General features: G+C 40.1%; 1 protein-coding gene across 1 annotated transcript; it reads right to left on the reverse strand.

The window, feature by feature from the left end:
- Positions 1–40,436: 40,436 nt before the first annotated feature.
- On the reverse strand, positions 40,437–224,745 carry LOC124594926 (putative leucine-rich repeat-containing protein DDB_G0290503). The gene is made up of 10 exons (XM_047133423.1): positions 224,635–224,745; positions 219,323–219,436; positions 218,932–219,038; positions 211,118–211,262; positions 119,802–119,894; positions 98,781–99,332; positions 59,555–65,626; positions 56,575–56,669; positions 45,927–46,117; positions 40,437–40,537 (listed from the first exon to the last, which is right to left on the reverse strand). The coding sequence occupies exons 1-10, from the start codon at positions 224,743–224,745 to the stop codon at positions 40,437–40,439; spliced, it is 7,581 nt and encodes a 2,526-aa protein (XP_046989379.1).
- Between the last annotated feature and the right edge of the window lie 63,613 nt (positions 224,746–288,358).

The following is a 288,358-nucleotide window of genomic DNA, read 5'->3' on the forward strand; positions in this document are numbered from 1 at the left end:
TGATCTGAGATTAAGGATTGAGGTATCCCACACCTGATTAACCAATTATTAACTAAATGTCATGCCACCGTACGTGCTTTCTGATCTGGTAATGCGACCATGACTAAATACCTAGAAAAGTGGTCAATCACTGTTAACACACACTTATTCCCTGCTGCACTCCTATTAAATGGGCCTAATACATCAATTCTGATTTCTTGGAAAGGTCTGTCTGCTCTGGTAATCTTTGAAGCTGAATCTTTTGATGGCCCCAATCCGCGCGCTGTGCGCATGGCACACAATTCCTGACATACTCGTCCATGTCTTGACGTCGTGTCCTCTACCAAAACTTCTCAGCTATCCACATATCCATACCTCTTCTCCCAACATGTCCTGAAAGGAAATGATCAGGCGCTTGTTGCAAAACTTCAGATCTTAAAGCTGCTGGTACGACGACGCGCGGGCCGCATTTTGTCGACCTGCAAAGTAACCCGTCCTGCACTAGGAACTGCGGTTGCTTTCTGAACAATTGGCAATCACTATCCATGGCTTGTGCCCTTTTCCACTGATCTTCAGTCACCCCTGTTACTTGTAATACTGCCACTTACCTGTTCAATACGTCAGCATTGGTATATTTCGCACCTGGCTTGTGTATTACCTCATAATCGAACTCACTGAGTTTCAGCGCCCATCTCACTAGCCTACTCGCTGGGTCTTTCAGACCTAATAACCATTTCAGAACTGAATGGACCGTCGCAACCTTAAACCTTCTACCGTACAGATAACATTGAAAGTATGAAATCCCATGTATTACCGCTAACAATTCCTTCTCCGTCTTGGAGTAATTTTGTTCTGCCTTGTTAAGTTGTTGGAACGCAATCGGATGTTCTTTGCCATCAATTTCTTGCCCAAGTACAGCCCCAAGAGCGTGATTATATGTGTCACATTGTAGTATAAACTCCTTTGAAAAGTCTGGAAACTTCAAAACTGGATCTGATGTCAGTATCCGTTTCAACTCTTGAAATGCTTTCACACACTTTGAAGTCCACTGGAAGGCAACACCTTTTCTTAGCAACTTAGTGAGTGGCCTTGCTATTTCTGCAAACCCCTGTATGAATTTTCAATAATAGCTCGCAAGACCAATATATGACTGCAGTCGTTTAACTGTTTGCGGAACCGGAAAATCTCGTACTGCAGAAGTGAGAAGAGGATCTGTCCATACCCCATCCTAACTGATAACATGCCTGAGATAATTTACTTGTGCTTGCGCAAAATGGCATTTGTCCAAACTTAATGTTAGCCATGCTGCCTCTAATCTTTTAGACATCTCCTCTAACCGTTCCACATGCTGCTCTATATCTCTTGAAAAAACTGTAATGTCATCCAGATACACCATGCATTTTTTCAGTTTCAACCTGCGAAGGACTCCATCCAACAACTTCTGAAATGTTGCTGGAGCATTTGTTAGTCCAAACAGCATTCTTTTATACTTGAAGTGACCACAATGCATCGTAAATGATGTGTTTGGCCTGTCCTCTGGACATACTTCAATCTGGTGATAACCACTTCGCAAATACATAGTGGAGAAAAATTTGCACTGCCCTAGGTTGTCTAACATTTCTGTGATATTCAGTATTGGATATACGTCCGCCACTGTCCATTCATTCAAATGTCTGTAATCACAACAAAAGCAAAATTTTTTCGACCCGTCCGGTGTCTTCTTCGGAACTAGGTCCACGCTACTAGACCAAGAACTATTATTGTGCTGGATTATCCCATCTTTCAGTTGTTGCTCTATTAATTGCTCTGCTACTAGTTGTAATTGTTTCAGTAGTCTGTATGGCTTACGATACACCGGAGCGTGATTCCCTGTCGGAATACAATGCTGTGTTATCGGTGTAGCAGGTAGTGTACCCTGTGCTTCAAACAGTGCTTTATACTTTAGTAATAATGCTTCCATACCTGAATGATCATTTCCTCTCAAATGATTTACCTTGTCACGAAGTGCAAACGTGCTGACGGTTTGCTTTACATCATAGTCTAGTCTTGAACTATCAATGTCCTCTTCATCCATTAACTCTACTGTGGCTATTACTAATCCCTTCAGCAGATTGACATCATTCCACCCAAAGTTATCTAAACTCACTGGAACCATAAACTGCCCATTTATGTCCGTTACCCGTGATACACTCCTACGAATAAAGCAATGGTTTTCGTCTAAAACTTCATTACTTGGTAGTGGCTCTACCAAGAATAACCCCTGCTGTGGCACATTGACATCCACCTGTACCCAGATCAACTTCCCTGTACCTGTTCGTACTTTGCCACACGAAATCACCTTTAATGAACTTGTATGAAGTTTAGTTGGTATCACCTTAGCTATTGGTGCACCATGTGACTCTGAAACATTTGCAATGGCTGTACCTATTGAGAACAAGTTCCCGTCGAGTTCCAGCGTATGTTGCGAAAGGTCAATTTTGGCATGATGTTTAATCAGAAAGTCCAACCCAAGTATCGCTGAAAATCCCTGTCCCACAGTTGATAACACCTCCATTTTCTCCTGGAACCACATGTTCCCTATCTTAAACTTGAGCTGTGCTGTCCCTAGTGCATCTAATTTTTTGTCACCTACTGCATGCAATCTGTAACTCGGAGCTTCCAATCCTTTCTTGCCCACGAGGTCCACACTGACAACTGTTACATGCGCTCCAGTATCCACTAAAACTTTTCGCCACTTATCTTTTATCCAAACCAGCAAACTACAATCCACCTCTTTGTACACTCTCTGAGTACCTCTTTTTACTGGGAATGCCTCCCAATTGCAGGAAAACTCCCTTTTTCGTTTAACAGTTTTTTACCTGCTGTATCATTAACCCGTTTCTTAGCTTTACACTGCCGTGCCTTATGCCCTATTTTCAGACAATTGAAACACTGTGGTTCCTGACATTGTCCCTTAAAATGACGTTCCTTCCCACAATGGTAACACTCTTTGGCACACGAAAAATTATCTTGTCATTGTGACTTCTAGTGGTGCTATCCGCTTCCTGCAAATGTGTAGCTATGTGCAATGCTGCTGCTAAGTCACTTGGATTTTTGATCCGTATCCAGCGTGAAAAATCCGGAGAGACCCCTCACAAAAATGCGTCTAAAGCTCTATTCTCTGCTTCTTTCAATAGAACTTAATTTGCACTTGCATCTTCCGTTAACTCATTCATGTGCGCATTCATTCTCCTAATTCTCTCTGAAAATTCTTCTACCATTTCACCCATTTTTTGCAACATCCTCCCCAATTTTTCTCTAAAAAATCTGGCACTGTTTTGTTTCCTAAACCTTTGCAATAATCCCTCGGCCAACTCTGTGAACATAGTAGCATCCTTTAACCCTTCATGGTATGCCACATAAGTCTTTGCGTCACCTACTAACCCTAACCTCACCATTTGCAAACACATTTCATCCAACCAGCCACAAAGTCTAGCCATACTACGTACATCACCAATGAAAACATTCACATCCTCTGATGTTTTACCTGAGAAGGAAGGTATCAAATTAGCTGCTGAACAATCTGCTACACCGGAAAAGACAGTACCCTTGCATTCTACACTATCGCTTCCCAAGCTCGATTGAGTATTTTGCAACAGTTGTTGCTCCATCATCTGCATGTGCTGCTTTTGCAACTTATTTTATTCAATCAGTTTCTTAACTTCCTCTGTCAATGCAACTACGGCATCACTTGTCCCGGTTGCACGTGTCTCTGGCATTATCCGTGTGGTATACCTCACCTCACAAAAATAAAATTGTATTATCCAGAAGCAAGTTAATTCCTAGCACATCTAATGGCAAGCCATCTAGACTTACCACATTGCCCCGTTACATGACTATAGAGGCCACACGCATCACAAGTGCTTGGTACAAATTTATCGGAAGGAGCGACATGACCTGTTAATTCACACACTACACATTTAGATGGTACTAAGGTAACATGACTATCATTCACACAAAACTGCAATAAGTCTACAGGGCTGTTATGCATTTCAAGTGACACTCTCACGTCCCTTAACGTTATCCTCGACATGTCTAGCTACACAGTAAACTAACATAGAGAGAAGGCAGTTGCTGGACTCACCCTATTCAATGTTTCTCGGTTGTTCCGCATGGTGCTAGTCAAAGTAGTGGGCTCGGTGAGCCTGACACCACTTGTTACAACTTCTGCGCCACTTGTTAGTAGCAGACACAGTGGCTGCACAAAAGACTGAGATGGCGTGGAGTTTTACAATTATTTATTGAATTTTCTTTACAATTTATCCCTCGGTGTGGCTGTCCAGCTCTGCGGACCCCTTTGCCTGGCTACTGCTGTGTAGATTCTCCAACAATGCACACAAAGCGCACCACTGATGGCACTCAGGAGCCTCAGGCCACCTGTGCTTCGCTGAAGCCAGGATGCCCTGTGGTTGAGATGAACTTGTCACCGCTCGGCGCCCCAGTACGGGCACGCCCACGGAGCCGCGTTGCCGTGAGGTCAGCTGCGGACACCTGCTGCACCTGCGGCTGGGAAGCCATCAGTCAAAATGTCTGTGAGGTTCCATCAGGGATGGACCACACACCGTGGGGCCGGGTTGCTGTGAAATCCGGGCATCAGTCCCTGGCAGAGCCTGTGACCAAGACCACGCTGCGGCTGGTCCTGCTGGAAGTTCTCGCTGTAGTTAGTCAGTCATGGTGCCGACCGAACTCGGGCCAACCTCCAGAGCTGAAGTTGGCATCTGGCGGTGAATGAATGACTCCTGCGAGGTGGAACAGACTTCCGGAATCGTCACCTATGAAGATTGAACATTCGGACATGGACCACGTCTGTCCTCAGATCCGAACTGCTTCCTAATGGCTTCTGTCGGTTGCTGCCTGTGCTCCACTATTTATATCCAGCAGGAGGACGTTTTTTACCCTCAGTGGTAGCTTTTTATTATTACAGCATTTTTATTATTACAGCGTTTTTATTGTTACAGCGTTATTATTGCAGCATAACTTAGTGTGCTGGCCTCACTTCCGCTTACTCAGCACTCTCCAGGCTTAGCTCGGCACTCAGTCTGTGTGCATCCTTGCGTCAGCCTGGTGGTAGACTGCTGCTGTCAGCAAGGTTATCTATGCCTGCCTACTTGACAATGCCTCGATCGCCAGTGTGCCTCTGTTTTGCCATTCTCCACTGTGTGAAGCAATGCTTACTACATGTGGCCGCGACACAAGTTATAAGTGTGAGGTGAGTTATTGAGCAATTTCTTCCTCTTGAGTTTCCAAAATTTCTTGCTTACTCAACAAATGTGACATATTTGTTGCAGTGTTACAGCAGACTATGGAACCTAACAAGAACATGCACATAATTCCTCAGTGTGATCATATTGGCTCAGACAGTCATGACAGAAGCTGTTATATTTGCTAATGTTCCTTCAAAATAATTCTAGAAATTAACAACAGCAGGTAGTAATGTTCAAGGTCATGAGACATCTGTACAATTTTCTCATATGAAATGAGTCCAGTTTTTGAGTGATAGCTAGTGTACACATTGAGAAAATTGCACCCTGACCTGTACTTGGGTGCAATCTTTTTAATACAAAACTGGAGCCTGAGTTGTGCTAGGACTTGGTATTCTAATTGTTAACATTAAAGAATTTTTTGAAGGCATACACTGCTTTTTCTTAATCCACTCCCAACTCACTTTAAAATTTAGAGAATACCTGTTCTTAACTATTGGTCTAACTAGGTGTCCACACATATGCAACTTCATTTGTGAATACCATTCCAGTATAGATGTATTCATCATTTTCAGGGTAGCAAGGATGGATGCATGGTTGTCAGAGGGAAAACCTCTTACAACCATGCCTCCATCCTTGCTACCCTCCCTGTTTTCCTTTCCCTGTTGCTTCATAACCTGGGTTGTGAGTAACTGAATCCACTTTCCCTTCTTTCCTTTCTTTCCCCTCTCTCCTCCCTGATGAAGGAACAAAGTTCCGAAATTTCGGAACGTAAATTTTCTGTTCTGTTTTGTGTATCTATCGGCTGTACTGAGCTGAGGTAAGTACTGGCCAGCCCCTCTATCTCTTTGTTAGTATTTGTTTCACATATTTGTATGAGATTTTCCATTAATCATATTATCAATTGGCACTGCTTCTGGCCAGCAGGTAAAACAATCACTCAGGGTGAAACCATAGCAATGACCATTTGATTGATGAAGCAGTCCCACAACATCCAAGTGTATCTGGGGAAAATTTACAGTTTATAATGAATCATGCTCCCCTAAGATTAATTTTTTTATAGATAACCATTACCATGGTTAGAATTATCTCAACTGTTTCATTAAAAGAATTCATATGATTTTGTATAAGATGTATTATATTTCAGGCTAAAGTGTATGACAAAGAAATTAATGTGTTGCAATCGATAAGTACTAACAGTTAAAATTATTCTTGTTTTAAGAATAATTGAAATTGCAAAATTTCCTGCATACTTAAAATTCATATTATTAATTGCATGATCAAATGCTAATTATTTAATTTGTATCTGGATTTATGTATGAAATAATGATACAATTTGGTAAAGATTCTTCCCCTGTCAAGAAAATTTGTAAACTCTTTTGCCTTGTAAACTCACTGGGAAGGGTGTGTACCATAGAATGTAAGCGGTAGTGGGCCCACCTCAGGTGGAAGTAGATGGTGTTTTAAGTTTGTCACCAACAATATAGCTATTGGTTTTTTGACAGTGAAAATTATATAGTCGGTATGATTTAGAAGAATGGAATAAAATAAAAATATATTCATAACAACAGGCAACTCTTCATCAATTATTTCATATTCAAGAACCTGCAACATCAAATCAAAATTTTCAGCAGCAAGAATGTACTCCTAGAAACAATAAGATTTTGAGCCAGCAACAACAACAACAATGAGATGAACAAGATAAGTAAAAAAAGTTCTTCTTTTGTAATCTTACTCCTCTCAAAGTTCTCAAAATTTGTGCAAAAATGAGAACTTTAATGGTGATTTGTGGGAGGGTAGGGTTACAAGCTGTACCTGGAAAGTCACTGACTGAGGAATGTGCATGGCAAGGCACTTTACAACTTTAGCACTGCAAACATATCCTTGTTCATTATTGCCAGCACTTTCCCATGCCTGGCCACACAAAACATTGTGAGATGAGTAAAAAAGTGGGACATACTCAAGTCACAAGCTATGGATACTGTCAAAAGCTTGTCTTCTGAATGCTGGTGGAAGAAACAGGAGAGGTCGTACACAAGAGACATCACAGTAGAAATAGACATCTTTTCCCATAGTATTAATGAACAGCAATTATAATTCTGATGCATGGTCACTGACTATCATTCTGAGATCCTCTTCTTCTTGTTGCACTTGGGTCAGTGGAGTTAAGTCATAGGACTTGTCACACTGCTCACACATTAAAGATAGTTTGCCACAATGTCACCAATTCCCAAAATGTGCTCAGTGTCAGTAGAAAACTGATATATGAACTCTAGATGGTTGAATTGGCTAGGAGAGGAGGTAGTACTTTTCCATTTGAAAGTAAAAGTCAACAGTTTATAGATCATGAATATTCTGAACACTCAAGCTTTGACTTGAGAGCAGGAGTATTTCACTGCTTCATATACTGCCAGGAGATGGCAGCCATAACCACTCCACTTCCCTCCTCTGAAGTGGTGACAGTTTGAAAGTGTACCAATGGTTGCCATGAACTGTCTGATCACTGATGTAGCCCTATATGGCTTGCATCTACCACCTATGAAAGACATGTATCAAGTTTAGGATAAGCTAGAAGAGTAGCATTGGCCATACTCTGTTTCATGCGGCCATGCTCTGTTTTATGAGACCATACTCTGTTTCATGGCATCAAATGTGGAACGCATAGTCTCAGTCCATTGCACCGAGGAATTGCCTTCTGTCTAGTCAGGAGTGCAGTCAGTGATACCTGCAATACTGCTTCATCAGTCAGGTGGCAATAATAAAAATTTAGGATACCAAGGAATTGACACAGTCCCTAGATTGTGGTTGGCCTAGGTAACTGCAAAATCATGTCAAACTTCTCTGTGAAAGGTAGGGAGCCCGCAGCAGAGATTCTGTGTCCCAAGAAAGTCACTTTAGATTGTCTGTAAACAAGCTTGTCAACATTTAATATGACACCATAATGCTCCAAACGCATGAACACCTATTGTAGATGTTGTCAGAGTTGTACCCCAATGTCTAAGAACACAAGCATGTCATCCAGATATGCAAACCAGAACGGGAGGCCATGGAGAACAAAATCAATGAATCATTGCCAAATCTTCACTGTGTTTTGTAATCAGAGTGTCACATACATTATCTCAAACAGGATAAGCAGTGTGATAATTGTGTTTTTCAGAATGTCCTCATTAGCCACGGGTATCTGTGTATAGCTTTCAGCACACTCTGAGACTCCATGTATCATAGCACCATGCAATGAATTGTTATAGTCTCTTCATAATGGCACAATATATTACTCTACCACTGTTCTTGTGTGCAGTGCATGATAATCTCTGCAGGGGTGCCAGGCCCCACCTTTTCTCAGCACTAGATGTGAGGCAGAGGACCACAGACGGTTCAATGGTCTAATAATGCCCTCTCACAGCATGGTGTCGAATTCTGACTTTTTGATTACAAGATGGTCCACTGCTAAACATCTAAGCTGGCATGACATTGGTGGTCCATCTGTTGTCTTGATGGGATGCACTGTATTGTGCAGAATATGTTTAGGTGCACCAGGTGGCATGGTCAAATTCAGAAGCAGCTTCAACAGTGAAGCATATTCACCCTCTGGTGAGCTTTACATTGTGGATAATTGCACTGTGATGAAAACTGGTATTAGTTAAATCATTAATGCTGTGCACCAATTGGGCATTTTCCATGACTTACAACAGATTCTAGTGTACTAGGAGATCTGCACCAATGATCAGTTCCATGATGTCTGAAAGAGTGAAATTCCATGTGAACAGATGACATAGGCCAAAGTTCAGCTCCATTCACTGTGTTCCATAGGTTGTAGTAGTCAAAGTACTGGCAGCTGGTGGCCAACAGTGATGCAATGAAGACCTTGGCAGGACACTGAGTTCTGAACCAGTGTCTATGAGAAATTTCAGGGCAGAACCTTTGTCACTGATGAACAGGCACTTGGATGGTGACAGTCAGTATGACGCACCTACAACCGGCCACTACCATCATTTGGATGGAAGCACAGTGGCATACATTTTTGGGCATTCTCGCTGAATCTGTGGTGTTACCAACACAGAGGCAGCTCAAAAACCAGCTCTGTGAAAAATCTGTGGTAATGCCTTCTATTCTGTTGTTTTCGGAGCCACATTGTGACAACAATGCACTGACCTGCGCACGTAACATATCTACATTTCTTGTGACCAAGTTGTAAGGGGCACACACAACTGTAGCTGAGGCTGTGGTACTGCTGCTTTGTGCCATGGCTGCACTAATCTGGACAGGTGTGATAGAACCCTTTATGGTGTCCACCAACATGTTGTATAGAACAGTGACAATGTTCACTTTAATGTACAGATGCCTCAGATATTAGGACAGCTTATTCTTATTGATGTCTTTTTGCATAAGAATTTGGCAAATTCAATTCTCCTGCAAAGCAGTGACTGTCTGTATTAGTTCTGCCTTGAGTTTCTCATCGTAATCTGTTACCAGTGGTGCAGTGATGATGTCTTGCACCTCAGGTGCAAAATGATGGTCCACTTAGTTCACTATGAGTGTGGCCTTTGTGGCATCAACCATAATTCTAACACTACAAAAACTTGCTTCCACTTTTTTGAGCAATATGACAGGGCTACTGGGCCAAAATGGTGGCAAACAGACCACCAGTCTCTATAAGGCATGTTCTTTAGATGTTTCCTGAGATCAATAGAAAAAAGCAGTGTACTTAAGTTCCTTCATCTGAAGGATCATGTTGGGGTCACCACTTGTCTAGATCAGAGTAAAATCCTTAATAATATTGATTAATCTGACACTAAAGGATTACACTTGACAGGAAACTCTTTATTGAGTGAAACCAGGAATAATTGAATTGTAAAGCAGATTGACAGTAGAGAACATAAAATGTCAAAAAATATGGAGTAAAAAAAACCACAGCAATAAATATTGCATGTGGAGAATGCACAAGAACATGCAAAAAATAAGAAATCAGCACCACTGGGAGCAGGATGCTGAACTCTTTGAGTACTATGACTCACTCAGTACACACAAATCACAGGACGTCTGGCAGCCAGCATAGAACCACCTTGACACCCACAGTTCAGCTATTACACCATGTAATACTGCATGTACACACATTATTCAAACACTTCACTTTTTCACGGTAACATGTAACAGCTGTCATTTTGCATGCTACATACTGCTGCAAGATCAAAACTCTCGTTCAGCAGCAATCCTCTACAAGTTTTATCACTAACATTTACTCTCTGACAATCATCATAAGTAGAGGATTCTTTTTGACACTTTTGCAAATTTTAGAAAAGTATATGTTTTCCTGCACCTTCTGTAGGCATTTTGTTGAACCACAGTGCCAAAAATGTTGATTTAGGTATTTTCTTAAGGTGTTAATCTATTGTTCAGGCCAGCATAACTTCCAATCATAAAATGCTGGTTTAGGTGTTCTCAATAAAATCCCTTTATGAACTTTAAAGTGTTTGTCAACTTTTCCTTCCCCCATTTACTTAACTAAATAAAAGCTTTTCGCTCATTTGCATCATGTCATGATAATTTTGATTTCTCCTTATATCATTACAAATTTTTAGAATCTCTCCCTCATCTTTTACCACTTTGAATAAGTAATTCTAAGTTCTTTTCCCCATTCCCATAAGTGTTTTCAGAATTTGCTGCAACAGATAACTTACATAGTGCACCAGCTATGACATTATGACCACTACATAACATCATATTAAATAATAACTTCTTATATGCACAAGTGACAAAATACAACTTTAATTGTCTTTCTCGAAAAATATAAAAGCAAATAATAGTGCATTTTAACTCCACACAACAAAGACAAAGAATAAACAGTACTCAAATAATTAAAAACTTTGCAACCTGCTATGTCTCTGCACATAGCTGTTTATTTATTTTGAGTATCTTCCCACTCCCACAAAGTCCCTCCCACTAGAGCGAAGCTCCAGGTATGTATGGAAACTTGTATCAGACCTTTCAACCTGTCCTTGTATAAATCATCAGTTTTGTGTCTTTTTGTGTCTTCTTCTTCTGCTACCATATCTTCTACTAGATTCATTTTATTTGTTGTTCTGGAAGATTCCTGCTCCTGTTGTGGCACCATATTCCACTGAAAGTTTTGTACATCCCACCTTACAGCTTTGACAGGCAGGGCACGTCGGTGTCCATCTTCGACAATCATTCCTAACTCCATGCAAGCAAAGTGTTCTGTCAGCAACGTGATACTTGCTCATGTACCTGGATGAGCCAAATTATGTATACTTTTGAATATCTCTTGCAGTAAATATTCAGGCACAAATGATCTAAGTCTTTCTTGTGAGGAATTGCACCATATTTTAGTGGCCTCCCCTTATGGATGTATTTCCTGCAGTCTCAACCTTGTGAAGTGCTCTGGCAAAAGATCTGAATTTGTGCATCTTCTCACTGCTCTCTTGCCAATCTCATATAATCCACAGAATTGATTACCATCATGATGCTTAAGGAATAATCTACTGTGACATTCTGCACTCCTTTTGCATGACGTAAGTCAGTGCTGAAGTGGCTTATGTATTCTGACTGTCTGAACTGCATAGGTGACAGAGCATCTACATGGTTGCTGAACTCAGAGGTGGGTGATTTGTGGTATGTGAACACTGTAAATGGTCTACCATCCAAGTTAGGACTAAAATGCCTTTATTACCTCACTTACCACTTAGTCATATGCCCTCCAGTTCCTTCATGCTTCATCGAGTTTCTGTGAAAAAGTCCCAAACACACCTACTAACATCCTGCAGACCATTGATGTAAAGCTGCTCCAATGGCTATCTGACTTTCATCAACTATTATAGCTAGTTTCGCATTTCTCTCAGGATGGACCATTAGAATCACATGCTTCGGACTTGTCTCAGTCCATTCAAAGGCTTGCTGCAGGCAAGGTGTCCAATGTATCATCTGATGTTTACTGGTATTAGGGCCTGTCAGTACCTCTGTGAGCAATGCTTGCAAAGCAGCTGCTCCCAGCAGATATCAACAGTAAAACTTACAACACCTAAGAGCTTACATAATTGTTGCTAATCCAACAGCTGAGATATCTGTAGTATAAGTTCCACTTTCTCTTCCAACTGGCAGATGCCATCTGAGGAAACTGTCCACTCCAGATACATTGTGTTTTTTCCAAGTTGCACTTATTTTCACTATTATCCCATACCTACATAGCCTACCAAAAACTGCTTCAAGGTGTGCCTCATGGAGATTTTGTGTCACTGACAACACCAGTATATCCTTGAGATAACCAAAGGTGATATGTAGCCATTGTAACACCTCATCAATTGTCATGTTTGAGCCATGATTTTTAGGCCAAGTGGCATACATAAAAATTCAAAGAGTCCAAAAGGTGTAAAGACAACTGTCTTCAATATGTCAAGGTCTGCAGCCAATATCTGGTGGTATGCCTTTTCACAATCTATGATGCTGAAATATATTCCTCCCATTAGTAAAGTCATAAAATAACAAATACTGGGTCCTGGATATCGATTGGGTATCGTGCAAGTATTCAATTCCCTGTATTGCCACAAGGCCTCCAACTTCAGTCTTTCTTCATAAATATATGCAAATGTGAAGACCATGTGCTATCTGACTTGGTCTAAAAGAGACTGGAGAGCCTGGCACTTTGCTTATGTGGGGAAACATATTATGTGCCACTGTGACTAATATTTGTGCTGCCAGGTTCACATGCTGGTCTACCTCTTGTCACTCATACTCAACTATCTCCTCTTTCTCTGAATTTTCCCAGAAGCCCAGTTACCATTTATTCTCCCTTCTTGTGTTGGGCCAAATTAATTTCAATGGTGGTACTATATGCATATAGATAATCCACCCTTAAGATTGGTTCTGTTACATCCACTATTACACTTTCCAATGACAAGTATTACAAAAACCTATATCTACATCCTTGCTGCAGCTGCCAGACATTGTTATCAGCTGTTTATTTGCTGCTGTGAGGTTAACCAGTGAACTGTTCCCAAATGACATATCTCTCTTTACTGCCAACATGCTTACGTCAGACCTGATGTCTACTGCATATTAACATGAATTCTTCACATCTCGTACAGCGTGTTGTCATGGTAAAGGCAGAAAGGAAGTGTCTGTATTTACAGTCTTGTTATTGGCATGGTGTGCATGACTGCATGCCAGAATACACTTGGCAGGTCATTCACCAAATCATTTATGATACCAACAAAAATTTGTTCCAGTTCCGTCTGTCCACTGTTTCCTCAGTGTGCTGCCAGACCCTCTGAACCAGTGATTTCCCAAACCTTAATTTGATTCTGTAGGCCATCTAGTTGTCCCCTTAGTTTCTGAAATTGTGTGCTTCTATCCACTTGTTGATCCTTGTGAATTACAACCACCTGATACTTTCCTGACTTTGAAGCCACTCCTGCAATGGTCAGTGCACTTACTGTCTCCATTATTGCATACATTCTGTCAGGCAGCTGGAGAATAGTGGTCATGTTCCACCAGTCCTTTGTAACCATCACCGCTCTTATTGCCATGGGAATATGTGATATCCAAATGTACCACAACATAGCATCTGAAAATTCTGCCTCTGTCACTATCCCATGCAACTACCTACAAAATTCTGAGGGAATCTGTCTCCTCATTACTTGCTGCACAACAGGTGGTGTCTCCATTGATGTAATGGTTTACTAAGCCTGCTTATCAAAATCTTCTTTAGACTCTTATATTGCTGTGTTGTTGGTGGACCCTTAAGTTTTCTTCTAGTAATGCTACTGGTCTGACATAGAGACTGTTGACTGCTACTGTGTACTTTTCTTGATTGTTTGTTACTTTACTACAAGTGACCACCAACTCTAACATAAAAAAAAAACAGAATTCCACTTTATCAGGCAGGAACTGAGGCATGCACACCAACATATGCCCTCAAGATGAATCATCGTTTCTCATAGTTTTGTCAACTGTGGAGTCTTTTGCATGGAATTCATCAATTTGTTCCAGTGAAAAGTTTGATGCTACACTACTTAATTCTGTAAGTCTTGTATCTGACTGCACAAAGTACTCTGTAGCTGTACTAAATGTGTCGTACGACTGCCCATCATCTGTCATATGTGTTGTCTAATTTGCATTGCCTCACTTGTTCGTTTGTTGCTGTGTGAGTTTTTCTGAACCTGGGGCACCACATTATGGCTACTAAGTAACATGATATTGAACAAAAACTTCTTATACATACGTGCAAGAACATGTAACTGTATTTGTCTTTCGCATAAGATGTAAAAGTGAATAACCAGCAATGGAACATTCTAACTCCACAGAACAAAGGTAAAAATGAACAGTACTCAAATAATTAATATCTTTGATGTCGACTGCTGCACTGTGCATAACTGTTTATTTATTTTGTCTGTCTCTGTGCTCCCACAACATTGTCTTTTCCTTGAATGTAATTAATTTCATAATCAAACCGCTGCATAAATAAAACTCATCTATTTATTCTTTTATGATATTGTCTGCATTCTTGAATGTTAGTCAGAATTTTGTGTTCCAAATAAAGAATTACTTTGTGTCCCAGAAGATAACTTTTGAATTTAACAAAATGCTTAGTTAATGGCTGACAGTTCCTTTTTCAGGCCTTAAATAAAATTTATCATGTTTCTGTAACATATGACTTGCAAATGTGGTTGAATGGTGCTCAATCTTTATCCCTATTTCCTTTGCTTCAAATAAATGTGCTCCCAAACTTGTATTGTTATTCTCTGTCATTATACAAATTGCTTGAGACATTTCTGGTTGTTAGAAAAGTTTGCTTCAGCAAAGTTACTGTTTTATTTTGTTAAATACACTCCAAATATTATATTATTCAAGAAGAATATAATAATTCCAATCCTAAAGAAAGCAGGTGTTGACAGATGTGAAAATTACTGAACTATCAGTTTAATAAGTCACAGCTGCAAAATACTAATGCGAATTCTGTACAGACGAATAGAAAGACTGGTAGAAGCAGACCTCGGGGAAGATCAGTTTGGATTCCGTAGAAATATTGGAACACGTGAGGCAATACAGACCTTACGACTTATCTTAGAAGAAAGATTAAGGAAAGGCAAACCTACATTTCTAGGATTTGTAGACTTAGAGAAAGCTTTTGACAATGTTGACTGGAATACTCTCTCCCAAATTCTGAAGGTGGCAGGGGTAAAATACAGGGTGTGAAAGGCTATTTACAATTTGTACAGAAACCAGATGGCAGTTATAAGAGTCGAGGGACATGAAAGGGAAGCAGTGGTTGGGAAGGGAGTGAGACAGGATTGTAGCCTCTCCCCAATGTTATTCAATCTGTATATTGAGCAAGCAGTAAAGGAAACAAAAGAAAAATTTGGAGTAGATATTAAAATCCATGGAGAAGAAATAAAAACTTTGAGGTTCGCCGATGACATTGTAATTCTGTCAGAGACAGCAAAGGACTTGGAAGAGCAGTTGAACAGAATGGACATTGTCTTGAAAGGAGGATATAAGATGAACATCAACAAAAGCAAAATGAGGATAATGGAATGTAGTCGAATTAAGTCGGGTGATGCTGAGGGAATTAGATTAGGATATGAGACACTTAAAGTAGTAAAGGAGTTTTGCTATTTGGGGAGCAAAATAACTGATGATGATCAAAGTAGAGAGGATATAAAATGTAGACTGGCAATGGCAAGGAAAGCGTTTCTGAAGAAGAGAAATTTGTTAACATCGACTATAGATTTAAGTGTCAGGAAGTCGTTTCTGAAAGTATTTGTATGGAGTGTAGTCATGTATGGAAGTGAAACATGGACAATAAATAATTTGGACAGGAAGAGAATAGAAGCTTTTGAAATGTGGTGCTACAGAAGAATGCTGAAGATTAGATGGGTAGATCACATAACTAATGAAGAGGTATTGAATAGAATTGGGGAGGAGTTTGTGGCACAACTCGATGAGAAGAAGGGACCGGTTGATAGGACATGTTCTGAGGCATCAAGGAATCACAAATTTAGCGTTGGATGTCAGCGTGGAGGGTAAAAATCGTAGAGGGAGACCAAGAGATCAATACACTAAGCAGATTCAGAAGGATGTAGGTTGCAGTAGGTACTGGGAGATGAAGAAACTTGCACAGGATAAGGTGGCATGGAGAGCTGCATCAAACCAGTCTCAGCACTGAAGACCACAACAACAACAACAACACTCCAACACTCATGAGCCAAATCCCAAACTGAATTTTTCTTTAACAAGTTATATAAACAACTGGCATCTTAAGCTTGACTAAAAGTGAATTTTCTATAAAATCCTGTGAGGCCAAAAATTTATTTTAACTGTTTCTTGGTTTTTGGAGCAGGAAAATTTGTGGTGGCATCAATTTTGTCATTATCAGGCAAGATCCCCTTTTGAGAAAGAGTATGTCCTGAAACTTCAGTTCATTTACTAAAAAATTACAGTTTTCTATATTCAAAGTAATTATAACCCTCTCTTTCTTTTAAACCATTTCCCCTCAGTGGATCCAAATCATCTTCCCACGTTTAACCAGAAATAACAAAGGTACTGATATATTTGCTTAACTCAAAAGAAACTTCAGCAGCCAATGTAAGGTCCAATGCTCTGTTAAATTCAGCTATTTACATATTCAACCCAAAAGGGATCACACAATGTGGATAACTTTTACAACCATATAAAAATGCAGAATAATTCTGGAATCTGGTTCAAGAGGAATTGGATGAAAGCTTGAAATTAACTCTAGTCTACTCACAAAACATTACATAATCTGATTTAAGCAAAAGCTTGCTCATATTTTCAGTGCAATTATTTTCTCTTTGTAAAAATTTGTTAAGCTGTGTTGAATCAAGCATCAGCTTAACACCTCCATATCTTTTTGAAACAACATCTAATGGATTATTGTATTCATTTCTATTTCTTACTATTAGGCCACTGCTTTATGACACAAGTTCTAATGAATTGTTGTATTCACTTCTACTTCTTACTATTAGGCCACTGCTTTATGACACAACATCTAATGGATTGTTGTATTCACTTCTACTTCCTGCTATTAGCCCACTTGTCTTCATTTTCTGTTTTTCTCTGTCCAATTTATTTTTCCTTGAGAAAGGTATACCATAAGATTTCAAAAAGAATCACCGATGAGCTTACAGATGAAGTGCAGTGATTCGAGAATTTCTGTGTAGATTGTAGAACCACTTGGCCTTCTACTGTCTTGAACACATGATGTTTTACATATGAGTGCAACAGAGTGGAATCCTACCTACGGTGCATCACATGTTTGTGTGTGCAGGTTGTAAATGCGTTGCAAGCAAAACGTAGACGTGGCGGCCCAACTGCACCAACGAGTACTTGTCAGTCAAACACGGAAGTTTAGTGAAGGTTGGCAGAAGAACCATGGAGTGTTTATGCTACTCTGTTCTAATTGTGTTTTGACCATTGTTTTAGTAACATGAACAGTTCAGAAAGAACCAGTCAAAAACTTTTGTCTTAGCCTTGTTAAGGGGAAGACGTGTTTTTCTGATTCATGTCGAGAATGGGCATGGTGTGTAAGCCACCTTTCTCTTATATGTAAATTAACTTTGCTTATAATGTTTGGTGCCATGAGGGACTTATGAAACAGTACTTATCTATGTGAAGAGTGTGATTTTGTAAAATGTCTGAAGTTCAAATATACCTCGTTAGTTGAAGTAAATGAAATTTTGTATGTCTACTTATTTTATAAGTAGCAAAAGTCTTGAGAAATTCCTGTAACTATCATGTGTTGCCATAGCAATCGAGCACAATAAGGAGAAAATCTGTTAGACCAAGAAGAAATATGCATAGAACAAATAAAACTAAGAAGATTCAGTGCGTGGAGTGGGTAGCTCTCACACACATCGCAGGGACGCAGATGCAGAAACCAACATCTGATGCTGCCAGCACTAGTTGCTGTTCATCAGTGTTGACCTGCTTCCACATCTGCTCACTCATGCAGTGAGAACTCTATGCCACGTGAGCATGAAACAAAATTTAATTGCTGTAATAAGAAGTGTGACAGAATACTGTGGAGTCAACCTTTACTGTGTATTTAGTATAATTACAATTAGCATTAAATTCTTACAAGGTCTAAGGCCTATAGGAGTATGGATAATGTACAGCAAGTTGAAGAAACTTCAGAAATACCCATGGCTAGGAAAATTAGCAAAGAAGGACCTGACTGTCGGAGTTGGTAAATCTGATCAAAACTTTAAATTCTAAATTAGATGCCCAGAATGAAGCTTCAACTGCTCAAAATGCTACTTTAAATAAAGAGCTATGTAAAGGATTAGACTCAGTAAATTCTCAATTGAATATACAGGCAACAAATATAGGTTTGTTAAGTGCCAAAATTGACTCACAGAGCAAAGAATTAATAATATATGTGAAGGCATGGAGGCTTTAATGACTGAATTTGACACCTTAAATAGAAAAATAGAGTATTTGAAATTAGACTTAAAGGATGGGTTAACTAATTCCTTGAAACAGAACGATCAATTTCAGGATTTGACAAACAGGCTAGAATTGACTATTGAAGACAAATGTAATAGTGTAGAATCTAAGATTAATAAAAAGCTAGGATCTTTTGAAGATGTGTACAATGTTAAATTTAATGTTGTAAGGCAAGGGTCAAGTACTTTGAAAGAGAGTGTCGATAAGCAACATGATTTAATGCCAACCATCCAGTCACAAATTACAGGTGTTCATGCATGAGTAGATAATATGTAAAGGAACTTCAAAGAGAAATTTATGAACTCTGGTATCATAAATATAATTAGTTTGGAGGAACAGATGGAAGAACTTATGGATCAAAAAGTTTCCAAGAAAGTGGCATCCGGAAATGTATCTCCTATTCAATCTTCTGAACTTAGTGATACCAAGAAAGTCATAGATGACCCAAGGAAAGAATTCAAGCTTATTGAGGATAAATTAGACAGAAGAGTGACTTCATCTAATGTGGTATTAACTTGTGAGGTGATGAGCGATCTACAATGGGGAGGGGGGGGGGGGGCTAATTCAGGACTATCAAGGCAATTTCCTAAATTTAAGCCAGACGGGGATGTACATCTGACACATTTTTTGAAACGAATCATGCTTTGTCAAAGAATTGGGAAGATTCTAAAAAGATCAAATTTGCTGTGTGGTACCTTCTAGGGGAGGCCTCAGAATGGGGAACTGTAAATATTGAGAATTTTTCTTCTTGTGGAGACTACTGGGTTAACATATTTATAGACTCAGGGAGTGAGGTATCACCCATCTCCAATGCATTCTTTAATTCACTACAGACTAAACATCACTTACCGCTATTGCCCGTAACCTAGGTTTACATAGTTGGGATAACAGGAACAAAGTGTAAAATTGTAAAATAAGAAACTCAGGTGACCTGTCGTATTGGAGATGTATTATTTCTTCAAACACTATTAATAGTAATCAAAATATCCACGGGTATGCTGCCGGTCTATAGTGTCCAACGGGCACAATATTTCGGCGATCAAACATGTCGCCATCATCAGGTGAACTGACGGACTGAGCTCCTGTGAACGTGCCGGCACGGAGATCCGTACGCTATGGCTGCTCAGAGGGAACTGGGTTCGGTCGCGGCGGCGGCCGATTTAAATACCCTCCGCCCGCGGCGCGCTCCCTCCGCCGTCCGCGCCCAGCGCCACGGTCGCGCGGTGGAACAGATTGCGACGGCGTCTGAGATGACGTCGATGTGATGGCTCTGTCCGCCGTGGTCATCACAACTATACGTCTGTTCGATTTACTCTTGATTAACCCGATCGCTGGTTCCCAAGCCTTGCTAAGATTATAGCCACAGTCACGGTTTATGAGGTCATCATTGGTGCGAATTTCGATGGCCTCTCTAACAATGCTGTCCCAGTATCTCGACGTCTGTACCAGAATCCTCGTGCGGTCATACTCCATGGCGTAATTTTCCGACAAACAATGTTCAGCGACCGCCGACTTGCTCGGATACATCAGTCGAGTGTGCCTCTGGTGTTCACGGCATTGATCCTCGACGGTACGCATCGTCTGACCAATATACGACTTGCCACATCGACACGGAATCTGGTACACGCCGGCCTTCCTCAAACCGAGGTCATTTTTGGCGCTCCCCACCAGTGCACGAGTTTTATTTGGAGGACAAAACACAGTTCCGACCCGGTGTTTCTTCAGAATGCGGGCGATTTTCCCCGAGAGTGCGCCTGTGTATGGAATAAATGCAGTGCCTACTTCCTCCCTCGTGACTTCATCCATCTCAACAGGTTGTGCTGCAGTGGTTGGGCGGAGAGCACGTTGAATCTGCCACTCTGAGTACCCATTTTTTCGAAATACAGTTCTCAGATGTTCCAATTCCTGGGGTAGACTCTCTGCATCAGAGATAGTGCGCGCCCTATGTACTAGAGTTTTAAGTACCCCATTCCTCTGTGAAGGGTGGTGGCAGCTGTCTGCATGCAAATACAGATCAGTGTGCGTAGCCTTCCGATACACCCCATGACCTAGGGTGCCGTCAGCCCTTCTCTTGACCAAGACGTCAAGGAAAGGTAATTTACCCTCCGTTTCAGTCTCCATAGTGAATTTGATGTTGGGGTGTATGGAGTTTAGATGTGTAAGGAAGTCAAGGAGTTTATCCATACCATGTGGCCAGATGACGAACGTGTCGTCCACGTAACGGAAAAAGCAAGTAGGTTTCCATACGGATGACGACAGGGCTTCCTCCTCGAAGTTCTCCATGTACAAATTCGCTACCACCGGTGAGAGAGGGCTACCCATGGCGACTCCCTCCGTTTGTTCGTAGTATTCTCCATTAAAAAGAAAATACGTGGAAGTCAAGACATGCCTAAAAAGTTCAGTGGTCTTCTCGTCAAACTTCTGACTAATCAATTCTAGTGACTCTCGCAGGGGTACCCTCGTAAACAAGGAAACGACGTCAAAACTCACCATGATATCTGACTCATCCAACCTGAAGCTATCAAGGCGTTTAACAAAATCCATGGAATTACGGATGTGATGAGGGCATTTACCCACATAAGGACTTAATATTCCCGTCAGGTATTTGGCCAACAAATATGTAGGTGCCCTGATGTTGCTGACAATGGGACGTAATGGTACCCCCTCTTTGTGAACCTTCGGGAGTCCATATAGTCTAGGCGGTACCGGACCTGGGGGTAACAATTTCTTAGCGTCACCCTCCGGTAAATCTGCGTCCTTGAGAAGTGCCCTCGTCTTGTTCTCCACCTTCTTTGTAGGGTCAACGCTGATCTTCCGGTAGGAATCGTCATTTAGCAGGCTCTGCATCTTATCAGTGTAGTCCTTATAGGAGACAACAACTGTAGCATTGCCTTTGTCAGCCGGTAAGACAACAATTTCAGAGCGCTCCCTCAGATCACGAATGGCCGCCCTCTCTTTACTGCTGATATTTGACTTCCTCGGCTTGGATTTCGTCAACGCACGACAAGTTTCACGACATATTTCCTCGGCTGATTCTGGCGGAAGTCGAGCTGCAACCTGTTCAACAGCACTAACAATTTCTGCGACCGGAGTGAACTTGGGGGTGGGAGCGAAGTTGAGACCTTTCTGCAAAACTGAGACCGCATCATCACTCAACACCATGCCACTCAAATTGATGACAGTCTTGCACGGAACCTGCAGGGATGGTTTGTCAAGGAGACGTGAGAACTTAGCTGTTTGACGTCCTGTAGCGTTCTTATGGGCGGAATCAGCCGACACCCAGGTGACACCATCAATCCAATCCCAGGAACAAGAAGTGAACTTACTAGCCAGTTTCAAATGTAGTTTGAGTAATTCCTGTGAGATAAACTCAAGGCTCCAGCGGGTGAATTGCACTCTCTCACGTACCAATGCGAGGCTGGCTCGTTTCTTGATTCTCTTAGCTGCTGCAGAATCGATGTGATGCATAACCTTAGCAAAATTTGGAACAACATTCTCGGAATGACATCTCTTTAGAAAGGCAAGAGTACTTAGCAAACGACATCTACGGTGGCGCAACTTTTCAAATTTCTTCATGCTGCGATACATCTCCTCCCCGTAAAGGTGAATGATGTGATTCTTGAGTTTCTCCCGGCGTATTTGATAATCATAATATCCACGGGTATGCTGCCAGTCTATAGTGTCCAACGGGCACAATATTTCGGCGATCAAACATGTCGCCATCATCAGGTGAACTGACGGACTGAGCTCCTGTGAACGTGCCGGCACGGAGATCCGTACGCTATGGCTGCTCAGAGGGAACTGGGTTCGGTCGCGACGGCGGCCGATTTAAATACCCTCCGCCCGCGGCGCGCTCCCTCCGCCGTCCGCGCCCAGCGCCACGGTCGCGCGGTGGAACTCGACTGATGTATCCGAGCAAGTCGGCGGTCGCTGAACATTGTTTGTCGGAAAATCACGCCATGGAGTATGACCGCACGAGGATTCTGGTACAGACGTCGAGATACTGGGACAGCGTTGTTAGAGAGGCCATCAAAATTCGCACCAATGACGACCTCATAAACCGTGACTGTGGCTATAATCTTAGCAAGGCTTGGGAACCAGCGAACGGGTTAATCAAGAGTAAATCGAACAGACGTATAGTTGTGACGACCACGGCGGACAGAGCCATCACACCAACGTCATCTCAGACGCCGTCGCAATCTGTTCCACCGCGCGACCGTGGCGCTGGGCGCGGACGGCGGAGGGAGCGCGCCGCGGGCGGAGGGTATTTAAATCGGCCGCCGCCGCGACCGAACCCAGTTACCTCTGAGCAGCTATAGCGTACGGATCTCCGTGCCAGCACGTTCACAGGAGCTCAGTCCGTCAGTTCACCTGATGATGGCGACATGTTTGATCGCCGAAATATTGTGCCCGTTGGACACTATAGACCGGCAGCATACCCGTGGATATTTTGATTATCAAATACGCCGGGAGAAACTCAAGAATCACTATTAATAGTAGAAAATATTAATAAGATATATTGTTTGGTTTAGATTGGTTATTAGAGTTTAAAGCCATCTTGAACTTTAATGAAAATCTTCTTTGTTTTAGTAGAGGGGATTGTAGACATTAAATGCCATTTGTGTCAGATAACTACATTGGACAACAAATAACTGAGGGTCGGTGTTTGCAATTAACAGCTACAGCACAATTTTCACCAAAGATCGATAATGTAGATCATGTATTTCATCAAACTGATGTACATGACAAATTTAATGAATCCCAAATATTACACAAACAACAAAGACAAGCTTTATATAAAACTCTAATGGAATATGAAGTAGTATTTTCCGATTGTCCAGGCAATATCAGCAACTACATCTGTAATTTCAAAATCAAAGATGGCACCCCACTCTTTTGCAAACCATATCCAATACCAGCGAGTTTGAAAGAAGCTGTTATGGAGGAAATCAACAAGATGATTGATAATAATATTGTAGAATGTAGTTCCAGCATAATGAATAATCCTCTAGTCATGGTAAAGAAAGCTTTATGGGGGGAAGGGGGGGGGGGCGGGTATGATTAGTGTTAGGTGCTTGTACATTGAATAGACATATAAAGACAGAAAGACTGATTAATATTGACGAATTGTTATCCAAATTTGAAAATGGAAGGTTTTTTTAGCACAGTGGACCTGACTGTGGGATACTGGCAAATAAAGTTACATCCAGAATCTAAAAAGTATATAGCCATTTCTGTTTGATGGTAAATTGAATCATTTCAATGTATTGCCATTCAGACTTAATATCTCTGTGTCTGTATTTATATGTGCATTAGAAGAGGCACTAGGGAGAGAGTTATTAAAGGATTTGATAATATATGTAGACAATATGCTGATAATATCGGCTACTTGGGAAGAACATTGTTTAACTTTTTGCAAGACTTTAAAAAGATTTTAAAAGAAAGGTATTACAGTGAAACTGTCTAAATCATACTTTTAGCGCCATGAACTTAAGTTCTTAGGTCATATTGTAGGGCCACATGGAATTAGACCAGACCCTGAACACATCAAAGCTTTCAAAGAATGTCCACACCCAAAAACTGTAAGACAGTTAAAAGGATTTATAGGTATGGCCAGATACTACCGATGGTACGTATGAGGGCAAGAGTTAAATGACCCGAGAATTTTACATTTATTAAAAAAGGGAGTACCATGGACTTGGGATCAAGGTACAATGGATGCATCTGAAAACTCAAAAGAGTGCTTTTGGAATCACCCATATTATATCATCCGGTTATGGGCGAACTGTTTAAGTTGTCAACAGATGCATCTTATTATGGTATTGCTGCCAAACTTTTCCAAGGAGGGTGTGACCTAAGTAATGTAGAACACTGAACCATAGCTTTTGATAGCCATAGTCTAGTTAAGCATGAATTGAACTACATGGCTGCCGATAAGGAACTATTGGCAATTGTATGGAGTATCCAAAAATTTCAAACACTAGTATGGGGATCCGAAATCCATATTTATACAGATCATCAAGCTTTATTTTTTCTAATGAGTAGTCCATTATATCACAGTAGGTTAATGAGATGGATGCTTTTCCTCCAGGAACATGATATAAGGATACAGTACATAAATGGTTCTGAGAATGTTTTACCCAATTCTTTGTCTAGGCTACCCATAGCAATGGAAGAATTGAAACACACAGAAGGACTCAGCATTATTTTTGCCATTAATTTGATGTCAACAGAATATCCGAATATCAGAGTAAAGGAAATGGCACAAAGAATAACAGGAAATATCCATAATGATCCCTATTTCACAGAAGTATTTCCTATGTGTATCAAAATCTCCTTACCTCCTAATCAATTAGAAAAATGGAAAATTATAGGTCATTACTTGTTTTGGAGAGACAGCGTAACATCACAGCGTTAGTGTCTATGTATTTCGAAGGTAATGGAAGATGCACTTGTGGGATATGTTCATACAGGATATGGACACTTTGGAATAAAAAAGTGTATAGTCCATATAAATAACTTTTATTATTTCAAGAAGCTATGGCATAAAATAGCATCTTTGGTAAGAACTTGTGAAATTTTCCAGAAAGTGAAAGAGAATGATACTCATGTGAAGTACAAAATATATCCTATTATTCCTAAGTCATTGCACGATCTCACAGCAGCAGATATTTTTGGACTAATTCCACAGGGAAAGGGAGGAGTATCACACATTTTGGTAATAATAGAGTGCTGGTCAATATATGTTAACTATATCCTATTAAAAAAGCAAATACGCACACAGTTATACACTGTTTATAGCAATACTTCCTAGAGGTAGGTAAACCGAAACAGTTTCTCACAGACAATGAACCACAGTTCATAAGTAACGAATTTAGAGAATTCCTAGCATGGGAAGGTATTTGTCAGGTATTAATATCTGATTATAACCCATCATCATTCCTGTGTGAATGAGTAATGATGGAAACTGGGAAACTGTGTCGTACTTACTGTCATGAGAGACGTACTTTGTGGGCAACAAAAATTAAGGATTTCAAACTTATCCTAAATGAATTATCACATACATCGACTGGATTAACACCTTCAGAAGTTATAGGTAAACCATTTATAGGAGAATCTGTAATCAAATGTTTTAATTGACCTGAACAACCAAGTATCACATACAGAGTGAATGATGAAATAGTTTCTGAGAATTTAGTTGAAAAAGCACAACAAAGAGTAAGTAAACATAATAAAAAGACTGTGGAACCTTAATATCAAGTCGATGACCTAGTTCTCATAAAACAACATCTTCAAAGCTCAACACTAAAGAAAGAGACTCAATAAATTTTTCCAAAAATATGAAGGACCCTACTGAGTACAAACGATAATTCATCCTAAGATGTTGCTTTTAGTGGATCCTACAACTGGATCAGAAAAGGGAAAGTACAATGTAAAGGACATAAAGTTTTATATCACCCAGGGACATTAACATTCTAAGATAATGGGCGAAGTGCCAACTGTCGGATCCTGAGTTGTTTTCAGTGTCTTCTTCCAAAATAGTTTTCCCACAATGATTTCCTTTAAAATCTTAAACTGTTCTGTCATCTGTCCCCAAGGGACATTAACATTCTGAGTTAATGGGTGAAGTGACAATCGCCAGATCCCAAGTTGTTTTTGGTGTTTCTTCCAAAGCAGTTTTCCTGCACTGAATTCCTTAAAATCATCCCACACTCTGAGATACTATAAAAAATTTAAAAAGAAATCGTACCAGCTAGGATTTGTGATTATGTCATCCACAGTTGTTCCTGGTGGAGGATTTCCTTGTTTCAGGAACAACCTTGTGTTTATTCTTTCTGTCATGATGATTAGCAGTAGCTTGAAAACTGCTGAACCATATACTTCCAGCAGACTCTGTTTCAACAACGCCACCTCATTTTCAAAAACGTAAGGCAATTATCCATCTCCCATTTCACCATGATACAGGAATATTCTCTGAGGGAGAGAACCCTGGTTTATTTTCTGGTATTTTTGCAAAGCTTTTATGATATTGATTGTTATTTCATTTGACAGCTCTTCATCCGAAGCATGTGGTACAACTGCACTGAAGTATTTAGACATTTGTTTGTCCAAGGAAACCACTAGAGCTCCATATGAATTTGATCTGTTTGTCATGTCATGACAAACATCGAATTAAGTTCTCATCTTACCATTGAGAGGTATCTCTACAGTCCAGGATATACCGCTAAGTTTACAATTTAACTGAATTGCAACTTTGGTTACAATAGACATCACACTTTTCAATACTAATTTTTGGCCAGTATGACCTGTGTAGATATGGCTCGGTCAATGCAACATTTTTTTTATTGCACCGCATAACACTGGCAGCTCACTAAAGTGTTTGCACAAATGATCCTGCATCCTTCATACATCTGGGACTTATGACAGCCGAGTTCTTTAAAGTGCAACACACAACATTGAATTTAACTGTAATTGTCTCATCCAATCTGCATCATGACCTGCATCATACTTGATATTAACTGCCTATATTATTTTTTCTTGAAGTAAAATTCTACAATATATATCAACTAAACTCCTTCCTAGTTTCATGTTCTATTCAGTTAGAGTGCTAACAACCTCTGGCTCCCTATATAATCTCTCATTGAACTAAAGAAGCTTCTGTGCTCTGCAAGAGCATGCATGAGGCGGAAATTCACATGTCATCACTGATCCGCATCATTTGTCACAACTCCGGGACAAGATATATTAAGTCTGCCTGGCCAGCTCTTCTCTCCCGCAGTTTTGATCTTGACACTCTAATTTTTTTCTTTCTTTCTACGTAATTCTGTAGTTCTCAATTCGTTCGAGCAATCAATCATTCATGATAGGAAATACAGTCATAGCTCAGTCACTCAAAATGATTCTGAAATTTTACTTGTTAGAATGAAATCAGGCGATGATTCTTCTTCTATGCATGCTCGTGCTTTGCGGCAGTCTGCTAATCTGTACAAATAAAATGCCTCGTAATTTTGGGAGCGTTGTATAATCAGTCGGGAAGCCTCATATCAAGCAGATATTGGCTTTGATGATGTTTAACCTTCCGAAGAAGTAATGGAGCTCTTGGATTATTAAATGCAGGTTCGTATCCAGTCTTTCGGAAGTTCCCCTCTGATTAACAACTACGCAATATATTGATAAATATCATTAATTCTCATATTTCCAATACACACCTTTTATTTGAAGGAGCAATCTATATATATTTCCTCTTAATTGTACAGTTCGTATCAGTTATCTTCTGTGATAAATCTCAATAATCAGATTACAGTTCTTCCAAACCAAGCTCAGGCTTATCGGCATGAAGACAATCTCGGAAGCTCTCTTTCTTTTTTTTTTTTTTTTTTTTTTTTTAACAACCACCAGAGAGAGTACTACAAAGAATACTTATGCGCTCATGGCATAGCTATTGTATGAACTACTTTTCACATGGATTCTGCGAGTATGAAGATAGAAAATTAGTAAACGTCATTCAAGGGTAGAATTGTATCTGAATAATTCATCGAATATAAAGAGATATTACAACACCAACAGAGGCTGGCAGTCTCCATGTACTTTTAGGTCATATTTTCGCTTGAAATAGTTTCTGTATGTAATCTCTTCACCAGTTTTCTTTGCAAACCTGTGTGTACAGGTCTTGATGAAATCAACGTCATCAATTGTGTATGTACTATTGATATAAGGTATCATTATGATGACCCCAACAAGGGTTTTCTTGAAAGCTGCCCAGTAATCCCTTTCTCTGTCACATATTTCTGTGTAGCTATGGAGAACCGTGTACTGGCACATAACTTCGAAATTAATTTCTGAATTCATGAGAATATTATTCTCATGCTGAATGGAATGTAACTGGACCAAAGTTCCAACTTATACTCCTTGACACAAATATTTTTTAGTGAACTGAAGGGAATATTATGTTAGTAGAAAATATAATATTGTGTGACTAATTAAACAACTGTGATACTATAGTGTATAATTTTCTACTCTGTACACAATAATTTATACCTTTTATGAGATGTGATGTAGACGGGAGGGTTTGTGTCAGTTTTGAAAGGGGTGGGTATTGTAGATAAAACCATGGTTTATGAGAACAGAAACATCATGGCTAACATAAAGCATACATCACACCTTTCAAACAATCTTCACAAACAAGTGTGTCTGATTCTTCACCATTTGCCATTTCCATAACGTTGCTAAAATTTTCTTCAGGGACCTCAAGGTAAAGGTAGGAATGTCCATTCTCTAGGAGACGATTTAACACGAAACCTCCTCTGGCGTCTCACTCAAGTACCTGAGAGGGAGGGATCCTGGGGAAGGGGGTGGGAAGGGTTTCCTGTCTTCTTTTATCTTAGCAAACACATCTACTTTTTACTTTTTTACATCTCATTTGATGAGCTATCTATTTTTTCCCTCTTTCCATCGCTGAAGTTCTTCCTGGTTTCCATGGTTTCTAATAACTTGCATCTTATCTTTAGATAAGAAGGCCAAAGAATCAGACCACAAGAACACACATCCACACACACAGACACACAAGAAAACCGTTATACATGAACATTGAAATTACAGACTAGAAATCTGACAATGGAAAATCCAGGATGGAATACCAGAGAAGGGAAGGATGGAATACCAGAGATGCTGAGTCACAATAGGCACAACAAAAAGATTCACACAATTAAAGCTTTTGGCCATTAAGGCCTTTGTCAGCAGTAGACACACATACACACACACACACACACACACACACGTAAATGCAACTTGCACACACATGCAGTCTCAGAGAGCTGAAACCACACTGCAAACAGCAGCACCAGTGCATGATGGGAGTGGCAACTGGGTGGGGGTAAGGAGGAGGCTGGGGCGGGGACAGGGAGGGATAGTATGGTGGGAATGGTGGACAGTGAAGTGTTGCAGTTTAGACGGAGAGCAGGAGAGAAGGTGTGGAGGGGGGAGGGGGTAAGTAGAGAAAAAGAGAGAGATAAAATGGAATTGGAAGACTGGGTGTGGCAGTGAAATGACGGCTGTGTAGTGCTGGAATGAGAACAGGGAGGGAGCTGGATGGGTGAGGAGAGTGACTAATGAAGGTTGAGGCCAGAAGGGTTACTGGAATGTAGGATGTATTGCAGGGAAAGTTCCCACCTGCACAATTCAGAAAGCTGGTGTTGGTGGGAAGGATCCATATGGCACAGGCTGTGAAGCAGTCATTGAGATGAGGGGTATGTTTGGCAGCGTGTTCGGCAACAGGGTGGTCCACTTGTTTTTTGGCCACAGTTTGTCAGTGGCCATTCATGCAGACAGACAGCTTGTTGGTTGTCATGCCTACATAGAGTGCAGCACAAAGGTTGCAGCTTAGCTTGTAAATCACATGACTGGTTTCACAGGTAGCCCTGCCTTTGATGGGATAAGTGATGTTAGTGACCAGACTGGAGTAGGTGGTGGTAAGAGGATGTATGGGACAGGTCTTGCATCTAGGTCTATTACAAGGATATGAACCATGAGGTAAGGATTGGGAGCATTTGGTGGACAGTGGAATACCACAGTAGGAGGGGTGGGAAGGATAGTGGGCAGGACATTTCTCAATTCAGGACGTGATGAGAGGTAATAAAAACCCTGGCAGAGAATGTAATTCAGTTGCTCCAGTCCCAGATGGTACTAAGTTATGAGGGGAATGTTCCTCTGTGGCCTGACTGTGGGACTTTGGGAGGTGGTGAGAGACTGGAAAGATAAGGGAAGGGAGATTTGTTTATGTACAAGGATGGGAGGATAATTACCATCAGTGAAGGCTTCAGTGGGACCCTTGGTATATTTTTAGAGGGACTGCTCGTCACTGTAGATGCGACGACCACAGTTGGCTAGGCTGTACGGAAGGGACTTCTTTGTAAGGAAAGGGTGGCAGCTGTTGAAGTGGAGGTATTGCTGGTGGTTAGTAGATTTGGTATGGATGGAGGTACTGATATAGCCATCTCTGAGTTGAAGGTCAACATCTAGGAAGGTGGCTTGTTGGGTTGAGTAGGACCAGGTGAAGCAAATGGGGGAGAAGTTGTTGAGGATCTGGAGGAATGTGAATAAGGTGTCCTCACCTTCAATCCAGATAGCAAAGATGTCATCAATGAATCTGAACCAGGTGAGGAGTTTAGGATTCTGGGTTTTTAGGAAGGATTCCACTAGATGGCCCATCAATAGGTTAGCATAAAATGGTGCCATGCGGGTACCTATAGCCATACCGCGGACCGTGAAACCAGTCATGTGAGTTAGAAGCTAAGCTGCAACCACTGTGCTGCATTCTATGTAGGCATGACAACAAACAAGTTGTCTGTCCACATGAACAGCCACCGACAAACTGTGGCCAAAAACCAAGTGGACCACCCTGTTGCTGAACACACTGCCAAACATGATATCCCTAATCTCAATGACTGCTTCACAGTCTGTGCCATATGGACCCTTCCCATCAACACCAGCTTTTCTGAATTGTGCAGGTGGGAACTTTCCCTGCAATACATCATACGTTCCCATAACCCTCCTGGCCTCAACTTTGCTAGTCACTGTCCTCACCCATCCAGCCCCTCCCTGTTCCCATTCCAGCACTACACAGCCGTCATTTCACTGCCACACCCAGTCTTTTAATTTATTTTTATTTCTCTCCTTTCTGCTACTTACCCCACCCCCCTCCACACCTTCTATCCTGCCCTCCATCTAAACTGCAACTCTTCACTGTCCACCACTCCCACCGTGCTATCCCTCCCCCTCCCTGCCCCAGCCTCCTCCTTACCCCCACCCAGTTCCCACTCCCATCATGCACTGGTGCTGCTATTCTCCGTGTGGTTTCAGCTCTCTGAGACTGCAAACGTGTGTGAAAGTTGCGTTTACATATGTGTGTGTGTGTGTGTGTGTGTGTGTGTGTGTGTGTGTGTGTGTGTGTGTGCGTATTGCTGACAAAGACCTTAATGGCCAAAAACTATAATTGTGTGAATCTTTTTGTTGTGCCTATCACGACTCAGTAAATCACAAACATACACACAAAATTCTAGCTTTCGCAACCAACGGTTGCCTCAACAGGAAAGAGGGAAGGAGAGGGAAAGACAAAAGGAAGTGGGTTTTAAGGGAGAGGGTAAGGAGTCATTCCAATCACGGGAGCGGAAAGACTTACCTTAGGGGGGAAAAAAGGACGGGTATACACTCGCACACACACACATATCCATCCACACATATACAGACATGAGCAGACATATTCAGAGGCAAAGAGTTTAGGCAGAGATGTCAGTCGAGGCGGAAGTGCAGAGGCAAAGATGTTTTTGAATGACAGGTGAGGTATGAGTGGCGGCAACTTGAAATTAGCGGAGATTGAGGCCTGGTGGATAACGGGAAGAGAGAATATATTGAAGAGCAAGTTCCCATCTCCGGAGTTCGGATAGGTTGGTGTTAGTGGGAAATATCCAGATAACCCGGACGGTGTAGCACTGTGCCAAGATGTGCTGGCCGTGCACCAAGGCATGTTTAGCCACAGGGTGATCCTCATTACCAACAAACACTGTCTGCCTGTGTCCATTCATGCAAATGGACAGTTTGTTGCTGGTCATTCCCACATAGAATGTGTCACAGTGTAGGCAGGTCAGTTGGTAAATCACGTGGGTGCTTTCACACGTGGCTCTGCCTTTGATTGTGTACACCTTCTGGGTTACAGGACTGGAGTAGGTGGTGGTGGGAGGGTGCATGGGACAGGTTTTACACCGGGGGCGGTTACAAGGGTAGGAGCCAGAGGGTAGGGAAGGTGGTTTGGGGATTTCATAGGGATGAACTAAGAGGTTACGAAGGTTAGGTGGACGGCAGAAAGACACTCTTGGTGGAGTGGGTAGGATTTCATGAAGGATGGATCTCATTTCAGAGCAGGATTTGAGGAGTCGTATCCCTGCTGGAGAGCCACATTCAGAGTCTGATCCAGTCCCGGAAAGTATCCTGTCACAAGTGGGGCACTTCTGTGGTTCTTCTGTGGGAGGTTCTGGGTTTGAGAGGATGAGGAAGTGGCTCTGGTTATTTGCTTCTGTACCAGGTCGGGAGGGTAGTTGCGGGATGCGAAAGCTGTTGTCAGGTTGTTGGTGTAATGGTTCAGGGATTCCGGACTGGAGCAGATTTGTTTGCCACGAAGACCTAGGCTGTAGGGAAGGGACCATTTGATGTGGAATGGGTGGCAGCTGTCATAATGGAGGTACTGTTCCTTGTTGGTGGGTCTGATGTGGACGGACGTGTGAAGCTGGCCATTGGACAGGTGGAGGTCAACGTCAAGGAAAGTGGCATTGGATTTGGAGTAGGACCAGGTGAATCTGCTGGAACCAAAGTAGTTGAGGTTGGAGAGGAAATTCTGGAGTTCTTCTTCACTGTGAGTCCAGATCATGAAGATGTCATCAATAAATCTGTACCAAACTTTGGGTTGGCAGGCCTGGGTAACCAAGAAGGCTTCCTCTAAGCGACCCATGAATAGGTTGGTGTACGAGGGGGCCATCCTGGTACCCATGGCTGTTCCCTTTAATTGTTGGTATGTCTGGCCTTCAAAAGTGAAGAAGTTGTGGGTCAGGATGAAGCTGGCTAAGGTAATGAGGAAAGAGGTTTTAGGTAGGGTGGCAGGTGATTGGCATGAAAGGAAGTGCTCCATCGCAGCGAGGCCCTGTACATGTGGGATATTTGTGTATAAGGAAGTGGCATCAATGGTTACGAGGATGGTTTCCGGGGGTAACAGATTGGGTAAGGATTCCAGGCGTTCGAGAAAGTGGTTGGTGTGTTTGATGAAGGATGGGAGACTGCTTGTAATGGGTTGAAGGTGTGGGTAAGGATTCCAGGTGTTCGAGAAAGTGGTTGGTGTGTTTGATGAAGGATGGGAGACTGCTTGTAATGGGTTGAAGGTGTTGATCTACGTAGGCAGAGACACGTTCTGTGGGGGCTTGGTAACCAGCTACAATGGGCGGCCGGGATGATTGGGTTTATGAATTTTAGGAAGAAGGTAGAAGGTAGGGGTGTGCGGTGTCGGTGGGGTCAGGAGGTTGATGGAGTCAGGTGAAAGGTTTTGTAGGGGGCCTAAGGTTCTGAGGATTCCTTGAAGCTCCGCCTGGACATCAGGAATGGGATTACCTTGGCAAACTTTGTATGTGGTGTTGTCTGAAAGCTGACGCAGTCCCTCAGCCACATACTCCCGACAATCAAGTACCACGGTCGTGGAACCCTTGTCCGCCGGAAGGATGATGATGGATCGGTCAGCCTTCAGATCACGGATAGCCTGGGCTTCAGAAGTGGTGATTTTGGGAGTAGGATTAATGTTTTTTAAGAAGGATTGAGAGGCAAGGCTGGAAGTCAGAAATTCCTGGAAGGTTTAGAGAGGGTGATTTTGAGTAAGAGGAGGTGGGTCCGGCTGTGACGGAGGACGGAACTGTTCCAGGCAGGGTTCAATTTGGATAGTGTCTTGGGGAGTTGGATCATTAGGAGTAGGATTAGGATCATTTTTCTTCGTGGCAAAGTGATATTTCCAGCAGAGAGTACGAGTGTAGGACAGTAAATCTTTGACGAGGGCTGTTTGGTTGAATCTGGGAGTGGGGCTGAAGGTGAGGCCTTTGGAAAGGACATAGGTTTCGGATTGGGAGAGAGGTTTGGAGGAAAGGTTAACTACTGAATTAGGGTGTTGTGGTTCCAGATTGTGTTGATTGGAATTTTGAGGTTTTGGAGGGAGTGGAGCTGGAAGTGGGAGGTTGAGTAGATGGGAGAGACTGGGTTTGCGTGCAATGAGAGGAGGTTGAGGTTTGCTGGAAAGGTTGTGAAGGGTGAGTGAGTCGCCTTTCCGGAGGTGGGAAACCAGGAGATTGGATAGTTTTTTGAGGTGAAGGGTGGCATGCTGTTCTAATTTGCAGTTGGCCTGTAGGAGGATGCTCTGAACAGTCAGTGTGGATGTGGGAGAGGACAGATTGAGGACTTTTATTAAGGATAGGAGTTGACGGGTGTGTTCATTGCCTGAGTTGATGTGTAGGTGAAGGATTAGGTGGGTGAGGGCAATGGATTGTTCAGTTTGGAACTGGTATAGGGACTGATGGAAAGAAGGGTTGCAGCCAGAGATGGGAACTTTAAGTGTGAGGCCTTTGGGGGTAATGCCAAATGTCAGACAAGCCTGAGACAATAAAATACGTGAGCGTAATCTGGCTAGGGTGAAGGCATGTTTGCGGAGGGAATGTGCGACGGCAGTTCAATAAGTAACGCAACACATTTTTTTTCTGAAACAGGGGTTGTTTTATTCAGCATTGAAATACACCAGGTTATTTCCCAATCTTTTAGCTACACACCACTATTTTTCAATGTAATCTCCATTCAATGCTATGGCCTTACGCCACCTTGAAATGAGGGCCTGTATGCCTGCACGGTACCATTCCACTGGTCGATGTCGGAGCCAACGTCGTACTGCATCAATAACTTCTTCATCATCCGCGTAGTGCCTCCCACGGATTGCGTCCTTCATTGGGCCAAACATATGGAAATCCGACGGTGCGAGATCGGGGCTGTAGGGTGCATGAGGAAGAACAGTCCACTGAAGTTTTGTGAGCTCCTCTCGGGTGCGAAGTCTTGTGTGAGGTCTTGCGTTGTCATGAAGAAGGAGAAGTTCGTTCAGATTTTTGTGCCTACGAACACGCTGAAGTCGTTTCTTCAATTTCTGAAGAGTAGCACAATACACTTCAGAGTTGATCGTTTGACCATGGGGAAGGACATCGAACAGAATAACCCCTTCAGCGTCCCAGAAGACTGTAACCATGACTTTACCGGCTGAGGGTATGGCTTTAAACTTTTTCTTGGTAGGGGAGTGGGTGTGGCGCCACTCCATTGATTGCCGTCTTGTTTCAGGTTCGAAGTGATGAACCCATGTTTTATCGCCTGTAACAATCTTTGACAAGAAATTGTCGCCCTCAGCCACATGACGAGCAAGCAATTCCGCACAGATGGTTCTCCTTTGCTCTTTATGGTGTTCATTTAGACAATGAGGGACCCAGCGGGAACAAACCTTTGAATATCCCAACTGGTGAACAATTGTGACAGCACTACCAACAGAGATGTCAAGTTGAGCACTGAGTTGTTTGATGGTGATCCGTCGATCATCTCGAACGAGTGTGTTCGCACGCTCCGCCATTGCAGGAGTCACAGCTGTGCACGGCCGGCCCGCACGCGGGAGATCAGACAGTCTTGCTTGACCTTGCGGCGATGATGACACACGCTTTGGCCAACGACTCACCATGCTTTTGTCCACTGCCAGATCACTGTAGACATTCTGCAAGCGCCTATGAATATCTGAGATGCCCTGGTTTTCCGCCAAAAGAAACTCGATCACTGCCCGTTGTTTGAAACGCACATCCGTTACAGACACCATTTTAACAGCTCCTTACAGCGCTGCCACCTGTCGGAAGTCAATGAAACTATACGAGTCGAAGCGGGAATGTTTGAAAATATTCCACAAGAAATTTCCGGTTTTTTCAACCAAAATTGGCCGAGAAAAAAAATGTGTTGCATTACTTATTGAACTGCCCTCGTAAATAAAACTTAATGGAGTCATTGTGGAGGTGTTGTGAGGGTGACATGGTATTAGAAGGTGGAAAGTGTAACATGAGGTTGAAATGAAAATGAAAATAAAAATATATGGGGAGAGATAAAGGTGAACTAGAACGTAACTGGAGATCTGTTGTGAAAAAAGGCGAAAAAGTGTTGGTTAAAGCTGGGCTATGTTGATCCTGTGGTGAACTTGGGTTGGTAGACAACGATGTGCGCAAAGGTTAGGTGGTTGTGTTGCCGCCAAAACACGTTAAAGGATGGAGAAATTCGGGAAAATTTTGAAAAAACTGCGTGTAAATGTATTAAAAGGAGTGGTTTTGTGCTGGCAGATTATGAAAATGAGGCTAACAATTGTCTGGCGAAGAAATAATGACGTTAAAACCTGTGGGAAGCGGCTAAAAATTATCAGTGGTGTGGGAAAAACGGAAATGGAAATAAAGCGAAAGTTATCAGAACTAGCCGAAATGGTTGTTTAATAGGTGAAAGGAACTGTTTGTGAACTAGAAACGGTGGATTTTATAGCAGCGGTAGTGTTGAAAGCGGAAAACAATTTTTTTTGGTTAAGGTTTGGAAGTGGGTGACGTATTATTGAGTATATATAGGTGGGATAAAATTGTATAGTAGATTGCGGTAAAAAGGAGAAGGTGAATACAAAGTGAAACTACTGGCAAAAACAAAGAGAGAAAATAAGACGACAGAAAAGATTTCGTAATGCAACAGCGACAATAACAAACGTAATTGTTGGGTTCAAATTAATGATATGAATATAATAGAGGGAAACATTCCACGTGGGAAAAATATATCTAAAAACAAAGGTGATGTGACTTACCAAACGAAAGCGCTGGCACGTCGATAGACACAAACAAACACAAACATACACACAAAATTCTAGCTTTCGCAACCAACGGTTGCTTCATCAGGAAAGAGGGAAGGAGAGGGAAAGACGAAAGGATGTGGGTTTTAAGGGAGAGGGTAAGGAGTCATTCCAATCCCGGGAGTGGAAAGACTTACCTTAGGGGGAAAAAAGGACGGGTATACACTCGCGCACACACACACATATCCATCCACACATATACAGACACAAGCAGACATATTTAAAGGCAGTAGTGAGCAGGGGTAGATAAGGAAGAGGCATGAGCAAAGAAAGAGAACATAAGCTAGAGTGGAATTAATCATGATAATCATTTAAGAAAAGTCTGTCTAATTAATATTCTGAGGAACTGATGGATTGTAGGATAGTGGGACTTAAATATGTATGAAGACATATTATCTATGGGGAGTATAGAATTTTGGAAGTACAAGAGGGCTCTAGGGAGTAAAAAATGTATAAAAAGTGAATGCAAAGTGTAGAGTAGATGTATAGCTTTACCAGGGAATACGTAATTATAGTACACATAGGAACATATACTGGGGTAATGAACCGTGAGGCCTACTCAGACAGGATAAAGGGGGTGTACCCAGCCTTTACTAAATAAAGGACAGGTGTACCTATGTGGAGATAGGTTGACCTGTGGCCTAAAAAGTAGAAATGTTTTATAAAGGGGCGTACCTACCAGAATGGAAAGAGGAAGTGCTCTCATAAGGTCAACCCACAGGCAAGGTATAGGTACTGATCCTAGGAGAAGGGGACAGTATCGTGACAAAAGTCACAAAATTTTATACGAATTATTTTGGAAAGTATGAATTCTATGTACAACTAACATTACTGTGTTTCATATAAACAAATGAGTGTCGAAAGAACACTTTCATTTCCCCCTGAGTTCCTCCAAACTACAAGCTATAAGCTACAAACTAGTACAAAGAATGAGAACAGAAAATAGAATAATCAAGTCTCATGAATACCTGAAGTTCATGATTGGAAATAAAGAAAGAGTCTCACAATTCCTAACTACCGGTCAAGCTTACTAAATCGCAAATGAATGCTCAGGTCTTGACATCAAAGTAAAGTGAAAATAAAATAAAGAAATGCTCAGCTAAAGATTGTTCTAGAGAAAAGAAAGGGTTGTTATTGAAGTGGAACATGTATATATAAACCTATGTAAGACATGTATACTGCTAAAATTTAAAATGTTATCATGTGTGATAATATGTACATAACGATTATGTACAAGATATCATGTGTTTGATCTGAAGGGGGGGGGGGGATATGTAGTTATTTGAGAATTTCTGTGTAAATCGTAGAACCACTCAGCCTTCTACCATCTCAAACACACAATATTTTAGATTTGAGTGCAACAGAGTGGAATCCTATCTACTGCACATCACATGTTTGTGTGTGATGGTTGGAAATGAGTCATGAGCAGAATGTACACATGACAGTCCAACTGCACCAACAAGAACTTGTCAGTCGAACCATGGAAGTTTAGTGAAGGTGGACAGAAGAACCATGGATTGTTTATGCTACTCTGTTCTAATTGTGTTTTGACCATTGTTACAGTAATATGAACAGCTGAAAAAGAACCACTGAAAAACTTTTGTCTTAGCCTTGTTAAAGGAAAGATGTGTTTTTCTGATTCATGTTGAGAATGGGCATGGTGTGTAAGCCACCTTTCTCTTATATGTAAAATAACTTTCTTTCTAATGTTTGGAGACATGAGAGACTTACAAAACAGTACTTATTTATGTGATGAGTGGGATTTTGTAAAATGTCTCAAGTTCAAATATTCCATGTTAGTTGAAGCAAATGAAACTTTGTATGTCTACTTATTTTATAAGTAGCAAAAGTCTTGAGAAATTCCTGTAACTAGCAACATACTTCATAGGAGAAGAGAAAGAGAGTTTGCAGCAGCCAGCTAACCATTGAGGAAGGTCCACCAAACCTCTCAGGTAAGTCATCTCATTCAAGGAGTGGAAGTTGGTATACCTACTTCAACACTTAAATCAACATCTGAACCATTAGAGAAGTTTAAACTGATAATTTTTAACTCTGTTAGGTTTCTCACAAAATAAGTCTTAAGAATACAATTTTCCCTAAGTTAGTTTTTCTGGTTAACATTTAAATTTGCCATTTCATAATAAATCAGAATGGTGTAAGTCATCATAAGGAAAGCTTTTCAATGGTAAGCTAAACTATAGCATTATTCACAAAGAACCTTTTGGGTAATTACTTTACCTGAGTTTCATTTGCTGGTACATCACAGCATATTAGGTTGCTGGCCAGTGCTCCTGTGTGGAATTGTGGAATATCTGTGACTGGGACAGGAAGTTCACTCTAGAGCATGTTACATGGTGTACGGTACACAGAGTATTGCATCAAATTCTAGTAAAAGCATTGTATCTATATATTTTGTGTGGTGTATTACTGGTATATTCCCCTCTACTATATGAGGGAATCTACCTACAATGGTAGCCCTGACTACAATGTACTCTGCAATAACTGCTAAATTTCATGCCAAGTCAGCTTCTTGCATGTTAACAATGCACCCATTGGACATGAAACTTGTTTCATCAGCTCTGCAACACGGCTCTAATGCTCCATTTTTGTGAGAATGTGTCATTGCTCAGTGTTCTCATTGTCTTCAACAGCAGACAATCTGGAAAACTGGCCAGGATGCTAGTGCAAATCTTGCTTCACACATCACAGTGAACACAGCACAGCAATAGCCATCTATGGAGCCATTATTAATGAACTTGCAGTCTGAATATACCCTGGCAAGTTTCAGTGATACTTTATGTTCAATGTTTGTGTGGATGGATATCATGGCAACTCCATCTTCAGCATCTACTGCAACATGATATCTTTGAATGAAAAACTGTTGTTCAACATTGAAGCCATATTTGGTGCTACAACCTCATTGTGGCTGTCATCAGCAGCTCTGGTTGTACCTTACTTTTCACCAACCACACTACATTTGTCGTCAGATTATACAACACATTGACAGTCTACACCTCAGCCTAAGATTCCAGCTTTCCATCTGAATCAAGTGACATTGTGGTTTGCAATGGCAGAGAGCATCTTTTCTGCATCAGGCATAGAGGATGGAAATTAAAAGTTGTTCATGCTGATCTGTCATCTTGCTGAATATGCTGAGCCAGTTACTAACATAGTCACCCCTTGTACCTACAACAAAGTACGATGCGCTGAAGGAAGATTTGCTACAACTTTTCACTCACACACAGAGTAATAACTGTGCAGAGTGCTCACTGATAAACAACTTGAAGGGTGGTGTCCCTCTCAATTGTGGCATCAACTACACACCCTGGTGGACCACACTTTGATGCTGGAGGTGACACTCTGGATGCTGTGGATCATGAAACTCCCAACTCAATTACAGCTAGCAATGACTATATGTGAGACAGAACCATTGTACAAGAATTTCTCCTTAGTGGACAGATTGCTTACAGTGATGCACCACAGGCAGCACATTATTGTAAGTGAATCCACTCCCACCATCCTGTCAACTGTCATGCTCCCCAAACAGATGTAATGCTGTCTGACTGCACATGAAGATGACATCCTGAATCCCCTCCTGAACACCAGATAGCAGAATGCACATGGTACCACTCTGCTACCAGATAATGCCACATCAGTTGAAACAGCCACCCCATGGCCACACCGCTATACTACCACTTGCAGTGTGACACCACCACTTGTAACTGTAATCATCCCTAATTTATCCCAAACAAAAAAATGCAGTAGGTGTGCTGGCTCACACAACAACATCAAGTCATCTCTTTCCCACAACAATGGCATCCACTGAAGGACATCTGTATATTCATGGCCAATCTTCAAACATGTACCTACCTATTTACAAAGATTCAGAACTATGCATATTGCCCCATCAGATACTCGAAGTGTTGGATTGCAGCTTCATGTAGCTTATGAGGCAGGAACCTGTGTGTATGGATCTGCACATCATGTCACACAACTCATGGATGCGTTATGCAGCCATTGAACATTCTACATTGCTGATGTTGTTGAGCCTTTGCTGGGGATCAATTTTTTCCACAGATTTTGTCTCTTCCCCAATCTTGACCAGGCTGCCTTATTCCATGAGAAACACATCAGTCTGTCCCAGGGCTTTTTCCCTGGCTTTGCCATTGTCCATGAACCAATGCTCATGCTGCCCATGGCCTACATCACTGCCAACACTGACCATTCTTCAATTATTGATAAGTGCATTGTGATGTTGGAAGTAGTTTCCACAGTCCCGTAAAGTCTCCTCACGCCCTGCAATGACTCATGACTCTTATGCTGCACCAGTGACAACTTGTGTCACCAGGTGCAAGAAAAGTCTCTCACACGTGCACATGAGTGTGAGCAACTCCACACCTTTCAGACACTGTGGCTACCTTGGACAGCCATCCCCCTGTCGTCTGGCCACTCCTCCCCTCTGTGGCCACAGACCTGCCACGATGAAACCTACATCACTTTCTACTATGTCCCTCTTGGTTCAGCAAATACACTCAAGTCTCTCAGATGACACACAGATAGGCTCTATCAGTGTGCTATCAGGAATGGTACAGTACACTGGCTTGATATGGGCCATGACATTTTTCAAATGCCCTACTACTTGCAGCTAAGGTGATGGTGAACAAATGTTGCACTCAAGTATTATTCTTCATGTGGAAAGTGCTTCCCATCTCCCATAAAGTTGTTCATTAAGAAAGACCATTCAATATGGCTCTATGGTGATGACAGGACTCTCAACTCCCACACAGTTCAGGACAGCTACCTCATGATGCCCAACATCCAAGACTTAATGAGTTTGGCTTTCAGGGGCTACTGTTATTGGAGTGATCATTTGCTGCAACAACTATTATGAAATCCCCATGCACCCAGACAGTGGCACCAAGTCTGCTGTTATTATGCCCTTTGGCCTATTCAGTTTACTTGTTGTCATCTACAGACTCAAGAATGCAGCTGAAATGTGGCAAAAATTTATTGACAAGTTGCTTCTCAGGCTCAGTTGCTATTATATCTACCTAGATGATAATATGTACCTAGCTGATAACTTAATTTTCTCTGCTGACTCTCAAAGCCATGAACTACAGTTTGAAGTCATTCTTGCTGTTCTCCATATCATGAAGGCGACCACTAGTGAAGAAAAACTGGAATTTCACAAGGTGACGATGACATTTCTCTGACATCTCTCAATGCTAACAGTATCAAACCAACACCAGATCATGATGAACTCAATCTCCAGCTGCCACCACCTCAAACTCATCGAGACCTTTGCTATTCCTTGGGTTATTTTCAGTGTCTACCACTGACACTTACCACACACTGCAGAGTTTCAAATACCTCTGATTAAAACTCTTGGGGGTGCGCACACACACACACACACACACACACACACACACACACACACACAAGTGAAATTGAAACTTGTCTGGACTACAGAGATGCAAACAGTGGACTGCTCCAAGAAGTGTCTTCCAATGGCTGTTTCCCTGGCACACCCTGTATTGGACACACAGCTTACCATCAGCATGGACATGAGTGATTCTGTCATGGGCTGTCCTCCAGCAAGAGGTGACAACTGAGACACAGCCCCTGTTCTCCTTCTCCAAGAAACTCACAGGCTTTCAATCAAAATGGTCTGCAGTTACCTGTGAGTTACTAGCAGTGTATGAGGGTGGGTGACCCTTCTGAGATGACACTGACCATAAGCAACTGGCAGACACCATATGTTACATATCAAATAATTGTCAATCCACAACAAAGTCACCATCTTAGTCTCACTGCCCAGTTCCCTTTGACATCCATCATCTGCATAGATTAGACAACATTGTCACTGATTACCTCACATATGTGCACACAATCTCCTTCACTCTGAATTACAGCAGACTGGCTGAGATATAATAGTGGATACCAACAACTTTTGCCTTATTCAATGACAATTCTTCTAATCTCAAAATAGGACACCGATTAGTTCCTGGTTCAGATTCCACCATCTTTTTCAAAGTATCCACCACAGGCTATAACTGCACCTCCCCACATTGATGCTACAGCCAATCTTCAATTGTCTCCTCAGCCTCACTCATCTGGGAGTTCTACCAACTACCTGACTAGGCACCAAGCACTTCATATGCCCAGGTGTCAGGTGTGACTGCTGTGCAATGACAGAGGCATGCCTCAAGTGTAAATGCAGTAAGGTGGGTTGCCACGCACAAATCCTCCTTTGCAGCTTCGACATATAGCGCATGCATTTACATTGTCTACACTTGGATCTCTTTTGACCCTATAACACAACCTGCTATTAGTTTGCATGTTATGCACAAAAATAAGTACAATATTTCCATTTAATAATACAAGAGCAAGTTTCTGCTAATGTTACACCTATGAAAGGAATTTAAAATGAAAATGATCATGTGTTAATGAAAGAGGTATCAGACTACTTTTCTTTATGGTAGCTTCTTCACAGTAGTTCCTTCACAGTAATTATGTAAAAAGTTGCAGCCTAATTAGCCAAAGTGGTACTAAGTATTTATATTATCCACCAAGAAAATTAACTCCTGTACAGAGCTTCTCTTGGTAATAAACCAGTTTTGCAAATAGGAAATGAAACAGCAGCACAAAACTAGCAACTATTACAAAAGTTGGTTGTCATGAGCAGTACAGATAAAAGCTTAAACTGTTCTGCTAATAAAAGGTCTCTTACTAACATATACAATCTGTATTCAAAGTAAGAAAGCTTAAATTCATTATACATTGTCACTACATAAATTGGACATAGGAGGTTTTACCACAAAGGTATTGGGGGGAGGGGGGGGGGGGGGGAGAATAAAGAAAAACCAGATAAATTATCATTAAATTTTTGTACTGATTGATATGATAACTACATTTTTTCAAAGGAAGAACATACTTCCTTGCATTAAGTAGGGAATAAGTGAAACATGGGTATCCTGAATCTGTTATAACTGAACAAGTTGTTGCCAGTTAAACTTTCAAGACCTTAAAAGCTGTTAAGGCTGTCGCTACACTTCATAAATACTTTATCTGTAATAATGATGATAAAACTGGCTCAAAATTTAGTTTGGGGCCCATGAAGTGTAACGCCTGTTTACTGGGTTACACACAAACACATGAATAAAACAACACACTTTTATGAACCTGTGACGCAGGTAATCATCAGTAGCCCTTTAAACTGCAATGGTCTTTAATCAGTTTTTATGATCACTGTTTCATTCAGTTACTTTTAGTGCTGAATTAATATTTTTTTGATAATGAAAGTGAAATAAATCAGTTTGTTCGTTTCTTAGTTTTCATTCTTTTGCAAAACATTAATCATTCAGCTATGAAAATTTATGTGGACTGTTTCAGTAAAAAACTAATTGAACACTCCAGAAATTTACTACTCGACAAATGTTATTGAGCTCTTTTGTTATAATAAATACTCTGGAAGTTCAATAAAATGAGACACTCAAATATATTGCATCACTAAGGAAAGGCCCCTGCTTAGATAAAATGAGCAAAGGTCAGGTCAGTGTTCTATAATTATTATTATTTTCATGCTTATTATTTGCACCTGAAGCAAATAACTGGTCTGTGCACTGAAAAGAATCTTCTTGGCATCAGAGTATTACAATTCAGAGCCATCCAATAAATGCCACCATCTGAGACATTATTCCCCAATCCTGCAGATTTACTCGACTTCTTCAACATACAAGATGTGAACAGATCAGTGCTGGCCACTTACTCTCTTTGTCGCTGACTCTCTTTGTTACATATGCACCATGTTTCAGTGATGTTTCCTATTAAGGATACATGGGTGAAACATCTTTAACACTTCATACAGTGTTGGGCACATATACGTATAAGGTTTGCAAAAACAACATATGCTTTACATTAATAGTAATACATGAAGTATAATTTCATCACATTCACATCACAATGCCACCAGTTACATTTAACACAAACGTATCATCATAGAAACATGTCTTTGAGTTACTTAAACTTTATGTAACAATGTGTACACATAAATGAAAATTACATATACATAAATACAAGAGAGCACATAATTTTTGAACAGTTCTTTACATAAATATTATTTACAAGCTGCTTTGCATGCTGTCCCAAAGCCATACGTCCATGAAAAATTCTGAGACCATGCCTATGACATATGGTGTAATGATACCATATGGCCGACACCATAAGGCTATCCTTACAATCACCCTGTACTGGGCCATTCCAGGTGTTGAAACAGGGTAGTCACACCTTAGATGTTGACTTAAGCAGCACATCTAAGATTCTCACCATCAACAGGATGAAACTATCTCATATCATCGCCACCTTAGATGACCCAACTGCTCTTCAAGACAGAGCATTGAGAACTCAACCCTATGAGGCTCATGACCCTCTGAGCCAGCGACTGTTACCGTTAGCATCCATGACTTTTGACTGGATGAAGTAGTGGTCAAACTGACTGACACAGAACCTTTGGTTGAAGCTAGTCATGTGGGTACAGACTCACAGTCTATGACGATTGCCACCTCACTTACCTCAACCTTCTGCCTACCAACAACTGTGGACTTTGCTGCTGTGTTCCCTGGGCTTTTTAAGAAATTGAGCTCACTATCACCATGCCAGCCAACTGTTCTCACTTCTCACTGCCCCCTGGCCAGACCAGCACTACTACAGCTACCACCGTCAATGGCAGATGCAAAATTGCCTCCAACCCCAAGTACCTGATCCTATGGCCAGACCCATAAAGTTCATGCCGTACCATCTGTACTCTGTATTCAGGAGACAGTCATTGTCAAGTACCAGCAGTGCTTGCTGCTCAATGAGATAAACTCTCAGCACACCCTCCAGTGCTCTGCACTCTAGTGAGGGACTGTGGGGATACCATGACAAATGGTGTCCCTGAGCAGCATTCCTGTACAGAAGGGAGAACTAAGAGCTGATATAGATCAGAGATTGAAAGTGGCAAAGGGAAAATCACTGACTAAGATCATTAATAACACTGAAAAGGAAAAGGAACATTCAACCCCAACACATCAGGAGTCAACGGACAGGATAGATAATCCAAACATCTATCTGCAGTTCAACCCTAACATGCCAAGTGAAATAAATTGCAACTCTAACATGTAGCAGGAGTTGCTGACTTCTGTCTCTGTTGCATAGAGGTATTCAAAATATGATTCAATACATCAAAACAATGCCACACCGGCAACAGACAGTGCAGCATGGCTTTCTGCTTTGCTCATAGATGAAGGCTTACAATGACACAGGCAGTTTTCGATTTTTTCTTCCAAAGGTAAGCAAACAAACCCATGTTCATAAGAGCCTTCTGGAATGTTTTCCCAAGAAACTGGACTGAAGCACAAAAGAAACTCTTTGCAGTAGATTATGCACAAGGTGGTGTCTTGCCATGGGCCACTGACATGGCAGAGAAATGTCACACCTACGAACTGTTTGGTACAGCATTCTTAGGCATACTCTGGTCCATCACAGTAGAAGAGAGTTTGAGTCATGAAGTGTTTAATCTGGTTCCATTCAGCTGTAAACACAGAGTCCTCAGAAAATACTTCAAGAAGTGTCTAAATAAAATCTGTTACTGGACATAGAAGTTCTAAACATTTTGAAAACTGACTACCGGCTAACATCCTTGAGAAACTAATCAACACTCCTGAGCACAATACAGAGAATTTCCTCTCAGTTCTCAATTCCACAGATCTTGTTTATGAAGAGAAACCTGTACAACCACAAAATGATAGTGTGCAGGCTGACCCCACATGAACTAATGCACAGCAAGGCAGGAATGCAGTAATGACCGACAGATTTGGCAGCCATATCCCCTTGCAACAATACCAGCAGGTAAACATTTGTAGCACAAAGGGGTAAAAATTCAAGTTAATATATACAATAACCAAGGACAGGATTACAAACAGACAGGATTTAATGGCCAGAGAGGATATAGCCAGCAAGCGTGCAATGTACTGCAGACTGGGGACAACTGGCAGGCGCAAAACACAACCGGGTGACAAAATATTCCATGGCCAACTGAGTATAATCAGTACAAACAAAATTACATTTCATATAATGGCCAGGGACAATGAAATTTTGAATCAAGGGCTGTGCACTATGTTAACTGGTTAGACAAGATGCACAATGTACACATAGTTGAGGCTATCCCTGAAGAGGTGGTCAGTGTTCAGGGTAATTTGGAAAACTTGAACCGTTATTGATAGTCCCTCATTTGATGACCAGTAATAGGGGATGAGCGTGGAACCAGTTAAAAAGCTGTTTTCTTAGATATAACAACTATAGTGATATCAAAGATGACCTTCATCAGGAAGATGTTACCAACTATGTACATGACAATGAAGACACAGTACAGACAGTAATAAGTGCACAAATACTTGGTTTAAGGTACCTGTAGTACTGAATACTGAAGCTAACTTGAATATAATTTCATAGGGTCTGTTAGACCAATTATGAAAATGAGGACACATACTGATGCTTCCAGTCCAAAACTGTAAACTCCTAACAGCTGTAGGAAGTAAGTCTAAAGATGTACAACAGCAGGCATGGATTCCTATTCAAATTGATTACTTATCTTTACAATACATTTATCTTGTGGTTGAAAGGCTGATAGTAAACTCCCTTATCAGCACGGGAACCTTTATCAGGTACCAAATACAAACTGCCGTCAGAAAGGGGAAATCTCATTTCGCTGTGAAAGACGAACAATATTCAGTAGACCTACTCAAATCAAAAGCCAGAGGAAGCAAACCAAAACACATTGCTGATATTTGAATACAATTCTTCTATCCCTCTGTCATGTTTGCAAACACACAGGAAATTGAGCAATCACATGAAGAGGAAATAGGCCCTGAGATCGTGTGTGTGAAAGCAAGTGAGTCAGTGTGTCTTACAGAAGAACAAAAGGAAGAGGTGCAGGAGCTTTTAATATACTATGCTTGTGGCATTGGTGAGGTCAACACCAGTATTGATCTGAGTATCATCTTTGAACTAAGCTAAACATTATCTTTGTGTAGTTCCGCCATCCAGTTCTTTGTAAGCCATACTTGTGTAAAGAGGTGAATAAATGAACTCCTGATAATAAGGTGTTGTTTGGTGTAATTGACCCGAACTACACCTCACTGGTGACCCCAAGTTGTAACGTCTTCCATTTTCACCGTTTTACTGTGTCTGCGGCTTCCGCGTCAGTTATTTTCATGTGTATTACATCAACACAACATTCGAACAATGGCTTCAGCCCAATGCCTAATGCTGGATTTTGTGATCAACATACATCATATTGCGAGCAATGTACACCCTCCAGGACTGTACACAATGACTCTCACTTGACGATTACACCGATTTCGCTGGACGTTTTCGTGCCTGCAAGAATAAGTGAGGTTAGGAGTGTGCATGACTCCGGCTATAAGATGCCTTTGTTCCCACAGCATGTGCCCTCCCTCATTGATGGTGCAGTTACCCCTTACGGATATCTGTGCAGTGTGGGATCAATGCCGATTTCTGCAAATGCTTCGTTGGATAACCTACCACCACCAGGACAATGGTTTGCCACTCCGCAATCCGTACAGTACCACTCGGATTCCTTCCATGTGGCAGGAACTGCTTTGTTCACAGGTCAACTGCCTCAGCATCCAACCATTGCCACGCCTGCCTCGGTTCAGCATCAGCACATGCCTACCTCAGCCTGCAACAGGAACAATAGCTTGTTATCTGTGCCTGACCTCCATTTCTGTCCTACTGCTACGCCTCAGTGTTTTGTGCCATGACATTCACCTTATCCGCACACCATTTTGAGTGAAGTGAATATGAACAGTGAACATTCACACATTCCACCTGACGTTTGACATCATTTTCCTCACTGTGCTCCTGGACAGCCCGCACCTCCGCAACCTCCCTGCAACACAGGTGGTTCTGACTCTGATCGTATGTCGAGTTTTCCATGGACTGGCACGCATTTTCAAACTTTGAACTTTTTCCCACCTGTAGCCCCTGCAGCGGCTTCAGTCGAGCTTCTGCTACCGTTCTCAGCACATCTCGGTCTTCCACAACTTGTCAATCCGAACACACCCGCAACATGTCGAACTTCTGCAACCGCAATTGACACATTAATGCGTCGGCCTTCTGCATCTCATCGGATCACGCTCAACCACATCGCATCACCTTCACGCTGCCACCTGACCAGCCGTTAACACCACATACCCTGGAGACACACTCTCCTGGAATACTGCGACAACAGCAGCTTGCTTCAGGCAGTGCCCCGATGAATTCAATTAAACATGTTCTTCCGAACGTTCTACAATGCTTACCAATGATGCCGCCGTTCAATCCCGACAGGCCAACAACCTGGTTCAAAATTGTGGACGAAGTATTCGACTATTTCAAACTCGACGAATCAATCAGATTTCTGTGCCTTATCACCCACCTGCATGACCAGGAGTACTTGATTGCTAACCTGGTCGACGCCCTGGACTCAGCTACCCGGTACACTCTAGCCAAAAAGACAGTTCTACGTCGGCTTGCGCACTCAACTGAGACAGCAATACGGCAAGTGCTTCACATCAAGCAACTAGGCAATGACAAACCTTCACAACTCTGGAGACAGCTACGGGCCCTGGTCAGCGATGATCTACTCTCTGACTCAGCTCTCCTCGCCATCTGGTCAGATGAACTACCTCCTCACATTCACATTGCTCTGATTCAGAGGTCCCCCGAACCTGTCGAGCAACGAATGACAATTGCTGACAAACTACATGATGCATCACTGATCTATTTCTCCAGCCACTGCCTACCTGGCAAGTCTCAGGTTCAGACTCCTCGTCCCGTGGCCCGACGTGGCCAGGGCCACACTGTACCGACTGTTCTGCTCTCTCCGGGACACAGTAAACAAACAGCTGGGACGTCAACAGCTCTGCCCTCGGTCACTCCCCCTCCTGCAACCAAACCAGCTGTGTCCACCGAACATCAACCACCGCCTCTGGCAACGAACTTTCCACAGGAAATGCAATTGCACTACCCATACTGTTACTTCCACACACGGTTTGGTGAGACGGCACAGAACTGCAGACCACCCTGCTGCTTCCCAAACGCCAATCGCAGGTAGGTCCAGGTGCCACCTCCTGCGCACAACATGACAGGCACCTCCCAGTGCTCCATTCTGTCCGGGAACAATTGGATAATTATGGATGACTTTATATTAAAGACAGTTTGTCGGGATACTTTTTCCTAGTGGATACATGCGCCGATGTTTCGCTGCTGCCTATGTCCTTAGTGTCGTTGAACATCCGCCTTCATCATACGTCACTGCAAGCTGTGAATTCAACTAAACTACAATGCTTGGGTTCAACATCCCACGTTGTCTCACTCTCCGCAAACTGCAAACTCGAGTGGACTTTTTTAGTGTGCAATGTTGAGGAACCTATACTAGGGGGTTGGGGTTGTTTGGAGAAGGAGACCAGACAGCGAGGTCATCGGTCTCATTGGATTAGAGAAGGATGGGGAAGGAAGTCGGCTGTGCCCTTTCAAAGGAACCATCCCGGCATTTGCCTGGAGCGATTTAGGGAAATCACGGAAAACCTAAATCAGGAAGGCCATATGTGGGATTGACCATCATCCTCCTGAATGTGAGTCCGAACCTATACTAGGCATTGACTTCTTTCGACACCACAAACTTTCACCGGACCTAGTGCAAAATGCTGTGTTTCATCACCTGTCCAAAACTCACTTCCCCTATGCTCCGTCGAGCAAACCCCCCCCCTCCCCCCCGTGACACATCGGTATGGGCTCATCTCATCCGTACATGCTCGTCTCTGTCAACGACATTACAAAAAAAAATGCACAAGTGCCTTGTTGATCTTAAAAACGTCGCTCACCTATGCAATGAAAACTTTGAGCTCTCCCTCCAGCTCCACGAAATTCAGCTCCAGCTCTCGGACGCAGCAAAGGAATTACAGACCCACTGCAGCAAGGACAAAGCAAGGTCAGTAAGTGCGCCAAATCTGCTTGTAGATCCAGCAATGAAGCCTCCATGTGCTTACCTCCCACTACCCCTCACAACTGTGCTATCTACCATAACATGTACTGACAGTTCCACAGGACCATACCCCCCTAACATGGCAGCATTTGACACTCAGCCGGACACGAGTGTGCATGCGCAACCAGCGTCACGTGTTCCTGAACTGACAGCTCCTACTCCTCCCCTCGCAGACAGCACCTCAAACTATGCAACTTCAGCTCCTGCGTGGTGCCATTCGACCACCACTGACAACACAAACAGTGCACTCACACCTAGATCTTCGCCCGCAACCATGCTGCCACAGGCTGTGCCCTTGGACAATGGACTCACTAACACTTCACGAGCTCTACCAAGCTCACCCGACCATGGTGCCACTGCTTCGGGCTGGCAGCCATCTTGTGACATTGACTCCTGGGACACTTCGCTGCCTCGGCTCCCGTCGGATCCACCGAGTGGCTCTGAACACCACAACCTCGCCTCGCCTGCCCTGCCCGCCACACATTGTAAACAAACCACCTCCCGTGCCGCTGGCAACATTTCCGTCGTCACCAACAGCACAGTTCACAAGCTTCGCCTCATGCCAGGCCCTCCGATCTCCAGTAAACCATGTCGACTTTGTCCCGAGCGCATCTCCAACCTTAAAAAGCAGATTTATGAACTTCTAAGCTCCGGCGTCATCGAACCCTTTGCCAGTAGCTGGTTTACGCCCATTCATATGACACCCAAGAAAGATGGGTCCTGGAACATGTGTGGAGACTACCGTCGACTAAACGCACGAACAATTATGGACACCTACCCCATACCCAATATTGCCGACTTTGTCCCGAGCGCATCTCCGACCTTAAAAAGCAGATTTCTGAACTTCTAAGCTCCGGCATCATCGAACCCTCTGCCAGTAGCTGGTTTACGCCCATTCATATGACACCCAAGAAAGATGGTGCAACCACATCCTCTGTCATTGATTGCAAACTGGATTACCACCAGATCCCCATGGCTCCTGAAGACATCGAGAAGACAGCAATCACCACCCCAATCAGGTTATTTCAGTTTCGATTCATGCCCTTTGGTCCTAAAAATGCAACCCAGACCTGGCAACACTATATCAACGAGGTGCTATTCGAACCAAAATTCTGCTTTGCATATCTTGATGACATTCTTGTGTTCAGCTCCTCTGTCGAGGACAACATTCGTCATGTGCAAACTGCTATGAACACTCTCGCGGCAGCAGGCATCCAGACCAACCAGGACAAATTGCAGCTACATCAACCTGCTGTCACTTTTCTTGGTTTTCGGGTCTCTGCCGATGGCATTTCTGTGGATGGTTAATTATTACCGTCGTCATCTACCTTGGGCTGCGGAGATTCAGGCTCGACTGAATGATGCCTTGGCGGACACCAAGACTTCTGGATCTCGGCCCATTCCATGGACCCCTGCTATGACTGCCTCTTTCACTGCCCTCAAAAATCTTCTTGCTGAGGCACATCTTCATCCCAATGTGCAGCTTTTCATCACCACAGGCACGAGTAATACTGCAATCAGAGCTGTCGTTAGCCAGACAGTCAACGGCCAAACTTCGCCTCTGCAGTCCTTCTCACGCAAGCTCACCAATGCACAATGGAAATATTCCGCGTTTGACAGGGAGTTGCTCATGGTCTACAAAGTGATCAAGCATTTTAAGACTGACATTGAGGGACACCCTTTCTATGTTTTAAAAGACCACAAACCCCTGCCTGCGGCCATTCCAAACCTGTCAGCTGACCCGCCTCCTCGCCGCTTCAGATGCATGGACTTCATATCTCAGTTCACCACCAATGTCAGACACATAAAGGGTGCTGATAATATAGTTGCTGATTTCCTTTCACGTGTCGACGCCGTTCATTCACTGCTAGACCTCTCTGAACTGCCTAACCTCCAACTCGCCGACGAGGATACACAAAACCCGATTTCAGACTCTACCTCTTCACTATACTTCATCCGCATCACCATCCCTGGCATTTCTGGTGAGATCTGGTGCAACGACAGTACGGGCACATTATGCCCCTTCATCCCAACCATGCTCCATCAAGCTGTCTTCAACACACTGCATAATTTAGCACACCCCGGTGTTCGTGCATCCGCCTGCCTCGTAGCACAGCACTTTGTGTGGAGAAATGTCAACAAGGACTGCCCGCAATGGGCACACTCCTGCGTCATGTGCCAACGCTGGAAAGTACACAAGCACACCTTAAGGGGCTCCAGAAAGGTTCAAAATCATGAAAAGTTCAATTTTTACTTTTTTGCATTTTATGAATCTGCAGACTATTACCTTTTAATAGATATATAATTTATTCAATTCCGAAGACTACAACTATTTTTAAATTTTTTTTGAAATGTGTTCTACATGGGTGTGACCCACTGTGGCGCTGTTAAACTGCTGTCAAATGTTGTTATTATTAACGTCCGTGTTCATCAGGTACATTTTAGTGATTTGAGATAAAGTATGTGTTGTGGCTAACCTGTGATGGTTCAATATATATCGCTGGTGTGATTGTCGATTGTTTCATGTTTATTTACTCTGTCGTTATCTCGAAAATATTCGTAATTAATTCTGTTACTTGAGTCACTGTTTTGTTGAAGTATAATAATGAGTAAAAGTAAAGTTATTAGAAATCCTCTGAAGGCTTTTAAGAAAAGGAGAAATGTTGGAAAGCCAAAGGTATGTCCTATTACTGTAAACAATAAAGACGATAACCAAGTGAGTGAACCTAACCTCTCAAGTACACCTGCCCATAGCAGTCAAAGTGGGAAAGAAAATACTTCACAGAAGAAGCTTGGTTCAATGAGTGAAAACTATGAATGTTTTATGGGCGAATCGGATGTGAATGAAATATTTGATATGTCAGTTCTCAAAGGAATTTTTTCAAACTGTGTAAGATGTATTCATTGTAGTGAAGTTGGTCTGGAATTCTCCATAATAAAGCACGTAGGACTTGCTAGTGAAATACAACTGAAATGTGATAAGTGTTCATACATGACCATCTTTTGGAACAGTGTTGCAGTAACTGCAATTGAAGAAAATGGTAGCAAAATCTACGAACACGACATTAAATTTGTTTATTCCTTGCGTTCAGTTGGTAAGGGTGCTACTGCAGGTGCAATTTTCTGTGACATCATGAATCTTCCAAATCCCCCAACCAAGTTTACGACCTATAATAAATTAATAAGGTCTAAAGTAGAAGATGTCTGTATAGAATCTATGAAGAACGCTGTGGAAGAGGCAGTAATGGAAAATAATGGTAACAGAGATTTGACTGCAGTGTTCGATGGTACCTGGCATAAACGGGGACACACACCTCTTCATGGTGTAGTATCTGCCACCAGTATGTATACAGGGAAAGTTTTAGATGTAGCAGTAATATCAAAGTATTGTAGATGTCCACAAAAATATAAAGGTACATATGAAAATAATTGCAAAGCTAACTATAGTGGCAGTAGTGGAGGAATGGAAGTGGCTGGTGTTGCCAGTATATTCCAGCGTTCTGAGGCATTTGATAAAGTGCGATATGTTAATTACCTTGGTGACGGTGATTCTAAAAGTTTCAAACATGTTCAAGGACTGAAGCCCTATGGTGATGATGTTGTAGTGCAGAAATTTGAGTGTATTGGACACGTACAGAAGCGAATGGGAACAAGACTTCGGCGACTGAAAGCTTCGTACAAAAAACAAAAACTCAGTTATGGTAAAGGGTTGGATGGGAAGGGAAGGTTAACTGACAGTGTAATTGACAAAATACAGAACTATTATAGAATGGCTATTAGGCAAAATACACAAAGTGTCGACGAAATGAAGAAAGCTGTTTGGGCTCTTTTTTTTCATACTTCTTCAACCGATGAAAATCCCCAACATAGCTTGTGTCCCAAAGAAGAAGACAGTTGGTGTAAATATAACAAAGGATTGCTAACTGGTGAAGTGTACACTCATAAGCATAGTCTGCCTCATGCAATAATGGAGGTGATAAAACCTATTTTCACGGAAAAACTCAAAACCCCAATGAAAGTGTAAATAGTGTTATATGGTCGAGAATCCCCAAGACTGTATTTGTTGGAATAGAAACACTTCACTTTGGTGTGTATGATGCTGTTGCGACTTTCAATGATGGCAACATTGTAAGTTGCAAGGTATTTAGAAATATGGGAATGAAGATAGGTTCTAACACGGTACGAGCGATGCTTACTTTAGCCGAGGAACGCCTTCGGGCTGCAGACAGGGCTGTAAAGAGTCTAGAAATACAAGCAAGAGTAAACAGGAGGAGGAACAAGAGGAAGCTGGAGGAGGAGTTTGCAGAGGATGAAGATAATCCATCCTATGGACCTGGAATGCACTAAAAAGTTAATCCAATCTTTGTCGCTCGATTCCCAAAACTTTTATTTTCTCATACTAATTACATGTTTTCTAAGGATCTTCCAAACATATTTGTTTCAAACTTTCAGTAAATGTTACACAGTACCTTCTGCATAATTTAACACAGCCTTTTTCCAAAAAACTATATATTTTTGAATATATAAATAAAAAATTGCAAAAAAATGTTGTGAATTTTCATTACAATTGAAAAAAAATCATCTTTAATAACTGAACTAAAATCTCTGTGTTAAGTTGTAGCCCATATTCCAATAAATAATCTGTAGAAAGTTCAACTTCCTACCTCAAATACTTTGTGAGGAAAGACGTAATTTATAAGCGTTATTTTAACATTGTAACATTGCAAGTATAGGGCGTTCCAGAGCCCCTTAAGGCCCCCCCCCCCCCCCCCCCCCCACCTCGGCGCCTTTTCCATCCCATCTGGGCGTTTCCAGCATATTCATATTGACATTGTTGGCCCTCTCCCCCCCTCTAAAGGCTTTTGATATGTTCTCTCGTCTATTGACCAAACAACTCGCTGGGTCAAGGCTGTCCCCCTCCACCACACTATCATGGCAGAAACTGTTGCTCGAGCTTTCATCGAGTCATGGGTATCACGTTTCGGATGTCCAGCTATCATCACAACTGACAAGGGCATACAATTTGAGTCGGCCCTGTTCAACGAGATTTGTAACATTTGTGGCATCTGGCGCATCCATACAACAGCATATCACCCGCAAAGTTAGGCTAGTTGAGCGCTGGCACCACACTTTCAAGGTGGCTCTTTGATGCCATGACTCTCTATGGATGGAGGCCCTTCCTCTTGTGCTACTCGGTATTCATGCGATCTATAAGGAAGACCTCAAAGGCACAATAGCCGAGTTCATATATGGCCAGAACATTGTTCTCCCTGGCAAACTTGTGAGCCCTTCTGCTTGTCTCCCTCAGTATGACTTACCTTCCTTCGTGGACCATGTCATATGCCACTTCATCAACTTCCACATCCCTCCGCCCACCAGCCATTTCTGCCCTAAGGTTCACGTCCCAAAATCTCTGAACAATGAAAAGTACATCATGCTCCTAGATGACACTGTCCATGCTCCCCTACAACCTCCATATACTGAGCCGTACCAAGTTCTCTGGCGCTCAGCCAACACCTATGACATTCAGCTAAAAGATTCAGCTGTTACAGTCTCTCTCAACAGACTTAAGCCTGCTCATGTTGAGCCTGCTTCTACCCCCCTTCAGGCCACGACCACGTCTCTCACTGTCATGGCCCACGACGCTCCGACCACTCCCTCCACGTCGGACTTACACACTCGGTCGAGTGACTTCCAGCTCCAATCGTCGAGCTCTTCTCCGACCTCGTCCTCTACTCCAGCCTCACACACTCCGTTTAGTGATCACTGATCACATGCTCCCCACGTTGGCGGCGAGGGCGTGATTATAGGTAAGCTCAACGTGGGGAGCATGTGATCAGTGATCACTCAACGGAGTGCGTGAGGCCGGAGTAGAGGACGAGGTCGGAGAAGAGCTCGACGATTGGAGCTGGAAGTCACTCGACCGAGTGTGTAAGTCTGACGTGGAGGGAGCGGTCGGAGCGTCGTGGGCCACGACAGTGAGAGACGTGGTTGTGGCCTGAAGGGGGGTAGAAGCAGGCTCAACATGAGCAGGCTTAAGTCTGTTGAGAGAGACTGTGACAGGTGAATGGCTGGCTCTGAGCACTATGCGACTTAACTTCTGAGGTCATCAGTCGCCTGACAGCTGAATCTCTTAGCTGAATGTCATAGGTGTTGGCTGAGCGCCGGAGAACTCGGTACGGCCCGGTATATGGAGCTTGTAGGGGAGCATGGACAGTGTCATCTAGGAGCATGATGTACTTACAATTGTTCAGAGATTTTGGGACGTGAACCTTAGGGCAGGAATGTCTGACGGGCGGAGGGATGTGGAAGTTGATGAAGTGGGATCTGACATGGTCCACGAAGGAAGGTAAGTCAGACTGAGGGAGACAAGCAGAAGGGCTTACAAGTTTGCCAGGGAGAACAATGTTCTGGCCATATATGAACTTGGCTATTGTGCCTTTGAGGTCTTCCTTATAGATCGCATGAATGCCGAGTAGCACAAGAGGAAGGGCCTCCATCCATAGAGAGTCATGGCATCAAAGAGCTGCCTTGAAAGTGTGGTGCCAGCGCTCAACTAACCTAACTTTGTGGGTGATATGCTGTGGTATGGATGCGCCAGATGCCACAAATGTTACAAATCTCGTTGAACAGGGCCGACTCAAATTGTATGCCCTTGTCAGTTGTGATGATAGCTGGACATCTGAAACGCGATACCCATGACTTGATGAAAGCTCGAGCAACAGTTTCTGCCGTGATATTGGGGAGGGAGACAGCCTCGACCCAGCGAGTTGTTTGGTTGATAGACGAGAGAACATATCGAAAGCCGTTAGAGAGGGGGAGAGGGCCAACGATGTCCTTTTGAATGACTTGGCTTAGAAAATTCAGTTTTTGTATGGCATCAACGGACTATAGACTTTAGTGTGTGACATAAATTTACACTTGATACAGCCACCTGTTCTTAAGCAAAATGGTTTTTAACAGTCAGACAGACAGACAGTCAGCTGGATAACAAAGTGATTCTATAAGGTTTCTGTTTTCACTAACTGAGTTATGGAACCCTAAAAAAAAGATTGAAATTTTGTGGGGACATGTTAATTTTGTAATTTCTTGTGTGTTTAGCTAACTGTTCATTAGTTTTCATGCAGTTTTACAGTTTTTGGTACATCTCTCAATATCACTGAGTGTGGACACTTTCTTATTGTTTCCAGAATAGCTTTTTTATATTCGTTTCTACGTTTAATTTAGAAGGTAGGTATTCAAGCTATTATAAATATGATACTACAGCTTCAACTGGTGAATAAAATTGGCCAGTTGTTTAGTATACCACAGATTTTGTCTGTCTGGAAACTATTTTTGAGGCCTTGTCAGTTACTTAACAATTAATTACTGAAAATAGTGTCAAAAACAGATTAGAAAAACCATTAAAATATTACTTTCACTCACAAATCATTATTTTAACTGTAATGTGTCCCATCACAAACTGGACAATTTACTATCAGTTACTCATACGGTGATCACAAATTTTAGGGCAGAACTACTTATATGACTCTTACTAAAATGGAACCGACTTATGCAAAGACACAGAATTTACTCAAGTCATATCATTCTTTTGCAGTTTTCAATTCGACAGAAATACTGACTTCAATGTGGTGTAAATAGCACTGTCCTAGTAAGCTTTTCAGTTTAGTGAGCTTATGGTTATGTATAACTATATCACAATCTGCCTTCCACATCCCCACCTATCACAATAAAAATGTCCAAATACTAAAAAGTGCAGAGATGATATCCTTTGGTAATCCATTCAGAGGTACTACTGATAACCCAAAACTACCTAGCTTCAGATATCTGTTCTTAACAGAAAATATCTAGATCAAATCTAGAGACTGAGCACTTGATTGATCACTTCATATAAACTGTCAGTCCACTTCTTATGTGATTCTTTCTTCATTACTTATTTCCTGTACTATAGTGTGATAAGAGATGTTTTTTTAAATATAAATATATATAAATAATCAACTGAATGAACCTAACAATAGTCATAAGTATATGGCAATTAAAGTATATAACAAATTGTCTAAAAATGGGTCAATAATGCCTGACAAATTACTTAAAGACAATGTTCATAACTTCTTGTTAACTAATCCATTCTATTCATTAGAAGAATTTTTAGAAATGCCCAATATCAACTTAAATATGTAAAAATTTATTTTGTAAAATTAATAGGTTAAGTGAACTGACGAAGTCTATTGCATGTAATAATGCTGAATGACTAATAAAGAATCTGAATCTGAATGAAAAGAGGATGGCAAAACTTACATCTTCCATTTCTTCTTTCTCTTCATATGCCTCTTTTGCTTCTTTTGCTTCTTTTGTCAGCTGCCTAATTGTATCTAGGAGATGTTCCCTCTCACGTGTCCAGGCAGCGACCTCTCCTGGATGTTCTTTCTTGCCCATTTTTGAAAGTAGAGTAGTAATGCGCCGCTTTTGATCATCTACAACTGTTTCCAGTTGTTTCTCTTCAGTTTTCCACAGTGCAACTGTAGATGGGATTTGCTCTTCTGTCAGAGTCTCTACTTCTAATGAAAGCTTTTCATTGTCTCTATGCAGACGTCTGTTTTCATCTCTGAGAGCTTGTAGTTCAGCCTCCAGTTTCTGAAATTCTTGGGTATGGTCCTCTACTATCGATGGCAGATCAGATATTTTTCTAGATTGAAGTCTCTGGATTTCATCTTTGAGATTAGTGACATTCACTGTAAGTTCTTCAATTGTACTTGTTGCATCAAGAAGTTGTTTGTTCAATAACTTGTTATCTTCCATAAGCTGACTCATCTCTTTCTCTCTGCTTTTTTCATCAAATGATGCAATTTGCTCTGCTTGGAGTAATGGTGTCTGTTTTCCATCTTTGAACTTCCTGACTTCCTCTTCAAGTTCCCTTCTAATGGTATTTGCATCTTTAAGTTCATTCTGTAGTGACTCATTCTGATTTCTTAGTTCATTAATAATTTTTTCACTATCTATGTCTGTTTTAATTATTTCCACAGGTTTTTCCACGTACTTCACAACTTCTTTTGCACTGCTGCTTGTAATATCAGTTAAGGACTCAAGCCTCCTCTTCAAAAATTCATTCTCTTCCCTTAACTGATCGATAATTTGTGTGTCATCAGTTTCAGCAGACAATACTTGTTCTTGACTACTCTGTGCCAATTTTCGTGCATCTTCAAGCTGTTTTCTCAATGTTTCATTGTCTATTCTTAGTTGAACAACATCTGCTTCATGTGTTACACTTGTGGGCTGCAGGCCTATGCTCGCTCTTGCATTTTCAAGCCTTTGTCTCAATGCTTCATTATCTTTCATTAATTGTTCATATGCTTTATCACTAATAGTGCCTACAGTAGATCGTCTAGCGTGAGCCGTTTTTAGATCTTCAACCTGTTTTCTCAACATTTCATTTTCTTGATTCATCTGATTAATAATTTTTGTGCTATCTGGATCTCTTTGACGCTTCACTCTTGCCTCTTCGATTTCTTTTAGTAGTCGCTCATTTTCAGTTCTGAGCTCAGTAATAGTTTTCTCATATTCACTTTCATCATCACTTGTCGTATGTAAGGCCTTTCTTGCATCCTCAAGATCTTTCCTCAATGACTCATTCTCTGTTTTGAGCTGTCTGATGACCATTCCACTTTCAGGCTCTACAGAGGATGATTCTGGAGCTGCCAATACCTGTGGAACAGTCTCCATGATTTTGTCAGCATGAATTTGTTTTACTGATGTTGATATTTCATCTTTAATTTGCATTGATTTAAGAGCATCATTTCCATCTGTAAGCTTCCTAATTATATCCTCAAGCTGTAGTACCTTGGCATTTGAACTACTTAACTCATTTTTCAATGATTCATTTTCATTTCTCAGTTCATTAAGGGTACTTTCAAGACTTTTAATCATGTTATTTGCATCACTAAGCTGCTTTTGCAATGACTCAATTTGACTTCTCAGTTCATCAAGAGTGCTTTCATTTTCTGCTTCTGCAGTAGATGTTCCACCAGTCAGTTGTTCCACTTTAGAAATACCTTGTATTTCAACATTTTGTTGCTGCGGTGCTTTAATTACTTCCACAGGTTTCTCTACATATTTGATGATTTCTTTAGGAACACTTTCCTTAATTTGTGTTATATCTAATTGTTTTTTGAGTAATTCATTCTCTTCTTGTAGATGACTCATTCTTTCAATTGCATCACTAAGCTGCATTTCCAATGACTCAATCTGATTTCTCTGTTCATTAAAGATCCGTCCAGTGTCTACGTCTGGTGCTACTTCAGCAACATGTGGTATTTCCAGACTTTGTTGCTGTGGTGCTTTAATTACTTCCACAGGTTTCTCTACATATTTGATTGTTTCTACTGGAACACTTTCCATTATTCTGGTTGTTTTTTGTTGTTTTTTGAGTAATTCATTCTCTTCTTGTAGCTGAACCATTGTTTCAGTTGCATCACTAAGCTGCTTTTGCAATGATTCAGTGCGAGTTCTCAATTCCTTTAAAATCCTTTCATTGTCCACTTCTGCAATAGCAGGTTGATTTTTGAGTAATTCATTTTCTTCTTGTAACTGACTTATTGTTTTAGTTGCATCACTAAGCTCATTTTTCAGCACTTCAATTACATTTGTCAGTTCATTAATGATCTTTTCATCATCACCTTCTGCAATGGATGTTCCAACACTCTTTTGAGCTACTTCAGCAATATGTGCTATATCAACAGTTTGTTGCTGTGGTGCTTTAATTACTTCAACAGGTTTCTCTACGTATTTGATTATTTCTACTGGAACACTTTCCATTATTCTGGTTGTTTTTCGTCGTTTTTTGAGTAATTCATTCTCTTCTCGTAGCTGAACCATTGTTTCAGTTGCATCACTAAGCTGCTTTTGCAATGATTCAGTGCGAGTTCTCAATTCCTTCAAAATCCTTTCATTGTCCACTTCTGCAATAGCAGGCTGATTTTTGAGTAATTCATTTTCTTCTTGTAGCTGACTCATTGTTTTAGTTGCATCACTAAGCTCATTTTTCAACAATTCAATTACATTTGTCAGTTCATTAATGATTCGATCATCATCACCTTCTGCAATGGATGTTCCAACACTCTTTTGAGCTACTTCCATTATTCGGGTTGTTTTTCGTCGTTTTTTGAGTAATTCATTCTCTTCTCGTAGATGAACCATTGTTTCAGTTGCATCACTAAGCTGCTTTTGCAATGAGTCAGTGCGAGTTCTCAATTCATTCAAAATCCTTTCATTGTCCACTTCTGCAATAGCAGGCTGATTTTTGAGTAATTCATTTTCTTCTTGTAGTTGACTCATTGTTTTAGTTGCATCACTAAGCTCATTCTTCAACAATTCAATTACATTTGTCAGTTCATTAATGATTCTTTCATCATCACCTTCTGCAATGGTTGTTCCAACACTCTTTTGAGCTACTTCCATTATTTGGGTTGTTTTTCGTTGTTTTTTGAGTAATTCATTCTCTTCTCGTAGATGAACCATTGTTTCAGTTGCATCACTAAGCTGCTTTTGCAATGAGTCAGTGCGAGTTCTCACTTCATTCAAAATCCTTTCATTGTCCACTTCTGCAATAGCAGGCTGATTTTTGAGTAATTCATTTTCTTCTTGTAGCTGACTCATTGTTTTAGTTGCATCACTAAGTTCATTTTTCAACAATTCAATTACATTTGTCAGTTCATTAATGATCCTTTCATCATCACCTTCTGCAATGGATGTTCCAACACTTTTTTGAGCTACTTCCATTATTCTGGTTGTTTTTCGTCGTTTTTTGAGTAATTCATTCTCTTCTCGTAGCTGAACCATTGTTTCAGTTGCATCACTAAGCTGCTTTTGCAATGATTCAGTGTGATTTCTCAATTCATTCAAAATCCTTTCATTGTCTACTTCTGCAGTAGCAGGCTGATTTTTGAGTAATTCATTTTCTTCTTGTAGCTGACTCATTGTTTTATTTGCATCATTAAGCTGCTTTTTCAACAATTCAATTACATTTGTCAGTTCATTAATCATCCTTTCCTCTTCATCTTCTGCAATGGATGTTCCAACACTCTTTTGAGCTACTTCGACAATATGTGCTATATCAATAGATGGTTGCTGTGATGCTTTAATTACTTCAACAGGTTTCTCTACATATTTGATTATTTCTACTGGAACACTTTCCATTATTCGGGTTGTTTTTCGTCGTTTTTTGAGTAATTCATTCTCTTCTCGTAGCTGAACCATTGTTTCAGTTGCATCACTAAGCTGCTTTTGCAATGATTCAGTGTGATTTCTCAATTCATTAAAAATCCTTTCATTGTCTACTTCTGCAGTAGCAGGCTGATTTTTGAGTAATTCATTTTCTTCTTGTAGCTGACTCATTGTTTTATTTGCATCATTAAGCTGCTTTTTCAACAATTCAATTACATTTGTCAGTTCATTAATCATCCTTTCCTCTTCATCTTCTGCAATGGATGTTCCAACACTCTTTTGAGCTACTTCGACAATATGTGCTATATCAATAGATGGTTGCTGTGATGCTTTAATTACTTCAACAGGTTTCTCTACATATTTGATTATTTCTACTGGAACACTTTCCATTATTCGGGTTGTTTTTCGTCGTTTTTTGAGTAATTCATTCTCTTCTCGTAGCTGAACCATTGTTTCAGTTGCATCACTAAGCTGCTTTTGCAATGATTCAGTGTGATTTCTCAATTCATTAAAAATCCTTTCATTGTCTACTTCTGCAGTAGCAGGCTGATTTTTGAGTAATTCATTTTCTTCTTGTAGCTGACTCATTGTTTTATTTGCATCATTAAGTTGCTTTTTCAACAATTCAATTACATTTGTCAGTTCATTAATCATCTTTTCCTCTTCATCTTCTGCAATGGACGTTCCAAAACTCTTTTGAGCTACTTCAGCAATATGTGGTATATCAACACTTTGTTGCTGTGGTATTTCAATTATGTCCACAGGTTTCTCTGCAAATCTGATTGATTTCTTGGCGATACTTTCCCTAATTTGCGTTGTAGATTTAAGTTGTTTTTCGAGTAACTCTTTTTCTTCTTGCAGCTGATGCATTATTTCAGGGGTATATGTAGTCCTTCTTTCAAGGTGTTTCTTTAGTAATTCATTTTCAGCTGCCAGATGACTTAAAAGTTTCTTTGTACCTGATTCATCATCTGAAGAGTCAATACTTTGAACTACATCTATCTTTCTGGATGCACTAATTACCTCTATAGGGATTTCCAAATGAGTGGGCGGTCCTTTTGCAGATGTTTTCTGTCTCAGATTGTATATATCTGACATCAAAGGCATTAAATGAGCTTCTAGTTCATCTAATTTCTTCAATATTTTATCATTAGCAGCACAACATGTGCATAATGTGCATTTCTTATCCTCTTCAGACGTTTGTTCCCTAAGTGCTGCAATTTCTGACTCTCTTTGCTTTAGAAGTTTCTCTAATCTTAAATTTTCTTCCTTGATGGTTTCAACAGTGCAGTTTGTTATATTTACTATTAATTTCTCATGGAGGCATCTGACTTCTTTAGTCAGTTCCTTAATACTATCTGTGTCAGCAGATAGCTTGCTTTGTTCTGGATAAACTGTCACAAATTTTGTCAATCTAGACGTCAAGTCATCCACTTCAACTTTTAGCTGTCCATTTTCATGCCTTCCAGAAGAGAGAATGGATGAACTCCTCTGATTCTGCATCAGAATATGATCATTTTCAATATTTATTTCTATTAGTTTATGCTGCATTGTGTCAATGCCTCTTCTGAGATTATCCACAATGTCTTGAAGTCTCCTATTTTCTTCTTTAGCTGCAATCAGTTCATTGCACAAATTTTGCATTTCCTCTGAAGTACTACCATGTTCACAAATTGTGGTTGATACTTCAATAATGTTATCTGGCAATACAGTCCTCAATGTTTCAATATCAGATTTGAAGCTAGCAATAAGCCTCCATAACTTTTCACTTTCCATCTTCTGTGCTTTATACTGATTTTCTAACAAATGAACTTCTCCCATTCTTTTAAGCCTATCATCACTAACTGCTGCCTGTGCTGCTTCTTTCACAACATTTTCAGTATTTATTTGCAGCCTGTGAAGAAAGTCTCTCATGCTCTGGAATCTTAGCCTTTCAGCTTGCAATTGATTTTGCAGTAAAAGTGCCTCTTCCTTCACAGATTCCAGAGACTTACCTTCTAGTTCAAGAACTCTTAATTCACTTAATTGTGACAATGTGTTTCTCTGGTCTATAATTTCAGCATTTTGCTTAGAGATTAAGCTCAATAGCTGCTCATTTTCCATTTTACAAGCTTTTAGCTGATGGTGCAAGAGATCCAAGTCTTCAGCTCCCTAAAAAAGAAATAGTTATCAATGTAACATTAAAAAGAGAACCATTATAAGAAATTCTTATCATTATGGTGCTGTAGTAATTACAGGGGCAATGGTAAGGAAAATAAGACATCAGGTCAGCATAAAGATACTCAGAGAAGAAACACAGTCAAAAGGAAATATAAAAATATGTAAAGATGTTTTGTCTTCCAATATTTTCATATTGTATTTGAGACAAGAAACTGGAGAATAATATTTATATTGACTTTAGATCATACTGACCATACACACACTGACGACTGCTGCCTGAAAACTTATCTTGCATAGGTAAGCAACAAAAAATTTGGTATACTTGGATGTGTGTATGAATTTGTTTATTAACCAAACACTCAATTAGACATATAAGTCACAAAAGAAACTGATATGCAACTGAGTGTGTTGACAGCATAATCCTTATGGATGGGACTCTAATATTCTTGGGGATATCCCTACATGTAATATTGGTATTGTATTGTTAATAGTATTGTTTTAAGATCATTTAATCATTCGTGCACAAAGATACTAACTGGTATTGGACAAGTCAACTGTTAATGAGATGCTGAGCGATGATACAGCATGAACTGATGTGACGTTTATAAACGGTGTGTGTATTAGACACATACATACATTTACCTGTATACGAACTGTAAGCAAATACATATGGGCTACACTGGTATGCCCTATTAGCTATTCCAATTCAAACTAATTAAATCTCACAAAATGGTGTGTACATCAATACTGTAACCACACCTACTCACCTCTTAAGATGTAACAGTTACTCTAGTTAGAAAAGTGAAAGGATATTTACAGTTATTACAACATTTTGATGACCATAGTTCACAACTTCAACTATTGTACCAAAGTCAAAAACTTGAAAATTAACTAGTGTTCACAACTTGTACTACACTAGGCAGAAAATGCCTTATACGATGTTCCAGTTCTGCATATTAACAAATATTATTTATGCTGTAAAAACTTTTGAGGAGGTACAAGGAAACAGATATTTTAAATTATACAGTCCATTATACAGGTCTATATGTTCAGTTAATAAATTATATATTTTCTTCCATGCATGGAGTGGGCCATTCTGCCAGAGGGTTGTACTCTCATAGTGAGCATATTACCGGTAGTCCATTTTTTCTTGTGATACATGAATATCGGTCTTGATTCATGATTGCCAGTTCCTTGGCAGTGTCTAAGATTTTATGTTTGAATATCGTGTGAAACTTCTACTAGAAAATTTCAGTAGATGTGCTGGCAAAGAGAAAAAATTCAGATAAACAGCAGGAGTTCAAATGGATGACAAGCAAACAAATAAAAATGACAAGAGACTGCTAGACTGTTGCAAAAATACTGATCTTGAAATCATGACTACAAAATTAATTAGATCTGCAGACAAATTTAAAACATGTAAATCTCTGAACCCCCCTTTAAGTGAGTTTTAGATAGACTATGTTGCTATACCCAATAAGAAAGCCAAAGAAGTATTCAACATACAAACAAGAAAGGGAGTTTTTGAGTCAGACCACCATCTCCTGAAAATAAAAATTAGACTTCAACCTAGCAGAAGAAAAAACAAAAGAACAAAATCAAATGATCCACAGTACCTGAAAATCAACAAGCAAGAAATTCTTTAGGAAATTAGGCAATAAAATATCACAAATTGCAAAGAAGTGGCTAATGTTCTGAAAAACATTATGAGATTTGGCCAAACCCCAGGAAAGGGAAAACACTGGTGGTGGAACATTGCCTATGATTGGCAATAAAAGAGAGAACATAAACACACAAAACTTTTAGTAGCAACAAAACACTAGAAAAGTGGTATGAATTTTTAACCCTCTGCTGGCCACACTGTTGTAAAATGTGCTACAGTAGCAGTTTTTATACCTTATCAATACCTTAATTTTGAACTACTGTAGTAATGTATTCCAGTGTTTAAGCTTACTCGATAATGTTAAAATGGCTCCCATTCCTTTGTTTAGCTTTCTCAGTTTGTTTTCTCAACTGCAAACAATGAGGCGTTGGATGTTGTAGAAAGTACAATGCAAACCTGCTGTTGTCATAGTTACAAGCTCTCTTCCAGCCGTCAACATGCAGAGGTAAGTGTAACAACAAGTAAAATACATTTATTCATTGTTATTTATTTTGGTTATACAGGCAAGTGAATTTATTTATTCCTTTTGATACTTTGTTTCAGTTCAAAGGGCTTACCATAGGAGGAAATTTGCAAACTACAGTCTATGCAGACTTCTCATATTTTGGGGACAAGTGATGCAGATTTGAGTGATACAAACAGTAAATGTGAGGACCATGACAGCAAATCTGAACTGCAAGGTGAGAATGGTGATTCCAGCACATTTTGCATATGCATTATTTGGCATAAATACAATGAATGCACCCGGGCTCTTCAGTAGTTGTCTACTCACCTGAAGATGGTCAGACATCTCTGGGCCTAAATATCATGGCAGAATGTCAATGTGATGTGGCGGTACACCAAAAAATTATTAGAAGAAGAAATGTGGCAGGAAGATCTCAGAAGTTACAAGTGGACGGTGATGATCTACAAGATATGACATGTGTTGGAGGTCGTTATTGAAAAAGAGAAAGTTGCCTCCTACAGGTGAGAGTATTAAAATCATAAATGAAAACTGTCAAAGCATTAGCAACAAAGTGCCAGAGTTTGAAGTGGTCATGAAAAGCAATGAAGCTTGCATGACACTAGGTACAGAAAGCTGGCTGCAACCTGAAATTGATAGCAGTGAGATTTTGGGGAAAATTTAATTGTATATTGAGGGGACAGGCAAATGGGAAATAGAGGTGGTGTATTTGCCACAGTAGACAGAAACTCAGATCCACCGAGACAGAAACTGAAGCTGCATGTATGATTGTTTGAGCAAGACTCAATATTATCAGAGGGCATAATGGAAATGTATTGGATCTAATGGCAACAAATAGACCTGACCTCTTTCAGGATTTACACATCAATACTGGTTTCAGAGACAATGACATGGTTGTGGAACAACGATTGCCAGAGTACAAAGTACAACTAAACTATATAAACTAGATAAACTAAACTAGATAAACTAGATAAAATATCAATAGAGTCATATCTCAGTGAGGAACTTGAAACTTTCAGCATGGGGCAGGAGCATATACAGAAACAAAGGCTCACATTTAAAAGAATAGTTTACCATGGACTGGATGGACATATACCCAGTACAACAGTTCATAATTGGAGGGAACCTGCATGGTATATGATCACTGTAAATAAACTTCTAAAAAAAACAGAGATTACTGCATAATAAGTGTAAAAGAAAGCATAGGACTATAGATAGAGGGTTGCTGAATGAAGTACATTTGGCTGTCAAGAGAACAATGCATGATGCCTTCAGTGACTACCATAGCAGAATACTATCAATAATATTTCAAAAAACCTAAAGAAATTCTGGTCATATGTAAAGGCTGCCGGCAGTGCAGTGTAGCCATGTATGGAAGTGAAACATGGACGAAAATAGTTTGGACAAGAAGAGAATAGAAGCTTTTGAAATGTGGTGCTACAGAAGAATGCTGAAGATTAGATGGGTAGATCACATAACTAATGAGGAAGTATTGAACAGAATTGGGGAGAAGAGGAGTTTGTGGCACAACTTGACAAGAAGAAGGGACCGGTTGGTAGGACATGTTCTGAGGCATCAAAGGATCACAAATTTAGCATTGGAGGGCAGCATGGAGGGTAAAAATGGTAGAGGGAGACCAAGAGATGAATACACTAAGCAGATTCAGAAGGATGTAGGTTGCAGTAAGTACTGGGAGATGAAGAAGCTTGCACAGGATAGAGTAGCATGGAGAGCTGCATCAAACCAGTCTCAGGACTGAAGACCATAACAACAACAATGTGGTCAGAGTCCACACCTGGCCCTGAAAATGTCTTACAGTTTAAAATCTAGTTCCAAAATCTCTGTCTTACCATTATGTAATCAATATGAAACTTTCTGGTATCTTCAGATCTCTTCCACATATACAACTTTATTTCATGATCTTAAATCAATATTGCTACTAAAATAGGAAGACAGCCCTATTTTCAGCCATTCAGAGCATACCTCATGATTAACTGCAAGCATCCAATAAGATTCATTCTGTTTCCGGGCAGCTAGTTACAGGTGTAGACAGGGCACAACAAACTTTCAGCAGCAAATTGAAAAGTAAGAATGTAGGGAAATCAGTAAAGAGAAAGAAAGTGTTGTTGTTAGGTAGTTCCCATGGAAGAGGTGTTGGCCAACTCTTGCAGGATGAACTAGGATCAGAATACCAGGTCACCAATTTTTTTAAACCTAGTGCTGGTCTGGAGCAGGTGACAGAGGATTTAGGATCACTTTGCAAAGATTTCACTAAGGAAGACACCGTGGTTATAGTGGGTGGGGCAGGTAACAGTATTGACAGAGATCCTGGGTACAGCATAGAGTGTGACCTGGCGAAGATTGCATCAGCATCGAGGCATACCAGTGTTGAGTTTGTATCTGTTCTTGGGCGCCATGACCGACCTCATTTGAACTCTTCTGTCAAGAGAGTTAATTTGGAGCTGGAACGGCTGCTCATGTCGGGTGCGGGGTCACACATTGGTGTGGTTCATGTTGATTCTGTCAGTAGGTGGGATTATACTAGGCATGGCCTTCACCTCAACAGGAAGGGGAAGGGTAAATTGGCTGGGGAAATAGCAGGAAAGTTAAAGGGGGGAGGCACTGTCATGAGTGGTAAAATACCAGTGGTTATAGGATTCAGAAAAGACCCTTTTTTAGGGTAGGGAGGACAGAAAGAAAACAAATTTTAAGAGAGGTTAGAACTGAGACAAACCTTCAGTTTGAGAAAGAAATCAAAAAACATAATTCCAGCTTATTACATCAACATAAACAGCCATTGGTTAAGAATTTTCAACTGTCAGCAGATATTTTAACTCCATCCAATTTTAAGTCAGTCAATGTGAAATGTCAGCTATCTTTATTGCATCAAAATATTCGAGGACTGAGAAATAAAATTAATGAATTAACTATCTGCATAGATGAATTAGAGTCTTCAAACCCAGCTGACATAATCTGCCTCTCTGAACATCATGTGACCACTGGTATAGAAGTGTTACAGGGTTTAGGTTAGCATCTCACTATTGTAGATCAGAAATGGAGAAAGGAGGAGTTGCCTCATTCATCAGGAACTGTCATAAATTTAAGAACATAGACATTCATAAATTTTGCCTAGAACAGCATATGGAAGCATGTGCAACAGAATTAGATTTTCACAAAAAATCTTTCATAATATTAAGTGTATATCGAGCACCTGCAGGTAACTTTAATCTGTTTGTAAACCACCTTGAAGCTGTACTGGCCCATTTAACAACCAAAAACAAAGAAATAGTGGTTGCTGGTGATTTCAATGTAGATTTCCTTAAAGACTCTCCCAATAAGAACCTATTTGAGTTAGTAACACTATCATTCAACTTAATTCCCACAGTAAAGTTCCCCACTAGGATAACCACTTGCTCACAAACAGCCATTGATAATATCTTTATAGAAAAGTCAAATGAACAAAATTATATTACAAAACCAATAGTCAATGGCCTCTCAGACCATGACATGCAGTTCCTTCTGTTAAATGTTAATACTGAACAGGATATAAAATCTGTTAAATCTGAGCTCAAGAGGGTAATCAGTAAGCCAAAAATTGATTATTTTAGGACACTCCTCAGAGACATTCACTGGACTGATGTTTACAGTGCTCATGGCATGAATGAAAAATATAACATTTTTGCTAATAAAGTGCTTACCTTATTTGAACACTGCTTTCCCCCAAAACTTACCAAGGTTAGAGCAAAGTCTACAAAGAAGCCATGGATTACTCGAGGAATAGGGGTATATTGTAAAACAAAAAGAAAACTGTATCTGTCAATCCAAAACATTTCCAATGTTGATGCTATAGCACATTATAAGAAATACTGCAAAATATTAAAGACTGTAATACGGATGTCAAAGCAAATATATTACAAGGAAAAGATAGTCATATCAGATAACAAAATAAAGACAATATGGGATATAGTGAAGGAGGAGACCGGTAGAACCAGACATGAAGAGGAACAAATAGCATTAAGAGTAAATGATGCATTGGTGACAGATGTGTATAGTGTTGCAGAACTTTTTAACAAACATTTTATAACTGTTACTGAAAAGATGGGGTTGTCAGGTTTGGTAGATGCTGCTATGGATTACCTTAGACCAGACATTTCAAGTAACTTCCATAATATGAATTTGACCCTCACTACCCCAACAGAAATAATGTCCATCATAAAATCTTTAAAATCAAAAACATCTAGTGGGTATGATGAAATATCAACAAAGTTAATTAAAGAATGTGATTCTGAGCTAAGTAACATATTAAGCTATCTGTGTAACCAGTCGTTTATCAGTGGAATATTTCCCGAATGGCTGAAATATGCTGAAGTTAAGCCACTGTTTAAGAAGGGAGATAAAGAAATAGCATCAAATTTCCGTCCAATTTCACTGTTGCCAGCATTCTCAAAAATTTTCGAAAAAGTAATGTACAGTCGTCTTTATAACCATCTTATCTCAAATAACATACTGTCAAAGTCACAGTTTGGATTTCTAAAAGGTTCTGATATTGAGAAGGCTATCTACACTTACAGTGAAAATGTACTTAATTCATTAGACAAAAAATTGCAGGCAACTGGTATATTTTGTGATCTGTCAAAGGCATTTGACTGTGTAAATCACAATATCCTTTTAAGTAAACTAGAATATTATAGTGTAACAGGAAATGCTGCAAAATGGTTCAAATCTTATATCTCTGGCAGGAAACAAAGGGTGTTATTAGGAAAGAGACATGTATCAAGCTATCAGGCATCATCCAACTGGGAACTAATTACATGTGGGGTCCCACAAGGTTCCATTTTGGGGCCCTTACTTTTTCTTGTATATATCAATGACCTTTCATCAGTAACATTACCAGATGCCAAGTTTGTTTTGTTTGCTGATGATACAAACATTGCAATAAATAGCAAATCAAGTGTAGTCTTAGAAAGATCAGCCAATAAAATATTTGTAGACATTAATCACTGGTTCCTAGCCAATTCTTTGTCACTAAACTTTGAAAAAACACACTACATGCAGTTCAGAACTTGTAAGGGGTGTCCCAAGAGTATATGTCTAACATATGATGACAAGAAGATAGAAGAAGTGGACGGTGTTAAATTCTTGGGATTACAGCTTGATAATAAATTCAACTGGGAGGAGCACACCACAGAACTGCTGAAGCGTCTTAACAAATCTCTGTTTGCAATGCGAATTTTGTCAGACATAGGGGATATAAAAATGAAAAAGCTGGCATACTATGCTTACTTTCATTCCATAATGTCATATGGGATTATTTTCTGGGGTAATTCATCAAGCCAAGCTAAAGTTTTCCGGGCACAAAAACGTGCAGTAAGAATTATATGTGGTGTGAACTCAAGAACATCCTGCAGAAGCCTGTTTAGGGAACTAGGGATACTAACTACAGCTTCCCAATATATTTATTCCTTAATGAAATTTGTCATTAAAAATATATCACTTTTTCAAACCAACAGCTCAATTCATGGAATCAATACTAGAAATAAGAATAATCTTCACAAGGATTTAAAGTCACTTAGTCTTGTACAAAAAGGTGTGCATTATTCAGGAACACACATTTTCAATAACTTGCCAGCAGCCATAAAAAGCTTAACAACCAATGAAATTCAGTTTAAGAGAAGCCTAAAGGATTTATTGGTGGCCAACTCCTTCTACTCCATTGATGAATTTCTGAGGAAAACCAACTGATTTGTATATAAGTACAACATAACTTCTGCACAATTTCAGTGCAGTAATGTGTTCACTGAAAATTTGTGTGTGTGTGTGTGTGTGTGTGTGTGTGTGTGTGTGTGTAAGTATAATCTAACTTCTGCACCATTTCAGTGCAGTAATGTGTTCATTGTAAATAAGTATTACAGTAGTTGTATTACATGTTTCTTACCTTATAAATAAATAAAAAACTTTTTTATTTTAAATTCAGTGCAATAGTATTTGTAAAATGACTCTTAGTGTTCATTAAAAAATGACGATCATTCCACTTGGGACCTGTGGAATGGTACATTAGCTTATTTGTTTTAGTTTAAATATTTGTCATGTATTGTTGTTTTTCTGACATGTTCCACATCCTGGAGGATCTCCTCACTACGGATCAATTGGAATGAAAGTAAATCTAATCTAATCTAATCTAGATGTAAGTTATAAACTGTCCTGCAAGGATCTCTCTCCCACATGCTACACTGTTGCGGTGCTTTGCTACAATGCAGTTTTATTCACAGAGTGATCAAATTATTCATTCAGATGTTAATGTTACTTTTTTGGAGCAGTATAGCTGTGAATGCATATCTGTAAATGTTTTAGAATGATTTCCGAATGAATATTTCAGGTGGCAGCAATGAATGTGAAGTTCCTCACAAGCAACTTTAATTAAATTGCACACCCTTAGTTGTATGACTGGATTTATGATTTACTGTCAGAAAGGTCACAGTGTGTAGTAATCAATGGAAAATCATTGAATAAAATAGAAGTGATATCTGGCGTTTGCAAGGAAGTGTTATAGGCACTCCTCTGTTACTGATCTAATAAATGATTTAGGAGACAGTCTGAGTAGCCCTCTTGACTGTTTGCAGATGATGCTGTGATTTACCATCTTATAAAGTCATCAGATGATTGAAACAAATTACAAAAGACATGGACAAGCTGTCTGTATGGAAAGAAAAGTGCCAATTGATTATAAATAATAAAAGGTCTGAAGAAATACACATGAGTACGGTACTAACAGGAATCCCCAAAATTTCGAGCTGCAGGATAAAACACACAAATCTAAAGGCTATAAATTCAAGTAAATACTTAGAGATTACAATTATGAATAACTTAAACTGCAATGATAACATGGCTAACATTGCATGGATAGCAAAGCAAAGAGTGTGATTTATTGGTAGAACACTTAGAAAATGCAACAGGTCTACTAAAGAGACCACTTGCACCTTGCTTTTCTGCCTTATTCTGGAGTACTGCTGTCCTGTGTGGGATCCACAGCAGACAAGGTTCATAGAAAAAGTTCAAAGAAGGGCAGTTCATTTTGTATTATTACAAAACAGAGGAGAGACTGCCATGGATATGATATGCGAATTGGGGTGGCAATCATCAAAACAAAGGTGTTTTTCATTGCAACAGGATCTTCTCATGAAATTTCAGTTATCAACTTTCTCCTCAGAGTGTGAAAATACCTACCTACAAAGGGAGGAATGATCATCATAATGAAATAAGAGAAATTATAGCTCACATGGAAAGATTAAAGTGTTTGTGTTTCGCACATGCTGTTTGAGAGTGGAATGGTAGAGAAATAGATTGAAGGTGGTTTGATGAATGCTCTGCCAGGTAATTAATTGTGATTTGCAGGGTAATCATGTAGATGTAGATGTAGATGCTTCACAAGCAGTCGAGGAGGCTTATGTCCTGGATTTATAACTTTTTCAAATGTGCGTCTGAAAGCAATACTTCTATTTTTGACATTTTGAAGACTCAAAAACAAGCTGCAGAAGCATGTGTTGGCAAGAGAATAGTAGAAAAAGTGTCAGTTTTCTATAAAACTCAAGAAAATCCATTTTTGTGTCATCTAGATAGCACTGAAATCACAAGAAACCTGTAACAGAAACAGATGGTTTTGACAAAGACATTTTAAAGTGCTCCTTGTTTGAAATGTGTATAGGAAGAGAATATCAAACATCACAAAAACTTGCTACAATTATGCCTGAGCAGATTGGCTTCAAAGGTAGTGCTTCATCAATGCAAAGAATTTACAAACACATTGGTTTCAAACCTATTAAGAAGAGAGTGTTTTAATTGAAAGAAAGTGACACAGAGGCAGCACAAACCATGTCCCTTATAAAGATGCATGGTACAAGTTTTACAGTGCATTCCCTTGATGAAATATGGGTGAATCAAAATAATTTCATTATTACCTGCTGGAAAATGAGTGACGGTACTGGCAGTTTTAAGTTCACAAAGGAAAGGGTTCTCAGATACTTATTCAGCATATTGACTCTTCTTCTTATTTGATTCCTGAGAGTAAACTCAGGTGTAAGAATAACAGCAGTGACTGCCATTTGGAAATGAACATTTTCACTTTCAAGAAGTTGTTCACTGAACAATTCTTGTCATACCTTGCTTTGAAGTCAGTTATCATTCAGCTGTTACTCAGAAATGAACAAGTATGAGCATTAGGAAAGGGGATACAGCATTGTGGCTGAAAAATAGAAATATTCTGGACAGTATAAGCTAGACTAGTGCTCAACTCCTGTAGATCATTAATATATAAAAGTCAGGTGACAGAATGTACGAATTTGACTCTCTTGAATGTGAATGTGGTCACACAGTTTTGTGATTACCCACATATCACTGTCAGTATAAACCAACAAGATAAATTTGAGCACAAGTTACAAGCTATATGGGGAAACAACATGACATTCGACATACCAGACACTGAAACACTTGTGCATGAAGCAATAAACAGCATCCCCCTTCAGTATGGACAGACTGTGGGTGGCACACTGAAAAGTTTCGGAAAAACGACTTTGACAGGGAGGTGAAGATGGTTAAAAGCCTTCAACCTATCATCCTAAATTTACTTACAGGTGGTTTAGACATGGACACAGATAGCAGATGGTATTATGATGCAGACTTTGAAACAAAGTAAAGTCATGATCTTTCTTGGTTTTAAAGATTCATGGTTTAAAAATGTTTTTGTCAACATATCAACTGTGTACATAGTACATGAGAACTTCCTTACTTTTATTGATTAGGAATATGTAGCCTATAAAGTATTCAGACTATAATGTTCAACACATTGCCCAATGAGAAGTTAAGCTTTTCCCATAGTGTTGTATGCTCTAATTAATTGCGAGAATGTGGCCAGATAAATACACCAAAAATCCAATATTTTGGCACATAAACTTCTGTCATTCTCAAGGCATGAATTGTAAAGTGCCTTAAATTGAAAGGGAGGGTTACCAATCAAGATTTGGTGGTTTTTGATGTTATTTATCAGCAATCTGTTGAGCTATTCACAGAAGATGGTTAATTCTCAGCTTGTTCAATGGATCATAAATGTGTTCTCCCAAAGTAAGATCAAACAAATTAGTTTAAACTCATAATGCCTGTTGACACCAAAAAGCATGACAACATACTGTCAATTTTTATGATAGTTCTTTTGCACTAGTCATTGCTGCCACAAATTCTTTTTATGCATAGTGATTTACACTGAACTGCAGTGGCATGCACCAACATATATGCATTATATACATTTTAAAAAATTATATTATATATAAAAACAAAGATGAGGTGACTTACCGAACGAAAGCGCTGGCAGGTCGATAGACACACAAACAAACACAAACATACACACAAAATTCAAGCTTTCGCAACACACTGTTGCCTCGTCAGGAAAGAGGGAAGGAGAGGGGAAGACGAAAGGAAGTGGGTTTTAAGGGAGAGGGTAAGGAGTCATTCCAATCCCGGGAGCGGAAAGACTTACCTTTGGGGGAAAAAAGGACAGGTATACACTCGCACACACGCACATATGTGAGCAGCAGTGCATTTAGGAGAGGCAACTGGGTGGTGAGAGTAAGGAGGACGCTGGGTTAGGGAGTGGCAGCAGGGCAGGAGAAAGGACTTTAAAAAGTCCTGCATGACGGAATTTTCGAGGGTGAGACCTTCGGAAAGGACTGATACTTCTGTGGGCTAAGGCTACGGCTTTTGGAGGAAAGGCTCAAGACTGTGTTTGAGCTCATTGTATCTTCACTCCAATCACAGTTGGTTTTTGGCCTTCACTATTGGCCTACTCCCTCAGATTTCATATTACTTCTCTTTACTTCATCTGTTTCATCCTTTTTGTGATTTTTCCCACATGTTTGGGTGTATTTTTGCCAATTTTTTTCGACATATTCCTATCTTATTTACTTATTTTTACATATTTTTATCCATCGCCAAGGAACCTTGCTCTTCCCATCTGCATCAATACAGCAAAGTTTCCTTATCCCTAGCCAAAACTCAGTGCTTAAACACAAGCATTGTTTGGCACATGACGTCCCACCAAATGGCCTTAATATCAAATTTCCCATCTCCAGCTGCCACCCTACCTTCCACAATGACTTCCCTCTGTTCAGATTCCACCAGTTCTTAGCACTCACCAATATAGTCCTGCAAAATCATCTCAATCAGGCCCAAACCTTGCAATATCTCCTCTCCATCCACAAAATTCTTCTGCTATGCAATCCAAAATTCCCATATCACACACTGATTCTCTTGCCCTCCTGGAACTAGAATAACATGCACAATACCCCCTCAAAAAACCCTCCACCCTATTCACTTCCTACTTCTGCCTTGGACTATCACTGTCAACCACCTCTACAACAACCTCCAAACCTCCCCCATATCCCCTCATAGCTGACAAACCCAGTCTAACAGACCTACTATATCTACCCCACCCACAAAACCTCCTCCCATCACCATACAGAATCCAGAAACTAAACAGACCTGAAACACAGTCATGAACCTTTCCTTCAGAAGCTTTTGCGCCACAGAATTATCAGTCCTTTCCAAAGGTTCACCTTTTGCCCCACTCCAAAATTCAAAAAGATCTTCTCTCCTTCTCCTGGTCCCTAAATTGGAAACACTTTCTCACCAGTAATCTTACGAATCAGACTCAACAAAAGACCAACATTGAACACAGCCTGAATCCTTCCAACAATGATCCTACCCCACTGCTCTCAATCACACCATGTTAACTTCCCAGAATTTCTTAACCTCGATCCTTGCCTCACTGTCATTCCGCAAATCATTCAACATGCAAACCGACCTTACATCCACAGGAAAATCCACAATTCACCACCTAAAAATAGATTCTGACCTTACAACCCTATATGCTGACAAAGGTTCCACCACTGTTGTTTTGAACACAAGCATTATTTGGCAGAAGGACTACACCAGCTGTCAGATTCATCCACCTACAGACCCTGCCACAGTGACCCCATTTCAGAAATCCAGTAGGATCTCGAGCCCCTCCTCAAATCCTCATGCACATCCCAGAACCTCTCTCCAGAGTCCATCTCTCCCCTCACCCATATCACTCCCTGCATCCCTACCATCTACATGCTTCCCAAAGTCCATAAATCCAACCACCCAGGACACCCCCATTGTAGCCAGTTACTGTGCCCCCACTGGGAGAACCTCTGCTCTCCTAGACCAACACCTGCAGCTTATTACCTACCCCCAATACAAAAGATATCTACCATTTCCTCCACTGACTCTCCACAGTTCCTGTTCCTTTATCACATGGTGCCCTATTGATGTCACCTCCTTTTACACTATCATCCACAATGGCCTTACCACTGTTGCACACTACTTTTCCTAATGTCTGATAGATTCCAAACCTACAACCTCCTTCCTAGTTGCCACGACCAACTGCATCCTCAACTGCAATTACTTCTCCTTTAAAGGCATTACCCACAAACAAATCCAGTGTACAGCTATGGGCACTCAAATGGCACCATCCCATGCCAACATATTCATGGGCCATCTAAAGAGATCCTTCCTAAAGACCAAGACTCCCAAGCCCCTCACCTGGCTCAGATTCATTGATGTCATCTTCGTGATCTGGATCAAAAGTGAGGACACACTATCCACATTCGTGCAGAAGCTCAACACTTTCTTCCCCATTTGTTTCAAACGCCATCTTCCTCAATGTTGGCCTCCACCTCAAAGGTTTCACCATAACCTCTGACCATATCAAACGTACCAACCACCAGCAATACCTCCACTTCAACAGCTGCCTCCTGTTTCACACCAAGAAGTCCCTTCCCTATAGCCTAGCCATAAGTGGCCATTGCCTCTGCGGTGATGAGTAATCCCTCTCAAAATATAGCAAGGTTCTCACTGAGGCCTTCACAGACTGTAATTACACTCTCAAACTAGTACAAAAACAGATCTTCAGTGCCTTATCTCTTCAGTCACCCACCGCCTCCCAAAGTCCCACCATCCAGCCACAGACAGCACTCCCCTTGTGACTCAGTACCACCCAGGACTGGAGCAACTGAATCACATTGCTTGCCAGGGTTTTGGCTACCTCTCATCATGCCCTGAAATGAGGGATGTCCTATCCACTATCCTTCCAATCCCTCCTGCTAGTGTTATTCTGCTGCCCACTGAATTTACACAATATCCTTGTCTATTCCTATGCAATCTATGCTCCCAACCCCTTGTCTCATGGCTCCTATCCCTATAATAGACTAAGATGCAAGATTTGTCCCATACATCCTCCCACCACAATTTACTACAGTATGGCCACAAGCATCAGTTATACTATCAAAGGCATGACTACCTCTGAAACAAATCGTATGATCTACAAGTAAAATTTGCAACCACTGTGCTGCATTCTATGATAGCATGACAATCAGCAAGCTGTCTGCATGAATGGAAACTGACAAACTGTAGCCTAAACACTGCTGGACCATCCCATTGCTGAGTGTGCCACTTAACATGACATTATTCATTTCAATGACAGCTTCACAGTCTGTGCCATCCAGATCCTTCCCACCAACATCAGCTATTCTGAACTGCATAGGTGGGAATCTCCCTGCAATATATCTTATATTCCTGTAGCCCTGCTGGACTCAACCATCATTAGTCTTTGTCCTCACTGCTGTTCTCAATTTTTACTTCTCTCATTTTCTGCTACCCACTCCCCCCCTCCATCTCTCCACCTCACACTGCACTTTACTGTCCTCCATCCCCCAGACCTTCCCCTCACTATTCCAGCCTCCTCCTTACCTGCACCACCCAGTTGCCTCTCCTATCATGTGCTGCTGCTTGCAGTCTGACCTCAGCAGCCAGAGACTGTGGTCATGCGTGAGTGTGTGTGCGTGGTTTCCGATGAAGGTCTTGTTGGCCTAATGTTCACTTTCTCACAGTCTTTTTGTTGTGTCTACCTGCAACTCCGCATCTGACTGATGACCTCACTGTTTGGTCCCCTCCCCCAGATCAATCACCCAACCAACTCAGCATCTTGACTGTAAGGTGAGTAACAATTACACTTTTCATAATGTTTTTATGTTCCATTTTAGATTTTCCATTGTTATAATTAAATTAACTGCCAATAACAAAATGTAGTATAAGGGAGAGATGTGTTCTTGAATTCCATAAAATAGAACAATTTTAAAAATGCAGTGAATTGATCAAGCCTGTGTGGTGGGGAAGTTACTGATGTAAAATGTACACAGCTTTTCTGAACTGCATAGGGAAGATGGCGGCACGAATAGATGTACTAATAAACTGATCTGCGGAAAATTACGAGTTTTTAAATCCTGTGTGTGTAAAATGTAGTAAGAAGGTGAAATATGGTGTTAAATTATGTTCACGGTCACAGAAATGGATCCATTGTCAATGTTTAAATGCCTTAGAAGAAAAAAAAACATGACCTGTGACTGTGGAAATGTGCAATGTAACTACCGTTATATCGTGTGTTTACAAATGGAATGCGAAGAAGAATGCACGACTTCTTCATTAAAATACGATCTTATGTTAGCTAAACTATATGTAGAGAAGCTTGAATCAGTGATAGATAGTGTACAGAAGCTGGAAGAAGTGATAGAGCATTCAAAGTGTAGTGAAACAGTTGTAAACTAACAAAACGGTAACTTTATTAGGTCTAAAAAGTTTTGTCTTGTTAATCGTAATGAAAACAGTTTTCGTCTCCCAGAAGCAAATAAGTTTGAATTTTTCACATGTGATGAATATGAAATATGTGAAAAGAGCCAAAGAAAGGAAGTACTTTCATCAAATGCAGCGACCACAAATCATTTCAGTAGGCCTACAAAGTCCTGTAATAACAAGAAAGGAAATACCAGAAAATACATGGAACATACTAATCATGCAAACAAGATAATTACCGATACAGGTAAGAAGAACAAAGAAGATATTTTCATACTTTCAGGCAGTCATGGAAAGGGACTAGCCGACATTTTGTGTAACATGCAAACTATGTTCAAGGTTAGTGGAATAACGAAACCGGGTGCCCCTTTATGCAAAGTTTTAAAAAACTGTGAACATTCTTTGAAGCCGGAAAGCAACTGTTTAATAATAGGAGGTGCTAATGATGTCTATAGGAACAAGGGCAAACTCGCCACAAGAGCTCTAAGAAGTACATTAAAGAAAATTACAGATGTTAACTTCTTCATTGCCAGTATGCCTATCCCACAAAGACGTGATGTTATAAGACAATCCTGTGTCAACAAATAAATCACAGTTAGTAATGGGAAATTTGAGAAAATCTGCCGAAGTCTCCCAAATGCCACATATGTGGACGTACCATCTACAGAGAGAAGTCATTTCACCAGGTATGGGTTTTCAGAAATAAACTTGGAAAATCATTCATTAGTCGAGAAATCCTTAATGCAGTGAAGGCAGATAAGGACAAGTATAGCATGACCATACCACTTCCACCATCAAACACAGCAACTGAAAATTTCCAACAAGAAAATGAAACTCAATCACTGACAACCGGTCCTGCACTAGAATCTCCACTCTCCTCAAAAGCAGCTGAGATAAATGATTCAACTAGGACAGAAGTTTCAAAAGCAGCTTCAGCAGACGCAGCTACATACTACGCAACTGCATCATTAACAAGAAAAAAAAAAAATGCCTGATGTGCCAGCAGCCAACGACCTTTCATCAGTATTGGCCCCTCCTCAGTCTTCAACAGTGAAAGACTTTTCACCAGCTTCACCATCATCAGCAGTAACAGAAGCAAACAGAAGAAGCACAAGAATCAGGAAACTTACAACTCTACAGGATTTTAGGTACCCGGCCTCAGTTAAAAGACTAACATAAGGCAGATACCTTCAGATACGACAACTTCGAAATTTTGTGTATCACTGAACACTGGCGAAAAGGAAGGAAATTGAACACATTGCATTAGCCTCATATGACCTGTCATATTACTATAGCAGAATCTCAATTAATGGTGGAGGTTCATGTATCTATGTAAAAAAAGGTATGTCATTTAAAGTTAGATCTGATCTTTTAGATCTAGGTGAGGACAAACATTTTGAACTTTCCACTGTTGAAATAATAAGGCCTGGCATAGCAAAAAAATTAGTCCTATTTTGAGTGTACCGCTCTCCCAGTGGAGACATTGATATGTTCTTCTCAAAACTGAGTCAAAGCTTAGATAAGGTTTATGGACCAAAAGCAAATGTAATTGTGTGTGGTGACTTAAACATCAATATGATGAAGCCTGATAATGCTAGCAACATATATGTGAATATCCTAAGCTGTTATGGAATATCCTCCCTTGTTAATTGTCCAACTAGAATAACAAAAGAATCTTCCTCATCTATAGATCATGTAGCTACAATTATTGATAGTAAAAAAATGTCATATTGTTGTCCAAAACCTGGGCCTATCAAACCACCTCTGCCAGATCTTAAAAACTAACATTCATGTAGAAACTCCTCCTAAACTGTGTACATACAAAAGAATGTTTTCCATATCAGCCCTGTATGAGTTTAAATCCCAGCTAGAATATGAAGATTGGGGGGAGGTCTATGCAGAAACTAATGCAAATCAGAAATTTATCAAGTTCATGTCAATTTTTAAACTCAGATTTGAAGAGACGTTTCCCAAAACTCTTTATCAAATTAAAACTACAAAGAGAAATCAATGGGTGACTACAGATATCATAAAATCCTCAGAAACTCTTAGATATCTCAACTCCATAAAAAATAATCACTCTAGCCCAGAAGTTATGCAATTCTACAAAAAGTACAGGAAAATATACAGAAAAGTGCTGCTAGCTGCAAATAAACTTTCAAACAACAAAACATTACTTCAAGCTGAAAACAAGAGCAAAGCAGCCTAGAACATTGTCAAACAGGAAACATCTAACTCTGCTAAAAAGGACCTCAATTCACATATTAAAAGATGTACCAGTAGGTAACCCTAAAAAATTAGCTGATTTTGTAAACTCATATTTCAGTAGTATTGCAAAACAATTACAGCAGAAATTTCCAATTACATATGATTTACCTACTCAGAACCAGCCAACAAACTCAATGGTGCTCCTGCCAACTACAGAAAGGGAAGTGGCACTAGTAGTACACTAACTAAAAAATAAAACTTCAGTAGGACTCAATGAAATCCCAGTCTGCGTAATTAAAGAATGTATAGACTCCATAAAGGGCCCATTAACAGACATAATTAATGAATTTTTCCAATCTGGATACTTTCCAGAGTATCTAAAACAAGCAAAAGTTATACCTATCCTTAAGAATGGAGATGTGGAAAATGTAGAGAACTACAGGCCGATTTCTATACTGTCTATCATTTCTAAAATAATAGAAATACTAGTCAAAAAGAGACTGCTAAATTACCTGAATAAATATAACCTTCTTTCCAATGACCAATTTGGTTTTATGCCCAGAAAAGGCACACAATTTGCTATAGCACAGTTCGCTAAAGTAATTTTAGAAGCACTGGACAAAGGTGAAAATGTAAGTGGTATATTTTTAGACTTGTCAAAGGCCTTTAATACAGTTGACCACAAAATCTTACTTCATAAATTAGGACAAATAGGAATAAGAAGTGTGACAAAGAAGTGGTTCAAATCATACTTGGAAAACAGAGTTCAACGAGTTGAGATATCACACGTTTCAAACAGTTCCCTTGTAAAACACCTGTCTGACCCAGAACATGTGAATATAGGCATCCCACAGGGAAGTGTATTGGGCTCAATATTGTTTCTTATACACATTAACGACTTCCCACAAAGTATCAGACATGGAGAAAAAATACTTTTTGCTGATGACAGCAACATAGTAATAACAGGTGAAAATCCAACACAACTGTCATAAAGAGCAAACGAGGCTCTCAGTGATGTCCACAATTGGTCATTAAAAAATAAAGTAACCCTAAATGTAAAGAAAACTAACTATATTAACTTCCAATTGAACAAAAAACACAATGCCACTAGAATAAAAATTAATAATATTGAATTAGAATGTGTAACAAGTACGAAATTCTTAGGGATGAATGTAGACAGCCAATTGAAATGGACAAACCATGTCAACATTTTGGCAAAGAAATTATCCACAGCATGCTATGCTCTTAGAATCCTTCCACAGGTATGCAATAATACCTGTCTTAAAATAACATATTACGAATAGCTATAGGATCATGTTTTGGGGAACAAGTGCCAGTAACATACAAACTGTGTTCAAAGTACAAAAAGAGCCATAAGGGTAATAACAAACAGCAACAACAGTGCCCACGGCCTAGAATTATTTAGAAAGCTAGGCATTCTAACTGTTTCTTGTGAGTGTATCTTTCGGAACATAATTTTCATTAAGAAAAATCTCAACATGTATAACACCAACAGCCTAATACATGACCATGAAACAAGAGCTTGTCACCACCTCCATCTAGATAGAAAGAACAAGGCAAAGATGCAAAAAAGTATATTTTATAATGGGATAAAACTGTATAACAAATTACCACGGGAAATTAAAGAAATAAATGAGCCCCTCATGTTCAGACGAAAGCTTAAAACCTTATTAGTAAGTAAAAGTTCTTATACTCTAAAAGAATATTTAACATAGATGTAGATTATTAGCAACATATGACATTATCACCAAAGTATGATGTAATTATAAATGTGTGTATGACTAGTTACAAAAAATACAAAAAATATGAGACATCTGTTTCATTGTAAATGTAAATGTGTACTCATGTATTATAAACTGATGACATCCATACAATATTTATTGTTCCATGGATGAATAAATAAATAAATAAATAAATAAAAAAGCATTAGGCAATGTTATACTAAAATATTGTAATAATTGCTCTCCTCTCCTATAGAATATTCCATTGTTCATATTCTTTGATGAGTCAGAAATTTTTCATAAGGTATTTCTTTGTTTAAAGCAGGCTACAACTGTTGAATCAAAATGTTTATAGCACCAGTAAGTAAAATAATGCAAAAGCTTATAATGTGTTATAACTAACTCAAGAAAATTAACATAATTTTCAAGAGGTCAGGTGAAAACTGTTGTTAACACAGGAGGAATATATTTGTTCAGCTGAAATTACATATCTGATGTTTATTGATCTGCAGCAACCAATGTAATGCACGTATCAGACTTATTTCTGAAACTCCTGTATTTCATTTCAAAATTCGTCTTTTCAGCCCATCACAAAATATGTCCTATACTTCTCATCTGTCAGTTATATAAGACTGCAAACAGTTTAAGAATGTAACACTTGTTGATATTAAGGATATTACTTATAATCATCCATCTATGAATAATTTTAATTGCCCAGCAGTTTGCCATTAAGACATGGTCAGAACCTAAATGGGCTGGGCAAGACTTTGTTGACCCCATAAAAATTTAATGCAGTGCACAGCAAATTACCTAGCTCTAGCAAGTCATGTGACAATTCATAATCATCAGAACCAGATCAAGGAAAGCAAAGAGCTTCAGAACACAGTAAATAAGAAGCACTAAACATAAAAAAAACTAGGCATAGTACAAACACTGTACCTCCCCACAGCAAAAATGAACTAATTTTGGTACACATAAATGTACAATCCTTAAGAAGGAAGTTGCTGAACTCCAGTTACTTATGGGGCCGGCTGCAGTGGCCGATCAGTTCTAGGTGCTTCAGTCTGGAACTGTGTGACTGCTACACTCACAGGTTTGAATCCTGCCTCTGGCATGGATGTGTGTGATGTCCTTAGGTTAGTTAGGTTTAAGTAGTTTTAAGTTCTAGGGGACTGATGGCCTCAGATGTTAAGTCCGATAGTGATCAGAGCCATTTGAAACATTTTTTGTTACTCATGGCAAGTAGTTACTGTAGCTCAACATTGCCTATGGTGGAGTGTCCATCTCTTTCAATAACAATAAGAATTTGGAACATTCAGAGAGAGATCTCAGCAGCCTATGTGTAGCAGGTGTTTTTGAAGTATCTGCTGTGGCACAACATGCTCAGAAATGCATTACTGCATCTGTATACTAAACACCAACTTCTAACAAAGAAGAATTTGTAAAAGAACTCTCTGCTTTAATTTGGAAGACTGCTAAATATAAACATTATAAAATTTCTATCACAGGATATATTAACCTAGACAGAAGAGTAAAGAGAAAAAATGTGATTTGTTTACTACATATATTACAATCAATGAAATTTTACTACTTAAATGATAAACCAACTAGGATGGATGCATGCCCTGACAACATGATTAGCAATGTTAGTAGAAATCATCAGATTTGGAATGTCTGGCCATGATGGCATATTGTTCAAACTGGAAACCAGCCTACTGATAATTCCCAGACACAAATTACTACAGAGTTGTCAACAAAAAAGAATATCAAAAGAATGATAAATGAATTGAGACAAATAAGGTGGTCCATTGTGTTAACCACAAAGGAAGATATTAATGAATTCTTTTCCACATTCATTTCCATCATAAGACATGCACTAGACAATAACTTCACCCTTGTTACTAAAACATGCAACAGTATCAATAATAACCACAACATACATACATGTAGTACACACCACAACTCAGTAAAATCGGGATAGTTTTACTCAAGCTGAAGGGCAGAAATACTGACAGTTATGACAACGAGACCAACTGTATAACCTTAAAAAAAATCTACAGGTCTGATATTAGCACAGTAAAAATCAAAGTAAATAAAAGGTATGTCTTAAATTCTAAAAATTAAGTAGCTTGCAGTGTAGTGAAAAGTGAAATAAACATGGGATTGGAAGAAATCAGTATTCCATTTAACTGTACCACTCTCAATGAATATTTTGTAAACTCTGCAAACACTCCTGTATCACAAAGTGATAACACATCTAATGCCAAGGTTCTTTCTTTTGCAGTCAAAGGTAAACTACATGAAGAATTCACTAGGAGAAGAATTACTGCTATGGATATTACCAATGCTGTAAAGAAGTTGCACAGCCCCAGAACAGAGGACTACAAAGGGTTCAGTGACTATGTTCCAAAATCTATCATCTAGGAAAACAGAAAGCCTCTGCGTATCTCGTAAACAAAATTCTTGATTACAGCACTTTTCTTGAGTGTGTTAAAATTACAGGTACACCTCCAAAACACAAACAGGGTAGCACAGCCATACCAGACAACTATAGACTAGTATCAGTGGTCCCTATAATGTCTAAAATCATAGAGAGCTGCATACATACACAGATACAAGTATTCTGAGAATAATGAATCACTCAGTGAAAACCAGTTTAGATTCAGATCAAGCCAATCAGCCATAAAAGCTATTCGAAGTCCTCTTACTGCAATTCTCAATGGTTATGAAAGGAAACTGATCACCTCTGCTATCTTTACAGACTTAAGTCAAGCTTCTGATTCTGTGCCACATGAGACTATTGCAAAAAACCATGAATACTACAGTTTTATGGACAAAGCACTACATTTATTACTATTACTTTATTACTAGATCTGTGTCGTTTAACAGCCATGACTGCATCAAGATTAATTACACATACACATTTTAAAAAATATTCACAAAATTAAGACATTTATACTTAATAGAAACAATATTTGTTTGTCCATTCACTTTGGTCACTATTAAAGAATTCACCCCAATGGAGTGCAATAGGCATTCTTTCAGGTCCTGTGCTACTCTCCTTCTGAATGTTCCTTGCAGCAGGGGTTGCACTTGTTGAGGCAGCAAGTTGAACATCTTTAGGGCAACCACTGGAACGCTGTCTTGCATTCCCGTCAGTCAACACCTGGGTATTTCGATGCTCCTCTCTTGTTAAGGGTATTGTGATTGCGTATATCTTGCCACATGCTGAAAACTCCTTGGTTTTCTTTCATGCTGATGAGGCATAAAAACACATACTGGCTGAAGACTGTCATAATTCCTAACTGCTTGAATATAGGCCTACAGTGCACCTGTCTTTTACTAGATGTGATTATTCTGAGAGCTTATTTCTGTAGAATTAGCACATCCTTACAACCTGCAGAATGTCCCCATAACAGTAGACCATAATTGATGTGGCTATGGAATAGGGCATAATATACTGTTATGAGATATTGGTCACTCAATACACCTTTTAACCTCCTCAGAAGGTATATTACATGAGAGAGCTTGGAGCACACATACACTGTGTGTTCGTTCATTGTTAGTTTCCTGTCTATCATGAAGCCCAACAGTTTGACAGGCTCCATATTATCATGGCAGCCAATGTTGTTAAGGGTGCATATCAGATGTTGTTTTTTCTTCATTCATTTTAATTTTATTTTTGATGAACCATTCTTTAATGTTTTGGAAGAGAACATCTGTTTCTTGGAGTGATTCTGCAGCATTTCTTTGGCAAAAAGGGTGGTGTCATCAGCAAACTGTAACATATTGTTGTTATAACCCATATCATTGACATAAATAAGGAACAGGAGAGGCCCTATGATGAACCCTTAGGGTACTCCATGTTCCAGCTTTTGTTCTTGTGATGCTGCTCCATGAATTGATACCACTTGTCTCCAGTTTTCCAGATAAGACTGAAAAGTTGCCAGAACAACACCTCCAACACTGTAACACTTCAATTTATTGTGCAGTATCTTGTGGGAAATGCAGTCAAATGTCTTGCTAAGATCACAGAGTGTCAGTGCAACACTTTCCCTGTCTTCGAATCCTTGCCTTATTTTTCTGGTTAAGTCCAGTGCTGCCGTAAACACTGACTTTCCTTTGCGAAAACCATGCTGTGTGTCCTGGAAGAGCTTATTTACTTCAAAATAATTCTGTAACTGAAGTTTCATAACAGACTCCATAACTTTAGCTAGAATAGGAACAATAGAAATTGGTCTGTAGCTGGACACTTCACATGGGTCACCTTTTTTATAGATTGGTACTGTCCATGTTAGTTTAAGAAATTTTGGGAAGACACCAGAGGATAAGCATTTGTTAATTGTTATAGATAATGGTTGAGCAAGATAGATATTGTTGCTCTCTGAGTTCTTGTATGACTTAACTATTTTTACAATATCCTTAGGGTGGACTTCCTTCCAGTTTTCAAAAGTGCTATTGGTTATGCTTCTCATGTGACTTGTGGGGACTAAGCCCAAGTCAGGTATTTCATTAGTAGTATCTTTCACTATCCTAACAAAGTACTGATTGAGGGCGTCAGGGCTACCGGAATTTAAGGCTGAGGTGGGCTTTTTTCTGCACTCGTTTGCCAGATTCCAAGCTGCTTTGCATGGATTGTGAGCCTCTTTAATGAACCTGTCATTGTATCTTTTTTTTGCCTCCTCCACTTGCTTTCTGGGAATTCGTTTGGCACTTACATAGTTACACTGAAGCAGGTCGCTAGATGGGGGAGCTCTAGCTGCTTTCATACCGTCCCTGAAAATTAGCACAATGCATTTTAATTTGTTTAGCTCTAGGGGTATACCACATCTTCCCTGTAGCAGGTTTGTCCCTTCCTTTAGCTTTGCCTGTAGGATACTTCTTGTGGATTTCTGGAAATAAATCATCAAATTTAGCTTTTAATGATTGAAACAGACATTCAAATGAGGCACTGGCCCCCATTCCTGCAATTTTTTGCTGCCAGTTTACACTTGACAAGGCTCTTTTAAGATCATTTAGTCATTCTGCTTTTATGATCCTTTTACTAAATGTGTAACTGGTGTGCTGTGAGCTTGGTTGCAGTTGACTCGAGCATTTCATACTTATTTCCATTACTAATGCACTATGGTCAGCAATCATTGGTTCAACAACACTGATATTACAGTCCCAGATATTGAGGTTAGTGATAACTGTGTCTAGGGAGGCATCACCTCTTGTTGGCAGTCGGTTTGAAACAAACAGCCCATAGCGATTTATCAAAGTCATGAAGATTCTCTCTTTAGTGCTTCCATCACCTATATGTATGTTGAAATCTCCACACAGTGCAATTTTAGATTTAAGACATGAACCATGGACCTTGCCGTTGGTGGGGAGGCTTGCGTGCCTCAGCGATACAGATAGCTGTACCGTAGGTACAACCACAACGGAGGGGTATCTGTTGAGAGGCCAGACAAACGTGTGGTTCCTGAAGAGGGGCAGCAGCCTTTTCAGTAGTTGCAGGGGCAACGGCTGAAAGCAAGGGGAAACTACGGCCGTAATTTTTCCCGAGGGCATGCAGCTTTTACTGTATGATTAAATGATGATGGCGTCCTCTTGGGTAAAATATTCCGGAGGTAAAATAGTCCCCCATTCGGATCTCCGGGCGGGGACTATTCAAGAGGATGTCGTTATCAGGAGAAAGAAAACTGGCATTCTACGGATCGGAGCGTGGAATGTCAGATCCCTTAATCGGGCAGGTAGGTTAGAAAATTTAAAAAGGGAAATGGATAGGTTAAAGTTAGATATAGTGGGAATTAGTGAAGTTCAGTGGCAGGAGGAACAAGACTTCTGGTCAGGTGACTACAGGGTTATAAACACAAAGTCAAATTTGGGGTAATGCAGGAGTAGGTTTAATAATGAATAGGAAAATAGGAATGCAAGTAAGCTACTACAAACAGCATAGTGAACGCATTATTGTGGCCAAGATAGACACAAAGCCCATGCCTACTACAGTAGTACAAGAAATGTATGAAGAAATGTATGATGAAATAAAAGAAATTATTCAGATAGTGAAGGGAGACGAAAATTTAATAGTCATGGGTGACTGGAATTCGAGTGTAGGAAAAGGGAGAGAAGGAAACGTAGTAGGTGAATATGGATTGGGGCTAAGAAATGAAAGAGGAAGCCACCTGGTAGAATTTTGCACAGAGCACAACTTAATCTTAGCTAACACTTGGTTTAAGAATCATGATAGAAGGTTGTATACATGGAAGAACCCTGGAGATACTAAACGGTATCAGATAGATTATATAATGGTAAGACAGAGATTTAGGAACCAGGTTTTAAATTGTAAGACATTTCCAGGGGCAGATGTGGACTCTGACCACAATCTATTGGTTATGAACTGTCGATTAAAACTGAAGAAACTGCCAAAAGGTGGGAAGTTAAAGAGATGGGATCTGGACAAACTGATTAAACAAGAGGTTGTACAGAGTTTCAGGGGCATCATAAGGGAACAATTGACAGGAATGGGGGAAAGAAATACAGTAGAAGAAGAATGGGTAGCTCTGAGGAATGAAGTAGTGAAGGCAGCAGAGGATCAAGTAGGTAAAAAGACGAGGGCTAGTAGAAATCCTTGGGTAACAGAAGAAATATTGAATTTAATTGATGAAAGGAGAAAATATAAAAATGCAGTAAATGAAGCAGGCAAAAAGGAGTACAAACGTCTCAAAAATGAGATCGACAGGAAGTGCAAAATGGCTAAGCAGCGATGGCTAGAGGACAAATGTAAAGATGTAGAGGCTTATCTCACTAGGGGTAAGATAGATACTGCCTACAGGAAAATTAAAGAGACCTTTGGAGATAAGAGAACCACTTGTATGAACATCAAGAGCTCAGATGGAAACCCAGTTCTAAGCAAAGAAGGGAAAGCAGAAAGGTGGAAGGAGTATATAGAGGGTCTATACAAGAGCGATGCACTTGAGGACAATATTATGGAAATGGAAGAGGATGTAGATGAAGATGAAATGGGAGATACGATACTGCGTGAAGAGTTTGACAGAGCACTGAAAGACCTGAGTCGAAACAAGGCCCCCGGAGTAGACAACATTCCATTGGAACTACTGACGGCCTTGGGAGAGCCAGTCCTGGCAAAACTCTACCATCTGGTGAGCAAGATGTTTGAAACAGGCGAAATACCTTCAGACTTCAAGAAGAATATAATAATTCCAATCCCAAAGAAAGCAGGTGTTGACAGATGTGAAAATTACCGAACAATCAGTTTAATAAGTCACAGCTGCAAAATACTAACTCGTATTCTTTACAGACGAATGGCAAAACTAGTAGAAGCTGACCTTGGGGAAGATCAGTTTGGATTCCGTAGAAATACAGGAACACGTGAGGCAATACTGACCTTACGACTTATCTTAGAAGAAAGATTAAGGAAAGGCAAACCTACGTTTCTAGCATTTGTAGACTTAGAGAAAGCTTTTGACAATGTTGACTGGAATACTCTCTTTCAAATTCTAAAGGTGGCAGGGGTAAAATACAGGGAGCGAAAGGCTATTTACAATTTGTACAGAAACCAGATGGCAGTTATAAGAGTCGAGGGACAAGAAAGGGAAGCAGTGGTTGGGAAGGGAGTAAGACAGGGTTGTAGCCTCTCCCCGATGTTATTCAATCTGTATATTGAGCAAGCAGTAAAGGAAACAAAAGAAAAATTCGGAGTAGGTATTAAAATCCATGGAGAAGAAATAAAAATGTTGAGGTTCGCCGATGACATTGTAATTCTGTCAGAGACAGCAAAGGACTTGGAAGAGCAGTTGAACGGAATGGATGGTGTCTTGAAGGGAGGATATAAGATGAACATCAACAAAAGCAAAATGAGGATAATGGAATGTAGTCGAATTAAGTCAGGTGATGTTGAGGGTAGTAGATTAGGAAATGAGACACTTAAAGTAGTAAAGGAGTTTTGCTATTTGGGGAGCAAAATAACTGATGATGGTCGAAGTAGAGAGGATATCAAATGTAGACTGGCAATGGCAAGGAAAGCGTTTCTGAAGAAGAAAAATTTGTTAACATCGAGTATAGATTTAAGTGTCAGGAAGTCATTTCTGAAAGTATTTGTATGGAGTGTAGCCATGTATGGAAGTGAAACATGGACGGTAAATAGTTTGGACAAGAAGAGAATAGAAGCTTTCGAAATGTGGTGTTACAGAAGAATGCTGAAGGTTAGATGGGTAGATCACATAACTAATGAGGAAGTATTGAATAGGATTGGGGAGAAGAGAAGTTTGTGGCACAACTTGACCAGAAGAAGGGATCGGTTGGTAGGACATGTTCTGAGACATCAAGGGATCACCAATTTAGTATTGGAGGGCAGCGTGGAGGGTAAAAATCGTAGGGGGAGACCAAGAGATGAATACACTAAGCAGATTCAGAAGGATGTAGGTTGCAGTAGGTACTGGAAGATGAAGAAGCTTGCACAGGATAGAGTAGCATGGAGAGCTGCATCAAACCAGTCTCAGGACTGAAGACCAGAACAACAACAACAGGTAGGCCAAACAGGTTTCCATTTGTGCAATAAAGTTTTCAAAATTACCATCTGGTGAATGGTAAACAGAGACAATAATAAGGTCAATATCTGTTAACACTAGTGAAATTTAGTTAAATCCTACCTAAGGAACAGGCGATAATTAGTGCATGTCAACAAGGAGAGGTCAAAACAATTGAAAACCAAGAGAGGAATCCCACAAGGCTCTCTTCTTGGGCAATTCCTTTTTATTGCCTGTGTTAATGATTTCTCAAACTATACAGCATGCAAAAATGTTCTGTAAGCTGATAATATGATTACAATCTCATCTGGTGAGAATATTCACATAGTTATAGATAAAAATAAAGAATCATTTGAAAATGTAGTAAATGGCTTAAAGCTAACCAGCTGTTTATAAATAAAACAAAGACACATGACATGTATTTTAATCTAAAGAACATACAAGAAGAGAATCGAAGTGTCAAACTGTTGGGCTTCACAATACACAAAGGACTCTCATGGGACGAGTATATAAAATATCTGACTGGTAGATTTACACATCTGACTTTCCTATGATGTAAACTAATGTATTCTGTCACAAAAATTACTGATTAGCTGCAAACTGTGTTTTCAGATGGCAGAAAAAAAATAGTTGTATTCCAGGATTGGGTTGTAGAGAATTCTGTTAGAAACATGTCAGTCACTTTAATATCAAGAAATTCCCAAGTCTTTATATGTGTATCTGCTTAACTTACATTTAAGAAAATATACAGAAATTTACTCTGTTAATGAATGTATCTATGCACAGTTCCAGAAACAACTGCATGATAGACATATTATATCCAAGACTGTCACTTATACATATTAGCCACGAGCACTCAAGTCTGAAGATGTACAATAAATGGCCACAATCAGTAAAAATCATCAGTATAACTAAATTTCAGGTAGAACCTGAGATATGGTTTAAAATGTCATATTATTCAATGGAAAAATACCTTCAAAGGTAACCTGAGTGACATGTACAATGAAGGAGAAAACTCTAATTGCTAGGACCAATCAAACAATGGAAAATCTAGGATGGGATGTAACAATATTAGAGAAGGAAAGTTGCCACTCACCATATGGTGGAGATGCTGAGTCATGATAGGCACAACAAAGAGTTTCACAAAATTATAGTTTTTGGCCATTAAGGTCTTTGTCAGCAATAGACACACATACACACAACCACACACTCACGCAAATGCAACTTGCACACTTGTCTGCAGTCTCAGATAACTGAAACCACACTGTGAGCAGCAACACCAGTGCATGATGGGAGTGGTGACCGGGTGGGGGTAAGGAGGATGCTGGATCAGGGAGAGGAAGGGATAGTATGGTGGGGATGGCGGACAGTGAAATGCTGCAGTTTAGACAGAGGACAGAAGAGATGGTAGGTTGGGGAGGGGGATAAGTAGCAGAAAGGAGAGAAATAAAAGAAATTAAAACTGGGTGTGGCAGTGAAATGATGGCTGTGTAGTGCTGGAATGGGAACAGAGAGGGGGCTGGATGGGTGAGGATGCAGACTAATGAAGGTTGAGGCCATGAGGGTTACAGGAACATCTACATCTACATCTACATTGATACTCTGCAAGCCACCCAACGGTGTGTGGCGGAGGGCACTTTACGTGCCACTGTCATTACCTCCCTTTCCTGTTCCAGTCGCGTATGGTTCGCGGGAAGAACGACTGTCTGAAAGCCTCCGTGCGCGCTCTAATCTCTCTAATTTTACATTCGTGATCTCCTCGGGAGGTATAAGTAGGGGGAAGCAATATATTCGATACCTCATCCAGAAACGCACCCTCTTGAAACCTGGCGAGCAAGCTACACCGCGATGCAGAGCACCTCTCTTGCAGAGTCTGCCACTTGAGTTTATTAAACATCTCCGTAACGCTATCACAGTTACCAAATAACCCTGTGACGAAACGCACCGCTCTTCTTTGGATCTTCTCTATCTCCTCCGTCAGACCGATCTGGTACGGATCCCACACTGATGAGCAATACTCAAGTATAGGTCGAACGAGTGTTTTGTAAGCCACCTCCTTTGTTGATGGACTACATTTTCTAAGCACTCTCCCAATGAATCTCAACCTCGTACCCGCCTTACCAACAATTAATTTTATATGATCATTCCACTTCAAATCGTTCCGCACGCATACTCCCAGATATTTTACAGAAGTAACTGCTACCAGTGTTTGTTCCGCTATCATATAATCATACATAGGATGTATTGCAGGGAAAGATCCCACCTGCGCAGTTCAGAAAAGCTGGTGTTGGTGGTAAGGATCCATATGGTACAGGCTGTGAAGCAGTCATTGAAATGAGGGATATCATGTTTGGCAGCATGTCCAGCAACAGGATACAGCTATGGGCACCCACATGGCACCATCCTATGCCAACATATTCATGGGCCATCTAGAGGAATCCTTCCTAAAAACCCAGAACCCTAAAACCCTCATCTGGTTCAGATTCATTGATGACATCTTTGCTGTCTGGATTGAAGGTGAGGACACTTTATTCACATTCCTCCAGATCCCCCCCCCCCCCCCCCCCCCCAATTTGTTTCACCTGGTCCTACTCGATCCAACAACCCACCTTCCTAGATGTTGACTTACATCACAGAGATGGCTACATCAGCACCTCCATCCATATTGAACCTTCTAACCACCAGCAATACCTCCACATCAACAGCTGCCACCCATTCCATACCAAAAAGTCACTTCTGTACAGCCTAGCCATCCATGGTTGTCACATGTGCCGTGATGAGCAGTCCCTCTCAAAACATACTGAGGGTCTCACTGAAGCCTTCACTGACTGTAATTATCCTCCCAACCTAGTACAAAAACAAATCTCCTGTGCCTTATCTTTCCAGTCTCCAACCACTTTCCAAAGTTCCACAGTATGGCCACAGAGGAGCATTCCCCTCATAACTCAGTACTGTCTGGGACTGGAGCAACTGAATTACACCCTCCACCCCCACCCCCCCCCCTAGAGTTTAGATTACCTCCTGTCATGCCCTGAAATGAGAAATTTCCTGCCCACTATCCTTCCCATCCCTCCTACAGTGGTATTCTGCCATCCACTGAACCTCTGAACCTTCACAATGTACTCATCCATCCTTACACAACCTGTGCTCCTAATCCCTTACCTCATGGCTCATACACCTGTAATAGACCTAGATGCAAGACCTGACGCAGACACCCTCCTACCACCACCTACTCCAGTCCAGTCACTAACATCACCTATCCCATCAAAGGCAGGGCTACCTGTGAAACCAGTCATGTGATTTACAAGCTAAGCAGCAACCACTGTGCTGCATTCTATGTAGACATGACAACCAACAAGCTGTCTGTCCGTATGAATGGCCACCGACATACTGTGGACAAAAAGCAAGTGGACTATCCTGTTGCTGAGCACACTGCCAAACATCATATCGTTCATCTCAATGGCTGCTTCACAGCCAGTGCCATATGGATCCTTCCCACCAAAACCAGCTTTTCTGAACTGCGTAGGTGGGAACTTTCCCTGCAATACATCCTCCATTCCCGTAACCCTCCTGGCCTCAACCTTCATTAGTCATCGTCCTCACCCATCCAGCCCCCTCCCTGTTCCCGTTCCAGCACTACACAGCCATAGTTTCACCTTCATTGCCACAACCAGTCTTTTAATTTCTTTTTATTTCTCTCCTTTCCACTACTCAGCTCCCCCCCCCCCCCCCCTCCCCACCTTCTCTCCTGCCCTCCGTCTAAACTGCAGCACTTCATTGTCCGCCAACCCCCCCCCCCCCATACTATCCCTCCCCCTCCCTGCCACAGCCTCCTCCTTACCCCCACCCAGTCACCACTCCCATCATGCACTGGTACTGCTGCTCACAGTGTGGTTTCAGTTATCTGAGAATGCAGCTGTGTGTGTAAGTTGCATTTGTATGAGTGTGTGTGGATGTGAGTATGTGTGTCTACTGCTGACAAAGGCCTTAATGGCCAAAAGCTATAATTGTGTGCAATTTTTCGTTGAGTCTGTCATGACTAATTGCTAGTAAATAAGAATAGTGTAGCTCTGTAACTATAACATACTTTTCAAGTTGTGTAAAATGTACCTATACCATATACATAACATGAAACTGGAAGAATGTGTGTACTTTAGTAATTAACATGCAGATGTATAATGGAGGGGATGATGTATTTATTTATCTATGATTGTGTAGATATGTAGTGACATATACAACAACATAAAATATCTAATGAGAATTGACAGGTTGTAAATGTGTTAAACACTTACGTATTTAATTAAAAAGTACATCTACAACTCCAACTGATGAAGCCAATTTCATGGTAAACATGTTGGAAGCCCAATAAATAAACATCTATGTTTTACAAGCTACAGATCAAGATGTATAAGAGAAGTGAACAAACATACACTTTTGCAAATTCATTCCCAGAAATTCTTCCTGATTGTAAAGCTGAAACAGAATTTCATTTTGCATAAAATATAGACAACAGAAATGAGATTTTGTTAGTAAAGACAAGTTCGTATTCCCAAAACTGTATGTAAGGCAGAGAAGTATCTGATCAGATGAACTGATAATTTAAATGGATGTTAATATTTAAGCTGTTATCAGCAAGCAAAGAGCATTATTTTTATGAATTATTGCTGGAAATGATTTAAAATTGATCAGTAGACAAATGAAGCCATAATAAATTTTAACAAAGTGAAAATGTGTAATAAGTGACACTTAAGAGAATGAATTATTAGCCCAAATTACGACATATTTACACTGTACACAGCAAAATAAATCTGATTATAAAGGCTACTCATTTATTCCTCACCTTTTGTTTTAGTGAGTCTTGATCAGATGAATAATCCTGTACATCCTTCATTCTCTTTTCTTCCTTTTTAGGTAACAGTTCTTCTTTTCCTGATCTGTCCTGTTCGACTTCAATGCCTGTTAATGTTAACCTGAATCCTCCTTGAAGAGTTTCAAGCTCTTGTTTAAGTTGCTCATTTTCTGCCATTAGGATTTTGTTCTTTTGTGCTAAAATTTCCATATTTTTTGCTGAATCTTCCAGTTCCATCATTACAACTGATAATGCACTGCGTGCCTGTACTAGCATATCTCTCATATCTGAACTTGTAAGACTTGATAGGGATATTGCTGATACAGACTTATGAGATTCTTCCTTCTGTGTAATTTCTACAATTGACATGGTACTTTTAAGTTTACTTAATTCTGACTGTAACTTTTCTGATTCTTCTTTTTGTTTTGCCAGTGCTTCTGTAAGAGAAAGAATTTGTTGTTGTAAAGCTATAAGTTCAGCATTCACACCCATTTCGTCTGCCTGCATTGAATCTGCTGTCCTCTGGGCTTGTTCAGCAATTTCCTGTGCAAAAAAGAACAAAACTACAGTGAGTAACATTCAAAGAATTACCATAATTGATTTAAAATTGTATAACAGCACTAATAATTATAGCACTATCAATTCCAACACACAAAAAAATTCTGAATCAGGAAGGCAGGTACAACATGGTCAGGCATATATATGTGTATTGATGCACAAGATCTTAACTCAGAACTGTTCACAACTGAGTAATGTTATTTAGAAGTGAACCAAAATGGTAAAAAGAAGTGTTGCAAAATTCTCAAGTTAATCAGCATAACCAGAACTTTAATTAATATACAGACAAATCCAGTGTAAAACAGCAATAATAAGATAATATTCATGTTTATTTATCCTTCATTGGGTCCACAAGGAACCCAGTTTGGAGAATCTTTCAAATCAGACACTCAGTTCAGTTAGTCAAGGACACAGCCTGTGAGCTAGCTAATGTAAATTTATGGTTCTGAGTTGATGTGACTAAAATAAATACACTGTCTCTATATAAGGGGCAGCTGAAGTAAATTGGCAATGAACATAATTTTGATATTATACCTCTTCTCATCAGTGATTAAATATGCAATATTATGTGGAAATTTATCTCACCAGGGGTCTATTGTGAATGCAAAAGGCAACCACTTTGGTTGATACAGACTGTTGAAGCCTAGTACCTAGATAGAAAACATTAAACCTACCCAAAACCTTGGCTTGCACAAGTAATGAAAAAATACTCTGAGCATAACTTCAAGTATTGAAATGTACAATTTGCACCTCAAATTTTGTGATAATGAATGAAAATATTTTGTTCAGCTAGATGGTAAACCTATAGTAATCTTGCTCAGTTTTCATCTACACATACCATCATAAAAATTCAGCAATCTCATCTTTGCAATTCCAACACTAAAAACAGCTTATTTACCCAGTGGAATTCAAGAAAATCATCTGGGTGAAAAACAGGCAGGAAGTGCACAGCAGGGATAAAAGTAAAGGATTACAAAAAACTTACGAGAAGAACCATCTAAATGATCAGAAAGAATACATGGAAGAATTAATTTCCTATCTAAATATTATGAATTCAATTAGAAGAAGATCATTGTTTATGTAGCTTTAATGGTAACATCATCAAAGACATAGGAAACTAGAAAGGCAAAGTCACTACTATGAAAAATTGGAAGTAAATCAAATATTTGCTCAAATGGCAACCCACATGAAAGTGAAAGCTAAGGAATTTCCTGTATATCTAGCCATCAAAGTAAACAAAGAAGATTATTGATTGGTGACTCCATAGTGTCCTGTGCACTACGATCAGATAATGGGTATACTTGGAAGGAGAGACAGCATTGGTCGTATATTTTTGTTTATTATCGCAAAATCTATTTTCGATCACTTAGTGACCATCTTCAGTGCTGTAATTATAACTTAAATTAGTAAGCACTGGTGTCAATAAGCTTACGGTGATCACATAGACTGACTCTATGTGATCGCCGTAAGCTTATTGACACCAGTGCTTACTAATTTAAGTTATACACTCCTGGAAATTGAAATAAGAACACCGTGAATTCATTGTCCCAGGAAGGGGAAACTTTATTGACACATTCCTGGGGTCAGGTACATCACATGATCACACTGACAGAACCACAGGCACATAGACACAGGCAACAGAGCATGCACAATGTCGGCACTAGTACAGTGTATATCCACCTTTCGCAGCAATGCAGGCTGCTATTCTCCCATGGAGACGATCGTAGAGATGCTGGATTTAGTCCTGTGGAACGGCTTGCCATGCCATTTCCACCTGGCGCCTCAGTTGGACCAGCGTTCGTGCTGGACGTGCAGACCGCGTGAGATGACGCTTCATCCAGTCCCAAACATGCTCAATGGGGGACAGATCCGGAGATCTTGCTGGCCAGGGTAGTTGACTTACACCTTCTAGAGCACGTTGGGTGGCACGGGATACATGCGGACGTGCATTGTCCTGTTGGAACAGCAAGTTCCCTTGCCGGTCTAGGAATGGTAGAACGATGGGTTCGATGACAGTTTGGATGTACCGTGCACTATTCAGTGTCCCCTCGACAATCACCAGTGGTGTACGGCCAGTGTAGGAGATCGCTCCCCACACCATGATGCCGGGTGTTGGCCCTGTGTGCCTCGGTCGTATGCAGTCCTGATTGTGGCGCTCACCTGCACGGCGCCAGACACGCATACGACCATCATTGGCACCAAGGCAGAAGCGACTCTCATCGCTGAAGACAACACGTCTCCATTCGTCCCTCCATTCACGCCTGTCGCGACACCACTGGAGGCGGGCTGCACGATGTTGGGGCGTGAGCTGAAGACGGCCTAACGGTGTGCGGGACCGTAGCCCAGCTTCATGGAGATGGTTGGGAATGGTCCTCGCCGATACCCCAGGAGCAACAGTGTCCGTAATTTGCTGGGAAGTGGCGGTGCGGTCCCCTACGGCACTGCGTAGGATCCTACGGTCTCGGCGTGCATCCGTGCGCTGCTGCGGTCCGGTCCCAGGTCGACGGGCACGTGCACCTTCCGCCGACCACTGGCGACAACATCGATGTACTGTGGAGACCTCACGCCCCACGTGTTGAGCAATTCGGCGGTACGTCCACCCGGCCTCCCGCATGCCCACTATACGCCCTCGCTCAAAGTCCGTCAACTGCACATATGGTTCACGTCCACGCTGTTGCGGCATGCTACCAGTGTTAAAGACTGCGATGGAGCTCCGTATGCCACGGCAAACTGGCTGACACTGACGGCGGCGGTGCACAAACGCTGCGCAGCTAGCGCCATTCGACGGCCAACACCGCGGTTCCTGGTGTGTCCGCTGTGCCGTGCGTGTGATCATTGCTTGTACAGCCCTCTCGCAGTGTCCGGAGCAAGTATGGTGGGTCTGACACACCGGTGTCAATGTGTTCTTTTTTCCATTTCCAGGAGTGTAATTACAGCACTGAAGATGGTCACTAAGTGACCAAAAATCGATTTTGCGATAATAAACAAAAATATACGACCAATGCTGTCTCTCCTTCCAAGTATAAACAAAGAAGAGTTGATAAGCTATTTCATATTTGAGACAGCCTCAGCAACAGCAATCCCTAAATCTGGAAAACAGTCAGATGTCAAGCAACATGCTAATCATATTAATTATCATATATTCCAAACTCCTGGAATGTGTAACAGCAGAACTCAGGGAGTGGTAAACAATGCAAGTGAAGTATGCAAAGTAGACTCCAAGAGGAAGTATAACAGATAGTGGCACTGATATCTTACATCAGAAGAAGCTAAAGACATTGATATCTTTCATTACCGTATCTGCTGCAGGTGGTTGGGTTCACTAAGTTCCTGTTAAGCTTCAAACATATTATGAAAAATAGTTTCCACTCTTAGCGAGAATGTGTGAAACAACTACACTCTCAGTTTCAAAATTGGGTACAACACAAGCAAATCATTCGTAAGACAGAACAGAAAATTATAATTTAAAGGTTTTGTATTAGGTTCAATATTTTTTACATAATATTTTAGTGAGTTGAATGAAAACAGGGCAACAGAATTATTGATTACCCTATCTGCAGCAAGTCATAAACTAAATCTGCCTTCTGGGTGGTGCTAGTTGGTAAGCGCCTCTTAGGGATCAGTTTTAGGTTGCTGAGTTGGAGTTGTTGAGTCAGGGGCTAATCAATGGTGCAATTCCTTTCTACTCGTAAGTTCCATGCACCCTTGAGCAACTACTATGTGTTATGGAAGTGGAATATTTTATATCACAGTTAATGGAGATTTTTGCTTATTGCTTTTCAGAATCAATAAAGTAAAAATCTCTGAAACAAAACCCAGTTTCAAGGTGTCACATGCGCCAATGGACTGAATGACTTTTGAGGTGAAACAATCAAATGGACTGAATGACTTTTGAGGAGAACCAATCATAAGTGAGAAACCTCTTGGACACTTACCACATCCCAGCCATATAATGCTGATCTACACAAGTAAAGGCTTTTTCTGAGTGAACATTCAATTCCTGAGTTACACATAGACTCAGAAGAAACCTTAAAATTCATCTTCTACAATTCTTAGCAAAATAAGTGTGTGGCATCGACAAGTACAAATGACCCATCTCTGCCATTGCAAGTTCTTTGACTCAGTAACCCAATGGCCCACGCCTTCTTACTTTTTCAGTTCAATGTATGATTTGTTGTATGATGTCTGTATGAAATATACTGAGTGTTACAGAAGTAAGTGTTTTTCCTTGGGCTACAACCTAACTGAAATCCCGCAGTGGTGACCCCGAGTAAGAATTCAAACTCCGTTTCCTCATAGTGCAAGTGTTCTCATGTCTACCGCACTGGCTTTGTTTACACCTTCATTTGTTCCTCTTGGCCATGTATGCTGCTGCCCAGCACATGGATATCAAAGCTCCTGCACCTACAGCAGGACACTTCATTGCTTCACAGCCACCCGAATTCTACAACCCGTTTCCTGCAGTTTTGTCGCCTCAATACTTCCGCCAATCGACAGTGCAACATGTGACTGCAGACTCAGGCTTTGCCCCTCCAGCATCTGTGCATTGACACATGCATTTCAAAAATGATAATGAGCAGAGCAAAGTTCCTGCATTTCACCACGCTGATGTGAATTCTGGGTTTCATGCACAAATGTATCAGACACCGGCCGGCCGGGCGACCGTTACAACAGTGCCATGTGCAACCTTGCCTTTTTTAGGACAGGCCATGTGTAGTGATTGTGCTCCTGTGATACCTGAGTGCTTTACCACTTCATCGGTTTACTAATTGGACAACGCCCAGTGTATATCATGAACATTTCCAGGCCAGTTTCCACCCCCAGTGACCATTTGGCCCCTCAGTGCACTTTACGGGCCCCCACCTGATGTGAACTATGTACCACACAGTGATACTAACTGTGGTTTCCACCCCTCTGAACATGCCTCAGCTCATCATGTCAACAGCCCGGTGGGAACATGTTACTGTAATGCTCTGTGCACGTCTGCTCTTCCACCCAACCCTCCACCACAAGTAAACTTGCAGGGAGTTTTGGCTGCAGCCGTTCACCAGCTTGTTTTTCACTGGCCATGCCTTTTGTGTCAGACTTCTGCGCTATGAATGTCACATCCAACAGTTCAACAGCATCATTTCTTAGTGCTTAGGTGCCATTCTCACCTGTTCTGACAGACTACTCACTCACACACTACACAGCGCCATCTGCATCGACCATGCCAGTCCAGCATTCATGTCATACGAGTGATATGAGGGACTCAGATACAGAATTAGTTGTGCCTTCATTGCCACCACCAGGCTGCTTACCAACCCTGCCCCTGCTATATAAGGACAACCCAGCAACATGGTTCGCACTGGTGGAGAACTTGTTTGAACTGTACTGCATCACCGCTGACAATTCAAAATTCCTGTGCCTCATGACTCAACTGCACGCACACACAGACCTGATCTGCGACCTACTTCTGATGCCACCATTTACTTTGAAGTATGATTTCACAAAATAGACTATGATCGAGTGCCTCTTGCATTCTCCATAAGAGGTTATTCTGTGAGTACTGTACAAGGAACATCTTGGCAACAACACTCCATACCAGTTTTGGTGCTAGCTACACCTTCTGGTCAGCGAGCAGATGATGCCAGATGAAACCCTGTGTTCAGTGTGGTTACCAAAACTGCCTACAGATCTCCAGCTTCATCTCCTCCTCCCACACCCTGGAATCCATCGCCCTGTGCTGACACCCCAGTGTATGAACCTGAACACGTAGAGTATGATCAGCCAGCTCCTCTCCCAAAGTACACTCAATGTTGGTACCACACCATACTTGGCAATGACACAAAAAAAGTACTGTCCCTGTGCAAGCATCTGAAAAGCCAGTTGTCTGATAAGCTCCAACCCATGCTACATTCTGTTCATGCCTCCATCCTGTTAAATGGCCGCCTTTACGTCAAAGACTATTCTTCTAGTCACAACTTCCTCATGGACACCAGCACTCAAGTCTCAGTCATACCTAATTTGATGGTCACATGCCCCTCTCATGCACATGCTTGCTCCTGCAAGCTGTGAACTCATCTACACTCCAGACCTACAGCTCCACCCCATCGAGCTATCGAGCTTCAACTCCACCTCCCTAATGGCCGCCCCCCCACCCCACCCCCCCCCCCACCCCCACCCCCACGCTCCCCTGGATCTTCCATGTGGCGGACATCACAGAACTAATCTTGGGAATCAACTTCTTATGACACCACCACCTGTTTCCAAATGTCATTCAAGGTTCTCAGTTTCACCACACCTCTAACATTCACACCACATGTGACCGTGCTCTGTCACCTGCTCTAAGTGGAAATGCTGTTAGCTGTTTAGTGCATCAGTGCACAGCTCTCATGAGCAGGGCTTGTGCAATTGTGAATCACATCCTGGCAGAAAGTGTCAAGATATGCACCCTCTGCGATGAGAATGCTGTTTTGAAATATTGCATTGCACGTGCCGAGGATGACCTTGCTACGAACACCGCTTGCATCAATTCACACCGCTCGGCAGTGCCGACACCCAAGCCTTCATCCGCCACACCTGACAGCTCTGCTGACAACAGCACACAGGTTAGCAGCACCACACCTATTTCGTGTGACTCCAGTCTTAACCACAGTGTTACACCACCACCTCTGGCCCACATCAATTGTGTTCTGGTCAACATCTCTCTCACATGTTTTGCAATCTGACCCTCGTGCACCTCATGATAGTGGCTATAATTTCATTAGGGATTGGAGATTACACTGGACTTGCAGTACGGGATCACTTTGGCAAAGCTTGTAGCTAGAGCGATCAGAAGCTTTGTGGATGCCTTGTGTCAGGTAGTCACAGTGATTCATCTGACAGTGGTGGATCCCTTGTCTGCAGGAAGCATGATTGAATCAGGGTCTATCTTGAGGTTGCAGATGACCATTATTTCTTGTATGGAGAGGTTTATGTTCTTGGGAGGGGACAGAGGTAAATACGGTGAGGCCAAGTTGGAGGTTAGGAATTCTTGGAAAACAGCCGTAGGGTGATTAGGTGCAAGAGAGGGAGGGCCAGGGTGGATGGTGAAATGAACTGGGAGAGGGAAGGTTCAATGCTGGAATTAGGTTGGCTTCCATTGAAGGAACTGTTAGCAAACTGGTGTTTCTGCTGTTGGAATCACAAGAAGAAGACTAGGTCTTTGATGAGGCCAGTATGGTTGAACTGGTTGAGTTGAAGATGAGGTCCTTAGTTAGGAAAGCAGCCTCCACAGGACTGAAGTTTTTGGTGGACAAGTTGCCAACAGTGTTTTGAGATTGTTAGGTCCTGGATTTCATGCAATGTCAAGAGGGAGGTCTCAAGGATGTGGCGGATGGAAAAGGTCAGCAAAGCGGGATCTGGATGCTATTTGGGGTTGACATGGGGTACACTGGTGGTAGGACAGATGTTGTTGGATAGTGGTGCTCTGAGATGAGAACAGGAAGTCAATTTTATTGGGTAATTTTTGGAAGTAATGATTGGAGTGCTCTTATAGGTGTTGGAGGGCAAGTGTTTCAATTTGGGACTTACAGTGCAGGTATTTTGGATTGCACAGTAACAATATCTTGCAGACAAGAGCAGAGGTGGTACTATGGAGATTTGTTTCTGTAGTACAAAGTTTGTGAGGAATATGGACTGGCAGAATCTGAAAAGTTGAAAGTGGTGTAATAGATAGGTGGGATTTAGAGAAGGGAATTTTTGTGATTGGGCCATAGAGTGGAGAGGAGTATCCCATGGATTAGGTAGCATTTTAGGAATATAATGAAGAACTGGGTTTTAGCTAAGGTTAGGGATATTTTCCTGATCTAACATGGAGATAAAGAGCATGAGTCGATAGAGGAGGGGGTTGAAGAAAGCAGAAATAATGTGGAAAATGCACAAATAAGAGCATTATGTACTGCTTTCGCTGCTGCAGACTGATGGAGCTGCTGGATTCTTTGCTGTGTTTGAATGTCAAATTCAGATGTTATAAGGATATACTTGCATGCATAACAACTTAGTGTCTCTCCTCAAACATTAATCAACTTTCAAATAAATTGAACACAGATTCTAGTTGTGAATAATATTACTTTTTACTGAATATTGTGTCGTTAATATTGCATCAATTAGGGCAGATGATTATGAATATGGATGTACTGTATATTTTCAACATTCTTTGAGCACCTGTTATTATGAGACTGTGTTCTAACCAAATGGAGTTTCTTTCCAGCAAGAGAACTTGATTTTATACATCTATTCTTTGTCATACTGTTATTATTACATTTCACAAGAAGGATGGTGGATAGTATAAATCGCATGAGTGTTAGCTTCACAAATATAAATATTAATAGTGAGAGAAGTGTGTACTATGTGAAAAATACAGTGTTTATTGTGACCTTAGTGCATTGTATGATATGTTATTATTTGAGCATCAGGGAAAAGGAAGGTACAATTGGTTTTTTCCAACTACAGATGATTACTTCAATATTGTTCACTGTAAACAATTTCCCTTGACACACTTATACACTCAATACTATAACACACGAGGCAATAATGACCCTACAACTTCTCTTAGAAGATATGTTAAGGAAAGGCAAACCTATGTTTATAGCATTTGCAGACTTAGAGAAAGCTTTTGACAGTGTTGACTGGAACACTCTCTTTCTAAAAGTGACAGGGGTAAAATACAGGGAACAAAAGGCTGCTTACAATTTGAACAGAAACCAGATGGCAGTTACAAAGGGAAGCAGCTGTTGAGAAGGGAGTGAGACAGAGTTGTAGCCTATCCTGATTTTATTCAGTCTGTATACTGAGCAAGCAGTGAACAACAGAAAGAAAAATTTGGAGTAGGAATTAATACCCAAGGAAAAGATACAAAAACTTTGAGTTTTGGTGATGACATTGTAATTCTCTCAGAAATGGCAATGAAGAGCAGTTGAATGGAATAGACAGTGACTTGAAAGGAGGATATAAGACAAAAATCAACAAAACCAAAACAAGGATAATGCAATGTAGTCAAATTAAACCAGCTGATACTGAGGGAATTATATTAGAAAATGAGACGCTTAATGTAGTAAATGAGTTTTGCTATACGGATGATGGACAAAATAGGGAGGATATAAAATGTAGACTGGCAATGGCTAAAAAAAGGGGAGAAATTCGTTAACATTGAGTGTAGACTTAAGTGTCAGAAAGTCATTCCTGAAAGTATTTGTATGGAGTGTAGCCACATGTGGAAGTGAAATATGGATGATAAACAGTTTACACATGAAGAGCGTAGAAGCTTTTGAAATACGCCACAGAAGAATGCTGAAGATAAGAGGGGTTGATTATTTAACTACTGAGGATATACTGAATAGAAATGGGGAAAAGAGAAATTTGCGGTACAACATGACTAAAAGAAGGCATCGGTTGGTAGGACACATTCTAAGGCATCAAAGGATCACCAGTTCAGTACTGTAGGGATGTGTTAGGGGAAAAAATCGTAGAGGAAGACCAAGCAATGAATACAGTATGCAGATTCAGAGGGATGTTGGCTGCAGTAGAAGCTTGCTCAGGACAGAGTAGCCCAGAGAGCTGCATCAAAATAGTAAATCAAATATAAATTTAGAAAGGGCAGCTAATCAAATTTTTACTGACATTAATAAGGGGTTCATAGCCAGTTCACTGTCATTAAATTTTGAAAAGACCCACTATATGCAGTTCAGAATTTCCAAGAGATTTCCTTCTGGTGTGTGTATAAAATATGATGACGTGGAAATAGGAGAAATTGAGAGTGCAAAATTCTTTGGATTACAACTTGATAATAAATTCAGTTGGGAACAACATACTAACGAACTGCTTAAGTGCCTAAACAAGTCTGTGTTTACAATGTGAATGATGTCAGACATAGGAGATATAAATATAAAAAACCTGGCATATTTTGCTTATTTTCACTCCATTAAGTCATATGGTATCATATTCTGGGGTAACTCCACAAACAGAGAAATAATTTTTAGGGTACAGAAGCGTATAATAAGAGTAATGAGTAGTGTAAATCCAAGAACATCATGTTGAAACCTATTCAAAGAATTGGGCATATTAACGACAGCTTCTCAGAATATTTATTCCATAATGAAGTTTTTGTAAATAATACATCTCTTTTTCCAACTAACTGCTTAGAACACAGTATCAATACTAGGAATAAGAACAATATACATAAAGATTTAAAATCGCTTACTCTTGCCCAGAAAGGAGTCCAGTATTCAGCAACGCATATTTTCAGTAAGTTACCAGCAACCATTATGAGTTTAGTTTCATACAAGGCACAATTTAAGCATAATTTAAAAGACATTTTGGTGGACAACTCATTCTATTCCATCCATGAGTTTCTCAACATGTGCAGTAGACCATTTTAATGAAAATTTATTATACTTTAATTTTTGAGAATACTTGGTTGTAACAGCCAAGTAACTACCTACTGTGTGAATGATGGATGTATGGAAAGCAGATGTAAATCTTAAATCTGTAAATAGTCGAAGTTTAATTTTAAATCTTGTACTTAATCTAACTGTTCTTAACTGAGGATCACTAAAATGAATAATTTACTTTAATTTTTGACAATACTTGGATGTAATAGCCAAGAAACTAGCAAATGTCTGAATGATGGATTTAATGAAATCAGATGTAAGTATTAAACCTGTAAATATTAGAAGTTTAAATTTAATTCATGTATATAATTTTACTGTTTATTGACTGAGGATCATAAAAATTAATGAAACTCAAGTTTTTCTAATTACATTTTTATAATGTGTTTATCTGACATTTTCCACAACCAGGAGGATTCCCTCTTTTATGGGTCTATGGAATGAATAACACACCACTTCAGCAGATCTGTTGTCTAAATAAAGACAGTAACAATTAACATGGAACAGAGACAGTTTTCTTATTATATTTTTCTGTCAGTACAACATGTTTAAAATCCTCCATTTTCAATATGGCACCATATCCTAATCATAATTTTGGAAGATCAATGTAAACAACAAAAAGTGATGAGGAAAACTGACATTGCTGCAAAAACATACTATTTACAGTGACAATAAATTTATTATATATTATATCAAAGGTGATAGAAAAATGCAAGTTGAAATCAGAAGGATTCTTTAGTGACCTTGGGAGCTCAGCTGGTACACTTAACAATGCACACTCCTGAGGAAACTTTTGCTGTTGGGGGAAAAAAAATGTCTTATGTGTGTTAAATGCAAGGAAGGAAACATACTATAGCAAATGCATGAGTGCTGACTCCAAGCAGAAAATTTGGGTATGTGTGAAACGTGAGCACAACTCAAGCCAAAAATTAACAACTATGATCGCATTAGAGAGGTCATTACCATGTAAATAGAAGATATTATCAACTTAAAGTGTAAGCATCACTTAATCAAGAAGAAGATATTTAAGTGAAACAGCATGTAACATGCAACAAACAAAGTATGCAAAGTAAGAATGTACACAGATGATCACTTCAAAATACTGCTTTGAAATCTCATATTTGTAAGAAATGTTGTAAAACTGTGGAATCAGGAATAAGGTGTGAATAGCACAACAGAAGATATCATTTTCATTGTGGTCAAGTGAATCTGTCCATGATAATTGACAAGTACTTTGCTATCAGATGGTAAGTGACTCATAAGAACAGTGCGCAAGATGTGCAAACATGTAAAACCAGTGAGTGTAGTGAAGTAAATCTTGTGCAAGAAAACCCCTTTGAAGTACCTGCAAGGATAGACTGTGATAGAACACCATGCAATCATGATCACCTTCAGAAACTTTACATTTTAGCAGATAACCATGGACAGGGAATCATCTCACTCCTTAACAAAGTGTTAGTTGTAGAATCCACAAGCTTCATTAGGCCTGGCGTCTGTCTTTCAGATATAATTAAGAACGTTCACTCTGAAGAAATTATCAAGTTAACTTCAAAGAACTTTCTAGCACTGTTTGTTGGTTCTAATGCTGTATACAAGAATGAAAATTCAACAGCTTGCTGTGAATTAGAGAAGCATCTTTCTCATATGTCTCACACAAACATTCTCTCTATAAACATACTACACTGCCATGACTTGCTGCCTTGCTCTTTCGTACACAATAAGATTACTGCTGTCAACAACCATTTTTCAAATATACACAAGCAATTGATCATGCAAAACTGTGTTCACAACAACCTTAAAACTGACTTTTGACAATGCTGCAATGATCTCTAAATCACCATCCCATATCATATGACATCATGCAACCTAGCATTAAGAAATAACAACACTCAGATACCTTCAAATTTCAGATTCAGTGTAAGACAAGGCCTCTTTTATCTTAGTGACCTGGTATTTCAGAAACAAATTGATGGTTAATACTTATGGTTCATTCTAAGTAGCATAAATTAACATAGTACTTGTTCAAATGACTGTGTAGTCTTTGAAAAACAGTTTGTTCGCATATCACTCTTTAAATAGACATTCATCACCCAAAAAAGTCAGTCCTGGCTGAATGAGTAAACAAGTAACACAACTGTCAAGTCTGCTCCCTGTAATCACTCATGTAATAGCTATGTGCAACCTACCCATAAAAATATCTATTGTTATCTGCAACAGCTCAGTAATGTATGTGCCAAGGAACTTCTAAATGACATAGAAGTGAGTTTGTGAATATTTCCATTAAGTTGTGTTGTAGGACTGTCAGATCATTACTGTCACTGGAATAATTTACTGTAATATATAGTGACCTTCATTAATGGACTAAGAGAAATCCTTTTGAGGAAATTTCTTTGATGTATTACTGCCAGAACCTTATGTGTACTGTGACATATGGAGTGAATATGAATTGTGTTCCGTGCCACTTGTGATCATTTAGTTCTGCTGATCTGTTTAATCTTGGATAGTGCTTGTAAAAACTGTACTTCAATAAGATCATAATTTATGTGATAAATCCTGCCACTGGGCTCTTGCTGTGTGAGACAGATGATTCAGTTTATGAACTGTTTCTCTTATAAAGTTAAGCAACAGGCAATTGTTCCTACAGCAGGGTATCAAGGATAATAAATGCATGAAAAAGAACCAAAATTATGGCACTGTATACATTATTAAATAGAAACCATATAATATTCATCACAAATTTCAGTTCCAAAGCTACAGGCTGCTATGCTACGAAAAAACATAGAAGAACGGACAACAACATTCAGGTTGGTCATCTTAGAATGGAATATTGTAAAACCAGTTGCAAATAGGCAGGAAATTGTTAAGGACATTGCATAGGATTACATAAAAGGAAATAATCATCGTTTTCATTAACTGTTGGTGTAATTGATGTGTGTAAGAGTGAGCTAGTGAATGCTGACTACAATCTAATGAAAGTTCTCAGCAATACAGAGAACTGGAAATCTCCAGTAAAAAGAAAGATCTATGTATACAATATGAACCAAAATCTATATTATTAAAAACACAAATGTATAATAAAAAGGTATTAAAAATGTAACAAAAGGTGTAAAGATGAATACATCTTCTATAATAAAAAATAAATGATAAACACAAGATCAGGTTGTATGGAACATTGCCCAGTCTAGAATACAAACAAAACTAATACCAAAATGCACTGGTCTAGAAACAGAAAACAGAGAAGTGTTTGATACCAACTCAGTTGTTTGCATTTCTAACAAGTAGTTCAGCATAATAGAAACTGATCTTATCCTAAATAGTTTTGGAATTTGCCAAGCACGACATGCAACGAGATGCTCCTGTCATTGTTCCACCTCCGACTGCTGATTATCCTTCGCCGTTACTACCAGCTACCATTAATAACCTGACAATAACGCTACACGGATCTATGTCCCAGATGTCACAACTGTCATCATCACGCCGCCTCAAGTGGAAATTCTATGTTACTGATGTGATACAAGCAACTTATTTACGCCGCTGCCACCTTTACTTGGTAGTCAAGGACACTTCGTTTCTGTACCATGGCATAACCAGCTGCATTCCACTGCCACTTGTTTTGCCGCCCTCTTCACTACCTCTGCAATGTATGACCAACACATCTGCCATTTCTGCTTCGACGAGTGAGCATCTCTTCGCTCTGACACACGACCATGCAGCAGTTTCACGCGAGCAGCTTGCAGCCTCACAACTTGACCACAGTGCCAACAGCGACAGCACACACACAGTTCCAGTTCCATCGAACTGTGTCACCTCTCTGCCACAGACCAGTAGTTCATCTGCCGATTCGACTTCTTCACATTCACATTACACCTCATCGCCTTCCTGCTCCGACCATGGTTTCGGCGACCATGTCTGCCTTCCACCACCTCTCGCCATCACCATGCCTCATGCACAGGGCTCACGGCCATGCCCCCAACCTTTGACCACAGCTATTTCACATATCAAAACACCAACACTGTCAACTCCGCTCAGAACATCCTGCCATCTACCGCTGTAACACACTCACCATCCACGGACTCTGGGGTGACGCATCCTTCTACACCGAAGTCATCCACTGCCAAGGTCAGTCATGTGCAGCTTGCTGTTTTCTCCCCTGCTGCGACATCAAGTGCCTCTATAACTCCATCAGTACCGCAAGTGTTGCTCATCTGGCATCTCTTACACAACCTGTTAAGCCACAGTATGCTTGCTCCTTTATATCATACGGCCAGTAACAAACTGTTACCGGACACATTGCACTTACCGTGGCACTTGCCAGCAAATACTTCGGCAATACATCACATCACATCTTCTACGCAATCCACGCCTTTGATTGGATCAAAACCCCACTGTGCCGCACGGCCTCAGCGTGACGATGTTCTCCCCACAGACACACCGCCGCCTTCTGCTTCCACCGTGCCATCAGCAACATGGCACGGTCAACCTGTGGACACCTTCCACACCCTCCTTCCCTCCGCTGGTCATGCCTACCAAGACATCGAGGAATGGTCCAATCGTGCCTCGCACTAGCGCATGCCACGACACGATTGGTCATGCGCACCTGTGCCATCAGCCAGCCAGGTGCACACACGCCTCTCATCATCCTTACGATGCTCCGCACTACCGGAGGGGGTCTCTGTGGCGGTTATCGACTGCAAGAGTCAACCACCTTATCTTTGAGAATGAACTTCTTTGAAAACTGTTGATCTCAGTGTGTTACGAACTCTGTATTGGATCGGATGTGTTTGTACCGACATGATCAAAATAAAGTTAATTCATTATAAATGAGCGAATACTTAATCTTGGGTTCGATATTACCGTACGTAACATCTCGACCCCCATAGATTCATTGTTCTGTTAGGTGATTAATGTAACTGCTAAAAGTGTGGAAGCAAAATAAAATCAGAAAACTGAAACTAAAAAAAATATTTTAGCCTTCCATAATTATGTATTTTAATTCACTTGATAGCTCTCAACCACAGAAATCCATTTTGTTTTCATTTGACGTGGGAGCTGTAAACAAAGAGGAAACAGCAGAATCACTAAACATAAAAACAGGTCACATGGAGACTACCCCCCTCCCACTACAACTCAGGCTGCTCTGTGCATGTGTGAATCTGGCAGCTTGGGCATGTCAGAGAAATTTTTCCGAATGTAATCTGGCTGCTTGCTGCTACTCCCAATACAGATAACAGCCACATTTCAAGTAGTCATAAATGGGAGATGGTAGTGATTAACGGTGCATGCGCCCACTGGCAACTGCTCAAACAAACCTAATGTTGTGAAGTCATGCTTGTCAGAAGCAATTTCTTGCTATGAAGTGTTGTATAGTCTTTAGCTGTAAGGTAACAACTCTCCAAATAGTAGAGGCACTTAGTAACTGACAGGCATATAGGCAATACTGAAATCTTTCTTAGCTTTAGGATAATCAATTTCCTGAGTAGAGTACACATACATAATATCGTATGTATGTTAGTCTTCATGTATACTGCACACACACACACACACACACACACACACACACACACATGCACACACACACAGACACACACACGCAAGCACACACATGTACGTGTTCTCATACACATACAAAAACAAGTATTATTAATTTGTGCCAGCTGAATATAATGTACGGGTGTTATATATAATTTAATGATTGGTTTCTTAAACAAAGTACACTGTGTGAGTATTTACTATCTGATAAACACACATTCCTAAATGTATATTGTGATATGACTAAAATTGCACATATGTGTTATAAAGTATATTAATTTTGTCATACAGGTGTAATTACTAACATTAACAATGTAGGAAGAAACGGATTGCTACTTACCATAAAGAGCACATATTAAGCTGCAGAGAGACACAATTAAAAGACACTTAATTGTACCTGTCTGCAACTTAACATGTCTTCTTTATAGTAAGCAGCAATCTGTCTTTAGCTACATTGTTGATATTACTACCTGGAGTTTCCATTGTTTAATTACTAACATTCTTTTGCTCATAGCACAGTCATGTGTGATAAATTGTTCTAATGAGTTTAACCATGTTTTTTCTCCAGGTCTAACAAAAATGGAAATCCATCAATGGAATACATTTTTAATGGAACTGACTGATGTGAGGTGCATAGTGTGTTAACACAAGCTTTTGAGCTCAAGCTCTTTCTCTAATGTAGGTACACATATACTCATTCACACTGTAATAAATCTGATTATCGTGAGATAAATTCACTAACCAATCTTTGATTATATGACATGACCGATTCCAAATTGATGACTCAATACCCAGAAATCCACTAGTACATAGGAATACAAAAATGTTTAAACATAAACCTCTTGTTATTGTTGTTGTTGTTGTTGTGGTCTTCAGTCCTCAGACTGGTTTGATGCAGCTCTCCATGCTACTCTATCATGTACAAGCTTCTTCATCTCCCAGTACGTACTGCAACCTACATCTTTTTTTAATCTGCTTAGTGCATTCATCTCTTGGTCCCCCTGTACAATTTTTACCCTCCACGCTGTCCTGCAATACTAAATTGGTGATCCCTTGATGCCTCAGAATATGTCCTACCATCTGATCCCGTCTTCTAGTCAAGTTGTGCCACAAACTCTTCTTCTCCACAATTCTGTTCAGTACCACCTCATTAGTTATGTGATCTACCCATCTAATCTTCAGCATTCTTCTGTAGCACCACATTTTGAAAGCTTCTATTCTCTTCTTGTCCAAACTATTTATCGTCCATGTTTCACTCCCATACATGACTACACTCCATACAAATACTTTCAGAAATGACTTCCTTACACTTGAATCTATACTCGATGTTAACAAATTTCTCTTCTTCAGAAATGCTTTCCTTGCCATTGCTAGTCTACATTTTATATCTCCTCTATTTCGACCATCATCAGTTATTTTGCTCAAATAGCAGAACTCATTTACTACTTTAAGTGTCTCATTTCCTACTCTAATTCCCACAGCATCACCCGACTTAATTCGACTACATTCCATTATCTTCATTTCGCTTTTGTTGATGTTCATCTTATATCCTCCTTTCAAGACACTGTTCATTCCATTCAACTGCTCTTCCAAGTCCTTTGCTGTCTCTGACAGAATTGCAATGCCATTGATGAAGCTCAAAGTTTTTATTTATTCTCCATGGATTTTAATACCTACTCCAATTTTTCCTTTGTTTCCTTTACTGCTTGCTCAATATACAGATTGAATAACATTGGGGAGAGGCTACAGTTTTGTCTGGACTGGCTCTCCCAAGGCTGTCAGTAGTTCTAATGGAATGTTGTCTACTCATGGGGCCTTGTTTTGACTTAAGTCTTTCATTGCTCTGACAAACTCTTTCCGCAGTATCATATCTCCCATTTCATCTTCATCTACATCATCTTCCTTCCATAATATTGTCCTCAAGTACATTGCCCTTGTACAGATCCTCTATATACTCCTTCCTCTTTTCTGCTTTCCCTTCTTTGCTTAGAATTGGGCTTCCCATCTGAGCTCTTGATATTCATACAAGTGGTTCTCTTTTCTCCAAAGGTCTCTTTAATTTTCCTGTAGGCAGTATCTATCTTACTCCTAGTGAGATAAGCCTCTACATCCTTACATTTGTCGTCTAGCCATGCCTGTTTAGTCATTTTGCACTTCCTGTCGATCTAGTTTTTGAGACGTTTGTATTCCTTTTTGCCTGCTTCATTTACTGCATTTTTATATTTTCTCCTCTCATCAATTAAAATCAATATTTCTTCTATTACCCAAGGATTTCTATTAGCCCTCGTCTTTTTACCTACTTGATCCACTGCGGCCTTCACTATTTCATCCCTCAAAACTACCCATTCTTCTTCTACTGTATTTCTTTCCCCCATTCCTGTCAATTGTTTCCTTTTGCTCTCCCTGAAACTCTGTATAACCTCTGGTTTCCTCAGTTTATCCAGGTCCCATCTCCTTAAATTCCCACCTTTTTGCAGTTTCTTCAGTTTTAATATACAGGTCATAACCAATAGATTGTGGTCAGAGTCCACATCTGCCCCTGGAAATGTCTTACAATTTAAAACTTGCTTCCTAAATCTCTGTCTTACCATTATATAATCTAAGTGATACCTTCTAGTATCTCCAGGCTTCTTCCATGTATACAACCCTCTTTCAAGATTCTTGAACCAAGTGTTAGCTATGAATAAGTTATGCTCTGTGCAAAATTCTACCAGGCAGCTTCCTCTTTCATATCTTACCCCCAGTCCATATTCACTTACTATGTTTCCTTCTCTTCCTTTCCTCACTATCAAATTCCAGTCACACAAGACTATTAAATTTATGGTTTACATATACTTATATAAACAATTAATGTAATTACAGTGATGATTATGTGCATCTTAAAAAGCTAAACAATTATTTGTATTTTATTTATGGAATATATGTTCCACAGATAATTTTTCACAAATAGATTAATAAATGATACTATTTTCTTTGCTGCACGATGTTAGAGATAAATATTTGTCTTTGAGTGATTGGTTGTATGAGTTTGAAATGCAAGGATGGAGTACAAGTTATGTCTGTTATATTGATTTGTAGTGTGAAGTGAAATGACTGAAAATATATGAGTTAATGACCAGGAAGTCCACCAGTGTTTGCATGATTTAGTAGAAGGAACCCAGACATGCTCAGGACTATCATAAAAAGCTACACAAAAAAAGGGTACTGAGCTCTCAACTTACAACAAAGAAGAGGAAAGAAAGATGAGTATTATTGATAAAACTGGTTATTCAAATTCTACCATTGCTATCTCTCACTACACTGTGTCACTATCACAGTGTGGCAAGTACTGTGAAAATGTGACCAGCTGCCCAAATTAGTAATTTACTTTAAAGTTAATAAAGCACCTTTAGCAACAAGAGGATGGTGACAGTCAGAACACCCACAATCACCCAAACATCTTACTGCAGCTCTGGGTGTATGTGTTCACATGTCTGTGTGCTTAAGTGTGTGAATGTGCAAGTGTTGGAGAAAGAGCAAGACCTTGAAAGCAAGTGCAAGTACTGTATTCTATTGGGAGTTCTATGTGCCACACTTCAGTCAGCTTTGAGAGAGTAGTTTCATTGCCTTTATTTTACATACAAAGTCCATATTGTAAATAGCAATCACGAAAGATAAATTGTAATAATATTAGTAATGAACTTCAACTCTCTTTTGTCCTATACCTCCAAAAAAATGTCCAGGGCCAAAATAATGAAAAATAAATTTCTCAAGTTATACAAGACCATGTGAATATTAATTGATGCACTCAACACTATAAAATGATTTATCTTCAATATTATGATTCCCTCCATTAGAATGAACTTTTTTTACAGTATTCAGAAATTTCATAATGGCAAACACTTGCAGTTATAAGCTTCAATTGTAATTCAGGCTACTATTCTTACATGTTGAAGTTTTTTCAATGAATTATAAGCTAAGTGACTTCAAGCACAAAATAAAATTACAGATACAATAAAGATATCAGTTTCTAACCAATTAACAGATGATGTTATGTGGGAATACTACTTCTATGAGATGTCACTGCCATAGTAGAGGTTCAAAGTAAGTGTTTCAAACTCTGTAAGTTAGTGACCTTTCAGTGATGATAGTGAATCCTCTGAAACTGAAGTCACAGAATTGAAGAGGTTCAAAGTAAGTGTTTCAAATTCTGTAAGCTAGTAACCTCCTAATGAAGATAGTGTATCTTCTGAAACTGAAGTCGCAGAATTGTAGCCAGGCCAGATAGTGTCATTAATTTAAGACGTCTGATACAACTTTTTTTAAAAATTTAAGTATTTATTACTTTTCAGTGGCTAAACCATTAAATTGTTTTTTCTAGTTATTAAGTTACACAATATTAACATATTCTAACATTAACATATCCCCAGTTTATTGTACATTTTCCTAATTGTGTTGAAAAACTGCCACAATCTGCCCAATTATGACTTAAAACTTATTAAAATTTGGTAGTAAATAGTAACAAATGGTTTGTTACCTTATACCTATCACGTTCAGTCGACAGCATTTCAAGTGCCTCTTGCAGACTTCTTAGTTCTTTCTCTTTGGCCTCAAGAGTTTGGTTAGCATCCTGTTTGGAGAGAGAAGGTTATCCAGATCAATATTTTAATGTCCAGAACAGTCAAGATAGTGCCAGTTTAAATGAGTACAGAATGATATAATTTTAAAATATTATTTTTTGAATGAAGATTCTGCCACTATGAACAGATTTAATAAAAAGAAACATACAACAGATAAGCCAGCTAAAAATAAATCTGAAATAAATTTATCCACGAACAGTAGATATTACATTTATTCAGTTTATTTCATATATTCAAATGACATCCATAAACTAAATGTTATGAGAGGATAATAGGAAACAAAGTGTAGTCAAAAATTCACAAACATTATAGTGACTAAGTTATGGTTTACTGCCTAAGCTAACCATCAATCGATTATATTGAAATATACAATAAATATAATACTGTTACAAATTTGCTGAAACTGGTAGCTCTATTGAGAAATACATGATACAATCTGTTATAATTGTTAGGGCCAACTTTATGATGAGTCTGCAATGTAATTTTAAGACACTGTTGCACAGGCACTATTTATGTCATCTTGCATGTGTGAACTGAATGTATAAAGCACTTCTTGGAAGTGATCCGCTCCTCCCAAAAAAATTAGCGTACGACAAACAGTTGGACTGTGTGAACTATACTATTCTGATACAATTCAATTCTCAAAAGCTTGGTTTATGAATTGAATGGTTTTATTGAGTGTGTGTACAGTAACACATTATTACTACTGGAAATAGTAAAAACTTTTTGATTACAGTGTTGTGTAAACACTTCAATGAGATGTGACTTTAGCAACTTCAGTGTTTCAATCACTGCTTATTTAGTTGATCAACTTTTCAAGTGGCCTTATGAGGTTGAGTGGATCCCATTTGTGATCTTTTCACCCCATAAAAAAATCAAGATGATCACTAGGAATTGGACGAATGAGCTGTTAATCTGTTTCTAGTGATGCTAACCTTTGGAGTGAGGAGACAGTCACAATGTGAAATAATACTCAACACACAATTAACATACAATGAGAAAAGTAATTGGATTGTAGGAACAGTCATATTACAGAAACAAAGCATACACAGATATCTAACAGCAGAAATTCGCTTTTTAAGCACAACCAATACAAAAGCACATGTGAATCATCAACAAATGTCAACCTACAACATAATCAAAGAAGGTAGCTTTTTAAAGACAGATTCCACACAGTGCACTGTCAATTACTGATTGTGTCACTCCCACACTGACCAACCCCTAAGGCGTGCAGCACAAGGGGTGCCAGAATACTTAAATTTGACCTCACGGCATGCACATGTGAAGACAGCCAGGCAAGGTGGGCTGGTGAATAACTCTGATGATCCCTGCAGTCCTCTTGTGTGAAATTCAGGAATGGCACATCTGACTGGAGTCACTGGGGTGGCAGTTCCTATTGCAGGAGCTCGTAATGGCATTCAGGGTAATGTTTGACGATGTCACAAGCTACCACGTCGGTCTGATCTGCTCAATGGAAACCATGGTTGGTTTCCTTGGAGAAGAGTGTCCTTCATGTGTGTGTCACATTAAAAAAGGGGTACAGGTTGGCGTATGGAGGCTGTAAAGGATAATGTACAAGTACTGCATGGAGCATGATGTGGGAAGAGCTTTTGTGAGACTTGTGTACATATACTGGGTGAATATTCTTCTGTGACGCTGGAATAGTTTGAAATTTTCCAAAATGCTTCCAGAGTTTATGCACTGGGTTGGATAAATGCATGTTATTAGCTAGTGGAATGGGTGCTGGAAATTATGCCAGAATCTGTGTTGTTCTCTATATACCATCTCTGCTGACGAGCAAGCAACATCAGTCTTCAGTGTTGTTTGTAGATCTAGCAGTGCCAGTGGCAATGTATGCATTCAAGAATCTTCTTCACACATCAGTGTGGCATTAGGAAGTGGGAGGTGCCCAACTAAATCAATGTGGACAAGCCTGAATAGCATTGAAAATGTCAGGAATTGGCCTACCATAGTGTGCAAATGGCATCTCTGGGGTCAATAGTCTATATACAAGGAAAGTTACCACAGGTGCACCAGGTATGCACTTATCTTCATTCAGTGCAACTCCATGGGTATATAGCCTGCTTTGTACTTTATTCCAATGTTTCTCATAGACCTGAGATTTTTGTGAAAATTCAGACATGTCATCAAGATAAGCAAAGCAGTAAGGTGATCTCCTCAGTAGACTGTCTGAAAATGATGCAAAGTGTGAGCAGCATTTTCAATACCCAAATGGTATAATCCAAATTCAAATAGCCCAAACAGGACAGTCACTGCACTCTTAAGTATGTCAGACATGGAAATATGTTCTGATTGTAAGCTGTATGACAGTATAACATGCTGAAAACTTTTGCCAAAGCAGTGAATTCTGAAATCCTGGATGTGTGGTAGGGGGTATCTGTCTAGGACAGGTCTGGTGTTCAGTGCCCAATAGTCACCACAAAGATGATATGACTCACAAAGATGATATGGCTCATTTTTCTTACACACAAGATGCAGTAGGGAGGACAGTGCATTGTCAGATAGGTGGGTGACTCCTTCTTGTGATATGTTGTTGAAGACAGCCTTAGTCTTGCATAGACAATCAGGTGCTATTCAATGAATATTTGAGAAAACTGGCAGACCCAGTGTTGTCTGGATGGGGTGTACTGATTAGTATTTGACCACGCCCCTATTTGCTGCAGGTTGCAGTGACTCAGAGGCTGTAGAAAAGGGTGAAGAAGCAACTACTTGTTATTGTGCCGTGAGCTATTCTGTTGCTTTCAGAGTAACCTGAAGGTAGGACCCCACTTCCAAGCAGCATCCTCCAGAACTTTGTTCTCTCTGTGTAATTTGTTTGATTCACGCCTATCTGCTTCAGTCTTCTCCTCCAAGTTAAAGATAGCCATTTGCAGGGTGCTGTGATAATGCTGCAACCATCTCCTGTTGTCCTCCAGATTAGGTTTGCCGAGGCTGTCCACACTGCAGTAGACACAAGATTTCTGTTGTCCCTTGACTATGGGAATAATGAGGCCATTGAGGCTATGGACAAGATGTATGTTGTACAAGTCTACAATCAATGTATTTTCTTTAAGGAAATCAGTGACTAGAATGGGTTGGCCAATGTCGGTGGGCACAAAGGTCCATCCACACTTGGTAGAGAGTCAACTGTCAAAGACCACTGTTGTTAGTCCATATTTTTTTATTACAGGGTTGTTGATGGCTTTCAAGGAAGCTACATTGGTGTGTGTGGCATATGGAAGGGAACCAACAATCAGTGTGCCAACGTCAGGTCCAGTGTGGACTAAAACCATCAGCCCTGTAGAGTGATAATAAATGAAAAGCCTTTGTGATGCTGCATGTCTGACCAGTGCTCGGGGAGGCTACTTGCATGCTGTAACATCATTCTTAGTTGTGTGCAGCTTGTGTCTCCCAACATTGGATTGTGCAGGTAGGCACTGTTTGCTGTCACCACAATCTGTCACACCTAAAATTCACCATAAGAGGCATTTGAGTGACAGCACAGTGCTTTTCACTTATAGCTTGAAAGCCAAAATGCCTCTGGAACCAGTAACACTCTGTCCAGTTAGGTTCCTTGTGTCTGAGTTTTGAAGGGCAGTTAGTTTGTAAGACTGGGTCATCTGCTACTGTGTTCCACAACTGCAAAATCTGCAGTTGTTTACATAGCTTCTCAAAGGGTGCGTGGAGAGACAGGAGGTCAACAGTGACATTCATTGGTCATCAGTCAGTTGTTGCTGTATAGCTTGGCAGCACTACATCTGCAGGGTTCATCAATGCTTGATATTATCATAAACAATGGTGGTTGTGGTGGTGGCCATGATAGTGGGCGAGTCAAGCAGGGCATGCACTCTATCGGCCACTTATAGTAACTCATATAATGGGCAACTTTTGTGTGCAATTTAGTTTAAACATACATGTGGAGGTAACTGTTGCTCCCAAATGTGTAAGAGCAGAGCATCCAAAAATACGCAGGAATCAACTACAGTGTGTAGCATCTGAAAGAATGTTGGAATCAAGCACAGCATGTAAGTATCTCCAAAGGTTGGAAAGTGACCCCTCACTATGTTTTTCTGAGTAAAGAAACTGTGTCAGTCACTGATATATTGGTTTCTTGCAGCAGGAGATCAACGTCATTTTGAGGGTGCTGTAGGCATGCTGTGAAGTGGAGTGTAAATTAATTTCCTACATCATCGAAGAAGCACATTCGTGAAGGTTGGAGATCAACAACATAAACTGTTCAACTTATCGTATTTTCTGTTGCATGAAAATATTCTCCATAATACATTGTCCAGTCACATTAATGTGACAACCTGCCAAAAGCCAGAATAACCACCTTTTCCACTATGCATCTGCAGGGAAAGTCAGTGAGGTTCAGGAAGATACCAACAGGAGGGTGGAGCCTTGCTGATTCCAGTGCCATGGTCAACTGCACTAGGTTTGATGTCTGAGGATCCCTGACACAAACAGCCCAAATGAGGTGGTCCCACAGATTCTTGATGGGATTTTTAATCCAGGGCTCTGGTGGCCAGAGGAGTACAATAAACTCATCCTGGATTTCTTTGAACCATGCACAAACATTGCAAGCTGTGTGACACACTGCATTGTCCTGCTGGTAGTTGGCCTTGTGCTAAGGAAAAACAAACTGCATGTAAGAGTGGACATGGTCTCCAAAGATTGATGCATATTTGTGTTGATCCTTTATGCCTTCTGGAATTATGTGATCACTTAGGAAAGCCACAAAAATATTAAAAAATGGTTCAAATTGCTCTGAGCACTATGGGACTTAACATCTGAGGTCATCAGTCCCCTATAACTTAGAACTACTTAAACCTAACCAACCTAAGGCCATCACACACATCCATGCCCAAGGCAGGATTTGAATGTGCGACCGTAGCAGTCGTGCGGTTGCAGACTGAAGTGCGTAGAACAACTCGGCCACTCTTGCTGGCCAAAAATCTTCCTCAACATATAATACTCCTTCCTATGGCCTGGACACTTCTGACAGCCATTGCAGGGCCATACATGCCAAAGGCCATTTGTCCAATGGAGCATAAAATGTGATTCATCACAAAGCTCACCTGCCTCCAGTCAGTGGACGTTCAGTTGCAGTACTGGTGTGTGAATTCTACCCTTCATCACCAATGAACAGCAGTCAGCAGGCACCTGTTGTGGAGGCCCATACACAGCAATGTTAGCTGAGAGGTTGTTGCTGAGACACTGTTGGTAGCCCCTTGATTCAACTGGGTGGTCAGCTGTACAACAGTTGCATGTCTGTTTGCCTTTAAACATCTCCACAACCATTCTTCACCATTCTCATCTAAGGTCCATGGCGCACACATTTTCTTCATTGCCAGTTTCAAATAGCATCATTTTGCCATGAGCAGGACACTTTGATCATAGCACCATGCAAACAGTTTACAAACTTAGCCACTTTGAAAATGCCTATACCCTTGGCCAGAAAGTCAGTGATCAAGCCTTTTTTGACATCCCCGATAAATCAATCCATTTTCAAATCATGACAATGACTGCACTTTTTTCCAAAGCTCCCCCTCCACATGCTTTATATATCCTCCACTGCTAGTGCTACCACCTACCATCATTGAGTGATTATTGAACATTGACTCTGAATTCAGATGATGGTCACATTAATGTGACTGGACTGTGTAGTAAACCAAATATTGAACTATTTGGGAACAAACAGAGGCATCCAACATTCTGTGGCAGTGGTACTGAATCTGACAGCATGGCATATGATTCCGTCACCTCACAGTTGATATCGGCATGAGGTGCAGGATCTCATGATAGTGGTAACACAGAAGGGTGTTATACAACCTTGATCTCATTCTTGATATTTTGGATTGCACCATCACTGGTGCACAAAAAGTTATGCATGGACAACATGCTGATACATAATGAAGTGAGTTATGGATTAGTAATGGGTCCATTATCATGATCCTTTAGTTCCAGGATCATCCCTTGTATAGGAGTACTCATACTAAATAGTGCATACATGGATACTACACACCAAAAATGATCTTGGTTACCACAAAAGACACAACAGCGCCTGTGTATCATCAGTAAATGCCAACCAACAATATAATCAAATAAAGTACTTTTATTATGAAAATCTGCACATGGTGCGCTGTCAGTTATCAGTTCTGTCACTCCCACTGGCCCTATATTGATTTTTGTGGAACCCTGATACTATGTTCTTCACTGTAACCTCTTTGCTCCAGCCGTTGTACTCTACTGATATAATGCAAGGTATGAGTGGAAATGTTGTACAGCAGTTGAAGGAAAGTTTTGACTTTTGAATTTAGCAAGGAGAATATTAAAGTCAATGGTGTTGAACACTTTGCTGAAATCCAAAAAGGGATAACAGGCTGTTTCAGTTTGTCAGTTGCTCTTATAAAACAGATCAAATGCTGTGATTTTTCTGGAAATCAGACAGGTATTCATCCAGGTCATGTGATGTTATGTAATTTGTAAGTTAATTGTGAACAATGTATTTTGAAGTTTTGGGTAATGCTGCTAGAATGCAAATGGGTCTGTACTCAGAGAGTTCTTTGCATCTTTATGTTTTGCGTCCTTCTGTGTTAGCCAAGTAGACATGTAGGTGTGCTGTAATACAAGAACGAAACATCCACAGCCTGCACTGAAGTAGAGAAGCTTCTGGCTAATTTGTCACACTCAAACATTGTCTTTGTGAACATTCCACACCACTATGATTTGGTGCATTGGTCTAGTGTAAAGAAGGAGATTAGTGCTACTAATGAGCATTTTTGGAGTATTTGCAAACAGTTTAAAAATGTCTGTGTTGACATTAATAGCATTGGGCACATATTTCACACCACACATAGACTTCACTTGAATGGCCTAGGGAAGCAAATTGTGATGCAGAAATTATTTAAAGAAATCAAGAGACACAAACATGCATCTGCAGTACCAGCAACATCACAAATACCAGTAACAGCTGATACAACTGAACTAGTAGCAGCAGCAGCCCCACAACCACCACTAACGGCAACAACAGGAACAGCAACAACAACAGGACCAACATCAGCAGCAGCAAAAGACTTGATACAAATAGTAGAATCATCACCAGTAACAGCAACAAAACCAACACCAGCAAAAATAGCAGATCAGACATCAGCAGTACCAGTAGCTTCAGTAAAAGAAACGAAGACAGATACCATTCAAAAAATCATATCTGCATCAGCACCAACAGCAACAACAGGAAATTAAAGAAATAAATGAGCCCCTCACTTTCAGACAACCTTCATAGTAAGTAAAAGTTGTTATACTGTAAAAGAATATTTAACATAGAGGTAAATTATAAGCAATGTACGATATTATCACCAAAATATAATGTAATTATAAATGTGTGTATGGCTAGTTATAAAAACTACACAAAATATGATAAATGTGTTTCATTGTAAATGTAAATAATGTGTGTTCATGTATTATAAACTGATGACATCCATACAATGTATATTGTTCCATGGATGGAGGGGGGGACAAAAAAAAAAAAAAAAAACTGGAGCTTGCAGATAAGTGACAAACATCAAGAAAAAAGCAGAACATTACCAGGTAATGACAAAAACAGAAATACTTGAACATTTTTCAGGATAATGTGTCAAAATATACAGTGCCTCAAGAACAAAGTGTTGGATTTAGAAGTAGATTTCAATAATTTTGCTAATGCCTCATGTGTTTGTTTATCTGAACACAACACTGGTGCAAGGGAAATGAATTGACTCTTATAAATATAAGCACATTTAAATCAGCATCTCAGTACTGCCACATTTGATTATACATTTGTACAGGCACAGGATTACAGTTTAACAAAGTGAACGATCTAAATACTGAGAAACATTTTGAATAATGTGCCATAGAGATAAAAACTGAGGAGAAGAGCAAAATACTAATTATCATGTCAATATATAAATCACCAGTGGGTGATAAAAACATAGTTTTTAAAATTCTGGAGGCAGCATTAAGCGCTTTATATAGTAATCAAGTGAAATTATTTTTATGTTAGGATTTTTAGCATTAACATGGTGACTGAAAGTGAAGAAAAGGGACAGCCTCTAAGTATCCTAAACAGCTTTCACATGAAAGCACTTTTTATGAACCCCAGTGAATAAATTTTCCATCTTTCTTTTTAGACACTATCTTCAGAAACACAGAAAATGGTATCACTGAGACACAAAATGTAAACTTAGGTCTTTCAGATTGCAGCACACTCATCGTATGTGTAAATTTTTCTATACCCCAGGTAATAAAATAAATGATAATACAAAAGATGCTTCTGCTCATGAAAAGTAAATACTTTTATTCAGATGTTAGCAAAGGAAACATGGGAGAATTTATTTTTAAAAACAACTACTGATGACTCATAAATGCTTTTTCTAGCACTTTCATGTCCCTCTTTGAGATATTTTTTTCCATAAAAGCTTACAAAAACAATGTCATGCCAAAGAACAACAACCAGTGGATATCATCTATCAGAAGATCTTGCCAAACTCTACATCATTTCAGCCAAATCAAAAAAGACTACAAAGATAAACAATTTTCAGACTATGTTAAGAGGTATCAGAACATTTATAGGAAGGTGTTTAATAAAGCTAAAACAACGCAAAATGACAATGAAACTTTAGGGTCAGCAATGTGGACTGTAGTAAAAAAAGAAGTAAACAAGAATGTTAAAAGTCACAAGGACGTTGTTTTAAAAGATGATCATGATGTGTAGCTCAGAAATTTTACTCTTGAAAATTATATAAATGACTACTTTATAAATACTCTAGTCAACTTGGGTAAAAATTGCCTCAGGTATAGTGGAACCTTTATTCTGCAAGAACAAAGTGTCAATTCAATGTTGCTATGCCGCACAAACAAACCAGAAGTTCTAAGAATAATAAAAACAATGAGGAAAATGTCTTCAGGGACTGATGAAGTACCTGGTTAAGTCATAATAAAATGTGCGAGTGTCACAGGTCATATCAGAATCACTTTCACACATCATAAATATATCATTATCAGGAGAAGTGTTACCTCAAGATTAAAAATTTCAAAAATAAAACAACTGAATAAAAAGTGGGAAATTATACAGAAATAGCTTTGTTATCTGTATTTTCAAAAGTGAAAAAGACAGTCATGAAACATAAAATTACAAATTGAAAAATTCAATCTCTTGTCTGTAAACCAGAATGGTTTTTGCAAAGAATTGAGTACAGAAACAGCTATTTCCCATTCCATTGAAAATGTTGTAATGGTACTAGACAGACACAACACTACAATGGCAGTAAATTTGGACTTATTGAAGGCATTTGATACTATCCGACATGATATATTGCTCGACAAATTAAAAGCTATTGATAAAAGAGGAGCTGCAAAAGAATAGTTCCAGTCTCATGTCCATAACAGAAGGCAGATAGTAGCAATTACCTCAGCCAACATTAAAAACCAAGGTATTGCTTACAGATCTGATTTTCAGTATCTAGGGTAGTATAGGAAAGTGTTTTAGGGCCTCTCTTATTTCTAATTTATGTAAATGATATCAAAATTCCAATCAGTCATACTCTTACAACCACGACTGCTGGTGATACAAATATTGTTGTAGCTGATGTAAAACGAGTATTGCCAACACCTGCAACTAGAGTTTTGGAATATTTACAAAATTGGTTTCAAATGGATAAGTTAGCTTTAAATATTTCAAAAACCAATTACATCCATACATGAGAAAATAAAGTCATAAAATGACCTCAACCACACAATAAAAAATAAAGAAGTTAAGAAAGTAGCTGTCACCAAACTTATAGGTGTCCACATAGATGAAAATTTAGATTGGAAAGCTCAAATCCACTACCACACTAGCAAGTTAAGTTCTTCTTGCTTTGCACTATATGTAATTTTATAATGTGTCTAGTAAACAGTGTAGTAGAACTGCCTACTTTCTAGGGTCATAATATGACAAATATAAAAACCATCTTCACATCACTGCCTCTGGATCACGAGGTCCTGAGTTTGATTACTGGCTGGATTGGTGATTTTCTCTGCCCAGGGACCAAGTGTTTGTGTTGTTCTGATCATTTCATCATCATTATTATTTGGGACAGTGGACTGGACTGCATAAAATTTGGACTGTGTAAAAATTGCGACTTTGTATTGGTGCCAATGACCGCACAGTTAAGTGCCCCACAAACCAAACATCAGCATCATCATCATCATCTCATCTTCACATTACAAAAATGCTGTCAGAACAATTACCAACAGTTCAAGGCTAACACCCTCCAAACAGCTATTTCAACAGCTAAATATTCTACCTTTATCATGTCTCTATGTACAAAAAACTGTAATTATCATAAAAAGATACAGTCAAAATTTCAAAAATAACTCATATCTGCATTCATACGAGGTGCGACAATAAAGCAATGAGACTGATTTTCGTTGAAGGATGTGGCAACCCTGCAGGCTTACGTAGGCACCATATCTTTGACCTTAGTCTATAAGCTGCTTCTAGTCCAAGTGACACATTGATGCAACTGCTCAGTTGAGAGTTGTACTGTAATAAGTTAACATGTGTTTGTGTCTCTTGTCACGGAAATGGAACCACATAATATTGTGCAACAGTATGCCATTTCTTTTTGCATTAAATTGGGTGAAAATATGATGACAACTAACAGTGAGCTTCAGAAGGCTTTTTGAGAGGAGGTTATGTCAAGAGCTAAGTTTTTCATTGGCATAAAATGTTTAGTGAAGGTAGAAAGAATGTTGAAGATGAAGACCGCAGTGGATGACCATCAACCTCACGGACAGATGTCAACTAGGCCAGGGTGCGTGAACTCGTAGAATCTGATCAAAGATTATCCATGAAAATGATTGCAGAAGAATTGAACATCAATTGAGAAATGGTTCATCAGATAATAACTGAGGCTCTTGGTATGAGAAAGATTTGTGCAAAAATGATCCCCAAAAATCTCACATCACAACAGCGAGAAACACGGAAAAATGTGGCAGCGAATCTGTTAGAGAAAACAAAAATCAATCCAGAATTGTTGAGCTCTGTTATCACTGGTGATGAAAGTTGGTTTTTTCAGTATGATCAAGAGACAAAACGCCAAAGTTTGCATTGGAGCTCAAAGGGATCACCCAGACCAGAAAAAGCTCACATGTCAAAGTCAAAAGCGAAATGCATGCTTGTGTGCTTCCTTGATTCCAAGGGAATTGTTCATAAAGAATGAGTGCCTCCTTATCAAAGAGTTAACCAATATCACTACAAAGAAATTTTAGAAAGATTTCATAAAAGAATTCTTTGTGTCCGTGCCAAAATTGCTGATAATTTGTTTTTGCATCACAATAATGCACCATCCCATACTGCTCTATCAGTACAGAAATTTTTAACCTCAAAACAAATTTCAGTACTACCACAGCCACCTTATTCACCAGATATTGCCCCGTGCAACTTTTTTCTATTTCCAACAGTCAAAACAGTGGGCAGGGGATGCCATTTTCAAACAACACAAGATGTCCAAAATGCTGTGACGACGGGCTTGGAGGATATTACAGAAGATGAGTTCCAGAAATGTTACCATCAATGGTAGAAGCGTTGGAAAAAGTGTGTGCAATCAGAAGGGAACTACTTTGAAGGAGACAACACTAAAATTGACTAAAATGGTAAGCAACATTTTTTTTCACATCCGTTTCATTACATTATTGTCGCACCTTGTATAATACAAGAATGTGCAATGATATCCATTTAATAAACAAGGCTACTTCACAAAAACAAACAAATGATCAAGGTACAAAATCATATAACAAACTTCTAGCACACATAAAAGCAATGAAAAAATTGCCAGCATTTAAGGAAGTAATATTCAAGTATTTAATGACCAACTGCTATTACAGTGTAAACAAATACCTTCAACAACCTAGCAGCAAGTAATTATATTTATGTACTATGTTGCTAAATGACAATAGTATTTCCAGTCACATGTTCACTATGATTGGAATTAGTAGACTGAACAGAGTTTTTACAACCAAAATGTGTTTTTATTTATAGCTTAACAAAGTAATCCATGACAAATATTTTTATGTAATTAATCAAAGTTGTATGTACAGTTTTTAATGTAAGATTGTGTAGGGCACTGTGAACCCTTGTATTTGTGGGGTACTGCATACCTTTATATATGAGTGTGTGTCTGTGTGTGTGTGTGTGTGTGTGTGTGTGTGTGTGTGTGTGTGAGTGTGTCTCTGTAGGAGGTTGATAGTTCAATCCTGGGTTCAGGCATATGTTTTTTATTTGGTAAATGCAGTCCTGGTGATGTGGTATCTGGTGACTGCAGCAGGTCCTCTAGAAAACATTTGCACTTAACATACTACAATTGTAGAAATGAAAGATTGGTCAGCTTTGAAGGAAGCCTTTTTCACGTTGTGGGCATGTATTAATTCACAGATGCAAAACCTGTTTTCTTCGTACCCTCCTCTAATGGTCCCATAGATTAGTACCAGCTATTATTCTTGCCTTGTTCAGGCCCATTACATTTCATTTGGGCCTTAGGATACCAGTAGGACTAGTAACATGCTTCGCAAATAATATCCAAACTGGAGAGATGTAAAGTTTTCTGAATTTGTGTACAAATGGAATGTATTTCACTGAGTCACCATTGTAATTGATAGCAGCAAGTTATCTAGGAGTATTAAAAACGAAAATTACATACAAATCAATACAAACTTAGGTCAGCTATGCAAGGACTTTGAGAAGGAAGATCAGGTAATTATAGTTGGGGGAGCAGGAAACAGCCTGGCTATGAATCCAAGATATAGTATTAGGAGTGACCTGGATAAAATAGGAGCAGAAACTGGGCACACGAATGTGGGGTTTGTGGAGGTCTTTCTGCGCCATGATCAGCCATAGGTAAACACTGCTGTAAGGGGTGTTAACACTGAGCTGAACGGGATACTCCAGACACCGGCAAAGTCTCACATGAGTGTTGTTTCAGTTGATGCTATTGGTAGGTGGAGTTACATTACACATGGCCTGCACATTAATAGGAAGGGGAAAGATAAAGTCAGCTTCTCTATTAGCAGATACTGGGAGGGGGGCCACAGTCACACAAGGGGTGATCCCTGTGGTTATTGGAACCAGGCAGACAGGTTTTATAGGTTAAAGCCAGATTCCAGGCAGACAACAACCAAGGAAAATAGAAGAAAAGAAACTTCATGTACAGAAAATAGGGATAAAGCTAAGGGTGGTATCAACTTACTTCACCAAAATGTCAGGGGAATAAAAAATAAAGTAGATGAACTGATAACTGGTTTAGATGATCCCAAAAATAAGAATGAGATTGATATACTTTGTCTGTCTGAACACCATGTAACTGTGGGGATGGAAAAAGTCCGTATAAATGGGTATAATTTAGCATCCTACTCTTGTAGATCTAGTATGGAGAAAGGAGGAGTTGCCATTTTCATAAAACAAGGGTATAAATACAGAACTGTCGGAGAAAGCAAATTTTGTGTTGATCAGCACTTTGAGGTTTGTGCATGTGAACTTCAGCTAGATAATGTTGTGTTGATATTAGCAACAGTGTACAGATCTCCACTAGGAGATTGGGAGCTATGCATAAAAAAGTTTGACTCTCTATTATGCTGTCTGTCAGACAAAAAGAAAAAGTTATTAATCTGTGGTGATTTCAATGTTAACTTTCTAAGCAATTCTGATAGCAAAAGTGAACTAGAAGTGTTGTTAACAACATATAACATATATCAGTGATCAATTTCCCTGCACGTATAGCTCAGGACAGAAGTACTCTAATAGATAATGTATATGTACAGCAAGAGGATGTAGAACAAACACATGCTTTCCCTGTGGTAAATGGATTATCTGACCATGATTTCACTTCATTTCATTTCATTTATTATCACCCTTTTCATCATTTACATAATATAGGAATTGTCATAATACTGTCCACAATATGCACAGCAGAATATTACAAATTTCTATCAACCACACAAAATTAACATTATGTTGAAAATTAAAACATTGAATTAAAACACATAAAATTAATGTTATCTAATATGTTGAAAATTAAAACATTGAATTAATGTGTTGTTCTTTTACATGCTCTTTTAACATGTACTGTATGTGATGGATTTATGTATATTTAGTACATTTTTGAAAACACATATTACACATAATTTTAGAGTTAAAAGAGTATAAATGAGACGTAGAACTGACAATGAGAACAAAATGATATTGACAACACAACTATCAGTTAGTGATTTAAGGATTCAAAATATTCCTCTATGCTACAAAAACATTTATTTATCATAAACTTTTTAAATTCTGACTTAAATTTTCCTTCATCTTTTGTTCCCTTGATGCAGAGTGGCAGAGCATTATAAAGCTTTATTCCATAGTGGCTTACATGTTTTTGAGTTTTTGTTTTTCTTGTTCTTTCTACATGCAGATACTTACAGATACATGTATTGTAGTCATGAAGATCTGAATTTACATGTAAACTACTTAAGTGTGTTCTTGTATGCAGTATGCTTTTTTAATATGTACAAAGATGGTACTGTAAGTATGTTTAGCTGCATGAACAAGGGATTGCAGTGTGTTTGTAGGGAGCTGTGTGTAATAATTCTAATGGCCCTTTTCTGTATTTAAAAACCTCTCTCAAGCGACATTTAGTTGCACCCCAGAATGTTATTCCATAGGATATAATAGAATCAAAATAAGCCACGTATACTAATCTTGCACATTCTGCTCTGCAAACTCTAGAAATTATTCTCAGTGCAAAACATGCTGAATTGAGTTTTTTGGATATGTATGTGACATGGTCTTTCCAGCTCAAGTGCCAATCAATGTACATGTCCAAAAATTTTGTAGACCAGACTCTCTCTATTTCATGGTCACTCGATGATAAATGGTGATCATCCTTCTCATTTACTTTACCATACTGTATGTAATTTCTTTTATTTAAACTGAGTGTTAACTTATTAGTGTAAAACCACTGTTGCACACTCTTCATAACGTTTTCAGCTGTCGTGAATAAGGATTTGCTGTCATCACTTACAATTATGCTTGTATCATCTGCAAATAACATAAGTTTTGATGATCTGTTGGGCCTTTCAATGTCATTTATATAGATTAGGAATAATAGGGGGCCAAGAACACTACCCTGAGGGCCACCAACTGCCACTTTCTTAGCATCAAAAACCCACTTTATTTTTTGCTTATTCTGAGATGAGGTGAGTTCCACAACCTGAGTTCTATCTTGAATATAGGATTCAAACCATTTCCTCCCAATTCCTCTGATGTCTATTGCCTCCAGTTTGTCAAGGAGAATTTGATGATCTACTGTATTGAAGGCCTTGGAAAGATCTAGGTTGATTCCTACCACATATCTGTTATTGTCTAAATTTCTAATAATTTCTTCCATATAAGCCTGTGTAGCTGTTTCTGTGCTGTAACCTGTTCGAAAACCATGTTGATTACAATTTAGAAGATTGAAGGTGTCAAGGCAGCTTATGAGTCTAATTTTCATCACAACTGATTGACTTACAAAACCTAACAGGATGTACAGTTCAGAAACCATTAAGTAAAAGTGTGAGAGTGCTCAACCTGGTATCTATAGATCACTTCAGAGAAAGTTTAGGAAATGTAAACTGGAAAGATGTATATAATGAGCCAAATGCTAATGATAAATACAGCATATTTCTTGATAAATTTGTATCCCTTTTTGAACATTGTTTTCCAAAGAAAATTACTAAATGTAACACCACAAACTTTTCAAAGAAACCTTGGATTGCTACAGGTATTAAAGTGTCTTCAGAAAGAAAAAGAGAACTGTATGAGACAGCAAGAACTAGTAAAGACCCAGAAGAAGTTTTACACTATAAAAATTATTATAACATACTGAGAAAAGTTGTAAGGAAACCAAGAAATGTGTATGCTAGAGAAGAAATTAATGACTCCAGCAATAAAATAAAATCAATATGGAATGTTGTTAGAAGGGAGACAGGAAAAGTAACCACTGGGATAGGTAGTATTACTAACAGAGAACGAGACCATCTTAACCAACAGTACACAGGTAGCCAATGTATTTAACAATCACTTGTTAAGTGTAGGAAAAATTGGTGAGAATAGTTCAAAAGAAAAAGCGAGGCAGTACATAGAAGAGTCAGTTTTGAAAAATTTTAGTCAAATTAAATTTCATCTAACAACCTCCTGTGAAATAAGGAAAATTATTAAATCTTAGAAAAATAAATGTTCTGCTGGTGTAGATGACACCTCTAACAAGTTATTAAAACAATGTGGAGCAATTGCAGGTGATGTTTTGTCACATATGTAATGCATCACTGACTAAGAGTATTTTTCCAGACAGGTTAAAATATGCCATTGTCAGGCCCTCTCTTCAAAAAGGGGGAAACCACAGATGTCAATAATTACCGGCCAGTTTCCTTGCTTACAGCATTTTCAAAAATCTTTGAGAAAGTAATGTACTCAAGAGTGGTTAGCCATCTCAACAGTAATGGGATACTTAGTAAATCACAGTTTGGAATTCAGAAATGCTGTTCCACTGAGACAGCATTATACAATTTCACTGTCCACATAATAGAGTCTTTAAATAGTAAAATGTCACCAGTAGGAATATTCTGTGACTTATCCAAAGCATTTGATTGTGAGAACCATGACGTTATGTTAGAGAAATTATAATTCTGTGGTATAAATGGAACAGCATATGAGTGGTTGAAGTCATATCTACAGAACAGGAAGCAAAAAGTCTCTATATATGCTTCAAGTGATTCAAAGGGGTTTGTCACTTCATGTAACAGGGGTAAAATTACATTAGGTGTTCCGTAAGGTTCGATCATGGGTCCCCTCCTGTTCTTGATATATGTGAATGATCTCCCTTCTTATGTGAAACAAGATGTTGAACTGGCACTGTTTGCTGATGATACAAGCATAATTTTTAATCCAGTAAAAGAAAGTCCGATAGAAAATGATACAAATAAGGTCTTTGGAAAAGTTATTAATTGGTTTTCTGCAAACGTGCTTGCTCTGAACTTTGAAAAAACACAGTACATCCCATTTTCTGCTGCAAAAAGTATAGTTCCTTCAATAAACATAACACATCCAAAGAAGTCAGTAGCCAGGGTAGAGCACACTAAGTTTTTGGGTGTACATATAGATGAGAATCTTAATTGGAAAATTCATATTTTGGATCTCCTAAAGTGACTAGGCTCAGCAACTTTTGCAATCAGAATAATTGTCAATTTTGAGGATGTAGAAATTAGTAAGCTAACATAATTTGCATACTTCCACTCTCTGATGAAATAAGGAATAATATTCTGGGGGAACTCAACACTTACCGTATTTACTCGAATCTAAGCCGCACTCTAATCTAAGCCGCACCTGAAAAATGAGACTCGAAATCAAGGAAAAAAAATTTCCCGAATCTAAGCCGCACCTGAAATTTGAGACTCGAGAGAAAAGTTTTAGGCCGCACCTCCAAATCGAAACAAAGTTGGTCTATTGTAATATGAGACACAATTTAGGTAGAATAAATGACGATACAGCTACAGTAGTTTGGTTTGAGTCATAAGCTTAGCAGTTAAGCTTTATCAGGTAGCCATTGCTATGCGTCAGGCGTGCTTCGTCTGGTTTGAATGGGTTGCTTATTTTTCTTTGCCGTTCTCTTTGTTATAGGTGTTTACGTCACTCTAGGCTGAAAATGCATTATTGTACTGTGTCATGTATTGTTTGTCGCATTCTGATAGTAAGTGTTTACGACCTGTCGCCACTCGCGGCATGGCTTGCTTACAATAAAAAAAAGAAAGGAATTGTCTCATTAGCGGAACAATGGCAAGAGACTGCTATTTGTTGTTAGTTATACTGCTGCTTTCTTTGATAATGATCAACAAGAACCAAATAATAGACTGCGTATGATAGATGTTCTGAACCACAGTTTAGCTAAAATTTTTCTCCATTTGAAAATCTTTGCAGACGCCTCTTTTGTACATTACATTCTGCACAGAAATCAGTGATCTTAGATTTAAAAATCTAGTTAATTGCCGTGCTTCATTTCTGATTGTATCACTATTAGGCATCAGAATAATACGAATATAAACATGACATGATATGTATATTCTTCCGCATTTGCTGCTGTCTCACACTAGTTTCGTAGGTTATTAGGTAGACAGGATTTAAATGAGATAGCAGCAAACACGAAAGAATACATGGCAAAATGTTTATATCCGTATTATTCTTATGTTGCAGAAAATACTGCATGTGATTCGCAATTCATAAAAGTTCATATTAGCAACCATCTCTTCTCATAGGTAGGAAAAAATTCAGAACGTAAAGTTGGCCATATTGACAAACATCCCAAATAGTCTTGCCAGTCAGATTTTCGTAGTACATTGAAATGCTGCTACATTCGAAGATGAACAACACGGAATTTGTATTTACTTCGTTGGATAATGTATGAAAATGCAGTGGTCGAAACTCGGGGCGGAGAAAAAAGCTCATCTTACACCTTTTTTTAAAAAAAATTTATTTACTGACGCAGAGGTTTTGGCGCCAGTATTTATCTTTGTGCCTGCAAAGCATGCCTGTGTAGCGCTACATATATTTGACAGCAGAAGTTACTTCTGGCGGCACCTACCAACATTTTTCAGAACTTCCATTTACTTTGCACTCGATTCTAAGCCGCAGGCGGTTTTTTGGATTACAAAAACCGGAAAAAAAGTGCGGCTTAGATTCGAGTAAATATGGTAGGCAAAAGGTAATCACTGCTCAAAAGAAAGTAGTTACAATAATGTGTGGGGTTCATAGTCACGTATCTTGTGGGCATCTCTTTAAAAGGTTAACAGTACATTTACTCAGTAATAAATGTTTTTCTCAACAGCATGGACCAGTTTAAAATCAATTCATGATTACAATACCAGAAAAAAGAAAGATCTACACTATCATTTACTTAACCTATCTTTGGCACAGAAAGGGGTAAAATATGCTGCTATAAAACTTTCTGATAAATTACCAGATGAAATAAAATGTCTGACAGACAGCAGCTCTTCTACACCATAGATGAATTCTTGAATATGAGTAAATAAATCTGGAGATATACTATGTGCATTTCATGCCATTTAATGGAATGGGATAGATAACAGAAATACTTAGGTATTACACTATAATGTAAAAAAAAAAAAAAAAAAAAAAAAAAAAAAAAAAGAGCCTTTCTTCCTGTACGCATTTCTTGTGCATTTGACACGTTCCACATCATAACCGTTTTATGTGTTGTTGATCAATGGAACATGTGACTAAGTAACTAACTAACTGTCATCTGTGTTATTTCAAGAAATGTGTCAACCTACAGGGTTTCCAGATCTCCAATACAATCTGGATTCCAGACAGAAGAAATCTGAGCAATGGATTGGAGGAGATCCTTAAAAAACAAGATGAGTATTTTTCTTTAAATCTACCTCTAAACTCAGCCAATATTTTTACTCTGCGAACATTTATTACAATTAATGGTCATCCATTTGGTCTGTAACAAGGGAGGTCATTAAAATGTATAGAGTTTTCACATTGTAAACCTCCAAACCAGTGTGACAGATGTATGGCATACACAAACAATGATTATGTGGATATGCATCTGGTTCTTGGTGCATCTGATAACTGGGCCATTTTTAAATAAGCTGCTAGATATCATCATCAACGGCATCGACATAAAACTATGTTTCATCGTCTGGTTCTGTGCCTTTGGGACTCGGGTTTTCTCCTTCCAGCATCACATGACTGAGATCGTCCACAGGTTCACCGTACTCCAGCTACTGAGGAAGCTAGTCCGGAGGTCATACACCAAGAACCTCAGCAAAGTACACATAGCAGAGTAAGGCAGCTGCATGTCTCACAGCACACTCCTGTCATTATGCTTTCACACAACACCTGCATCGTGCAGATCGCCATCAGCGGGTGAAATTCTGTGAATGGTTCCAACAGCAACATGAAGCCAACGATGACATCATGAACGCTGTAATATGGTCAGATGAAGCAGCATTTGCTTGCGAGGGTGTCTTCAACATACACAATGCCCACCATTGGTGTGAGGTTAACCGGCATGTCACCTGGGATCGTGGATATCAAGTTCACTTTTGTATCAATGTCTGGGCTGGAATACTGGGTGAGAGGTGTTTGGACCCCTATATGTTGCCTGACCGGTTGACTGCACAAAAGTGTCATGCATTCTGCTCAAACTACTTGCCTGATGTGTTGGAAGATGTTTCACTATATGTTCAGTAGAGGATATGGTTCAAACACGGTGGTGCACCTACACACTCTTGAATTAATGTGAGAGAGCATTTTAACAGAACATTTCCAGGGAAATGGCTCAGACGTGGAGATAGAATTGTATGGCTGCCACATTGTTGCACAACATTTGAATAAGCAGGGAGGTCACTTTGAGCATCTGTTGCTCTGAGGACAGTGTATTCTGTTGTGTAGGTCATAAAGTCATTAATATGGACATTATTATTGTCACTGGTTGCGAATGTGTGACATCTGTGAGCTCACATTACATGTAGCATAAAGGACAAGTAGATGTTATGTTATTGTACTGTGCTGTCATATTAAGCATTTCAAAATTGACATTGTTTCTGTAGTTATTCTGTCCTATGACAGGTCACTTGCTTCAACTGTCTATTTTTTATTTGTCTAACCATGTATTTCTTATGGTCAGTGTTACAAAATGTTGTAAATTTAGGATACAAGTGGGCCAAGAAACGACATATATTACAGCATGAAATGTCAGAATGAAATCAGCAAACAAAAAAACAAAAAAAAAAGTGCACCAACCCAGGATCGAACACACAACCTCCTGCACAATAACCCAAAACTCTATCCAGTGCAGCAACTGTACAATACGGCTATTGATTGCTGACAGAGGTAGTTGCCATATCTGTGGTTACAATGTTGCCAGACTAAAGTTCTTTTCCTGCCGAATGTCCTCGCCGGACAAAATTTTGTGAGACATTTCTTTATCACTGGGATGTGAGGAGTTGTGCTGCAAAGCCTGGGTGCATGCATAGATAAAAATGCTACTCACCAAGTGGCGGCAGGGGAACAAACACACTAAAGGATTTCACTTTTACAAGCTTTTGGAGCTACTTCTTCTGGCAGAAAAGTTGGAGGGGAAGGAACAGGATTGGACAGGCTTGGGCAGAGGAGTACAGTTCAGAAAAGTCACCCAGAACTGGGTCACAGGAGACTTACCGGGATGGATGAAAAGAGATAATAAAAGTAAGTCTTCCCTGACTCGGGGTTCTGCGTGACTTTTCTGAACTGTACCTCTTTCCCTAAACCTCTCCAGTCCTTCTCCTTAACCCCTGTTCCTTCTCCTCTGGCTCTTCTGCCAGAAGAAGGAGCCACTGGCTCCAAAAGATTGTAAAAGTTAAATCCTTTTGTGTGTACATTCCGTTTTCATCGTTTGATGAGTAGATTTTTTATCTACCCATTTGCATCATATTATCAATTATTGTTTATTTTTATCTCTCTGTGTGTGTGTGTGTGTGTGTGTGTGTGTGTGTGTGAGTGTATACCTGTCCTTTTTTCCCCCTAAGGTAAGTCTTCCGCTCCCAGTATTGGAATGACTCCTCATCCTTGCCCTTAAAACCCACATCCTTTCGTCTTTCCCTCTCCTTCCCTCTTTCTTGATGAAGCAACCTTGGGTTGTGAAAGCTTGAAATTTGTGTGTGTGTTTGTGTGTTTTTTACTGTGTCTATCTATCAGTGCTTTCTCGTTTGGTAAGTCACAGCATCTTTGTTTTTTATATATATTTTTCCCACATGGAATGTTTCCCTATATATAGACACACACATACACTATGTATTTTCTGATGAAACTCATGAAATGCAAATTGTTTCTGGATGAATAAACCCCTTCTAATACTAATACTCATATAGATCCTCAATAGGAACAAGATGTTCAGTTGCAGATTTGTGTCAGCCTATTTCTAGACCTTGTAGATTTCTCAAAAAGCTGAAGGGCCTGTGAAACTCCTCAGTTAATGAGTGGGCATGCTTGACTTTTGCTTTTCTCACAGTCTGACTAACTCAATTGCACAGTTGCTTGTAAGTGAGATGAGTCTCAGAGGCTGGGTGCCTTTAACATTTCCTGTGTCCATCTCTGACCCAATCTCTGACACTCATGAGGCGTTTGAGTTGATCGGTAAGCTGTGCTGCAGGTTTTCTCCTGGCTCTTCCAGTTTTCATCATTGTGTGTTTATCATATAAATTATTCAGGCCCAATGAAATTGGATAGATTTAAATGAAACAGAATACAGAACAGTGACTTTTTCTTATTATTTGCATGTGCTTATAATGTTTAATCATTTGAGCCTTTTTAAACCTATATGATACTTATTAATAATAATTTCTTATTGCCTTATTTTCCTATGTATTACTAGTTAATATTTTTCCCCTCATCACATTTCCCCTGTTTATGTTTCTGTTTTTCTTTTTTACTAAACACATATATATGAAACCTCTGCTATTTTCTTTATTCCTCATACAATATGTAAGTCGTTTCATGTATCGTTGACTCATTTTTCACAAGTTTCAATTGAAATCAGTCAAAATATTTTCTGCCCTGTATTGCTCTTTGTTCCAGATTAATAGCATTCTCTGAAACAATACTTAGTTTTATTATCTCTAAGTTACTCACCATCATATGCAGTTAATCATCTAAGAACATGAGTTAGTAAACTAAGAAAGTTCTGCTCAACATTTGAAATTTTATGACCCCAAAGAAATAATGGTTAGTTTGGTAACACAAATAACACACTGTCAAAGTCGCAGTTCAGAGTTCTAAAGGGTTCTGAAACTGAGAAGGCTATCTACACTTACAGTGAAAATGTACTTATGTATTATTTATTAGACAAAAAATTGCATGCAATTGGAATATTTTGTGATCTGTCAAAGGCATTTGACTGTGTAAATCACAATATCCTTTTAAGTAAATTAGAATATTATGGTGCAACAGGAAATGCTGCAGAATGGTTCAGATCTTGTATCTGTGGCAGGAAACAAAGGGTGCTATTAGGAAAGATATCAGGCATCATCCAACTGGGAACTAATTACATGTGGCATTCCCCAAGGTTCCATCTTAGGGCCCATACTTTTTCTTGTGTATATCAATGACCTTTCATCAGTAGCATTACCAGATGCCAACTTTGTTTTGTTTGCTGAAGATACAAACATTGCAACAAATAGCAAATCAGGTGTAGTCTTAGAAAGATTGGCTAATAAAGTATTTGTGGACATTACCCACTGGTTCCTAGCCAATTCTTTGTCACAAAACTTTGAAAAAACACACTGCATGCAGTCCAGAACTTGTAAGGGTGTCCCGCAAGTATATACCTAACATACGATGACAAGCAGATAGAAGCATTAAATTCTTGGAATTACACCTTGATAATAAATTCAACTGGGAACAGCACACCACAGAACTGCTGAAGTGTCCTGACAAATCTCTATTTGCAATGCAAATTGTGTCAGACATAGGGGATATATAAAAATGAGAAAGCTGGCGTACTATGCTTACTTTCATTCCATAATGTCATATGGGAATATTTTTTGGGGTAATTAATCAAGCCAAGCTAAAATTTTCCAGGCACATTAATGTGCAATAAGAGTTATAAGTGGTGTGAGCGCAAGAACATCCTGCAGAAGCCTGTTTTGGGAGCTAGGGATACTAATTACTGCTTCCCAATATATTTATTCCTTAATGAAAGTTGCCATTAAAAATATATCAGTTTTTCAAACCAACAGCTCAATTCATGGGATCAATAAAAGAAATAAGAATAATCTTCACAAGGATTTAAAGTCACTTACTCTTGTACAGAAAGGTGTGCACTATTCAGGAACACACATTTTCAGTAACTTGCCAGCATCCATAAAAAGCTTAACAGCCAACGAAATTCAGTTTAAGAGAGGACTAAAATATAAAGTACAATCTAACTTCTGCACCATTTCAGTGCAGTAAGTGTTCATTGTAAATAAGTATTGTAGTAGTTCTATTATATGTTTATTACCTTATAAATAAAAAAAAACATTCTTTTTTTAATATAAAATTCAGTGTATTAATGCAATCTTAGTAAACGAGTGTTTGTAAAATAATTCTTTCATATAGTGTTCATTAAAAAAAAAATGATAATCATTCCACTTGTGACCTGTGGAAGGTACTTTAACTTATTTGTTTCATTTGTAAATATTTGTCATGTATTATTGTTTTTATGACATGTTCTAGATCCTGGAGGACCTCCTCACTATGGATCACTTGGAATGAAAGTAAATCTAATCTAATATAAAAACATAGCTCAAGATCTCCTACCCAACCACTAGTGAATATGTACACTTGCAATGACACAGAGGACAAAAGATTCAGTTATCTTAATATCATTATGTAATGTCTTCCTGTACCTCACACTACATGGGCAAAATAATACACTCCTGGAAATTGAAATAAGAACACCGTGAATTCATTGTCCCAGGAAGGGGAAACTTTATTGACACATTCCTGGGGTCAGATACATCACATGATCACACTGACAGAACCACAGGCACATAGACACAGGCAACAGAGCATGCACAATGTCGGCACTAGTACAGTGTATATCCACCTTTCGCAGCAATGCAGGCTGCTATTCTCCCATGGAGATGATCGTAGAGATGCTGGATGTAGTCCTATGGAACGGCTTGCCATGCCATTTCCACCTGGCGCCTCAGTTGGACCAGCGTTCGTGCTGGACGTGCAGACCGCGTGAGACGACGCTTCATCCAGTCCCAAACATGCTCAATGGGGGACAGATCCGGAGATCTTGCTGGCCAGGGTAGTTGACTTACACCTTCTAGAGCACGTTGGGTGGCACGGGATACATGCGGACGTGCATTGTCCTGTTGGAACAGCAAGTTCCCTTGCCGGTCTAGGAATGGTAGAACGATGGGTTCGATGACGGTTTGGATGTACTGTGCGCTATTCAGTGTCCCCTCGACGATCACCAGTGGTGTACGGCCAGTGTAGGAGATCGCTCCCCACAGCATGATGCCGGGTGTTGGCCCTGTGTGCCTCGGTCGTATGCAGTCCTGATTGTGGCGCTCACCTGTACGGCGCCAAACACGCATACGACCATCATTGGCACCAAGGCAGAAGCGACTCTCATCGCTGAAGACGACACGTCTCCATTCGTCCCTCCATTCACGCCTGTCGCGACACCACTGGAGGCGGGCTGCACGATGTTGGGGCGTGAACAGAAGACGGCCTAACGGTGTGCGGGACCGTAGCCCAGCTTCATGGAGACGGTTGCGAATGGTCCTCGCCGATACCCCAGGAGCAACAGTGTCCCTAATTTGCTGGGAAGTGGCGGTGCGGTCCCCTACGGCACTGCGTAGGATCCTACGGTCTTGGCGTGCATCCGTGCGTCGCTGCGTTCCGGTCCCAGGTCGACGGGCACATGCACCTTCCGCCGACCACTGGCGACAACATCGATGTACTGTGGAGACCTCACGCCCCACGTGTTGAGCAATTCGGCGGTACGTCCACCCGGCCTCCCGCATGCCCACTATACGCCCTCGCTCAAAGTCCATCAACTGCACATACGGTTCACGTCCACACTGTCACGGCATGCTACCAGTGATAAAGACTGCGATGGAGCTCCGTATGCCACGGCAAACTGGCTGACACTGACGGCGGCGGTGCACAAATGCTGCGCAGCTAGCGCCATTTGACGGCCAACACCGCGGTTCCTGGTGTGTCCGCTGTGCCGTGCGTGTGATCATTGCTTGTACAGCCCTCTCGCAGTGTCCGGAGCAAGTATGGTGGGTCTGACACACCGGTGTCAATGTGTTCTTTTTTCCATTTCCAGGAGTGTATATATGAAATGACTGACATTATAATTATGTAAGGCTAACATCTCTGTTAGATTAGGGAAAATTTATTTGAATGATGCAACAATTTTAATTTTTAATTTTTGTAGGAGACTAAATGTTGAAACTTAATACACAATAGTAAAAAGAGTATAATTTATTTTTAACAGAATGGGAAACACAGCAATACCTCACTTAACACAACAAAATTTATAAACAATCAAATGCATGACGGAATGGGACTCACAAACCTGAGTAACGTTATCCTTCTGAGTATAAGATGGAATTCCTGTGAAAATAAATTATTGGTAGTAGCAGTTTTCTTTCTGTGATGCATTAGAGGCGCTACTAGGGTATACAAGTCACATACATGCAATAGATCTCATGATTAATATCTTAAAAACATATATTTTTGTGACAGATAGGGACAGGCAGTGTTACAGAATGGGACAGGTGTGATTATCCTCTACTCAGTTTGAACAAAACTAAGTTTTTCTTTCCAATAAGTGGCTTATTTAAGATCTTACATGGATTTTACAGAGAAACAGTCAACATTATGAAGTTACAGACTACATTTTTAATATTTATGATACAATTGTTACATCTAACCCAGGAAAGAAATATCTTTGAGGATTGTCAATGTCAAGGATTGAAAGAGTTTTCACAATGTCAGATCATGCAATGGAAGTTGTATTAATATGTTGAAAAGTAAATTTTTAGGTCTGTTGTGTTTTTCCTCATGAACATAATTTCCTACTCATCTTGAACTGTCGTAATTGGGCCTATGAATTATATGATTCCACTTTTAGCAGCAATATTAACCATAACAAAAGAGCCTATATGAATTGTATTTTTATTTTCAAGAGGATCATTCATTTGGTGTTTTCCTTGTAAGAAGTGAAGCACTTTCAACACTGCTTAGGGAATATGTGCTATAGGATACTGTGTATGGCAAAACAGCTTTAACTTTGTGCACTCATTAAGTATCAGGAATTGCATCAATATGCCTCTCTTTTTTTATTTGTATTTCATCTTTTGAATATGACATCACATTGGTGGATTTCAAAACTTTCTGAGCACATTCATAAAATGATTTAGCATTGACGACATTGAATTTTCCACTCAACACAGCATGCCACATATGACATTTTAATTCTTCGCCTATACCATCAACATTGTCTTTACCATGGCTAGCAGTCAGGTAATTCCATGTTAATAAAAGCTTCAGTTCCTCTTGAATTAAGGTTATGTTGCATAATGCATACAGTTGCTTGAATTAGCTGGCTGCCCCACCACATTTGTAAACTTTGTTTTAATTGTAATTAATAGATGTTTAGAAAGGCATTAACAGCGTATTTGCTGTCAGAGAGTTCATCATCATTATAGCACAGCTTTAGAGAACTGTAGGGGATATCCAGGTAATAGCTGTGAATATGGTGACTTATTGTGAACCCCAGTATAAAGACTAGATATCTACATTATTCTTTTTTTTTTGTGAGACATGGCAACTTTGCATCTTTATTAAGAAACAATGATTAATAAAAAGAAGTATGTTTCTGATTAACTCTTTGAAAGCTTCAGATACAACATCTTCTATCTCAATTTTTCCCAGTTTACCATGTTAATTCAGTGGTATCATCTGTGAGTTCATTAAACATATGAAAAACACATTGTACATCACATAGTTCACACTTATTTGTCATACATTTTCATTCTCATCACTACAAACAGAAAGTGATATCAAATAATAGTATTTTGTTGGAAATTCTCTGCAGTCACCTGACAGAGCTCTTAGAAGCAACTGAATATTTTCATGGTAATGCTACAGACAGTAATGATGTAACATTTCAGTATGAGGAAGAACAAATTTTGGGAAAATTTTGACTTTCCAATTGTGATGCCTGAATATTTGTTTTTAAAATTTGATAGGTTTCTGCAATATTTGTGTGCACATATCTCTTTTGACATTTGGTTTTCACATTATGATTTCTCACAGTTATGACATCTTGCCTCCAGGTCTTTGTCTTGAAACACCATCTCTTTAACAAAACTGTTAAACTTCATTTTCCATCCCAGAAATCCGATTACTTTTTTCTTTTGTGATAACAAGCCTTTGAAGAACTTCTTGGGAGTTACCTTAATACTCTTACAACAGCTTTCCCTTTGCTTTGAGGCACTGTAAATCCTGGTTTCTCTGGATTATCTTCTACTAATTTTACAATGTTTTTCAATTTTTCTCTGTATTTTTGTTTCCATAGCCTTTCCTTCTTTCTGAAAAGTTTTGCTTCCATTCTACTGCAAACTTTTTGAGTCTCCCTATCCTTGCCAATTTTTCTTTATATTTTTTATATTCCTCTTCTTTTAGCCTCCTTCTCTTTTCACTCTGTCCCTCTATAGCTGTTTTGAGCATTGTAAGAAGGAGTGCTTCTGCAATAATGCACCTCTTCAAGCCTTGGACAGTGACCACTTCGCTCCAGTCTTATCCTCCGATCCCCATTCTACCTCGCACCGCTACACCTGCATCATCATGTCTCACACTCACAAATTTGCCCATGATTAAGAGAGATACCATACTAACCCATCCCCTACTCCAAACCACTGCTCACACCAGGAGCAAAGAAGTGGCTGCCAACTCCTATGAACTACAATCCAGCAAGCAGTGCTTTCATTGATATTGTTATTATAGCTATGAGCGATGCTGTGTCATACTCCTCTGCTGATTCTCTAGGAATCCAGTCACATTCCATTAGAATGCAGGCATTCTTGCCCTCTAGATGTCACTGACTGTGTAGACCACTGTCACGATGATAAAAATAACATACTAACCTACATAAAAAAGTTCACAACAAAGCAAGATACGCCATCACAGATCCTTAAACCTATAATAATTAAAACTATAGGCAGCCAAAAATGCACCTTCAGTTTTAATTGCTTAAAAAGGAAATCGATTGCACAAACTCCGAACTATGTTGTAAAGTGCTATGACTAAAGAGCATTGTATTAAGCTATGATTTGTAACTCCCTGGTGCTGCAAGACATTTTTAATGATAACAACCAGTATATATTTTCTTACAGTGTAATCCCATGGCAGACACTTCTGTTATGGTGTAAACTGTTGAACAATTTTTTAAACAATTAAAACTGAAGGCAAACCTTTTCTTAATTTCTTATGCACAGAAATAGAGTTTATACCATTTTTGAAAAAGAATGGTCAATTTTCATTTAGTAAAATTATACACAGGAGGGAGGTGTACTATAAATATTGCATCGTTGTGTGAAAATGCACTGCAGCTCCATAGAGTTTTAAATAAAAGCTTAATACATTGTTTTCCAACAAGATGTATATTAGAGCCTCTTATAATATCAATAAGATGATTATCTAATCATAAATGCATATGTCACCATCTTTTCTTTAAAATGCATGCATAGTTTTACCACCATTGTGTGCAGTATGATATGGAACTGGGTTGGGGTTTTATTCTAGGATTAGGGTATTTATCTATTAATTTACATGTTTTATACTAAATATGCAAACATTTACTGACCAGTAAGATGGATACAGTAGCTCATTCAGTAGCTACATGAAGTGTCACACCAGCAACCCCACCACACTGAGATGTACCACAGCAGCAACCAGATCACTGTGAGGTGTGCCATCTATTCATTCATCAACTGCCTCAGCTGCCTTGTGCAGAGCTGTAGAAGCTATTTCTATGCCTCTAAATATGAAGGCTCCAAGGTAGGTTCAGAGGTGGATCCACTTGTATCACTTCTTTGTATGTTTTGGAGGTGTATTCACCCAAATTACCTCTGGATATGTTTTGGAGGTGGATCCACCCAAGTTATTCATAGACTGGTGTCTGGAGGTGAATCCAAACCCTTTACATCTGAACAGTGTTCAGAGGTGAATTCCAGAATTGTGTTCAGAGTTTGTTACACGCCCATTACATCTGGAATAGTATTCAGAGATGGATCCACCAGCATTAGGTCCAGGGTAGGGTCTGGGGAACTCCCACAATAAAGCAACAAATACTCAAAATAGCGCAATGGGTCTAGGTGTTTCGAACTGAGTGAAATCAGTTCCTTGAACATTATTTCCTTCGTAGATCTTTAGTGTACAAACAAAGCTCTGACTGCTATATTTGGACAGCAATTTGTGTTATTGACATAGGACTAAGCGTAACTGAGGGTGACTGTTGTTAAGTGATCACGAAGTTTGTGAGAAATAATATGGAAAGGATGTTTTAAGATAGCTAAAGTCAACAAACCACTCTACAATGCACTAACACAGTAACAGATCCCAAATTCACCACAATTGGTGCATTTTAATGTACATAAGGTGTGTCTTGAACAGCCAGCATTATGTAGTTACAGGAGGTTTTTGGCATAGACTTTTGGTGAAATAGGAAGAGGTACACTTTGCAGACACTCTGGTTAGGTGTGAGGAAACTGTATCATCGATGAGTAGTAAAGAAAACAGCCTGCATTTGGTAGGATATCAGTAAGAATATAAATTTTCTTGTACACATTCTTTATTAATTTGCAAATAGAACATGGAAAAAATCAGGATACGAATGGGGGATACAAGATATTTGTATTTAATGTAAATGTTAATGCAGGGTGATCACCTGTTGGTGGACTTGTCAAAAGTGATGGGTTCAATAACGTTTACCAATATATTATGCGGTATATGGACGATCTGTGTACAAGCTTTCACTCCCATTTGGATATGATTAAAAATGATGGTTATACTGTATTGGCATGTAGTGCACTTTAGGATGTGCATCTTGTTTCTCTGCAGGTCTTAAGAAATAAGCATGATAAGTAAACATTTTTTTAAAAATATTATGCAACATTTATACTGCATTATACATAGTCACAAACCCTATGGTAGAGTTGGCTAAAAATGTTGTATAAGTATATACCCCATTAATAAAATATTCTCACGTTTCAACCCACATCAAGTAGTTAACAGCCCAAGAGCTTTTGGCAGAGATGTCCTGTGCCATTGTCAAGTGGTTGACTGTCATGTGAATGCTACTGCCATGTTTCTGTAGCTGCATCACTGCCAGTGAAGCCACTGGTGTCCAGTCGCACACCATATATGGCAATGTTTTGGTGGTGCAACTGCTGTTCTTGCTTCAACTCCACAATCACAGGATATCAGGCTGCACTCAGCCACAATCCACTGTCTTTATTGAGAATGTACTCTGTTATTTTGCTCTCTGTGTTGCTTCATTTATTATGCTATCCCAGAAGCCAGTGGTGCATTTAATATTAGAAGTATCTTAGAATGCAATTCAGTGTCCATTTTCCTGCGCATCTTCTGCTACAGCTGATTTTTCGGGACAGTGTAAGTGGGAATTCCTTTTATGTTCTATGGAGCACTGTTCAGTAGTGCAGACAGTCTGACCATTGTAGTCAACCTCTTTACGGAGCATTTTGAGGACTTCGCCTTGTGCATGGCTCCTAGTTGTTTTTATTGCTTTATCAACAGTACATTCGTCTTATGGCCTCATGAAAAGATGAAAGAGTACCTGGAACATCTCAACAATATCCACGAACACATAAAATTCATGATGGAAGTAGAGAAGGATAGTTCCTTGCCAGTCCTTGTCTGGCATAAATCTAATGGGTCTCTCATTCAAAACATTTATCGCAAGCCCATCCACATGGACCAGTATCTGCACACCAGCAGCTAACACCACCCTCCACAGAAATGGTCTCTTCTGAGGACCTTGATACATCAAGCTGAAGCCACGTCACATGCCGAAAACCTGCAGAGAGAACTCAGCCACTTACCTCAAGATTTTAAGGAAAATGATACAATAACAGACAAATTTCGCAAGCAGTTTCATCTAAGCAGCAAAAGCAGAGGACCTACGAAGAAGACATGAAGAGGATAGCGTTTTTACCGTTTTTTGGCTCATTAACAGTGAAGGTTAGCCGGCTCCTGAAGAAACATAAAAACAACACAATCTTCACAACCCAAGCAAAGATCTGGCAACTAATGAAGCCTGTAAAAGACGATGCCTCAGAACGCCTGGAATACACGAAATACCCTATGGGTGTTGCCAGTCTTACGTCAGTGAGACTGTCCACACCATTGAACAGCGCCACATAGGATATGGAAGGTCCTTCCAAATATGCTATCCTGAAAAATCAACTGTAGCGGAGCATGCACTGGAAAAAAGACACTGAATTGCATTCGATGATACTTCTATTATTGAATGGACCAACAGCTCCTGGTGCAGCGTAATAAATGAAGTAATTGAGATCAAAATATCAGACAACACCCTCAATAAAGACAGTGATTATGGTTAAGTATGGCTTGGGATCCTGTGATTGGGGGGTTGAAGCAGGTACAGTGGTCGCACCACCAGAACATTGCCAAATATAGTGCGAGGCTGGGCACCAGTGACATCATTGGCAGCGGTGCAGCTATACAAACATGGCAGCGGCGTTCACATGACAGTCAGACAGTGCTAGCGAGATGATGAGGCGAGATGTAAGCGGTGGTGGAGCTAAGGGTGTGATGGATTGTTTTCTGGCAGAGTTTGCTCTGTCAGCGGCCTAATCCGGCCCCCCAGGTATAGCTGACCAACTTTCGCACCCAGTCGACAGATGGGCGCTGCTAGGAGGATGGGACAGTGGTACACGGACACGGCCTCACTCACAGAAGCGAGTGACATGGCGGAGGGCCGTCCAGTGGAGCTTGCTCAATCAGCGGTACCCTCCTGCTCATCACCTATGATGGACCAGTCTCTTTCAGTGGCACACAAGAAGGACGCTACTAGAGGGTTGGAAGATCGTTATGCTGACTGCAGATGTGAGTGGCCCGGCGGATCGTCGTCAGATGGAGCTTGCTCTGCTGGCAACATCCTGCCTGCCACCTATGACTGACCAGCACCTGCACTACGTCACTGGAAGATTGTGAGCATGTAAAACGGACACAGACCATCTGTGCATGTACACAACTCGCGCAACCATACACATTCTGTCGATGTATACAATGGTGCCATGCACTGTATGGCTAGGGGAGGCCACCTCTACCGTCAAGACGGGGATACGAAAATCATTGTGGCAGCCAGGAAGACGCAGACGCACGCATCCACCCAGGTTGCGACTGATGCCCTGGCGTCCCTAAAGGGAGTTCTCCCTAAGCGTACACCCCTAGAGGATCACGAACACCTGAAATACTTGCGGCTATCCCAGAAACACAGAGCCACCTCTGAGGAAGCATACTCCACACTGAAAACTGCAACAGCAAGTCATGATCAAAGTAGGGGGAGCAGAAGGAAGTTGCTGCGCCTGCTTCTAATCAGAAGGAAGATGAGTGATTTATCTTCCCAAGCCAGAAGCACACTGCTAGGGCAATAGTGCTCTAGCCAGTGCAACAGCTACCGATGGAAAATCGTTTCAGTGGTATACCTGAGTCGGGGGACGCTGGGGTGAGTGGCACTGAGCCGTCACAGGGCAGGAAACCTCCTCCCCCTCCGCCTGTTATCGTCCAGTGGGGTGGTACCGACAACGATTTCCTGCACCTAATCGCAGAGATAGAACCAGCAATAGTCGCAGTCAACGGAAACGACCTTCTCAAGGTCAAAGTCGGCAGTACTGAAGCGCACTGCAAACCCATGGATATGTTCAGAAAGGATGGGCTCCAATGCTACACGCGCATTGCGGAGCCACTCAAACTCCTCAAGGTGGTCAAACGCCGGCTTCCAATGAAGGTGGAACCTAGCCACCTGAAGGAAGAACTTGAGGCACTGGGCTATAGTGGCTTATCGATGAGCCTGATGAAGTCTCTGAGGATGAACAGGGCATGTCTCTGTTCTGTGTTGTCCTGGTCGACAACGTCGAAAATCGTAAGATTTTCCAGCTGCAGCACGTTGTCTAAGTACAAGTGACAGAGCTGCTCCGAGCTAAGAGAAGGCGGCCTCAGTGCTACTCGTTACAGGGCCTAAACCACATGGCGCAGTATCGTTTCATGTCACCTCGCTGCATCAAATGCGCAGGCCCTCACCAGAGCAAAGAGTGCTCTCTCAGGAAAGAAGACGTGCCACGATGCTGAAACTGCAGTAAGCCTCATGTGTCAAGCTACAGGGGCTGCAAGGCGTTCAAGAAGTCCAACAACAATCAGCGAGGAAAGGCAGCACTGTCTAAGAAGCCTTGCGCCAGTTTCGTGGATGCCATTAAAGGGGAAGTAACCAACGGTAACCCACACCAACAGCCGCAGCCTACCGTAGCAGCCAAGGAACAGCAAGACAAAGAAGCAGCTGCTCCGCAAACAGCACGCAGAGGGCGAGGCCAATGCACGTAGTGCCATCCCCCGCCTCACCACACTGCGGCCCACAAAATGAGGCGCACAACAGCCAGCAGCTGCTGTCCATTCGCAGTGCGCTGCTCCAGCCACAGAGGACGCCACCATAGCTGCCCCTGCCCAGAGAGATACGCCAAAGAACTCCGATCACTCCTGAGATCACTCAACGAGCTCCTACAGCAACTGCCAGTCCTGGTGACGGCAGTTACGGCAGCCCTCCAGGCCTGTGCCATTCCCATGAAAAACCATCATGCATCATGGATAATCATCACATCCATGGTCTCACAGTTTCCGGCTTCAACACAAACAGTCTCTGTCCCCAGCAGGGTGAGTTTCGCCAGTTCCTCCAAAATGAGGGAATCGACATCTGTCTTGTGTGAAGTTCACCTCAAAGCTGGAGTCAACGTGTGAGCCTCTGAAGTGACAGGCTGACAGCTGGTGGCGGCACTGCCGTGTTTCCTGAAACACCACTTGGTGCGTCTGCCTGCGCTGGAGAGCATGGAGGAAACAGGAGTCACTGTCAACACCACGGTTGGACAGATCATCTTCATTGCTGACCACCGAGAGGGAACTTGGAGGCTGCTGACATTGAAGCATTGCTGACAATGATGGTGGTGGTGGGGGGAGTGGGGGAGAATCTTCATTGCAGGTGACTTTAATGCAAAGGACACGCAATGGAACTCCTGCATCATAAATGTTATCAGTCACTGCCTCCTGCGCACCGCGCAGCAAAATGGCGCCATCATACTGAGGCCGCCCAACACGACGATCTACCCTGCCCAAGGGTAGCCAGACGTCCTTGATGTCACCATTATCAAAGGCGTTGAGCAACATACGGCTGCCACAACTCACTGCGCCATGTCATCAGACCATCTGCCAGTTATTTACGATATAGACACTATACGTACTGTACTACCCGCCCGTCGCAGCTGCTACAATAAGATGAATGTACGGCACTTTGAGAACGAAGTTCTCAACATGCTGGAGGACCTGCCAGACCCTGACGCCGAAGGTGCCAACGCCAATCTTGAATTCATGAATCGCCGACTTCTACAAGCAGCAGAAGCAGCCACACCGAGACGTCCACCTCAGCAGTGGGACCACTCCTATAAACTCGCTCCTCACAGTGTGGAGGCCATCAGGAAAAAGAACAGAACCTTCCGAGAGTGGCAGCTCATGCAACTGCCGGCTACCAAGTGCCGCTTAGACCAGATGAGGCGAGAAATCAAGGCGGTGGTGGAAGACCACAGGAACCGGGATTGGGCTGGGCTGGTCACTTTCCTAAGCCCAGAGGACGGCAGCGCATGGCGAGTACTGAAACCCAGGCGAGAAGGAGAGAGTATTAGCAGATACTTTCACGGAGAACTTCACAGCTATTGAGGACGACATGGACCTGGATCACATCCAACATGTGGACAAAGAACTTCCAATGTACCTATCAGCGAGGCAAAAGAATGATGATATCACCCCATCAAGGAAGAGGAAGTAGCAGAGCAGCTGCGGTCCATGAACGTCAGACAGGCAGGAGGAGTTGATGGAGTTGACAACCTTCTCTTACAAAATCTGCAGGCAGCAGCCCACCGGACTCTGACGACCATCTTTAACAGTATCCTTCGGACTGGAGTCTTGCCTTCCATATACAAGCATGCAGAAGTCATGTCAGTGCCAAAGACGAACAAGGATGCTCGTCTGGCCGCCAGCTACTGTCCCATTAGTCTTCTTTCATCCCTTTCGAAGGTATTCGAGAGACTCTACGTCAGGAGGCTGCTGTGTCATGTCGAAGTAGAGGCCGTCATCCCCGACGAGCAGTTCGGGTTCAGGAGCGGACATTCCACCATCCATCAGTTTCTGAGGCTGGTGGAAGAAGCCCTGCGCGCCCTGGAGATGCGAGAGTACCTTAGGGCAGTGCTACTCGATGTTTCCAGGGCCTTCGACTCCGTTTGGCACAATGGCCTCGTGTACAAACTACTTGTGCATGGCGTGCCCATGCCACATGGAGTACCGATCCACTCCTACCTCGCCAGACGAGCATTCCAAGTCCGCACTGACGACGGAAGATCGACGCAGCGGCCGATTCGAGCGGGAGTGCCACAGGGATCAGTGCTTGGGCCCCTGTTGTACTCCCTCCACGCCGCCGACGCCCTAAGGATGGCGCACTAGAAATTGGCCCTGTATGCCAACGACACGGCGCTACTCGTGCGAAGTATGAATGCCGCAGAAATGAGAAGACTGCTGCAACTTGGCTGCAACACGCTTGGAACGTGGTCAAACAAATGGTGGCTGAAACCCAATGCTGCCAAGAAACAGGCAGTGGTGTTCTCAAGAAAGTTGCTGCCACCTGATCTGCCACCTGTTACCATCGCAGGAGGCCCCATCGCATGGAGCAAGACTGGCTGATACCTTGGAGTCACTTGGGACCAAAGACTGACATAGCTACCACGTCAAGGGCAAAGCACTAGGACGACTTTGCGCACTATACCCTTTGCTCAACCCGTTGTCCTCGTTGCCTCCGTACCACGGCGTCACACCATACCTGACACTAACCAGGCCAGTGTTAGAATACGCGGCGGTGGTGTGAGGAAACGCGGCCGACACCAACGTCGGGACGCTGCAGAGGAGCAGAACCGGGCCAGAAGCTCGCTCTGCGCCTTCCGAGCAGGTATAGCACGCAAATGCTACACGAAGATACTGGCGTCCCGCTACTTCGAGATAGGTACAAGCAGACAGAACGCCAGCTCTACGTGAAGACGTAAAACTCCGAGAACCGGCTCATCAAACGCTTGGGCCAGCAGATCCACTGTAGACCAACCACGCGCAGGCCTGACCTGCTGAGGGAATAGAAACCTACGCCTCCAGCCTGAGGAAGGCCTAGCAACCATCCTCAAAAGAAGAATATCCAAGAAGTGAGGCACAACTACCCCAAACCAAAGAAGAACGGTAGGAATAGCGCACCAGGCTCTTAACCCACTCACAGTCAAGCCCAGGAAAGGCTTGTCATTTTGAGCGAGACCACATGACAGTCAACCACTTGACAATGACAGGGAGGTCTTTGCAGAAAGCTTGTGGTTAGTTAACAGCTTGCCGCCGCTTGAAATTCTAGAATATTTTACTGACGTATATTGCCGTGAGAGCATGCATTCGTACATAACATATACCCCCTAAAATACAGCTGTTTCTTTGTTAAAGTGATATACTGCACTTCAGCAATCTATATCGAGAAAGACAGTACTCAGATAGGTCAGCTCTTACCAAGATCGTCATGACTACTCCATGATTAAGGAATCACGATTTTAACGTCGTATCGTAGAACTGATATACAACGTCGACAGACGGCAAAAAAATGAAAAGAAAAGTAAAGAAAAACCTTTCTATTCTTAACTATGCAGTTCTGTACCTGGCAACAAGTGCTTTGTGTTGTGGAAATAGTACTTCAGAGGCAACTTGCACAACATTTACAAAGGACACCACTATACTCTTCACTGATCACTTGTATGTGGTGTAAACTAACGATTGCCATGAATGAGAGGTCTATCAAGCAAAGAGAAGTGTGATTATGAACTATTGTATATTGAACTCCTTCGAAGACTATTTTAAAAATACACTGATATTGAAACTTCCTGGCAGATTAAAAGTGTGTGCCGGACCGAGACTCGAACTCGGGACCTTTGTCTTTCACAGACAAGTGCTCTACCATCTGAGCTATCCAGCACGACTCACGACCCGTCCTCTCACTTTCAATTCTGCCAGTACCTCGTCTCCTACCTTCCAAACTTCACAGAAGCTCTTCTGCGAACCTTGCAGAACTAGCAGTCCTGGAAGAAAGGATATCGCGGAGACATGGCTTAGCCACAGCCTGGGGGATATTTCCAGGATGAGATTTTCACTCTGCAGTGGAGTGTGCGCTGATACGAAACTTCCTGGCAGATTAAAACTGTGTGCCGGACCGAGACTCGACCTCGGGACCTTTGCCTTTTGCGGGCAAGTGCTCTGCCATCTGAGCTATCCAATCACGACTCGTCCTCATAGCTTCAGTTCTGTCAATACCTCGTCTCCTACCTTCCAAACTTCACAGAAGGTTGACAGAAGAGCTTGTGTGAAGTATGGATGGTAGGAGACTAGGTACTGGCAGAACTGACGTGAAAGTCAAAGGTCCCGAGTTCGAGTCTCGGTCCGGCACACAGTTTTAATCTGCCATGAAGTTTCATATCAGCGCACACTCAGCTGCAGAGCGAAAATCTCATTCTGGACACACTAACATTAATTATGTCTAAAGTAATAAACTTACGTTGCGTTTACCACATCACAGAATATACAACAAAATCTGTTGTGAAACTTTAATTCTCATTTGGATCTAGGTAATTCTGTGTGTCTAGCACCTGAAATCCCATTTCTGGAGTCCAAAATCGGCGAAAGAAGTAAATTTAACGACTGTTCATTTCCTTTCTTCCAACGACAAACATCTCGGCACACGTAAAATACCGCAATTAAGATGTTGTTGTTGTTGTGGTCTTCAGTCCTGAGACTGGTTTGATGCAGCTCTCCATGCTAAACTATCCTGTGCAAGCTCCTTCATCTCCCAGTACCTACTGCAACCTACATCCTTCTGAATCTGTTTAGTGTATTCATCTCTTGGTCTCCCCCTACGATTTTTACACTCCACGCTGCCCTCCAATACTAAATTGGTGATCCCTTGATGCCTCAGGACATGTCCTACCAACCGATCCCAGCTTCTAGTCAAGTTGTGCCACAAACTTCTCTTCTCCCCAATCCCATTCAACACCTCCTCATTAGTTACGTGATCTACCCACCTAATCTTCAACATTCTTCTGTAGCACCACATTTCGAAAGCTTCTATTTTCTTCTTGTCCAAACTATTTATTGTCCATGTTTCACTTCCATACATGGCTACACTCCATACAAATACTTTCAGAAATGACTTCCTGACACTTAAATCTATACTCGATGTTAACAAATTTCTCTTCTTCAGAAACGCTTTCCTTGCCATTGCCAGTCTACATTTTATATGCTCTCTACTTCGACCATCATCAGTTATTTTGCTCCCCAAATAGCAAAACTCCTTTACTACTTTAAGCATCTCATTTCCTAATCTAATTCCCGAAGCATCACCCGACTTAATTCGATTACATTCCATTATCCTCGTTTTACTTTTGTTAATGTTCATCTTATATCCTCCTTTCAAGACACTGTCCATTCCGTTCAACTGCTCTTCCAAGTCCTTTGCTGTCACTGACAGAATTACAATGTCATCGGCGAACCTCAAAGTTTTTATTTCTTCTCCCTGGATTTTAATACCTACTCCGAATTTTTCTTTTGTTTCCTTCACTGATTGCTCAATATACAGATTGAATAACATCGGGGAGAGGCTACAACCCTGTCTCACTCCCTTCCCAACCACTGCTTCCCTTTCACGCCCCTCGACTCTTATAACTACCATCTGGTTTCTGTACAAATTGTAAATAGCCTTTCGCTCCCTGTATTTTACCCCTGCCACCTTTAGAATTTGAAAGAGAGTATTCCAGTCAACATTGTCAAAAGCTTTCTCTAAGTCTACAAATGCTAGAAACGTAGGTTTGCCTTTCCCTAATCTTTCTTCTAAGATAAGTCGTAAGGTCAGTATTGCCTCACGTGTTCCAACATTTCTACGGAATCCAAACTGATCCTCCCCGAGGTTGGCTTCTACCAGTTTTTCCATTCGTCTGTAAATAATTCGCATTAGTATTTTGCAGCTGTGGCTTATTAAACTGATAGTTCGGTAATTTTCACATCTGTCAACACCTGCTTTCTTTGGGATTGGAATTATTATATTCTTCTTGATGTCTGAGGGTATTTCGCCTGTCTCATACATCTTGCTCACCAGATGGTAGAGTTTTGTCAGAACTGGCTCTCCCAAGGCCATCAGTAGTTCCAATGGAATGTTGTCTACTCCCGGGGCCTTGTTTCGACTCAGTTCTTTCAGTGCTCTGTCAAACTCTTCACGCAGTATTGTATCTCCCAATTCATCTTCATCTACATCCTCTTCCATTTCCATAATATTGTCCTCAAGTACATCGCCCTTGTATAGGCCCTCTATATACTCCTTCCACCTTTCCACTTTCCTCTCTTTGCTTAGAACTGGGTTTCCATCTGAGCTCTTGATATTCATACAAGTGGCTCTCTTTTCTCCAAAGGTCTCTTTAACTTTCCTGTAGGTTGTATCTATCTTACCCCTAGTGAGATAAGCCTCTAAATCCTTACATTTGTCCTCTAGCCATGCCTGCTTAGCCATTTGGCACTTCCTATCGATCTCATTTTTGAGACGTTTGTATTCCTTTTTGCCTGCTTCATTTACTGCATTTTTATATTTTCTCCTTTCATCAATTAAATTCAATATTTCTTCTGTTACCCAAGGATTTCTACTAGCCCTCGTCTTTTTACCTACTTGATCCTCTGCTGCCTTCACTACTTCATCCCCCAGAGCTACCCATTCTTCTTCTACTGTATTTCTTTCCCCCATTCCTGTCAATTGTTCCCTTATGATGCCCCTGAAACTCTGTACAACCTCTTGTTTAATCAGTTTGTCCAGATCCCATCTCTTTAACTTCCCACCTTTTTGCAGTTTCTTCAGTTTTAATCGACAGTTCATAACCAATAGATTGTGGTCAGAGTCCACATCTGCCCCTGGAAATGTCTTAAAATTTAAAACCTGGTTCCTAAATCTCTGTCTTACCATTATATGATCTATCTGATACTTTCTAGTATCTCCAGGATCTTACATGTATACAACCTTCTTTTATGATTCTTGAACCAAGTGTTAGCTATGATTAAGTTATGCTCTGTGCAAAATTCTACCAGACGGCTTCCTCTTTCATTTCTTAGCCCCAAACCATATTCACCTACTATGTTTCCTTCTCTCCCTTTTCCTACTGTCGAATTCCAGTCACCCATGACTATTAAATTTTCGTCTCCCTTCACTACCTGGATAATTTCTTTTATCTCATTATACATTTCTTCAATTTCTTCGTCATCTGCAGAGCTAGTTGGCATATAAACTTGTACTACTGTATTAGGCATGGGCTGGCCACTATAATGCGTTCACTATGCTGTTTGTAGTAGCTTACCCGCATTCCTATTTTTTTATTCATTATTAAACCTACTCCTGCATTACCCCTATTTGATTTTGTATTTATAACCCTGTATTCACCTGACCAGAAGTCTTGTTCCTCCTGCCACCGAACTTCACTAATTCCCACTATATCTAACTTTCACCTATCCATTTCCCTTTTTAAATTTTCGAACCTACCCGCCTGATTAAGGGATCTGACATTCCATGCTCCGATCCGTAGAATGCCAGTTTTCTTTCTCCTGATAACGACGTCCTCTTGAGTAGTCCCCGCCCGCAGATCCGAATGGGGGACTATTTTACCTCCGGAATATTTTACCCAAGAGGACGTTATCGTCATTTAACCATACAGTAAAACTGCATGCCCTCGGGAAAAATTACGGTTGTAGTTTCCCCTTGCTTTCAGCCGTTCGCAGTACCATCACAGCAAGGCCGTTTTGGTTAGTGTTACAAGGCCAGATCAGTCAATCATCCAGACTGTTGCCCCTGCAACTACTGAAAAGGCTTCTGTCCCTCTTCAGGAACCACACGTTTGTCTGGCCTCTCAACAGATACCCCTCCATTCTGGTTGCACCTACGGTACGGCTATCTGTATCGCTGAGGCACGCAAGCCTCCCCACCAACGGCAAGGTCCATGGTTCATGGGGGGAGGGCAATTAAGATAGTAGTTTAGTAGTTTCACCACTTCTGATCACAATTATAAACTACAATTAAGATAGTAGTTTATAATTGTGACCAGAAGTGGTGAAATAATCCCATGACCGGAAGTGCCACCAGCTTGGATAGTTAAAGTATTAAAGGGGGCCTGATTACTGCAACTGGAGTCACTATGCTACGACGTCTGATCGATAACTTTGATGGAGTCACCAACCGCAAAAGCACGCCCCTGTTCTGTGTTGTCCTCATCAATAACATCGAAAACCGAAAGATCTTTCTAGTTGCACCACGTCGCCCAACTACGGGTGACCGATGAGCCACTCCAAACAAAGGGAGACTGGCTGGTTACTCATGCCAGGGCCTAGACAACATCACACACTACTGCCTCATGCTGCCCATTTGTGTAAAGTGCACAGGTCTACATCAGAGTAAGGGATGCACCCTGCAGAGAGAAGACACGCAACAGTGCTGCAACTGTAGCGTGCCACACATGGCAAGCTGCAAGGTGTTCAAGAAGCGCAGCAACAACCAGTGAGGAGGAGGAGCACCTTCAAGGGAAGTATGAGGTGCATTCAAGTTCTAAGGCCTCCGATTTTTTTTCTAATTAACTTCTCACCCGAAATCGATGAAACTGGCGTTACTTCTCGACGTAATCGCCCTGCAGACGTACACATTTTTCACAACGCTGACGCCATGATTCTATGGCAGCGGCGAAGGCTTCTTTAGGAGTCTGTTTTGACCACTGGAAAATCGCTGAGACAATAGCAGCACGGCCACGGAGAGTTTCTTTCATTGTTGGAAAAAGCCAAAAGTCACTAGGAGCCAGGTCAGGTGAGTAGGGAGCATGAGGAATCACTTCTAAGTTGTTATCACGAAGAAACTGTTGCGTAACATTAGCTCGATGTGCGGGTGCGTTGTCTTGGTGAAACAGCACACGCGCAGCCCTTCCCGGACGTTTTTGTTGCAGTGCAGGAAGGAATTTGTTCTTCAAAACATTTTCGTAGGGTGCACCTGTTACTGTAGTGCCCTTTGGAATGCAATGGGTAAGGATTACGCCCTCGCTGTCACACCAAGTTTCAGCCATGTTGGTCTATTTATTTGTGTTTGGCATTCGTGCGAATCAAGGAAGTCGAGTGATTGTCAAAAAATGGACGAAAAGGAATTTCGTGTGGTGATTAAACATTACTTTATGAAAGGCAAAACGACCCAGGAGGCTAAATAGAAACTTGATAAACATTACGGTGACTCTGCACCTTCGATTAGAACAGTTTATAAGTGGTCTCAAAATTTTCGGAGTGGCCATATGGGCACAAGTGATGTTGAACGTTCTGGACGCCCTGTGGAGGTTACGACTCCAGAAATCATTGATAAAATCCATGATATGGTAATGGATGAGAGAAGAGTTAAGGTGCGTGAGATTGCTAGTGCTGTGGGAATCTCGAATGAATGAGTACATAATATTTTACATGAACATTTGGACATGAGAAAGCTATCCGTAAGATGGGTTCTGCAATTGCTCACCTTTGACCAAAAATGAAATCGTGTAAAGTGTTGCAAGGATGGTTTTCAGCTGTTCGGGAAGAATACGCAGGACTTCAAGCGTCGTTTCGTCACTGTGGATGAAACATGGATACATTACTATACTCCTGAGACCACACAATAATTTAAACAATGGGTTACCAAGGGAGAATGTGCACCAGAAAAGGCGAAGACCATTCCTTCGTCCGGAAAGGTTATGGCGACTGACTTTTGGTATTTGCAATGGATAATACTCATCGACTATGTGGAAAAGGGATAAACTATTACATGTGCATATCATTCATCGTTATTGGACCGTCTGAAAACCGAGCTGGAGGAAAAACGCCGGCGATTGGACGGCAAAAAAGTCCTTTTCTATCACGACAATGCACCAGCACACACCTCAGCAGTTGTGGTCGCAAAATTAATGGAAATAGCATTACAACTCGTTTCACATGCCCCCTATTCTCCAGACTTTGCTCCCTCGGACCACTATTTGTTCCCCAATTTGAAGAAATGGCTGGCGGCACAAAGATTTTATTCAAACAAGGAGGTAATTGCAGCAACTAATAGCTATTTTGCAGACTTGGACAATTCCTATTATTCAGAAGGGATCAGAAAATTAGAACAGCGTTGGACGAAGTGTATAAATCTAAAAGGAGACCATGTAGAAAAAAAAAATGGTTTACCCCAAACATGTGAGTAGTTTTTATTTTTGCACGGACTTTTCAAACGACCCTAGTATAGTGAGATATCCTATTTTTAGCCATTTGGGGAACATAGATTCGTTTTCAGCGCATATGGCTGATTCGATGAAGCATAAAGTAATTTAATTGCCACTTGATGCCTTATTATGTTTGGAAGCCGGCATGTGTGGCCGAGCGGTTCTAGGAGCTACAGTCTGGAAGCGCGCGACCGCTACGGTCGCAGGTTCGAATCCTGCATTGGGCATGGATGTGTGTGATGTCCTTAGGTCAGGTTAGGTTTAAGTAGTTCTAAGTTCTAGGGGACCGATGACCTTAGAAGTTAAGTTCCATAGTGCTCAGAGCCATTTGAACCATTTTTATGTTTAGAAAATGGTGCAAATACGACAGGAAAAAATCGATGAATTGTCTGTATCAAGCAACGGCGGTCTTCCCGGACTATACCGAAGTAACTAACATTCAAAGACAGTGAGTAAAAGACACTTACGTTATGCTACAATGTCAGATCGCTGAAAGTGAACTTTGTGGTGGTGCACTCGTAGAAAGCAGACCCGGGTAACCACTAATCCCGTTGTCTCCAAAGGAAAAATAGTTATGTTTCCTTCTCGAGAGTGCGTTTGCAACAGACGTCAGGCGGACCAGCGCTGGTAGCCAACAATCACGCTAACCGTCAGACAGCATTGTCGTAGAACATAAAGCTGAGTTGAGAGTCTAGTAAGTGTGGTGTTGAAGGTGCCGAAAGAAACTACAAAAACACTCATGGAAGGCAGCGATTAATTTCTAAAATTGTGTATGTCTGAACGCACTCCTTTAACCACAACCCTCTCTAGCCATGAAAATCAAAAGTACCGATTTTTGAAAACTTGTATTAAAACTTACAAAGAGAAATCAGTTGTTACAAAATAATGACTGAAATTCAGGTTTTAAAAACATAATTAATGTAAACACAACAATAATACCACAAGATTAATATAAAATCGTCTGACACCGTAGCAGTGCATATTTGCCCCCTAGTTCTGATCGATACATATCAGCCCAAGTTGGTATGTAGTCTTCCTGACTGTACCGTCTGTTGCGAACTGCTGCCTGCCGCAACGTTCAAACAGATGCATTGTAGCTGCTCTATGTAGTTATTTTGGATCTCCGCTGCCGACTTGTTTCCGTGATTTAAAAATAAATAAATGAAATCCCTGGCAGGCGGCGGAACGCTGTTCCGGCAGAAATTAAGCGTTGATGCAGGAGGAACGCGTATAATAACAAAAAGCTAAGAGAACAATGTGCGTGTGGACTAGTAAGTGGGGAAACGGAATAAAACTTAAAGAACTCATTTCTTGAGAGCCTGGTAACCCATAAAGCCCCCGATTCCAAACAACAGAAATATGAGTGGGGTAGCAGAAGTAACTCTGCCTCCTGTTGGTAACTGAACGAATTTATGTTGTTTCCGCAGCAAGCGTGAATCATTAATTGTTGCTAGTGTGTTCTCACTGTTCCGCGTTCATCGCCACCTGATGTGGGATGGTGGAGCCGGTAGTTCCTTCTCTACTGACCGACCTAACTGACTTACACGTTATCCTTGGCTGGAATTAACGCTACCTGTTCCAACCAGTTACGTCTGAGCGTTGTGATCAAAGATTCAGTAAAACAACATTTCTGTCTCATAAACTTTTTGTACTGGTTGTCTATGTTAAAATCTACGTGAACGTCAATATTAAAATTCAGGATAGAACTAGTTAAAATGATTTAACGGAGTAAAAAAGAAAAAAAGAACTTGTATTGTGAAACGATGATATAACTATCGGTAGCACTTTACATCTACATATACTTCTATACTCAGCAAACTTCTTTGAAGTGCATGGCAAAGAGTACGTCCTACTGCATCAGCTATTGCGGGTTCTTCCCGTTTCATCACTTACAGAGCGCGGGAAGAATGTTGTTTAAACATTTCAGTGCGTGCTGTATTTAATCTAATCTTGTCCTCAAAATTCTTACGGGGGCTGTAAGTATGGGGTTGTAATATCTACAGCTACATGCATATCCATGCATATCTGTACTCCGCAACGCATCTTGTGGTGTGTGGCGGAGGGGACTTTATGTACCACTTGACTCCCCGACCCCAAGCCACCGTTTGGGCTCGAGTCTCTCTACTTCTATCTGCACTGTCTGTTCTCTGTTCTCGAGATACGTGTAAGAAGAAACAATGTTTCTGTTGACTCTTCTATGAACGTACGCTCTGGGAACTTTAACAATAAACCACACAGTGATGCAGAAAGCGTCTCTTGCAGCTTCTGCCACTGGAGTTGGTTGATAATTTCTGTGACGCTTTCACACTTACTAAATGAATCTGTAGCGAAACGCACCGCTCTTCTTGTGGTCTACTCTGTTACCTCTATCCGTCCAACCTGGTACGGATCCCATACTGACGAGTAATAATCAAGTATTGGTCGAACGACTGTTCTACAAGCTTCCTTAGTTGATGGACTATATTTTCTGAGGATTCTTCCAATAAATCTCATTCTGGCATATGCCTAACTAACGATTAATTTTACGTAGTGGTTCTATTTCAAGTCGCTCCCTACGCATATTCTTAGATAGTTTATGGAAGTAACTAATTCCAGAAATGGTTCTTCCATTGTGTAATATATATATAAAAAAAAGTTCAAATGTGTGTGAAGCCTTATGGGACTTAACTGCTAAGGTGATCAGTCCCTAAGCTTACACACTACTCAACCTAAATTATCCTAAGGACAAACACACACAGCCATGCCCGAGGGAGGACTCGAACTTCCGCCGGGACCAGTCGCACAGTTCATGACTGCAGCGCCATTAGACCGCTCGGCTAATACCGCGCGGCATTGTGTAATCATACAATAAAGAAACTGTCTATGTTTTCGTAATAGTTCCTATTTGTTTATGCTGAGAGTCGGTTGCCACTCCTGCACCTAGTGTCGATCATCTTTGGGTCTTCCTGATTTTCGCTACAATATACACAATGTGATCAAAAGTATCCGGACACTCTCAAAAACAAACGTTTTTCATATAGGTGCATTGTGCTGCCACCTACTGCCGGATACCCCACATCAGCGACCTCAGTAGTCATTAAACATCGTGAGAGAACAGAATGCGGCGCTCCGCCAAACTCACTGACTTCGAATGTGGGTGATTGGGTGTCACCTGTGTCATACGTCTGTACGCGAGACTTCCACACTCCTAAACACCCCTAGGTCCACTGTTTTCGATGTGATAGTGAAGTGGAAACTTGAAGGGACACGTACGGCACAAAAGCGTGCAGGCCGACCTCGTCTGTTGACTGACAGAGACCGCCAACAGTTGAATGTAATGTGTTACATGCAGACCATCACACAGTAATCCCAAACTGCATCAGGATCCGCTGCAGGTACTATGACAGTTAGGCAGGAGGTGAGAAAATTTGGATTTCATGGTCCTCGTAAGCCACACATGACGCCGGTAAATGCCAAACGACGCCTTGCTTGGTGGAAGGAGCGATTGAACAGTGAAAAAATGTTGTGTGGAGTGACGAATCGCGGTACAAAATGTGGCGATCCGATGGCAGGGTGTGGGTATGGCGACTGCCCGGTGAACATGATCTTCCAGCATGTGTAGTGTCAACAGTAAAATTCGGAGGCGGTGGTGTTACGATTTTGATGGAGGGGGCTGGCACCACTTATTGTTTTGCTTGGCACTATCACAGCACAGACCTACATTGATGTTTTAAGCACCTTCTTGCTTCCCACTGCTGAAGAGCAATTCGGGGATGGCGACTGCATCTTTCAGCACGATCGAGCACCTGTTCATAATGCGCGGCCTGTGGCAGAGTGGTTACACGACACTAACATCCCTGTTATGGACTGGCCTGTGCAGAGTCCTGACCTGAATCCTGTAGAACAGCTTTGGGGTGTTCTAGAACGCCGACTTTGTGCCAGGCCTCACCGACCGACATCGATACCTCTCCTCAGTGTAGCACTGCATGAAGAATGGGCTGCTATTCCCCAAGAAACCTTCCACCACCTGATTGAACGTATGCCTGCGAGAGTGGCAGCTGTCATCCAGGTTTAGGGGGGGGGGGGGGGCGACACCATATTGAATTCTAGCATTACCAGTGGAGGGCGCCACGAACTTGTAAGTCATTTTCAGCCAGTTGTCCGGATACTTTTGATCACATAGTGTAGTGTGAAAAGTAATGGTCCTACAACGCTCCACTGGGGCACACCCAATGTTAGATTTACGTCTGAAGGCCTCTGTCCATTCAGAATGACACGGTGTGTTCTGTGTGCTAGGAAATTTTATTTCAAATTACACCGTTAGTCTCATATTGCATATGATATTTATTTTGTTCATTAAGTGGCAGTGCGGACCTGTATCTAATGCCTTCCTGGAGTCAAAGGAGCATGGCATATATACCTGGGCACTTGTATCTACTGCTCTTTGTGGGAATATAGGCTGATTTGTGGATTATGTTGTGTCATGGGGTATTTTATACATTTTATTTTATTCAGTTTGCAGTGCTGTAATTTTCATTGGTCATTGAGCAGCAGTTAAATTATTGTTTGGGTTAAAACTAGAGACAGGGTTGTTGCTGGAGCCTACCATGGAACTATTCTGGTCACATATTTTCTTAGTCTCACTTTGGTTAGAGAAAATTTGTCTCAATGTTGTACAGTTGCAACGATTTGGGGCATTTCTGTTCACGAATGGAAGAAATTGTTGCGTTCAAACAAAAGTGTGTAGCCAGCATGTATTTCTTGGCAACACTACTATCTGCGCCTTTGTGTCAGGTTTCATCATGAGATTTGGCTTTAAATGTGTCATGTCTGGATACGAGAGTGGGTGGATTTACATCCAATCGGTTCTTGGTGCCCGGACACCTTTGCTGATAGGAAATAGATCAGGTGAATTTTGTTTGTTCCTGGTAGAATCGGGTTAGCTAGACTGGCGGGAGAACTTGAGAAACGGCACCTGAGGTCTGAGCTGCAGCACTGATGCAGGTCAGAGGCGCACCACAGAAGACAACAAAAATGTAGTGCTTACTGTATGTGCTGTGTAATTACTACCAAGAAATATAGTACATCGATATAAAAAGATTGATAAAAACGGACAATAATTAGAGGACTTTAAGAAAAACTTCTGGTCCACCTTCGATTCGTTTATGTTTTGTTACTTACATCCTTTGACCAATCATGTCAGCATCATTGAAATGCTGATGAATAAATGAATTTAGCATAAGTTTAGTTACGTTTGGGTAGGAAGTGCCGCACCATAATATAGGGCCTTGTTCATGACGATTTTGCTGCCATCATATATAGGGTTTATTTAGTGTATTATTTCGTTTCTGAGGCTGCAGATTGGGTTTGGCGCTACTTGCGACACCATTCACTGCGTTTATGGAGTAGCAAGTGGGGGTAATTATGAGCACACAAGCTATGGCAGGAGTTTAGAGCGGCAGTTTCTTGCCGCAGAGCACGTGGCCAGCGCTTGCTACAGGGCCATGGCAAACAGCTAGCATTACGTGGCCTTGGAAAAATCCGGGCGGACGCCTGGCAGGGGCGTGTAGGACCGTGTCTGCGCGCTTGGAGAAATTTATATGCCAGAGAAAAGTTGATAAAAACAAAGCTAAGAGTGACATGGAGGTGCGAGTTGGCACTCATGGACAGAAATATATGTAAAGCTAAATTATCTAGACGCACCACAAAAATACGTAATAGTTTAAAAGTTACTGTCGTCATAAAAATTGTAAATTTATGAATGTTCAAAAGCTAATATCTCGGCAGTGCTTTGGCCGATTAATATGAACAAAGTCTTTACAGGTGCGGCTAGTAGAGCTGCATCGAGCAACCATTTTTAATGCGAGGTCGGAATATGGAATTCGACTGAGAGCAACTGTGATTTTGGTAATAAATAAATTTAAAGAGATGGAACTAGCGGCAGAATTCTAGAGTTTAAAGAAGTAGATGAGTAATTAAGTATGTATTTTTGTTTGTTTATTTATGTTTAGTATAAAAAAATCTAGGAAAAGCAAAACCACACCTCAAGAACATTATTTGTGAAAAAACGATGGCAGATACAAAAAATTGGACTTTCAATTGCTATTACCGAGAAAATTTCCATATTTATCAATATATCATATACGTTTTTGTATTCAGTTTTCGAATATTCGTAATTTTTGTCAAACATTGTTTTGAGTTAACCAGTCATTACGAGGGTGGACAGGGTAGCCATCTTTGAGGAGAGTTGGTTCTGAGCGATACTAAGAGCCGGACATGCAGCACGTCTGGGGGTAGCAGCGGGTTGGTAGCCACGTTCGAGGACAAGTATGTATGTAGCGACATTCGAAAGCGATCAAGTGAAGCGCAAGATAGCGGTTTAGGACAGCAGACAAGAATATATTTTGTGAATTGTGAACAGACTGTCGATTGCCATGATTGTGACAGATGAATTGTATAGTGAAGTGCTATAGCATCAGTTATTAATGGCCGCCCTTACGTAAAAGCCCCTCAGACTGCATTTTAATTGTTTAGTGAATATACCAAAAAATAGAAATAAACTACTTATTCAAATTATAAATCAACGTGAGTGACTCAATATTTTAAATTTCACTGCAATACCTGCCTGCATTGTTTTCTTATATTTTCTTATATTTTATTTCAGCTTAAAAATTTAGTTTACGACAGGTGTGAGCTGGCACCCTATGACGAGAAACGTAGCCAAACATTGAGACCAGGCACATTAATTAAGCTGAGTGTAACAAATATGTCTATTTTCTTGCCATAGCATGTGGGGGCTCGAGCCAAACTATTCAAACTTCAATGTGTAGTGCCTAGTGCCATTGTAGTGTAGAGAGGAAATTTTCGCTGCTAGTTTAGCCAATAGTTCTCTGTGGAAGGATGGGTTCTGATGTCATGATGATGATCATGATAATGATGATGATGATGATGATAAGAATGGACATCAAACGATCAATCAAGTGCAAGGGAGTAGCTGCCTGCCAATCTACAAGTGAACAACTGCTGCGAGAGACATAAGGATGGGTAATGAAATCAGAACTGCGACACACTATCCCAGTGTGGCTACAATACAATTTTTATTTTATGTTAACACATAAAGTTATAAAATCTGACTTATATAACAACTGTCTTTAAGTAGACGCGTGAGGACATCCAAAACGTCCAAGCATATTGTGGTCAGGGATGTAAAGTTAGGATCATTACTTGACAAAAGGCTGATGCTTAAACAATTGTAATGCTGGTCACACTGTTTCAGAGTTAATGGCTCCCATTCGGACTCATATGGAATGCATTGTGAATGTGTATATCAGTAAGATATTAAAGAGCTATATATAACAAAACAGTTCGCTGAATTGCTAGTGAAACCCAGACTTCCATCTTTCATAAATTTTTCTTTCCTCTGTTGTAAATTCATGCCTCGGCCCCATATGAGAGTGGCACAGTCCACCGCTCTTCAGCCAAGTGGCTTTACAAAAAATATTAAAATGGGAACTCATACATAAAAAGGGTGGAAAAAGAGGGATATAAATACACAGTAAATGGAGACAATGGAGATTAAAATATACACTATCACAGGGACATTCATTGGGGTACTGTTAAAAAAGTTGACAGAAAATTAGAAGAACACAGTTCACGGTTTATGGGGCACTTAAAATACACAGGACTCACACACACACAAGTTAAAAGTTGGTCACAGTATAAAAACACACAGAGCTAGAGATACTTAAAAAACCACTACAAATGACAGAGCACACACAATGAATAGAAACCTTTGGTAGGGACCTGCCAATGGAAGGGAGACTTGAGAGGAGGGTAAAAGAGGGAGGGAAGGTACAGGAGGGCTGGTGGGGGTGGGAGGAAGGAAAAGAAAGAGGGACAGGGGGCGCACCAAGAGGCAGGAGACGGGTGGGACGGGAGATGAAGAGGGATGGCAAGGCAGGAGGGATTGCAGGGACACAGAAGGGGGCACAGGGAAGGGAGGGGGTGTAGGAGGGAGGAAAATCGCTCAGGGGAAGGAAAGAGGAGGGGAGAGGGAGCCCTGAGGAGTAGGAGGGGGAAGGAAGGGTAGAGATCAGGGTGAAGCTCATCATCCAGGAGGGGTAGGTGCTGGAAGTTGCATTCGGAAAGGAGGTGGAGGGTGTGGAGATGGAGAGAGGGCGTGACACAACGGTAAATGCATGGCCATGGGCTGGGGGTGGAGAGGAGGGAAGACACCAGGGGGTGTGGGGGATCGAGTCTGCAGACGATGTACAGGGTGTGGATGTGTTTGAGGAAAAGAAGAAGATGGGGGAAGGGGATGAAGTTGTAAAGAATTCGCATGGGAGAAGGAAGGCAGAGACAGAAGGCGAGGTGGAGTGCTGGCATTCTAGGATTTGGAGGGCTTTATAGAATCTAGGAGGGGCAGAAATCCAGGCAAAGCTGGCATAACAAAGGATGGGGCAGATCAAGGATTTGTAGGTTTGAAGGATGGTGGAAGGATGCAATCCTCATGTCCAGCTGAACAGGAGTATCAGGAGATGGGGAGTGCAGGTGAGGTAATTTTCAAGAGTGAGGCCAAGGTATGTCAGGGTGGGAGTGAGCTGGATAGGACGATCATAAATGGTGAGGTAAAAATCATGGATCTGGAAGGAGAAGGTGGTAAGACCTATGATGATGGCCTGCATCTCGGAAGGGTTGATGTAAAGGAATCTCTGATTGCACCAGTTGGTGAACTGGCCGAGGTGGCTTTGAAGGGTACATTGGGACCATTGAAGGGTAGGATAAGCTGCGAGGAAAGTGGTGTCATCAGCAAATTGGAGGAGGTGAACAGTCAGGGGAGGTTTGGGCATATTGGTAGTATACGGGTGTTAGAGGAGAGGGGAAAGGACAGAGCCTTGGGGCACACTGGTGGTGGGATAGAAAGTACGGGAGTTGGCATTGTGGATAGTGATATAGGAGGGACAATGGGAGAGGGAGGAAGCAACAAGATGGACGAAATTGATGGGGAGACTATAGGTTTGGAATTTGAAGAGGAGCCCAGGATGCCAGACATGGTCGTAGGCGTTCTGGAGGTCGAGGGAAACAGAACAACGAGAGTTAAGTTGGAGGGAAACAAGTCCGCTAAGGTTAAGGAGCTGGTTGTCCCCTGTGAAGGAGGGCTGGAAGCCACATTGTGTAAGGGGAAGGAGGTGGTGCTGGTTTAGGTGGTGATGAATACGGCAGAGGAGGATGGACTCAAAGACTTCACGGAACATGGAGGTGAGGCTGAATGGGACAATAGGAAGAGTTGTCAGAGGGGGTTTTGTTGGGTTTAGGAAGCAGCACAACACAGGAAGTCCTCCACAGGTCAAGTTAAAAGCCGGTGGAGAGGAGGACATTGTACAGGGTAGCAAGGGCAGCCAGGAAGGATGGGGGAGGGGGGGATTCCTTGAGGTGACAGTAGGTGACGCCATTGTGACCAGGGGCGGTGTTTTGTTTGGAGCAGAGGACAATTGTGATGTTGTGTGTGGTGATGGGAGTGTTTACGTCTCTCCAAGTACCAGAAACTAGGGATGAGCAGTGGGACAGAGGTATCAGTGCGTTCAAGGACAGTGCAGTAATCGAAATGGAGATCATCAGGAATGAAGAAGACCTCAGACAGATGGGAAGTAAAATGGTTAGCCTTACTGAAGTTGTCAGGGAAGGGGCTGCTGTCATGGAGAAGAGGATGATGTGGAGTGGGATAGCTACCAGTAAGGTGGTGGAAGGCTGATCAGTACATGGAGGAGTTGACAGGGAGTGTGGAGTTGAGGCATGTACATGTCTGGCGCCAGTCCCAATGTTTCTTTGCTGTAAGGAGGTTACAGGTGTGTTGTCGTAATTGACAGTGGTCAAGGAGTGTAACCCTGTCACAGGTGTGGAAGAGGGAGCAGTAGAGCCTGCAGGATTCACAGAGAAGAAGGATGGCCTATGGAGGAAGTGTAGGGCAGTGAGAGTGGATGAGTTTGGTAGGAACGTGGGCCTCCACAGTGTCACCGATGGTTCTCTGGAGGAAGGAAGGAGAATGGGTGATGTCAGCAGGATGGTGAATGGGAAGGGGATGGCTTTAGATCTGTGAGACAATGGATTCCCAGTAGGCATCCCAATCGATGCAACAGTAGTTGTGGATGGACTTCAAAGAGGCAGCAGGGCGGGGGGCTGGAGGGGGGCCTTGGGCAGAGGAGATGGTGAGAAGGACAGGGAGATGGTCACTACCAGTTGGATCAAGGATGTCTGTGGTGATACAACCAAGGAGGATGGGGGAGGCAAGGATGACATTCAGGGTGGAGTTACTTCCAGGATGGATATGCTGTGGGAGAGGAACAAGGTCACCATGGAGGGGAGTGTGAAACTGATGCCACTGCCAAAGGGTGGCTGGGTCACAGCTGCAGATGTTGAGGTTGGCAGCAATCACATAGGTGGAGAAGGTACGGTCAACATGGGAAATGACGTTGTAGGGGAGAGGAACTGTGGGATGGATATAAATAGTGGCTCAGGTGCTGGTAAGGGAGGGAAAAAAGATGCTGAGGAGAAGGTGTTTCGTCGGGTCATTGAGTTTGGGTTATGGCTGGACAGGGAGATGCTTGAGGTGGCCAATAGCGACTCCAGTTCATGTGAGGGGAATGGGGTTGTTGGTGCTGTGAAGGAGATAGGAAGAAGTGCGGACAACATAGTGAGGTTGGAGGAAAGTTCCATTAAGGGTGAAAGAGTCAGCCTGGTGTTGGGGCATTGTATGCATGAAGACCAGTGCGGCTATAATCCCTGCCCCTATATACAGAACTCCTGTAGCTGTTGTGGAATGAAGCACGCTTGTAATTAATCACGAGTTACAAGTCACATCCCAGCCAACAGAAATATGGAAATCCATTGAATGACGTTTTCTTCGAGAGTAGCACACATTATCTTACTTAGACAAGGCATCTCAAGAGGAAAAAAATTGACCAATCTACTCCAGCGTCATGTTCCTAGTGTACTGTGTACCGGAAGAGCCAACCAGAAGGGGGCTTAAGCCGTAGCTTGCAGTTGCTGATTCCTCGGAACCACTACAGCAGCTGGCCATGGCGCACAGTGAAACAAGCAGGTGCGACTTCCATAGAAGGCCCACTTCAAAAAATCCACTTGATCCAATCCAAAAAAGGGGTTATCGTTTTGTCCATACATTCTGAATTTCTCGTGCGAGATGTAGATGCGTCCCTTTTATAAGAGTTATCTTATATTTTCGAAGACAGAAGAAAATGGAGCACACACCCGTTTTCACATCGCTAAGCTATCGTTACTTGTTGTGAAAATCCTGTACTACAGTATGGCATATGCTATTTTCCTCTAAATATTCTCTCATCAGGTAAAGAAATCAGTTCTTATAAACTTAATATCGGTTGCATCCTGCATCATAGGACTAGAACATTAAACTCACTTTTCGCTCGTGACTGAGTGCTAATAGCATACTCTATCTCTGCCACAGGACGCCTCCCCACCCTGAAACTCTCTTAACCCTTTCAGACCCGAATTTTTTATGGAGGAAAGAAAATTTTTTTAAATACTGTAATGGACTTGGATGATTTTTTAATGATTTTAAAAGCAACATTTATAAAAATATGTTACCATTTTCGAAAAAAAATTTGTACACATTTGTGTACACTGGGTCTCAATCAACACTGAAATCATAGCAGATAAAACTAATTTATTTAAACATTACACATAAATTTGAAATCACTTACACACAAAATACATGCAAAATTCACCATAGTTTTAATTAAAAATGAAATGAGTCAGGAATTATGTTCATTATGTGGTTCTAATTGACATGAAATGGACGGAAATAGTTTTATTTCCTTTGACAAACAAAGGTGTACATTGCATTTTTCACATTTTATTCATGAATGTCCCTTGCATCCCAGAAATTGGCACTTGGTTGGCAGTGCACCAATTTCATGAAGAGGCGAGTGTTGTGTTCCATCAAACTGAATCTCTTCAGGAGGCCTAGTTTCTCCTCGTCGTCTTTGAACAGGTGTATCTGGAGGTGTGGCAGATTGTCGGCCTCATTTTCTATTCAAGGTATCCAGACATATACAGGCCAAACTTTATAGAACTTGTCTTTATTGTCTGCTGGTATAGCCATGTTGTTAACAAGATGTAAATTTGTTCTGAGTTGGAAGAATCTATTTCTGGGCATACTGTCCACGAATAATTGTATTTTCTATGTTGTGTCCCAATACATTCGGACTCTAGGAAATTTTAGAGTTCCCATAATTATATGAAGCCCAAAAAAGATTTGGAGTTCCCCTGCTGTAGTTTGCTTGAAATTGCTAATTGTTCCACTCTGCAAGGCATATAGGTTTGTCATATCAGCCATAGTACTGAACAGATCATTGGTAATGTACTTGGTCAAATAAGTTCAAGGAGAATATGAATCCAGTATAGAGAGAGGACGATGACGCCACTTGATGTCCTTTTTTTCTGACAAAATGTATTTTACATCACTGAGCTCATTGTTTGTAAGTGGATCACTGTCTTGAATATCACTATCGTTGTTATCATTGTCACTACACACACCACATTCATTATTTGCAGTTGACTCATCATTGGTTTCTCCCCTGTTTATTTCGTCAGCCTGTAGGGAAGCAGCCTACTCACGCCGTAATAAATACACATCAGTCTTTCCATTGTGTGGCAGCCAGTCCGCTGTAACTAGCTCTGACGTCATAAATGTTTGTAATACTTTTAAAATCAAGTAAATAACCTGAAACGTTTCTAGCATGTCAGGAGTAATACTAAATCAATATGTGTTGAAGGTCAGTTCAATAAATTTAACCATTTTCGAAATTTGGACATTTTCCTGTAAAAATCATTGGCGCAACAGAAAAGAGCTAGAGACTTAAAAATTTATATTTAGATTCCTTTTTCATAATAATTTAATAGAGACAGTACTTTGGATCTCACAAATTAAGATTTTAGTTGAAATGCAATATTTTCTGGTTTTTGTCTTAAAAATTAAGGAAGCAAGATAGATTAAGTAGGCTAATAAATAAGGCTAGGATGTTTAAATTTAAGTAGAATGGAGATCCGCTATAATCATAAAGATGTGAGAAGTTTCAATTGAATAACTATATAACTATAGCGATAGCGTATCTCCAAATGGCAAGTTCAGAGCTCGTCTACTGCGTGTAGTGTAATTAAATTAATTCTCTCACCCAAAATATTGTACTTAGCCACATCAGACTTTTATTATGATTACTTACCTGTGTGCTGAATGCACATATAAATTGAGAGCTTCATCGGGCATCAGCAAAGGAAGCGATGATTTATTCAATAACTTAATGTGGTGCAATACTGGCCCAATAGTCGGGAGAGCCGATTTGATCAGGCATTCCCTTAGCCGTCCGCACCGCGGCTTTATATATAAGAACGCTGCGCGAGGAAGTAAGGCCCCAGTTCTCTCCAGACGCAGATTAGCACACCATCTGTGCCGGGAGTCGCGTCGCGTCGGTATCATTGCTATAAACAGCCTCGGATGCCGTATTAAGTTACTCGGGGTATGCGTAACCATGAAATCGTTTTCGAGTGAAGTGTTAATTTGGGGATGACTTTAATGACCATCTTCAGTTTGCGTATGTTGTATTTTCACGTGCCGCCGCGGGACAGACATTCTACCATTATTTAGCGTGGCGTTTGATGAGCATATTCATCAAATTATGGCGAGCATTCATTTAAACATTTAATTTGGACAGTTATAGTTGCACCAGCGCATTAGACTCTGAACTGCTCTGTTAGTCAGGTTGTGTGGATTTTTTTTTTTTTTTTTTTTTTTTTCATCTGTGACTTTCAGAATACAGAGAACGGTTTTTCACGATCGTTTTTCATTATGAATCCCAGACAATCTCCTAATTCCTCAGAGCTATAAGCTGTAGCTGTAAGTGTATTTCTCAGATCAAGTGGGCACTAGGAATTCCAATTACAGGCTTCACGTTTTGCTAATCACTTTCTGGTTGCCAAAATTGTAGTTAGAGAGCCAGTGTTGAGAACGGCAAAACAACAGCATAAATAATAGGAACATTTATATAACAATTAATTCCACCTGCCGCACCACATATGGTTAAACGGCAGGGAAATGCATCTTTTCTACATTACAAAACATTTTATATTAATCAACATAATTCCACCTGCCGCCCCACAAGCCCCCACTCTCACTTCCTTCTCTCTTGAAGTACAGTAGGATTCTACATCAGGAACTGATTCTTTATCTGATGATAAATCGAAATCTGACACCTCTCCATTCAGCAGCATTTCTAAAATGGCACCTGCATCTCGCTCAGTGTTGAAATACTGTTTCTTTGTCATGATGAACAGAACTGAAATATTCACAAATAATAATATCAGTAGTGGTATTTCCCTAAAATAATAATTTACAGTAGACCTAACGACATTGTCATCAACTGGACCTTCAATGCTATGTCTATTTTCCTTATTGTGCTCATAACAATACCTAGTAATACAACATACTTCATATGTTTTGAATACATCCCAATCAAAACTCATACAATCGTCAGGATAAAAAGGAACTGTTCCAACAAGCACTTCATATGAAGGAAACACAAGATACTCAAAGTTATGTAAAACATTGGTCTTGAGACCTCATGGCTACAATTGTGCACATAGAAAAACATCGCTTCTTTTTGTTGACTAAAACTAATGATTTTGAAATATTGATTGTTGTAATAAATAAAGTGAACATTCTACAATGTTCATGCAAAACAATACTGGTACTCTACTATACTGTGGGTTACAGCTTACCAAAGACTACCAGGTACTTTCAAGGTCACAAACTGCTCTGCACTGCTACATTAATCTGTTGATATGTTTATAGCGCTGCGCAACAGATGGCAGCACTTGTGCATGGTGAAAAGAATGAACATTCACAAATGTGTACATCAGCTCCAAATTGAGGAAAAATATTTCTATTGCAGTTAAGACATCGTGAAAATTAATGTACGCAATTGTAACCACAGGGTCTGAAAGGGTTAAAGTAGCCAGAACCTCTAATACTTTATAAATTTGGCAATATAACTGATTTTAGTATGATGACCATCTCTCCCTGTGTAGATTGGAGACTAAAATTCCATTACAAGGTAGAGATGGAACGAAGAAAGCCCTGATTGCCGCTACAACTGGTGAATCATATCCAAGGTATTCTCGCCCTCGCTTCCACCTTCCTGGCGGCACATATTTGATGTGAAACTGATTGGCTAATTAATTACATTGTTCATGAGAGTCTCTTTACATATTGAATCATTTTTTTCCTGCAGTCGAATTACACTGGCCATATAACATTTACAGACGCTTCTATGTGTTCTCTGGGGGCTTCTCATAGGTTATGTAGTCACTTCCTCTGATACCAAAATGGGTGGTAACCGGTGTCAAACAGCTGCAGATACTCAACGCTAATTACGCTCTGTCTGTCAGCTTCCTTGTAATGTTGGTGGAAGTAAGCTAGAATACTGCTCGTGAACTAATCCTGCTGAGACCCGCTGGCCTATGGGCCCACACCATCCCCACCACCTGAACAGATCGCATCTGAACAGCTACCACCCTGCCGCTGGGTTGCGGATCTCCAACTCACAGAGCTTAGATGCACCACTTCCACTGGACAAGCCATTGCTCACCATTCCGGACAGCTGTTAATGATGGCAGATTCTCAAAAATTGTCCTATTCTTCACAGGAGGACTGGATGCTTAAATGTCACTGGGGTAAATACCAAGAAGTTGAACAACATGCTCCCCCTCATCCCACCTACGAACCGTAACGTTTTGATATATTTTTTCTAAATATGCTGGAAAGGCTGACCTAGTAACAACAGCATAATACTCGTCTGCTGATCACCCCATCCCCAACGTGTATGAGCCTGCAGACCTGGGATTCTCTCAGAATACAGCCCTGTAGAAGCGTTCCTATTGGCTCCCCCCAATGCAGTGAGAACTCAAATGGGAATCCCGGGAGGAAATGCCATCTTCTCGAGGAATGCTACTGAGAACTGACATTTCAAGCTGACTGCTGAAGGATTCTATTACCTCTTACATAGGTTTCGCGTAAGGGCCACGAATACCGGAGTCGAGAAATAAGCGCTCATACAGAGGCATAAAGTCTTTTCTTCCCTCGCTTTATTTGCGAGTGGTATAGGAATGGAGACGACTAGTAGATGCCGGCCGTTGTGGCCGAGCGGTTCTAGGCGCTTCAGTCCGGAACCGCGCGACTGCTACGGTTGCAGGTTCGAATCCTGCCTCGGGCATGGATGTGTGTGATGTCCTTAGGTTAGTTAGGTGTAAGTAGCTCTGCGTTCTAGGGGACTGACGACCTCAGATGTTAAGTCCCATAGTGCTCAGAGCCATTTGAACCATTTTTTGACTAGTAGATACAAGGAGCCTCCACCACGCACTATACGATGGCTTGTGAAGTATGCATATAGATGCAGATGTAAATTTAGTCTACCTAATAAGATGCCTGCCCATCAATTTACAGGCACACAGAACTCACTGAAGAACGTTGTCTCTTATTTATCGAGAAAATAAAAGATGCTGCTGACTGTCTCTCGGTAAAAAGCCTCGTAGTAGCCTTTAATTTTGTCATTGCAGTCGCTTCGTGGGTCGTGTAAGTCTATAAATACTGTTCGTTAGGGTTTAAAACACTTAAACGGTCTTGCTGAGGGTCAAACACGCGATCCATTCTGCAGTTGAACATTGCGATCGCCAGGCTGCTAATACAATGCTCTTTGGTTAAAGAGGACGTCAAGTTTATCGCATTCATATATACAGACCCTTTATAAAAATCTATAGTGTGATTGCCGACAACTTTGGCGTCACACCTGGCCTTGTGATCCGACGTAATTTATTACTCTACGTTTGGTGGTCATCCACGTTAAATAATCTATTCCAGCCGTCTAATTGATGTCAACGATCAATTACTCTTTTCCTGGTTCTCACTACTTCCATCTCGACATTTTCTTATCTTCCTCTTGCTGTCATACACTTATTCCCATGTACAAGAATATTCCTGCACCAAGTAGACATGAGCGCTCTCTCATTTTCCCTCAACTTTCCCCGCATTTTGTCGTATTTTACCTTCATTTATATGTATTTTCCGTCAATTTTCGTAATTTTACTGATTTTATGTCACTTCTGTTCACGTAGTCGTGGCATTTCTTCTGGCCTCACATTATAAAGTCGCTTGTAAATGTAGTAGAGTTGCCAATATCTATCGTAACTACACTATTTTTCTGTGTGTGTGTGTGTGTGTGTGTGTGTGTGTGTGTGTGTGTGTGTGTGTGTCATATGGATGGTCCCAAAACCCTACTCCAGACGTTCAGACACTGCCCCGGACATATCGCGGGTCGATCCCGAACCTATGTGTCCCATGTGTGAAACTGGTAGACACACACACACGCTTGCACACAAACACACGCACATACACATACCAAAAAATAGCGCATTTGCATAGGCGTTGACAACTGTACGACATTTACAAGAAAATTTAGAACACATGGACAGAAGCAAAGTCATGATCATGTGAGCAGAAGTGACATAAAATCGGTAAAATTACGAAAATTGACGGAAAACACATGTAAATTGAGGTAAAATATGACAAAATGCAGGAAAATTGAGGGAGAATGAGAGAGTACTAAGATGTCTGCTTGGTGCAGGGAAATTCTTGCACGTGGTAACGAGTGTGTGACGGCAAGAGGAATAAAAGAGAAAGTCGACATGGAGGCACTGGGAACCAGTGAAAAAGTAACTGATCGTGGACAATAATGAGACAGCTGTAACAGATTGTTTAACATGGATAACCACCAAATACACAGTAGTAAATCTAAACCCAGGTGTGACCCCCAAAATTATAGATTTTTATGAAGTGTCCAGACAAGTGACTAAGATAAAATTTACGTCCTCCTTTGCTAAAGAGCATTGTGTTACCAGCTTGGGGACTGCAATATACAACTACGGAATGGATCACATGTTTGACCCTGCATAAAATTGTTCAAGTGTTTTAAACTCTAACAAACATTGTTTACAGTATGCTTCTCTGTACTCAATAGTAATTACAACCATGCGGTGTCAGCTACCAAATACCTTACAGAACAGTTGCTGCACAGTTTTTAAAAACATTCTGCAGTATTTCAACTGAGTACCAGGAATACATGCAAGTTGACTGCTGTCTTGTATTCCTAGAAAAGAGGAAGATCAGCTTCTAAACTGCCAAGGATCTGTGTTAAAGGATGATTGAATGCAGATGGAGTAGTCGGTTGAGAGGAGTTGTAACAAGGTATAAATTAATGGTAGACTGATGATGCATTCTAGAGGGAGGGAGATTTTGTGGCAGGTCATTTATCGTACAGTTAACCGTTTTTTTTTTCTTTCGTTGTTTTCTTTGGCTATATCAATTGTGTATAACCTGAATCTGACTCGTAAACAATTTCGTGTTCTGGGTGTGACTTAGAGAGCTATCTAACTGCAGTCGTTTACAGCAAACCTCCCCATACTGGAGTCAGCAGAGGACTTTCAAAGCATGTTTGATAAATCGTATTCAACACACTGATAGAAACCTACTTTGGCGCACTCCTCTAGATGAACAAGGATGTATGTGAAGTTCTCCATTTTCGAGCCAAATATTGGAAGTAAGTCGAGTCTTCAGTTTCATAACTTCAGTGATTCTAAGTTAGTGACAGGAGTCTGTGAGCTGCTGGAATCATGGTGTATAAACTTGCTTGGCAGTTGTTATGTATGGAAAAGATCGTGCTCTGTTCACAGAGTGAGAGCAGCATGACATGTGATTTCACATTCAAAGACTGCTGCTATACATTTATCTATTTCCTCATAGGATGTTGTTTCATGTATTTCCCATTGCTGATGGTTACTTTATTGGAATGATGTGAGTGTAGGATACATAGTGTATGAATCACAAATAATCTATTTTTTCCCTATTGTGTAGAAGGAAGTAGTTTTATCATCTTTGAGTTCCTTCCGCAGTGAGTGGGATAGAAAACATGCAGGGTGAATGTATGTCTGGTGTTGGAAATCTGTGTCCTGCATTGGAGTATTAACGGCGTTGTATTCCACGTGACAAATGTATTGAAAACCCATATTGCTTTAACATTATAGCATATTTAAGTGCAGAGCTGGATACCCTTAGGAGAGTGTGTTTATGTTCTACAATGATTTGTCTCTTTCTAGTATCTTCTTGGTATGGAATCCAAACACTACAACATATAGTTGTTGCATCTCCTCTCCACTGATGGCTATTTCCTACACTAAGAAATAGTTTTTGTGTCATGTGATGTAGGCAGTGCAACAGGGTTTGCGATGTCCACATGTGTATAGGACTCACAGAGTAATGGAGGGGGTGGTTTAGAAATGACACATAAATTGAAAACTATGCTGCAATGTCATTGGCAGAAAGCATCAGAAGATTAACGTGATGAGACGTTTTATTGACATGACAAGTCAATGAGAGTGGTGGTTTGGAACTCAAATAATTGGTCAAAATGCACTGAAATTATGGAAAAAATGGTAAAATTTGAAAACTGATGGAAAATACGTAAAACTGAGGAAAATACGACAGAAATGTGGAGGAATGAGGGTACTTACATGCTCACATGGCTATATGAAAATCATTACGTTCCTGGTGGAACTGACAGCTGATTCTCTACGGGTTTAAGCTCTGCAGAATACCCCCTTGTTCCTCTTGAAGTTATGCATTGTAAGGCATAAAAATGATAAGTACTATTCCGAAGATTTGAAGATCAGGACTACCATAATCAAGGACACTGAAACTGTTATCATATACCTGGGTGCAATGTGCACCACCAATGGGAGGAATCAATTTCTTGGTCTCTTCTAAAAACGATCACTGACACCCATCTGCTATCCTGTCACTGTGGAAGATGAGATTAAATGTAGAGGTAATCACCTTCGGACAAATGTTTGGAAACACTCCACAGAGCTGCAAACTCTTCAGGCTTCCATATGTTGTTATGTCTTCCACATTTTTGTCATTAAGAAACACTGCCTCTGTCCTCTATTTCAACCATGCTCTGTGCTGTGGGAGCAGCTTACCTTACAGCATGTGATGTCTAGCTTTCTGTGAGAGCCAGTTGACTGAAATGTGCTAATGGTGGTTTAGCGCCTGGCAGAGGTCTCAGTCATGGTAGAAAAATAAAATATCTGGCATTGTACAAATCTGTAGTAACACACTGCTTGGATGCATTACAATAAAAAAGACAGTGTATCAAACTGATTGTGAAACAACAACACGAGAAACCTCTGTTTTGGTTGACAGTCTGTGGGATATGGTCTTCCTTCAGTACAGGCAACAAAACTTTACACAGGTCCATGAAAGAAACATTGATCACTGGCCACCTGCTCTAGTGGACCAATACATGTATATTTAATGGGATCACCACATATGCATAATGTCAACATGCAGATGGTATTTGTTTTCGATATATCAGAAGAGAGACTTATCGAGTTCACTACCAGGTGATGTTAGTGAAGATTTTATGGTTGATAGGTTTACACCATTGGATGTCTTAAAAATAATGAGGAGAGAGAGAGAGGCACTGCACTGTCAACGAAGACTCTGACACCATTACACTGTCATATTTCAAGTGTAGTAGTCAGAGGAATATGGTAAAGGAGATTAGGACATGTACAGGGGGATATTTATAGACAGTCATTTGATATCAATGAATTGTAGGCGTTACATTTCTGAATTTCTTTGTGCAGTCCACATATATCCTTCATGGTTACAAATTTTCTTCTGTATGTAAGTGTGCTAGTTCTCTTATTGTCAGTGACAGGTGGAGGACTAGACAGTCTTTTAATTATTGTAACAGAACATGGTAGTTGGAAAGTGATGAGATTTCCAGATAATTAGAAGAAGTCTGTAACTTGGTGGGGAACATCTACTCATCGAAATCAGGTGGATTTAACTGCTATGTATCTAAGACTGAAAGATTCTTAAGAATACGGCAGGTAACCGATCTCTGACGAAAGCGGAGTTCAGAGCCAAGCTCTATACCGTTTCTTCTGAGTATAGTGGGCGAACATATTACATCCTCTCACATACGTCTCCTGAAGTGACTGCAATGAGAAAATTTGGGGCTAATACAACGGATTTTACCGAGAGACCGTCAGCAGAAGTTCTATCTTTTGTTTTCTCGACAAATAACAGACAACATTCTTCCATGAGTTTTGTGTGCCTGTAAATGGATGGACTGACATCTTACTTGGTAGACTAAATTTACATCTGCATCTATATGCATTTTTCACAAGCCACCGTATGGTGCATGGCGGAGGGCACCCTGTACCTCTACTAGTCATTCCCTTTCCTAAACCAAATAAAGCGAGGGAAACAAAGACTGTGTATATGCCTCTGTATGTGTGCTAATTTCTCATATCTTATCTTCATGGTCATAACGCGAAATTATGTAAGCGGTAATAGAATCCTTCAGCAGTCAGCCTGAAATGTCGGCTCTCAGTAGCATTCCTCGAGAAGATTACATTCTCACCCGGGATTCCCATTTGAGTTTTCGTAGCATCCACTCACTGATTTGGTGGGAGCCAATAGGAACGCCTCACAGGGTTTTATTCTGAGGGAAACCCAGGTCTGCAGGCTCATACATGTTTGGGATGGGGTGGTCAGCAGACAGGTATTCTGCTTCCAGAATGAAAATTTTCACTCTACAGCGGAGTGTGTGCTGATACAAAACATACTGGAAGATTAAAACTGTGTACTGGATCGAGACTTGAACTTAGGACTATTGCCTTTCATAGGCAACTGCTGTACCAACTGAGCTACCCAAGCACAACACACTCCCCATCCTCACAGCTTTATTTCTAGCAGTACCTCGTCTCCTTCTCTGAAGTTTGGACGGTAGGAGACGAGGTACTGGCAGAAATAAAGCTGTGAGGACGGGTTGTGAGTCATGCAAGGGTAGTTCAGTTGGTAAATCACTTGCGTGCAAAAGGCAAACATCCCGATTTGAGTCTCGGTTGGGCACACAATTTTAATCTGCCAGGAAGTTTCAGGTATTCTGCTGATGTTTACTGAGTGACCCTTTCCAGATTCGGAAACACGTTTAGGTTCGATCTAGTGAGGTGGTGGGGATGGGTTGGAGGTATCGCGTGAGTGTGGGGGTGGGGAGAGTGGGGGAGAGTAAAGCATCCTACTGCCCACAGACCAACATCTCGCAGCAGGATTAGTTTGGGAGCAGTATACCAGGATTCTTAGTGACTTACTTCTACCAACATTACAAGGCAACTGACAGACAGAACATAATTAGCGTTGAATATCTTCAACTATTTAACATCGGTTACCACTCATTTAGGTATCGGAGGAGGTGACTGCCTAGCCTGTGAAAAGCCCCCAGAGACGTCACAGAAGCGTCTGTAAAGGTTATATAGCCAGTGCAATTCGACAGCAGGACAAAAAATTATACACTATGCAAAGGGACTCTCGTGATCAATTTAATTAATTAAATTAATTAGCCAATCAATTTCGCATCAATGATATGCCACCGGGGAGGTGGAAGTGATGGCGGAAGTAACTTGGATATGATTCACTAGTTGGAGCTGTAATCAGGCGTTTTGTCGTTACAGCTAGATGTTTTAATGGAATTTCACTCTCCACCTACACAGGGAGAGATGGCCATCATAATAAAATCAGCTATATTACCGAACATATAAAGTAAAACGTAGTATTAACCGGAAATTATAACACCTCTGTGCTGCCACCTTAAGAGACTCCGTAGGTGATGAGGCATCTGGCTACTTTAAGAGAGTTTGAAAGTGGGGAAGCATCCTGTGACAGAGGTAGAATATGCTCTTAGCACTCCGTCATGAGCGAAAAATGAGATTAAGCATGATGCAGGGAGTAATAGATATTAAGCTGATAAGAGCAGATACTTTTACCTGATGAGGGAATAGTTAGAGGAAGTATCGTCAACTACAAACATCACCAGACAAGTTCCTAATACATGTGAATGAGCAGAGGAACATTCGACTATCTCAGCAATAAATTAAATACGAATGGTTTTTTAACATGATCATAAACTTTTAACAGCCAATAACAGGGGAGGAATGAGTATTACATGACTAACTACGCTGAATACAAACATAAGCACACAGATTGAGACAAATGAACAATTGGTAGTTGCGGTGTAGGGGTAGTGTATACAGTTCAAAATTACATATGACGGAGAGGTAGCCGTTTCTATTTCCGGCTGTTTTTATATTTTTAGTGACTCAGTTAAGGTTATGTATTCTAAATCATTTCATAAAATATTTGACTGATTTCTTCCATTTTTGAATTTCAAGTTTTATTCAGAAAGCATGATCTTAACTGACTCCTTGTTTGCCCTCCTTATGTACTTGATTTGAAGGAAGCCGTTTTGACATTTAAATACCGCACCAATGTATCTATTTATATGCAAAATAGGTAGGACTTGAACAGATGACATTTTTTACTCTTCATTTACAGCGGTTTCTCGTGAAATATTTCAGTATTTCCTCAGTTTATTTATTAAATTTTCGTTCATTACTCTGATTACTTTCAAGCAGTTAAATATTTTCACGCCAAACTAGACCTCATGCTGGTCACTTTGATACCCCATTTACCCGTTTAACTCCCTTTGTTTGGCTATGAACCTCATGGTGTGAGTTATAGAAAGTCTTGTTTTAGCTCTGCTCACGCGTTTACAAACACGTATCGAGTGTTAATCATACGATAAAATAGTCCTTTCTTGGTGCTGTTATTTCCAAATCCGTCGTTTCGATGTCTTGACATAAAGAAAGGTTCGGACGCGCCGCGAGCGACCCGCCCACGGATATAACAAACAATATCTCAAGAATGAAAAGAGATATCATTCCGGTCTCAGCTTTAAATACAATTTAGATATATTGGTTACATTTCATACGCAATAATGTATGGACTTAAATTAACTATACGGAAAGTCTACTCAATGTGATTTTACCTCTGCAAATTCTTAAAAATTTCGTGCAGCCATGTACTCAATTTCGTGCAGTACAGTAACTATGACGAATAAAGAAAATAAATTATGACCTTTATCATTTAAGGATATCAAGCTACAGGTTGTGGAGGAATCAATTCTTTTCACCGAATAGTTTTCTTAAAATCGGATGTGTAGCAATTTATAGCTGCCGTCTCGTCCGCTCCACTGCTTTGCCAAGAAGACACGTGGCTGTGCCTCTGTGTCGCATGTGCTGCAGCGACAAGATTCAAACACGTTTGAATTCAAACGTCGCCAGTTGCAGCAGGAGACAGGCAGCGACACAGATGTCGCTCACATAGGACACTTCCGTAACTACACCTGTGGTTGTGTTTTGTCGCCTGAAGCTGTCGCTTCTGCCGCTCGCTTTGGACATGGCCTAATGCACGCCTGACCAACTAACGGAAACCCTACAGTTCTTTACCCGACAGCGTAGATCGAAAAATTTGCATCCGATTACGTCGCAGAATCGTTATAGCCTCTGGTTTATACCTTCCACTCTGCCTCAAACCAGAGAAACACAATCGATTCTGGGAACGATGCTGCAAAATGGTAACCCTGCTTCCACCCCATGGATGAGGCTAGCCGTCTTCATTAAATCATTCAGCCAATCGTAGGAATTGAGGACGGCCTATGAACCAAGACGGAAGCCATCACTCACGCCTACATGAACCATGGGTGCACCCAGTGCCTTCAATCGTTGTCGGCAGAGCCTCCTTCACATCTCGGACAAGAACCCCCAGCTGAAAATCAGTACTCAGTGGCCTTTTCTTCCGACCAACTCGCTATTATCGTCATGGATCCAATCACCCGCTTAACACTGGAGCTCCAATCGACAAGCAGTGCCACCCTCTGCATTTGTCTGGGACCCTCAGGAAGATCGGCTACAATCCCAGCAGTTCGGTGGAGTCCCGTGGTGGCTCAGACTTACTTTCAGCAGCAGGCAGCACCTCAAACGTGTTTCTGAGATATGCGACTGGCACCCGCTTTCGCCTTCCGCTCAGGGACCTTCATGACCCCACCACTGCTCGCTAATCACTGTCAGTTAGGATTCGAGCGTCCGGGACGCGTGAATCGGAAGACGCAACGGCATCTGGTATCCCAGGGCATCAGAGGTGCCTCATCTCGGATGCCGACAACGATTGAAGGCACTGGGTGCACCCATGGTTCATGTAGGCGTGAGTGATGGCTTCCGTCTTGGTTCATAGGCCGTCCTCAATTCCTACGATTGGCTGAATGATTTAATGAAGACGGCTAGCCTCATCCATGGGGTGGAAGCAGGGCTACCATTTTGCAGCATCGTTCCCAGAATCGATTGTGTTTCTCTGGTTTGAGGCAGAGTGGAAGGTATAAACCAGAGGCTATAACGATTCTGCGACGTAATCGGATGCAAATTTTTCGATCTACGCTGTCGGGTAAAGAACTGTAGGGTTTCCGTTAGTTGGTCAGGCGTGCATTAGGCCATGTCCAAAGCGAGCGGCAGAAGCGACAGCTTCAGGCGACAAAACACAACCACAGGTGTAGTTACGGAAGTGTCCTATGTGAGCGACATCTGTGTCGCTGCCTGTCTCCTGCTGCAACTGGCGACGTTTGAATTCAAGGAGCCCAGGACAGCAGCCTGAAGTATATCGATCACGGCCAGCATAGCTTCCAGTTGATTACGAACAGTGGACAATTACCCCTGTATCTATATGCAGTCCCTACCCGTCTTTAATCAGTTGTTTTCTGAACTACAGTTAACATAACACTCACTCAAAACAAACCATCGAAAAATATGCAAACTCTTACATCAATAATAAATAGCACTATTAAAAACAACTAAATAGTCAGGTACTGCTGTTCACTTCTACTCGGAAGTAAGTTAGAATACCATTAACAAAATTATGTATACAAACTGTGTCCAACCGATAAGATGCTGCTCCTGATCTTCAGTCTGTTAGGAGGCTGGAGCTGTCGATGTTTATAGAGCCATCATTTAAAGCTGTTCTTGAAATTTTGTAGGTAGGCTTTCTTGGGATGGTTTACATTCATTCTTAAGAGTCTACCAGTTCAATTCTTTCATCATCTCTGTGACACTTTCTCGCTAGTGAAACAAATTTGTGACAAATAGTGTTGCCCTTCTTCGTATACGTACAGTATTCCCTCTTACTACAATTTAGTATTTGGTATGGGTCTCACACTCTTGAGCAATATTTTAGGAGGGATTGCACGAGTGATTTGTAAGTAATCTTCTTTGTATACTGATTGGGTTTCCCCAGTAATCTACCAATAAACCGAAGTCTGCCACATGTTTTACTAACAACTGAGCCTGTGAGATAATTCTATTTCAGATCCCTACAAATCGTTACACCCAAGTATTTGTATGAGTTGGTCGATTCCAATAGTGACTCACAGATATTATAGTCGTATGATGATATATTTTTTCGTTTTGTGAAGGGCAGAATTTTACATTTCTTAACATTTGGAGCAAGTTGCCAATCTCTGCACCACATTGAAATCTTATCAAGATCTGACTGAATATTTTTGTGGCTTCTTTCAGATAGTATTTCATTATAGATAACTGCATCACCTGAAAAAAGCCTGATTTTACTATTAATATTGTCTGCAAGGTCATTAGTATACAATATGAACAACAAGGGTCCCAGCACACTTCCCTAGGGCACACCCGAAGATATTTCCACATCTGTCGATGACTCTCCATCCACAATAACATCTTGCGTCCTCCTTCCAAAAAATCGTCAACCTGGTCACAAATTTCGCTTGATAACCCCATACTATGGTACTTTTGTAACAAGGGTAGATGTGCTACTGAGTCAAATGCTTTTCGGAAACCAAAAAGTACTGCTTTTACTTGAATGCCGTAATCCAAAGCTTTCAGTATGTCATGTGGGAAGCCGGTCAGAGTGGAAGAGTGGTTCTAGGCGCTACAGTCTGGAACCGCGCGACCGTTACGGTCGCAGGTTCGAATCCTGCCTCGGGCATGGATGTTTGTGCTGTTCTTAGGTTAGTTAGGTTTAAGTAGTTCTAAGTTCTAGGGAACTGGTGACCACAGCAGTCAAGTCCCATAGTGCTCAGAGCCATTTAAACCATTTTTTTGTCATGTGAGAAAAGTCCGATTGGCTTTCGCATGATCGACACTTTCGAAATCCATACAAAATTCCAGCGAAATCTTCATTCCGATATCAAGGACTATATTGAAAGAAATACACCATTATGGTACTGAATATGTAAATGTTTTAAAATTGAAATCTTCCTTTTAAAAACGACTTTACAGAAATGTAACTAAACCGCAACGAAAAGTGCCTAAGAAGCTTGGAAATGAGAAATTGTTATGTAAAATGAAATATTATCAGTGGGCATATATCATGAGGGTAGAATCCTTTTTCGCTGAGTTTTCCACGAAACCGCACCTAAATGGGATGGGGAGGCGTGTGTGGTTCATATCATCCCAGTAGAAGAAAACAATTAGTCACGAATAGCAAGAACCGGTGAAATCAGTGAATCATCGTTTATGACAAAAAAAATCTTTCAACAATAAAAAGCAAATACTAAGCAGAGTGATGTTCGAAAGATTAAAACTTTACGAGTCATCATCACCTAATTGGATAAAATTCATGTAAAGCAACATTTCTCGAAATACCCAAGGATATGAAAAATTTGTAAATCTGATCTTACTTAAAAAGAAGGAATAATCTTGTGCTCACGAGAGGAACTGTCATTGGGAGCAAATATAGTGCCACGTTTATGAGTGTGCGCTTTCTGCCAGAGGCTTATCTGTGTTCAGCGTACATGAATCCAAGGAAAATACATCTCAATCATTTATAAGGGCTCCATGGCACTATCAGTTTCACTTGTTGGTAATCATGGAATTGTAAAATTAATATCATTAATGTCCCTTGCTCTTCCTGCTTTCTATTGTCAACTCTGGCGTATGAAAATCTTATGAGAAAGTATGCTACGTAAAACGTTAAAGGAGTATTAGCGTGTTACATTAACTAGTACCTCAGTCCTAATCTATACGATAGTCAATCAGTTCAAGCAAAAAATACGAATACTTAACACTCCCATATAGGAATATGTAAATTTATAGTTTGTCGTGCATTGCTATACGTCTGGTGTTGGCTAGCTTTCATGATTTTTTATTATCATTTCATTTAATGGCAATAGAACCTGCACTTCCGAAACGAGTTCCATTCTAAGATTAACTTTCGCTTTAACGTCATTTGCATTAATAATTAACTTTAATAAAAATTTAAAGACACCAGACACTACATGCATTCTATTCGTTTAATGCGTAGACATGATATACTATCATCCTATCCCTTCATCTTCTCCTTGTTCTCCATATGTTCATTACTTCGCTAAATTCTACAGACAACCCCTCGTTTATCATATCAGTATGCTGAATTTTCAGCATCCTTCTACAGCACCACATCTCAAATACCTTAATTCCCTTTTTTATGGTTTTCCCACAGTCCATGGTCAGTACCATACAATGCTGTATTTCAAATTACAATCTCAGAAATTTCTTCCTCGTGTTAATGCCGAATTTGGATACCAGTAGACATCTCTTGGCCAAGGAATGCCCTCTTTGCCTCTGTTAAACTGATTTTTATGTCCTTTCTTCATCTGAACATGTCAGTTTGCTTCCAAGATAACAGAATTTCTTAACTTCGTCTACTTTGTGATCACCAATTTTAATGTTAAGTTTATTGCTAATCTCTTTCTGGTACTCCACGTTGCTATTGTCTTTGTTCGATTTGCTCAGAATCCGTAATCTGTACTCATTAGACTGTTAATTCCGTTCAGTAGGTCCTGTAATTCTTATGCACCTTCAATGAAGGTAGCAATGCCTTCAGTGAATTTTATCATTGATATCTTTTCAGCCTGAATTTTACTCCCACTCTTGAACTATTGTTTTAATTCCATTATCGCTTCTTCAATGAACATACTGAACGTTACAGGCGAAAGACTGATTCTCTGTCTCACACCCTTCTCTACCCAAGAAATTCTTTCTTGGTCTTCCACTCTTATTGTTACCTCCTCGTTCCTTGCACATAATGTATACTACACGTCTTGACCCATAGTTTACTGCTCTTTTTTTTTCAGAAATCTGAACATCTTGCAACATTTTACACTGCCGAACGGTTTTCCTGGGACGACAAACTATGAACATGTCTTGGTTTTTCTTATGTTTTGCTTCCAGTATCAATCGCAACGTCAGAAGTGCCTTTGCCAGCCTATTTGTGACGTAAAAGATATTCAGTTTTTTTACAATCTACTGACTCTAATTTTGGATCCTATATATCTTCTGTGTCGACTCTCATTTCTTCCTCAGTATCGTCATCATACAGTCCCTTTCTCTCATACTGTCATTCATTGTAATCTTTCTACCCATCAGCTCTTTCCCTGTGTTTAACAATGGAATGCTTCTTGCACTCTTTGTGTTGACACCATTCCTCTAATCATCCCAAAGTTTGTTTTGACCTTTCTATATGATTAATCAGGTCTTAAGACAAACATTTCCTTTTTCGATTTCTTCACATTTTTGCTGCATCGATTTCACCAAGATTTCCCTGTATTTCCCACTTATTTTATTCCTAAGTATATTGTAGAATTAATGTCTTTCCTGGACATTCCCTGTACCTCTTTCTTTCGATTATAAGTTGAAGTGCTTCTTTCGTTAACCAAGGTTTCTTAGCAGTTACCTATATCTGTCAGGCCAGCTTCCTTGTGTGTTTTTTTTAGAGAGAATACTCCGCTTCAACTTACTAATCTGCTGTGATATGCACTATCGCTGTATCTTCAGATTTAAAGAACTTCAAACGCGTGTCATCATTCCACAGTCGTCAAGCATCCTACTTCATACCACATTGATCATTCTGGGCGATTCTCTTAAACTTTACCCTGATATCAATTTTTTACTTACGTTATTAGCCTGCGAATTTAGGGACAACGCCTCCTAGCACGTATCTTTTGCAGTATTCAGTTCCCAGTATCACCTAATCGGACCAGCAAGTTGGCTTCGTGTTTTGTTATTAGACTAATGAAGAGCTGTACTATACTTGTTGAAAATGACATTTTGCGACGGCGAATATTTATTTAGTTATTGAATCTGTAGTTAGAACCCGAGGACGCAACATTCTTCTATGACATTCAGTTGCCAGTACCATCAAACTGGACCTGTAAGATGGCTTCATGTTTTGTTATTAAACTAAAGAATGACGATACTATGCATGCAAGTGCGACGGTGGCTATTTACTTTGTTATTGACCTACCAATTTAGGAGTCGAGGATACTCAACGCATTTTTTCTGCGACATTCAACTGTCAGTATCTCTTAACAGGGCCAGTAATCTGGCTTCATATTTTTTTTTTTAGCTAAAGAAGGGTGAAATAGTAGCAAGCTATTTCCATTAGTTGGTACATTGTGAGGGAATAAGAGCAAAATTTTTGAAACAAACTCCAGGATGCACTTACACAAACTCAGAACCCACCAGCGTGGATGAAATCCAAAATGGCATTACAGATTTAAGGAATGATGGGCCGTGGCAAAAGATTCAGAAACTACTGAACTGTGGAAGTTTGCAGGTGCTGGAACAGGCAAGAAGCTACATGCAGTCTTTTTTTTAAAAAAAGTCAGGAAACAGAAACTATACCTGAGGATTGGAAAACAGCATTATATTCGCTCAATTCAAGAAAAAGGAAACAAAACTGACACCAACAGCTATAGAGGAATTTCCTTTCTTGACTTACAGTGGAAATCCAGCTGGGTCAGTAGTTAGGAGAGTCTCGAAAAGGAAGATCCTGTGCAAAACAAATTTTAAAATATGAAGTTTATATTCATGTATGAGAATCATGAAGAATACATTAACAAATACAAAATACAAATTTAAATTTTTAAATGAAACCTCTAAGTCTTTTGTTATCAAAGCTGGTGTAAGTCAAGGAGAAGGATTTATCCACATTTCTGTTCAGTTGTGTACTCGAAGAGATAATCTGGGAATGAGGGTGGCCAGAAGAAAAAGGAACAAAAAAATCGCAACTGGGAGAAAGAGGGTAATCTGAATACTTAGTGATTGGCCTTTGCAGACGACCACGCCATCTTAGCTGAATCTATAGAAGATAAAACAATGCAGTTAAATCTCCCATAAAAAGAGCTTCTAGAGCAGGCCTTCGTATATCTTGTGAAGTAACAGAGTATAGGACAGATGCGAAGGTTGCACTGAAATACATGGAAACTGATTATGGAAGAATAACAGAGACAAAAAAAATTTAATTGTATAGATGAAACAATACAACTAAATGCTTTCCACAAAGAAGCTAACTTATCAATGGCAAGAAAAATGTAGGTGGTTTTTTAATTAATAAAATACCTGTTTTTTATGTGTATTGACTGAAGAGGCGAGTGAAAATTTGTACCAAGGCTTTAAATGGAACCCGGGTTTCCTGCTTACTGTGCAGGTAAGTTAACCACTGAGCCACCATGGAACAGCCGTTCACACACTTGCACGGATTATCCTGATACTACTCCCTTCTTGGTACAAATTCTCACTGCCACCCCAGTTTGCCTTAAGGATGCAGGGTACTTATAAATAGTGGAAAAATCGAAATTTTTTTGACCTCTATAAATTCTATAGCCTTTCCTGATTACATTGATATATACAGGGTGTTACAAAAAGGTACGGCCAAACTTTCAGGAAACATTCCTCACATACAAAGAGAGAAAATATGTTGTGTGGACATGTGTCCAGAAACGCTTACTTTCCATGTTAGAGCTCATTTTATTACTTCTCTTCAAATCACATTAATCTTGGAATGGAAACACACAGCAACAGAACGTACCAGCGTGACTTCAAACACTTTGTTACAGGAAATGTTCAAAATGTCCGTTACCGAGGATACATGCATCCACCCTCCATCGCATGGAATCCCTGATGCGCTGATGCAGCCCTGGAGAAATGCATATTGTATCAAAGCCGTCCACAATACGAGCACGAAGAGTCTCTACATTTGGTACCGGGGTTGCATAGACAAGAGCTTTCAAATGCCCCCATGAATGAAAGTCAAGAGGGTTGAGGTCAGGAGAGCGTGGAGACCATGGAATTGGTCCGCCTCTACCAATCCATCGGTCACCGAATCTGTTGTTGAGAACCGTACGAACATTTCGACTGAAATGTGCAGGAGCTCCATCGTACATGAACTACATGTTGTGTCGTACTTGTAAAGACACAGAAGTCAACATTACCTTCCTTCAATTGGGCCAACTGGCGGTGAATCGAGGAAGTACAGTACATACTGACGAAACTAAAATGAGCTCTAACATGGAAATTAAGCGTTTCCTGACACATGTCTACATAACATCTTTTCTTTATTTGTGTGTGAGGAATGTTTCCTGAAAGTTTGGCCATACCTTTTTGTAACACCCTGTACATATTATAGGGTTTCAAATGAAGAATGACCTATATATACCAAATTTTAGTTAGGGTCATGTATGCCACCACGCCCCCTTTATTTCTGTTAAAGAAACCAGTATTATTTCGAAAAGAACTGTGAACTTTCTGTTTCCAGCGATTATCTGTATGATATATTGTATATGTTGCTAACAGTGCAGGTTTCAACTGTCTGTAAATGATTATCTTTGCCAGTATCTACTTTTGTTTTGCTGAAGCAGTTTGTTCACGTCTTACTGAATGTTTGTTGCCCAAGTGCTACATACATTTGTGGCAGTACATATCCTTTAGAGTGCAATAAATATGAACTGTGCCACTCATCACAAAGTGCAGTAAAAGGAAATTCCGTGGTAACCAGTTCACAATTAAAGCAAGCCACACTGTTGAAAGTAACCTATGTATCAGTTCTGCAGGGAAGAAACTCTCACATGGCATGCCCCCTGGTGATTCAAATTTTTGTGTTAACAGTGACACTGTTTGTAGTGGATTTTGTGTTGTTGATGTGGGAATCTTATCTTCTTTGATAAAGGAAGTGGCGAAACGTAAACATTGTGATGGTGTAGGCTGTCTGGAAATAACTGTACAACAAAGTAGCAGGAAGCGTTCAACGTCAAAATTAGTTGTTCTGTGCAGATCCGGCAATAAATCAACCTCCGAAATGACTTAGAACATTATGCATAATTCACATGAAGTGAATTTGAAGTTAATGTATTTAAAGCGTGCAATAGGAAAAGGAAAAAAAAGGGTGCTCAAAGGTTTTGTGGTTTGATGGACGTTCCTCCTCCTTCCAGTAGGTTAAGCAAGTACATAAAACTACTTTTAGGTGTCTTGATGGTTGTGTCTAAAGCATCTATGAAACTTTCAGTAGAAAAAACTATAAATATTAGTGGAACCAGAGATATACCTGTTGCGCTTGATGGGACATGGCAACGTCGAGGACATCGTTCCTTGAGTTGTGTTGCAAGTGATACTTCTCTGGAGAATGGAAAAGTTGTTGACATTGAGTGCTTATCTAAGTACTGCCACACCTGCCATGGTAACGCAGAAGGACATATTGAACATCAGTGTTCTAAGAATTACGATGGTTGCAGTGGAGGTACGGAGTGTGATGGAGCTCTAAAGTTATTCAGAGGTCGGTGCCCATTTCGATATACGAATTACCTAGGCGATGGGGATTATAAAGCTTTCAATAAAATTAATGAGTTAATCGTTTATTGCGGTACCTTGGTAATAAAACTGGAGTGTTGTGGACATGTGCAAAAGAGGATGGGTGCTAGATTGAGGAAGTTACGAAGAGAAATGAAAGGAAAGTTGCTATCTGATGGTCTGATGGAAAATCTCTGTCTGGCCAAGGCAGATTGACAGAAACTGAAACAGACCTTCTTCAGAGTTGTTATGGACTGGCTATTAGATGAACTGCACCTCTGAATGATGTTACAGCAATGAGAAAGCTTTATGGGCCACCTACTTTTATAAAACCGTCCACAGATGACCACCCTGTTCATGGACTTTGCTCTAACAGAGCAGATTCTTGGTGTGGTTACCAAAAAGCAAAAGAAAGTGGTCAAATATACCAAGCTAAGCATTCTTTTTGCGAGTGTGTTATAAATGAAAAAAAAACAATTTTTAGGGACCTGAGTGACCCTGTTTTGTTTACCATAGTAAATGTATTCATGGGGGCACTAATATTACAAATTAAAGTTTCAACCATTGCATATGGGAAAGATTACCCAAGAATGTTTTTAGAGGACTAAATACATAAAAAGTGGGTGTACTAGATGTAGTGATATGTTTCAATGTTGGATTGATAGGAAGGTTGGAAGACCTGAGAAATTTAGGCATCAAATATGGCTCTAATATGGTACATCAATTGCTTGCATGTGACAGACAATGGGTGCATGGAGCTGAAAGATTCGCTCTTCAACTTACCATAAAACCAAAAAGTGCTAAGAGGAATGCCAAGAGGAGGCTTGAAGATGAAGAAATGCTGCAGGATGAAGACTATGCTTCAGGAATAATCTGAAGCACAGTTTAATTGGACTCATGTCTTCATTCACAATTTCCCGCAAGTTGTATTTTTCAGAATTCAGTTACAAATATTTCCTAAACTTTATAAAGCATTGCTCCAATTTTTTCTGTTAACTTGCAATAGTCCATACTTATGTAGTAGACCTAAGCTTTAAAGAAGAATCAACTAAATTATAGAAAAAAATAACATTTTTATTAGGAAAAAATTATAAAAACTAAAATGTAATAAGTAATGTTCTTATCCTTGTAATATACATAATAGGTGGAATTAAATAGGTCTAGTACCTCAGCCATCACGTCATGCACATCTGGTAAAAATTTGGTCTCCTGCAAATGTATACCATTGGATTAAATGGTACCTCAATTTCAGGAAGCATTTTAGAGAAAGAAATTGCATCAATTTCTTTGTAATTTTTTAATAACCCTAAGCAGGTTCAAAAATACTCAGAATACTTCTAATTTGTTTAGAAAGTGTGCTCCATTACCTGATATCAACAAAAAATCTATAAAACATATACACTCCTGGAAATGGAAAAAAGAACACATTGACACCGGTGTGTCAGACCCACCATACTTGCTCCGGACACTGCGAGAGGGCTGTACAAGCAATGATCACACGCACGGCACAGCGGACACACCAGGAACCGCGGTGTTGGCCGTCGAATGGCGCTAGCTGTGCAGCATTTGTGCACCGCCGCCGTCAGTGTCAGCCAGTTTGCCGTGGCATACGGAGCTCCATCGCAGTCTTTAACACTGGTAGCATGCTGCGACAGCGTGGACGTGAACCGTATGTGCAGTTGACGGACTTTGAGCGAGGGCGTATAGTGGGCATGCGGGAGGCCGGGTGGACGTACCGCCGAATTGCTCAACACGTGGGGCGTGAGGTCTCCACAGTACATCGACGTTGTCACCAGTGGTCGGCGGAAGGTGCACGTGCCCGTCGACGTGGGACCGGACCGCAGCGACGCACGGATGCACGCCAAGACCGTAGGATCCTACGCAGTGCCGTAGGGGACCGCACCGCCACTTCCCAGCAAATTAGGGACACTGTTGCTCCTGGGGTATCGGCGAGGACCATTCGCAACTGTCTCCATGAAGCTGGGCTACGGTCCCGCACACCGTTAGGCCGTCTTCCGCTCACGCCCCAACATCGTGCAGCCCGCCTCCAGTGGTGTCGCGACAGGCGTGAATGGAGGGACGAATAGAGACGTGTCGTCTTCAGCGATGAGAGTCGCTTCTGCCTTGGTGCCAATGATGGTCGTATGCGTGTTTGGCGCCGTGCAGGTGAGCGCCACAATCAGGACTGCATACGACCGAGGCACACAGGGCCAACACCCGGCATCATGGTGTGGGGAGCGATCTCCTACACTGGCCGTACACCACTGGTGATCGTCGAGGGGACACTCAATAGTGCACGGTACATCCAAACCGTCATCGAACCCATCGATCTACCATTCCTAGACCGGCAAGGGAACTTGCTGTTCCAACAGGACAATGCACGTCCGCATCTATCCCGTGCCACCCAACGTGCTCTAGAAGGTGTAAGTCAACTACCCTGGCCAGCAAGATCTCCGGATCTGTCCCCCATTGAGCATGTTTGGGACTGGATGAAGCGTCGTCTCACGCGGTCTGCACGTCCAGCACGAACGCTGGTCCAACTGAGGCGCCAGGTGGAAATGGCATGGCAAGCCGTTCCACAGGACTACATCCAGCATCTCTACGATCGTCTCCATGGGAGAATAGCAGCCTGCATTGCTGCGAAAGGTGGATACACACTGTACTAGTGCCGACATTGTGCATGCTCTGTTGCCTGTGTCTATGTGCCTGTGGTTCTGTCAGTGTGATCATGTGATGTATCTGACCCCAGGAATGTGTCAATAAAGTTTCCCCTTCCTGGGACAATGAATTCACGGTGTTCTTATTTCAACAGTGCCTGAAAGAAATAGGTGTTGACTTTTACATAATATTGAGATGGAAGAGTACCCTGTATCCTTAAATTCCTCCTCACATACGAACAGAATTGTCGAGGCTCTCTATGTTCTGGAATAGTATCTCAGCCTCGAACGTAAATGAGGGATACAGCCTGAAAGCCAGGTGCAGGTACTAATACAACACAATTGAAATTACGGAGTAATCCATTCAGATGTCTGAACTGCTGTGCCAAGGTGGCTTAGTGGCTAGTGCACTTGCTAGTAAGTAGGAGACCTGGGTTCGATTCCCAGCCTTGGTGCAAATTTTCACTCATCGCTTCAGTCTATATACATAACATCATATCTGTATGAGATTAGTAATGTCAGAAGTTGTGTCATATCATTTGTATAAAATACGTGTACAACAAGAAGTGTCTCCAAAATGTAACACTACAACACTGTCATCAGATCAGAATGTCTTTATGCTTCAGAATGTATTTCGTTAAACACTGCCAAACAGTTAGGTAAAACAGAAAAGAAGAAGAGAAAAATAGTCAGAAAACTCTAGTGCCTTGATATGACAATGAGGAACGGAAATTGAGAATTAATAAGGATTTATAAAATAATAGAACGGATATTGGACACGACGAGGAAGGGAAGAGACACATTATGTAGATGCCTAAAAGGCTAGGCTAAAAAAATGTAAAAAAAAGGATTGTTCACTTTTTGGACAGAAATCCAAAAACATCAATGAAGTGGATCAAAGAAGATAAAGCAGACATCATGAAAATGGAAATAACAGAGGAAGAAATAGGACAAAGGAGGAACTTCGGAGTAAAAGTAAAATCTTTCAAGAACTTCCAAAAGAAAATAAAGAAAAAGATAGGTGCTATACGTACAGGAGAAAGAGGATATAACATAGGGTGGGAGTGAAAATTCTATTCCATTGTCGGTATCTCCTAATCGGACTCGTCGTCTTGCATCATGTTTCGTTAAAAAACTAAAGAAGGAGTGCACTCTAGATGCTCCAGAGAGCACGTTGTTACGGCAGATATTTATTTAGCTATTGCCCTCAAAAGTTAGGATCGTGAGCGAGTATGGCATCGTTTCTGAGATATTCACTTGCCGGTATGTCGTAATTGGTCCGGTAATCTCGCTTCATGCCTTGTCATTAAAATGAAGATCGTGGATACTATGCTTGAATGGGTCTTAAGGATACGACCTTTGTCCTGAAACGAAAAACCACTGTTGGAGCAGCAGAATATGGAATCGGTGGGTTCAGGAGGGTAATACGGAACGCCGTGCTGGATCCCAATGGCCTCGTATCACTAGCAGTCGAGATGACAGGGATCTTATCCGCATGGCTGTAACGGATCGTACAGCCACGTCTCGATCCCTGAGTCAACAGATGGGGACGTTTGCAAGACAACAACCATCTGCACGAACAGTTCGACGACGTTTGCAGCAGAACGGATTATCAGCTCGAAGACCGTGGCTGCGGTTACCGTTGATGCTGCATCACAGACAGGAGTGACTGCGATGGTGTACTCCACGACGAACCTGGGTGCACGAATGCCAAAACGTCATTTTTTCGGATGAATCTAGGTTCTGTTTACAGCATCACGATGGTCGCATCCGTGTTTGGCGACATCGCGGTGAACGCACATTGGAAGCGTGTATTCGTCATCGCGATACTGGCATATCACCCGATGTGATGGTATGGGGTGCCAGTGGTTACATGTTTCGGTTACCTCTTGTTCGCATTGACGGCACTTTGAACAGTGGACGCTACATTTCAGATGTGTTACGACCCATGGCTCTACCCTTTATTCGATCCCCGCGAAACGCTACATTTCAGCAGGATAATGCATGACCGCATGTTGCAGGTCCAGTACGGTTCTTTCCGGATACAGAAAATGTTCTACTGCTGCCCTGGCCAGACAATCTCCAGATCTGTCACCAATTGAAAACGTCTGGCCAATGGTGGCCGAGCAACTGGTTCGCCACAATAAGCCAGTCACTACTCTTGATGAACTGTGGTATTGTGTTGAAGCTGCATGGGCAGCTGTACCTGTACACACCATCCAAGCTCTGTTTGACTCAATGCCCAGGCGTATCGAGGCCGTTATTACGACCAGAGGTGGTTGTTCTGGGTACTGATATTTCACGATCTATGCACCCAAATAGCGTGAAAATGTAACCACATGTCAGTTCTCGTATATAATATTTGTCCAATGAATCGCCGTTTAAAATCTGCATTTCTTCTTGGTGTAGCAATGTTAATGGCCAGTAGTGTCCTTTTTGGCTAAGTTCAGATTGAAGATAGTGGCAAATAGAACCAAGTTCAATCACAGGAGCAAAAAATTGATGTGGCAAGGTTAAAAGACCACCAGATCAATGAAAGATTTGTCCTTGAATTACAAAACAGGTTATAGATCCTCTCAGACGATGCCCTTTTGCAGGGAGGAATTGAAACAGGTTGGCAAAAACTTAAAGACAGCTCTCTAGATGTTAGGAGAACATCTTAGGATTTAGATGCATCAGAGAAAAGAACAGATGTCTGATGACGTGTGGATTGAAATTAAATGCAGGAAAGAACTAAAACTCAAGTTAAATCTTTGTAAGACAAGAGCGGAAAAAATCGAACGCATAACGAATACGTAAAGGCAAAAAATAATTGAAAACTGGGATATGGAGATGTAAAAGGAAAAAGGCAGATGAGCAGTCACAGTTAGTAGAAGAGTCAGCAAGATGGAAGAACATAAAGAAGATGTACATCATCACCAAACACTATCAATGAAGAACTTTAGCTGCGAGGCACCAGTTAAAAGGAAGGATGGGGTGTTAACTACAATTCAACGGACACAGCTATAGAGATGGGAGGAGCATTTCAAGGAGCTGCTAAATGGCAAAGAAAACCAAGAGGAACCTGTGGCAGAAGTTCCAGAGGAAGTCGAAGCAGGTCAATATATCAGTCTGCAGTGTCTCAGTATGGAATTAATTACGAGTGCTTTGAGAAGCCTAAAAAACGCAAAGGCTCCAGGCATAGACATAGGATCGGAGTTCTTAAGAACCGAAAGCCCTGTTAAAATGTTTTACCCCTTCGTGAAGCATATACACGGAAGAGCCAAAATTTTATGACCTCGCTTTCCTGTTCCAGTCGCGTATGGTTCGCGGGAAGAACGACTGCCGGAAAGCCTCGATGCGCGCTCGAATCTCTCTAATTTTACATTCGTGATCTCCTCGGGAGGTATAAGTAGGGGGAAGCAATATATTCGATACCTCATCCAGAAACGCACCCTCTCGAAACCTGGATAGCAAGCTACACCGCGATGCAAAGCGCCTTTCTTGCAGAGTCGGCCACTTGAGTTTGCTGAACATCTCCGTAACGCTATCACGCTTACCAAATAACCCTGTGACGAAACGCGCCGCTCTTCTTTGGATCTACTCTATCTCCTCTGTCAACCCGACCTGGTACAGATCCCACACTGTTGAGCAGTACTCAAGATAGGTCGAACGAGTGTTTTGTAAGCCACCTCCTTTGTTGACGGACTACATTTTCTCAGGACTCCCCCAATGAATCTCAACCTGTCACACGACTTACCCACAATTAATTTTATATGATCATTCCACTTCAAATCGTTCAGTATGCATATTCCCATATATTTTACAGAAGTAACTGCTACCAATGTTTGTTCCGCTATCATATAATCATACAATAAAGAATCCTTCTTTCTATGTATCGCAAGTAACTGCTTGCATAAAGGTCAGAGGTGGACCAATGAGTTATTGTCTTGATCAGTTTATGAAGCTCTTTCTCTTGAACAAATTATTCTATTTTACTGATATTGAAGTCATTCGTTTGTCTGTACATGTATGCCACATCTACCAATTTGGATGATTTCTTTGTGGTGCGTCTTTTCTTCCTATTTTAGAGTATAAGTGGTTGACTTGGCGAATTATTTGTCGTACTGTTATAACATGTCTATTCGGTGTTTTGGAGACTTGCAAGCCGTAAGCTACAATTTATGCATTTGTATGAACTGCACTTCCCCTACGGAGCTGTCCAGTCCATCCCCAATACTAATGTTGTCCCTTCCTCTACCGCAACTGCTTTGCAGTTTGGGGCTATGTGACATGCTGGGATATTGCGAAGGCGGATATTTATTTGGTTACTGATCTCCGATGTTTGCGGTCAAGGGCGTCCGCTGCGTATTTTCTGCGACATTCAGTTGCCAGCATCTCCTAATTGGACAGGTAATGTGGCTTCATGTTTGTTATTGAACTAAAGAAGACGTGTACTGTGCACGTTGCAAGGGGCATTTTGCAAAAGGGGATACTTATTTAGCTATTCATCTCTGAATTTAGGGGACGAGGGTGCCCAGCGTGATTTTCCGCGGTATTCAGTACCGGTGTGACACAATCGGACTGAGAATATGGCTTCTCGTTTTGCTATTAAACTGCAGGACTGTTATGTATGCTGCATGTGACATACTGCGTCGACAGATATATTTCTAGTTACTGACCTCCAAATTTAGGGATCGAGGGCGCGCATCGCGTATTTCCTGGAATTTTAGGTTACCAATAATCCTAACTGGCAAGTAGATGTAATTCCTTTATTCCACATAAGACTGAAAAATAACTGATCTACAGACACCTACTTGAATCTTGTAAGAGTAGAGCATGAGTTTTCAGTTCCGTTGAAATATTTATTTCGCTCTGAAACACTTAACCTTTCTGTAATTTTTGAAATATTTATATGTGTGTCCAGAATTTCGTGCTCAGCAAACTCTTCAACCTGTGTTGTATCTTTTCTAACACTTGCGAACTGTTCATTATCCTCATTCCTTACTAAGTCATTTTCTTGAATATTCGAGGAACGTAATTTCCCTGATAAAGCCGAAAGGGCAGATTGTCGTGCAGTATTTATTTTTTACTTTTCCTTGCAGTAATCACTTATGTGCTCATCTAATTTATGATAAGTTGGTTGTAATTAGGATTTTAAATTATCTCCTTAAACATTTAACTCAGCTATTAATTCCTTTTTAAGTTAGTATTTGCACTGTATAACAAACCAAGCTTGACATTAATTTCTTGAATTACAGGAACTTGCGATACCACTTTATTTCCAGTAATGTTTATGCCAATAATAGGTTATGAAGGATCAGATTCATGATTCTCAGTATTGTGCGATGCGTTAGAACATTGCCGAAGCTCTCTGTCGTTCAGAGTCGCTGTTTTTATGTAATAACAATATTACGTCTCTCTGTGTTTTGCTACAAAAGCACTTATCCTATTAATTTCGTCATAAACAACAAACTGCAATCTTATTTTTATTTTTTAGTAATGAAAGTGATGTATTGTCAACCACAACAAATACCACTTGTCTATGAGTCTTCAGACCTAACTTATGTGAACACTGTGACACAGAATATTTTGGAAAATTATTTGATTTGTTTTAATAACTATATAAAAACTTTTTGTTTCTCTTACATTTTTCGAAATTTTTCATTCATCATAAATACATTTTTATTAATAGTTGTCTTTATAACTAAAAACTTAAATAGTGCTGTTACTTAATTTCACTAACAGACCATTCGAAATACTTCTAGTAGGAATTGTGTTTTACACATACGATGAAATTTGCACCAAAGTGTCACCAGTATTCAATCAGTTCAGCTCATTACTTCAGCGTAGTCGCTCTTTGTGATTTCTTAGATTGATGAGCTGCAAATGGGGAAATCCAATGAGATAAGCGACTTTGACAAAGGGCAGATTATTATCACCCAGAGCTTGTGAACGACAATTCGAAAAAAGCGAAGCTGGTCGAATGTTCAGGTGCTCCTGTCGTGAGTGTCTACGAAAAGACGTAGAAGGACAGCGAAACTAGGCGCTAAATGGTTGGACGTCCACCACTCTTCACAGAACGTTGTCTTTGGAGGCTTGTCTGCTTTGTATAGTACGATAGACGGCGATCTACGTCATCTCTCCCTAAACAGTAGAACCTAGGTGCATGTACAAGTGTTTTGGAGAAAACCGTTCATCGTAAGTTGTTGAACATAGAGATCCTAAGCAAACCATCCCTACCCGTTCTCATGTTGACCCAACGACATCGTCAATATTACGATCTCAGCGGACACGAGACTATCAGGAATCGACCACCGATCAATGGAAACATGTCGGCTCTCTGGGAGAATCACATTTTTGCTACACTAGGTGCATGGTCGTCTCCACAAACACCGTCATAGAGGTGAACGGTGGCTCGAAACGTGCAGCACACCACGTACGCAGGCTGGTGGGAGCAGCATTGTACTATGGGAGACATTCTCTTCGGTTACATGGACCGGTGGTAGTATTCGAAGACACGCTGACAGCCGTGAAGCATCTGCATCCCCTCTATGCTTGGTGTATTCCACAATGATCGTCGTCTTTCAGCAGTTCAAATGTCCTTGTTCAGAGCCAGAACAATGCTACAGTTCTTTAAGGACCATTATAATGAACTCACGTTGGTGTCTCGGCGAACCATGTAACTACAATGGAACCCATCTGGATCGCAATCAGGCGCCATCATCGCAAGCAAATCAGCGGCCACTTATTTACGCGAATTACATGACCAGTGCGTAGACATCTACGGCCACATGCCTCCACAAACCTACCAACAAACCGTCGTATCCCTGATACGCAGAACAAGTGATATTTTTCGTTCCAAAGAAGGACAAACAAGCTACTCAGGAGATGGTCATAACGTCTTGGCTCATCAGTATATGTGTCTTATCTTACAACATATTGAAGAAGGAAATAGACTCTACTTTGTACCACTTAACGTACTATATAAGCAAGTGTAATACTCAGGAGTATTTTCCTGCCCAACCTAAACTGCCTAGGATACTTCCAGTATATAAAAAGAGAGATAAGTTACAGGCCAGTTTCCAAAGCATTTTAAAAGTATTGTGACGGATAATTTACTGACAGTTATCTGTTTACTTTGAAAATACAGGAATAATTAGTGGATCATAATACTGTTTAATGGAAAATCTGTCAACTTTTGATTCTAAGAAGGAAAAGGATGTGCTCACTTTCTGTAATCTAGGCAAAGTCTTCCTCAGCGCTTCCAGAAAAATAGACTTATGGCATTGTAGATGACACTTTTAAAGCATTAAAATCATATCTGCAGAATTGTAAGCAAGATGTTTGTGCTGGCAATCTAAATGTTCAGCATAGAACAAGGTTAAGTAGGAGTACAATAGGGGTATTTATTGTTCCCTTTCTTGTTAATAATAACAATTTATTAAATACTGTACAAGTACAATACAGTATTATATGCAGACAACAGAACCTTCCCTCACAGTAGTAACGGTTTTTACAGCCTTAAATTTGCAATGCAAAGACTATTGCTCAAGTAACTATTGGCTTAAAGTAAATGGACTCTTGCTGGATGAAAACAAAATTCAAAAAATAGTTTTTAGTCTGAAGGACAAGCTTCCATCAGATGATCGAAATCACATTAAGTTTTTGGGGGTACATATATAAGATGAATTGTCTTGAGGTTAGCATGTAAAATATATTACTGGTAAGATGCCTAGAGTAATTTTATTTGTTAAGGCAACTTATGGATTGTGAACCAGAAATATATGTTTGAGCATGCTATTTTTTTATTTTGGTAAATCATAATATTATATGCTATTATTTTATGGAGAAACTTTAGTTCTGTGAATGGCGACCAAATAGTGCATAAGAAAATTGTTGGAGTAAATATTCATTCTTAATACCTTCATTACACGAACAAAAAACCATGACTATCTTTTAATTCGTACTAATAGGAACTGACCACACTCAAAACACAGAGAAAATATACGCTGTTACAACATTACAGCAACTGATCTATTTGTACTCCATACTGTAGGTCATTAAAATTACTTAACAGTTTTGAATTCATATAGCACAAACTATTTAACAAAGTTTCACAAAATGTACAATATTTACCAGAACCAACTTACAAATCAACACAGCATGACTGCTAAACTGCTCATTTGTTATATGATATAATAGAATTTTTCAGTTTTAATACAGCACTGTAAATTTAATAACTGGCCTATTGTTATTTTAAAATCCCAGTTGTATTGTCTATGTAAGTGATGTTGTCTGTTGCTGTAATAGCTTAATAAGCATAAAATCATTATTATTATTATTATTATCAAATAAACCATGAATGTAAAATAATAATAATAATGATTTTATGCTTATTAAGCTATTACAGCAACAGACAACATCACTTACATAGACAATACAACTGGGATTTTTTAAAATAACAATAGGCCAGTTATTAAATTTACAGTGCTGTATTAAAACTGAAAAATTCTATTATATCATATAACAAATGAGCAGTGTATATATATATACACACACACACACACAAGGGGCGTTTGAAAAGTTCATGCAAAGTCCTCCGAGAGATGGCACCACCGGTGTGTATCAAGGTCATGTCTAGTTAGTAGCATCTTTGGAAAGCACACACACCAAGTTTTACCCATATTGGTCTATTTTTTTGAGTTTCGCATTCGTAAGGATCAAGGAAGTCGAGTGATTGTCAAAAGATGGACGAAAAAGAATTTCTTGTGGTGATTAAACATTACTTTATTAAAGGCAAAACGATCCAGGAGACAAAAGAGAAGCTTGATAAACATTACGGTGACTCTGCACCTTCGATTAGAACAGTTTATAAGTGGTCTCAAAATTTTTGGTGTGGTCATATGGTCACAGGTGATGCTGAACGTTCTGGACGCCCTGTGGAGGTTATGACTCCAGAAATCATTGATAAAATCCATGATATGGTGATGGATGACAGAAGAGTTAACGTGCGTGACATTGCTAGTGCTGTGAGCATCTCGAATGAATGAGTACATAATATTTTGCATGAACATTTGGACATGAGAAAGCTATCCGCAAGATGCATTCCGCGATTGCTCACGCTTGACCAAAAACGGAATCATGTGAAGTGTTTCAAGGATGGTTTGCATCCGTTCAGGAAGAATCCGCAAAACTTTAAGCGTCGTTTCGTCACTGTGGATGAAATATGGATACATTACCATACTCTTGAGACCAAAGAACAATCGAAACAATGGGTTACCAAGGGAGAATCTGCACCAAAAAAGGCGAACACCATTCCTTCGGCCGGAAAGGTTATGGCGACTGTCTTTTGGAAGTCGCAAGGGATAATCGTCATCGAATATCTGGAAAAGGGTAAAAGTATTACAGGTGCATATTATTCATAGTTATTGGACTGTCTGAAAACCAAGCTGCAAGAAAAACGCCGGCGATTGGACCACAAAAAAAATTCCTTTTCTATCACAATACACCAGCACGCACCTCAGCAGTTGTAGTCGCAAAATTAATGAAAATAGAATTCCAACTCGTTTCACATTCCCCAAGACTTGGCTCCCTCGGACTACTATTTGTTCCCCAATTTGAAGAAATGGCTGGTGGGACAAAGATTTTATTCAAATGAGGAGGTAATTGCACTAACTTATAGCTATTTTGCAGACTTGGACAATTTCCATTATTCAGAAGGGATCAACAAATTAGAACAGCGTTGGATGCAGTGTATAAGTCTGAAAGGAGACTATGTCGAGGGTTTACCCCAAACACGTAAGTAGTTTTTATTTTTGCATGGACTTTTCAAATGCTCCTCGTGAATATAATGATTTTGTTTGAAAGAAAAATAAGTAATAAAATTACTTTTATCACAGTCTTAGATATGAGATTTTTCACTCACAACTACACATAGCAAAACAATAGCACAAAAGAAAAGAAAATGGAAACTTCTTTTGTTTTAATGTGTGGTTGTTAAAAGGTAGGAGCACTTCAAATTAAAGCCTATGTTTACATATACTTGATAACCCTCATACAACCACAGTGTAATATGAACAGGCTGTACAACAATCGATAACCTTCTTTAACTATTTATCTGTCGTCTTAACTGTAAAAAGAAAAATTCATAATTTATGTGTGTTTTAAATAGATCATTACAACGTATGGATAGTTCTATTAACATACTTGTATTAAATGTATATTGTTATGCCAAAGATATCATCATCACCCATCATGAATAATTTGATATCCACTCTCAGGAAAAGGCAGCCTCCATGACCTTTGATGCAATATAGTTTTCAACTATACACTTCCATGCTGTTTTCTACTTTTATAGACCCACCTTCCATTAGCCCATCATTTCAGTAACTCTTCATCTTATGGCAACCAGCAAGAACAGATTGCAGATAACTAGGCTAGTCATTTACCAAGTTATGACCACTGTTAATTCTTTTTCATTATTCTGTCATTGTTTATAAGTGAATATACTGAAGATCTTTGATGATATAACATTGTTTTTGATACCAAATTATTTCTAGTATTTTCCTATTTCGGATGTTTCTCTGAAAGTTTCAGTAGGAAAATTTCGTGACCTAAAGCAACTGTTGCTATTCTTTTCAAGTTTTCTACCTTACCTTCAAATTTTCTACTTCAGCTGAGAGTTCTTCTATTTTCTGTATCAGACGGCTTATCTCTTCTTCCTGGGCTTCAAGCTGATCTTCCGTTTTCTCCAGGCACTGCTGAATATCCTGATTTACAAGGAAAGGTGTATAATTTTCTCTGTAGTTGAAAAAGAAAAAATTATCTTTATTAATTAAGTTAGAAAAAGATGCTACTTATAAGTACAGTATATATTTCATGCGCATCCGGTAGTGGCACACTAAAAGAACACATCTGGCCCACAAGTATGAATGACTCAAGTACTGACATCTTCTTAAATCTAGTCTGTTATCGATGACACGTCAGTGTGTGGAACAAAACACTTTTTAACAATCAAACACTGCATGTGAAAAACCAGCGAAAACCAGTGCTTCAAATTCAAATGACTGTGTAACATTGTTCTGTCGAATATTAACACTTACATCTGAAAACCATCAAAAATACGACTGAGGACGACAGGCAGTACTAAAGTACTCAGTTATGTACAAAAATTATGAAGTTATGAACTACACACAATAATCATTAGTACTGATCGAACAGTCCATGGGCGTACTGCCGGTTCATAGAGTCCAACGGTCACAGTGTTTTGGGGATCAGACAACTCACTATCGTCAGGTGCGCTGACGAACTGAGCTCCAGAGGGCGCGTGTCTCCTGCCCCCGCAAGCCACGTCGTCCGCGGCCCGAGGCCGCTTATTCAAGCTGTATATTGAGCAAGCAGTAAAGGAAACAAAAGAAAAATTCGGAGTATGTATTAAAATCCATGGAGAAGAAATAAAAATTTTGAGGTTCACCGATGACATTGTAATTCTGTCAGAGACAGCAAAGGACTTGGAAGAGCAGTTGAACGGAATGGACAGTGTCTTGAAAGGAGTATATAAGATGAACATCAACAAAAGCAAAACGAGGATAATGGAATGTAGTCGAATTAAGTCGGGTGATGCTGAGGGAATTAGTTTAGGAAATGAGACACTTAAAGTAGTAAATGAGTTTTGCTATTTGGGGAGCCAAATAACTGATGATGGTCCAAGTAGAGAGGATATAAAATGTAGACTGGCAATGGCAAGGAAAAAGTTACTGAAGTAGAGAAATTTGATAACATCGAGTATAGATTTAAGTGTCATGATGTCGTTTCTGAAAGTATTTGTATGGAGTGTAGCCACGTATGGAAGTGAAACATGGATGACAAATAGTTTGGACAGGAAGACAATAGAAGCTTTCGAAATGTGGTGCTACAGAAGAATTTTGAAGATTGGATGGGTATATCACGTAACTAATGATGAGGTATAGAATAGAATTGGGGAGAAGAGGAGTTTGGGGCACAACGTAACTAGAAGAAGGAATCGGTTGGTAGGACATGTTCTGAGGCATCAAGGGATCACCAGTTTAGTATTGGAGGGCAGTGTGGAGGTTAAAAGTCGTAGAGGGAGACCAAGAGATGAATATACTAAGCTGATTCAGAAAGATGTAGGTTGCAGTAGGTACTGGGAAATGAAGAAGCTTGCACAGGATAGAGTAGCATGGAGAGCTGCATCAAACCAGTCTCTGGACTGAAGACCACAACAACAACAATGTGTCATAGGGATTAAACTTTAACCAACCTTAGGATCAAGTTGCTGTGAACTCCATTGTATCTAGATAATAATGTCTTCTAAATCTGAATGCTAGCACATGCTTAAGAGGTGCAGTATGGTCATTCTGTCACATCGTTATGTTACATTGTATAAAGTGGTTGACAACTTATATTATCGGTAGTTGCTTTCTCATTTGAGTATCCCTTTCAAAAAGAACAGTTCTCAAATTTTCGCTGCCATGATGGATACTCAGTAGAGGGAATTTGGTGCCTTACCATGCCAAAGTCCTCAAGAAAATGTCAAACATAACCTGTCCTATGGTAGGTTTAGAGTGTCAGTCCCAAAATAGGAATGGATGGGGAACTGCGTGGTGATTCAGACACTAAAAATCTACTGAGAATTTTGACATTTGGGTTCAATAACAATGGTACTGTCAACAGCGAAATAGTAGACAATGAGTTTGTGACAAGTGTTTTTGATCTCTATGCACCATTTTACCAACTCTGAAGAGGTATGGCAACCAAAAGAATTATTTTTGGTTAACACAACCATAACTATATACGTCTTCAAATTGCATCTGAAGACATCACTGACGTAGTGTTAGAGAACTTCACTTTAGGCACTGCCAATGAAAATCAGCACACAACTTTCTCCTGCGACTGAGTATTCATGGAGAACGATTATTGGAACATTCGTGCAAACAGTACTGAGCAATACAGACGACCATTTCCTGTATGAGATCTGCAGTCCGCATTGCTTGAGACAGAATGTGCCAAGCTACACTCAATTTAGACATAGCATGTAACAACCCTACGTGCGCGTTCGATATTATGAGTAACTTTTGTTTAATGTACACTAATAAAAGACGTAAGTGTAGCGGCCTTCAGTTGCCACTATAATATTTTTCCAGAGACATATGCCGAATTTGATTTGGCCTATTTGAGATAAAGGAAGAAATTTCTACTGATTTCTTTTCATGCTTCCACGTACTGTAAAAACACAAGTGAGAAATAATTAATTGGTCCCATGCTTGGCTGCACATTAACAATGTGAACAAGCTTTGGCTCAGGTATTAATAAACCAAGTGAGACACCAAAAGTTTAATTTTTCTATAACAATCAATTAGAATAAACTTTGTTAACGAATTTTTCCAGTTGTTTAATTCCTCAGACATCGGACAGCAAATGACGTCGGGACATAATTCTCCATCAGTATGACGTGACGTAAAACTTTAATAAATCTGTCCAGTAGGTTGATGTCATCACAAAGAACAGGAATCCAGCCCCAGCACAGATTGATTAGAATATGTCGACCATGAGAGCATGCAAACTTCACTGTAGTCTTCGAATTTCGAGAGAGGATACTATATGATCGCAAGACAAGTTCAAAGGAAATACCTATTGTGACACCAATAGACGAACGAGGGGCTACGGACTATGCAGCATCAGCAAAATCTGTGAAAGAAGTTTGCACACATGAAAACTTCAGGAGAACTGAAATCGTACGAAACCCACGTTAAAATCTTAATGTTACTAAGAAGTCTATGCTACAGTGTTTCTTGAGTAGACCCTCGTGTAAAGTTAAATGCGTGTAGACGTGGGGAATGCAATGGCTACAACAGCCGTGCAAGGGACATCGGGCGTTGTTACGAAAGGATTGCAGAGTAAAGACTCCAGGACTGCATGTAGCACATGTATTTTAATTTCAGGAATAGTAAAGCGTTATTTACTTATTGTGTCTAGAATAAGAAATTTGCTTTTCTTGGTGCCTTTTTTTCCAAATTTGCATCTATATGTATACTCTACTAATCACTGTGAAGTGCATAGCAGAGGGTACATCCCATTTTGCCAGTAATAAGGGCTTTTCCCTTTCAATTAATGTATGGAACGCGGGAAGAATGGTTGTTTAAATGATTCTGAGTCTGTTGTAATTTAACTTGCTTTATTTTCATGATCCCTGGGGGAACGATAAGTGGGAAGTTGTAGTATATTCCTATGGTCATAATTTAAAGCCGGTTCTTGAAACATTGTTAGTAGACTTTCTGAGGATAATTTCCATCTGTCTTCAAGGGTCTACCTAATCAGTTCTTTCAACAACTCGATGAAGTTCTGACATGGGTCAGACAAACCTGTAAATATTCGTGCTGCCCTTTATGTATACTTTCAAAGTGCCCTGCTAGTCCTATTTGGCACAGCTCACACACACTTGAGCCATAATCTAGGATGGGTCACACAAGTCTTTTGTATGTAATCTCCTTTGTAGACTAGTTCTACCATTAAACCAAGGTCTGCTACTTGCTTTACCTGTGACTGAGAGTCTGAGGCTGTGTGATGGTTCAATCTGAAAATCCCAAAAATTGTCATGTGCCTGTGAGTTGACAGATTCGAACAGTAATTTATTGAAACTGTTGTCACAGAATATCAAGTTTGTTTTCAAGTAAATCTCGGCACCACTTAGAAATCTTGTCAAGATATGGCTTAACGTTTGTGAAGACTTTCTCAGACAGTACGATACTTCATTACAAAAAAAATGGATCATCTGCAAGTAATACTGTCTACAAGGTCATTAATGTACAACATGAACGGCAAGGATTCCAACAGACTTTCCTGAGGCACCCGTGATATTATTTCGACATCTGTCAATGATTCTCCATCAGAGATAAGACGCTGTGTGCTCTCCACCAAGAAATCCTCAATCGAGTCACAAATCTTAGCTGACGCTATCGATAATAAACGTTTGTGTGGCACTGAGTGAACTGCGTTTTGGAAGTCAAGAAGCATTGCATCTATCTAGCTGTCTTGATCCATGGCTATCAGGATGCCGTGAGAAAGAAGTCTGAGATGGGTTTCACATAAACAGTATTTTCGGAACCGGTGAGGGTTGGAATGGAGAAGGTCTTCTGTTTGAGATACTTCTCTACGTGAGTTATCCATATGGTCTAAGATTCTACAAGAAATGAATCTCATGGGCTGTAGTTTTGTGGACCACTTCTACTGCCCTCTTGAAGATGGCTCTGACCTGCGCGTTCCCGCCATCACCGGGCATAGTTTTTTGTTCGATGATACTCTTGTCTCTGATGTATACTCGCCGTCGAGGACTACATACTGGGTTCTGTAACTTAAGAAGTCTTCGTGCCACTCACATAGCTGGAAACCTATTCCATATGCTTCTACCTTCGTTGACAATCGGCAGTGTGGCATCGTGTCAACTGCTTTAGGGAAATCTGGGAATATGGAACTGCCTGTTGATCGTTATCCATGGTTCTCATGATCTCATTTGAGAAAAGGGAAAGCACGGTTTCGAACGAGCAGTGCTTTCTAAACGGTGCTGATACGTAGATAGAAATTTTTCCCTCTCAAGGAAATTTATTATGTTCGAACAGAGAATATGTCGAGGATTGAGATTAAATTTATGTGCTTGGATGCAACCCAACTTGCGCTGTTCTCACAAGACGTACTGACAGCTTGGGATCGAAGCAGTCAGGTAGAGGCAGTATCTCTCGATCTTCGAAAAGCGTTTGACTCAGTTCCATACCCACGCTTATCATCAAAAGTATCGTCACATGGGGTAACAAAGTGTGTATGGATTGAGGATTTTTTGGTAGGTAGGACGCAGCACACTATCTCAGATAGAGTCATCAGCAGGAGTCTGCCCCAGGGAAATGTGTTGGGGCCCTTACTGTTCGTATTGTATATAACTAGTAACCTGTGACTTTTCGCAGATGATGCAGTTATGTATAATGAAATACTATTTGAAGGAATCTGCATAAATCTTTAGCCAGATCTTGATAAGACTTCAAAGTGGTATAAGGATTAGGACTCGATTTAGACATGTAGAACCGTAAAGTTTTGTATTTCACAAAACTAAAAAATTAGTATCTTAGGACTATAATATCAGTGAGTCGCAGTTGGACAGTTCATACAGGTACCTGGGTGTAGGTACATGAAATGGAATGTTTATGTTGGCCCATTTATGTGTAAAGCAGTTGGCAGACTTCCGTTAATCCTTAGAATATTGGGGAAATGCATTCAGTCTAGAGAGGACATCACTTACAAGTCATTCACATGATTCATGCTAGAATATTGCTCAAATGTGTTGGGCCTATACTATGTAGGACTAAAAGGGGATATTGAACTATACAGAGAAGAGCAGCATGAGTGATCACAGGTTCGTTAGATCTATGGAAGCATGTCATGGGAGATGTGTAAGGAACTGAACTGCAGACACTTGAAGACAGATCAAGGTCTCCCATGAAAGCCTACTTAGAATGTTTGAAGAACCCAAATTAAGGGACGAATCAAGGAATACGCTACAAGCCCCTATATGTTGCTCCCAAAGGGACTAGACAAGAGTAGACTAACTGCAGCACATATCCTGCAGAGGCGTTTAAGTAATCATTCTTACTGCACACTGGAATGGAAAGAAGCCATAATAACAGGTACAATGGGAGTACGCTTCACAATGATTTTCAAAGTATAGACGTAGTGAAGGTTTATGTAACGAGCCTGTACAAACTAGACTGTTTCCTTACAGTTTAAAACATTGTGTGGCGAATAGTGATGCCAATACACAAATACAGCGAGAGTCATGTAACATCTAATTATTGATGTATCTCTCTGGTGCGAGTTGTTTTAAAAATATTTGAGAGGACAGTGTACAACACCTTACACAAAATGGTCCACTGACACTCCCAGTTTGGCTTTCATAAAAGGCTCTCCCAGATGAGAGTAATGTTTCAGTCTCACAAAATAAATCCTACGAGGAGCGTTCAGTAAGTAATGCAAAATATTTTTGTCTGAAAGCTGGTCAGATTTTTGGATCCCAGTGCACTATATTATTCCCCACTCTTTTGGCTACAAAACCTTCTTTTTGAACATAACCTCCGTTCAGTGAGACAGCCTTACGCCAGCTTACTGAGAGGGCCTTTCTGCCCGCATTTTACCACACTATTGGTCGACGTTAGAGCCAACATCTTGGCACATCACTAACAACCCCATTATCCACGTAATGCTTCTCACGGAGTATATGCTTCATTGGGCCAAATAGATGGAAGCTCTGTATTGTCTTCTCTAATGCAGTGGCGAGGAACCCACCATACGCAAACATTTGGGTACTCAAACTGGTGGACAAGTGTGTCAGTATTACCAACAGAGACGTCCAGTTGAGCATCGAAGTGTTTGTGGCGTAAGTAACGCTCTCGATGGCAACGAAGACAATCTTATATATGAAGAGAACAACGATGACTACTACGCGGAAGACAATATCTGCATTTTCCAACATTGCAGAAGTCACAGCTGTACGCGGCCGGCCAGCACGCAAGAGATTGGATAGGTTTGGTTGACCTTGTCGCGATGGACGGACGCCTCGGCCAATGACACACTGTGCTTTTGTTCACTGCTAGGTTTCAGTACACATTTTAAAAGTTCTTATGAATATCTGTGATGGTCTGGATTTCTTCCAAAAGACACTCAACCATAGCTTCCTGCTGGAACATATCTGCATTATAGACGCTTCTTTGAAGGCTATGTTAAGCGCTGCCACCAACTGGAACTTTATGGAACTATAGTGACTGAAGCGAGAATATTTCACGATGTCCCACAACAAATTACAAATTTTTCAAACGAAACTGACCAAGAAAAAATGTGTTAGATTACTTATGGAATGCCCCTCGTAGAAGGTATCATGATGGAATTTTCTGTGACTTTGCTGAAACTTTTAGATGTGTAAGACATAACGTATTAGTAATGATGTTCTACACTAGGGCATCGGAGAATATCTAACAAATTAAGTTACAGTCATACTTACATAACAGGAATTACCGTAACACATGCAGGTGAAACGACGAACTAAGTGTTGGGAAATATTAAGTACAGGGGCTCGAGTATTGGACCACTGATCTTTGTGTACGCTAATGTGTAACAACCATCAACAAACAACAAAGCAAAAATAGTATATTATGAGAGAACAGCTTGTGGGCGTATAGGACAAACAAATTGAATATCATGCTTTCTTATGGAATCTGATGCTCAGAATTTTAGCTAAAACAAAGTTGGAGCCCTTCACTAGATTGCTGAGCTCTCTTTAGTAATTGGACATTAGCATTTGCCAGTGGTTCGCGGGATTCATTGAGAGCTTGTTAGTTTTTAGATATATTAGCTACTCTGGCTCACAAGATGGTAATGAAAATTAGTTTGCTCTAAACAGAGCATTGCTTACCTGTAAAAATCTACTGAATTTAGGCTAAACATATTACATTTAAAAGCCACCAGTGTCACTGGCTCGCAGGTTGCAATGAGGTTCTTCTTGTTTTGTTTTACACCATCCTAACAATCAAAATATTTGACTAAGATTGTCAATCTCTGTTACACAAAACGTTGCAGTTGTTGAAGTATGCACAGATCACAAAGTGACATGACAACAGAAAATTTACCAGCACGTAATTAATGAACCTAACGCCCACCATAACTACGTCAACTACTGCAGGCTGAGCTTACCATGGTGCTCAGTCAGGTGACATGTGTAGCTTACAGAGACATCTGTCAGCAGTGAGCCCAGAAAGATACTTTTAAAAAAGGTGAATTCTTTATTATTGTACAGTTATGCTCACCTTACATTTGTCCATTTCAGATGAAATATCATCAATAGTATTCAAAAGATAGTTTATTTCTTGCTCTTGAGCTTCAAGTTTGCAGTCTTTTTCCAGCAAACTTTCATGTGCTTCCTGTTTTTCACAGAAAAGTATAATGTAACAAATTATTATGATAATATGGAATGTAATGAGTATGTAAGTAAATGTGAAGTACATGACCAATACTAATTTTCCTACTTTGATGTTTATTGACGACAGATGGCTCACATTTAGCACAGCATAATGTCGAAAGTACCTTTCTATCCTTTTATTCTATTTCTCTCGTATCGAGATCGATATTGCTCAAAGGTAATCTAGATTGTTCATAACTTTTTATATGTTTTACTGATGTTTAGTGACAATACAACTCAAGAATGCTTGTAAGTACACTAAATTTCATATGGAAAGCGAAATTAATCATTTTTCGACATATATGCTCTCTGAATTCTCTACTTTAGTCTGAATATAGCGAACTAAAAGCTACGAATTCTAAGTGGATGTAAATGATTATAATATTGCTTTTAATGCGAAATTCTGTCTGGATTACATTTTATTTACCTGTGTAATCACGCAGAAAATGAAATATTAGAAAACAAAAGTTATAAATAAATACTAATCCTGAAAGCACCTTGCAGACCTCTAGCTAGATTTTACTTCCTTCGTTTTACATAGTGATGCCTTTCTAGAATGTGGATGGGGTTAACATGTACTGTAAAACATTGAGGAGCACTGTAAAAAACGGCAAGTAGTTATAAACAAACGTTTCTCACAGACAGAATCTTTCATTAAAGAAAGCAGCACATCAGCTATTAGCATACGAAATACAGCAAACTTTGAGTCATGTTTCCATCTGAATTAAAAGTATCTGATAGCCTCAAATGGACATCTCTAATAATCAGTAATTATAACTAATTCGGCTGTGGGTTCCTGGAGAAACCATGTATACAGTATTAATTACACCCAAACCATTTTTGTGTTTGATCACAAAACTTTATTATTTTTGTACAGTCTAGGTTTTGGGTAGAAAGCCCACTTTCCAGTACACAACTGATTCGCTGGGAATCAGTCGTGTACTGGAAAGTAGGCTTAAAGCTGAAAATTAGGTCTTACAAAAATTGTAAAGTTTTGTGAGAAAAGGCTAAAAAGTCTTTCCTTTTACTAAGCGGAAACTTATGTCCTATGTTGTCAAATGAAATTATTAAACTTTGTGGTCCATTAGCTCGTGCACCAAATTTGTAGTCTTTTTCCACAAACACTGGTATGCTTCCTTTCTTTTGATAGAAAAGTACAAGGTAACAAATGTAACAAACTTTTATGATAAGTGTGCACTTAAATATATTGCATATGAGTAACACTTATTTTTATAACTTAGATGTTTATCAACAAATGATGGCACACATTTAGCGTACTATAATATACAGAAACTGTCTTTCTTTGATTTTGTTGTGTTTCTCTCAAACTGAGCTGGACACTGCTGAAGGGTGTATACATATTTCACAATTTTTTTACGTAGTTCAGTGATTTTTAATAACACTATAACTCAAGACTACTTGTAAACATATTAAATTTGATATGAAAGCCAAAACTATTTTTTTCTTTCTACAAACGTTTTTTGATGGATAAGATCACTGTATTCCCTACTTCAGTGTAAATAAAGTGAATTAAAAATATGAATTCTAAGTGGAGGTAAATGATCATAGTTTCTGTTTTAATGCAATATTCTGTCTGGATTACATTTTATTTACCCTAATAATCACACACGGCCGGCCAGACTGGCCGAGGGGCTCTAGGCGCTACAGTCTGAAACCACGTGACTGCTACGGTCGCAGCTTCGAATCCTGTCTCGGGCATGGATGTGTGTGATGGCCTTACGTTAGTTAGGTTTAAGTAGTTCTAAGTTCTAGGGGACTTATAACCTCAGAAGTTAAGTCCCATAGTGCTCAGAGCCATTTGAACCATTTAGCCAATCACATACGAAATAAATAAATAAGGTGGACTTGTATAGCATGCTTGACTGGGAGACCCTGAAGGGCAGGTTCAGTCACCTAATTGGAAAGGTTTTCTGTATCCTTTTTACCCACAGCCATCTTTCCTTTGCTAAAGTATGAGAACTGTGTGCAGAAGCATATCTGTTACATATTTGTGTTTTATATGATCAGGGAACGGAGAGTGCGAAACCCAGTGCCGGCACATAGCCTAATCCTTTTGGAGAGCACCAAGGGGACTGATGAGCACAACTTCCCCAGTGTCATACGCCTTCACTACATGGGATACTGTGTAGAGGTTTGGTATTTAAACCAGGGCGTTGGCGAAAAGTCTGATGATCAAGAACTTTTCGCTACCACCCCATCTGCCCCTGCCAGCCAAATACTGGCATTGAAAATTTCTTCCACCAGCAGAATCCGAACTGGCTTACCTCTGAGGCGAGTGCCACTGCACAGCCGTGTATTAATAACCTCGTCCACAGAGGTGAGTAGACATGAAATGAAATTTTAAAAAACGAGAGTTTTGTAAGTAAATTCTAATCCTGAAAGTGTCTTGCAGACCTCTATTTAGATTTTACATCCTTCGTTTTACGTAGTGATGCCTTGTTAGATTGTGAAGGAGGTTAACCTGCTCCATAAAACATCGAGGAACATTCTAAAAAAAACGGCGTGTTGTTAAAAATAAACGTTTCTTACAGACGGAATATTTCATTAAAGTATGGAGCAATTCATCACTGAATGAATGGCTCAGCGGGAGCAATCTTTTTGTAATGAAAAAACAGAAAAGGTAGTGTAGGGTCTCACCTCAAAAACTAGGACTCCCCAGTATATACCTAAGCAGCCAAGAGTTGTCTAATGTTAGGTACATTCAGTATTCTCGGTATGTGAATTGAAGAAAATCTTGAAAGGAGTACTCACGTCAATTGTATCTCAATAAGCTGTGAACTGTATGTTCTGTTCTAAGGGTGTTCAAAAAAGTAGACACAACTTTATTTCTGCTACAAGTATATTATTATCACTTTTACTCCACAATACAGCATGGAATCATCTTTAGGGGAAACTTACACTGCAGCAGATATACATCATCATGTAAAAAGAGGCAGTTTGTATAATAAGCAATCTGAGACATACTGCATCATGTAGTCAACATTTCAGGGGACAAGGCATTATGACTCCACAATACATTTACTGCTATATCACATCGTTTGTTCAGCACTATCTATTAAACATAGAGAGCTCATTGATATTAAATGAACACATTAAATCCGAAATGAGCCAGAAATCTGGCAAACATTTAACCCTATCCAGAATAGCTTATTTTCAGAGAAGTGAGCTACATTTTGGTATGCAGATGTATAACAATTTACCAAATGAAGTTAAAGGCACAGAAATGCCAAGATGTTCTATAAATTAAAAAATTTTCTATTGGAAAAAGTTTTGGTAAAGTTAATTTTTTTGAAAAATTTTACAAATGCTCTCTCACTCCTGATAGATTGTTTGTAGTGTATTTTTCTTAAATATATGTAACATTTTGTTCTGTATTTATTCCTGGTTTTGCTCCCATCGTATTTCATGGTACCACTTATTATTTCATCTTACTGTAAAAACAAGCTGCAGCCTCCTAGCTAATGAAGGTGCAGTGAGATGTCTGTTACAGCATTGCAATATTGCTGTAAGAAAATAAATGGTAAAAATTTGTTTGTTAAAAATATATACTTCATTTGTCCAACAATATTTTGATTTCTTTATCAGTAAAGTACATACAATACAAAACTAGCGACAGAAGTCATAGGACAGAGTCCTGTAGGACACCATACTTAATCAGTGATTTACTAGATACATTTGTTTTTGTTTTAAAGGCATTTTCTTTTATGTCATTATGCCTTAATAATACAGTTGTTGCCCGTGTAATATGGAAACTTTACCCATGGATAAGGATTCCTCTGAAACGTTTTGGGACTTACGTCAAATGCCTTCGACAGATCAATAAAAATTCCAATAGTGTGTTCTCCGTCATCCAGTGCTTTCAAATGAGCTTCTAAATAATGATGCACATTGTCAGCTATCAATGAAACGTTGGATTTGCTAAATCATGCTGATTTTGTGATAACAACGATTTTTTTGCACTGTAGCTTTGAGGCTTAGCACAGAATACACTTATTTTTGAGTGAAATCTTAGTTGGGATTCCAAACTGCATAAAACTGGTTTCGAGGCAGCAGCAGTACTAATAAAATATTCGAGAAAAATGTCTTCTAGTAAGAATACATCAATAACCAAGTTCGAGCACTTAAAGCTTTTAACTGAAATTTGATGTGCTATTGCGCAATGTCATGAGGAAATTCACTTTCGAAGTAGTAGCAGAAGACTCATGTGTAGATATGCTGAAGGTCAGTGGTTGTACAGGAACTTTTCAAGGATTATAAAGATTTACAACATTGAAAATCATATAAAATATCCAACAAGGCGTTCAAAAACTTCAAGCACGTTAGTAGTACATGTTCTGGCAAATATACCCAGACTCAGACAAGCGTCCACGTTGTGAATACTGTTGCTTCAGATCATCATGGACAAACGACTGAGCTGTGAAATTATAAAAAGATGAGGACAACATCGTGGTCGAATTATGCAGATTAAACTTGGACTTGAGCAGGCTAGAAATTTTGCTACAGGTACAAAAATGAGATGGTATTCACAAAGACAACAGTGTAGAAATGAGCTGGGAATCTTTCTGTGATATATTCAACAGAACAGCAAAGAGATGTTCGTTTTCTAGCAGTGGAAGGAGTAGGAGGAACGGATATTCATTGACGAATGTCACAAGTGTACAGAGAACACTGTATGTCCTTTGCAAGGGTCAAGGCGTGGAACAAGCGCTTCAGGGAAGGACGAGTGTCATTAGCCGATGATGCACAGTCTGGAGTACTACACTGAATTACCAATGACATTGTCCAGCTAGTGGCTCAAATGGCTCTGAGCACTATGGGACTCAACTGCTGAGGTCATTAGTCCCCTGGAGCTTAGAACTAGTTAAACCTAACTAACCTAAGGACAACACACACATCCATGCCCGAGGCAGGATTCGAACCTGCGACCGTAGCGGTCTTGCGGTTCCAGACTGTAGCGCCTTTAACCGCACGGCCACTTCGGCCGGCGTCCAGCTAGTGTATGCACTCATACTCAGGACCGCCAAGTGACAGTGAAAGCTATAGCCGCCGTGGTCGGATTGAGCGTCGGAAGTGTTCACACTATCATGAAGGAACTTCTGCACATGCTCAAAGTGTGTGCGCAATGGGTGCCCCACAGACTTCAACCATACCAGGAAGCATGTTGAATGACCCACTGCCTTGCTCATCTGCAGCGCTGTGCTCAGGAAGGGAATGCATTCCTGGCATAAGTGGTGGCTGGAGATGAGTCATGGTGTCAACACTTTGAACCAGAACCAAAACGACAAAGTCTCCAGTGGAAGCATCCAGGATCACCACCACCAAACAAAGCCAAGGCCATCTACACAAGTGCAGGAAAGGTTATGCTGACGTTCTTCTTTGACCAAGATGGTCCGCTTCTGATTCACCTCCTGCAGCATGGGACAACAGTGAATGTTACTCGCAAACCTTGACCACCCTTCGCCAAGTGAACTAATCAAAACTACCAGGCAAAATCACCCCTGGGGTCACTCTGCTCCACGACAATGTAGCCTCATACGGCCAACACAGTCGCGGCACTCGTGCAGAAATTCAATCGGGAGGTTTTGGGCCACCCTCCATACAGTTCAGAACGCTCTCCCTGTGATTACGCCATTTCTGGTCCCCTTAAAAAGGCTCTGAGGGGCAAACGATTCACCTCAGACGACGAATTCCAGCTTTACGTAGGGAACTGATTAACATTGCAGCCCCGGGAATTTTATGAGACAGCCATTCACCACCTTGTGTCACAGTATGACAAGTGTCTCAACAGCCAGGGTCAATATTTTTAACATAAAGGTACTGGTTTCTGTAATTATGCCTCCGAATCGTGTCTTTTTGAATGCCGCTTATAGTTTCATTTGATAGTATATAGCTATAGCAGAAAAACCCATAAAACAAACCATAGCAATACCAAAGAGCGTGAAAAGCCCCAAAAAAGGGGGCTAAGAGTTTTACCTACTATTGCCAGATGAACCGGAAGTTTAAAAGACTTTTAGTATTAAGAAATAGAATTACAGAGGGTATGAACGGCATACCTGTAAGAATGGTTAAACACTGTGCTAGGCAGTACCAGGGCTTAAAGGAGGGGATAAAAGAGATGCAGGAAACTATGGAACCATAACTATTGCAAATGTTTTCTCCAATATCATAGAAACAGCAATTAAAGATAGAATGATAAACTTTATAAAAGAAGCACAGCATGGCTGCAGGAAGGTAAGACGCACAAAAACCTTTGTGGCGAAGTCCACAACAAACATAAATAGGGTCCTGGATGATTAGAGGAAAGCATATACTTGAACCTTCCAAAGCTTCTGATTGCGTCCGTCATAGAATCCTTCAGGAGTAACTGCACTGCAATGGCATAAGGCGGAAGGCTGCAGATATTATAAAAACGTTTTTTGAACATAGGCTGCAATGTGCGGGAAAGAAAATAAATCTGGGAATACTGAGAAACGAATTACGTCCATAATTAAAGGAGAGAATGACAAGCTATCTCAGGCAATTACATTTTCAATAATGATGAAGGGTATTTTGAAAAACAAGAACAGCAGAAGATGAACTCCGAATATTTGCGCATTTTAGTTTAGAAGTACAGGTGGTTTAGAGACTACCGTAGGTACTGCGGTACGCAATATCTGAATACGTTCAGTTCGACCTACAGCAACACCACAGTACCGTTAATGAGAACAAATCTGTTCGTTAATGGAATATTTCTACGCAATCTTCATATATTCATTCAATCTTGGCATGTCCGTATTTTCATCTGTTAAGAGTTTCCTTTCGATGGGGATCTATATGTACATACAGAAAGTGAAATTTTATGCCACACATAACACATTAGCCTATATAACCACTTTTCACGATTTTCCCGCACTTTTTTACAAACGCGATCACTTTTAAGGAACAGCATAACGGAACCACCGAAATTTGTTGTAAAACAGCTAATGGTGAGCCCATGATGTCATTCCTTAAACTTCTTAAACTTTACTTTGGAACTGTGCACCACTGTTCAGTGGGAAAAGCTTTAAATTTTTTCATGAAGTCCTAGTGTCGATATCTAGCTCACTGTTTCTGTCGTTATTACGCAGGTGGGTGTGCTGCTTGAGGTTAAAATACCTACGGCATCACGGTACGGTAACATTTTACCAGTCAATGTAGATTTGTACCACTTACAATTTTTGTTTTAAATTGCTGGTATTCCACTTAGTGGCACTGCTTTGTTCTAAAAGTAAGAGAGGAAACAAAACACCAGTAATTTGAAACCAGAGTAGTAAGTGGTACAAAGTTACTCGCATTCACTGCACCTCTTCTAAAAGCAAGGCAAACATTTCAGTATTTCTGTCCTTCGTCCTTATTCTTTTGTACAGACTATACACTTCTTCTGACACCTATTCATCGCGTTGGAAATACCTTCAACACGTCATACCAATTACAGTACAGTACGTTTCTTGCACCAGCAAAGTTGTTGTGTCAGCTATTGCTAATTGGGCAACAGTGTGTGCTAGGCACTACTTATTCCATGGGCGTTTTAATTTTCGTCACTTTTCCTTTCAGCAACTTGTTTGACAATAAAATACACCAGACACACATCATACCTAAATACATCAAATACATTAAATTTTTCACATGCCTAATACCTTTTCTCATTTCAGTTGCACCGGGAACTGACATAGGCTACTTGCAGACGCGTCTACTAAATAATATTCTAAACAACCGTGTAAGGGTCACGTTACTCTTAAGCTCATGTTACACAAGCTACCTTCTGTTCAAAACTGATTACTCACGATAGATGCACGTCATGTGACTGAGTGTCAATAAACCATCAACCACGTTGAAAGTGGCTCAGCAGCATCAATCATCAAAGTACAATTGCACTTGCGAGAACAGATGCTTGAGTGGCGTCTTCAGCTATCTAGGGATTTCCGTTATCGCCGAAACAACTGGTTTTCGATTACACCGTTTTTTTTTCTTCTACTGTTTCATTTGATTGTTAAAACCCCTCAAAATAGCTGGTTTCTGGAATAACAGATTTTCTGTTTTTTTATTGCTGTTACTCCGCTAATAAACATAGACACTGAACAAAGTCTGTTTAGTTCTAAGACACCCTAAGAACTTTTGAATTATACATTTCAAGATACCTAGAATCAAATTTTCACATAAATTAGCTATATAAAAGAAAACTTGTCTGCACGTATACTGTTTACTGTTTTTCTTAGAAAGTAACGGTCACCTGAATACAACAAAAAATCACAAGTAGATTTATACTGATTCTAATTTTTTAAAAACTGTGCTCGATAATCATGTTGTAATCGAGAACTAAACAACTATTTGTGACTTACAAATAGACAGTGCTAAAGGATGAAAACTGAGGCTGGAGAACTTAATTTTAGCGTTGTTATTCGTTTCTTGAAGACAAATTAAGGATGTTGATACAGGCAGGATATCAGCTACATTCTGTTTTTATTCAAACAGTAGATGAATTGCGACGATTTTAATTTCTTATTGTTGCTTTAATTTCCTTTCTTCTCTAGAATTTCATGTAAATGGCAGACAAGTAATAAGTTTTGTGTAAAATTTTTAGCGTTCTTTTTTCTTCAATTATTTCGAATCAAAAACCCTTTTCGTAGTAAAACATACTTATTTACATTTTAAAAGGAATTAAAACACAGTTGATTTTCTTATGACAACACTAAAATGTCCTTTCGAAGCTGCAAGTAAACACCTTAGATACCACACAAAATAAAACATTTGCCAGGAACAATTATCTGACGGTAGTTAAAATTTCAGTAATGAATTAATTCGTTTACCAATATTTATTGCCCAATCTGTTCGTAAATACTTGTTTTTTAATGTGTTGACTTCTTTCATCAGAATCGGTATCATGCTGAGACAATACCAGTCGTTCAGAAGTCACAAAACTTTGTGTCAACAATAAATGTGCTTGGGTTGCAAATGACAAGCCTGGCATCTATCTTCTACTCTGCTCCAAAAAATAGGAAGGAACACTCCCTCAGTAGTAAAGGAGGTTATTGTCTCAATTATACTTTACCGATTCTTATCTCAAATGTTTGGTGCTCATTTCCAAGTGGCGACGTTGTTATTAAAATAGCACTTATCACTTTTCGTATTTTCTAAATACCTCAGTATTTCCAAACAACGGAGGTTTTAGAAATAAAAACTACTAGCCTGCAAAAAAATGTTTATTTAAAAACCAAAAGATTTAGCACCACTGACTCCTATGACAACTTGACACATCAGTTTTTTAACCATCTATAACCAACAACAAACAAGTGCCGAAAAGGACAAATTATTCAGAACTAAAATACCGGTATCGATTTGAACTAGTCGGTTTTTCCCACCTCTGTCACTAAAACTGGAAGTTAACGTATTCTCTCCACCATGATTCGTTTTATTACGCTGGTAATGTTTTCTGTCTACTTTTAATCTTGATTTTATGGTTCGCTTTGTTTTTGTGACATGTTTCAAAGGCTGCATGACGATCTAGTATTTTTGTATACTAATGTTTTCCCTGAAGGGAGGCCTAATATCTGACAGCAAAGATTTATTTAGATTTTACTATACCAGTAAAGAGAACATGCTTACACTCTGCATAAATAAGAATGTAAATGGATAAAGTTGTTTTAATGAAAAATATTTCAGCAGTGAAATGGCTAGACTTAATGAATGAGAAAAAAATAATTTTCAGTGTAGTAATGGAAGTAGTTTTATTCATTTGTAGATCACATTTACAAGTAAATTGTGCATGTTCTGGTATTACAACTTAATAACAACAAAAATAAAGTAATTCACATGTACAGACATTTCCATACTTACAGATCTAGTTGGCAAGGATGGGACAGGTAGTCGGTCATGGTCTTACAGTAAGCATCTCTGCCTGAAGTAATTTAGGGAAAAATTGGATAGCTTGAATCTGAATGTCTAGATGAGGATTGGAGCCTCCACCCTCCCAAATACAAAGCCACTTCATTTAAAACAGAGTTACCTCATTTGGTTTATCCTTAGTGCGCAATACTGTTTTATAAGTAAGTTATTTAATAATGTAAAACGCTATTGCTACACTGTTCATTAATTTCTGCATGCCCTACGTACACATTGTTTCATATCACTACACACACTACCATCTGACATCAGGACCTTTTCTTTACTGCAATTTTCCATTTACTAGTCTGAAAACTTATTTTCTATAGTGAGTGACATGTTGAGCGCAATACTGTAAGATGCTTAAAAATGTTATAAGGAAGGCGAAGAGTATGTGGTATGTATATAGAATAGTTAATTCAGAGGATAAAATTAAACCATATAGTCAGTTGTGAAGGAAGTGTCTGGTCAACAGCACAAGGTCGACGTTACACAGTCAGTCCATAGTAAAAATATTTCTGTTACTGGTAAATCAGATATATGTACAGTATTTAACAATCATTTTCTGAGCATTACTGGTGAATTAAATAAAAATTTATTTTCTAAAGATAATCCTATAACTCTCTTGGCAAATGCCTTTGCGAGATTGATGTCTGAAATACTCCTCTGTGATACGGACATGGGGGAGATTGGGTCAATAATTAAATCACTGAAGACTAAGGACTCTCATGGATATGATGGAGGGCCTAGCAGAATATTAAAGTACTGTGCAGCACATGTTAGCCCAGTATTTAGCCATATTTATAATTTTTCCTTTAGGAATGATCATTTTCTTGACTGTTTAAAGTACTCAGTAGTAAAGCTGCTTTATAAAAAGGGAGAAAGAGACAGTGTAGACAATTTTAGAGCTATTTCTATGCCAACAGTAGTCGCTAAAGTTGTTGTAAAGACTGTGTATGTGAGGGTAATTGATCATTTTATATTACACGATTTGCAATCAAATGTTCAATTCGTTTAACAACCGAAAATGCTATATTTTCTTTTCTCTGTGAGGTACTGGCTAGGTTAAACAAAAGGTTTCGAGCATTAGACATAATTTTTTCATTTAACTAAGGTATTTGATTGTGTTGATCATAAAATATTGCTCTAGAAGTTGGACCATTATGGAATATGGGGAGTAGCTCACAATTGGTTCACCTCTTACTTAAGCAACAGACAGCAAAAGATCATTAATCACAGTGTTGAGAATGGCTGTGATGTGAGGTCTGAGTGAGGTACGGTGATGTGGGATGGGGGGGGGGGGGGGAGGGTGCCCCAGGGATAAGTGTTGGGGCCACTCCTGTTCCTCATTTATATAAATGATATGTCCTCTAGTATTACAGGTAACTCTAAAATATTTCTGTTTGCTGATGACACTAGATTGGTAGTAAAGGATGTTGTGTGCAACATTGGCTCGGTTTCAAATAGTGCAGTTTGTTAACTGATTCATGTTGAATGTTACTTAACTTAAGTTTCTTCTGCCTGGTCCACTGACGAATGAATGGGAAATTTTCATGCTTCTCAAAATTTATTCACATTAATTGACATCCAAACTGCACACTCGTCACATAAACAAAACACGGACAGACTTCACTGATCTCTTTGACTTCCAAAAGTTACTTCAAAACTGACTCCTCACAGCATTGCAACATAGATTTATATAGAATTTTAACAATAACTTCCAAAATAAAGGATTATCAATATTGGGCAATTTTGGTGTTGCAATTAAAATTTACAAAACGTAAAGAAACTGATGTTACAGCCGAAGAAGGTATAAAATACAATTTTCAATGACAATCTTTTATAGAAATGTCTTTAGTTTTCCATAAGAACATCATTCTGAACTTTAATTAAAATAATGTCTCACATATCATTTTAGTTAACATAATTAATTACAGTTTGGATTTGGTTACTAATATTCAATGGTAATACAGAGCTCATGCTTTATCTGATTACATACATAAAATGCACAAACAAGGCCTCAAATTTTGGATATTGGAAAATGATGAGATGTAAACAATTGGAGAGTTACTTAGAAATGTAATTACAAAGAATATTAATTACAGAGGAAGACATAAAAATAAATAACAAATGAAAATACATCGCTTGGTAATAACTTCTAAGCTGTTTCTCAAGATAGTGTGGTCTTCTGTTACTGGATTACCATTTTGTTAATTAGAAGCATTGAATTTTCATGCTAACATCTCTGCAGTCTCTAGTTATTTATTGCGAAGGACTTATTACTTCAATTTCTTGATTAGTTACTTAATTTAGTATATGTACATAATTTTATCAATGACAACAATCCACCGATATTTACGACAATGCACATCCTTACAGAACATTCCACATGCCTTCACAATGAATGTCACGTTTTTTATTAAATAGGACACAATGATAAACATAAAGACACACATACAAGGTCATAGGAAGCACTGAATTGTCCGATAATTATCCAGATGCATAACGAAAAAGGTGGTATCAGACATTTCATATGAATTTTGGGGAAGGCTGTAACATTATAAGTTCATGACATAAGTTCATGGCTTGTAGAAAATAAACTAACGCTGAATCACAGTAAGACTCATTTTTTAGCGTTTCTAATACACACTTCAACAAAAACTGATGTTTTAATCTCACAGAATGGGCATATGATTAGTGAAATTGATCAGTTCAACTTACTAGGTGTTCAGATAGATAGTAAACTGTCATGGAAAGCCCACATTCAGGATCTTTTTCAAAGACTTAATGCTGCCCTTTTTACTATTCGAACGGTATCTGAAGTGAGAGGTGGTTCAACATGACAATTAGTCTACTTTTCTTATTTTCATTTGCAGGCCGGTGTGGATGAGCGGTTCTAGGCGCTTCAGTCTGGAACAGCGCGACCGCTACGGTCGCAGGTTCGAATCCTGCCTTGGGCATGGACATGTGTGATGTCCTTAGGTTAGTTAGGTTTAAGTAGTTCTAAGTTCTAGAGGACTGATGACCTTAGATGTTAAGTCCCATAGTGCTCAGAGCCATTTGAACCATTTTTATTTTCATTTGCTTATGTCGTATGGTTTTGTATTTTGGGGTAACTCTTCCCATTCTAAGTGGATATTTTTGGCTCAGGAACTGGCGGTTCGGGCAGTAAGGGGTGTAAGTTCATGAACCTCTTGTCGACCCTTGTTCATGAGCCCAGGTATTTTCACATTGGCTCTCAATACATATATTCCTTACAGTCATTTCTTGTTAACAATATTAGCTTATTCCCAAGAATAAGAAATTTTCACTCAGCTAATAGTTGGTAGAAATTAAATCTGCATTTGGATCGGAACTTTCTTAACACTTGTGTAGAAAGGTGTGCAGTATACTGCTACATATATTTTCAATAAGCTACCGCTCGAATTCAAAAATCTAAGCACTAATCCACGCGCTTTCAAATCGAAACTCAAGAGTTTCCTCATGGGTCATTCCTTCTATTCTGTTGAGGAGTTCCTTGAAAAATTAAGCTTATTTTTGTTGTATTGTTGATTGCATTCACATAAATTTATGGCTTAACTTTTTTGGGTTCATAAACATTTTGTTTTTATCTGTTATTACTTTCATGTTGTAATTTCATTTATTGACACGTTCCATGATTTGGAGATATGTTCATCAATTTGGTCTTACGGAACATGAGGTGTAAATAATAAATAAATAAAAAAATAAATAAAGAGTTGAGTGGTCAGCACATCAGAATGCCAAGCGAGGAGGCTGAGTAAATAGTGACTTGATACCTGGCAGGGGTCAGAAGTTTTCTCCACTCAGGGATGGATTGTTGTGTTGCCTTCATCATCTTTTCATTCAAGTCAGCACGGAAGTTGCTAAAGCGCCATTAACTGATAAAGACTTCCACCAGGTGGCCGGTCTACCCAACGGGTAGCCCTAACCACATGCACATTTCATTTCATCTGTATTACATACATAAACCTGCAATGTATATAATGGAATGCTTAACTGGCACTTTTTAACTAAGTTTGTTTTCAGTAATGTCTTTAATCTTCTTTGGTACCTTATTGTAGTTTCATTCCTTGTTAGAAAACACTGTTTCTTTCTTGGTAAAAGTAAATTCAGCCTAAATCTTCTTCCATGGTCATGGACAGAGCTTAGTTTTTACATGTGCAACTAATTGGTAAATGTTCTCACACAGTGCAGTTAAAATACCCAGTGTTTTGAGTACATCTTTACAATGAGCTGAACCAATATTTTCGATCGTTATTCCTACGGGTAATTTACGCAGTCTGAAAATTGTGTACATATTTCGTGAATTTGTTCTCCAGAAAAGAATGCCATAGCTAAGAACTAAGTGCAGGGGAACCTCATGTAGCGAAAGTAATTCGTTCCAGAATCTTACTCATGGAGCGAAACACTGCTTAAGAGAAGCAATTTGCCCCTATAAATTAATGTAAAATACGATAATGTGCTCCATGCTGAAAAAGTAGTAAATGTTTTATCTTATTCATGCCACTTATTCAAAGAAAATTATACATAGAATATTATGTACTTTATTACTCACAAAGTATAACTAATTTCTTTTTGTTAGGAAGCTATTTACAGTCATTTGTTTCCGCCGACACTTCTTCACTTGTCGAAAATGCGACACAGCATTATCGTCAAACAAATTTGTAGCACACGTAGCAAATGCTTTATTGGGGTGATGTTTCATATACGATGCAAGCAATTCCCATGCTTTCAGAATTTTTCTTGTTGCACCAGAAGAGTGCCACTTTGCTATTACTGCCTCCTGCTCCTTCTCCTCCTCTGAAGAACACCTCTCCACAACGTCCTGCTGTGAACACATTGCTACCCCTTGAGCTCCCCGGTAGCCATTCCTTGGTTGTCGTCTTCTACAAGCTCATCGATATCATTGTTATCCATTTCTAGTCCCATACTCTTGGCTACATTGACTACAGGCTCCACAGGTACTGACACAAATGCACTCTGGCCAAGCTTCTTCCAAGAAGAGGTGAGACTCCTCTTGGTAACCCCTTCCCACTCCTTTTCGATTATCTTGATGCAGGCAACTATGTTGAAGTGATATTTCCAAAACTTTCTGAGAGCGAGTAGCTTCAGTCAACTCAAAGCAATACTCGAAGAGTGCTTCAGCGTAGAGCTTCCTAAAGTTAAAAATAATCTGCTGGTCCACAGGCTGGAGTAAACGAGTGGTGTAGGGAGGCAGTAACTTGATCTTGAAGAATTGAAAGTCTTCAAGGAGGTGGTCTTGTAGCTGCGGAGAATGGCCAGGAGCGTTGTCAAGCAGAACATAGAGTGGCAATTCATCTGAAGCAAATATCTTTTCAATGTCTTTTCACTGAAGGACCATACACTTTATTGGTCCAATCACAAAAAAGATCACGTGTCGCCCAAGCTTTGCTGTTGGACCTCCATATCACATTTGACCTGCTCTTCTCGAATTTACAATTCTTGAAGGCTCTTGGAGTTTCTGATTTGTAAACGAGTAGTGGTTTAACTTTCAAATCGCCACTTGCGTTGACACGAAATAGCAGTGCGACACGGTCTTTCGTTAGCTTGTCACCAGGCAACGCATTTTCCTCTGCTGTTATAGAGGTATACTTCGACGTCTTTATCCAGAATAGACCCGTCTCGTCACAATTAAAAACCTGTTGCCTCAGATAACCCACAATATTTACGAGTATCTTGAAGTTGTTGATGAAGTTCGCTGTTCCCCTTGTATCTGAGCTAGCTGCTTCGCCGTGCCTCGCAACACTGTTAACGCCGATTCTTCTCTTAAACTTCTGGAATCATCCACGGATTCCCTTATACACTTCTTCGGCCGATGATTATCTTGGTGTCTTCATAACGAGGTCGGCGAATGTCATCGTCGCCTTCTCGCATATGACGTTCTCTTTAATAGTGTCGCCTTACAGTTGCTTTTAATTTATTTTCGACATCGTCTTGAATACAAAACCGATGTTTAGATACTTCTGTCACTCCCAATGAAGCACCTATCTCCTTAATCTGGTCCCTGTTCTTGAAGATGGTGCAAATAGTTGATGTAGATCGATTGTATTTGCGTGCTAAGTCTGCAACGCTCACACCACGTTAGTGTTTTTCAGTGACTTCACGTCTCATTTCTAAGATCATTTTCTTTCTTTTATGGTCGTCTTCTTGCGGCTTTGTCTTCGGGGACATCAAAATTTGCACACAAAAAAAAAAAAAAAAACAATGTGGGAACACAGTTTACAAAAATGTGTGATCGTAAGCTGCACTAAGAGGGTAGGATAAGGAGCGCTAAACCGAGACTGCAGAACGTACTAAATACACTGTTCATAGCCCGCTGCCGACAATGGAGAGTGTTGACAATGTCGAACATTTCCCCCACACCACGCGCGAACAGCTGGTGACGTCACAATAAGTCGTCCTGTCTCGTTAAGCGAGACAGGTTCTTTTTTTCTTTTGTTTTTTTCTTACAATATCTTTTGCTTGTTATGCGAATTGCAAGTAATGGGAGGTGCTCGTTATGCGAGGTTCCACTGTGTATACACGAATGGTATATAACACAAGACGGCTGTTATACACTGATGACATGACTCTGTAAGGATATAACATGCTGATACCATATAATTAGGAACATCGAAAGAAAACAATATATATATATATATATATATATATATATATATATATATAGTTTTTTCTGTTTTGTATATATGAACACTTGTTCTTGAGCAAACAAATGTTGATGTTTTGAAATATTTGAACGAAATTTTTCCTATCCTTTAAGTTATCAGCAGTGTGGAGAATTGAAACATACGAGGGTCAGTCACATGAAAACCTTAAATTTGTAATAACACATCTAAACTTCGCGCCGTTATCCTGTAAGTTGGTAAGCGTGCTACACACAGCGTGCATACTGGCCTGTAGGTGACACCAAATGCAGGTGCACACATACCGTCGCAGTTTCAGTATAAAGATGGCCGCCCCACTTGTGACTTGCACCAGGGAAGAACAGCGTTCTGTTATTCGGTTTTTGCGTACTGAAGGTGTGAAACCTATTGAAATTCATCGACGAATGAAGGTTCAGTACGGTGATGCATATTTGTCACAGCAGCAAGTCTACGAATGGAGTAGGAAGTACGCAAATGGTGTGACATCAGTGGAAGATGCTCCTCGTCCAGGTCTGGCACAACGATTTGTGACTCCACAGAACAGTGCAGCAGTTGAAGCCATAGTGAAGGAAAACCGCCAAGTGACACTGAATGATACTGCAGCATGTGTACAGATTAGACATGGGTCAGTACACCACATTGTGCATGATGTGCTCCAGTTTCGCGAAGTGTGTACAAGATGGGTGCCACGGCAGCTGACTCCTGAAGTGGGAGAACGACGTGTTGATGCTTGTGAAGAACTTCTTCGGCGCTTTGGACGAGAAGGTGATGGCTTCCCTGAAAGACTCGTTACTGGGGACGAAACCTGGGTTCACTTCCACCAACCGGAAACGAAGAGAGCGAGCAAGGAATGGCGCAATTCCTCATCACCAAAACCAAAGAAGTTTCGAACAGAACCATCATCAGGAAATGTTATGCTGACTCTCTTTTTGGACGAAAATGGCGTCATTTTGGAGCATTACATGCCTAAAGATCTCCTAAAAAAATCCATCTGCGGCCTGCAATCAAATCAAAGTGACCTGGATTGCTGTCAGCAGGTGTCCTTTTGCAAGATGACAATGTAAGGCCCCACACTGCCCGTATCATAGTTGCAACAGTCACAGACCTGCATTTTTAGTGTTTCCTCAGCCACCATACTCACCAGACCTTGCACAAGTGATTTCCATATGTTTGGACCACTCAAAGACGCAATGGGAGGAAACAAGTTCCGTTCTGATGAAGAGGTACGCCACGCAGTGCATGAGTGGTTGCACTGACTACCAAAAGAATTTTTTTCTAAAGGAATTTGTGCACTTTGTAAGCGCTGGGGGACTTGCATTGAGCGTGGGGGAGATTATGTTGAAAAGTGATACAGCTTTATACCACTTCTGCACAATAAATAATATTTTAAGAAATATTTAAGTTTTTCATTTGACTCACCCTCATATGAACTTTGTCAAAAAATCCACTATGAATTTTGTTTTGGTCATTAATAGACTGTATTCACATTGTTAGTTTTTTCCTTCTGTTAGTGTATATCGATATTTTTTGTGACTTTGTTGTCCTCAAATCGTAACTTTGACAGCAGGTAGCTCACACAACACACACAATTTTGTCTCCCACTTAATGTAACGTAATGTGATGTTTACTGGATACAATGACAAAATATATTGTTTGTATCAAGACAAATTTGTATCAGAAGCACAGAAAAGAATACACGTGCCTAACAACAAACATTTAGCTCATTAGACTTCCCAGTACATACATAAGTATTTTAGGATTATATGATATTAAATTGAATTTTATTTGCATTATCTGTGCTATAATGATAGATATTTCCATATGGTTTGAGAGATTTTTTCCCTCTTTAAGAAACGTATTGTGTGATTTATGAAAGCTACATCTCATTTTTTACATAGTAATGCACTGTGATTTGTCTTACTCTGTATTGCACATTACCTTATTAATACTACAGAAACAGCTTTGTATCAAAAACGTTTCCTGTGATTTTTAAAATTATTTCTCTTGTTCACTGATCTCCAGTCTGAATGGGAGTTCTAGTACGGTTTTCAGTCTTGGATACAATGACTTTAATTTGAATTTCGTGTTGCTCAAGAACGAACTTGTGTCATAATTTGGTCTTGTCTTGATATTTTGTTATATTCTCTGTTTTTACTTCTTTATTGGTGGTTATGTTTTTTTCTTCTTGTTTGTGTCCAGCATAGGAGTTTATATGGAGATGTACTTGATACAGTTAGTATCTTAAGTGCTTATGATTCTCTCCATTTAAGGTTTAGTATTATTATTATCACACTTTTCTCCAATTTGGATGGTCTATCTCTTACATTTTCAAGGAACCTCAGCACAAAATTATGCAACAACTTAATGAAAAATTATTTTATGTACAGTTCTGCATTGTCATAACAGTGATGTCTTTTAGGTAGCCAAGTGTGTGCAGGACATACAGAAGTGAGCTGTATTTTATTTATACATTGAGGCATAAACAAATGTGTTTAATTCTACATACATACATTCATTATTTATAGTGGAGATAGCCTACATAAAATAAGAGTTATGTAAACACATTATATGCAAAAGGAATACATGAAACAGACATTTACTTGCTATACATCACTGACTTACATAAGGCAAGATTAAAGAAACAAAAAAAAACCGATTCAAAGAAGGGAAATCAAGCACAAGACTATACAGATAATAAATCTTCATTTTTAGATAACATGGAGTAATTTACAAACGTCAAATGTACTATGTTGCTTACAAACGTACACCATCTTTCTGGTCTAATTTCCTGCTTGGAAGCTTAATTATTTGTTCGTAATGTTTTTCATTCCATGAAATACTTAAGTGAGTAAAAATTATTTCTTTTTGTAGATTTGTTTAAGACATGTTGTAAGTTTTTAATCTTTTTTGTTAGTTTATTGTATAGCTTTCCACCTTGGTAAAACTTAGTCATCTGAATTTAGACTTCATACTTTCTGTCCCGATACAAACAACCACTGTATCTAGTTTGGCGATCATGGTTCAAATGGCTCTGAGCACTATGGGACTCAACTGCTGAGGTCATTAGTCCCCTAGAACTTAGAACTAGTGAAACCTAACTAACCTAAGGACATCACAAACATCCATGCCCGAGGCAGGATTCGAACCTGCGACCGTAGCGGTCTTGCGGTTCCAGACTTCAGCGCCTTTAACCGCACGGCCACTTCGGCCGGCCTTGGCGATCATGTATGGAGTATAGTGCTCAATGTTTTCCTGTATAAAAACAGGAGCCGATGACCTCACTGTTTGGTCCCCGCCACCCATTAACCAACTTATAAAAATGTAGTTTGGTAATGTATTCACTTGGAACTACCAAAACAACCAACTTTTAAACAGTTCGATGGAATGGGCAGTTTGTAACTCGTTCTCATCATTCTGGAGACCCATTTCTGCAGTTTGAACATATTTTCAATATTATGACCATTTGCACCCCAGAATTTGTGCCATAACCTATTTATATAATGTATATGTGAAAGAAAGATGTTCTTAGGTATGAGCTATTGCACACTGTGGTATGCTGTACATATAGTACATTGTGCTAATTCTTTTTGTAAATACTCTGATATATTCTACCCATTTTAATTTCTGATCATGGTACATATCTAACATTTTCATGCTAGCTTCACACTTCATTTTCTCGTGATTTAGTTTAAGTCTCGTATTGGTTTTTCTCTTATACAGATGTTCACATTGTTAGTCTTTCTCATATTAAAATATATCATAGTATTTGTTGACCAGATACAGACCACTGTAAACGCATTGTCGCATTATACTCCTAACAGTTACACAGTCCTGTCTGTAATAATTAAATTGCTGTCATCAGAAAAGACACTCTTTCACCTTATGGGACTCATGGTGCGAAGTCATTAATGTAAGCGAGAAACAGTACTGGGCCTGACATACTCGCTTGAGAGATTCCACTGTTCAAATTTCTGCATGTGAAAGGTATTTCACCATACATTGTGAGTCATTTGAAATCAAGATGATCTCTACCTTCTGTACTCTGTTTAATAGGTAAGACATAAACCATTTATTTTCTACCCCACCCACCTCCCTCACACCTTGCCCTTATTCTCTGTGCTTAAATTTTACTTTGAAATATTTCAAGATCTTTATTGAGATCTAGAAAAATATATGTGACATTTTCTCCTTCACACCAGGCCTCTAAAATTACTTTTGTAAATTTTGCTACTGCATTTTCTTTCCACTTTCCGGGTCTGAAACCAAATTGTAGGCCCTACTTTGGACAGAAGTTGGTATTTATTTACGTAATCCATAATCCAAATGAGTATTTCGTATAATAATTTCTATTAAATCTGAAAAAGAAGGCAGTAGTGAAACTGGTTTGTATTTCTCTAGGTTTCATGTACGCTGTTTTAATGGATAGGGTGAACTTTTGCATGTTTCAGGTAATCAGGGAAACAACCAGGTGTGAATGACCCATTTATGACGTCTGCTGGGGATGATTTTATGCTGCTAATGCAGTATTTTAGTAGACACATTGGAACCTTGTCTAAACTACTAACATTTTACTCTTTAATTAATGCACAGTAAAACTGATATCCTACCCAGTGATGGTTAGCAGTAGCACTATGTAATCTAAATAGTGACTTGTAACTATATGCTGTATTTATGGTCGGTTTTCTTGCAGTTTGGTTGCTGTATTACTGATATAATAGTTTATAAAGTTGACCAGGTCCCTAGGATATCTAGTAAACAATCTTTAGTTCTGATTTTATGTTCATGTATCTGTTCTGGCTTTGTGCTGCCAGTTTCTGGTAATACTATGTTCAAAATTACTTTGATTTTATTACTTGAATTCTGTATGATCTTATAATTTTGGTTTTTTGTATCCTGTGGCAGTTTCCTGTATATCCTTTTGTAAATGAAAAATAGAGAGATGGGACACTCCACTAAAATCAGAAACTTCAAAATATTTGGTGGCGCTATATATAGTAGTGACAAGAAATCTACAGAACACCAGGAGGCCACCAAAAGCAATACATTTCTGCCTCATCCCAAAATAAAGAGGAGTTGTACCAAAACTTCCTCAAAATTGCTTAAGAAAAACAGATCAATTGCTCACAACACAGTCTAGATGTGGCGAGAAGCAAAAGTGGGCAGAAACGACAGAAGGCCTGAATTTTCAGACATAGATAAGCACGGAAGTTATTAAGGAAACTAGGAAGTGGGGGGCCCCATGCAAGGAACAACACAACAGTTAATCCAAATGCCATAGCCTTAGGTCTATTGGTGACATCTAGAGCACCAAAAGACAAACCACATACAATAAAGGTGAAATGATAACTCAGAACCCTAAAAGTTGAAGTCACAGACACAGACCATTCCTCTGCTTTCACTTGTGAAGAAATCTTAACAATGGTTAAACGTGTTAAGGCAGAAAAAGTTCCAGGATTTGAAAATATCAACCCTATATCAAAACCTGATGAACTAGCTTATGGTCCTAAGAACTACAGGCCAATAGCCCAGCTATAGTTGACTTACAAGCTATTACAACGTCTTATACATAACAAAATCGGTATAAGATTACTTAAAAATGCAGTTGCATTCATAGATTTTACCTATGATACAGCTTGGAGAGAAAGCATGATACACAATTTTCTTCACATAACTCCTCCCAGACCAGTCGCTTGCCTAATCTGCAATACCATATACTAAACGACCTACTGGCCCAAATACTCGTCTTTGGCCATCTAGTTTGAGTGGATATTTTGACCGTTACTGACGGTTGTCCAAGGAGCACTCATGCCCGTAATAATCGTTACGACCAGTTAAAAGTGCTGCTGTATTTTGTAACACGACGATTACTCGGTTGAAGCAGACCTGAAGATGACGTAGTGTGTCGTCGGAACTGGTAGCCTAAAATTAAAACCTAAATAACGGTGATTGGTATTGTTTTATTGGAAATACTCGTAGGGTCCAACATTAGCTCCCCAAGAGAATTAAAAAATGATCCAGAAATAGAATCAGTCCTTGCTCCATTTCACTTCAGATTGTAAAACGCAGAAATGGCGAAAGACACTCACGAAAGTTTGGTTAAGACTAGGATTGACTACCTGGAACACGGTGTACCTCAACTGAACACTCAAAAGAAATCCTAACGGAGGATCAAGACATAATGGGACACCACTTTCGCAAGTGGAAACTCTAATCATAATCCACCAAAACAGGTTTCCTGATCCACCTAAATAATAAACTCGCCTGAGGTATACTCGACATACAGTTAGAAAACACCACACTTACTCATAATAATACACCAGAGTACTGGGGGTATTGCTTGACAGAACTCTATCTTTCACAGAGCATATAACAAAACAGGCACAAAACTGAAAACAATAAACAATATAATACAGTAGATTATGTGTTACAACTTGGTAAGCATAGGCATCCACCTTACGTTCATCAGCTCTGGGTCGTGTCTTCTCAGTCGCTGAGTATTGCGTCCCAGTCTGGCTAAACGGCTCTTACATACATGAGAAGGACTTCTGGTGTTCTCAAAGCAACACCTACTGAACGGCTGCCAGCAGTAAGCTACATTTCATCCCACCAACTACAGTGCACAAATGCTCTCACAAGCGAATACAAAACGCTTACATACAATAAAGATCTACCATTCAAGGCATCGATTATGTAAAGTATAACCAACTCCATTCTAGTCAATCTCCAACAGTAACGGCAAGGGTCACTCCAGAAGATATGTTCAATCTTAGTAATGTGTGGATTCAAGACTGGACTGTACAACAGTGTATGACCTGAAAACAACTTGTATTTGACCCGCCACGCAAAACGTGATTAGTGCTAAACAGAATTCGAACCCAGTACGACAGATGTGCATACGTTTTACACAAATGGCGTAAAGAAACATACCCACTTTGGGAGTGCAGACAACAACAAATCATCGCCACATCACAGACGAATGCCTCACAATACCGGGTGGTTATAATCAAACTTTCCCTATTTATCAGGCTATAACAAGGAAACTAATTACCATACAAGCACTAAACTTGGTAGCATTAATGTCCAGAGTATGGGTACGTGATTTCCATGCGTCACAGCGCCACCGTCCAGTTCCAACTATGGCCACCAGGTGCCGTGATCAGTCATCGTGATCCATAGTCTCACACACCTAACCATTCACAGTGCACTTGTTAAAGTGTCAACATGAGCTTTGACAAATGAAGCAGGGCATTATTGGTGAATCTCTATTATCAAAACAACAATAATGCTGCAGGTGCACTTCGAGATGCTTCGTTCTGCTGTGCAGAACGCAGTTCTGAGCTTTTAGACTCCTCCGGACACTGATGGGCGCCATGTTGAGTCCCTTTTGACCCATTGGTGGTACCGGTAGGTAGTGGTATGACGTATCGTAGCAGCACAATAAAAGTGTATAAAAGTGTGTCAACTGAACTGATTCTACGTTATTTCTCTTCCTCATTAATGTTACCTAGTTTGGTATTCAGCCGGTAATTTGTTTCAGTGTTGTAACGTGTTAAATAGGGAAAATTTGACTATAACCCCCTCCCCCCCCCCCCCCCCCCCATTATCTGATGGTAGACAAGACGAATGTTGGCTCCAAAGTCGATATGTTATGTAGAGGGACTCAGCTGCCCCTAATTCTGGTTTTTAGCAGTCCACGACGTCTTCAAATATTACACGCACAACTTTCATAATCTCCGATCGCTCCGCAGAAAGTGTTAGTCCTACAGGAAAAAATGAAAAGGACATTTTTGTAGGAAATTTAACTTAGTTACATTTTGTTCTGGGATACATTTTCGGCAGTGGCCACGGTTTTCGAGCTATTCAAGAATAACGCGTTTGAACGACACTTCTACATATTTTTCTTGAATAATTTGAAAGTTTTTCTTCAGAAATGTCCTGTTTATTTTTTTCTGTAGGACAAATAGTTTGCACATAGCAAGAGAGAGAATATGAAAATCTTGTGTATGGTATTTCAAGACACTGTGGGTTGCTTAAAACCCAGCGGTAGGGGCAGCTGAATCACCCACTCTCTCTATAACTTGAATTTAGTGCCGAAAATCATATATATTTGTATGTGATCAACTTGTGTGAGACTGCAGTTGTAACTATTGAATTTGGTATAGTCTTGCCCGAGTCCAACGTTTTTATTTTGTTAATGTGATAAGAACTTCTTTCCTATCTTGGAATCTTCCAATGTATTTACGTTTAGACCACCTATAAGTAAAAGTTTGCAAACGTTCCCTCAGAATGATACGATAGAATTCTACAATATTTTCAAAGAAACTACCCATGCATCCATTTTGCAGTCTGTAGCTGTTTTCTACAATGAGTAACTGCCGCACATTAATACGTTTTTGCACTATTCTGTCCACTAGACTGTCAACATAACATTTTTTACATAAATCACGACTCTACACACAATCTGATCAAAAGAATCCATGTGTTCCATATCTACATCTACATCTACATCTACATCTATACTCCGCGAGCCACCTTACGGTGTGTGGCGGAGGGTACTTATTGTACCACTATCTGATCCCCCCTTCCCTGTTCCATTCACGAATTGTGCGTGGGAAGAACGACTGCTTGTAATTCTCCGTATTTGCTCTAATTTCTCGGATCTTTTCGTTGTGATCATTACGCGAGATATATGTGGGCGGTAGTAATATGTTGCCCATCTCTTCCCGGAATGTGCTCTCTCGTAATTTCGATAATAAACCTCTCCGTATTGCGTAACGCCTTTCTTGAAGTGTCCGCCACTGGAGCTTGTTCAGCATCTCCGTAACGCTCTCGCGCTGACTAAATGTCCCCATGACGAATCGCGCTGCTTTTCGCTGGATCATGTCTATCTCTTCTATTAATCCAACCTGGTAAGGGTCCCATACTGATGAGCAATACTCAAGAATCGGACGAACAAGCGTTTTGTAAGCTACTTCTTTCGTCGATGAGTCACATTTTCTTAGAATTCTTCCTATGAATCTCAACCTGGCGCCTGCTTTTCCCACTATTTGTTTTATGTGATCATTCCACTCCAGATCGCTCCGGATAGTAACTCCTAAGTATTTTACGGTCGTTACCGCTTCCAATGATTTACCACCTATGGCATAATCGTACTGGAATGGATTTCTGCCCCTATGTATGCGCATTATATTACATTTATCTACGTTTAGGGAAAGCTGCCAGCTGTCGCACCATGCATTAATCCTCTGCAGGTCCTCCTGGAGTACGTACGAGTCTTCTGATGTTGCTACTTTCTTGTAGACAACCGTGTCATCTGCAAATAGCCTCACGGAGCTACCGATGTTGTCAACTAAGTCATTTATGTATATTGTAAACAATAAAGGTCCTATCACGCTTCCCTGCGGTACTCCCGAAATTACCTCTACATCTGCAGATTTTGAACCGTTAAGAATGACATGTTGTGTTCTTTCTTCTAGGAAATCCTGAATCCAATCACAAACCTGGTCCGATATTCCGTAAGCTCGTATTTTTTTCACTAAACGTAAGTGCGGAACCGTATCAAATGCCTTCCTGAAGTCCAGGAATACGGCATCAATCTGCTCGCCAGTGTCTACGGCACTGTGAATTTCTTGGGCAAATAGGGCGAGCTGAGTTTCACATGATCTCTGTTTGCGGAATCCATGTTGGTTATGATGAAGGAGATTTGTATTATCTAAGAACGTCATAATACGAGAACACAAAACATGTTCCATTATTCTACAACAGATTGACGTAAGCGAAATAGGCCTATAATTATTCGCATCTGATTTATGACCCTTCTTGAAAATGGGAACGACCTGCGCTTTCTTCCAGTCGCTAGGTACTTTACGTTCTTCCAGCGATCTACGATAAATTGCTGATAGAAAGGGGGCAAGTTCTTTAGCATAATCACTGTAGAATCTTAAGGGTATCTCGTCTGGTCCGGATGCTTTTCCGCTACTAAGTGATAGCAGTTGTTTTTCAATTCCGATATCGTTTATTTCAATATTTTCCATTTTGGCGTCCGTGCGACGGCTGAAGTCAGGGACCGTGTTACGATTTTCCGCAGTGAAACAGTTTCGGAACACTGAATTCAGTATTTCTGCCTTTCTTCGGTCGTCCTCTGTTTCGGTGCCATCGTGGTCAACGAGTGACTGAATAGGGGATTTAGATCCGCTTACCGATTTTACATATGACCAAAACTTTTTAGGGTTCTTGTTTAGATTGTTTGCCAATGTTTTATGTTCGAATTCGTTGAATGCTTCTCTCATTGCTCTCTTTACGCTCTTTTTCGCTTCGTTCAGCTTTTCCTTATCAGCTATGATTCGACTACTCTTAAACCTATGATGAAGCTTTCTTTGTTTCCGTAGTACCTTTCGTACATGATTGTTATACCACGGTGGATCTTTCCCCTCGCTTTGGACCTTAGTCGGTACGAACTTATCTAAGGCGTACTGGACGATGTTTCTGAATTTTTTCCATTTTTGTTCCACATCCTCTTCCTCAGAAATGAACGTTTGATGGTGGTCACTCAGATATTCTGCGATTTGTGCCCTATCACTCTTGTTAAGCAAATATATTTTCCTTCCTTTCTTGGCATTTCTTATTACACTTGTAGTCATTGATGCAACCACTGACTTATGATCACTGATACCCTCTTCTACATTCACGGAGTCGAAAAGTTCCGGTCTATTTGTTGCTATGAGGTCTAAAACGTTAGCTTCACGAGTTGGTTCTCTAACTATCTGCTCGAAGTAATTCTCGGACAAGGCAGTCAGGATAATGTCACAAGAGTCTCTGTCCCTGGCTCCAGTTCTGATTGTGTGACTATCCCATTCTATACCTGGTAGATTGAAGTCTCCCCCTATTACAATAGTATGATCACGAAACTTCTTCACGACGTTCTGCAGGTTCTCTCTGAGGCGCTCAACTACTACGGTTGCTGATGCAGGTGGTCTATAGAAGCATCCGACTATCATATCTGACCCACCTTTGATACTTAACTTAACCCAGATTATTTCACATTCGCATTCGCTAATAACTTCACTGGATATTATTGAATTCTTTACTGCTATAAATACTCCTCCGCCATTGGCGTTTATCCTATCCTTGCGGTATATATTACATTCTGTGTCTAGGATTTCGTTACTGTTCACTTCCGGTTTTAACCAACTTTCCGTTCCTAATACTATATGCGCACTATTTCCTTCAATAAGAGATACTAATTCAGGAACCTTGCCCTGGATACTCCTGCAGTTTACCAATATTACGTTAACTTTTCCTGTTTTTGGTCTCTGAGGACGGACGTTCTTTATCAACGATGATAATGTCCTCTCTGGTAAGCCGTCAGGTATTTTATCGTTTCGCCCAAGGGGGGGTCCCTCTAACCTAAAAAACCCCCGTGTGCACGCCACACGTACTCTGCTACCCTAGTAGCTGCTTCCGGTGTGTAGTGCACGCCTGACCTGTCTAGGGGGGCCCTACAGTTCTCCACCCAATAACGGAGGTCGATGAATTTGCAACCATTATAGTCGCAGAGTCGTCTGAGCCTCTGGTTTAGACCCTCCACACGGCTCCAAACCAGAGGACCGCGATCGACTCTGGGCACTATGCTGCAGATATTAAGCTCAGCTTGCACTCCGCGTGCGATGCTGGCTGTCTTCACCAAATCAGCCAGCCGCCGGAAGGAACCAAGGATGGCCTCAGAACCCAAGCGGCAGGCGTCATTCGTTCCGACATGTGCTACTATCTGCAGCCGGTCACACCCAGTGCGTTCAATAGCTGCCGGAAGGGCCTCCTCCACATTACGGACGAGACCCCCCGCCAAGCACACCGAGTGCACACTGGCATTCTTCCCCGACCTACCCGCTATCTTCCTGAGGGGCTCCATAACCCGCCTAACGTTGGAGCTCCCTATAACTAATAGGCCCGCCCTCTGTGACTGTCGGGACCTTGCCGGAGAATCGGCCACTGGCCCAACAGGCGAGGCATCCTGTGGTGGCTCGGAAACGATGTCATCACCACTAGGAAGCACCCCGTACCTGTTGGAAAGGGGTAAGGCAGCTGCCACGCGGCCAGATCCCACCTTCGCCTTTCGGCCAGGCACGCGCGAGCCCACCACTGTCCGCCATTCACCCTGGAGTGATGGCTGACCGGTAAGATGCTCACTGCCGGAAGACGCAGCGACATCAGGGGTTCCATGTGATTCCAAGGCCACCGAAGTAGGCATAGGTCTCACCACAGTTGCCCCAACGCCACTACGAGCCGACGCCTGGGCCTCGAGCTCGATGAGCCTAACAGACAAAGCCTCCACCTGCCCCCGAAGAGTGGCCAATTCCCCTTGCGTCCGCTCACAACAACCACAGTCCCTACACATGACTATGTTTACCCTACTCTATACGGTGACAAATTCCCAAGATAATCTTCTGATGAGCTACTCTGATAATCAAGAAACACTCACTGAAATACGAGACGCGAAAACTACGCTAGGTTTTCCCAGAAAAACTATTTAAAAGCTAAGCGCAGCAAATAAGTACAAAAACGCTTTATACAAACAGTACTCGCTGCTGCTGGTGCTCTCGCTCTGGCTGTCACAAGACAACTGCTGATTCAAGTGACTAGTGGCTAACGGCCGCGAAACAAACAAAAGACGGTTTTAGGGCGCTTTCTGTTCTAAACGATCAAGAAAACACTAAGAAATCTAACACGAAAACTACGTAAAGTTTTATCAAGAACTGTTAGTTACTATGCAGAGCAGATAAACACAAATAGAATCCCTTCCTTAGTGGAAGGTCGTAAACAAAATGCAAAATAAACGCTTTATACAAACAGTACTCGCTGCTGCTGGTGCTCTCGCTCTGGCTGTCACAAGACAACTGCTGATTCAAGTGACTAGTGGCTAACGGCCGCGAAACAAACAAAAGACGGTTTTAGGGCGCTTTCTGTTCCAAACGATCAAGAAAACACTAAGAAATCTAACACGAAAACTACGTAAAGTTTTATCAAGAACTGTTAGTTACTATGCAGAGCAGATAAACACAAGTAGAATCCCTTCCTTAGTGGAAGGTCGTAAACAAAATGCAAAATAAACGCTTTATACACACAGTACTCGCTGCTGCTGGTGCTCTCGCTCTGGCTGTCACAAGACTGGTCTCTAGATGTCACCAGAAGTGGATCCATCGGCATAAAAGGACGTGGGGAGCACTGTATTGTCAGTAGAAAAACAATAACAGAAGGGTGAGTTACTTAGGAGAGCTTATTGATTGCAGATATGAGTTAGGCATTGGATGTCAGCCGACTAACAAATCTATCAGGTATATTTTCAGCCTTATAACCTGATCAAGTCGGCTGTTGGTGAAATAATTGTGAAGCGCTAGTGTGAAGGAACAATCACAGCTAAACCGAGACCAGGTAGACTTCATGCACTGATGGAAATAGACCGCCGTGATTCACGGAGAATGGTTGTAAAAAATCACATGAAATGAGCTCAAGGAATCACTCATGAGTACCAAGGCTCAACCAACAGTCCAGGTAACACAATCGCTTTGCCCAGTGAATTGAAAAAAAAAGGAGTACAAGGGTCAAGCAGCTTCTCGTAAGTCACACATTTCTACAGTCAATGACACACGAGGCATTGTGAAGAGCTAGCGGATTACTGGAAACGAGTGATTTGGCAATCCAATACCCTATGGAAATCCAATACAACGGTTAGGATTTGGTGAACGTGTAGTGGCAACAGTGAAGTGCAGAAAAGGTGGTGTTACAGTACAGAGGCATTTTCCTGGTGAGAGTGTAGCTTCTTATTGCGCGTAAGTAAACATTGAGTATGTCAAGATATGAATACATTCTACCTTACTGTATACTGCTTAGAGACGTTTGGAAACAACGATTGTTTGTTTCATTATGACAATTCATCCTGTTATTAGGCAACGTATGTGGGGGAACGATTTTTGGACAATAATATTCCTAAAATGGACTGGCCTGCCGAGAGGCTCGCCGTGAAATCGAAGTACCGCCTTTGGCGTGATTTAGAATGTTGACTTGGATCCAGAACCCCTCTTGAGGAAGAATGGGCTGCCATTTCTCCACAGGCATTCAGACACATAATTAAAAGTGTTCCCAGCAGAGTTCAAGTCATTATCTATATCTGCATCTACGTGATTACTCTGCTATTCACAATAAAGTGCCTGTCAGAGGGTTCAATGAACCAATTTCAAGCAGTCTCTCTACCGTTCCACTCTCGAACGGCGCGCGGGAAAAACGAGCACTTAAATTTTCTGTGCGATTCCTGAATTCTCTTATTTTATCGTGATCATCATTTCTCCCTATGTGGGTGGGTGCTACCAGAATGTTTTCGCAATCGGGGGAGAAAACCGATGATTGAAATTTCATGAGAAGATGCCGTCGCAACGAAAAATGCCTTTGTTTTAATGATTGCCACTCCAGTTCAAGTATCATATCTGTTGCACTATCTCCCCTATTTCGCTATAATTTTTCGATGTCAACCGTCAGTCCCACCTAATGCGAATCTGACATCGCGCAGCAGTACTCCAGAATAGGGCGGACAAGCATGGTGTAAGCAGTCTCTTTAGTAGACCTGCTGCACCGTTTAAATTTTCTGTCAAGGAATCCCTGTGTTTGGTTTGCTCTACCCACAACACTATTTATGCGATCGTTCCTGTTTAGGTTATTTGTAATAGTAACCCCTAAGTATTTAGATGAATTTACAGCCTTCAGGTTTGTGACTTATCGCGTAATCGAAATTTAGCGGATTTCTTTTAGTATTAATGGGAATAACTTCACACTTTCCTTTATCCAGGGTCAATTGCCACTTTTCGCACCATACAGATATCGTATCTAAATCATTTTGCAATTCGTTTTGGTCATCTGACGACTTTACAAGACGGTAAATGATAGCATCATCTGCAAACAGTCCAAGAGGGCTACTCAGATTGTGTCCTGTGTCGTTAAAATAGATCAGGAACAATTGAGGGCCTGTAACACTTCCTTGGGGAACACCGGATATTACTTCTGTTTTATTCGATGAATTTCTGTCAGTTTGAATCTCCTATCGATAGCCCTCATTACTTCATGAGTATAAAGAGCTAGTTCTGTTTCACAAGAACGATATTTTCTGAATCCGTGCTATGTGTCAATAAATAATTTTCTTCGTGGTAGCTCATAATGCTCGACACAGTATGTATTCCAAAAACTCTACTGCAAATCGACGTTAGTGATATGGGCCTGTAATTCAGCGGATTACTCCTACTTCCCTTTTTGGGTATTGGTGTGACTTGAGCAATTTTCCAGTATTTGGGTGCGGATCTTTCTGTGAGCGAGAGGTTGCATATAAGTGCTAAATGTGGAGCTATTGTATCAGCATACCCTGAGAGGAACCTGACCGGTAAACAATCTGAACTAGTTTTTTTTTTCTTTCTTGTTATTTTAAAACCTGTACAACAGGCAGGCTGACACCAGCACTCTACGCTGCTCTTAATCTGAACTGGAGACCTTGCATTTATTAAGTGATTTAGGCTGCTTTGCTACACCGAGAGCAGCTACTTCTATGTTTATCATCTTAACAGTTGTTCTTGATTGGAATTCTTTGGTGAAGGAGTTTTGGAAAAAACGTGTTTGATAACTCTGCTTTTGTGGCACTGTCATCAGTGACTTCACCGTTGTTATCGCACAGTGAAGGTGTTGATTTCGGCTTGCCACTGGTATGCTTTCTGTATGAGCAGAATCTCTTTGGGTTTTTGCCAGATTCCGAGACAGAATTTCGTTCTGAAAATTATTATAAGCATTTCGCGTTGAAGTATGCGCTATCTTTCGAACTTCTGCAAAACTCTGTCAATCTCGGGGATTCCGCGTTCTTTTAAATTTGGTATGCTTTTCTCATTGTTTCTGCAACAGTGATCTGAACCGTTTTGTGTACCATGGGGATCAGTACCATCACTTATTAATTTATGTGGTATATATCTCTCAGCTGCTGTCCACACTATCTCTTTAAAATCATTCCACATCTTTTCTGCACTTACATGATCAGAATGGAAGAATGGAGACTGTCTCTTAAAAAGGCTTTAAGAGGATTTTTATCAGCTTTTTTAAATAGATGAACTTTGCATGTCTTTTTGATGGTTGAAGGTGTTACGGTGTTCAGCCTAGCAGCAACTGCCTTGTGGTCGCTAATTCCTGTAACAGTCATGATACTCCCTATTTGCCCAGGATTCTTTGTTGCCAAGAGGTCAAGAATGCTTTCGCAACCATTTAAGCTTCGATTCGGCTCATATGCTAATCGTTCAAAATAATTCTCAGAGAAAGCATTCAGTACAATTTCGGATGAGGTTTAATGCCTTCCGCCGCCTTGAAACGTACACTTTTTCGGGGATAATGAGGGCAGATTGGGGTACCTATTTGAAATGAGACTCAAGTTTTCTTTGAACTGTTCAGCAACTATATCTTCTGAGTCGGGGAGGTCGGTAAAACGAGCCAATTAATATATTAATTCGGTTGTCAAATATAGCCTCTACCCATACTATTTCGCAGGAGCTGTCTACTTCAATTTCACTACAAGGTAAACTACTTCTGACAGCAATAAATATTCCTCCACCAACTGTGTTTAATCTATCCTTTCTGAACACTGTTAGGTCATTTAAAAAGAATCGGCTGAACTTATTTCCGGCTTTAGCCAGCTTTCTATACCATAACTATTTGAGCTTCAGCGCTTTCTATTAGGGCTTGGAGCTCTGGTTCTTTCTCAACACAGCTACGACAATTTACAACCACAACATCAATCGTTTCTACAACTACCTTACTGTGATTTACCTGCTCCCTTTTAGATGGACGCCCTTTCTGTGGTTTTCTGAAACGCTCTAACCTAAAAAGCGCCCAGTCCCTTCCACACAGCCCCGCTACCAGTGTAGCCGTTTCCTGTGTGTAGTGGACTCCTGACCTATTAAGCGGAACCTGGAAACCCACCACCCGATAGTGCAAGTCAAGGAATCTGCAACCTACACGGTATAGATGTGGAGGTGATCATACCCCATATTGTCGTCCACTAATAGGCGTCTAGGATCAAGATAAGAGAGTAAGATTAAAATTTCGTGACTATTTAATTCATACTCTGTAGGAACCACAGTATTAGGAGAGTCTTTGTTTAGTTTAATTTTAATTGGTATACCTTCTTTTCCCTTATTCTGTGTTGTGGTGGATTAATTCAAAGTTTTACGTCCTGGCACTCTGTCTGTGGTTTTTCTTTTGGGCTTCTCCTGTTCTGTGTTTGACCTAAACAAAGTTTGTCTCAGATCATTTTAAACAACCTGTCGATCCATGACAGTTTTTTCTGCATTCATTCATTGCTTACTGATCAGGCCTCTTAGTACGATACTGTCTTGTCTGTCGTTCTTTATATTTTCTATTAGGTAGGCAGATCTGGAGAAAACCTTCACAGGCAGCCCAAACATATTGAAATGGAATCTCTTCAGTCTCTCTGTTTCAGAATCAAGAAGCTGTCATGCATTTGTTCACATTGCACCTATCCACACAAGATACAAGTATTCTGTTAAATCCATAAATATTATAAAAATGGATGTTGTTGTTGTTGTGGTCTTCAGTCCTGAGACTGGTTTGATGCAGCTCTCCATGCTACTCTATCCTGTGCAAGCTGCTTCATCTCCCAGTAACTACTGCAACCTAAATCCTTCTCAATCTGCTTAGTGTATTCATCTCTTGGTCTCCCTCTACGATTTTTACCCTCCACACTGCCCTCCAATACTAAATTGGTGATCCCTTGATGCCTCAGAACATGTCCTACCAACCGATCCCTTCTACTAGTCAAGTTGTGCCGCAAATTTCTCTTCTCCAAAATCCTATTCAATACCTCCTCATTAGTTATGTGATCTACCCATCTAATTCTCAGCATTCTTCTGTAGCACCACATTTCTAAAGCTTCTATTCTCTTCTTGTCCAAACTATTTATCGTCCATGTTTCACTTCCATACATGGCTACACTCCATACAAATACTTTCAGAAACGACTTCCTGACACTTAAATCTATACTCGACGTTAACAAATTTCTCTTCTTCAGAAACGCTTTCCTTGCCATTGCCAGTCTACATTTTATATCCTCTCTAGTTCGACCATCATCAGTTATTTTGCTCCCCAAATAGCAAAACTCCTTTACTACTTTAAGTGTCTCATTTCCGAATCTAATTCCCTCAGCATCACCCGACTTTATTCGACTACATTCCACTATCCTCGTTTTACTTTTGTTAATGTTCATCTTATATCCTCCTTTCAAGACACTGTCCATTCCGTTCAACTGCTCTTCCAAGTCCTTTGCTGTCTCTGACAGAATTACAATGTCATCGGCGAACCTCAATGTTTTCATTTCTTCTCCATGGATTTTAATACCTACTCCGAATTTTTCTTTTGTTTCCTTCACTGCTTGCTCAATATACAGATTGAATAACATCGGGGACAGGCTACAACCCTGTCTCACTCCCTTCCCAACCACTGCTTCCCTTTCATGTCCTTCGACTCTTATAACTGCCATCTGGTTTCTGTGCAAGTTGTAAATAGCCTTTCGATCCCTGTATTTTACCCCTGCCACCTTTAGAATTTGAAAGAGAGTATTCCAGTCAACACTGTCAAAAGCTTTCTCTAAGTCTACAAATGCTAGAAAAGTAGGTATGCCTTTCCTTAATCTAGCTTCTAAGATAAGTCGTAGGGTCAATATTGCCTCACGTGTTATAACATTTCTACGGAAGCCAAACTGATCTTCCCCGAGGTCGGCTTCTACTCGTTTTTCCATTCGTCTGTAAAGAATTCGCGTTAGTATTTTGCAGCAGTGACTTATTAAACTGATAGTTCGGTAATTTTCACATCTGTCAACACCTGCTTTCTTTGGGATTGGAATTATTATATTCTTCTTGAAGTCTGAGGGTATTTCGCATGTCTCGTATATCTTGCTCACCAGATGGTAGAGTTTTGTCAGGACTGGCTCTCCCAAGGCTGTCAGTAGTTTTAATGGAATGTTGTCTACTCCCAGGGCCTTGTTTCGACTCAGGTCTCTCAGTGCTCTGTCAAACTCTTCACGCAGTATCATATCTCCCATTTCATCTTCATCTACATCCTCTTCCATTTCCATAATACTGTCCTCAAGTACATCGCCCTTGTATAGACCCTCTATATACTCCTTCCACCTTTCTGCTTTCCCTTCTTTGCTTAGAACTGGGTTTCCATCTGAGCTCTTGATATTCATACAAGTGGTTCTCTTTTCTCCAAAGGCCTCTTTAATTTTCCTGTAGGCAGTATCCATCTTACCCCTGGTGAGGCAAGCCTCTACATCCTTACATTTGTCCTCTAGCCATCCCTGCTTAGCCATTTTGCACTTCCTGTCGATCTTTTTCTTTTTGAGACGTTTGTAATCCCTTTTGCCTGCTTCATTTACTGCTTTTTTTTTATATTTTCTCCTTTCAACAATTAAATCCAATATTTCTTCTGTTACCCAAGGATTTCTACTAGCCCTAGTCTTTTTACCTACTAGATCCTCTACTGCCTTCGCTACTTCATCCCTCAGAGCTACCCATTCTTCTTCTACTGTATTTCTTTCCCCCATCCCTGTCAATTGTTCCCTTATGCTCTCCCTGAACTCTGTACAACCTCTGGTTTACTCAGTTTATCCAGGTCCCATCTCCTTAAATTCCCACCTTCTTACAGTTTCTTCAGATTTAATCTACAGTTCATAACCAATAGAGTGAGGTCAGAGTCCCGATCTGCCCCTGGAAATGTCTTCCAATTTAAAAACTGGTTCATAAATTTCTGTCTTACCATTATATAATCTATCTGAAACCTGTCAGTATCTCCCGGCTTCTTCCATGTATACAACCTTCTTTTATGATTCTTGAACCAAGTGTTAGCGAAGGTGACTGTATGGTGGTCAAAGTGTACGGAGAAGCAATAACATATGTTAGATGTCATACTTGCAAAGTTAATTACCTCATTGACAGTGCTTTTATTGGAACATTTTCAAAAAGAGTTCCTCAAACTAAAAAACTAACAACTACTAAAGAAGAATCTTTTGTCTCGAGAAAGAATGTCATCCTGAAACTGTCGTTGCCAGTTGTCAGTTCAAGCGCTCGTTTCCAAGACATGCTATATTTTCAGTATGATCTGTCTGACTTAACAGTTTGTTAATGATATAGTATCAGAGTCACGATGAAGAATTATAGTCTGCTTGTTCACCTTATGTTTGAATATATTAACCCTGTGACATAAACATTTTTGTATATTTTACTTACTTTTTACATTAATACTGCATTATTTTGTGAAATAGATGTCTATCTATTTACTCCCTAATAGAGAATATATATTTCATAGTTCCTACTCACCTTTTTCACTTTTAGAAGAAATAATTATTGCTTTATAGCACTGTCGCCATTCACCCCCATCTGTGGGGTGATAAGAATATCATGTTTGTGTTTTTTAAATCTAACTGAAATAAAATAATTTAATAGTAATAAGCGGATAGGGGCAATACAGACCTGAGTTTTGGGTACTATAAAGTATATTTATAATCTATAGCTCACATTTGTTTCTACCCTCTCCATTTTACAGTTATTGTGGGGAATTTTGTAAAATTTTAAATTATGTCTGAAGTTGATTATACAGTGTTCAAGAACATCAGTTACTCAAACTTTTATAAGACAATCATTTTTTTATATACCATCGTCTCGAAAATATTCCCTCTAAACCTAAAATGCCAAATTACCTTTTTTGGGCATGTTCCCTTGTAAAACACTCCTACCTTCAACAGTCGACTAAACTTAAGAAAATCCCTGACAACTGGGCGCGTTTTTGGCAGCAAGACAACTTTCATCTGCAAAACGCAAACGGCTATAGGCAAAACCAATATCGTTCTTTGCAGCTATAAAAAGGCGTTTTTATATAAGTGTTTACAAAACCGCCTTGCAGACACGCTAATCAGCTGCGCCGAGCGCAATGAAACTATTTCATAATTTAAAAGGTGTTCTTCTCAAAAACATGGCAAGTATATTTTTTTTCGTTATTACACAACGAACACAGGTTATTTTTTTATTTTCGTTTCTAGTAGAAAATTGCCAAAATGAAAATCCAGGTAACGTGTGGTTTGTCAGTAATAACTTAATATTAGTATTTAGTGACTATGGTGATCTAGCAGGTAGAGCATTGGACTCTGACCCTGGAAGCTCCAGTTTCAGTCCTGCAGAGGGGTGGGGATTTTTCCTCATTGCAGTCCCTTCAGGGTGGCCAAGATCCTCTCAGCCTGTTACCAAATGAATACTGGAGATATTTACTGCAGTAAAAGGCAGTCCAGTTGATGGATTTGCCGCATTCCCATTCTAGTGCCACGTCGACGAAAGGCTGCAATGTATCCACAGTCAGGCCAGTATCTGGGTCACAGACTGTGTGCCACCTGCTCATCTTTATCTTTGCCTTTTAAGATTAGTTTGTAGCTGTGGTTTGCCATGTTTGTTGAGCGCTACACTCAGTTTTACATTTGCTATATGGATAATTGGAGAAAGTACTACAACTGCACTGCTTAATCTACTAATATAACAAGATATTTCCTCAACATTTTTTGTTCCAAGCACAACTATTACTGTATCATTTAGACCATAATGTTTAGCTGGAATGGTGCACATGGCTCTATGATTCTTTGTACAGCACATGTTTCTGAGTTCAGAGCTAATCATGTTATATAAACACCTTACATGACTATTAGATAGTACAAGAATATTTTTCTTCTGTATCTCAGACATTTCAGTTGGTTCTTTAGTGAAGTGGGGAGCGCGCGTTTTTCACTGGGAGTTTTGTGCCGGTAACCTTGAGGTTTCATAGCATTTTCGTTTTGGGTTGCTGACACAGCAGCATGTGACGTTTGTATGGCGTTTGGGCCCCTTAATTTTGACATTTTGAGACACTTCCACTGATAAAAACTTCTTGTATATTTACTAAAAAGAATATGTCTATGGGTTTATCTTTCCACATCAGAAGCTTACCTAGTTTCAGTGAGCGCACTTAATGCCACTTTTCAGGGTTTTCTTACATTTTTCACCGACGTTACTATTTATGTATTCAGGAGACCTAGAGTTTACCAATGGTTCAATGGCTTTTTTTCGAATTGTCTGTTCTGTTGTTTCAGTTTACATTTTAACGCAATGCAGTGATGATTTCTTCTTTACATTCCCTCTTTTGGGTTACCAGTTACCAGTATTGTTGCACCATGTACAGAATCACATTTTTTGTACTGCAGTTCTGTTCGTTCCAAATCATACGCAGTTTTCCAATTTGTACACCCTGTTTCTACAGTCATGTACATTGTGCAGAAGAAGTCATATCAGTTCTACACATCAGACAGGATGAAGTACTTGATCTGTGTGCAAGTTTATTATTGGGTTGATGTAGAGCCACATTTCTTTTTGCCGCTGTTGTTGCTATAATCGAGCATGGAATACAAATCTGAATAAAAATGACCACCCTGGCAAGTGAAAATCAGAACATGAAAAATAAACCTGGGACGCTGCAGTAGATTCATTTTGTAATGTAGCAGAATGGGATCACGTATTATGATATACTTGATACCATTTCAACTGTAAAATATGGTACCATAACTGTTTATAGCCCCCTATGAAGCATGGACCTTGCCGTTGGTGGGGAGGCTTGCGTGCCTCAGCGATACAGATGGCCGTACCATAGATGCAACCACAACGGAGGGGTATCTACTGAGAGGCCAGACAAACATGTGGTTCCTGAAGAGGGGCAGAAGCCTTTTCAGTAGTTGCATGGGCAACAGTCTGGATGATTGACTGATCTGGGCCGGACAAAGTGGCCGTGCGGTTAAAGGCACTGCAGTCTGGAACCGTAAGACTGCTACGGTCGCAGGTTCGAATCCTGCCTCGGGCATGGATGTTTGTGATGTCCTTAGGTTAGTTAGGTTTAACTAGTTCTAAGTTCTAGGGGACTAATGACCTCAGCAGTTGAGTCCCATAGTGCTCAGAGCCATTTGAACCATTTGACTGATCTGGCCTTGTGACTAACCAAAACGGCCTTGCTGTGCTGGTAGTGCAAACGGATGAAAGCAAGGGGAAACTACAGCTGTAATTTTTCCCAAGGGCATGCAGCTTTGCTGTATGGTTAAATGATGATGGCGTCCTCTTGGGCAAAATATTCCGGAGGTAAAATAGTCCCCCATTCGGATCCCCGGGCGGGGGCTCCTCAAAAGGACGTCGTTACCAGGAGAAAGAAAGCTAGCATTCTACGGATCAGAGCGTGGAATGTCAGATCCCTTAATGGGGCAGGTAAGTTAGACAATTTAAAAAGGGAAATGGATAGGTTAAAGTTAGATATAGTGGGAATTAGTGAGCAAGATGTACGAGACATGCGAAATACCCACCGACTTCTAAAAGAATATAATAATTCCAATCCCAAAGAAAGCAGGTGTTGACAGATGTGAAAATTACCGAACTATCAGTTTAATAAGTCACGGCTGCAAAACACTAACGCGAATTCTTTACAGTCGAATGGAAAAACTGGTAGAAGCCGACCTTGGCGAAGATCAGTTTGGATTCCGTAGAAATGTTATAACATGTGAGGCAATAATGACCTTACGACTTATTTTGGAAGAAAGATTAAGGAAAGGCAAACCTACGTTTCTAGCATTTGTAGACCTAGAGAAAATTTTGACAATGTTGACTGGAATACTCTCTTTCAAATTCTTAAGGAGCAGGGGTAAAATACAGGAAGTGAAAGGCTGTTTACAATTTGTACAGAAACCAGATGGCAGTTATAAGAGTCGAGGGGCACGAAAGGGAAGCAGTGGTTGGGAAGGGATTGAGACAGGGTTGTAGTCTCTCCCCGATGTTATTCAATCTGTACATTGAGCAAGCAGTAAAGGAAACAAAAGAAAAATTCGGAGTAGGTATTAAAATCCATGGAGAAGAAATAAAAACTTTGAGGTTCGTCGATGACATTGTAATTCTGTCAGAGACAGCAAAGGACTTGGAAGAGCAGTTGAATGGAATGGACAGTGCCTTGAAAGGAGGATATAAGATGAACATCAACAAAAGCGAAACGAGGGTAATGGAATGTAGTCAAGTTAACTCAGGTGATGCTGAGGGAATTAGAGTAGGAAATGAGACACTTAAAGTAGTAAAGGAGTTTTGCTATTTGGGGAGCAAAATAACTGATGATGGTCGAAATAGAGAGGGTATAAAATGTAGACTGGCAATGGAAAGGAAAGCGTTTCTGAAGAAGGGAAATTTGTTAACATCGAGTATAGATTTAAGTGTCAGGAAGTCGTTTCTGAAAGTATTTGTATGGAGTGTAGCCATGTATGGAAGTGAAACGTGGATGGTAAATAGTTTGTACGAGAAGAGAATAGAAGCTTTAGAAATGTGGTGCTACAGAAGAATGCCGAGAATTAGATGGGTAGATCACATAACTAATGAGGAGTACTGAATAGAATTGTGGAGAAGAGGAGATTGTGGCACAATTTGACAAGAAGCAGGGACCAGTTGGCTGGACATGTTTTGAGGCGTCAGGGGATCACAAATTTAGCATTGGAAGGCAGCGTGAAGGGTAAAAATCGTAGAGGGAGACCAAGAGATGAATACACTAAGCAGATTCAGGAGGATGTAGGTTGCAGTAGGTACTGGGAGATGAAAAAGCTTGCACAGGACAGAGTAGCATGGGGAGCTGCATCAAACCAGTCTCAGGACAACAACAAATGACAACTGGTTATAGTGAAACTGCGTAACAGTTAGTGAATTATCAATAACAGTCTATCAAATGTTTACTTTGGAAAAAAGTTGGCTAATTTTCGAAGTAAATTTAATATGTGTTACTCATTAAAAATTCCAACCCAAATTGTAATGTGAACATGAGTAGTAGGGCAAAGTTTGTACGGCCCCACTCTGCATTGTTGCCAAATTTACCCAAGATGGCGGATACAAGATGGTGGCGATAGATGTGGCAATGTTGCAGTGACATCATAGCCAGAAGTTCAAATTTTGGTGGAAAAAAGCCACTTTGGCTACTACCACTAACCTAAGAAAGTGGCAGGAAACAGGTCACATGGGCTACTTCCTCTAACCTAAGCATCCAAAAAAATGGTTCAAATAGCCTTTGAGCACTGTGGGACTTAACATCTGTGGTCATCAGTCCCCTAGAACTTAGAACTACTTAAACCTAACTAACCTAAGGACATCACACACATCCATGCCCGAGGCAGGATTCGAACCTGCGACCTTAGCGGTCACGCGGTTCCAGAATGAAGCGCCTAGAACCACATGGTCACACCAGCTGGCCTAAGCATCCAACCACCACCTCTTCCTTGGAATAGGTGGGAAAAGGACTCAGTCTGTGTCCAGCTGCTGGAGAGAAGAAGGAGTGTACTTAATTTATTTTCAGTGGGAAGCTGAAACAATTTATTTAGGGACGAATTTCACGTACTTCATTTATTACACTGATACAAAACACTCGCCTTGACATAAGAAATAGCCTGCAGACCAGCAAACTACTCACGTAAATTATCCAAATAGTGCCATACACTGATGTACAGACGAGCAAACAACTCATAAATTGTCAAAATAATGCATGTATAATGCTCTGCAAACAAGGTTGCTGATTTTGAACTGTTGAAATAATGCATTGTACAGCCTACAGACGTGCAAACCACTAGTAACGTAGCGAAATAATAGACTACATTGATGGACAGACACATTAATTACACGTAAAACTATCAAAAATAACGCATGTATTATGCCATGCGAACATGCTCAAAATGCTTAAACCACCGAAATAATGCAGTGCACAAACATTCATTGCATGTTAAACAGCTTTTGAACTATCTTTAAGAAATTCGATCGCAACGTATCAGTGAACTGTTGCCTACAGAGTTGCAAGGTGGAATGATTACCGGATGCATTTTCAGGAAGGCTAGGGTGCCTCATTAGGACCCTCAGGAAGAATGCTTATGGTGTTATTCTGGACTATTTTCGTAAACAGGTCGTGTTAGGGCAATAATTTCCATGCAGACAAGCTGACACATCAAAAAATCTCCCACAACAACAAAAGCGACTGTTATCTATTTGCCGGCTGGGGTGACCAAGTGGTTCTAGGCGCTACAGTCTGGGACCGAGTGACCGCTACGGTCGCAGGTTCGAATCCTGCCTTGGGCATGGATGTGTGTGATGTCCTTAGGTTAATTAGGTTTAAGTAGTTCTAAGTTCTAGGGGACTGATGACCTCAGAAGTTATGTTCCATAGTGATCAGAGCCATTTGAACCATTTGTTAACTATTACTGTGACACTCTACAATTTCTGAGAGGGAAACTTGGCTGTTATTTATATAGACACGTGACATCAGTGTAACAATGACAACCTTTTAGCTGCACCTGCGAGGGTGAACTGCTATGCAAACATCTCGCTCAGTATTGGACCCACAGCTCTGAGAGCTATGCATCAGCCAAAGCAAACATGTGCGTTGCTAGATGCAACTTGCATGTAGGATGGGCTGGCTCATTAGGGTCGCTTGGAAGAATGTATCCAGTCATCATTCCGCCTTGGAACTCTGTAGGGAACAGTTGGCTGATACGTTGCGGTCGAATTTCTTAACGATAGTCCGAAAACTGTTTTACATGCAATTGAGTGTTTGTGCACTGCATTATTTCGGTTGCTTAAGAGTTGTGAGCATGTTTGCATAGCATAATACATGCACTGTTTTTGATAATGTTACGTGTAGTGAAAGTGTCTGTGCATCAGTGTACTGTATTATTTCGGTAATTTACGAGTAGTTTGCAGGTGTGTTGTGTGTGCAATGTATTATTTCGACAGTTTACAATTAGTGAGCGTGTTTGCAGAGCATTATACAATCATTATTTTCTGAATTTACGAGTTGATTACATGTCTGTACATCAATCTACAGCACTATTTCGACAACTTTCAAGTAATTTGCAGTTCTGCAGGCTATTTATTGTGACCTCAAGCACGTCAGGGCGAGTGTGTCATATCAGTGTAATAAATGAAGTATGTGAACTCCATCTCCAAGTAAATTGTTCCATCTTCCCGCTGAAAACAAATAAAGTACACTCCTTCCTCTCTCCAGCAGCTGGACACAGATTGAGTCCTTTTCCCACCATTTTCCCCCAGACAGCCATGGGACAATAGTGTCCTCTGGTGGCAATACTGTATACTAGGTTAGTTGGACTCTGGACATCATGGTGAACACACTGGAGAGAGCTACTGCCTATGATCACTCAAACTGTTTAAATAAACACTGCATGAAAAATAAAGACTTATGTCCATACCATCCAGCAGCCCAGCACAGACTGAGTCCTTTTCCCACCAATTCCAAGGAAGAGGTGGTAGTCAGATGATATAGGTTAGTCGAGGTAGCCCATGTGACCTTTCTTTCAACAATTTTTAAACTTCCCGCCATTTTCTTGGGGAGGGAGGGGAGGGGTTGTGAGGGCATTGATGAGGGAGGGGAGGCGGTTAGGTTAGTACAGGTGGCCCAAGTATTAACTTATCACCATGAAATAATTGCAATGTTGCCACATCTATTGCCACCATCTTGGCTCCGCCATATTGAATAAATTTGGCAAAAACGCAGAGTGAGCCTACAAACTTTGCCCTACTACTGATATGAATATAATAACTTAAACTAGTTTGGGCAGAAATATAGTAATTTTACTTCAAGTATTCAACTTTAAGCAGTCAGCATTATAATACTGAGAACGTTTTACGAATATCGCAACTTTTTTAATTTGAAGGTTGTTAGTTTTCTCCAAATAAACTGTTAATTCAACTGAAATAACATAATATTGAAAGTAAATTCTTATACATCAACAATATTATTATTGTGTATGGAAATTTGCGTCATGACCAAGTTCAATTCAGTATCAAGCCATTCACAGCTGTATAAACTTGATTGCAACTCATGAAATGCAGAGAAAAATAACAGATATTTTAAACTTTAATTATTGTCAATTTACAAAAGGGACATGGTTGAAGCCACGGTCACTCAGTGCTGGAACAGTATTTGTGATGTAAACTCTATTATTTTCTTTTTCATATTGTAATAAGCAGTTCAAGTCATTTAACAATTAGAATGTCACAAAATTTTCCTGGCATTGTCTGCATTCCAGAGATGAGCAGTATTCATACAACGAAATTGGGATTTTTCAGTCAAGTACTGAAGTGTGTTCATAACAACAATGGAAAATTTCAGCTCTTCACGATTAATCGATTGAGACAAGAAATGAGCAAATATAAAAGCGGTTTTAGAGTGGTATGATAAGGCCTAGTTGAAAAAATTGTGGAATGTGATAATGCAGAGGACAGCACATTTCAGCTTTGTGGCCCAAATTAGGATATGCCGAGAAGATAAGGATTGTATTCTAAATATTTATCACTTGTAGGTCTGCACCAAAAAAAAAATGTTGGAATGGAAACGATCTAAAGTCACAGAAGAATACGACAGTAAAAACCAGCATTGTCAGAAAAGTAAGCGTTTGCAAGAAAAGACAAGGAATGTCATGCAGAATATCACAGAAAATGTTTCGTGGGCCATTGTGATCATCACGCAAAGCCAAAAGATATATACTTTGTTGCTATGTTTTTTTGCGTTCAGCTTCAAAGACAGTGATTCGGTCATATGACATTTTATTCATTAATGGTGTGTTAGTTAGCATAGTTCAATATGGCACCAAGACAGTAGTAGTTTAATGAAGTACCGGTTTTAGATAATAATATGGAACTTAAAGTTGTGACAATAGGCAGAACTGTTGTTAGTATTTATAGTCCATTCCAAGGTTTGACCACAGATAACTTTTAAGGTCCAATAACGATCATTTTGAGCAAATGAAGAGTTTTATGCAGGAACAACTTAGTAAGCACTTAAGTATCTTCAACATTTCGCGGCCCTGTCACCAACTGTGTAAATATTAATTTTAATTTTGATAATTAACAGCCTCAGTTGCACCTTTTACCTAGAATTTACCTAGGTTTCAGTCGGGGTAACCCAATCTTCTTCAGAATAACAGTAACTATCGTTTGTCCATAGTGGACAAAAATCATCGTCAGACTATATAAACTTATCTGGAACTGCCTCGGCCCCACTTCGTGACCGCGATGCGGCAGCCACTAGTGCTGTACTGGAACTGACCAAGGTATTGTGCCACAAGGTATAGTGTCCGGCTAGGCGGGCCTCATGATGCTACGGTCAGTTCCAGTACAGCACTAGTGGCTGCCGCGTCGCGGTCATGAAGTGGGGCCGAGGCAGTTCCAGATAAGTTTATATAGTCTGAAGATGATTTTTGGATTTGTAGTTTTTGCTTGAAGATGTCCGCTATGGACAAACGATAGTTACTGTTATTCTGAAGAAGATTGGGTTATCCTGACTGAAACCTAGGCAAATACTAGGTAAACGGTGCAACTAGGGCTGTTAATTTTTAAAATTAAAATTAATTTAGTAAGCCAACTAAAGAAACAGTTGTAACAAATAAAAATATCGAACACACGAAAAGTGAACTGGTAAGGGAATTGTCTAATGATTTTGGTGTTAGAACTGAAGCACCATAAAAGCGGTGTAAGTGAAGACTTTGGAAGAAGAACTAATGTTGCAAACAACGAATTAAAAGTGTTGATAAAACAACAGCATTCAAATTGTGGCGGTACGAAAAGAATTCTACTTTGAATCAGAGCACAAACAATCTGACGCTCAGGGTAATTTAGTCAAAAATAATACCGTAACAGTAGTGTCTGATTACAGAAATGAAGATGAAAATATTTACACTGTAAAAGATGAATTTTTAATCGACACATCCGAAAATGTAAATCTCATTTTAGAAGAGTTGGCAGTAATGGATGGTGTTTGTCCACTAACTTTTAGTACACATGACACTAAAGAAATTGAAAATTTTGCCGTTGTTATACGCATAGTTTATGCAAATAATAGTACTGAAAAGAAGTTAAAATATCGAAAAATGTAGTAGGGAGAATGTGAATCAATGGCAAATGTGTATATCAAACGTTTTCGATCTAAGACTCTACACAGTTTTTAAATATGATTCAAACTGTAGAACGTGCTTACAAACAAATTCATTTGAGAAGTAGAAGCAAAAGATTTTGAAAATCTCGATGATTTACGTGCAGTATTGTTTCAGAGCCCTCAGGAGAGGGGTGACATGCTTCTGTTTGCCTGTTAGCTTGTCACTGTATGTGATTCGTCTCTTAAATTAGTAATTATTGCGTAGTGCGTTTCGCGTCCAATATGAACATTTTGAATTTAGAAAGGATCCGCATTCCGAGAACGTGTTTCGTTCTTGGTCTAATAACGAAGAGAGTTCGTCAAGTTCGCGAGTTCCGAAGAAGAAAGTTAAAAGACATACGGCTTTCAAGAAAAACTGGTTAAAAAATAAAGATTTTTCCACATGGTCTGTGGAAGAAAACGACTTTAGAGCGAAGTGTGATTTGGCCTAGCAAGTTTTCGATAAAATTTGAAGGCAGAAAAGCTTTAGTGGCTTATCATAAGGCAGAAAAACACATTTCGTCACAACAACAGTATTGCAAAATAAAAACAATTACAACATTTCTTGTGAAGGAACTTCAGGTTGCGTCAGACATTGCGAAATTGTTATGAATTTATACCCCTATATTCCTTACATGGTCTGTCTGGAAGCGATCTAAAGTGAAAGGTGACAGACGAAAACTTCACGAGCCAAGATCGCTAAAAAGCATTTTATTGGATGACCTGTTTCAGCATAGCTATCCTGCCATCATCACAGCGAAAAGTAGTGTGAGGAGGGTTATGCGAACGTCGCTGAACCCGCCACTCCACTTGGGGAGAGGGTGGCCCAACCGCGCCCGGTACCCGCGAAGATGTCTCGACAGCAGGGACAGTGGGCGAACCATGTAACACCTGGGGTGTACCATGCGACGCACCAGACTCCCCACTGCCGCTACACTCCGAGGCAGCCTCTGGTAACTGCCATCTGCGTCACGTCTGTTGTGCAGCGGGCTACGTTAATTTAAGTATTAACTGTATTTTTCTTACTTGTCACTTCTTCTTCCGTGTGTTTTTGCTTTTAGGATTGTCGAGTGCTAGTAATAGTGTTCCATAGATTTCGTGTTTGTTTTGTGTTTGGTGGAGATTTTAATTTGCCGGATATAGACTAGGAGACTCAAACGTTCATAACGGGTGGCAGGGACAAAGAATCCAGTGAAATTTAAGTGCTTTATCTGAAAACTACCTTGAGCAGTTAAACAGAGAATCGACTTGTGGCGATAACATATTAGACCTTATGGTGACAATCAGACCCGAAATATTTGAAACAGTGAACGCAGAACAGGGAATCAGCGATCATAAAGCGGTTACTGCATCGATGATTTCAGCCGTAAATAGAAATATTAAAAAAGGTAGGAAGATTTTTCTGTTTAGCAAAAGTGACAAAAAGCACATTTCAGAGTACCTGATGGCTCAACACAAAAGTTTTGTCTCAAGTACAGATAGTGTTGAGGATCAGTGGACAAAGTTCAAAACCACCGTACAATGTGTGTTAGAAGAGTATGTGGCAAGCAAGATCGTAAGAGATGGAAAAGAGCCACCGTTGTACAACAACCGAGTTCGAAAACTGCTGCGGAAGCAAAGGGAACTTCACAGCAAACATAAACATAGCCAAAGCCTTGCATACAAAAATTACGCGAAGCGAAATGCAGTGTGAGGAGGGCTATGCGAGAGGTGTTCAATGAATTCGAAACTAAAGTTCTATGTACTGACTTGGCAGAAAATCCTAAGAAATTTTGGTCTTATGTCAAAGTGGTAGGTGGATCAAAACAAAATGTCCAGACACTCTGTGACCAAAATGGTACTGAAACAGAGGATGATAGACTAAAGGCCGAAATACTAAATGTCTTTTTCCAAAGCCGTTTCAAAGAGGAAGACTGCACTGTAGTTCCATCTCTAGATTGTCGCACAGATGACAAAATGGTAGATATCGAAATAGACGACAGAGGGATAGAGAAACAATTAAAATCGCTCAAAAGAGGAAAGGCCGCTGGACCTGATGGGATACCAGTCCGATTTTACACAGAGTACGCGAAGGAACTTGCCCCCCTTCTTGCAACGGTGTACCATAGGTCTCTAGAAGAGCGTTGTGTTCCAAGGGACGTCGAACAGATGTGCAGAACTGTAGACCTATATCTCTAACGTCTATCAGTTGTAGAATTTTGGAACACGTATTATGTTCGAGTATAATGACTTTCCTGGAGACTAGAAATCCACTCTGTAGGAATTAGCATGGGTTTCGAAAAAGACGATCGTGTGAAACCCAGCTCGCGCTATTCGTCCACGAGACTCAGAGGGCCATAGACGCGGGTTCCCAGGTAGATGGCGTGTTTCTTGACTTCCGCAAGGCGTTCGATACAGTTCCCCACAGTCGTTTAATGAACAAAGTAAAAGCATATGGATTATCAGACCAATTGTGGATTGAAGTGTTCCTAGATAACAGAACGCAGCATGTCATTCTCAATGGAGAGAAGTCTTCTGAAGTAAGTGAGATTTCAGGTGTACCGCAGGGGAGTGTCGCAGAACCGTTGCTATTCACAATATACATAAATGACCTTGTGGATGACATCGTAAGTTCACTGAGGCTTTTTGCGGATGATGCTGTGGTACATCGAGAGGTTGTAACAATGGAAAATTGTACTGAAATGCAGGAGGATCTGCAGAGAATTGACGCATGTTGCAGGGAATGGCAATTGAATCTCAATGTTGACAAGTGTGATGTTCTGCGAATACATAGAAAGAAAGATCCCTTATCATTTAGTTACAATATAGAAGGTCAGCAACTGGAAGCAGTTTATTCCATAAATTATCTGGGAGTACGCATTAGGAGTGATTTAAAATGGAATGATCATTAAAGTTGATCGTCGGTAAAGAATATGCCAGACTGAGATTCATTGGAAGAATCCTAAGGAAATGCAATCCGAAAAAAAAAAGAAGTAGGTTACAGTACGCTTGTTCGCCCACTGCTTGAATACTGCTCAGCAGTGTGTGATCCGTACCGGATAGGGTTGGTAGAAGAGATAGAGAAGATCCAATGGGAGCAGCGCGCTTCGTTACAGGATCGTTTAGTAATCGCGAAAGTGTTATGGAGATGATAGATAAACTCCAGTGGAAGACTCTGCAGAAGAGACGCTCAGTAGCTCGGTATGGGCTTTTGTTGAAGTTTCGAGAACATACGTATATCTCGCGAAGAGACCGTGAGGATAAAATCAGAGAGATTAGAGCCCACACAGATGCATACCGACAATCCTTCTTTCCACGAACAATACGAGACTGAAATAGAAGGGAGAACTGATAGAGGTACTCAAGGTACCCTCCGCCACACACCATCAGGTGGCTTGCGGAGTATGGATGTAGATGTAGATGTAGATATTTTACTGTCGTGATATTACAAGTGGATAAACTGCCTTGTTAGAGAACTTAGCGGATTATAACACGACCTATGCTTTAAAATTTTTACAACATATTGCCCATAAGAGTTGTGAGTCAATTCACAATGCATATGTACTTCCTACTTCCATGAAGATCACTACACATAAACATGTCAAATGTAAAAGTATGATGAACAAACATAAACATGACTCTATTGCACCAGTTACAAGTTTCATGTTCACCAATAGCTGTCAACTGACAGAAGTGGTATAAATATAGTTACCAACATGTACATCCACCAAGTGGCACTGTGGCAGTAGACTGGATTATCATCTACATAATTCCATAGAATTGGTAGTAGTTGATGAAGGACTGTTTTTATTTACATTATCATACTATCCAAGGCAGAGAAATATGAGAATTTTTATGAATAATAATGTATGCACCTGTGATAATTTTTTAAGTAAAATATGCATGGCATTCGTTAGGGAACAAAAATGAGGCTCACAATATTAAACATAGAAAAAATTTTAGAAAGAGATTCTCCAGGCAGGATGTCTGTATTCTAGTGTAGCTGTGTCATATTTCTAATTTGATCTGAATGTCCATTGTAATGTTCGAATTTTTCACCATAATGGCTAGAAAATCATTTTTTATGTTTTATAAAAAATGTTCTATATATAAAATCTTATAAGCAGATAATCAGCAAAAATATAACATTATAAAATTTTAACCATAAAATCACAGTGTTCACCTTCATCACATGCATCCCCTGATGTCTATGTATTCAAAATAGATATGAGTCGAAACGAAGTTCAATATCACTCATCTCATCAAATGGAATTAAAATGATGTATTCTAACATCTGAAAATTTTTAATGTCTTCATGAAACTGAGAAAAGCCAGTGTTTCACAAACTTATTCTTTCCTTTTCTATTTATGGGAAGCGATGTGAAGTAAATGTGTTTTGGTTTAGTTTTTCCATGTAAAAATTCACACTGATTTTTCTTGTGTTTCCTTTTCTTATTTCATTGAATGTGTCATACAGTGATTTAAAGCTTCAGTTTTTGAGTTAAGATGTCATGTGTTATAGAATTTTCAGACAAAGATTTAATACAAACTGAAACACATTGGCCATTTTCTTAATAATTTGAATGGCACTGTGGTATCATCTATTTGCAAACGTTTTGTGGTGTACGACATTGTTTGTGATTTCCTTTAAAGGCACACATCGTTGTCATTTACACCTGTGAAGATGAGTCCAGATTCTATCATAGAAGGTGTCTGCTAAAATGAATAACTTGTTCTTCTTGTGTTTTTTATTTGTGACCGTCTCAATCTGGGCAGATGTAGTTGCTATAGACAAATACTTGAACATTGTCAATTCGGCATTTAAGATCGTAAATAAAGTTCGACTTTGGACTATTTTCGATATTTCTAACGTTCTTCTTAATCTCACTGATATAACAGAAGTTTTCTAAGGATTTTGTTTTTTAATTGCATTTCAGTGTTTCCTTTCTGAATAAAGTTTGTCTTCTCGCTAATTCACTTTCAAAATTCATTCCACTCATTTAAATTGATATGCCTGTCGCTGTTACTTGTAAAATGCTTGTTTGTTAACTTTGTTGGTAGAGGACTTATAATTTCTAGTTTTATTTCGTAATTCACTACACATGATTAGTTTGTTCACTTATATTGCAGCACTTTTTGTACAGAATACTATTAAATACAATGTAGGTTCCCACGACCAGTATTTTCGGTTTTGGTAATATTTGTTTTTTGAACATAAAGCTGTGGTCGAAGTCATAATGCCCTGCTAAGCCCTTCATCTTCCAATGTTAGACACATTATCAGAGGTTTTAACAACTCAGAAAACATTTAAAGTTTGGTTCACTGAGCTTGTCTGAGAGTCAACTGCTTTCTGATGATGGCTGAAGAATTGAAAGACGAAATGTTCCATACAGAAATATGTCTTAGAACACAGCATAATACCCAAAAAGAAAATACTGCTAAGAGCAATAACTCTTAACTCATGGGGTGACTTTCCTGTAATGTATACTACAAGATGGGGTCTCTGGGACCTCTACATTTAACCTGAGAGTGAAGGTGCAAATCGTTTGGAACTTCTAAGCGAAATTATATAACCATTATTTTTTAATTATTTAATTGTAGTTGAAATATTCCTTGTCCATTCTATTGCACTAAATAATGCCTGCAATATTTTGGTATTTATCACTAAAAATTACATACTTCTATGTATTTTTTTAACAGTACACATAAACCTACTGTTACAAAACTGAATTTTACATTATGAAAAATTTTAGTATCTCTGTAGCAAGTAACTGTTCCCATAAAACTAAAATCCAAAGTTTAATTTTACACATAAAATTGCACTTGGTAGGTACAAAAATAAAAAGGGCAAAATTGATGTTCAATTCCCTTTATCACCACTCAGAACACATTTTATCTTAGCAATCGCTAAGTGGAGACACAGAAAGGTCTCAATTAGAGTTACTCTGAAGTTCTCCCTGAGAATGATCGCCTTGTTCGCTAGCAAAACTGTGATCAGTGGGTTATTGTAAACTCGTCGTTTTTTTGTATATTTCTTGATCTACATCATTGAAGATTTCCTTCACCCACCGATTAACAATTTCATCGAACTTAGGATCGATAAAACTGACACATTCTTAACAGCACATTTTGTACCATACTGAAGAAAACAGGTAGTCTACATACTTCACAAGGTGCGGGCTAGGAGATTCCAGCATGTGTCAACAACAAACAAGGAAGGTCATAATGCAAGTGACAAAAAAAAAAAAAATGTGGTTCGCGATTTAAGAAGGGTAGGGGGACTTTAGAATCATTCTGCTGGAACTGACCATGGAGACCGAGTTCAGAAACTTCCGCGCGGTCTGACAGACCACACCTAATGAGTTAAGGTTTAAATACGTTATTTTCTTGAATACAAGTTACAGTAACATACAGTGACGCACCATAAGTCACATGTGTCCTATGGGTGGTGCTAATCACTTCAAGGCAAATATCTAAAGCCAAGAAGCAGAGACAGCCAGATAATCGCAAAGATCTCCTGGCTAAAATGAATTTGTCATAATACATGGACTCACATGGTTCTTTCCAGGCCCCTCGAGCTATAAATTTGGGACTGGTCATGACTATATGTCAAATGAACACTGAAGGCATAAGTAAATCGAAAGACCAAGTCTTACAGAAGATTTTAGCAAAGCATAACATTGATGTTGTTGTTGTTCAGGAGAGCAAATGAAGAGCAAATGAACCAGAGAGGAAAAATTCCTGGCTTTGAATTACTAGAAGCGTTGTACTACTGTGCTTACAGAGTGGCGACATGTATATGATCATCAATCAAGAGCGTACATCTATGCTCTGTATCCAATCTCAATTACATCCACGAAGCTTCAGCAAAAATAGGAGAACTACCAGTAATTAACGTATAAAACTTCCCAGCTACCTCTTGGCCTCCACAGGTCGTCCCAGTATCATAACACCCCGGTGTATACCTCGGAGATTTTAGTAGCCATCATACTCAATGAAAGTATAACTGAAGTGATGGAAATCGTGAAGCCATTGTAAATTTGGCAGAAGACGACAGCTCCTATTTGGTGTTTTATGCAAGAATAAAGGAACGTTCATATCAGCAGCTTGGAGACAAGAGTACAATCCCAATTTATGATTTATAACAAGTAATGAAAATAAATTACCTCTCCAAAGTCCACGGTTCAGGTTACAAGACTTCCCACACATCCAACACCGTCCAATATTAATTGAAATAGGGACAAATATCCCACTCGTTTAATCCTTTCCACGACCAAGATGGAACTTCAGATAAGCAAAGTGGGATGTATTTGATAAAAATCTCAACAAATGTCTTGGTTGGATTCTCCCAAAAGCAAAACACTATGAGAAGCTTGTTGGAGCTTTGATAAGTGCACAAAGATGGCAATACCTAGGGGCAGGTTGGAATGAAACTACTGAGATACAATGCAATGAATTGCCAATAACCAGATTCATAACCTCAATACAGCCAGACAAATTAGGTGGGCAGAGACTATTGAGTTACTCAGTTTTCAAATATCAAATAGAAAAGCATGGTCACCACTAAGAAAGTTGGATAGAAACAAAGTTAAACTAAGGAAGAACACTCATATATCAGCTAATAGAATTGCTTCACATCTACTGTCCACATCAAGAGCACCTAGGGATCGAACTCACACAAGATACATCAAATAGAAACTTAAATTGCTCAAAAACAACATTAATGAACAATCTGATTTCTTAAGAACTTTCTCTACACCTGAAATTTCTTCTGCTCTGAAAACACATGGAAAGGGACTGGAAAGTGACAGAATCCACACAGAGTTTCTCCTGCATAATGGGAACTACGCAAAAAGAAGGCTAGCAGATTTTTTTCTCTGACTTTATGGTATCTTCTTGAGTCCCACAAAAAATGAATCAATCAAAAATCATAGCAATACTCAAGCCCAGCAAGGCACCAGACCAGCCTAAAAACTATTGCCCAGTTGCACTATTGAGCACTATTTATAAATTCCTTGAAAGAATTCTATACACTCGGATAACAACGAAGGTCAGTGTTGGCTGTAATTTTGATGGTTTGTTGACAGCAAAAGCAAAAGAGGATTAGTCACATCCTTCCTCTTAGGCAAGTTGAATTCCGACCAGGACTGAGCTACGCTGTTTAAATCTTGTCTTTAACAACATGTTTTGAAGTAGGATACTAAATGAGGCAGAAAGCATCAGTTGCTTTCGTCGATCTAAGTGTGGCATATGACACAGTTTGGAGGCATGGACTGCTTTATAAATTATTGCAACTTATCACATGCAAACGGACAACAAAACTAATCGACAACATGTTAACTGGAAGGACATTTACTGTAACTGCAGAAGAGGACACTGGCTGCCCGAAAGTATTGTATAATGGCTTACCACAGGGATCCATCCTTAATCCTCCCTTATTTAATCTATATACATCTGACATTCCTCCAACGCAGTCCAGGAAGTTTGCCTATGGAGACGACTAGGCAATAGCTACCCAACAGGAAACTCTTGAAAGAACTGAAGAAATCCTAATTTCTGATCTATATGTCTTAAGCCACTATTTCCGAAAATGGCGGTTACAACCAAACTCAAATAAAACAGAAATTTAATGTTTTCATCTGTCCAGTGGTGTGGCTAACAGAGCTCTCGATGACTATTTTTAAGGAGGCAAACTTCATCATAATATGCACCGAAAATATCTTGGGATCGCGTTAGATATGACACTTTCTTTTAAGAAGCACTTGACACAAACATCTGCTAAGCTCGAAATCAGAAACAACATTCTCTATAAATCTGCTGCTCTCATTGGGTACGATCAGCAGTCACTCTTCAGGTATTAGCACTTGATTTGTTACACTCAGTAGCAAAGTACTGTGAGCCTGTCTGGCTTAATAGCCCACACGTAAAAAAGATAGACCAATACAACTTAACGACACCATGCACAGTGTTAGTGGGTCAATACGATCTACTAACACGTACTGGCTGCCTATCTTCAGCCACATTCCACCATCTAATATCAGATGGGTGAGTGCTACTGCGTGAACACCAGAAGATTGCTAGTAACACCGACCTTGCAGTAATGGACGACTTATTCCCTGCACAGTGAAAAAGACTAAGGACAAGACACTCCACTCTCGTTACAGCCAGGACTCTCATGGAAACTGAATTCAATCCCATCGATGAATGGAAACGCGGCTGCCAATAAAACGGTTTCTCACAATGCCTGAAGCTGCCTTGCATCCGGAAGAAACCCCCTATATTCACCCAACCTTGGGCAATTTGCACTATCTTGAACAGCATATGAATGCTCTATGGACGATGCGCAAACACCCACTACAAATGAGGCAAATCATCATTGGTGACTGCAGTGTGGAACGACAGACAATTGCTCATGTTGTATCGACATGTCTGGCATGTGCCTACAAGGGTCCTTCCGAAGATTTCCTCACAGTGATGAGTAATGTTATGAAACACATAAAAGAACTTGATATCCATCTATAGCCGTTGTGACTTGTGTTATTTTATGCTGGAGAGCTGCACTTAAATGTTCAAGTCTAGTAGTTTTGTTATCTTCGTATATGTATTGCCATAAGATAAATAAGAAATAATAATGCAATAAATGAACACCATTTTGGATATTGGTTTGACCAAGGAGGTTAGAGTCTATGAACATATTCTAAAAATTAGACTGCACTCAAATATTGATGCTGATAGCCTAGCCATTCCAGCCAATCTAAATGACTGCTTCTTTTTGGAATGCAGCTATCCTTTGAAGGGTCGCCGCATTCATGACATGCTCAGCCCACTTGGAAGTGACTTCAAAATGACATGTCACTTGATGTGATCATGTCTGTCGACGATGTTGGAGATGTCATATTGATTTTGTTGTATTTCATTATTTTTGTATTACAACTTGTGTGTTATGGCATTATGCTATTTCAAGGCAATGTGACACTGAATGTTTATGACAAACACATTACCCTTGGTACGATTTCTGATAATTAAATGGCAGTTAATGATGCATCAGCAGTAAAAGCCTCTAGGAGATCCTAATATGAGTGACAAAATTACCAAGAATTGCACTTTCCCTCTGTCAGAGTTTCAGTCCTCCCTCGGGCATGAGTGTGTGTGATGTCCTTAGTGTAAGTTAGTTTAAGTTAAATTATTAATTCAGCAGTTTGTTCCCATAAGATCTTACCACAACTTTCCAATTGCACTTATTTACCATGGTCCTGTGGTTAGAGATGTCGACTTACAGACTCGAAGGGAATATGTTTGTGTCCTGTTATACACTAACATTCTTTTCATTTTTTGTTTGAAATTAATTCTGGGTTTCTTACTAACGTAAAGCAATGGTATTCTGTAGTATTCGATATCATTTACATGCAAGAGCGACCTCCCTTAGGAATTAGGTTTTTCGATTTTGTGACTTCTGTCTGACTCAAAAAGGAGGGATGGAATTGCTGCAAATACAATTTTGTTGTATGTTAGCAAAGGCAGTGAATGTGAATACGATATTTTAAATGTAGTGACTCACTGATCTGTAGGACGGTGAGCTGGTGCATCGGTATTCAAGGCTTCAGTAAACCGCTTTTATGTTTGCAATGACATAAAATATTAAATATGTTCAAATATATGGAGACAGTGTATAATTATCGCATAATAGCACAGAACTATCTTTATGATTATAGGATTATGAATTGACCATATTTGAACTAATTTCGACATTCTAAGATAGTTGCACTTAAGCAACTATTTTATGATCATTATTACGCATTTTCTGACAATAAAGTATCTAAAAGTGACTCTGAACTCTGCGCAAATGGAGGTAATGGTACTATATCATCATTTTTCTGATTAAGCTGATAACTTGGACCATGGTACAAACAGATCAGCCTGTCATTCAACTGGTAACACTTTTTGTCTTCAGACAATTACATTCAAGTCGAATTTGAAGTACATTACATATCAGTCTGTCAGCTAATTCGAGTTGTTCTTAATACAATTGGGTTACACATAGAGGAAGCTACATATAACCCTATACTGAGTATTCACAGGTCTTCTAACTATTTGAAAGCTTTGGCAAACAGGTGAAGATGTCTCTTGTATCATAAGGAAAGTTATGGGGAAACGTCACCAGATAGTGGCCGTTACAGATTCAGATACCTCCTTATGGTATCACGAAAGTCATCCGATCAACGCAGTTTCTACCACAGATACTGATGCACAGCCTAATATTGAGCGAGACTTAACTTGCAGTAACGTCACAAATGGGGTAACTCACAGTACTTAACACTTGAGGTGAATGTAACATCATTTTGAAATGACACTCTGTGTGTCTACCGAATTTCCTAATAACTTGAGGGAAGCCATACAGCATTTCGTCATTCTTAATTGAAGCTATGCATGTCCTATGAATATAGACATCTGTTTCAAAACACCAGCACATTAATGATCTCTCAAAAACATGGCAGTATTGGTAAAATTTGTTGTAGTAAAATGCTGGAGAAAGTCACACTTGTAGTTATACTACTTTCATATTTGATTGAGTTCATATTAGAAGTTATGAATCATTAAACTGTGCCATTTTAAGGCAATGGCACATTCGAGATTTATTAAAAACACGTCGGGCTTGGCACATCAGGTAATTTCAAATCAGCAATTAAAACTTTCAGGAAGTCTAACATACAGAATATGGTCATACGTTATACAAGTTCACCAGGGTGAAGCAACTAGAAGGGTAGAGTTAAGTAGTCTATAGCAGCTGGTTTAAGTCATGCCATTTTCAAGGAAAATTAGATAACCTTCACGTTTCTTAAATATTATGGGACGTTCTTATTAATTTAATATGTGTATCCCTGTAATATTCAATGTTATGCACATATAAGACTACTCTCTCTCTCTCAGGTCAGAGATATCACTGTTGACCATTTTAAAAATTAAGCATGAAACACGCAGATGTAGGTGAGTATTCGAAACATATTGATCACTTGGGGAAACAAATTATCTCTCTCAATAAAATGCATAGGAAAGCATGAAACATTTGAAAAGGAATTAAAAGACTATTTAGTCTCAGCTGTGTATAAAGTAATGGAGAAAATTTGCAACCTAGTTATTTTAGGAGGCTTCTTTTCCAAACAGGAATATCATGAATTATAGTACAGATGCAGACAAAATGTATTCTGGTAACATTACAGAATGTTCCTGCTGCTGCCTTTTCTTAATGCTTCAGTTACTTTCAAGTGCAATGGAAGAAGTTCATTTTTCTCGCAGGGCATTGGAATTTAGTATTAAAAAGCGTTTAGTTTAAGGTAGAAATGCACGCTAGAGAAAATTGGTGTTACATTAAGAACGCTCAGTGGAGTGAGATGCTGTTAAAATTAAAACTAAAATTATCTCTAAATGGAACCAAAATGACTTTTACATTAGGATTTGTAATATGTTATTACTAAGTGAAATAATGATGAATAATAATCTCTGTAATAAATATGATACACATATTTACAGAAAGTAGCAGTAAGTATAAGTAAACAGATACACAAATATCGTAAATGTTTGTCTAAGGGTTAGGCCGAACATTTAAATATCGATATGTAATGTTTTATGTGATTTAGAAACAAATGTCACACTACATTCAGAAGACAGCTACAGTATGTGTGGGGCACATTTCCTTGAAACTATCCTCACAGATATTCCAAGAAATTATGGGTCATTTCAAATGGAAGAATGCTGCATTCACATTCATATACACTCCTGGAAATGGAAAAAAGAACACATTGACACCGGTGTGTCAGACCCACCATACTTGCTCCGGACACTGCGAGAGGGCTGTACAAGCAATGATCACACGCACGGCACAGCGGACACACCCGGAACCGCGGTGTTGGCCGTCGAATGGCGCTAGCTGCGCAGCATTTGTGCACCGCCGCCGTCAGTGTCAGCCAGTTTGCCGTGGCATACGGAGCTCCATCGCAGTCTTTAACACTGGTAGCATGCCGCGACAGCGTGGACGTGAACCGTATGTGCAGTTGACGGACTTTGAGCGAGGGCGTATAGTGGGCATGCGGGAGGCCGGGTGGACGTACCGCCGAATTGCTCAACACGTGGGGCGTGAGGTCTCCACAGTACATCGATGTTGTCGCCAGTGGTCGGCGGAAGGTGCACGTGCCCGTCGACCTGGGACCGGACCGCAGCGACGCACGGATGCACGCCAAGACCGTAGGATCCTACGCAGTGCCGTAGGGGACCGCACCGCCACTTCCCAGCAAATTATGGACACTGTTGCTCCTGGGGTATCGGCGAGGACCATTCGCAACCGTCTCCATGAAGCTGGGCTACGGTCCCGCACACCGTTAGGCCGTCTTCCGCTCACGCCCCAACATCGTGCAGCCCGCCTCCAGTGGCGTCGCGACAGGCGTGAATGGAGGGACGAATGGAGACGTGTCGTCTTCAGCGATGAGAGTCGCTTCTGCCTTGGTGCCAATGATGGTCGTATGCGTGTTTGGCGCCGTGCAGGTGAGCGCCACAATCAGGACTGCATACGACCGAGGCACACAGGGCCAACACCCGGCATCATGGTGTGGGGAGCGATCTCCTACACTGGCCGTACACCACTGGTGATCGTCGAGGGGACACTGAATAGTGCACGGTACATCCAAACCGTCATCGAACCCATCGTTCTACCATTCCTAGACCGGCAAGGGAACTTGCTGTTCCAACAGGACAATGCACGTCCGCATGTATCCCGTGTCACCCAACGTGCTCTAGAAGGTGTAAGTCAACTACCCTGGCCAGCAAGATCTCCGGATCTGTCCCCCATTGAGCATGTTTGGGACTGGATGAAGCGTCGTCTCACGCGGTCTGCACGTCCAGCACGAACGCTGGTCCAACTGAGGCGCCAGGTGGAAATGGCATGGCAAGCCGTTCCACAGGACTACATCCAGCATCTCTACGATCGTCTCCATGGGAGAATAGCAGCCTGCATTGCTGCGAAAGGTGGATATACACTGTACTAGTGCCGACATTGTGCATGCTCTGTTGCCTGTGTCTATGTGCCTGTGGTTCTGTCAGTGTGATCATGTGATGTATCTGACCCCAGGAATGTGTCAATAAAGTTTCCCCTTCCTGGGACAATGAATTCACGGTGTTCTTATTTCAATTTCCAGGAGTGTAGTTAGTTGTCGACATCTGACATTATTTAGTAATGATAATTTAATGATGATTTTGCAGAAGAGACGCTATCAAACAACTGTAAAAGTGAACAGTGATCAATAACTGTAAATTTATTTTAATGTTATAGACTTAAGAAAATGAAATACCTTATTTGCTAGTGATGAGCTCCTCTTAAGGATTATTATTTTATTATTACGAAAACTGTAATATACCAGTATCCTGGCAACTAAATGAGAAAGCCCTTATGCATGAAGTCCACCAAACTCTTTTCCTTGTCATTCAAATTTATGAGCATCTTTTGTATGAGTAATAATGTCCAGAAGGTTGATCCAGTGGACACAGTTGAGATACGATTGGCAGGAGAGCTTGTTGATTCCATTTTGTGTATGCCTTTCGTATGGAACAAAGTATAACAGACATATTCCAGCATTTTTGGGAGTGCCTGCAGGATATTATTAATTCCTGTACCGTTGTTTTGGCTGACAATCTTTCAGTCATCCTCAAGGTGACTTGCTTGCTAGATTTTTGAGGCACTTTACACTCCACAATGTAAAGTGTTTTAAAAATTTTACAAGTGACTCACTTTGAAAAAGACTGAAAGGTTTTCAGCTGAAATACAAGAGTTAATAATATCCAGGAGGAACGAACAAGGAAGTTGGAATATTCGATTCACTGTGACAATTTCAAGAACCATATACCAAAGAAAGACTGAACTGTAGTGAGAAGTTAATTAGCAGTGCTTCAGTAGGGTTATATATTGGAAAGCTCATAAATCTTAAATATTTTGTGGTAATACTGGTACAGTTTATGGAAAAAGGTGATAATTAGCACTTCTGCAGTACTAAGTCATGTATGCAAGATATTTCCACGTCAAAATATGGTGTTGCAAGAATTACTTCATCTTACTTCAAGAATGCTTATCGAAGGTAGGCATTAAGTCATTTTTGGTCTACTTAATTAATAAGAGATGTGGTGAATCTGTCGAATTAGTTTTGTACCACACTCTCATTTGCACTGCATCTGACAAGGTAATCTACAGACAATGTATTTCATTATTCATGCAAAGGGATCCAAATTGTGAGGAAAAGTGCTTTTGGTTAAAAATATTGACAGATGATAACAAAAAGAGTTATTATCTTATTTAAAGTACCTATCACTTAATTTTCGAAAATTCCATCTGAGAACTGTAATTTACTGAGAGGAAAAGTAACGACAGTGAAGGCAGTATTTCTGTGATTTATTAATATTTTGATTGCCATGAGGCCAACAATGGACACACTAAAGGTTCACATCTGCTGCTGTATACTGGCTGGCCATCATGTGCTCCACTCTTGTTTATTATCGTTTACAGTGCAGGACTATGCAATAATTTGTATTTGTGAATTGAGTGACGATGGTACACTGGAAACTGGGTATAGCAACCTGTTCAACATTATGAACTTTATTTCTTTTGCAGCTCTACACAGCATCCAAACATTTACTTTACTACACAACGTATAGCATATGACTTCCAGCAGACACATGGCATCAAGCGGCTGTGTCCTTTGGCGGCCTTGTCGCATGTTACAGTAAGAAGGGTGGAGACACACAAACTTGATGAATCGCTTTGTAACACTATTAATTTAAATTTCGAAATCTCTACTGACTATTACTAACTTCATCTCTACTTTTCAAAGTGCGTATAGTAATTTTAAAAAGGAAGTCATTTCAGATGTTGGCAGTTGCATTCTGGTACAAAATGCTGCAATTACACTTAAGAAAATATAAGTTCATTATCTAGCATAGGCTGAATGAACGGACTTACATTCAAAACTCGTTCCTTCAGGACATGGTCATCACTACCAGCAAGTAGTTTTATTGATTTCTAGGGGGAATGTTCCCAAGGTGATTTAATTTCTGTTCCTGGCCCAGTAGGAAATGCTGTAATTTTGCTTTAGTGGGAAACATTACTTATCAGAACGATAATTGCAGGTAATAGAGCAGTGAAGTTCCTATTTTTCCTGGATGCAGCGACTACATTATTTACTCACTAAGCTCTCTGCAAGAAGCACAATAATCTTTTTAATAATCATACAGCTCAAACACGGATAACACTTGCTATAAAATAGTGTTCAAAGCGTTAATACTATTGTTTTCACTAGCGAGTCCAAAGTTGTCACAGTTAGTTTTCATAATGAGATCATATAACTATGATGATAAAACAGGGTTCTTTGTGGTGTATTATGAAGATAATGCTACATGCATTGTTTAAGTATTTAGAGTATCATTATGATTAGGTTATGATTAGGGATTAACTTGAGGTGTAACCTACCACTTCAGAGATATGGATGAGTTTGGCCCTCTACCTCTCTAACCGACAGATGGCAGCTGTGGCTTGGGCAATTATGTTATTGTCTTAGCATGTAAGAGTGTGGTTGTGGGCCTCATATTGTGTGAGAAATTTTTCTGCTCTTTTGTGCAACTCATGAGAGCAGAAATGGATGCAGCATATTTGCAATGCAGGGTAATGGGCGTCTGTAGTCATGTGTTTGGAGATAACTGCTTGTTGGGTGTAATAACTGCCCTGTCACGTGTAAGAGGAAGCAAGAGTAGACACACAGTGTACCTACTAAGTGGTATTATAGGCTTTGTAAATCTGTATACTGTAGTCAGTTTTTACATGGAATGTATAAGTGGAGTAGTAATAGACAGGTAATACAGAAGTGCTAAAGAAGTAAGACTTGAATTAATTTTTGTAGCATATCTGTGACAATTTCCAGCTAATATGGACATCATATAATCAATGACAAAATAAAATGTAGTATATATGTCAATTATTAGCTTACTGAATGAGAAAGAATAGTAATGAATGAATAAATTGTTAACTTTTTTTGTATGGAACTATATGGGATAATGATTCACTGTCAAGTAATGTAATAAATACTGGAAATCACCATGTTTGTCACCTGTAATGAGAAACAATCAAGACTGAGGTAGAAACAAGTTCTAGCACACAGGAAAAATGTTGCAATTAATGAAGAATGTAACAAGGGAAGTGTAGGTTACAGTCACTGTAATGACACAAAACATTATTACTGAAATGGAATAATCAGATAATGTATCACACATTATTAATTAATGCCTTCTTTACAAAATGTCATATTATTCAATTATAATTACAATTCGCTTACATATTCCCACATATTAATTCTTAGGTGCCATTTTTTAGCATTAGTCTTGTTGAAGCGTATTTCTGTTTCTTGATACGTTATAAAAATGAATACCACCAGTGGATTTTGTCATTTTGTTTCAGTATATCTTTGAAAACACTTCTGTTCATTACTATGGTGAAGAACTAACTTTTATATATGATAATGGATGGGAGACTGTTTCTGAACGATTCAAATAATAGTCATTTTCCTTTCTCTGCTATTAAACAGTTCCTTCATTTCATTAGGATAATATGTGACTGAAGAAGTTTCATAATTTTTGTAGTTATTATTATTAATGCGTCCATTTATGATGTTATTATACTTGTCTGTCTTGAATAATATAGCATATATGCTCACACTGCTAAGCTTTAGCACATATACCACCGACAACTTACATAAATATATGTGTAACTTGTACATTTCGAGTAAAGATTTAATCAGATTACAATTTCATTAATAATACAGCATATATATTTGATTCTTACACCAGTCCTCACAAAATAATGTGTAAACCTTTCTGTAAAGTAAACGGATGTCACAATTATAATCTTCTGTACAAAATAAAATTGAGTATAAAATAATTAGAATTGTCATACTGAGCTACTGCAACTTTAGGCAAGTGAGCACCAATTTATTTATGTCTACAATGTACGTATTGGCATGTACTAGTGTTTTAGTTGTATAGGGCAAGCAAATTATCAGCAGAGGTTTAATCTCAATGTGTAGGCACAGATTATTGGTGAACTGCCTAGTGGTACCAGACATTTTCCACTACCTGAGGAGACCCTATCTCCCCTGCTGGAAGATTTGCTTTTGATGCTACAAAGGCTGATGTGGCTACTGCATGAGGGTGCTCCACTTCACTTCTACGTTTCTGAGCTGAGGCACCTCAGTGTCTATCCCAACTTTATAATGAGGCTGAACTGGTGCTGATGGTTTGGTACCACTGCACCACTAAAACATTTGTGCAGATTGAAAATTCCCACATTCCTAGTGTGTTCTCATGTGTGCTTTCAATCACAGAAACCTTCATTGTCAAAGATATTTTATCTCCACTTTTCCAAGCATATGTCCAATGACCTCTTTTTTTCCCTTGTCTTCTCAGGGATCATTCCAGAATTTTTCCCTATTTAAAAATTTTTTCCAGTGTATGAAGGGCTTATTTCAATAGTGGTACAAGACCATTTTTGTGGATTGTGAGATACAGAGTCCTAAAGTTAAATGAGCGCTGAAAAACCTGCAGTTGAGATACTAGAAATGTCTAAGCATATGGCTTCTTGTCAGAGATGAACCTTTCTTTCTGTCTGTTTGGATCATTAATTGCATAAGCATTATAGGCAGAAAAGTGGAGGTAATGGACTTGTACCACTATTGAAATAATCCCTTCATATGTTCTGACAGTTGCAACTGCATGGCAGTGGTTTTAGTAGTATGGCAGTTATTTCTTGGCAAACTGTGAGTGACTTGCAGTTGTATTAGGGCAGTAGTTAATGTATCGATTTTTTAGGCTCTAGTTTGTAGTTTTTTGTTTAAGAATGAAATACAAATTTGTATTTAGATGCAGTTAAAAACTATTTTATGAATAAATTGTGTAAATGATTTATAAACAGAGTTCGACTACATAAAAAATCAGAATTTGCACCAAAAAATTTAAGTGTTCATTTTTCCCATGTGCTGTCTGATAGTGGAATTATAGAGAAGTAGCTTAAAAGTACACCAATGAACCCTTTTACAGGCACTTAACTGTGAATTGGAGAGTTATCATGTAGATATAGATGTATGCATTTTAACTGTTGATATCTGTGGTTAACATGCACGCAGGAACCTATTGGACTTCACATACAGTGTTGTAAATATATATTTCTACAAGCCCATTTTCCTTCTGAACAAGACAAATTTACATTTCCCAAAACTATGGTACAGGGATAATAAACTTTAATTCTACAATGGGTTTGTTGTTACTTTCCAATTCTACCATATATTTATTGGATTCCGTTGCTCCATTCTGCCATAGGATGAACTGCCATTGATTAGACTATAATTAGAAAGAGTCAGTAACCACAGCAGACAAATTAAAAAAACAGCTCATTATATTTTCCATTGGTACAATCAGTGCAGTTTTAGAAACTATTGCTGTCTTTTCTTTCTTTGAAAATGGTAATCTATCACGTCCATATACGTTATTTATACGTTTATTACGAAAAATACTTAACGATGATCTTCGACAGTGATAAATAACTTTGTTGGTTGCGTGAAGCTGGTCTTGTTCTAATTTGTGTGATTAATTACAATGTACTGCGAGAAAAATGAACATTTTCCTTTAGCATTTTAAATTAAGTAAAACAATGAGAAAAAACAGCAGTGAGAACATTCCTGTATTGGTGCCTGAATAAATTTTTATCTGCCCATGTACTTTAATAGCAGAGTTTCTTCTACAGAAAAGATGTCTCCTGAAACCAGTAGCTTCTAAATTTTCCTCTATATTTTATATATAGCTGAATCCATGTTACGTTTTAATTCTTTTCTAGATGTGTCAGTCTTTTCTAAGCTTTTTAATCAGAGTGGTAGTTTGCTTCACCATATGATCTATGTGCTTCAAATATTTACTCTGTTTTGTGCATTTCATATTCAATTTTGTGAATTACTGCCAGTGTCAACTTACTCTTGAGAGAGAGCGCTGGAATATGTACATTACATCAAATATTAGAGAAAATACTTCTATTAAATTAATAGGAAAATTCCAGAAACTTTTATAAGTGAAAAGCTGAATAAAAAGTATTAGGAATTGATGGGAAGAGACTCAGTTGCTCTAGACCTTGTAAATCTAAACATCTATTCATTCCACCATGGTGAATTTGAATGTCTGAGTGATTTATTCATCTATGGAACAATTTACATTGTATGGATCTACAATATTTCTTATTAAAATAAATATTTCTGTAACAGTATTTATATTTCCTATACTTAGTTCTACTTTTATAATCTTGTTATGAAGTGTTACGTAGTACAATTTTCATTAAGATTAAATTACTGTCTATAATTATTTTAAATATTCATTTACAGTGTAGTAGCTATTGTTTAGTAAATATTTTTGTAGACTTTGGCTAAATGTGTGGGGATCATTTGCATCTTTTATTTCTTGTGGCAGTCTACTGTACAATTTTATTCCACAGTGTAATAGACTATTATGAGTGATTTTTTTCTCCTGTTTAGATGTAAACACTATTTGGATTTGGTTCTGTGGTCACGTATTGTGCTGCTTACGGTGCACAGATTAAGATTTTTGTATATGTATTATGTCGTGATGGATCTATTTACTCGGAACTGTCAAGATTTCTAGCTTCTCGAGTAATTCTTTACAGTGTGCCCTGTTACAAATATTTGTTATTATTGGTACTGCTCTTTTGTGTATCTGTAAAACGTCTGTATGTTCACAGCACTTATTAGCACGTATTCCCAAAGACATTATCCCATAACTGAGGACTGAATGCATATATCCAAAGTAGGCTACTTTGAGGCATGAAATGCTGCACACTGGTGCAAGGATTCGCAGGGCATAACATGCTGAGAATAGCTTCTTTGCCAAAAATTCTCATACATTCTCTCCATATGAGTTGACAATCTACGTCCATCCCCAAGAATTTGAATCAGTTACATAAGCTAATTCATCATTGTTTACTTTTGATATAGTATTATTGGGTTTTTTATTTAGTCAGAAGTTTATACAGTTTGTCTTTTTAACATTTAAATTTACGCTATTGTTTAAGACTAGTTGTGAACGTCTCTGAGAGCTTCATTGGATTTTTCTTCTAACTGAGTTGAATTTTTGCCTCTAATCACCATGGTGCTGTCATCAGCAAATAGTATTTTTTCTCCATACCTGACACCCTGTGGGAAATCATTTACATCTATTACAGTTCCATGGGGGACACCAATATTTTGGATCTGATAAGCGTTTTGCTACTAGTCTTTAAGAAACATGCGAGATTTTAACTGTTTGCACCCAGTTTTCAAAATATGAGTTAAACCAATTCCGTGCCACACCCCTTATTCCTAACACTTCTAATTTGTGTAGTAAATTTCTGTGGTCAACTATGTCGAATACTTTTGATAGATCCAAAAAAAAAAAAAAAAAAAAAAAGCCTGCGGCATTCTCGCGTTTATCTAGTGCTTTGAGTACAACTTTAGTAAACTGTGCTGTAGCTGACTGTGTATTTCTTGTGGGCCTGAAGCCAAATTGTTCATTTAATAGAAGGCTGTATTTGTTTAAGTTCTGCATAAGTATATTTCTCATTATAGTTTCTATTATTTGGAAATGCTTGATAATAAAGAAACTGGTCTGTGGTTTCCCACATTTTCTGGATCACCACTTTTTGGTACTCGTGTTACTTTCACTTGTTTCAGGTAGTCAGGAATACAGCAGGATCTGAAAGATTCATTAATTATTATTGTTAATAGGATTTTAATGTGTTTATACATTTCTTAAGGACACTGACTGACATTTCATTTGACCCTGTGGATTTTTTATTGTTCAATCTGTGTATTACCTGGGCCACCTCTTTTTCTGATGTTGGAAAGAGCACCATTGAGGGTGGTGGCTGGTGGCTGCTCCTGGTGGTGTAGAACATATGTGTCTGGATAGTATTCATTAACAAAGTTTGCAAGTTCCTTTGGGTTGCTGATTTGAACATTGACATTGTTTTGATCCAACATTTGCTGTCTCCAGTTTGCTTATATCCCAGTTGCTTCACTTTTGTTATCTGCCTTCAATAATGTTTTACTGTTCGCAAGTTTTTTTGCACCTACCAACACCTTTCTGTAAGTTCTCCT

This window comes from Schistocerca americana, chromosome 1, assembly GCF_021461395.2.
Source record: "Schistocerca americana isolate TAMUIC-IGC-003095 chromosome 1, iqSchAmer2.1, whole genome shotgun sequence".
NCBI lineage: Eukaryota > Metazoa > Arthropoda > Insecta > Orthoptera > Acrididae > Schistocerca > Schistocerca americana.

Excerpts from the sequence above, each read along its gene's own strand:
- LOC124594926 (XM_047133423.1), bottom strand. The coding sequence starts at position 224,745 with ATGACTCATCTCCAGCCACCACTTATGCCAGGAATGCATTCCCTTCCT. Across the intron at positions 211,263-218,931 it reads AATTCAGTAGATTTTTACAG|AGAAAATTATACACCTTTCC; the intron begins GTAAGCAATGCT and ends TTTCAACTACAG. Across the intron at positions 119,895-211,117 it reads CTGAAGTAGAAAATTTGAAG|GATGCTAACCAAACTCTTGA; the intron begins GTAAGGTAGAAA and ends CTCTCCAAACAG.